The sequence below is a fragment of the Cupressus sempervirens genome, chromosome 3 (genome assembly GCF_028749045.1).
Source record: "Cupressus sempervirens isolate cs-2001-9-10 chromosome 3, ASM2874904v1, whole genome shotgun sequence".
NCBI lineage: Eukaryota > Viridiplantae > Streptophyta > Pinopsida > Cupressales > Cupressaceae > Cupressus > Cupressus sempervirens.
This window is the reverse complement of record NC_143120.1, coordinates 213,182,893-213,471,250: the sequence shown is the minus strand read 5'-3', so window position 1 is coordinate 213,471,250 and position 288,358 is coordinate 213,182,893. Positions and strand designations below refer to the sequence as shown.

At 34.0% G+C, this 288,358-nt stretch overlaps 1 protein-coding gene across 1 annotated transcript; it reads left to right on the top strand.

Annotated features, from left to right (window-relative positions):
* The first annotated feature begins 60,316 nt into the window (after positions 1-60,316).
* On the top strand, positions 60,317-64,684 carry LOC149565576 (Transmembrane amino acid transporter family protein). The gene is made up of 5 exons (XM_089819095.1): positions 60,317-60,987; positions 63,005-63,157; positions 63,421-63,624; positions 63,738-64,203; positions 64,309-64,684. The coding sequence occupies exons 1-5, from the start codon at positions 60,567-60,569 to the stop codon at positions 64,451-64,453; spliced, it is 1,389 nt and encodes a 462-aa protein (XP_089675221.1). The 5' UTR covers positions 60,317-60,566; the 3' UTR covers positions 64,454-64,684.
* The last annotated feature ends 223,674 nt before the right edge of the window (positions 64,685-288,358 follow it).

Below are 288,358 nucleotides of genomic sequence, written 5' to 3'. Positions count from 1 at the left end.
TCTTTTCATCATAACTTGATCTCGATAACTCCATTTTTGGTGTTGTCAGTAGTGTTGGAAATGGGATTCAGATACCTAAATCCTTAAATTAATTTAGGAAAGTTATGAATCCTTATAATTGGTTTAAGGAAGCTATTTTTAACAAACTACATATTCAGTGTCTAGAGTTATCCTTATCACCCTGTTTCACCCTTCGAAAATAGAAATCCAAAATAGGGGGCATAAGGATCTTTATGAACTTCTCAACTATCATTTAGTAAACTTTATGTGGTTTATGGATTTTCATTAACCTTTTGTGTTGTAGGTTCTAACAATTTTTTGTAGGATCTCTACATCAAGGACTTGGCTATATCCTTTTTATTTACTATCATGTTTTCTTACTTTAGTTTGCATATTCATGTAGTGTCATATTTGAGATAAAGTGGGGGCTAAATGTATCATCTTAAAATGGAAGCACCTCCATCTTGGTAGGTTTAGCACCTTCTTTTAGTACATTTATCATGATATATTTGCATTTAGGATGCATTTTGCACTTGATTCCTTTGTTATAGGTGAAATTAGGGTTAGCATCTCAAAGATTATCCTTAATTTCCCTCCTCTATGGCTCTATTTTCTAGTTAGGACTTAGTAATAGGTCCTCCTAGCTTTCATCATATTCATTATAGGATTTTGCATTGATTCTTGGCATTCAGTCCTATTTTGATATCATATCTAGGTTTCCAGGTATCCTCGAGACTTTTTTCTTTCTACTCTAGTTCAATTTTGACCCATTGGTCAACCCTAACCTAGGGTAAGGTTGACCAAGTCAACCCTAACCTAGGGTAAGGTTGACCAAGTCAACCTTGACCTAGGGTAAGGTCAAGGTTGTCCTTGAACTTCTTCAAGATTTGATCCCCCTTTTCAAATTTTGGTCTGGAGAGTCCTGAAATCAATGTCAGCCTTTTAGATTCAAATGCAGAAGGGGTTTAACTTGAGATCCATTTTATTATTTTCTCTCCTTAGTTGGTTATTATCATTGGACCATAATTTGAGGTGAAATTTGAATTATGTGTCCTAACATTACTCTAGGAGCCTCACCTTGAAGTCTCTATATAAAGACTTTCATTTGCATCTATCTACAACTAGAAGAGAACAAGAAGGACAACTAGAATCAAGAGATAATGCTATGAAGATGCAAGATCATAAGAGAATGATATAGAAGATCAAGCTATTGTGGATACCAAGCATTTTTATACCATTGTGAAAATCCTTTTGGAGCAATCGTTGGTATTCAAGCATTCAAAGATACAATCATAGGGTAGCAATTATGGATTATGAGTTTGGTAGGAGTACTTTAGCCTTGGGGGCTTGGTATGCTTTCTTATCTTATTCAAGTCTATTTGATTCTTTCTCTTACATATTCATGCTAGGGTTTAAATCTAGTAGATTAAATCTTGGCATTACACATTCAATACACACACACATTCTATTATATTTGGCAATTCGTAGAGGTGGAAATCACCAAAATAAGGGTTTGATTAAGGAAAAACCTTATATAAGCACTCCAAAACCCCATTCCCAAATATATGCAGGTGTTATTTCAAATATTGGAGTATAGATTTGGATACCCTTTTCAAAAAACATTCGAGATCCATGAACAAAATTTTCATCAAAGTAGTGCAAGTCAAGGTCAACATTTTGGGGCACAATTATGCTTGGGGGTAAGACTGTGCCCTACCAATTGGGTCAAGTTTGACCTTTCCTCAAAACAATAAAAAATTTGTGGGTTTTCTCTATCTTGACATTTCTAGTCCAAAATAGATTGCAAATTTTCTAGAAACTATGCATAAGCATCAGAAAATATTGGGTAAACCATGTTAAATCTTAGTGTCTTATGTTCTCTTTTATGTGATCTACTATTTTCTGGTATAGGTTATATATTTGTATGTAACTATTATTTTTTTCTGAGGTTAATCCTAACAAGTGGTATCAGAGCTAGATGGTCATTGTTGTTTTTTTTTTAGCCAAACCATCATTTTTTTTTATAAAAAAATTAGCAATCCTCTGCAGGAAGGTCTCATGGTTGAGTGGGAGTCTCACGACTGAGTGGGAATAATAGAAGATGAGGATAGGCTGAGGGTTAACAAATTTAATGGGAAAAACTTTTAGTTATGAAAAATGCAAATGGAGGATTGTCTCTATCTGAAGGATTTATGGAAGCCATTGGAAGGAATAACTAAGAACCAGGGAACTATGACAAATGAGGACAATGAGATTTTAGATAGAAAGGAACTTGAAAGCATTTGATTATGCTTGGTACATCAGTAACATTTAATATTACAAAAGTGAAGATTACAAAAGAGTTCATGGAAACCCTAGTGAAACTATATGAAAAGCCCTTCACTTCAAACAAGGTATTTCTCATGAAGCATTTATTTAATATGAAGATGACAACAGGTGGATCTATTACAGATCATTTAAATGATTTTAATACTATTACTAGTTAGTTATCTTTTGAGGGTATTAATTTTGATGAAGAAATTAGGGCTCTCTTGATTTTGTGTTCTTTGTCTGAAAGCTAGAATGGCTTGGTAATGGCTATGAGTAATTCTGATAGCAGATATAATATCCTAAAATATGATTATGTGATTGGTGCTATTTTGAGTGAGGAAACTCATAGAAAAACCTCAACTGTATCTACATTAGGAAGTTCTTTGATTGCACAAAGTAGAGCTAGAACAACTGAGAGAGGAAATCACTCTACAAATCATGGGAAATCAAGAGGAAAGTCAAAGGGGAAGAGGTCTCAATCCAGAGGACCAAGAGATGTTGGTACTATGGGAAACAAGGGTATAAGAAGAAAGATTTTTGGACTTGAAAGAACAATGAAGGAGATAAAGTAGAAGGAACAGGGAGGAAATGTGGTAACTAACAAATCCAAAGAGGATGCCTTGCTTCTATCTTTAGAAAGTATTGATTATTCATGGGTTTTAGATTCTAGTGCTTCATTTCATGCTACACCTCATAGAGGTTATTTCATTGATTATGTCCAAGGGGATTTTGGGCTTGTTTATTTTGGGGATAATGAACCCTGTCAGATTGTTGGAAAGGAAAAAGTTAAGATTAAGTTGCAGAATAGGAATCATTAGCTACTACATGAGGTAAGACATGTTTCAAGGCTAAGTAGGAATTTAATTTCAGCAGGCCAAGTTGGTGATGAGGGTTGTGTAGTTACTTTTAATGATAAAAATTGGAAGGTTTCAAAAGGTTCCCTTGTAGTAGCAAAAGTTATGAAAGTAGGAACCTTATATATTTGTATAGGTCATATTATTCCTTCTACTTCAATTATTTTAGAGAAAAATGAATGTTCAGGAACAATTATTGTAGTATAGCAGGGAGCACAAATAGCTATTGTAAATTCTAATACAATTTTGTGGCACAACAAACTTGGGCACATGAGTGAGAAAGGTGTGAAAGTAATTCATTTTTAAAAAGTTTTACCAGTTTCAAAATGTGTTAATATGGATTTATGTGAAAGTTGTGTGTATGGAAAATAAAAGAGAGTGAGTTTTGTGAAGACTGGGAAGGAAAATAAAAGTGAGAAATTAGAACTTGTGCATACAAATGTATGGGGACCAGCTCAAGTTCTTCCCTTGGTGGCTCTCATTATTATGTTCCATTTATTGATGATGCAACTAGAAAAGTGTAGGTTTATTTTTTTAGACAGAAATCTAATGTATTTCAAACTTTTAAGAAATGGAAATGCTTGGTTAAAAATGAGGCTGGTAAGAAACTAAAATGTCTCAAATCTGATAATGGTGGTGAATATTGTAGTCATGAATTTGAAGATTTTTTCTCCACTAATGGTATTTATAGACATAAAACTATTCCAAGCACTCCACATGGAAAATAGAGTGGTTGAATGCATGAACAGGACTATAATGGAGTGTACAAGGAGCATGAGGTTGCATGCAGGGTTGCCCTTACACATGTGGGTGGAGGCTATCAATACTATTGTATATTTGATTAATAGAGGTCCCTCTAGTCCTTTGGGTTGTGGTATTCCAGAGGAAGCATGGACTGGTAATTTGGTGAGTTATTCTTTTCTCAAAGCCTTTGGTTGTGAAGCATTTTCTCATATAGATTTTGAAAAATAGAACCAAGTTGGAAGCTAAGTCCAAAAAAAGTGTATTTGTTGGATATAGAATTAGTGAATTTGGTTAATAGGCTTTTGGATTTTGCAAATCATAAAATTGTGAGAAGCAGGGAAGTCATATTCAATGAGAAAGTGTTGTACAAAGATTTGTTGCAACATCATGAGAAAAAATAAAATGATTATGTAGTGATGGATGATGCTCCAAAAGATGGTGTTCCAGTAGTTCCTCATGATGTGCAATAATTGCAATAAAAAATACCACACACACCAATGAATGTTAGATGGTCAACAAGGCTAAGTAAACCTCTAGAAATATTTTCTTCCTGTTTGTATTCTATTTTACTTACCAATGCTTGTGAGCTTGAATGTTACGATGAAGCTATGGAGGTGGAAACTAAGATTCAGTGGGAGTCTTCAATGAAAGACGAAATGGACTATTTACTAAAAATTAAGACATGGGATTTATGTAAGTTTCTTGTAGGAAAAAGGGCTTTACAAAATAAGTGGGTTTACAAGTTAAAAGGAGAGGATGGAGGTAATAAATTATTCCTATGGGGGTTTGGGGGCAGCATCCCCAAGATGAGGTCAAGGGGTAGCACCCCTGCAAGGTTTTGGGGCAGCGCCCTAGGTGTGATCCCTATCACAGTACTGGATGGGGTCAAGGGAAAATGCCCCTACGAGGGTTTTCAGGGGCAATGTCCCTAAAGCCAAAATGCCCTTATATTGTAAAAGTCGTCGGTTGTTATTTTTCCTATTGGAAAACTTATTCTAGCCCTAATTTTGTAAGTGGAAAAAGCTTGTACAAAAAAAGGCTTAAGGTTAGGGATTTCATAATGTAATGGTGATATTGTAGCTTCTTGCTACAGTATTGAGCTATAAGGGATTGTGGATTGTAATCACTAGATAATAATAATATTGGACTTGTTGTTGGTGGACATAGCCCAAGGATTGGGTGAACCACATTAAATCTTGGTGTCTTATGTTCTCTTTTATGCAATCTACTATTTTCTGGTATTGGTTATATATTTGCATGTAACTATTATTTATTTCTGAAGTTAATCCTAACAGAAAATGGGTATTTCCAGATTGATGCTATTTCGAGGTATGTATCTTATTTTAATTTAATTTCAAGCATTTTCATTACTTCTTCCATATCAATTCTAAAACAATATATTAATAGTGGTGAATATCTTATTCATTGGTACAGATCCATTTTTACCCTATTCATCTTGTAATAGGGTTACAAGAAATTAGCCCTCCAAATGAAGAAAATCCAAATTAACTGAAAAAGGTCCTTAATAAGGGCTTAAAAAAAATATTGTTCCTAATACTCTTTTTAGAGAAGTCAAATATTTTGGTAGTCTAGGTTTCTCAAATTGTCTTTACAGTACGACCATAAAATGTGCCTAAAAATAAGTGCTTCAAAGGTTTAACATGTTGTTTGCAAGAAAAAATGTTTTCCCCACCATGGAGCTTCCACCACTACCTCCCATTGAGGTTGGAGCTTCTTCAAACATTCCCCTAACACATTCCAAGCTTTGATTGAAGTATCATGCATGTTCAATCATCCAAACACCTTTGCTATTGATTGTGATCCCTAGCCATGCATCTCTAGCTCACCTAGGGCATCACCAAAAAATCACTTTCCATGCTTTATAAGACTCTCCTTTGTTGTAAAATATGTACAAGGAGTCACCTTCCAAATCCCAAGAGGTCATATAGATCCTATAGTGGGAGGGGGAGTTATGACTCCATTTTGCTCAATCACTAGGTTCAAAATAGTAGAATAGCAAAAACCAAAATAATTTATTCGAGTAACCCAAACTCTACAATACCTCAAACTAAAACTATATAGAATTCCAAAACAATCTGGTCTAACACTTCCAAGCACAAAATATCCTAACCTAGAATCCATTGAATATCAACCAAACTAAAAATCATAAAGCTGTGATATTAAACTTGCTACTCACCAAAATTTTCTCTAAATTCCAACCCTACCAAGAGGTTGAGGATGGCCTTATAAAGACATCCCCATACCTATCCCAACTGATTTAGATAGTTACAAAGCTCTAACTCAAAATTGGCTCGATTGCAAGAAAATTTGTCAATATTGACAATTTTTTAGCAACTTTTACATTTTTTAGCATTTGACTCTCAAACTTGCTCCAAATTATGACAAACCTTTCCAAAGGCCTTAAATGGTTATAAAACATATAATAAATCCCTTCAAACACTTGTTTGATCACTCTAGCCTTCAAAACCAAAAATTCCCTATATAGCCCAATTAAGCAACTAGGAGCAACTGAGCAACTTACCCTGAACAACCTCACCTTAGGACTAGCCTAGACCTATTACTCACCTAGTGGTGTGGCTAGAACCACTACAAGAAAAAATATCCTAAGAGCCCTAGGTCTTTCACAAGCCTACCTAGGTGTCACTGCAATAGTTTGTAACCATATTTATATTTTTTTCCCTAAAGGTTCTATAAAAAAAATTATTATTGTTGTGATATATGTCCATATTTGTTATTTTTGTAACCTATAACCTTGTAATTCACTAGATGAGCATAGGTATTATATTGTCTACTTTTCCACTCATAAGAGTTCCTAATTATTTCCATCTAGAATATATCTCATGCTTGCTCTACAATATTTTATCTTTGTCCAAAATGATTTGATGACTAGTAGTAGCAATAAAATGTATTCTTGAACCTTTTCATATGAGTATGTCTTGCAGAATGTGATATTTTGTATTTTTTATTTAGATGAGTGCTTGACTTTAGTAGAGGTTTATTGTTCTTTTCTTTTTCATGTTTGATGAGTTTTTTAAGAGATAGAAAAACTCATATCCTAACTCTTTGTACTTTCCTCATTTAACTTATAGTTTTCCTCATAACTAATTCCTATTTTTCATTAGTAAGCTCTAAAATTAGTGATGATGTCATCTAGGATTATGGTGATATTTTAAAACTTGATGACTTTTTGACATAAGGTTGATAATATGTTCAACATTTTATGTAAAGTTTACTAACCTTGATTTGTCAATTTTTCATTACCACTTAAGGCCATTGTTAGGTATACCATGATCCTGCACATACCCTTTTTTTTTCATGTTTGATGATATTTCTAAGAGAATTAGGAAAAAAAACATTGTCTTTCATTCATTTATCTTCTTTGATAACTCAGTGTACTCTTCCTCATTTTACTTTTGGGTTTCCTAATAACTAAGTCCTATTTTTCTATGGAAACCTCTAACATTAATGATGTTGTCTAGGCTAATGGCACTCTTTTCAAACATGATGACTTTTTTTTAACTCGATGGTTGTTTTGTCTAATTTTGTACTTATAGGGACAATCTCATATTCTAATATTTCATAATTTTCTTCCTTTATATTTAATTGAGATTTAATTTCTTCATCAATTCACCTTACTTCCTTGATTTAAACTTTCAAATGTATGATATTTTTAGAATTCTCAATAATTTTACTAAAATCTTCAAAGAATTAATTAAGTCTTGTCTTCTTTTATTCAGAATTAGACCTTCCCTCTCTCACACACCCTCATTAAATAATTATTAGGATAAATCCCCCTAAACCTATGTTGGAGGTTGAGAAACGAAATAAATAACGATATCTCTTTAGAGATACCAAAAGAAACCCATAAGAGGTTTTTAATAATGTCTCTAAGATTGTGCTTGATAGAATTGATGTTAACTCCCAATCTTCTTTGGATACTTCTCACACTTTAATTAGAAGCCAAATTTGTGTTCATAATGGGGCTCACTCTCGGCCTTTTCTAAAGTTTTTAAGACTAAGAAACTAACTTGAATATGAAGTATATTCCCCCCTCTCACCCCTATTAGTTGGTTCAAATAACTTGACTTTTGTGGTAAGGCACAGAATAACCAAATATTTATAGTGAATGAGGTATCCTACTAATCTATAGAAGAGTTATCATGGCTAGACATTCTAGTGATATAGGAATAAAAAAATGTGGAAGACATCATAGCCTTACTTTAGAGTTTTTGAATCACCTTGTCTAGTAGGACCAAAATGTCTTCATCAAAGGGAACTCTAAACTTATCCAAGATACATATACATGAATCATTTAGTTGGGATGAGCTTTGGAGGAAATTATTAATCATACCCAACAAATCCTTTTTCACCTTGATGTGTTTGAGTTAGCTCGCATCTATAGATATGGAAACTATGTTGTTGATGCATTGGCTAATATGAGGTCTAACCAATAGACATTAAGATTCTAGAGTTTCATTTTATAGAAGAAAATGTTAGAATTTTATCTTCTCTAAGGAGTGAAAATATCCCCAATTTTGAAATGAATGTTGTTTCTTATTTTATTTAGAATGGTCTAGGTCCTTCTCCATAATCTTTTTTCTTGTGGTTTGGTAAAGGTTTAGGTCTAATTATGTATAAGTTTTACATAGTTGATACTAGGAGATGGTTTAATATATGCAAACTTTTTCTTTTTATCTAATATGGAAGTTATCTATATATAGTCCCTATGTGGAAATGACTTATATTTAGTTTGAAACAAATCTATGGGCTCTCCACCTAATCTAGATTTTTGTCATTAGAGTGCCAACATGACACATGACTCAACTTTATTATTAAAAGTCATTCTCAACTTATAATAATAAAATATGTACTTGGTAGATCCATAAAAGAAAATTTATTGTTAAATTTTACTATCACCATAAGGCCTTGACTTTAAATGATTATTTGGTAGTGTCTTACATAGTGTGAGTGGTTCCTTCTTCTAGTACATGGAAAGTACCCCTTCTTGTGAAAGCACAACTTACAATTAAGTTTGACTCTCCCAAGTAAGTATTCTAATTACCTTAGAATGCATCTTACATTAATTAACATCATTTTGGAGTTCATTCTAATTGATAGTATCTTTGCTATGATTGGTGAGAACTCTCTCTTTTAAGAAGAAATTATACATTATTTCCTCTCTAGTGAATGTTGTGACTTGTAAAATATGAAGTGATAGAGTGAGGATTAAACGTAAGTTTAGTGAAATTTTTTGCAAAGATCCCACCATGTCACATATTTTTAGTGAGAATGAGGTCTTTTCCTTCCTAAAACTCCTAAATGAACATGATGAGAATTTTCCTATTTAATTTGATAGTTCTTGGGATAATCATAAAGTGTAAATTAGCAAGATCTCCTTTGAGATCAATGAGGATATTATTTCTTAGACCACAAATATTAATAATAAATGTTGTAAATGGAAGATTCATATAAAATTTGTAGACAAAAAAAATCTCACTTTGTTTTCAAAACATGGTAAATAAACTATTCAAGCTTGATGTAATTTTGATTGGATTGAGCCCCCTAAACCCTAGGATCAAGTATGTCTCATGTTGATACAAAATTTAGCTCTTGAAGGAGGATATTAATATTGGTACTTTCATCATTTCTTTTTGGTTGACAACTTCTACAAAAAAAAATTGGTAAGCTTTCCTTTTTATTTACTTTCATCTTTGTGAGCTTCTATGAAAGGTGCCTTCCATTTCACTTTCACAAACTAGATAAAGCCCTATATTCCTCTACATCAAGGTCTTATCCTTTACCTATACCACTTTCATTTAGCCTTTTCTATTCCATGATAATCAAAGGTACAATTTTTAATAACTCTCTAGATACTAGCTCTCCCGTTGTGTTCCTATCATGGAATTTTTTCTATCAAAACATCTTCATCCATTAAGGATTCAAAAATAATGATTATGAGACAAGATAATTCCAAAATTCCCTCTTTATCCACTTAAGTGAAGTTTGAATTTGTCACTCCATAAAACTCTCCTCATATTGGTAGCATTCCTAGTCTTTATGATAGTGAAGTTAACTATTCCCCAAAAACCCCCACCCTACCCAAAGTTCATATGCCCTAAGTATTTTCAACTTTAAGTGAAAACCTCTCACCATAAATCTACACAAAATAAGCTTCATTTGAAATCCTATAACTCCTAAAAGTTCAAATAACCTAAAAGTGATATAGCCAACATTTATGTGGAGGAAGTCATTTCAAACGATGAGATGGCCTTGGATAATCACCCAAAGAATAGGGAGGCTAATATTGCTATTGAGTGATATGTCTAGGTGTAGACATCCATTAGGTTGGTTGGCCATCCAAAAATTCATAATAAAGAGAAGGTTCTTATAATGATTTAGAATAACTAAGAGGAGGGGGGTGAATAAGTTATCCTCATGTCCAAATGTATCAGTTAAACTTTTAGAAACTTTAACCAACTTATATTTGCTCATTAAGTAGCTTGGACTCTATAGAAATATATCAGTAATATTAAACTTGTAGTCCATTTTCCCAATAATAACAAACTTGTAGAATGTAATACATTAACAACAAAACATCTCAAATAACATCCACACAAGTATGGTACCAGGATCTAATGTGGAAACCCAATTTGGTAAAAACCACTAGAAACATGTGTTAGAGTAATAAGATATTACCTTATTAATTAAATTATTTTGATTTAATTATTAAGTCACTTATTATGTCTAGTTTACTTAAGCTAAACTTTAGGCATATAATAATTAACTCTTTTATTAATTATTATCATGCAACCTAGGTTTTACCCTGTTAGGGTTTTGATACCTTTTTATAAGGATTGATCTCTTTTTAATTTTACTCATTCACTTTTGATTATAGCAATCTATTCTTTTGCTCATCAAGAATGTCTCATTTAAAGATCTAACAATTTCAACCTCCATAGCTTTTTCTTATCTTTCTATGATAGGTATTTGCATGCAAGTGATTCTTGGGATCTATAGGGTTGATCTTTCATCAACTTCAACATGGTATCAGAGCTCTAGATCCTCATGCCCCTATTCGATTTATGAGAAATTTTTCTTGGCTTTTAGATCTGTATTTTTTATTTATTTTAGAGGGTTTCAGTTTTTAGAGTTGTTTTATATTGGACCTAGGAGTCATTCTTTTTGGTGCATTTTGAGCCCAAACAAACCTCATTGTTGGATTCATAGCACCCAAAAACCCTTATTTCTATATAAAATTTGTCCAATTTGGACATGGTTAAAATTTGAGTCAAAAAAATTACTCCCAGATTTTGGCACACTTCTTGAGGTGACAATTTATTTATTTTATTAAAAATAAATAAATCACAAATCAAAAAAAAGGAAGAAAGCACTTTTAAAAAAAAACACATGCTTTTTCCAAAAAAAAAAAGTTCCATAAAGCACTTTGCATGCTTTCTTTAAATGTTTTTTTTAAAAATCATGTTATGCTTACATCATTGGAGGATACATATGTCAACAAAGTACTGACACATGCTAGTCCAAAACTTAGCAGGTCTAGCAATCACAGGTGTGATGTCATCAATTTTGGAGCCAAAATGTGATGGCCTTCAAACTATCTCTTATCTGATTTGTTTTGTCCTAAAAGGTTTCTTGTGGTTTTTTGGAAGTATCTTTGTCATTCAGAGGTATATTTTGATGAATATTATATCATCAAAAAGCTCTTTCTGAGACCATCATGGTGGTGCAAGTTATTTGGACTTTTGATGTTGTTTGGTTTCTTGTTTATGTAGTCAAAGCTAGAAGTTCTATTTTGGACTCCAAGAGACATATCTTTAGCATCTGATATCCAATTTGGGAATTGTTTATATCATTGGAAAGCTCTTTTCGAGATATTTTCAATGATTCTAAATGTTTTTCCAAAGTCTCCTCTAGGTACATTCTTTTCAGTCTTTTGCATTTTTCCATTTTGGCAGATATCTTGGTTGTTTCAAGTATGAGGATCGATTCCATTGCTTCAAATGATTTGTCATGGGTTCTACTATTTTTTGTATTAGCCTTATGTCTCTTTTGATCTCCTTTGACATCCTTTTGTAGTATTTTTGCAAATGCTCTAAGATAAAGTGCCACTCTACTACATTCTGGAATCTTGCACATCTTTGTGTTTTGTTGTACTCATACTACATTATAAATTTCCTTAGGGAGTTTTATGTTGGCCATATTTACCATCTTCCTTTTTCAAGTGAGTGTTCCTTCCATGACATTAGCCCCATGATGTGTCGATGACATGTTCCATTATAGGTATTTGTACTTATTTTGCACTCTCGATGTTCCTGATTCTTCTTTTTGTAGGAGATATTACATTATGTTTCAATGTTAATGTCTTACCTCTCAACATTATAGGGGGGTGATTTTGGTTCTATTTCTTTCTTATTTTGATGGAGTGAGCCATGTATTTAGTATTTGATCATATGTACAAGGTGATTGTAGTGGTTGGATACCTATGCATTTCAATGAGATAGATCATTTATCATATAGACATTCTTTCGTTCCTATTTATGGAGGCCATAAAGATACCTTCCATCTTTGATTTATATCTCTTCAAACTTAGTCTTCTCTACCTCTTTAGACGTAGTCTTCTCTACCTGGTCATGTTCTATATGGTGGAAGTTCTTCATATCAACAGTTTGGCAGTGTTTGCATGTAACAAATAGATTTTCATAAAAAAATTAAGGTGATCTAGAAAGAGTTTTCCTTAACAAATTCTTGAAAATATATATTAAATTCCTTTTCATAAGACATTAACTACTTTTAACTACCAATGATCAACTTAAATAACAAAGCTCAACTAAAATAACTAAATCAAGGTTCAACTGAAATGATGATCGACTATAATAACTATAATAGTGATTAACTAAATCAACTGTAATAATTATAATAATGGTTAACTAAAATAACTATAACAATGATCATCTGTAATAACTATAATAACAATTAACTGAAAAAATGATAAACTATAATAACTAAAATAATGATTTACAATCTTTCCTTACATATAAGTAAAATAAATTCTTAACATGAAAAGGAAAAAGAACACACAAGAAATATTTGTTGATCTCAGATTGGTTTTGACAAGTGAGTGTCTATACAATTAAGTCAGTTACTTAGTTCATGACGAACAAGTAGTATATGCTGAGCACAATATGTATAAGATAGAGCATGTATAGGCACTCATGTCTCGCGTCACTCATGTGCTAAGTCACTCAAGTGCCAAGAAGACAGCGTATGCTAAGTGATTTAGGAGCCAAGTAAGTAGTGCATGTTGATTCATTTAGATGTCAAGTCACAGTATGACGAATCAATATATGCAGAGCATCAAAGACTTCAGATGCTGAGTAACATAGTTTGGTCATAGTTTTTGTATTGGTACAAACTACTATGTAAAGTATTCTTGAGCCAACTTACAGATTGAATTATGATATTTTAGTGATAAGTACAAATATTAAGTTGGAATCCCTATGAAGTACATGCATCCAATTAGGGAAAGGAAAGGATTAAGTGAAAAAATGGATGAATCATATTCATTGATTCATACTAAGTCACCTAGGTCTTCTTAAGGAGGAAAAACCATAAACTTTGTATGTGCATGGAAGGAGTGAAGAGAGAATTTTGCATGCACAAACAGAGTATTCATGGTGGCTAAGGAGTTGTGAATTGAAATTGCATTGTAGAATCAATTAAATGAGAATAGAGGAAAGAAATAGTAAACACTAGAGAAACATCTAATCAAGAAGGATCAAGAATACATCAGTTTAGAGGTCATCTGTCATCAAGCAACAAAGTGCTAACCACAGGATCAATGTTTAGTCATTCTAATAGGTGAATCAGTTAAATCTCTTAACAGATTAGTCCTATCAGGCTATATTAAAATCTTCTAACAAGGTGCTTACTTACTCATGACTTAAAATCCTTTAACAAGGCACACTTCTAACAGAGTGTTGAAATCCTTTAACAAGGTAAGACCTAATAGTCTTTGTAAGCCTTTAATAGGGGATACCTTTCACAAGGTAGATCATGTCTTATGATCAAAGATTGTAACCTTCATTGGATACACTTTATTACTGTAGTAGTGAAAATTTGTGGGTGTCATTCCCATCCTAGTTTTACCTTCTCATTGGAGGATTTCTAAGTAATCATATCTAGTGTCATATATATGTGTGAATTCTTACTTGTTTACATGATTTAGATGTACGTGCTTTACATGGTATTTTAGTTTACTTATTGAATGTATGAGATAGATGGGTGGTGAATGTTTTATGTGTAAAAGTTTAAACTACTGATTCACCAAAATCCCACCCCCCCCTCCCCCCCCTTCAAATTTTACCTTTCCTATTGTAATTCCAACAATTGATATTAGAGCCTTGTTCTCTAAAAGAGAAGCTTTGCAACTTTGAGGAAAGATCTTGAAAATGGAAGTCTACAAGCTGGGAAAGACCATTAAGAATCAAGGAAGTGAAATACAACTCATTCTACATCAACTGAATGAAGCAAGAGAAGACTTTAAAAAATCTTTGAAGAGAAGGATGGAAATTCTATTGAGGAGAATGACACACAATACAAAGAGATGGACACTACTAAGTTATTTTCTAATAGAGACTCCAATGAATTTGATGCAATAATTGCAAATCTAATGGAAAGGAACAAAGCCCAAGTTGAAGAATTTAGAAATCTCAAGTTAGAGAAAGAATCACAAGCCATACTACTATGTGAGGTAACTAAATAGAAAAAGAAAGCTATGGAAGAGAAAGCCATGATTGAAGATGAAAAAGATTTTTGACCAATAGACTGGAAGAGAAATCATCAAACCTAACTAAGATTACTAACATGCAATTGGATATTCTAATTGAAATGATGAATGCCAACTATGAATTGAATGTCAAGGACATTGAGATAACAACATGAAGTTGCAGAGTGAGCAATTAAATAATGACCTAAAAAGGGAAAAAGGAATTTTCTGAAAGTTTCAATATACCAAATGAAGCCATCAAATAATTTGAACAATTATTGAGATCCCCTAGATCCAACAATGATACTTCTGGACTGGGATACACAAGTATTGAAGAAGGAGAGTCATCCAAAAGTACTGAAGAAAGGAGCAATAAGGGTAAGAATTCTAAAGCTGCTTGTCATAATTGTGGTAATAAATTACATATTGCTAATATGTACAGGAGAAAGATTGTAAATTAGAATATTAAGCATAAGAGCATGGTTTACTTCCATAAGTGCAACAAACAAGATCATAAAACACATGAATGTAGAACTACGACTATGCACACACAAAGATTTGAAGGATACTATTACAACTATCAGAAGTATGGACATAGAGCTTTTGAGTGTAGATCCAAATCCACTTGGTTATCAGACAAGAAAACAAAGGTAAAGAACAATGTCAACTCTTACAACTAGGATTATAATACAAGATATAGCTATCATTATTGTGAAGATTATGGACATGTTCTTGAGAATTGTATTAGGACTCACTTTAGAAGTGACTACAAAAGGTGGTTGAGTCAAATCACATGTTTTAGTAGTTTGAAGATTGGTCACTTCAGTCGATATTGTCTAATAAGGTCAAAGGCACCAAGTTGTGAGTTCAATAAAGGTAAAGGAAAAGGCAAGACAGATATTGAAAATATCAAAAATGAAATGAACAAGACATGGAAGAAAAAGGAGGATTGTAGCACATCAAGTGGAGAAGGGATCACTTCACCTAGGTCAGGTGATCACACCTCATCAAACTAAGTAATCAAGAGGTATGTGGGACTGATATTCAAAATTTATATCATACATCAGTTCCAAAGGATTTAGTACTAAAAATTCTACATAAGCATGAATAAAGATGCAAGATGTTATTAGGAATCAAAGAAAAAGTCTTAAGTTTTTCATTTTATTGTCGATGATGAAAAGTTTTCTATGATTGCTGAGTGAAATGCTAGAGGATGCCAAGCTAACAGACTGGCTAGTTGTTACTAAGCTTGTAATGGTTGTTGAATCAATGAAAAGACTAGTGGATATCAAGTGAGCTAGAAATTAGTTGATGTCGAGCTTATAGCTGTGTAAGCACTTAACGTTAGTCATAGTATTTCAAAGGGGTATTTGATCAATTTATGCTCATTTAACATCATTCCAAATTGAGAAAGAATAAGAAGAGCTAAAAGCAATATGGAAATTCATCCAAAGTGATTGCAGGAGATTTGAACAGCAATTCAACATCATTTCATCATGTTATGCAAGGTATTTATCCTATGCCAAGCTATGTTATTTCCTATTTCATAAACCCTAGTTTTGTAAAATGACATCTAGCTTAAAGGGTGTAGAGGGTAAAGAGTTCTAAATTTTTAGTTGGTTAGTAATGAAGTAAAACAACCTATTTTCAAAGCCATACAAAACATTTCATACAAATAAGGTCCCTCCATTGTGTTATCCATGAAACCACCAAAAGTTTTAATGATTTAGGATGTCAAAAAGTGCTAGATATTTATCCTATACCAAGCTACGGTATTTCCTATTTCATAAACCATAGTTTTGTAAAATGGCATCTAGTTTAAAGGGTGTAGAGGGTAAAGAGGTTCTGAATGTTCAATTAGTTAGTAATGAAGTAAAAAAACCTATTTTCAAAGCCATACCAAACATTTCAAACAAACAAGATCCCTCCATTGTGTTATCCATGAAACCACAAAAAGTTTTAATGATTTAGGATGTCAAAAAGTGCTACAATTGTAAAATTGGGAGTATTGGTGATATGGAAAATTGAGAAGCATATGGAAAAATTTGTGAAAATAGTGTGTTAAACAAAGAATTCAAGATTATAGAAAAGAAAGGGTTAACTCATGCCCTAGATTTCCCTAATCTTTTTAAAACTGAATGGATTAGGATTGTATTAAGTAGGATTCATGATAGTTCACTATGGTTAGACAATGGGCCAATCAAAATCAGCAAAAGAATAATCCATAAGGTAATAGGGTATCCAACCCTAGATTGCCCAAAGACTATGAGGAGCGAGTCAAAAGAGGTTATTAAAAAGAACACAGGGGCTGTGTGGAATAAGAGGGGAATGACAATTGGCACCATCATAGATCCTTCGATAGATTTTGTAGTAAGAGTAATTGCACATAAGTTTTACCAATCAAGAAGATTGAATAGTGTACCCTGTATTACAGTGGATGTGGATTACAAGATTGTGAAGAAGGATCATACATATGATATTTCTGAGCTATAGCTACAATAATTTATTGAAAACCTAGGAGTAATAAGGAAAACAAAGAATGCTCAGTGAAAATTTGGATCTATTTTGATATGTATCTTCCTTTATGTTTAGAACACATTTCCTACATTTGGCATTGTGGCATGGAAGACAAACAGGTCTATGGCAGTTTAAATAGGACAGTTAATTGAATAAGTAGGTGAAAATTTTGAGTCAATAATGACCAGTTACTTTGAGGACTTCAAGCAATATATGAAGAAAAGATTGAGGATTCCAATATCATTAGTTGAAAAACATTATGATTATGTTTGTTTCCTAGTTGTTGCTGATTTTACATCTTTTCAAGTGGCAATTCCAAGAGTAAGATGGTTAAGGCCATTAGGCTATGAAATTAATATAGATGAGGCGTCTGTAGTAATAACAACACTACTATAAGAGGATATAGATAAAGATGCCAAAGAATTTGGTAGTTATGAGATGGCCAAATCTAAGATTACCATGGAATTAAATATTGTCTCTGTCATCAAGAAGAAAGAGAAGTTTGTAAAGAAATTGAAAACAAAATTTTGTGAAGGTACCGAGCAAGAATAGGATGAAGAGGAAGAGGATGAAGAGGAAGAAGACACTCAAACCCAAGCATCACTTGCATTAACACAAGGAAAGGGTGAAGATCAGAAAGAGGAACAAATAGAAATTGCAAAAGGTGTCAAGGAAGAAGAAGCTAAGGAAGCACCTACTCCTATTGATAAGAAGAAGAGAAAGGCTAAGGCACAAGCAATGACAAGACTCAAGAAGGTTGCTAAACCAAGCCAACCCAAACCTACAGTACCTACCACAAGGGTTAGTACATGTGTCATTGCACAAAATGCTAAAGAGAATGCAAAACCTACAGAGCAAGAAGGAGGAGCACAAAAAAGACCAAGGAGAAAGTACAATGCTCAAGCTGAATCTAATGAGGAAAATACAAAATCTAATGACAATAGCCAATTCCAAGTGGTGATTCATAATCCATCTTCAGATCTAGACAACCTATGTGAGAATGTTAGAAATAATTCAGATTTATTAGGATTTTCTCACATTGATTTTGATAATCTTAGAAAAGTTGAAAAGAATCAAGTAAAGGAGGCAATATATGCCATGGTGGTAAATTTTAAGAAAGCACCTCTAGAGATTTCCAACTCAATGCCTAAAAGAATCTATGAAAGAGTTGAGCAAAAATAGTATTATTGTTTGAACCTTGGAAGGCAAATTAGGGAGACATCACTTTCTCAAGTTATGCCTGAACTCAGTAAGGTAAAAATTGCTAAAGCCATAAAGAAATATGATATTAGATTTGTTCCTAAATATAGAGCCTTCAGCATATTGCAGAATAACATAGAAGATGTTCCAAAAGAAGACCACACAAAAATGGAAAATTACATATGGACTAGTTATAGTAAAAGGAGAACAGGAGCCTATTGATGTTAAAGATGATGAAGAAGATGACAAAACTAAAGGCACAGTTGAGGGAGGTACTGAAATGAATGTAGATGATTAGGCAATAGCTAAGGTAGAGAAGCAACAAGAAAAAAGTGTACAAGATACACAATTTCCAAATGTTAGCCCTCAAATAGCAAGTGTGAATACTAAAACAATTATAGTAAAGGATGTTTCTAATCTCACCGCTCTAAACATTAACCCCTTAACAAAGGAAGACTTGAAAAAGATACTTGATCAAACTACACTACAGACTAAATTATGTGACAACCTTGTATTAATGAGTGTAGATGAAATTCAAAAATTAGTGACTAACACTACAAGGGAAGAGGTGAAAACACAAGAACCACCTACCATCACCCCTCAAGTCACTAGTAAACAATCTTTAGATAAAATACAAGAAGTTACATTAGAAAAGGTTGGTACAATTGGAGAGGATAAAATGGAAACTCAAGGCACTACTAAAATATAGAGTCAAACAAGTCATATAGATTTATCTTCACCTCTAGCACAAGTTCAAGGTGTAATTCAAGGCATTGTGGCAAAAATGGACAAGCCTAAAGAGGCCGAGTTGACACCCAAGCTGAAGGAGCAAGTAGCAATTCAAGCCCTCGTAACTTTACCAAAATATGGAAATCCTTATAGTCACACTCTTTAGAGGTCAAGCATAGATGCAACACCTTTGCAATGCTCAATGCTGAGTCCAAGTTCATCAAAGGTAGAAGAGGTAATAACATATGGAAATGTAAGCTTGGATGAAGAAATTGTTTTACCAAAATATGTTTATGCCACAATGACAATAGAGCAAATGGGTATACTACAAGAAGCCCTAGCCAGAAAGAAACATCAAGAACTTCTCAGAAGGGAGCATAGGCAAAGCGAGCTTTTCTTGATATTAAACACATCTTCTTAGATGCAGTAAGTCTACCTACTCTAGATGAAACGAAGACACTTATTGAACAATTAAAAAATATAGTGGAAAAGGGAAGTGATGCCAACCTTGATACTAATGAAAAATTATTAGAATAGTCTAAAAATAAATCCCAAAGTAAAGTGAATGAGAAAATATCTAGTGATATAGCACTTACACAAGTTGCATTGACAACTAAGATAGAAAGTGTGAAGAAGGTACTTGAGAACATTTTCTCACTATACACCAAACTGTGTAATCCACACTCTTTACACAAGAAACAAGGAATCATATCTTGATCTTGGAGAGTAACATACAGTCATCAGGAGCTAAATTTCCCATGATGCTAGCTCAAAATGAGAAGCATTTTAGGACTGTATTGCAAACCTAGAGTCAGTTAGTAGCATTATCTGTAGAAGAAGCCAACATAAGAGCCAAACTGATTAGTATCCAAACTACATTGACTCCTCACATGGAGATTTTTCACAAGGAGTTAGGCTATGTAGAAACTCTTATGAAGAAAGATCCCAATCTTTCTACAGTAGATGGCCTAGTTCACCTTGCTATCAAGCTGGCCATCCAAATTAAGTCTTTGGATGTAGCTTGTGACAATTGGGATGTTGCTCTTAAAATTATCCTTGAGGTCCATAAATCTTTCTTGGACAAACACACTATTAGTGTATAGCCCATTGACAGCAGTGTTAAAAAGGGGGAGAAAGTAAAAGCTTAAGCAAAGGGGGAGAAAGAGAATTAAGCTAAGAGAGAGTAAGAGCATTAGTGAGCAAGTATGAAATGAAAGAGTATCAGTTAGCAAAGAACATCAAGTAAGTGAAAGAGTATCAAAAAGAGTACTAGTTGAGGCATATCTACTCGACAACACTAACATTTTGAGTATAGAACTAGATCTAACAACTCAAGGGGAGTTATCATATTTTAAGGTATATATTACTGCTAAATTTTGATATTTTGAAATTTTGTACAATAGCCAAATACAAGATATGCTATGCTCATAAGAATAAGGATATCAATGCATGACCAAGTGTTTTTGACACTCATGTCAAAGGGGGAGATTTTTTTATCTTAGACTAGTTTTGACGAGTGTCTATACACTAAAGTCATTTATTTAGTTCATGACAAATAAGTAGTATATGTCGAGCACAACGTGTATAATATAGAGCATGCCGAGTCACTCATGTGTCAAGTCACTCATGTGATGAGTCACTCATTAATCAAGTCATGTGTCTGCTCAAGTGATTTAGGAGTCGAGTAAGTAGTGCATGCCAAGTCATTCAGATGTTGAGTCATAGTATAAGAAATTAGTATATGTTGAGCATTAGAGACTTTTAATGTCAAGTAAAATAGTTTTTTCATAGTTGTTTGTATTGGCACAAACTACTATATAAACCATTTTTGAGCTAACTTATAGATTGAATTATGAAATTTTAGTGATAAGGATGAATCTGTAGTTGGAATCCATATGAAGTACATGCATCCAATCAGGTAAAGGGAAGGTTTAAGCAGAAAAATGGATGAATCACAATCATTTATTCATACCTAACCCTAATTCTATTGATTCAAACCTAACCCTAAGTCACCTAGGTCTTCTTAAGGAGGACAAACCCTAAATTTCATATATGTGTGGAAGGAGAAAGGAGTGAAGTTTGCATGCACAAATAGAGTATTCATGGTGGCTAAGGATTTTTGAATTGAAATTGCATTGCAAAATCAATTAAAGGAGAACATAGGAAGGAAATAGTAAACATCAAAGAGACATTTGATCAAAAAGGATCAAGAATACATCAATTTAGAGGTGATATGTCATCAAGCAACAAAGTGTTAACTGTAGGATCAATGTTGAGTCATTCTAATAGGTGAATCAGTTAAATCTCTTAATAGAGTAGTCCTAACATGTTGTATTGAAATCCTCTAACAAGGTGCTTACTTAATTGTAAGTTAAAGTTCTTTAACAAGGCACACTTCTAATAGGGTGTTGAAATCTTTTAACATGATAAGACCTAACAATCTTTGCAAGCCTTTCACAGGGAAAACCTTTCATATGGTAGATCATGTCTCATGATCAAACATTATAATCTTCATTAGATACACTTTATTACTGCAGTAGTGAAGATTTGTGGGTGTCATCCCTACCCATGTTTTACCTTCTCATATGAGGGTTTTTGGGTAATCATATCTGGTGTCATATATGTGTGAATGCTTACTTGTTTACATGATTTAGATCTACATGCTTTACATGGTATTTTAGTTTTCTTATTGAATGTATGAGATGGATGTATGGTGAATTTTTTATGGTTCAAATTTTAAACTATTGATACACCCCCTTTCAGAAGTTTACCTTTCCTATTATATTTCCAACAACATTCGGTGAGTCTTAGTGGTTTTGCAAGCATTGGCTTTTGATAAGAGGAGAAGTATTGAATTAGGCTTAACCTCCCAACCTTAGACCATATTTATCCCAACACAATCTATTGAATAGAAAGGTCTTCCCTACCCCAAGATCAAGCTTGGGATACCCTTAGTCCAGCCACCTGAGCATTTCAATGTTTAGAATGTCCACACAGTTATGGATGGACATGTCTAAATAACTAGCTCCACTAACATCAAGTGATCATAGATGGAAAACATGATTTAAAAAACCCTTGGCCAAGGTTTCCTAATGGGTTCAATGACTTGATCACCACCACTCAACTTGACAATGGGGGAACAATAATATGGACGAGCATGAGCTATTAAATGAAATTAATTTAGATTTATTATATCATTTTTTAATTTTATCTCTATGTCATTACAAGTTCCATTTCACCTCTTCACCTTTTCTATGGCTATACAGTCGGTGAGTCCTAAGTGCTCCGATCTCAGAGCAATCAGCTTTGTCCATTGATTCTTAACTGATTCATGAGTATTATATGTTTCCAACTTATCGCAATCTAAAATAAGAAAAATGTGTTCTTATAAACATACAGAAAGAAAATATCATTTGATTTTGGCTATCAATGGCATAAATAAATTATGATTCCATGTCATGGATACTTTTCTTTTATTTATCATAAACAACACCTTCTTAAAGGGTCTAACTGATGATGCTTAAGAATGTTGAATATAAACTATAGCTCACTACTATGAAAATTAGAATGTAGTAACAATTTGGTAATGAAATTTATAGCAATACTTGGAATATGATTGACCACATAACCTGGTGTAAATTGAAAAAGATGGGAGTCTTGTTAGATGTTAATGTTTCAGCTCTTCCTCGAAATGACCTCCAAGCTCAAACTTTGTGTGAATTATTATCACCTCTTCAACAAAGAAAATATTAATACAAGGTAGAATGTGAAAGAGGTTGGAAATGTTCGTAAATGCAAAAGTATTAGATGGAAATCTGTAGAGGTAATGGGTGGTAAAAGTATGGAGATCATGTGATAGAAAAAAAAAATTGAGAATGATAAGGAAGTTGGTCGTTTGAACAAGGAAGTTGGGAATGAGTTATTAAATAAAAAATTTAAAACATTAATTAATTTAATTAAAAATAATGTGTACCTCAAAGGTTTTTTTATTGATCTTTTCTCCACATCATTATAATATATACCTATGTGCATACACAGATATAAGAATAAAGTGACACCATAATATTATTTTCTTTATAATCGAATAATGTCACCTCATAAGTATATCTATGTGCATCTAGATAGATATAAACCATAATTATTTATGATTTATAACCTTCAAATCTTTTTCCATCTTTTTATTCATTTTCTTGCTAGAAACTGATTGAACACTTGGCATAATTATTTGGTGTCCAAGAGGCAAGACACTTTTTTTTATGTTATGGCTTCTTGGAAACCAAAGAGACATATAATCTCTTTATATTATGAAGTTGACAGAGGTGGTAGATATACATTTTTCCATCACTTGACTTCCTTGTTCAAATACCCAACTTTCTTATCATTCCCAATTTCTTCTTTTTTCTATCACACGATCTCCATTCTTCGATACCTCTACAAATTTCCATCTAATACTTTTGCATTTATGAACACTACCAACATCTTTCATGTTTTTCCTTGTATTACTCTTTTCTTTGTTGAAGACGTGATTATAATTCACAAAAAGTTTATGCCTGGAGATCGTTTCGAGGAAGAGCCAAAACACTAACATCTAGCAAGACTCCCATCTTTTCCAGTTTACACTAGGTTATGTGCTCAATCATATTCCAAGTATTCTTATAAATTTCATTACCAGATTGTTACTACATTCTGATTTCCATAGTAGTGAGCTATAGTTTATATTTAGCATTCTTAAGTATCATCGGTTAGACCCTTTAAGAAGGTGTTGTTTATGATAAATAAAAGCAAAGTATCCATGACATGGAATCATATTTTATTTGTGCCATTGACAACCAAAATCAAATGATATTTTATTTTTTTAAGTCTATAAGAACACATTTTTCTTATCTTATATTATGATGAGATGGAAACATATAATACTCATGAATTAGTTGAGAATCAACAGACAAAGTCAATTGCTCTAAGATTCGAGCACCTAGGACTCACCGACTATATAGCCATGTAAAAGGTGAAGAGGTGAGATGGAACATGCAATGACATTGAAATAAAAGTAAGATATGATACAATAAATCTACATTAATTTCATTTAATAGCTCATGCTCATCATATTATTATTCCCTTGTTGTCAACTTGAGGGGTGATGATCGGGTCATTGAACCCATCAGAAAACCTTGGCCAAGCTCATTTTAAGGCATGTTTTCCATCTATGATCACTTTGTAGGACCAGAAAAATAGGTTAAAATGCATAACATACTATGAGCAAATCACAAACCCAATCAACATATATTAGCACCCACTAGTCTACCATGAAAGCCAAACTAAGCAAAAGAAAGAAAACATAATCAAAAACTCCCTTTTTTGTTTGTAGCTCCCATGTTCTTCTTTCTTCTCCAAATGATTGTAGCTCCAATTTGACTATAGTGCACACAAAATTGAAGCCAAAGCCTATGATGTGGATAATGCCATGAGAATACTTGAAGTGTGATTTTATGAGAGAGAGAGAGAATGCAACATGCAAAGAAGTGGAGACTCAAGGATTCAAAGATTTGGGCTTTCAAAACTTAAGCATTCGAATCCAAGAGACCCAAAATGAGAGAAAGAGTGTTCATTTTATAATCAACACTCAAAGTGAGGGCATTGGATTTGTCACCCATAGATGTGCGATGTGGCAAGAGATTCCTATGATGCATATGACAGAATATGCCAATTTTGAGATTCTATGACACATGCAAGTCAAATTTGGAAGAGAATCTATGACGCGTCATAAGATTCCTCAACCCACTTAAAGCCAAGAATCTATGACGAATAAGCCAAATAGGGACATGCGTAAGAGGTAATAATAATTCCTATGATGCATATGAAAAAATATGCCAAAAGTAAGATTCTATGACACACGAGAGTCAAATTTGGAAGAGAATCTATGACGCGTCATAAGATTCCTCAACCCACTTAAAGCCAAGAATCTATGACGAATAAGCCAAATAGGGACATGTGTAAGAGGTAATAATATTTGATTATGACAAATCTCAGCCAAGTGTCAAAGGAGAATCCACGAGGTGTCACATCCAAGTGTCATGATGATGAAATATTTTATGGAATATTTGAATTAAAAATCCTTTTATTCCACAAAATAAGAATTAGTAGAAAATGGAATTAATGATGGAAAATGGAACTTAGGAAATTGTAAATTTCCATGGTTTGTAGATAATGAATCAATTAATTAATAAAATTAATTAATTGAGGATGATAATCAAGAAGAATAATTAGTGAGAATAATAGAATTAAATTATGGGTTATTTAATCCTATAGAGAAAATTAGTAGATGATTGGCCAAATTGATTAAATGAATGCGACTGTATCCTTTGATGAAAATGTGATGATGATGGATATCGAATAAGATGATGAAAAGGTAGACCAAATCCATGGTCAAATTAATTGATAGATCAAAATTGATAACATGCCAAGGACACATGACATGAATAAATTGATATGTAACATTTAACCGACATTGTAAATGCTACAGGATTGAAATTGATTGATAAGGTTCGATCATAATAAGACTGATGGACACTATCAATATTATTAAAATGGCTGATGATGCCATGATATGACATTGAAAGCCTCAACAACTTCAAAGATTGAATGACATGAATGATATTTTGACCTAGTACTGAGAGCCATGACAGTACTAAGGTCAGATTGATAAGATTGATAAGTTGATAGGTTTCCAAGGCACTGAAAGCCACAAAAATGCCTAGGAGTGGATAAATGATGATTGGTTTGGGATGTTTGATATGTTTTGGGACCAATTTTGAGTGATTTCAAGTTGATTTGGGGTGATTCTAAGTTGATTTGATATGATTCTGAGTTGATATGAAATTGATGTGATAGGGGATATAAATGACAAAATATGGTCAATCTGGCCAAAAGATCAAAGTTAGTAGAATGAGAAAATGGGACAAATTAGTATGAAGAAGTGATGAGGTCGTAGATGTAAACCATTTTTGAGCGTCTACATTTTGCCCCTCTTTGATACAATGTGATTTAGAGCATTGTATCAAAGAATAACTGATGAGAAAGCCACAACATGCCCCAGTAGGGATGATATATATGGGTGCCCCCTCAAGAAATTGACTAAGATAAGCATATTATAATTCAATTTATTGACAACAAGAAGATAAAACCATAGCAATTGACGGAATGAAAATCAGAGCTAAAATGTGAAAGTTATGAAGCCTAGAGTGTAGACCCGAAACTGTGCATGCATGCCCAAAATGATGGAAAGATGTCATAACATGAGGGAAATCATCAAAAATGGTTGTATTTGGTCAAATATGATGAGACAAATGTTAGACTAAGGTTGAACCAGGTGGAAAGCCATAGAAAGTTGATTGACAGCATAGGATGATGCAAGAATACATGAATGCAAGATGAAGATGATTTGGTGAATCAGAAGACATGATCATGGTGATGGAGAATGAGATGACAAAGAAAGATAAGATGAGGAGATGTTACTATGATGGAAAGACTTTTGCTTCTAAAAAGTGCACTATATGTCAAATGGAGCTTTATTTTGATATGGAAAATGGAATGCAACGCATCATGGCATAAAGGGCCAGAGCGCAAATGCAAACCTTTTGCGTAAACAAGCACGATGCAAACAGAGAATGACCTTGTCTTTCCTAAGGCATATGTACATGACCCAGACTCTCAAAGGTACATTGTAACAGATAGAAATAGAAAAAGATGACCATGAACCATCCCGACCACTCTCATGGATCAATTTATATCATCAAGTAGCATAGGCACATGATCAAAGAAAAAGCAAAGCAAAAATAAATCACTCACTAAACAGCATGAGCCAACAGCTATCCTTGTCCATTATTACTTGCTTTTTAGTGTTTTAGGTGTTTAGATGATGTTTGACATGTTGATGATGTGATAGTTCTAGTTGTGGATTTAGTTGACAAGTTCATAGTGACTGGTTGGATTGATTGTTGGTTCACATTGCTCAGATATTGTGATTGGCATTGAAGCGTAGCGCTTTGATTTTCAGTCTGCAAAGCGCAAGTGTTTATGCAAAAGGGGTGGTTATCCATAGTGAAAATGTGCAAGGTTTATTGCAAATTTTTGAAGAGTTTTGTGATTTTTAGGGTTTCGTGGAGATATTTGATGTTTTTGTGTGACTAGTTTCTTCAGGACATTTTACAATTTTTAGGGTTTATTTCAGGACATTTTATGATTTTTAGTGCTTTTTTTAGGACATGTTATGGTTTTTAGTGATTTTTTCAGGATCATATTTGAATGTTTAGGATTTTTTTAGGACATTATGTGATTTTTAGTGATTTTCTCAGGACATTTTATGATTTTTAGGGATTTTTTCAGGATCGTATAAGCATATACAAGTGTTAGCTCCAATCCGTTATGCGATAGGTCTAATAGATAAAAAGCACTTAGGGATATGCTCCCAATTCAAATTCAAACTCATGTACCATGTAGATAATATGCCCCCAGACAAGATGCAAACTATGTACAAAGGCCAATGACAGAGTGTGTGTGCAGACTGGTGATGCTTAAGCAAGGTAACGAAGGACATTAACCAGTTCGTGAGCCATGATAAGGGACCAAGGATGTCTTGCAATATGAAGGATATGATCAAGGAATGATGGAGGGGAAAAAACCAGATGGAATCTTGATAGATGGAGGAGCAATAACTGGTTACACATGGCGCCTGTTTGCTAGGTTTTCACCATGATACTTGCCCAAAGCGCCTGTTTGCCCAGTTTTCACTTTTGGACGAAATTTGTCTCTTGACTCAAATTTTCATGCCAAGACACCTGTTTGCCAAGTTTTCATCAAGGCATCCATTTTTTCATGACTTTTTTCACTTTTTTCTTTTCTTTTTTCATGACTTTTTGCTATTTTTTTGGTATTTTTTTAGGACTTTTGGATGAAATCAAGAATGTCACTAAAAAATGCTGAGAAGATATCTGTTGTTGGTGCTACTAGCTAATGAGATTTGAATCCATGAATGAACATAACTACATAGGATTTGTTCCGAGTCTGTAGCTAAAATCAAACCACTAGAAAGGCCTCGAGATATACCATCGTGTACCATATGTAAGACAATGTTTGTCTCTTGCAAATCAAGGCATCTAAGGATAATTGGGTCAATAGAAATGTCATGTGGGATGTCACTAATGATGACATATGCAAAGGCTTGTTGGATAAAGGACTGATTTTCGTTATTGGACAAATTAGGTAGCTGGATTTGGGGATAAACAAAGGGATATAAGGGAGGGTTGGGAGGGTTGAGACCAATGACCTTCCGCATGAACACTGATTTAGAGAGCTCCAAAAGACTTTGTGGCATGTTGAACATTGGAACACTGATATTCATGGCATCATATTTCTCATTTTGTATCATTGGGAGCTACTTAGCTTTTGATTTTTTATGGTCTAATGGTGCCTTTCGATTTTCACCAAGAGACCTATGCTTGTTATTTCTTTCTCTTTTTGCTTTGTAACTAGAAGGTGGAGCAGGCTCCCCAAACTATGCCAATGTGTTCTCTTTAGAAGAAACTACTTCTTTATGATCTTCAGTCATAATGCCTTCAAGGTCTATTATGAGAGTGTCATCATCGTCAAATTGATCAAAAATTGGTGGTCCACGTTGGTCCCAATCCAAAGGTGCAGGATAAATTGAGGGGGTGTCATCATCAGTACTGAATGGGCTTTGGTTGAACGTAGATATGTGGGTAACTGATTCAACTAGGTCGTTGGGGTTATGCTCAGAGGCTAGGGGATTGTTGGTTTCAAGTGGGATATCCTCATATGCCTTTTCATCATTCAAAACATCCATAGTCTTACATGTAGGTACCGTGGTACTAGGAGGACCTATTCGTAATGGTTTAAATCCAAGCCCCAAACTAGGAGGTTGTCCTTCTATAGTGATAGGTTCAATGATTCCTTGTTTCTGAGATCCAAGACCACTATAGCCATCATAGCCTTGTTTTTGCATGATGGCAAACCCAAGTCCATACTTGCTAGGAGATATCAAAGTGGGTTCATGTCCTGCTTTTGCTTTCCTAATACATATGGATGTATTCTCATTGATAGAAGTATAATTCTGTGTACTGATGGGAGAAAGTGGTGACTCCCTAATGTGAGAAACTTGAGACATAAAGTACTCTCCACACCCATTGTCTTCAATCTTCATCTTTTCCTTGGCTTTACTGAGTAGTATATCAGCATCCACATACTTAGAGGAATTTGTGGGTTGTGCTTCATTGTTTGTTGGGATTTGGAATGCAGTAGCATATCTTAGATTAGCACAAAACTGGAAAGGATCTGCATCACCGGGGATGGTAACCTCTACATTGTGATAGGAAAAGTTTAGACATTGATGACATGTAGAAGGGACTGCTTTCATAGCATGAAGCCAAGGGCGTCCTAGTATCATGTTGCAATTCATTTCTATATCTAGGACATGGAACAATGTGTCTTCAGTAGCTGGACCAACTCTGACAAGTAATGTGATGATGCCCCTAAAGAAGCATTTGCCATCATCATAAGCTTTTATTCTGATTCTTCGAGATGGATCCACATCATCTTCAGAATAACCCAAATTGTTGACAACCTTAAGAGTACAGATGTTTAGTCCTACTCCTCCATCTATTAAGACACATCTAACTTTGGCATTATGGATGAAGACTTTGAGATAGAGGGGATCATTGTGGTTAGATTTTTCCTTAGGAATATCTCGGGGTGAAAATGTGATATGTTGTGATGCGGATAGGTTCCCAACCATGGCTTGCAATTGGGCAACATCCATGTTATCTGGGACTATTAACTCTTTAAGGGCTTACTCCAAGATCTTTTGGTGTTGGGGGGATGCACGTAGTAGGTCCAAAATGGATATTTGTGCAGGGGCTTTTTCAAGTTGTTCAACAAGGCTATAATCAAATGAAGTAGGAGCAATAGGTCTACTTGGGGGTGCAGACCTAGTAGAAGCAATAGGTCTAGATGGGGCTCCAGGTAGGGTGATCTTGCTACGGCATGTAGTGATAGCACAACGAGGGTCTTTAGCCTTCAATTCGAATGTGGATATGCATAAATCATACTCATTATAGTAATTGATGGTGTACTCATAGCTGGTGCATGTGTAATTCACATTACCTTGCGAGTTTGAGTTTGAACTTGAGGGTTTCTCTTTGTCATGATTACTCAAAGGATCTTTGAAAATAGTGTGATCAGAGTTGGATGCTAATAGTGATGGATCAACTGTGATTACACCATCATCAATAAGGTCTTGTATTGCATGTTTCAATTGGAAGCACAATGAGGTCTTGTGTCCTTTGGTGCGATGGTAATCACAATACTTTTTGTCATCCCACCAATCAGCTTTAGTCAATGGTTCATCTTTGATTAGGGGTAATTGTAGGAATTTATTACTCAACAACTATTGTAATACAGTTTCAAGTGGTATTCCCAATGGTGTAAATTTCCTTTCTTTGGTTCTAGGATGTCTTTTGTCTTGTGTGGAAGTCTCAGTTTTCTGTTGTGGAGTTGATGTTTGATTAGGGGTTTGTGAATTTGTGGGGCTTGCACCTTTCAAAGTCAATTGAGGTTGTGCTGTGCTAATTGTGTGGGCATCCACAATGCCATCATTAGTCACATTCTTTTTTTTGGAGAAAAATTTTGCCTTGTCATTAGATGAGTTGGTGTTTGTGTTATCTTTGTTTATCTTGAGGATTCCCTTACGGATAAGAGCATCTTCAATACTAGCCCCTTTTTTCATCAGTTTAGAAATGGTGCTTGGACTCTTGATTTTAAGTTCATACATTAAGTGAGGGACTAAATTTTCAATGCACAAGTTTACTTGTTGTTCTTCAAGAATGTCTAGTGAGCATTGACTAACTAAGCTTCTCCAACGGAGTAAGAATGTGATGAATGGCTCTCCTGTCTTCTGTTTAGTTGAGCACAAATCAAAAAGTGTCACCTCATTTGTAATGTTAAAGGCAAAGTGGGAGATAAACTTGTCTGCTAGCTCTGACCAAGATTTGATATGTCCAAGAATTTTGGAGTACCATTCAAGTGCAGGCCCACCTAGAGAATGAGGGAACAATCTCATAAGGTAAGTGGGTTCATCACTAAGTTCAGTACATGAAGCACAAAATTCTCAGATGTGGTCAATAGGGTTGCCTTTTCCTTGGTATTTTTCAAATCTTGGAGCTTCAAAGTGTTTTGGAAATGGAGGCATATACAGACTTTTATCGAATGGATTAGGACGTAGGTCCCTTTCTGTCTATAGAGCCTTTTTCTTTTGGACTCCCAATGCCTTGACTTGTTTGGAAAGTTGTTTGAATTGTTTTAATAGTTCTTCATTGGGGTTTTGCATGATGGTCTTTCCTTCAAGTCTTTTGTGTCTATGAGTAGACCGTTTGCTATGGCGAGAACTATGTCTACTTGGTTCTGACATTTCTGTGTCTGATGAGTCTGATTAAGTGTCGCTAGGTGGTGGAGGTATGTTGGCACCTCGAAGACAGAAAGGTCCCTGTTGTTGGGGAACTCATTGTGGTATTTGATGTGGCATTTGTTGTGGGATTGATTGCAATTTTTGTACCATGTGTTGTTGTTGTGTCGTGTGTTGTGGTTGTTGTTGGGATACCTCTGTTGGTTGTATGTGAGACCATGTGCATGCTTGTTGTTCTAGAGGTATTTGTTGAGGTTGTTGTGGCACATGTTGTTGTTGTAACAAATGTTGCTGGTATGCGATTTGTTGCTCAAGGCGTCTTTGGTATTCCAACTGTTGCTTGAGTTGCTCTTGTTTTTTAGCAAACATCATTTGTTGTTGTTGGAATTGTTTTTGATAAATTGTGTGTAAGTCAAGTGGGTCCACATGGGATTGCGTGTTAGGAATGTTGGATGTTTGCCCCACTTGTGGTTGTTGTTGTTGTGTTTGATGTTGTTGTTGATATGTGGGATGTGTGTCAAGTGGATGTAGACTTGGTTGTGCCTTGGAAGCATTGCGTCCTTGTACCATTGTAGGTTGTTGTTGTCGTGGGGGTTGACTAAGTCCTTGAGAATTGAACGTCATGTTTGTATTGTTGTTTTGGTACCTTTATGTTTTAGATTTTCCTGCTTGCGACATCATATTGACTTGACTATGAGATACATTTCTATTAGGAATGGGTGTAATGTCAATAAGACTTTTCCTTTGTGTGTCCATAGGTATGGTTGTGCTTGATGTTTCACATGTTGTATTTATGAGAGGCTCCATAGCACTGGGTAAAGTTAGGAGCAAAGGTGTACTTTGTTGATTTGCCTCCAAAGAAAGTATGTCTGGCATCCCTAGAGAACGGGTCCCTTTAGGTGCATCTTGTTGTTGCATCATGTGACTAAAATCAAGTCTTAATGTCCTTTTGGGGTGTTTAGGGATTGGTGGTATTTCATCAAACAAGGAGTTGACATTGATGTGTTCAAATGTACTTTGGAGGATTTCAATTGTTGGTTCTTGATGGGATCTTATAGGTGCCATTACTGCATTTAAAAACTCCAAAGGTTGTTTTCCCTTGTCTAAGTCAAAATTTATCATGGGTTGGATGTTTTCAATTGTTGTGTTGGTTTGATTTTTGGACTTAGGACCTTCCAAGTTTGGGTTAAATTTGACAATTTCTTGAGTTGCCAAACGTTTGAAGTTCTTACGAAAACTTTTGTCTTGACATGCCCTAGCCATTTCTTCATCAGTGATGCCATAATCAGTGTCAGAGTCATCACTTAGGTGTACAATACCTTGTTGTATGTTTGATGTGTTAGGTTGGCTGAATTCAAATGAATGTAATTGTTCATCTTCAGGTGAGGTTGGTACACTTCCTTCTCCTGGTGGCATTGGCATGAATATAGGTTCAAAGTCAGGACTCCATTGAACCATCCCATGTATGGAGGAAGTGTTTGGAGGAAATCTCATGGTAGGTGCATTGTTCAAGGTTTGTTGTACCATAGCTTGATTATGAGGATCTTGCGAATACATATTCAAAGGGTCTGATAGTAATGGTTGTGACCTCAATTTGGTCTTCGTCAAAGGTTTGTTGGATTTTCTTGTTCTTTCTTTGTCTTGGATGAGGTTTTGGTTGTGCTTGTGCCTCAGAAAACAAAGGTTGATAGAGTTCCTCTGGTCTCTGAGCTGCTTGTCTCCTAGTAAGTGCTGGCATGATACCTAAGAATGCAAATGCAATGGAATTTTTGAGTGTTTTAGGTGATTTTAGAGTGGTGGGTATGCAAGATATGAGTGTTTTTGGGTTAAAATGCATAACATACTATCAGAAAATCACAAACCCAATCAACATATATTAGCACCCACTAGTCTACCATGAAATCCAAACTAAGCAAAAGAAAGCAAACATAATCAAAAACTCCCTTTTCCGTTTGTAGCTCCCATGTTCTTCTTTCTTCTCCAAATGGTTGTAGCTCCAATTTGACTATAGTGCACACAAAATTGAAGCCAAAGCCTATGATGTGGGTAATGCCATAAGAATACTTGAAGTTTGATTTTATGAGAGAGAGAGAATGCAACATCCAAAGAAGTGGAGACTCAAGGATTCAAAGATTTGGGCTTTCAAAACTTAAGCATCCGGATCCAAGAGACCCAAAATGAGAGAAAGAGTGTTCATTTTATAATCAACACTCAAAGTGAGGGCATTGGATTTGTCACCCATAGATGTGCAATGTGGCAAGAGATTCCTATGACGCATATGACAGAATATGCCAATTTTGAGATTCTATGACACATGCAAGTCAAATTTGGAAGAGAATCTATGACGCGTCATAAGATTCCTCAACCCACTTAAAGCCAAGAATCTATGACGAATAAGCCAAATAGGGACATGCGTAAGAGGTAATAATAATTTCTATGATGAATATGACAGAATATGCCAAAAGTAAGATTCTATGACACATGAGAGTCAAATTTGGAAGAGAATCTATGACGCATCATAAGATTCCTCAACCCACTTAAAGCCAAGAATCTATGACAAATAAGCCAAATAGGGACATGCGTAAGAGGTAATAATATTTGATTATGACAAATCTCAGCCAAGTGTCAAAGGAGAATCCACGAGGTGTCACATCCAAGTGTCATGATGATGAAATATTTTATGGAATATTTGAATTAAAAATCCTTTTATTCCACAAAATAAGAATTAGTAGAAAATGGAATTAATGATGGAAAATGGAACTTAGGAAATTGCAAATTTCCATGGTTTGCAGATAATGAATCAATTAATTAATAAAATCAATTAATTGAGGATGATAATCAAGAAGAATAATTAGTGAGAATAATAGAATTAAATTATGGGTTATTTAATCCTATAGAGAAAATTAGTAGATGATTGGCCAAATTGATTAAATGAATGCGACCGTATCCTTTGATGAAAATGTGACGATGATGGATATTGAATAAGATGATGAAAAGATAGACCAAAGCCATGGTCAAATTAATTGATAGATCAAAATTGATAACATTCCAAGGACACATGACATGAATAAATTGATATGTAACATTTAACCGACATTGTAAATGCTACAGGATTGAAATTGATTGATAAGGTTCGATCATAATAACACTGACGGACACTGTCAATATTATTAAAATGGTTGATGATGTCATGATCTGACATTGAAAGCCTCAACAATGTCAAAGATTGAATGAAATGAATGATATTTTGACCTAGTACTGAGAGCCATGACAGTACTAAGGTCAGATTGATAAGATTGATAAGTTGATAGGTTTCCAAGGCACTGAAAGCCACAACAATGCCTAGGAGCGGATAAATGATGATTGATTTGGGATGTTTGATATGTTTTGGGTTGATTAGGACCAATTTCAAGTGATTCTAAGTTGATTTGGGGTGATTCTAAGTTGATTTGATATGATTCTGAGTTGATATGAAATTGATGTGAAAGGGGGTATAAATGACAAAATATGGTCAATCTGGCCAAAAGATCAAAGTTAGTATAATGAGAAAATGGGAAAAATTAGTATGAAGAAGTGATGAGGTCATAGATGCGAACCATTTTTGAGCGTCTACACACTTGATGTTAGTGGAGCTAGTTATTCATACATGTCCATCCATAACTGTGTGAACATTCTAAACACTGAAATGCTTAGATGGCTGGACTAAAAATATCCCAAGCCTGATCTTGGGGTAGGGAGGGCCTTTCTATTCAATATATTGTGTGGGGGTAAATATGGTTTGAGGTTGGGAGGTTAAGCCTAAGTCAATGCTTCTCCTCTTACCAAAAGTTGAGGCTTGCACAACCAACTAAGACTCATCGAATATTTCTTGTATGCTCTTCTTCCTTTTCATGTTAAGCATTTATTTTACTTATATGTAAGCAAAGATTGTAAATCATCATTTTAGTTATTACATTTTATCATTTTTTTTAGTTAATCATTATTATAGTTATTATAGATGATCATTGTTATAGTTATTTCACTTAATTTTTATTATAGTTATTATAGATTATCATTGTTATAGTTATTTCACTTAATTTTTATTATAGTTATTACAGTTGATCATTATTTTCATTGCACCTTGCTATAGTTATTTCAGTTGAGCTTTATTATTTTAGTTAATCGTCAGTAGTTGAAAGTAGTTAATATCCCATGAAAAGGAATTTAGTATATTTTTTCAAGACTTTTTTGAGGAAAATTCTTTCTAGATCACCTTTATTTTGTTATGAAAATCCATTTGTTACATTGTAGGTTCATGCTTTAGTGGTGTTCTTCATGATCATTCTTTTGTTCCTATCTTCTAGAACATTATTTCTATCGCTTTTTGGAGAAGGGTTTTTCCCATATGGTTTTCTCTATTTATCCTCTTTATAGAGATTTGGTTGTGCTTGGGTACCTCATCAGGCCTTGTTGTTGGGACCCAAATTTTCTTTCAACAGTAGTTTCTAGGTTTTTAGTTACTCCCTATGTTTATCTTAAGGTCTTAAGGGGGGGTGTTAGAGTAATGAGATATTGCATTATTAATTAAATCATTTTGATTTAATTATTAAGTCACTTATTATATCTAGTTTATTTAAGCTAAATTTTAGGCATATAATAATTAATTCTTTTATTAATTATTATCATGCAACCTAGGTTTTATCTTGTTAGGGTTTTGATCTCCTTTTATAAGGACTAGTCTCTTTTTAATTTTATTCATTCACTTTTGATCATAGAAATCTACATTTTTTCTCATCAAGAATGTCTCATCTATGGATCTAGAAATTTGAGCCTCTATAGCTTTTTCTTCTCTTTTGTATGATAGGTGTTTGCATGCAGGTGATTCTTGGGAGTTGTGGGGTTGATCTTTCATTAACTTCAACAATATGTTACTAATATTTTCTTTTGAAGTGAGCTCTATTAGTATCCAACCATGTTAAAGGTTACAATTCACATTGTTAGGTGTGGCCATGTTAAAGGATTTAATCACCCTGTTAGGAGTGGCCTTGTCAGAGAACTTAAGAGCATTCTAGTAGAATGTCACCTTGATTAAAGGATTTTAAAATGACTATTAGGTTAACCTTGATTAAAGTATTTTAGACTGATATAATGGTTAGAAAGTAACAATAGACTAATCTGAATAGATACAACTCACTTTGCAAATACAAATCGCCATGGAGCTCATATGTTGATCCATTGATTGTCCTCCATTATCATCTCTATCTTTGATCTGCTTGGCATCCCTTAAAGCAATCACACTTCACCTCTTCACAACTCTTATCAACCTACTACTCAATTTTTCCAATCAATAGTATCAACAACTGCTCCAACCTTGTTAAGATCTTCACTAGTTCTACTCAGTTCTTAGATTAGCTCTTATGCCTCCTTAAATAGGCAGCTTGATCTTTTACCACTTAAACACCACCATAGATCTTAGGGAAAGGTTAGATTCATTGAATCCTTCCTTCTTTCTCTTTTATAAAATTCTCTAAACTTATATTTGAATTTATGCATAGAAAAACTCAAACATGGTTTCCCTTGAATTAAATGTTTCAACTCATCAATTTTTATCTTCAACACACTTTCCATATTCCAAGAATTCAACTATGTTGGCTAGTAAATGAAATTCCTTCACAAACTATAAAACATTGACACTCGGCTAACCTTAGTAATCACTAGATAACTTGATCATTACTATCTTCTCTTTCTCAACTTGCACTATCTTTGCTTGATTAATTTACTAGCGCTTAAATTTTCTTAGCTTCTATTATTTTATCGATTGACTTTAGCATAGCTCAACTTCTACTATAATTTCCTTAATCTTATGCTCTGAAGCTCAGTTAAGCCTAAGCTTTTGTTATGTATTAATAATCTCTTCTAGCTTTACATAACTATTTTCACCATGTAGTGTTATGATTAAATAACACATTATCTTTCCAAATAACTAATCAAGTGCCCATTGTAATTCCTCATAACTCAACCTTTCCAAGTTAGGTTCCCTTCTTATCTCTTCTTCTCCAATCCTCTTCATCAATCATCTTGGTATGCCACTCTACTTAGGTAGAAATTCTCTCACCAATAAGGTTTGACATTAATGACAATATAACAATTATTCTAATTATAGTTCTAACAATCTCCCTCTTTGGCATTGATGGAAACACCTCTAGTTACCATGCTATCCAAAATATTTTCTTTCTTCGAGAAGCTCCCTCTAAGTTCAATATTAGATCATCATTAATATCCCTAGTTTTATTTTGTTTATCATCTTAGTGTCCAACAACATCCCTTTTTAGTTTCATTCTAATTTTCATCCATGCAGCTTTGATATGCAACACCTTTAGGAATAACAACACATAGACTCCCTCTATCATAATAGAACATGAAATCAATTAGCTTCTAAGTTTCTTTATTGATGCAAACACCTATCACTAATTTGTCTCTTTATGCCTCCCTCTTTGCACCATGTCATTTTGTTTGCTTCCTCATATGATAACTCCATAAACTTCTCCCTTCTAGATGCTAACTACACAATATCTTCCTCTTTGACAATAATGCCAAAGACACTCCAATACCATCAGCATGTAAATTTATCACATACATCTTCAACATGTAGATATCTCTTGGTCAATTCCCTAAACTAAGTTCTTCTTATGTCATCTTTCTTATGACTAATTCAACAACTTGTTCTTCTCTCACTTCACAGCTTTAGGCAACTCCTAAAGTGTGACCTTCTGCATCAACTTGCAAGATATGTTGATTAACACATTTCATGTAGAGGTCCTTCTTAGATTGAGTAGCCTTAGTTAAGGGAATCACCCCTCACTTACCTCTTAGATATTTATGTGTATCCTTAGGTAAAGATTTTTTGAATATATCAATAATTTGTTCCTTTATATTCACATATTCCAATGTTACTTCTTTGTCTTCTACCAACTCTCTAAAATAATGATACTTGATATCAATGTGCTTGGTCTTGGTATGCATCTTAGGATTTTCAAATATGTTTATAGCACTCGTGTTGTCACAAAATATAACAATGGGTTCAATGATCTCTTCTTTCATTCATTTTAACACTTTCTTAATCCACACTATATTAGAGCAATTAATTGTTGCAGCTACATATTCAACTTTTGATGTGGATTGAGAAATATAGTTTTGTTTCTTACTTGTAAAAGAAACTAGTCTTATTCCTAAAAAGACAGCTCTACCACTTGTACTCTTTCTATCACCAACATTACCATCTCAATCCACATCAGTATATACTTTCAACTCAAACTTGTCATTTTTCTTGTAATACAATCCATAATCATCTATTCCTTTTAGATATCTCAATGTTTTTTCACTTCCATCATATGATTCTCCTTAGGATTTTCAAAAAATCTAGCAAAAATCTCAATTGCTAGTGCAATATATGGTCTTCTATGACCAATATATTGCAACTTGTTAATCATTATTCTATACAAGGTTTGGTTCACATCAATAGAGTCATCATTCTTTGAAAGTTTATGCCTAGTGGCCATAGGTGTTCCAACTAGTCTTGAGTCTTCCATACCTAAGGTTTTCAACATCTTCTTGATATATTTTGATTTTGTAATGTAGACCTTTCTTCATTTGATACACTTCTAAGCCAACAAAAAATTGATCTCTCCAAACATAGACATCTGAATATCTTTCCTCCTAAGATGATATCATCAACAAATGTCTCAACTCATATTATCTCTTAGTTAGATTTAGTCTTCAAGTACATATTTCCATTTTCATTTGTTCTTGCAAAACCAATCTTTACCAAATATGTATGCAATATTTCATACCATTTTCTAGTGGCTTGTTTCAATCCATACAAATCTTTGTACAACTTACATACCATGTCTCTATTATTTGGATCAAGAAATCCTTTAGTTTTTTCAATGTAGACTTCTTCCAAAATTCCATCCAAAAATGTAGATTTGACATCCATTTGGTATACTTTGAGTCATTTATAAGAAGCATATGCAAGAAGTGTTCTCACTCTTTCCAATCTTGCAATAGGGGAAAATGTCTCCCATAGTCAATTCTATCTTCTTATGCATATCTCTTACAAACTAGCATTTCTTTGTTTCTTGTTACTTATCCTTTCTCATTTATCTTATTTTTTAGTACCCACTTTGTTCCAATAACATTCTTGTCTCTTGCTCTAGGCACAAGTGACTAGGTTTTGATCTTCTTTATCTTCTCAATCTCTTCATTCATTTCTTGGATCCAATGCTCATTATCCAAAGCACCCTTCACTGATTTATGCTCAAAATCACATTGTAGACATGTATCACTTTTTTTTTTTCTTGTCATAACTCCAAATTCTTTGTCTCTAATTATTTGATTGGGTGGATGATGTCTTCTTACATACTTTGTTAATGTAGGTTCCCTTCTTCTTTCTTGTATTTAAGGTTCATCTTGTAGATTGACTTCAGGTACTACTTCATGTATTTCTTCTTGCTCTTATGGTTGTTTAGAAATCTCTTGATGTTGCTCAGTAGGTTCTTCCTGATGCTCGATATGTACTTCCTAATGCTTGACACATTGTGACTATAACTTGACATGTATTGGTTTCTTCTTAGTAGCTTTCTTCTTAGGTTGAAGCAAATTTATCGCCTCACCTTCATCAATGTATATAAAGCTTATGTAAACTTCAAGTTCCTTTTTACATTCAACTTCATTATTTTATGCATATTCATCAACTTTCACATTTCCACTTTCCATGACTTTGTTAGTGTTAGAGTTCAAACACTTAAATGCTTTTCTCTTAGTGGAATAACCTAAGAATATGCCTTCATTAATTTAGGATCAAGTTTTCCATTCCTATTGTCTTTTAATATGTAACATTTACTTCCAAAAACTTTGAAATACTTCACATTAGGTGCATGTCCATGTCATAGATAAAAAGGTATAAGGTTTGTACCTTTCTTAACTTGTACTCTATTAAAGGTATAAACAATTTCACTTATAGCTTCTCTCTAGTACTTAGGCGCAACATTCCTCTAAATCATCAATGTCTTAGAATAGTTCATGATTAGTCTATTCCTCCTTTCAACTATACCATTTTGCAGAGGGGTCCTAGATGTAGACATTGTCTTTTAATTCCTCTATCATTGTAGAATGTGTTGAATTCCCCATATATGAATTCACTTCCTCTATTAGATCTCATGCACTTCAAGATTTGACCTATTTATTTCTCAACTCTATCCAAATACCACTTAAACATTTGAAATCCATCGTATTTTTCTTTAAGACACATCATAGTCATCATTCAACAATAGTCATCAAAAAATAGAATAAAAAATTTGTCACCACAGTAGTTTTACACACTAATACATTCATAAGGGTCAATATGAATAAATTCTAAAATAACATCAAAAGTATAGGTTTTTCTCTTGAAACTAGACATTTTCATTTTCCCAACTAACATTGTTTACACATCACATTATCAAGTTTCTTCAATTTTGGTAGCCCTCTTACTTTCTTGATCTTACTAATGCTTACCAAAATACCAAAATTCACATGGCATAGTCTCTTATTCCATAATCATATTTCTTCATATTGTGAAAATAAACAATTATCATTAGATAGGTTTAGATAGAACAAATTACATTTGGTTTAATCTCCACTTCCAAAAAATTCTCTTGAACCATTGTAGATCTTGGCTTTCTTATTCTCAAATTCAACTCTAAAGCCTAAACTATTCAACTGTATCACACTCAAAAAATTGTAGTTAAGTCCTTCAACCCAATGAGAATTTTCGCATCTAATCTTATCAGTTAATTTTATTGGTCCTTTACTTTTCACAAAATATGGTTCATAATTACCAATTTTAACACTACCACCTTTATAATGTTCTAGGTTTTCAATTTTAATTTTATCACTAGTCACGTGATGTGAGCAACCACTATCAATTATCCATCTATCACCTTTACTCAAATATGAAATAAGTGAATTATTTGCATCTTCATTAGAATCATCTTTCATAGAAGCATAAACAACTTCTTCATCATTACTGTCTGATTCACTATTACTTTCTTCTTCCCCAGTGTAACAAGACTTCTTACCTTTGCCTTTGTAATCTTTGTATCCTTTTTTGTCTTTTCCATCTCTTCTTCCTTTGAACTTGTCATATTTCCTTTCATCCTTTTCATCCCTATCAAGACATCTTGTACTAACAAACCAACTTTATTTCATGGGAAAAAATTGCATGGAGTTTACCTTTGTACTTTCCTCTACATCTTGGAAGTCTCCTAGCCATTAATGCTTCAAGATCCTCAAGATCATTACCAAAAGTTTCACTCTCACTAGTCTCATACTTTTCTTTCTTCTTCTTAGACTTATCCAAACCCAATTATGACTTAAAAGTAGATTCAATAGTAGGGGTATTTAAAGTATCAAAATTCAACAATTCAAAAGAAGTAAGTCTACCAACTACATTATCCAAGGTTAGGTCATTACCAAGATTGCATCTTAGTTCTTGTATTGCAAAAAATCTAATAGCATAAATAGGAAGTAGGCTTCTTAGTAAATTGTTGATCACAGTCTCATCACTAATCTTTCCATCAGCTCCTCTAATAGCATTGACAACTTCTTTGATTCTTCCAACATATTGAGCAATGTTCTCACATTCTATCATCTTCATGTATCATCAAATTTTCCTCTCAAGCTTTTTGATTTGGCTCTAAGTACATTCTTATATCCTCCATGGATCTTAGCCAACTTGTCCCACATCTTCTTTGTCAAATTGCATTCCTTTATATTATCCAACTCTAAGTAGCTTAGGGAAGATGCAATCTCCAACATTGCATGATTGTGTTCGTGTTTCTCCTTTATCTAGTGGAATGTCATAGGTGCAGGTATGGACACAAACTCATTCTCCAAGAAGAATATTGTTAAATATCCAATTTTTCCATGTAGGAAAGTTGTCCTTCTTAAACTTGGGTATCTCCTTCCTGTACATCTTGATCTTTAGCTTTAAGTCTCTTAAAAAATTTCCTTCTACAAGCACCACTGCTTTGATACCAATTGGTAGAATAATTTAGAATAATTGGGAGGAGGTGAGTCACTTATCCTCAGGTCTAGATGTACCAATTAAAATTTTAGAAACTTTAACCAACTTAGATTTACTCATCAAGTAGCTTGGTCTCTATACAAATATATTAGTAACATAAAACTTGTAGTCCATTGTCCCAAAAATAAAAAACTTGCAGAATGTAAAACATTAACAACAAAACATCTCAAATAACATCCATACAATTATGACACCAAGATTTAACATGGAAACCCAATTCATATCGCCAATATTTTCACTCTTCTAAAGTTAGCTTTTTTAGGAGCCAACTATATTAAAGGTTACAATACACACTATTAGATGTGACCCTATTAATAATCACTCTTTTAGGAGTGGCCTTGTTAGAGGACTTAAGAACACTCCATTAGAATGTCAGCTTGATTAAAGGATTTACAAATGACTATTAGGTCAACCTTGATTAAAGGATTTCAATCTGATACAATGGCTAGAAAGTAACAATAGGTTTATCTGAATAAATACAACTCACTTTGCAAATAAAGACCACAATTTAGCTCATATTTTGATCCACTAACTTACCTCCATTATCATCTTTGTCTTTGATATGCTTGGCAAACCTTCAAGCGATCACACTTCACCTCTTCACAACTCTTCTCATCCTTCTTCTCAAGTCCATTAGTAAATATCATCAAAATCTACTCCAACCTTGCTAAGGTGTTCACCAACTCTATACACTCTATAGGTTAGCCCTTATGCCTCCTTAAATAAATAGCTTGATCTTTTTCCTCTTAAACACCAATGTAGATCTTAGGGTTAAGTCAGATTCATTGATTCCTTCTATTTTTTCATTTCCTCCTTTCTCTTCTACAAACTTCTCCAAACTTATATTTGAATCCATGTATAGAAATTCTCAAACATAGTTTCACTTGAATTAAATGTTCCAGATCATCAATTCTTATCTTCAGCACAGTTTCCATATTCCAAGAATTCAACTATGTTAGCTAGGAAATGAGATCCCTTCACAAACTATAAAATACTGACACTTGGACAAAATTGTGTCCTCAACCTTGGTCTTCACTAGAAAACTTAGCCATCACTATCTTCTCTTGCTTGACTTACACTATCTTTGCTAAGTTCATTTATCAATGCTCGATTGAAACTAAATTTTCTCAGCTTCTATTGTTTTCTCAACAAACAATAGCATAGCTTGGCTTCTACTATAAGTTCCTTAATCTTTTTCTTTGAGTATTGGTTAAGACTAAGCATTTATTCTTTATTAATCATCTCTTCTAGGCTTTAACATAACTATTTTCAACATTTAGTGTTATGATTAAACAACACATTATCTTTGCAAAGTCTAACTAATCAAGTGCCCATTATAATTACTCGTAACTCAACCTTTCCAATAGATTCTCTTGTTATTTCTTCTTATCAAATCCTCTTCATCAATCATCTTGATATGACAAGGTAGCAACTGTCTCACCAATTAGTTTTGACATCAATGACAACATAACAATTGTTCCAATTGTAGTTCCAATAAATAATGATAACATTGGTAATAATGATGAACAAAAATAGACTAAAGACATGGAAGAGGAATATAATAACAAGAAAAGTGGCCTTATCCTAGGGGAAAACATGTTGAACCCTATTGACATAGACACTATTGAAAAAAAGCACACTACCATTCACAATGATGTTAAATGTGATAAGAAGATGATGGGGATCTTTGAATTTAAGGCTTGAGTCTATGATATAAAACCCAAGATGGTGAACCTATGCCAGTTCAACTCTAAGCTCCTCACAAATCCACTACCAATCTTTTCCTCTTGTAGGATAAGGAGCCTAGGAAACATAAAATAACAAAAAGGAAATTATTAGGAATTTAAATTCTTCCCTAAGGATTGGGATCAATGGTTTGATTAGCTTTATTCTTTTAAATTTAATTACTTTTACTAATATTTACTTTAGACTCTTTATACTACTAATAATGATGATTTAACTTGTTACTAAAATATTGCAAGTCATATGTGAACCTATTTTCCTAGTCCACAAGCTTTCTATTTTTTAGGTTCAATGTACTTGGTTTGCTAATTATTATTTTTTAAAACAAATAATTAAAAATCTGAAAAATACATTACATAGACCAAATATTAAAAAGTTGATATTCCAAAATGTTCATTTAGAGAAACAAATGAAAATAGAAAAATAAATCTAAATAATAATAATAAAAGAAACTAATATGATCACTTTTTGTACATAAGACTCGATAAAAATCACAAAGAATCCATTGAATCACATCTAATCATCTTCACATATATTTCAGCTTAGTAGCCTTAGTTAAACATTAAAAATAATTGATTGAAACTATAAAATATTTAACTAGTGGTGGGATGTGTGATCTAAGAAAAGGTACCATGCTTCACCTTTAGGAGTATCACCTAGACAGAATGAGTGAGAAGTGTTTCATTCATTCTCATAAAAGATTGGAAAACACAATTCAATTCATTCTTAAATAAGATCAATAAATTGAATTCATTCTCATAAAAGATCTGATCATGCAATTAAATCCTTATACAATATCATAATAAAACAAAATATTACATATTGATAAGTAGGATATATGTTTCCATAGCAAGTCAAAAAATATTATATATTGATATTGGTGCTTCACATCGATGAGCATCAACTAGATCCAATGAGTGCTAAATTTATTCTCATGAGAGATGTATTCTTGTGAATAACTACTCATGAAATATGGGTTAGTGAGTTTGACTCAAAAACTACATAGTTAAATCTTGATAGCAATATCACAATACAACATATTTTTAATTAAATAAAATTAACAATCAAAAGTGCATTTAGTTTATTTGAACATACGGTAAGTTTTATGTATGAAGGAAATAGGCATGTAGATGCACTCTAAGAAGATGCATAGCAATTATTTCTTAGACCACTAATATGACTAATAAATACTATAAATGAAGATGCATAGAAAATTTGGAGACAACAAAAAACCTTACATTGTTTTCCAAATATGGTGAAAAAAAGTCAAGCTTAATGGGGGTTTTGATTGGGTTGAGCTCCCTAAACCATAGGATCAAGTATGTCTCACACTGATGCAAACTTTAACTCTTGAAGGATTATATAAATATTGGTACTTTCTATTGGAAATCTAGCGGGAAAGTAAGATATTGAGAGGGGGGGAAGGTAAATTAGGATCACAAAAACTTTTACCACATCAAACATAAACCATGTCCTTACTCAATTCACCATAAATTACCCTTAACCTTGTATATAGTCGAATATGCAAATTCATGAAATATTAGATATAACATCTTCTTTCATGAATAAAACATATAAACACATAATCAAGATATAACACCAAATATGGTAACATAGAAACCCTCCAAGGTGAAGGTAAAACTGCAGTGGGAATGACACCCACAAAATCTTCACTACTACAACAATAAAGTGTGCATGTTAGGGCTAAAATGTTTGATCAATTCTTATGATCTACCCTATGAGGGGTATGTCATGTTAAGAGCTTATAAGACTATTAAGTCTAGCTTGATTAAAGGATTTAAACTACACAATTAAGTGAGAACCATGTTAAGGGATTTACATAGGCCTATTAGGACCACTTTGTTAAGAGATTCTCCTTGATACACTTATTAGAATGTAACACTAGTTAATCCTTCAGTTTGTACTTGAATGCTAATGACATATCCTCTCTTTCCAATGTGTAAACACCTCTCTATGATTGATCTACAATAACTTCTCTCGGCATTACTTGGTTACCTTGCTTCAAAACTTACTGATTCACCTTAGCTTTACACATTTGCAATTCTTCATCTCTCAAAAAAACTTCTAACTTGGATCGTGCTCAAATAGCCATCCTAGAAGTTTCTAGATCTCAAGAAATGATCCAAATTCATCCTTTTTGTCACTTAATCCTTCTAATTCTGTAATTGGTTAATCTCATTTCTTAGGGATTAATGATCTATAATTACAGGTGTAATTACATCCTTGATTAACTCACTGATCATAAAAAGATTCTTCCAAGTTGAATAAAATGGTTTACAAAGGATTTTGTGCCATTCCAAACATATATACAAAAATTGTCTAACTCGAAAAATATACATTTTTTATTATTGGTCATGCTTGATCTTCATGTTGTCCCTCAACACATTCTATACTCAGTTTCTATTATACTACTTGGCTTCTATAGCACTTGGCTCATGTGTTCCCTCATGCATAACTCGACAACCACTGTATACTTGGTGACTATTGATTTTTTTTGCACTCACTACTGCTTAGAAACAACTAAATGTAAATACTTCTTCTTTAAATAAATTGACTTGAGTAGAGTAGCTTAGTCAAATTGTTAATTGACTAAATTTGCCTAGTGAATGACTAAGTATTTTTCACTAACTAACAATACTATGATTTCTCTTAGGGTCAACAATCTCCTCCTTAATACTTTTCATGATCAAAACTTGGTATACCAAAAACTTCAAAAATATATACTCCCCCTTGTAGATCAGCCTACATATTTTGCTATAACTTGCATTTCCAACAAAATTTTCTAAAAAATCTTGTGTTTTCCAACATCATAACATAAATTTCCTTATTATATACTATACAAACAAAAATTTTACTTCATAATTTTTCTCCTTTACATTCTCTATACTTGTGTGATTGATTATATAATTTCCCCCTTGTTTTTGTCACTTGTGCTTAGAAGTGATAGTCAATTATAGCTCAGGGAGTATACCAAATGCTTTCAAAAATGGATGGTGCAATCTGATAATTATGGCTATTATGTTGTCCCAATTAGTCTTTTATGTTTCAAGGCCCTGCTTCTCAATTTCTATTTTGGCCACCAAATTCACCATGTTATCAACAATTGTTATATAAGTATTGGTTCTATACAAGACACTTCGTAGTTTGTAGGTGGCTTTGCATTACTTTCATATGAGGTAATAGTATCTCTTGAGTAGAAGTTACCTCATCTCTAATATGATATTCTTCATGTAACAATTATGACTCCATATACTAAGTTGGAACTTGGATCCATGCTCAATGTTTTTTTGTCCTTCTAAAGATGAACATCAATCTTATCCATTCTCTCCTTTATTGTCTTGTAGTATGAGGCAATATCATTATGTGATTTGGAAAAGAATTTATTTACATTTATAACTATTTTTCTCAAATCATTGATGAGAGAAGATAGGTCAACCTATTGTATTGCTATCTCTTTTGATACTTTTTCAAACACTCTATTTTCAAATTTCTTTTATATCCATTTCATAAGTTTCTCTTGTGTGTCAATGTTAAGTTCATTAAAATTATCCACTATCTTAATCAATTGTTCAATTATAGGAGCTTTCTCATCTAATTCATCAACAACAACTATATTAAGGAATAAGTCCATGATGTCATATAATACATGTTTTTGTTGATGCTCTCTCCTCATTTCTATTTGCATGGCCTTTCTTTCCAAAAAATCACGCAATGTTACCATTTGATCATAGGTTAGATTATTTGTATCCCAATTGGGGATTGCAATCACTTCATCTAAGGTAATAAGTTTACCTTGAATTCCTACTCGGGACTTTCTTTTTCTTTATTCTCTTCCCCTTTGAGTCTAGAGTATTGTTGCTTGACATTGCCTATTGTAGATCTTATGTGTGTACTACCAGACTTAGCTTTTGTTTCTCCATTCCAATATCTTCACCCTTCTCTGAAAATTCACCTAACTTTTTTCCATTTCCTTAGCTATTATTTGTACCCAATTTTTGTACAAATTTATCTTCTTTTGTCCTTGACATTATCTATTTGGAGTTCCCTTAATGAACTCAACTTTCCTACCTTCTTTTCTCCCTCCTACTGAGGTCTTGAGGCACTTGGTCTGTTACCTATAGAAGATTGATCTTCTTGATCATTAAGGTTCTTGACTTCTTTCTCACCTTCTATGTTTACATTGGAATTTTTTTATTTTTCAAGCTCATGTGTATTATTTCCTTCATTAGCTGACATACCCTATTGCTTGACATCACCATCTTTAGCTTCACCTTGGCTAACATTTGAACTTACTATAAAGATGGGAATAGTAGGAATAACTGGTGTAGAGTCTATCAATTGTGTGCATACATGTGCATCTATCTTAGGATAGTCCTTTACTTGCACTAACACGAGATTTGGCTTTAGCAATACCTCTTGTACTGACTTGAGTTGTGGAATTTTCTCCTTCTATTCTTTCTTAGTCAACACAATATTTTCTAGTTTAGATTCTTCATTGGTTATAGCCTTCACGATATTCTCATTAGGCTCATCTTCTATGGTTACTGTATCTAATTGTTCTTCACCCTATTGAGCCATGTCATCATTGCAATCTTCTTGATTATCTAGTTTAATTTGTATATCTTCCTTTTCCTCATCCTCCTTTTCATCTTCTAGCATTAATCCATATATCTTCTTCCATATAGGTGTACTTTCTTCTACTACATGTTTAATTTTTCCTTTTAGAATTATAAAAGGTCTAGAACAAAATTCCTAGTATAGTCTTTATAGCTTTTGCAATTTGTTTTTTGTTGGAATGTCTTAATGGGAAGAATGCTTCTGAGAGGGGGGGGGGGGTGGTGGTGAATCAGAAGTACTGGCCTTTTAACCACTTTTATACCCTTAATAACATATAACTTAAATTAACATGCATGCATATAAACATTAAACAATCATGAGAAACAAACATGCATCACCACATAACACTTGAGATTTTGGTAACCCAAAAACCCTCCAGGAATAAGAAGGTAAAAATGGGGTGGGGATGATACCCACAAAATTACTGTAGTAATTGATTTCAACCACTTCTGATGGTTTGCCCTATTAAAGGCCTGCCCTGTTAAAGGCTTTACACACTGTTAAATGTGACCTTGTTAAAGGATTTCTACACCTTGTTAGGAGTGTGCCTTGTTAGAGGACTTAAGAACATTCAACTTAGAATGCCACCCTGTTAAAGGATTTACATAAGGCTGTTAAACCTACCTAAGTCAATAGGATTTCCAAATTCCTAATACAATTGTGAGAGAGTATTAGAATAATACACCTAAAATAATGCAATCTCTAATGCTAATCTCAAGCTCTTGATCTGCTCTTCTATCCCTGAACTCTGCTAGATCTGATCTACTAATTGTGTTCCTTGTTCTGTTCTCATCAACTAGATGTGTAAATGCTATCCTTTCCTCTTAATCTTTGACACCAATGTTCTGTAATAATAGGCTCTGCTTTTCCTTCTTCTTTTCGCACTTCTCACTTCTTCGTTTAATGGCATCAAGACTCCCTTATAAAGATTAGTGGTTTGTTATGCATCCTTGGATAAAATGTTCCTGCTCCAATCCTTGAAATTCACCCATTGGTTGCATGCAATCTCCAATTTTTTGATTGGTTGCATGAGGATTGCATAGGTGATTGTGAGGATTTGATCTTATCCTTTTATCCTATCAATGAGTCATGCATAATCATTTTTCATCTTGGCTTGCGATTGCACAAAATTTTATGCTGATCCTACATTGCTCGGCACATGAAGTAATATTGATGCTCGACACCATCTATTTTGAATTGCTCGACAATTGCTGTAGTTTCTGCATTACTCGGCACCTATTAGTTTTATGCATTGCTTGGCTTCTATTGATTCCTGAATTACTTGGCTCGTATAGGATTACTGTGTCACTTGGCACCTATTGAATTTCTGCTTTGCTCAACATATATTGTAATGTGTTGTGCTTGGCAGGAACTATAGTTTGCTCGGCACTATCTGTGACTCGACACATAAAGAAATTCTAGCTCGGCTTCCATTGTTTACTCGGCTGTATAGTGAAAAAGGTTAAGTGTGTTGACACTCATTTGTCAATCTTATTTATTTGATCAATAGTTTTCTACTCAATTCTGGCATAATAGTAGAAAATGCTTCTTCCCTAATTTGTCTTTTAGTTCTTACTTCAAGGTGCCACCTCTCATAAAATTTGGCATACAATTCATTAGGAATCATATTTCCTAACTCTATTGGAGTGTGTTTCAATTTGGCCATCATATCCAAAGCAACTTCATCAACTTTTTTCTTGTCAACAACATCTAATTTCTTATACTTAATAAAATGAAATCTAGAAAGTCATGCAGTTTCCCTGATGTTGTGATAAATTTCATTAGTTATTTGTGGAGGCTTATGCAGTACAACTCTAGACTAACTTATATCTTCTGATTTTGTTCTCTCTTCATCATCCTCTTTGTCATTTTTAATCACAAGCCTTCTCCTTTCCTTCTTAGCAGAATTTCTCAGCTCTTCCTCACCACCAATATTCTTTCTCTTTGTCAAAATCTTCCTTTGAGTAGGTTTAGTAGCCTTAGCTGATTTTTCTTTAGCTTGGGTATAACTATGGTGGTGGATGCTCTAGTCCTCTACCTAGTTACTCTTGGTGGTGCAACTGCAGGCTTAGTAAGTACCTTTATGCTCTTATGCACCTGAGACTCAATAATTTCAATTTATTTTGTTTTAGTCTTCTATGCCTTGGAAATCACTATCTCTTTTCCCTTTCCTTCTTCTTCTACCTCATCATTTCCATCTTCTTCTTCATCCTCACTACTCAGATCCTCACCTTTTCCTCTAGTAATTTGTATAGGTATCTCCTTCTCATCTCCTTCTCCTATTTTTTCTCCATATTTTCAATCATACTCTTTCTCTTATTTATTTTTGCAGCATTGACTTGTATAGTAATTTTCAATTTTTTTGTTTCATACCTTCCAAATGGCTTGGTATCCTTATCAACTTGTTTGGCCAATAAAGAAGTAATTGATGATATTGCTTCATCAATGTTAACCTCCATGCAACCCTAGGTATAACTGCTTGTGTATGTGTATAATTTGCATGAACTAAGAAACATATATCATTGTAATATTGACCAACTAAGGATTGTTGGATCAATGTTCTATTTTTTATCTTAAACTATTCAAAATATCCATCCATGATTATCTCAAAATTCACACCCACTTCACTGATAAACTCATTTATTTGTTGGGTTGTCAGTTTCTTTCTATCCCAAACAACATTGCCAATAGTAGGAAATAAATTATGAACATAGAAGAAAATACAAACAATCAAAGAACCGAACTTACACATATTTGTCTTTTCTTTTCTTATACTTCCCAAGTTCTTGGCTAGATGTGTCGGCTAGAGATCTACAATGTCGTAATTGTGATCTTTCTTGATGATATTCTACTAGGCCAAATCAATAATAACACATGACACACTGTCAGGTTGACTAGACTAATATAATTTGTGTGCAATTACTCTCATAGTGAGCTCAATCTTTGGATCGTTGATGGTAGATATTTTCATTCCTCTCTCATTTTATTTTTCTAATGTGTTGGCATCAATCACATCTTTGCCTTGGCAACAAATAGTTTTCACCATTTTTGTAATAAAGCAGCCAATGACATGATGGATTATTTTCTTGTGAACTCAATCTTTGGATCCTTGATGGTAGATATTTTCATTCCTCTCTTGTTCCATTTTTCCAATGTGTTGGTATAAATCACATATTTTCCTTGGCAACAAATAGCTTTCACCCTTTTTGTAATAGAGTAGCCAATGACATGATGAATTATTTTCTTGGTGATCCTCACTGGTCCATCTTCCAACTAGAATTTCATGTCATGGATTTGTCTTAAAATGATCTTTGATCCATTCCACCCTGAAAACCCTTGGAAATTTTAGGGCATGTGTTAACCCTTTCTCAATAACATGTATATGCTCACCTTTAGTTATCCATTCTTGCATAACCTCTCATTTATAGCCCTCATTTCAAAATCACTTATTTCTCCAATTTTGCACATGTAACACGACCTTACATCGTGAGTCATTATAAACCTAGGTTGGATTGATGATAGGGCACCTGAAGAATCACCCTTCATCGCAATCTCTATATATTCTTTAAATTTTGGTGGGGGACAAGCTTCATTCTTAACTAATTGAGCATTACTAACCTCCAATTCCATTTTTTTTGTAAGTTGCAGATGAACTTGTTGCCATTTCTTTTGATTAGGGTTCCATTCACAATTTTCTACTTAACTCAAACTCAATACAACTACTTGCAATTCACTTCTATCATAGGAAGAAATGCACCAAATCTTTTCAAACTCACTCAAATCGCTTAGAAAACACTTCACTCCAATTCTATCTTAAAGAACTTGAATGCAAAGTGCACAAAATGATTCACAAATTTCACTTATAGCTCAAAAGTTCAATTTTAGGGCATCATTAATTCTTTGTACCTTTAGTGGGTGTGAAGCAGTTGTCTCGACCTTCTTTATGATACTTGGAATTCCTACTTTTTATTTCACTTGGCCAATACCATGACTCAGTCGATACTAACAATTATGCTCAACCACATAAAACTTTCAAGAATTCAATATTGACACTCAACCATTACTAACTTCTCAACTTGATAGCTAAACACATCACTTGATTCAAGCTTCAAAATTATCCTTATACATCTAATATCATGTTGATTTGGAATTTCATGCATTTAATCTTAGGAATTGATGTTTGATTTAGCAATTTGAAATTTAGTTCTATACATACCTCTTTATCTTAGTTTGTGATGGGAGGATCACCTAATCCATTGGATTGGGTGATCACAACTTCACCATTTCCACTATTGCTTCCATCAAATTTCTTCTTCCAAGATTGACTCATCTAGTTTCTCACTTCTTCAGTGTTAACCTTTTCTTTTCCATTGCTCTCTTCATTATTAGGTGCTAGTGCTCGGTTCATATAGTCCCTACTTAGGTGACTGATCTTCTAACAATTAAAACATGTTGAACCAAAATTTCTCCTATTTCTTGATCTAAGTATGAGATGTATGCTTGCACAATTTGTTGTAATGTGTTCATAATTTTCACAAAATTGAAAATTGACACCAAGTGTTGTAATCCCAATTTATAGCATTTCCTTGCCTAGTTGCATTTTCTTGACCTTTAGGTTTTCAACTATGTTTTGCATTAGATCTACAATCTTGTTCCTTGTAACCATACTTTTAACATGTGTAGCAATAACCTTCAAATCTAGATGTAGCTTGTGTCTTACTAGTCTTTGATCTACATTCATGTGCTTGATGTCCATTCTTGTTGCAATTGAAATAATCACCTTTTAATTTTCACTTAGGATTTGACTTACCAGTTTTTATCGTGCATACATCTTTTTGTGTGGCTTAGTTTTCCACAATTGTAGCATATAGGCTTGTTGTTCTTTGGTTTTGCATTCCTTTGTTCTCCTTGATTGGTAGATGATATGAAGTTAGTGTATCCTAATCCAGTAGTGTCATTAGGTCTTATTTGTGCTTTCAACCATTCATCAAGTTGTCTCATAGTCTCTCCTGGTCTATTTCATCCTTTCAATGATTTCCTTTTCAGATCTCAACTCAACTTTCAGTTGATTGTTCTCAGATCTCATATTTGCAATCTCTTCCACTTTCTTAGTAATTCATGATTGAAACTTAATAATTGAGTGACCATGTCAAGTTAATTGTGTGTCATTCTTTGTACTTCATTGATCCTTTCATCAAGAATTGATGTCATTTGTCTTTTGTCTTCATCGACCATTACCTTTCCTTCTTTAGTTTTTTTCTTTTGTTGAGTCACTTTACATAGCCTTACTGATTGCATTATGTGTTCTCTTTTTAGTGCTCTTACTCTTCATGTAGGACGTTCTTCTTCTCCAATAGATCTACTATTGTTGCATTAGTTTCACTAGATCTGCTTTCATCAAATAAGTCCTCAATGCTTTCTTGCTTGTCATTTTGTTGGATTGTCATCTCTTTGCTTCTTTTCAAGGATTTATTCAATTCCTCCTTTGTAGTCTTAACTTGTTCTAATGCGAGTTGCAAATCATGCTTCTGATTCTCAATTACCTTTTCCAATTTGTAGGCTTACATCTCCAATATCTTTGACTAAGTGGTTATAATTCTTCTTAGAGAACTCTACTCTAATAGCACTTGTTGGAAATCTAGTGGGAAGGTAAGATATTGGGGGGGGGGGGGGGGGGGGTTTTGAATTAGGATCAATAATTTTTTTACCACATCAAACATAAACCATGTCCTTACTCAATTTTCCATTCATTATCCTTAATCTTGTATGTAATCAAATATGACTCTTCATGAAATATCACACCTAACATCTACTTACATGAATAAAGCACATAAACACATAATCAACACATAACACCAGATATGGTAACACATAAACCCTCTAAAGATAAAATTGCAATGGGGATGACACCCATAAATTATTCACTACTACAGCAATAAAGTATGCATGTTAGGGCTATAAAGTGTTATCACTTCTAATGATCTATCCTGTAACGGGTCTACCCTATTAAGAGCTTACAAGACTATTAAGTCTACCTTGATACTATGTTAAGAGATTCACCCTAATACACTTGTTAGAATGTTACAATACCTTGATCCTTTGGTGAATACTAATGGCATTTCTTCTTTTTCCAATGTGTAATCGTCGTTCTATGATTGATCTACAATAATTTCTCTTTGCACTACTCGACCACCTTGCTTTACAACTTGCAAATTCACCTTAGCTTCACATACATGCAATCCTTCAACTCTCAACAACGAAGTTTTGACTTGGAATTGTGCTTAAATAGCCATCCTAGAAGGTCTAGATCTCAAGAAAAATTTTAGATTCATCCTATTTGTCGCTTAGTCCTTCTAATTTTTTAATTGGTTGATCTCATTTCATAGGGATTAGTGATGTGTAATTACACACATGATTACCTTCTTGATTAAATCCTCAAACATAAAAATAAGCTTCCAACTCTATAAAAATGGTTTACATAGGATTTTGTACCATACCAAACATATATATAAAAATTGTCTAACTTGGCACATATACCTTTTTGATGCTTGGTCATGCTTGATGTTCATGTTGTCCCTTGACACATACTATACTCGACTTCTACTATATTTCTTGGCTTCTATAGAACTTAGCTCATGTGTTGCCTCATGTATAACTTGGCAACCACTATAAACTCAGTAACTATTGATTTTCTTGGCAGTCACTTCTACTTGGCAACAACTAAATTGAGACACTTCTTCTTTACATATCTTGGCATGTATAGAGTAGGTTTGTCACAGTGTTAACCGACCAACTCTGCCTAGTGAATAACTAAGTGTTTTGCACTAATTGACAATACTATGATTGCCTTAAGGTCAACACTTTCATTATTTCTTTTTGGTTGACCACTTCTATGAAATTTGTGCTAAGCTTTCCTTTTTATTTACTTTTATCTTTAGAAGCCTCTATTAAAGGTGCCTTGGATTTTTCTTTCAAAAACTAGACAAAGCCCTCTATTTCTCCACATCAAGGTCTTATCCTTCACGTATACCACTTTCATTTGGCCTTTTTTATTTGTGTAGTTTATGATATCTCTCTATAGATTAGGTCTCCCCCTTCATTCATCGCATGGGAGTTTTTTAAGAAAAAAAGCTTCATCCATCAAGAGTTCAAAAAAAATATTTTGATGAGATTGGACAATTCCAAAGCTCTTTAGCCACTAAAGTGAAGTTTGAGTTTTCCACTACACAAAACTCTTTGCATATGGGTACATTCCTAGTCCTTATGGTTGTGAAGTTCTCTATTCCCCTAAAAACTCCACACTTCCCAAATTTCATATGCCTTGAGCCTTCAGTGTGAAATTCTCACCATTAATTTGCGTGAAAGAAGCTTCATTTGAAAACCTGAAATTCCCAAAAGTTCAAACAACTTAAGAGTGATATACCCAAATTTTATGTGGAGGAAGTCACTTTGAAGGATGAGATGGCCTTGAATAAACACCCAAAGAATAGGGAGGTTGATGTTGTTATTGAGCAATGTGTCTTGATGTAGAGATCCATTAGGCTAGTTGGCCATCCCAAAATTAATAAAAAAGAGAAGAAGGTTTTGGTTGAAATGGAAAACAAGGATAACTTTGGTAATATTGATGAGAAAAAAGAAATTAAATAGATGGGAGAGAACTCTAATAAAAGGAAAAGTGGCCCCATCCAAGTAAAAAACACACCAAACCCTATTGACATGGACATTGTTTAACAAAATCACACTACCACTTAACAATTATGTTATAAGTGATAAGAAGATGAAGGGGTTCTTTGAATTAGAGGCTAGAGTCCAAGACATAAAAGCCAAGATGATCAACCTATGCAAGTTGAACTCTAAGCTCATGCACAAATCCACTACCAATCTTTGCCTCTTGTAGGATAAGGATCCTAGGAAACACAAAGTAACAAAAAACAAATTATTAGGAGGAGTTTAAACTCTTCACTAAGGATTAGGGTCAACATTGTGATTAGCTTTTTGCTTTTATATTTAATTATTTTTTATAATATTCACTTTAGACTTTCTTCAACTACTAATAATGATACTTTAATTTGTTGCTAAAATGCTACAACTGATTTGTTGACCTATTTTGCTAGCCCATGAGCTTTTTATTTTTTAGGGTCAACATGCTTGTTTTGCTACATAATTTTATCAAAAATGACTAATACAAAATCTAAATTACATTATATAGACCAACTATTAAAGAGATGGTAGTTCAAAATGTTCACTTAGAGAAACAAATGCAAACAAAACAATAAATCCTAAGAATTAAAAAAACACTAAATATGACAGCCTTTTGTATAGGAAACTCCATAGAAATCAAGAAGAATCCATTGAATCACATCTAATCATACTCACATATATTTCAACTTAGCAAGGATACCTTGTAGGTGAGCAACATGAAGGAAATTTTTGAGGCAAGATTACACAAGGCAACTAGCTTCCAAATACAAATTCACAACAAAAGGAACAATTTGGAGAAATTATAGCTGCATAACTAGCCTTTTGATCTCTTAAACTAATGGTCTTGTGAACATTATTAAAACCCTCTCATTTCATTTCATTAGTACATTGAAAATAGTTGATTGATATGAATATTGTTTTAGTACTAGGATATGTGATCTACAAAGATCTCATGCTTCACCTTTTAGAATATCACCTAGTTATATCCTTGATCCACCAAAAGGTACAGTTGTTTGGAACTTCATGATGCATTTTAGAAACTTAGTCCAGCAATATATCTCTTGAGAAGTGCACAAGGGGGATCAAATTAACTTCTAGGATGATTCATGACATGGTTTTCCTCCTCTTACTAGTTCTTAGCAAGATGCCAATACAATTAATGTTTCCTCTTCCAGACGGTGTGTGAAACTCATTGATTATGTTGATACTCATGAGAGGCATATTAGAAAGACCCTTCCGAGTTAGAGTTGCTTCAAAATTTATTTCAGAATAGGGAGATACATTTGTGACATAGAGAAGACATGTTACTGTGGGTCCTAGCTAAAGATGAGAACTATTCGATTTAAGAAGGGTATAGAGTGTTACAAAAAACTTGCAATTCAAGGACCATACAAGAGCTTTTTCATTCTGCTAGAACAATTATGTCCTTCCTAAGGCTAGGTGCTTCACTTGGTTGGCTCTGAAGAGTAGGATTCTCACTAGTAAAAGACTTAATAAACTCTCTATTGATCTTCCCTTCAAAACTGCATGTTGTGCAATAATGCCATAGAAGGTACTGATCACTTGTTAAATTGTTCATTTGTTAACTATTGCTAGTCTTATGTGCTCAAGAAAATAAGCTACAACATGCCTTTGCCCAATACACTATGGGACTTATTATAATCATGGCATGTTTTGCATTCTTCTTCTTTATTTAATTGTCTTTGGAAATGTGTTCCCGCTTTATTGGTATGGGCCATATGGTGGGAAAGAATAAGCGTATTTTTCACAAAGAGTGTAATTCAACTAGTAAAGTGGTTAAGGGCGTAGAAATATTGGTCTTAGAAGTTGTCAATGCCAATCTAGCAACTATTAAATGTAACTTCTTTTCAATGTGGGATAGATAGATAGTGAAACCGTGGAAGGGAATTGTGATTCCTTTTGGATCACTTCTACAATGGAATGTTGCAACTAGCATAGCTAGGAAAAGTGTTAGGTGGATTCCTCTAGCTAATCACTTTGTCAAAATTTATTTTGTTGGTGTATCAAGAGGTATATGGGCCTCTTGGGCATCGAGACCTGCATCCGAGATCATTGGGGCAGTCCTTGTGTTATTAAATGCTCTCCTATTCTTCAAGGGACTAATAATTTTGTAGAGGCGACTGCTTTATTGCAAGGCTTTTGAGGTTAGCTAAGAAAGGGGGATTTAAGAAGATTCGTGTAGAGGGAGATTCTATGGTAATTGTGAATGCTTGCATTCAACGAACCACTCATAATTGGAAATTAGCTTACATTTTGAATCAAGTATGACATTTGTTAGATTCTTTTCAAAACTTTCATGTGTCTCACATTAAGTGTGAAGGAAATCTCGTAGCTGATGTGCTAGAGAATTGGGCTTGTGATGGGATGGATTTGAGTCACTAAGTCCTTTTGAAGTTATCAAAACTCATGAGCAGGTAGGAAAGTTAGTTAACATGGAAGCTTTGCCTAAGTGATTAGCACGATGGTTGCATCTCTAAAGATTGGCTTGAGGAATTAGGGTAGTCAGCGGTGGTCACCATGTGTTATTTAGGGATTACTGATATATCATTAATTATGAGCGAGTCGCTGACTGGTGCATTACAAAGGAAGTGTGTAGTTGAAAATTATTTAGTTGTGATTGTGGAGGGTTTTTTTTGGATTTTTTATATTTTTTCAATCTCCATCAATAGTTCTTATCTTTTGGTATGCATTCAAGATATCATTTGGAGCAGCTATGATGCAGTCTGCTCATTGTTTCTTCTTATGTTCACATTCGGTTAACATAGTAGCCTTTCTCTTTTGTATTTCAAGAGGAAGTATGGTTTTCTTACCAGTTCTTTCCCTATAGAATTATGGAACTAGTTATATATATATATATAATAAAATATCCAATAGCTCTGACCATATTTTAGTTTTTTAAAAAAAGCGTTAGATTCATTCTAAACTTAATTGAATCCTTATACAATATTAAAAAATATATTTTATATATTTTTAATTAAATAAAAATGACAGTCAAAAGTGCGTTAAGCATATTTGGATAAACGGTACGTTTTATGTACGAGGGAAATAGGCATGTAGACGCAGTCTAAGGAGAAACAGATCATGACATCCTGGACACTGGACAGTACGGGTCAAAAATATAGAAGGGCCCCTTCCCTTCTCCTTCTCTTTGGCTGATTATGCCGACATTTTGGGAAAAGTTCCAAAGGAAGTTGGTAGTGACTCTTTAGGAAGGAAACTGCAAGGCGAAGCGCTTTCGATCGGTATACCTACTGTTTAGGGCAGTTTTTGAGGGACGAAATTTCTCATTTTTCAAACAATTAATACATTAAAAGCAGTTCACGTGTATTTGGGAATGGTTAATTAGTTGTTTAACTCGACCGTCAAATATGATGCGTACGCCGCGTCACGTCAGACTACCAGGGTGGAATAAGAACAGTACTAGAACCATTAATCCCACCCACTTCCTATATAAGAATCGTAGGAAGGCCTTCGAATTCGTACGCAATCAAGCTGAGTACGTTGTTTGATAAAATAGCCTGGTCCGAAGCTGTTTTGAAGATTAGTTCGTGGTTTAGGAGTTGAAAATACCCAATTTAATTATTTGCCTCATTGGAAGTCTCTTTGAAGATCAATTCATCAGTTGAGAATTGAAATAACCTGAGCAGAAGCCTCTATTCTGAAAATTGAGAATACCCAGAAGAGTTATTTGCCTTAATCTGCTCAATTATATTGTGTGGCTGTGAAAAAATGACTATTGGTATCTCTTCACCCCAGAAAGGAAAGGAGAGGAAGGGTGTGAAAACAGAGAGAAGTCCCCTGCTGCCTAAGAAGAGCCAAGATGTGGAGGGGGTACATGAAGGATTCAATGGCGCCTCATTCTCTGGGGCAGTGTTTAATCTGTCGACCACTGTGGTAGGAGCAGGGATAATGGCGCTCCCTGCTACTCTCAAAGTATTGGGGTTGCTGTTGGGGGTATGCCTCATCGTGCTTGTGGGCTTGTTAACTGATGCATCTATCGACTTTCTCCTAAGGTTCAGTAAGGCTAGCAGGGCGGCTTCTTATGGTGGTATCATGGGCGACACCTTTGGGAGGATGGGGAGGATGCTGTTGCAGATGTGTGTTACTGTTAATAACTTAGGGATTCTCATTGTTTACATCATCATTATAGGTATGCCTCGTATTGTTTGTTTTGTTTTTATGGTTATGTGATTGAGCACTTCTGTTGCTCGGGTTGCTTGGAATATAGAATCAATAAACCATAGATTGAGAATTTCTGGAAGTCTGCCTTTAAACTCTTCTGTTTCAATTACGGTGAGCCATGAATAGTATGAGGGTGAGACTTGGCCGCTCATAAAACAAGGGAAAAAAATGCCTAGAAAATGTCGTGTATTCACTGGTCAGGACCTAATATTGAGTAGCCCATTTTTTTGCAGAGGTTTAGTTGTTGTCTTCTATCTTGTCGTCCAAGAGTTTCATAGTATGGATGAACCCAATTTCATTCTGAAATACCAACTTGTCTTTTCGTGTCCAATAGCCTATTGACGATGGATGCACCCCGTTCTATTCTCAATACCCTTGTGTTTCTATTTTTAAAAGCTTTTTACGGAACAATGGATCCGATTCCTTTTTCAAGAACACCCACCTCAGTCATGCAATCTACAAGAGTTTCTTAGCTTTGGATAAACCAATTCTATGCTCAAATCCCCACTTATGTCCTGCCATGCTCAAGGGACTTCTGATTACGGATGAACCCAGTTAGAGCACTCTCTTCAGTCTTGGATTCTTGACACATGAGCTTCTTGCTATAGAAGGATCAATTTCATCCACTTAAGTCTTGCCATGATTAAGAGATCCTTGGTTATGGATTTTAAACCAAGACCATGCTTAAGTACCTCACTGTTTCTTAGATAGTGATAATTCCGATTTCATGCTTGAACCTCTTTGGATCTTTCCATGCCCAACAGTTTATTACTATTACTTACGGATGAGAGCATTTCCATTCTCCACTTCACCTCATCGTGCAGATTTAGTTTTCGTTGCGGCCCTGAGAATAGAACCAGAGCTACAGTAGCAACTCCAATCTACTTTGTCAATGTTGATATTTCTTACATCAGTGGATAAATATATACTCGATTGAAAATTTTATGCAGGCTGATTGGTCTTCTGTTTCTTTATATTTTGATTTTCGGACAAATTCGTCGAGTCTTTTCAGTTTCTGATCAAATTATTTACGCTCTTCAATTTCTACTCTTCACATGCTATAATGCATCTTCCTTGCAAAAGTTATTGAAAAATTTCTACCGTGGTTGGTCTCTAGGTATTTCTTTTTCCTTTTTCTTTGGACATTGTACCTTTTTAGGGCTATTTTAGAAATGTATCCAAGATAAAGTGATTTGACAAATACTGTGGATTTTGTTAACAACTTCCTTAGGATTTAAACTTGGTTAGGTTTGTGAAAGTACTTGGTGGCTTTTTAAGTTGTTTTTCCACAGGAATCAAATTCTACCACATTTGTTATGTGCTTGTATTGCTTTTGTGGTGGTTTAAGGCAACTTTAGGCTGTTAGCACGATGGTGCAGGTGACAGAGTGGAAACATTTGGAGAATTACCCTTTAAGTGAATTTTCGTTTGATTGCCAATTAAGCCTTTTAGAATGAAAGCAATTTATATTCCTATATGCTTTGCTTGTCATTCCTTCACATTAATCCTGTGTTGATGAAGCTACAAATCACGTAAATTGTGGTATCTAGTAAATGTTTTTCTTGAAACCTAAATTGGTGCATCTCCAGTAGAAAGCTTTCAAGTCAAGGTGAACAAACCTGATAAATCCTGAATATGTAATTCATGTATGTTGTACTCTTTTTGACAAATATAGTCACACAGTTTTGAGAATGAAGAAAATTCTTTGTCAATTAGAAAACTGTGTTTCCTGGACAGAACCTTTTATGTACTGCTTACACCATTAACTGCGGTATTGTTATTTCTCACACTTATTTTGAATAGCAAGCAAGTTCTTGTTGTTGCAATTTTATCATCTTCCTTGACTGTTAGTTGGCTTATTTACTGGGGTCTGCTCATGATGGTGGATAAATACTTTTTGGTTCGTAAGTACAGGCTAGTGTTGTGATTTTCTTTTTGGCATTAGAAGTTTTAATAGCTCATAGAATTGTATTGATCATGGGCAGGTGATGTGCTTTCTGGAACATCATCAAATGGTGTGCACCATGTTGGCCTATTTGAAGAATGGTTTGGAGTGCATTGGTGGAGTGGGCGTACAGCTGTGATACTTCTAACTATGGTTTTTATTTTGAGTCCACTGGTGTCTTTCAAGAGAGTTGGTGAGTGTCTCAACAGTTAGACTAGCTTGTAGATTTCATCTTTGTTTAGTGATCAATATGTTGCATGATGTGCTTTCATATCGCCCATTGATATCATACATAGCTTCTATCTTGCAGTATGGATTCATCAAGCTTTGTTAATATCATATCCTGAGAAGGAATGTTATGTGTATTTTGAAGGTTCTAAGGATGTGGATGTTAGTTCATTATTATTGCAATTTATTTTATTTAGGGATTGTAATGATTTTGATTTGTAATGGCAGATTCTTTGAAGTTCACATCTGCATTAGCAGTTGGATTGGCTGTTGTGTTTGTTGTGATCACTGCTGGCATTGCAATTGTGAAATTGTTTATTGGTGGCATCCACATGCCAAGATTATTACCAGATTTTACTGATAATGCCTCATTCTTGAAGATTTTCACAGTGGTCCCAGTCATTGTGACTGCTTATGTCTGCCATTACAACGGTACGTTATATTTTGAAGTGTTTACAATATCCTGTTCCTGGATTTTAACCTTTTAACTTAACTGAAATTTTATTTTCACAAGTTTAGTGACTGTCTCTGTTTCTGTGGTGCAGTTCATCCAATAAATGATGAACTTGAGGAGCCTTCAGACATGCAAGCCATTGTTCACACATCGTTGGCATTGTGTACAGTTGTATACATAACCACAAGTTTCTTTGGGTTTCTTCTTTTTGGAGGTCAAACTATGGATGATGTCCTAGCAAACTTCGATGTTGATTTGGGAGTTCCATACAGTACACTACTGAGTAACATTGTTCGGATAAGCTACGTTTTACATCTGATGCTGGTCTTCCCACTCATTTTCTATCCGTTACGCCTTAACCTCGATGGGCTTTTATTTCCAAGTGGACAGTCCCTCATTCTGGATAACAAGAGATTCATCTTGATTACGACTGGATTAGTCGGGTTTGTTTTCTTGGGGGCAACATTCATTCCTAACATCTGGATTGCATTTCAATTCACAGGGACAACAACAGCAGTTGTTCTTGGCTTCATCTTCCCAGCTGCTATTGTTCTCAGGTAAATAACAATCTGAATTTTATTTTCTGAATTTTGGGTGTCCACTTTAAACCTATTAACGACAATTGTCATGAAGTTCCTAATTTTCAACATTTTCACTTGCAGAGACACATATGGGATTTCAACAAAAAAGGAAAGGTACCTTGCACTCCTTATGATTATTCTGGCAGTAGTTTCAAGTTCGATTGCTATATCAGGTGATATTTATGCTATGGTTTATAAAAGTGATGGAGGTTCTCCACGATCTTGAGATTGCTAATTTGTACTGTATTAGAAAGAAAAGCTGAGCTAGGGAATGTCTGTTACAAAGGGTATGTCATTGTAAACCAGCTGTGTTCCATCATGGTTCTCATTTCCCAACAATATTATTGTATTCTATTGCATTTGCATCTGTACGTATTGAAAAGCTCACAGTTGGTCCTGCTTCCAATGTTATCTATGTTTTCTTTGAATGCAATGGAGTAAACTTGCTTCTACTCAAGGGCTCGCTTTTGGCGATTCATTTGTTAATTATTTGTTCTCAACATAATGGCACGTATCAATGCTTTTCTTATTCTAGCTCCAACTTGGGGTGCATACTAATGCTTTTGGACGGTCATCAAGAGAGTTTCTCTTGAAGAGGGCAGACTTCTATGCTCCAGTGAAATTTTTTACGAGATAAAGTACCTGAGATTTCATGTCTTAGTTACATAGCTGATATCTGAAGCTTATACATCCTAATAAACTTATATAAAACATGTAGAATAAAAACAATGACGAACAAATCATTGCGAATGTAATTTAAAAAGAAAATCTCTACAATGGTTGAGAAAAGTGTTAAATGCTTTGCTGATTTTTAAGCGTAGACTTGCTATCAAACATGGACAAGGCAGACAGAATAAATGGTGTTAAAAAGGCAAAAGAAAAAAGGAAAACGAAATGAAAACAGCAAAAAAACGAGTGTTTTTATGCAACTATTGATTTAAACTGAATGTATCATTTTCATCACGGACACTTAGACTTTCATATGTTGAACTAGAATTAGGGGCATCGATATGAACAAGGGTGGCCCGAACACCAAATCTGAGAATATTCTACGAGGTAAGATTATAAGCTGGTTACATTGGTTGCATGTTTTATGTTGGAACATACGGTGCCTACCGAAGGCCAAGGTCTTTGCTTGAGTAGACTTTCAGAAGGAGATTTTAACGGAAGGACGATAAAAATGCTTGGATTTTTGGGTCTTTCTGGATGCGTTTTGTGCTGTTGAGTAATCATTTGATCATCTCCTTATCAAACGCTTCCTTTCAGCGAAAAAATGTTGTAAAGATTTATGCCAACGATTCCTTTTGGAAAAAAAAAATTACTAATTTGTTGTTAAGTTGGTTTCTTATATTAGTTCTTGTTGATCTCCAAATTTGTGTTTGCTTCACCTCAAGTGTCTTGTCCTTTGGCAACTTGGCACATGGAAATAATTGAACAGAAGGATTTTTTTTCAAGATAAGAGTTTTCCCTGGGAAGAGGTTTGTGACTGGATCAGAAGTACTAATGAATATTGTGAATCGCCAAACTTTTTGTCAAATTGAATCATGATGGGGTTATTCAAGGAAACCGTTGACTTTCTAGGATAGTTTTTGTGATTATGGATATTTATCATAAAATGAAGGTGTGCAATATCCATTCATTCTAATAATGAGGCAAAAACACATAAACTGCTTCTTGGCCATTAATTAGTTTGCGATCAATACATAATTTGCAGATTGAAGATGGTAATTACGGTATCGCATTCTATGAATTTTGAAATAGATGCACCTAAAATTCGAATTGATTTTACGAACACAAAAGGCCAAGGACAGTGCGTCCCTTCACTTGGGAAGTGGGCTCTGACCTAGGTTGACATTGTCCCTATTGATCAGTGATGACCTGGGTTAGGATTAATGAGACAGAAATAACAATCAATATCTGAAAATAATAAATCGTACATAAGAGAACACAAGACACAGATTTAACATGGTTCACTCAATACCTATGCTACGTCTATCAAATGAGTCCAATATTCTTATTATCCAATGATTATAATCAATAATTTTTTACAGCTCAATACTGTCGCAAGACGCTTCAATCTCATCTTAAAGAATGAAATCCCTAAACCTAAGCCATTTTATACATATTTTTTTACCGCTTAAGAAATTAGGGTTAGAATAAGTCATCTAATAGAAAAATAGCAGTTGATACCTTTTACAATAAAGAAGTCAATGACGCTTTGCCCCATGACCTTGCAAGAGATGCTACCCCCAAACCCTCGTAGAAATAATCTAGAGGACACAATGTTGAATAAAGTGGAAAAAATTAACCTCCAAGTCTAATTAGACTCCACATAACAACGACTTGGAGCCGAACGATTTTTGGGTTTTGTAGATCTCACAGTTTTATATTAATACAACTTTCAACAATTATTGACAATATTTGATAGCCCATCTTCAGGGTTGTATACTCCAAGGGGAGTGATAGCCCATCTTCAGGGTTGTATACTTCAAGGGGAGTGTTTCTACTCCCTTCTACTTCAACACATTTCCATTTCTTTGGATATAGATTTTATATTGCATATCTACTTATATAAAACCTTCTCTTTGTGGAGGTGAGGGAGAAGTAAGTCCGACCTATTCCCCACCTTTTGCATTAGGCTACAAATTGACACTTTATATTGTGTTAATTGAGCCAACATTAAATGGTAAATCTTGGTTTTTAGCCTTCATCTTGCATATGATAATGGATTCATTTCCCCCCATACACTCAATATCTTTGCATTGTTAAAAATAAAATAAAGAGGTGCATCCTACATCTATTTCATTTTTATAATGACCCCTTTTGCATTAGGCTACAAATTGACACTTTATATTGAGTTAATTTAGCTAGCATTAGAAGGTAAATCTTGGTTTTCACCCTTTATCTTGCATAGGATAGTGGATTCATTTCCCCCCTATACACTCAATAAATTTGCATTGTTAAAAATAAAATAAAGAGTTGCATCCTACATCTATTTCACTTTTATAATGCAATGCAATTTTTCCAAAACAACACAAAAATAGTTCATTCATAGTCATTTCATTTAATTTTTAATGGAGTTTTTATCTTTATTTGCTTGTTCAATTTTAAGTTTCCTTCCATGTCTTCAAGATCTTCCATTTCATTCATATGATGATAATTTAGTTCTTCCTTTTATTGATTCCAATAATGTTCACCCTTCCAAATCAATCCCACCAATTAAAAACTTTTAGCACAATAAGAGAGTGCTTCTTAAAAGAATCTCCCTCCAAAGGGTGAGATCTTGAAAGATAATGTTGATCCTTCTCCTAAGATGTGTCTTTCTCATAATAACATTTTGATGGAAGAAATGAACAATTTCTCCCATTTTTGTACTCATCCTCTTACCTTTAGATATCAAGCTTCAGTGATTCATGATCATATTTATTCTACAATGTGTTTTATTCATATATGGTTGTTATGATTCTTCTATTTGGGTGATAATTCTTCTCTTAAAGTGTCCCTTGTTCCTCACAATATTTCCTTCCTTGATGATTCTCCTATTTTGGATTAACCCTTTGATAAGGACATGGATTGTTACCCTCCTCATATAGCCACCTTTGTGCACATGGATGACAAAATGATTATTTATCCTCATGATAAACCATCTTCTATGAGTTTCATCGATATTCCTTCTATAGATAGGGCCTTTATGAGTAATGTTTGTCCTAAGAGTATCTTAGAAGTACATGATAATATCTTTGATTCTTTTGATTTTCATAAGGAATCCTTTGAGATTAATAAACCCATTAAATCCAATATTATTCAAGATACATTTGAAGCTTTATAAAGTATTCTTGTAAAAGGTGACCATGCATTAGTAAACATTGATGACCTTTTAACATATCCTACCTTAGAGAATAAGGATCCTCATAAAATTGATGTTATTCCATCTCCATTTATTTCTTCAATTCTTCACTACAAATAATAGGTGGCCCATCAACTCTTCAAGATGATTGGGGAACCTTAGATTTCACATTGACATTTCATAGAAAGAATAAAATCCTTGAATTTGAAAATTGCACACCTTCATTTGATGCATGAATGGATATTGAATGGTTTCTTTTAGAAGTCAATCTAATCTCACCCCAAGAATCATCTCACCTTCATTTGATGAATGAATGGATATTGAATGGTTTCTTTTAGAAGTCAATCTAATCTCACCCCAAGAATCATCTTACCTTACTAATATTTCAAAAGAAAATCTAGGTTTATAACCTTCTTATTTATCCAATCAATCTATAAATTCTTCTCCTAAAATTCTCACAACAAGAGACTTTTTTAAAAAACTTTTTATGGCCATTTTAATTACACTTCCTTCGACAAACAAGCACAAATATAGCAAACACAACCAAATATGTCTCCACAGTTTTTCCTAATAGTCCTACAATGAGAGCTTTCCAGACAAGGATTTAATGGATAACGGAGTGAGACGGATTCAAGGGAGTGTGGTTGAGATTTGGTCCGAGGAAACGTGTAGCGTTCTGACAGTGACAATCGCAGGAGGAAGACGGGGGAAATAAAATAACCGCATGGAATAGTAAATAAATGATTGCACTTGGAGCATTGGGTAAAAGGGAAGGATATTCGCCAGCATCATTATTATACGTAATGAAATGGTAAAGTTTATAGTAAGGGGGGTAGATAAGACAGGGCACTAAGCAGGTAAGGGCACAGTGGGACCAGGACATCACACCAGAGCATCATAGTGGGACCAAGCAGCAGACAGGCTCAGATTTTAGACAGGCTCATTTCCAAAGGAAAAACAACGGCTGGGCCCAACCCACAGCAAGATAGGAGTAGGCTTTTAAGCCAGGGGTTTCCAGGTGCACTTTCCGACTTCTTTTTTGTTTTATATATTTGCTCTTGTTAGTTTTGTTTCATCCTTCTTTCCTTTGATCAATGGAAAAACAAATTGTGGATACACAAACAATGGGAAAATAAACGGTGGATATGCAAGCATTGGGAAAACAAACCATATCATTGGTAAAAAACGGTCAAGAAATTCTGGTGCACTTTGAAACTAACCATTTAGGTCAAGTCAAAATGGCATCACTCGGCAAGACAGGGAAATATATTTGGGTCAATGTTAAACAGTTCAAGGGCATTTTAAAACGTAGACTTGCTCGCTTGAAAGGGTCACATGAAAAGCAAAAACACAGGCAGAGATTGCATAAACGAGAGAAGAAACAAAAAGATATTGTCAAAATGTACCCCCCTCCACACTTAGATGGTGATAGTCATTTGCGTGGTAGCAGCAACTTTGTTGATTCTGTCACTTATAGCCCTACCTCCACACCTCTCGCATGGTGCCCAAATCTTTATGTGCAAGAACTATTGAGGGCCAAGAGGAGGTTGGAACTCCTAGAGGCTAAGGAACAAGAAAGTTATCGTAATATGCAGGTGTTAATTGTAGCAAATAAAACTCTTGCAGATAATAACAACATTTTAAAAGCTCAAATCTCAACGCTGCAAGAAATACTTTTAGCAGGGAAGCTTGAATGGCAGAACATGAAGGATGAATGGAAAAATCTGAATGCTACATTGGAAACAAACAAGGTCACAACAAATATCGACTCATCTCATTATAAGGAGAGACCGATTTTTCACACTAATTCGTTGGGAAAGGCAGGGGTTGAAGAGGAGAGGAGAAGTTTTTCAAAAGTCACCAAAACTTGGGACAAAAATAGCAAAGACCTTGATATGGCAAGAGAAGAGGCAAAGATTCGTGTGAACACACAAGACGGAGAGGTCAAGGAAAGGCAGCGTAGGGCATCCAATATAATTATCAAAGAGATAAAAGATTATGGGGAAGGCGAACACACCCTTGACTTAACGAGGGATTTCTTACAAGATGTGTTGTTGTGGCAAGGACAAATCTGTCAAGCTTGGAGGGTTGGCAAACCACAAGCTCAGAGAAATAGGCCAATCAAGGTAGTCATGCCCAACATTAGCGACAAACAAAATTTACTTAACAAAAAATAGCTCTTGAGGGGTTCTCGCTTTGTTATAGAAGAGGATTTAACCATGAAACAACAAGTAGAAAGAAGAATGGAAATGGAAAAAATCAGAACAGCTAGAAATGAAGGCAAAAGAGCTTGGATGTTCAAGGGAAAAGCAATTATTGCTCATTTTGGCTACCGCTCCAATGAAGGGCAGGAAGAAGGCAACAAAGGTGTGACAACAAACACATTAGCATGCAGCGATACAACAAGATCAGCAATCACACTTAGCGATAATAACTCAACTTTGAGTCTTTCACATCAAAACAAATAGCAATCAAACTTAACCCAGGCGTCCTTAAGTTTAGTTTGTTGGAATTGCAGAGGTTATCCATGGAGACGCGGGTCTGGGTTAGGACCTATTGCGGAAGGCAAAGACATTATTTGTCTCATAGAGACACATGAGCATGAGGGATGTAAGACCCCATTGTTTGAAGGCTACTGGAAGATGGCAGTGTGGAATGAGGTAGTGGGAAATGGTAAAGGTTATGGAGGTATAATGGTTCTAGTAAAAGAAAGGCAAGGTCGTGTCATTCAGTTGGAAAAGACTGATTCTAATAAACAATTCATATGGCTCAAAATTGTGGAAAATAACACTCTTATCAGGATTGCAGCCTGTTACTTTGCTCCACAAGTATCTAAAACTTATAAAAAGTGTGGCTTAGATCACAATGACCTCTATGTTGCGTTAAAGAAAGATGTTGCTATTTTTTCGCAGCATGGGGATGTTCTTCTTGTTGGAGATTTCAATGCTAGGACAACAAATTGGCAAGCAAGTATTTTCAGCTCCAAAGTAAATGATAACCCTATTTGGCTCATAGAAGAAAGAAATCATCAATGGGAAAGAATATCTAAAGATGCTAAAGGCTGCAATCATTTTGGGGAAGAATTGATCACTCTATGTGGCACATTTGATCTCATAATTTGTAATGGTTTGGCTAGATGGGCTAAGTCAGGCACTTTCACTTGCAACACATACAACGGAGCAAGTGTGGTAGATTATGTAATTTGTTCGTAGAATTTGTATGAAAATATTGAAGAAGTTGCAATTGGAGAACACATTTGGGATCTCAAATCAGATCATAGACCGCTGTACGTAAATTTGTATTGGGCAAAGGATAGGCGGATTGGAGCAAAAACCTAAGGCCCTCAATACCCCCTTTCTCAGGGCAGAATTTTGTTAACTTCAGAAAACAGTAACACTTTCAGAACTACTCTTGAGGAACTTTGTATGGGACACCCTATGTATAAACATGGTGTTAACAGTTATGATTTATCAAATTTGATTCATGAGGCTCTTTCAAAATGCAAGAGAGCAAAAAATAGAAAATCTGAAACTAATTGTTTTCCAGCCAATGCTTGGTTTGATAAGGAATGTAAGAGGGCTAGAAGAAACCTAAGGGAGTCAAATAAAACTAACCTTGACATTAAGGCCTACAAACAGATCCTAAAGAAGAAAAAAACTGATTTTATGTTCACAAGGAGAGAGGAGTTAATTTTCTTGGGCAGAAATAACCCCAAACGTTTTTGGAAAGAACTCCAACCAAGGAGAAAACAAACTGAAAATAATAATATTACTGCCACCCAATGGTTTGAATATGCTAAGAAACTTTATGAACAAGAGGGTGGAGTGGGACAACCACCTTTGGTCAATGATGATACAAATCTTTTCACTGTGCAAGAGATAGAGGCAGTGATTAAGAAGTTAGGTGGAGGTAAAGAAAAAGACCTTGTTGCGCTCCAAGCAGAATATGTGAAGTGGGGTATGAAAACTCTTGCACCGCACATCACTGAAATTTTCAACAAAATTTGTCAAGAAGGGTTTTCGAAAGATTGGACAATCAGCCTTGCAATACCACTTTTTAAGAGTGGTGATGTTAACAATCCCTCCAACTACTGGACTATAATGATCAATCCCCTCTTTGCTAAACTTTTTGGCAGCATGATAGAAACTAGGATCAGCAAATGGGCAGAAGAAAACCATAAACGTGCTAAAGGGCAAGCTGGTTTTAGGCCAAAGCACTCGACAGTGGATCATTGTGTCACTTTGAGACACATTATTGAAAAAGAATGGGAGAAAAAGGAAGAGGTATTTTGTTGCTTTGTTGACTTTAAAAAGGCTTTTGACATCGTCCCGAGAGACAAGCTTTGGTTTAGGATGGAAGAATTGGGGATTCCTATGCATCTTAGAGCTATTGTTCATAGGATGTATGAAGAGGTGAAAGTTAACATCAAAACTTCAGATGGCATTTCAGAATGTTTTAGGAGCGATATCGGGGTCAAACAGGGCTGCCCTTTATCTCCTACTTTGTTTGGTTTATATATTGACAAACTGGAAGAGTGGTTAAACATGCAAAAGGGTGAAGACATTCAGCTAGGTGAATTTGTTATAAAGTTGCTCCTCTATGTAGACGATCTCATTTTAATTGCCAAATCTGCCTATGGTTTGCAAGATCATCTATCTTCTCTTGAGCGCTTTTGCGGAATGGTGGGGATGCAGGTCAATATCAGCAAGACTAAGGTTATGATTTTCTCTAATAATAAAAAACAACACCAACATGAATTTTATTACAATGGAAGTGTTCTTGAAGAAGTTGCAGAGTATAAATACCTTGGCATCGATTTCAACAAAAAACTAAGCTGGTCTAGCTGCAGGTATAAAAGGATATTAGGTGGGTGGAAGGCTTTTTATGCTCTTCAGAATAGGTTCCGTGAAGCAGAGTTGTGGGATTGGAAAACTATTCAAACCTTGTTCGATTTTCTTGTGCTACCAGTTGTTCTTTACGGGTGTGAATTATGGGCTAACAACACTACTATAGCACAATGGAAACAAATCGAAGGAATCCAAAAGCGCTTGATCACAAGCAAGTTTAAAATGAAAAGCACCGTTCCATATGATATCATGCTAAGTGAAATGGGGGCTGCTCCTATTGAGGCACTTGCTATGGTTCGCCTTCTAAGTTATCTAAAAAGAATCGAAAAAAATGGAAGAGGATAGATGGCCTAAAGTGGTCTTTAGTGACACACTATGTCAGCGAAAAAGGACATGGATGTAAAACATCAAATGGATGAGTAAATGGAATATTCAATTCAATATGTGCCCCACAAATAATAAAGAAATAAAGGTCTTTGTCATGGAGAAATTCTACAAGAGAAATTGGAGAAGCGAGATCGGAAGCAAGAAATTATATTATATAAATGAGTTCAACCCCGCTTGTGATGAACTCCAAAAAGCATACATAGGAGCCAACATTTCTTGGAGGGCTAAAATTCTTATTGCTCAGCTGAGAACCAACTCTCACCAACTTTGTTGTGAGACCGGACGTTGGAAGAGGCCAAAAGAGGCTTGGGAAGAAAGAATTTGTAGATTCTGCAATTCTGGGAAAGTGGAAACTGAACAACACTTTATTTTAGAATGTGAAGCCTACAAGAGTAGTAGAGATAAATTTGCGGACACTATATGTGACAGTTCTTGGCATAACCTATTCAATGAAGAGTACATTGAGCAATTGGGTGGACTCATCATCATCCTACACAAGCAACAAACATTGTTACTTAAGTCTGTTTGAGTTGTCTTGCTATCCCATAGGCTATTTTTAGCCTCGTGGACGTTAAATTTTTATCTATCTATCTATCAAATACATAGTCATAAGACTAGTGAATATTATGATTTTAATTTTAAAATTAAAAAGTTCATTGATTGTGGTATATTAATTGCAATGATGAATGGTACATTTTTCATGATCATTCTACCAAATACATATGCATTCCTATTATATTGCTAGTACTATGTGATATTACTAGCTTATTCTTTGTGGGGTCATTGTCATCAATTGTAAGCAATATAATAGTTCTTTTGTTTGTCTCCTCACTTGGAGGCAAAGGGTCCTAACTCACTCTCTTATACATCTCATGGGGTCTATGTTCTCCCTTTGTTGGCTTTTTTTATTTGTAGTGCCTGCCCCTAGTTCACATTTATGTTATTTTTGTCGAACTCTTTTAGGCTAATTTTATGTTTAATGATTTGTAGTATTGTTTGGTGATTATAAGATATTGTCTTAGATTCAGTTGATTTTTACTCTATATTTCATATATGCATGATGATTATACAATGTTTTTAGATATTGATGGTTTATTATTACATGTGTTTTCTTATGGATACTTACCCCATACTTGCATGTGTATGGTGTGCGTGTTTATTTTCTTTACGTATGGCGTTTCTAATGTGGTTAAGGAAGGGAGTCGTAGTCACCTGCTAGTCAGGATCTACACGATGCACCACTTCCTGCCATTGTCTATTTAGCTTAGAATATTGTGGTTGTACATGCGTAGATTTTATGCAGGTTGTAGGTACCGGGTATCGACTTCCCTGAATTGCTAGGATGAGCGTACCCTATCGCATTATCTCAATGGTAAGAGAGGGGAGATAAATTCTTAAGTCCAAATCCCATACCTTTAAGCCATTTGTCCTAATTGAAAACTAGGACAAGTATCTGAGTCAATACCCTCTGAATGTGTCGAATGACGTTAATTCGTGATCATAACCCTTTTGTTTGATTTGGTATGTGTTTTTCTATAATGGGTTTTCATATTTTACTTGATGAGTCCTTCGTGTATTTTCTATTAATTAAGTCTAATTAAAAGATTAATTAATGATTTAATTTAATGAAAAAATTATTATGAAATTTTAATATTTAATTATATTTAATTAATTGAGAAATTAATTAAATAAAAAAAATTAAATTTGGAGATAAAAGTTAAAAGTTTAAATTTAGAACGTGATAATATTTATTTAATTTAATAATAAAATATTTAGAGTTCATTTTTAAATAAATGCTAAATATTATTATTAATTGAATTAATAAATATTTTATCAATTAAGTTTCTAAAATGAATTAAGAAGTGGAAAAGATATTAAATTATTAAAAAGATTCTACATTGCATGATGCGTGCATGAATTTAAAATAAAAGAAATTAATTAAAAAGATAAAATAAGTGAAAATAATAAAGATATTTTAATTAATTAAGTGTACATGAGATTAAAGTAATAAAGATTAAAAATAGAAGTCAAGAGAAAAATTAAATAAAGTTATTTAATAATCTGGTTAACATGCATGAAAAGATAAAAGAAAGATTAATAAAAGCTAAATTTGGAGTTGAGTCTTGTAAGCACGGAGTTATTCTGGGTGAACATATAGTTGGTTCCTCGATTTAAGGAGAGAGAACTCCTTATTATTACTTGAGGGTTCATTTTTTAGGAGGGGGATGGTTTTGAACACGAATTTTGGGAACAAATTTTGGAGACACGAATTTTGGGAGAGGAATTTTGAAGAGACAAATTTTAGATGCGAAATTTTGAAGCAAATTTTAGAAGGAGAATTTTCAGAGAAAGGTTCTTGAAGAGGAATGAATTCTTTCACAGTTTCCAGGGATTGCGTATTAGCATCAGGGTCAGGTAGGGTCTTGTGCTTTGACCATTGAATAATTATGCAATTATATTTTCTTGTCTTCTTCGTGATTGTTAAAAAAGAATTGCTGGGTATTTTTGAATGAATCATTCGCTCTCTTGTTATGAACTCTATGATATTATGTCGTATTTCATCTGTATATAAGAATTGGAAAAATAAATCAATTTGAAACTTTGTCCATAGGAAAAATGAAATTTTACTTAAAACAAGGAGGGTTTGAAATCTAGAAAAAGAAAATAAGAAATTAGAAACTTGAATGGTTAATATTTCCTTTATCACATTATATTTGTTAATATTTTAAAAATGAAAATAAAATTAATTAAATTTAAAAAAATAAAAAATAAAAAATATTATTTATTCAAATTATTATTGTAGAAACTTAAAAATAAAACGAAACACACATTTTTATGAAAGAGAATGGATTTGAAAGTATTTATAATAAATAAGTTTTACACATGTTGGGGGAAGATTGTTTATATATATATATATATATATATATAAAGAAATAACAAAATAACTTACCCCATAAACTTACCTTTTAAATCCGCTAGCGGCACCATGTGTATTATACCCGACGGCTATAGTAAAGGGCCAGCGGAATACATTCAAAGTTTGTGTAAATAGAATTGTTATTAATACTTTAGTAAAGTAGATGTTAACGGTTCATAAAGTTTTAATTTAGATATTTTAAAAGTTTTAATAAACTTTTATTAATTAATATATGATTAAAGTTTCTTTTTAAATTTTTTTTATAAGCTTACGTATTGTTAATGTTTTTTTTAAGGAAAGGTTATATAATATAAAGTTATTATAATTTAGATAACTTTTTAATTAATATGATTTATAAATAAATTTATTATTATTTAATAAATTTATTAATAGATTTTAATATTAAATATATTATTAATTAATAATACTTTATTAATAATTTTTATAATGTAAATTTATTATTATATTTATTGATAGTTTTTATTATTAGTTGTTAATTTAAATATCGATGCATTTTAATATAGTTTTTTGTAATTATTAATTTATTAATAATTTTTTGTCAAATATTAATAAATTGATAATTAATGAAAATATTAATATAAGCATTTTGATCAATAATTATTAATTAATTTAATTAAAATTAGTTTAATTAAAGTTAATTAATAATGGATATTATTTGATAAAATTGTAAAATTATATTATTGATTTAAAACATGATGGGAGGGTAATTCTAGTTTCATTCGAACAAGTGATTGGGTCAACTTGTAGGGTTATCTAGAAATATTTTGAACTTGAATCATACCTTGAAACTAAAACTAAAACATTACATTAACTCAATAGTATATTATTAATCAAACCAAAACTTGATACCTATGTTCTATTTTATGTATGTTGTTTGTGTTTTGGGGTTCTTGGGGTTGTATTAGCTTGACCAGTCCTAGGTTGTTACCAGAGGCTTGGGGGTTTGTGAATGTGAGGTTATGATGGTCTCGATCTTTTATACCTGACCTTGGTAATGTGATAGTATGCTCTATGATGGATGTATTTACTATTTGTTATTGCTTTCCAGTTTCCTTGTGTGAAGCTGAGGTGTATGTATATGAGTTACCCGACTTAACCATTTTTGAGTCATCGATCAGTTATATTTGATTTGCCTTCCAGTCGCTTTGAGAGGACTGAGATGTTTTGAGTGATTTGTTCTTGATGATGTCATGTTATGACATGTTTCGACTTGACCATTTTGGAGTCTTTGATCAGTATTGTGATTTACTATTGGGATACTTTTTGGTTGCTCGTTGGAGAACCATTGGATATTGTGATTTATCATTGATGCCTTCAGTTGCTGATAGAGAACTGTTGTGATCATATGATTATTATTTGATGCTTATCAGTTGCTCATGAAGAACTGATGTAATTATTATGGCTTATCTTTTATGATGTTTTTCAGTCGCTTGTATAGGACTAAGGTGATTTTATTATGATTCTTTGATTTGTGATTTTATGAGCCTAGGGTAGGTTATCTATGTGTAGAGTCGGGAAGTGGCTTGCAATGAGGGTCGGGGCCCTAAGAGGCTGCCTGGAGAAACCCATTGTAAGTTGTTTTAATAAGTGAAAACATTTACACTAAATGAGAGAAAATGAACCTAACAAAATAGTTGTATGTTCTCTCCCATGCCTTGAGTGCTAGTACAGGCTAGGATGGGGTAGAGAGAACGCTTGGTTATGACCTTGCATTCCGTGGTATGCCTTGTCAATATGAGAGGATACTAGTGGCCGCAGGGATCACTAGGGACCTGGGATTCCTAAGGGATTGCTCGGGTAACTTCTACGTGACTTTTGCGATGACACTTTCCTGCTTGCATAGTAGATTTCCTACATGTGTTTGTGTTGTGCCTCTGGGTCTAGATGTCGATCTATGTGTTGGAACCTTTGAGTTAGTATACTTTTAGGATTTCTCAGACTTGGAGAGTACTTGTGTTTCGTATTTTTTTTTGATATCCTATTTGGGACTTGAGACTATATCCTCAGCGCGGTGGGAGTGGACCATTTAGGTTCCACGCGATCGGGTGGTAGTGCTTTTTACTCTTACCATTAGAGATCCGTTCGTAGTCACCGTGGCTGGAGCTTCTTGGTATGCTTGTTTATCATATTTAGATGATGTTGTTTACTTATGCTTTATTCTAGTATGTTAGATTTTTATACCTTTTATGATGGATGGATGTATCATGTATGTTATTAGTTTCATTTATTTTACTGTACTTTGTATCATGGATTTGTGGAAGTTGATGCATTTCTATTTTTACATATGTATATTCTTTTAAGCCTTTCATACCCTGTGACTTGTACAGTGGATGATTGAGCATTTCGAATTATTTTGCCAAGAGGCATTCAGAATAAATGTATATTATATGGACATTGGACTTCCTGATTATTCTTTCATGTGGATGTGGTAGTTGTTAGACTTAGAATTAATTAAATTTAAATGTGACTCAACGTCTTGGGATCCTCAAGGAATGTAACCTGTTATGTATGTTTGTTGATGATTACATGTTATTGCTTCTGCTACTATGTTTTTGATGTGTATGTTATACATTCTTACTTAAAAAAAAAAAGTTTGGCAAACTTAGTAAAACTTTAAGTTAATTCTTTTGGATCCCTTGGCGGGGCGTTACATTATTTTTATATGATGGCATCCTTTCTTCATGCATTTGTTGTTTCACATAAGAGTAAACTCTTTTTTAGGAGATTAACATCCCAAGTGCAATCTTATGTTTTCTTGAAAACACATATCTAGTATAGATAAAAACTACTTAGGAAAGCATAATGTTTCCTTCTCCTATCCTTTTGTTTTTCAATGTATCCAATTTCCCTCATGAACTAACATTATTTTATAGTTTGATATTATTCCATTCATTTATATGTTGTTTAAATACCTAATTACAACCATCCTCTCTCTTGAAATTGCATCTTTGTTATAAAGATCTATCACTTAGGTTATATACTGGATATTATTTCTCATCTCTTTCCCTTTTCTCTTAATGATCCATTACCTCATTGTTGTTCATCTCTGTTATACTACATGATGTTCTTCTTACTTGGAAGTGCATAGCTTGTATAATTGGTTTGTCCAGTATGTGGCATCAGTCTTTCTTCCTTTCATCACTCTATGACCTTGCATTATTTTATGGTACATTCTCTTTTTTGGTAGGTGATACTTTATTTTTATCATTCGTGATCATCCATAGTACCATATTTTTCCTTTTTTTCCTTAATGACTTTCTTAATTTCTAGCATATATGTTTAGTTTAGAGTTCTCTCTTGTTTACAACTAATTTTGTTTGGAATTTTGTATATATTGTATGTTACCTATCATTTAATGTGTCCTATATATTTTTTCTTTCCTTCAAACTTGGGGGAAAAGCTTGCATGTAAATTCTTGTTTTCTTTTGTCTAAGGATCTACGTTTCTTAGTGTAGTGGAATTAGTTGATCATGTGACATTCTTTTCTTATAAGGAATTGTTTGTTTTGATTGAGATTCTCTCTTATGCAAGAGGTGTGAATCCTAGGTCACTGCCTCTTCCTTATTTAGAAATATTATTCATTAAAAACACATTTTCTTGCTATGTGATTCAAAGTTTGTCATCCTTCATCAAGAATCCTAGTTCATCTAGTGATAGGGCCCAAATGGTTACATTCTTGTTCGCTTCCCCTTATTTTTCTTGAAGATGTTATATTTGTTCAAGTACTCCTCTTGAATGCAGATTTATTATCAACAAGATATCTTCTTTTCAAGGGTCTCTTCTCATAAGAAAGTAATCCTTTAAAAACTATTTATTTTCTTAGCTTATAATAAGTTAAATATCTTAGATAAGATTGTAGCATATGTAATGCCCCTCTAACCCTAATAGATAATTCATGGTCATAGGAGTCGTAAAGAGAATACTAGGAATTTTTAAAGATAGGATTTCTTCTTATTGTTTTTTCCTAACTGTTATGCTTTATGACTCAACAAAATGCCCATAGGAGCAAGTAGATCTGCTACTAAAGGATTGTGTTCAAATGTTTACTGATTGGGATCTTCAATACCACATAGTGCAAAGAATCTCATGTGATCTATACTAATATTCTATCTACTTATAACCTTCCAAGTCAATTATGGCAGTTGTTGTTGTAGACACCTAAATCTGATCACACAAATTCATAATCAAATTTAGTTATCTTCTAAAATATATTTTAATTAAATATTAAATATTAAATATTAAATTATTTTAGTGCTATCCCCTAATTAAATAATTTAATTAAAGAGAGAGTAGTTTTGGATATTAAATTAAATGGGGTTCACATTTACTTAATTTAATAGAGGAAGGGGGATTTTATTAATAAATTAGACTATTGGTTGTCTGTTAATTCATTAAATGTGATGTGTTAGAATCATAATGCAAAAGATATAAAGCCAAAACCAAACATCCAACAAACTAAATCAATTAACAAACATATATGATAAACTAATAAGGAAACTCAAACAACGAGAATGTAAACTTGAATATCTCGGTAGCTTCCTTAATGTGTTGATGTGGTCATGATTATGGATGTGTGCTCAATTGTATGCTCAATACTTCAACAATGGACAATTGTGGATGGATGCATGAAAATCTGAATATTGCCAAATTAAGCTTTGAAGGTAATTTGATCTCAAAACAATATAATAATTCTACTAAGAAGATCGATGATTTGAGAGGAGCAAAGGGTTTAATTTATAGGCAATTGGATGAGGAGGAGATAATAATTCATCATGGATAGTTAACCGAGTGAGGTGTGAGATAGGCTTGAGTTGACTGAGATAGGTGGTGGAGATGGACTTGGGCTTGAGTCATAGGGAACAAATCGTGCCTTAATTTATGCAAGTGATCTAGAGAGATTTTAGACATGGAAGAGAATGTGACGTATTTTAGTTAAGGTGGCTAAGGTGGACCGGTTAATTGGAGGACATCGGAGGTGGATGGATTTGTTAGAGAAAATGTTGGTGGGTAAGTTAAATTAAATAAATGAATTATTTAATTAAAAGAAGAATTATGGATTTATGCTCAATTGTATGCTCGATGCTTCAACAATGGACAATCGTGGATGGATGCATGAAAATCTGAATATCTCCAAATAGTGCTTTGAGAGTAATTAGCTCTCAAAATAATATAATAATTCTCCTTAGAAGATTAATGATTTGAGAGGAGCAAAGGGTTTAATTTATAAGCAATTGGGTGAGGAGGACATAAGAATTTATGATAAATAGTTAACTAAGTGAGGTGTGAGATATGCTTGAGTTGACTGAGATAGGTGGTGTAGATGGACTTGGACTTGAGTCATAGGGAATAAATCATGCCTTAATTTATGAAGTGATCTAGATAGATTTTAGACATGGAAGAGGAGGTGATGTGTTTCAGTTAAGGTGGGTGAGGTGGATGAGGATATCGAAGGTGGATTGATTTGTTAGAGAAAATATTGGTGGGTGATCTTAATTAAATAAATGAATTATTTAATTAAAAGAGGAATTATTGGTGCATGAGATTTAATTAAATAAATCAATTATTTAATTAAAAGAGGAATATTTGGTACATGAGATTTAATTAAATAAATAAACAAATAATTTAATTAAAAGAGGAATATTTGGTGCATGAGATTTAATTAAATAAATAAATAATTTAATTAAAAGATGAAATGTTGATGCATGACATTTAATTAAATAAATAAATAAATAAAATAAAGAGGGGTTTTGGAGATTAAATTAAATAGGATATTTTATTTATTTAATTTAATAGAGGAAGGGGAATTTTATTAATAAATTGGACTGTTGGTTGTCTGTTAATTTATTAAATGGGCTACAATTAATTAATTAGGTGATATCACTAAAACAATTTAATATTTAATATTTATTTAAAATATTCTAACTAATTTGATTACAAATTTATGTGATCAAATTTAGGTGTCTAGATTTTGCCCCTCTTTGAAGATATTTTAAGTAATAGATGACATGAAGAAGATTTTTAAAGCAACTAGGTTGCCCCAGTCTTGATAAAAGACTGTAATGTATGATGTCCCCTCGAGAAGGCAACAAGGAGTGAAAATGAGACTATACATCATATGAAAAAGTAAGAAAATTGAGGTGAGATGGAAGATGCACAAAGGATAAAAGAGGTTTAAAAGTGGCTCATACTCTCACTGTGGAATTACAAACAAGGGGAGATCAATTGTACAAATTAGACAAAATTGTGAGATAGGATGGAGGACATGAGGGGTAAATGGGGGATTTTTCTCTTTAAATTGAACCTTTGGGATGTGGTGGATGAATGGGTGAGATTTTGGAAACTTTGTAGGATTTTTATGGGATTTTTGGATAGGTTTCAAAATAGGATAAGAATGTAGGATAGATGCTGATAGGATGATTTGGATAAGGATAAAAAAATGACTCTTTTTATTATTTCCTTCTTGTGAAATGGGAGGATGAGATGGAATCCATTTGAAACTTTGAGTTTGGGATTCTCCATGAGGAGAATTGCTATGTAGTTGAGCACTTAATTTAATATAGCAATATTGGTGATTGGCCTAGGTTACCAAGAACATCAAGGCTTTGTTGTCATTTTTGCATTGGACTAACTCAAAATAAAGACACCAAGATTTCTTTGGCATCACAGATGAACCTGATAGGAATCAGAGTGGAAATGACACTAGGTAACCACAAGCAAGTGATATTTCTCAAGTGCACTATGTAATCATAAATGATCATATATTTGGATATGCAAGGGTTATACATGACTAACTCACAGATTAAAAAGAAAAAGTGAAAGACTGGGAAGACCTTTTCTCTCTGATTGCCCCATTTGTAGTACACCATGATATCAATGGTCATGGTGACTTTGAGGAGGCATAACCAAATTACTCAGAAGAGATAGTCAAGAGCCAAAATTGAAATCCAACATCGAAGGAAAGAGTAAATCAACAATACATAACTATGTGCTAGAGAGATTGGTAGGACGCGATACTAACAAACCCAAGTTAAATGAGAGGAAAGATATGTCCTATAAGGACTTATTTGTAGCACCTAGCATCTAGACTCAGAGAGAAACCATAAATTCTAAGGACAACACTTTAGTGACAAAGGGTTGTGCATAAGGACTTTGTGAAGCATAAAGCAATGAGAACTAAAGGACCTAATTTGACATGAGATGGGGCTATGTATGATGGGACAAATGAAAGACTGAACAAGACTTTGTACTCAACTTTCCCCATTCACAGCACACCATGATATGCATGATTATGGCGACCTTGAGGAGGGGATAACCAAATTTCTCAAAAAAAAAAATTAAGAACCAAAATTGAAATCCAACATCAAAGGAAAGAGTAAATCGACATAGAATAACTATGTGCTAAAGATATCAGTAGGAATCGATACTAATGGACCCAAGTTTGATGAGAGGAAATATGTATCCTATAATGACTTGTAAGTAGCACCTATCACCTAGATTCAATAGCAACTAGAAATTCTAAGGAAGACACTTTAGTGATACAGGATCTCGCATATAGACTTTCTTAAGCATGAAGCAGTAAGAGCTAGAAGACTTGATCTAATGTGAGATGACATGAGACTAGGCTATACATGATGGGATTGACTAATGATGATGACTAAAAATGTATGCAATAGAATCGGGATGCAAAAGATATAATGCCAAAGCTAACCATCTAACAAACTTAATCAATTAACAACCATAAATGATAAACCAATAAGGAAATTCAAACAATGAGAATGCAAATCTGAATACCTTTGTAGCTTCCTTGATGTGTTGATGTGGTTTTGATTATGGATGTGTGCTGAATTGTATGCTTGATACTTCAACAATGGACGGTCGTGGACAGATGCATGAAATTATGGATATTACCAAATAGCTCTCAAAATGGTATAATAATTCTAATCAGAAAGTCAATGATTTGAGAGGAGAAAAGGGTTTAGTTTATAGGCAATTGGGTGAGGAGGAGATATGAATTACTGATAGATAGTTAACTAAGATAGGTGTGAGATAGGTTTGAGTTGACTACAATGGGTGGTGGAGAAGGACTTAGCCTTGAGTTAGAGGGAATAAATCATCATTTAATTTATGCAAGTGATCTAGAGAGGAATTTTAGACATGGAAGATGAGGTGATGTGTTTCAACTAAAGGTGGGTGAGGTGGATCAGTTAACTTAAGGATATGGGAGGTGGATGGATTTGTTAGAGAAAATGTTGGTGGGTGAGCTTAATTATATAAATGAACTATTTAAAGAGGAATTATTGGTGCATGAGATTTAATTAAATACATGAATTATTTAATTAAAGGAGGACTATTTGGTGCATGAGATTTAATTAAATAAATGAATTATTTCATTCAAAGAGGAATTGTTGGTGCATGAGATTTAATTAAATAAATGAATTATTTAATTAAAAGAGTAATTATTGGTGCATGAGTTGAGTTTGGTTAATTGCTAGTTTAGAGGATGAGTTTGTGAGTGGAGGGATTTAATCAAGTAAATAAAAAGGGTTTTTGGAGATTAAATTAAATGGGTTTTAAATTTATTTAATTTAATAGAGGAAGGGGGATTTTATTAATAAATTACACTATTGGTTGTCTATTAATTTTTTTAGTGGGCTATAATTAATTAATTAGGGGATAGCACTACAATAATCTAATATTTAATATTTAATATTTAATATTTAATATTTAATTAAAATATACTTTAGAAGATGACTAAATTTTATTACAGATTTATGTGATCAAATTTAGGTGTCTACAGTTCTGAGATGTAGATTCCTATATAAAAAATTCATGGAATAACATGTTAACAAATCAGACATAGTCTTGTCTTTGATGTCATCCTTATGACATTGTTTTGTGATTAGATCTACATGTGATGTTTCAATCTTTCTTTAGCATCATACTTTGGATCATGTTTCACACTATGCTTATGTGATGCGCACCCTAGCAATACTATTATGAGATTATAAATGTTGCTTGGATTCCTATTTTAACATCATAATATGCTCCATTTTTTACATTATTAGATTAGACATGTCCCTTAGACTTCTATTTTGGTATCATATTATGGAGTATTCGTTACACTATGCTTTCAATACATTGTTTCTATATATTATTATAACTTTGTCTAACCCTTCTAACCCACCATGTGTTATATATGTATCACTGCTTGATGTGTCTTTTGAATGAGAGGAAGCAGTTATAGTCACTCCTATGAGAGATCTACACAATGTCACACTCCTTGCTTTCTCGACATGGTTTGTGTGTGTGTGTGTGTGTGTGTGTGTGTGTGTGTGCGTGTGCGTGTGCGTGTGCGTGTGCGTGTGCATGTGTGTGTGTGTGTGTGTGTGTTATGTATGTATGCATGTAAGTGTGTGTTAGAAAGTAAAGTCTACCATGATAATTGGGGGAGGGGGGGGGGTGTGAATCATTTATGTATTTGAAAAAAATCTCAATATCTTTATTAATTTTGAAATATTTAAACATTAGATGTAACAACTATAGAAGGATAACCATGCACAATAACACTAGATATGTTAACTAGAAAAACCCTTGATCAGAGGGAAAACCATGATGGGAATGATGCCCACAAAATGGTGAAATAATATAAAAGTTCCTTGTGAAAGGATGGACTCTATTAGGAGCTAATGAAATACAATCAGTTTATATGAGTCACTATTAGGAGACTTTGGATCCCTATGAAGAGATTCTGACCCTATTAGGAGTTGTGCCAACCCTGTTAGTAGTTGAAAGGAGGAAAATTGAACCCAATGTTGAAATAGCCTCAGATTTTCTTCACTAAATAATATTCAAGATAACATGTCCAAGTTTTGAACTGACTAAATAACAACTTCTTTTCCAATACAATTCTTTTGAAGCTCACAGTACATCCTCAACACCAATCTTTGCTTTGATTAAACATAATTTGCATTCAAGCTTGCATAACCAATAACTATCTGCACTAGATACTAAAAACACTTTACCAGAAGGAAATAAACCTTCATTTCTATCAAGTCCTAAAATAAGTATTGAGTCAGCCTTGAGGCTTTCTCAATTTACAATTCTCTTAGGACTTCCAAACAAGTCTCTAAATCTAGAAATCATGTCCAGATTATGAGGAAATCCTATTTTAGTACAAAAAGGAATTTTGTTGATTGAAGAGAAAGGAAAGGTGAAGACTTAGATGAATAGATTCTACCTTGATTTTGAATTTCATAAAGGGAATGCTGAGAAGAATTTATTAGGTGTTACCTTGATACCTGTAGATGCTCAAAAATGGTTCACATCTACAACCTCATCACTTCTTCATACTAATTTGTCCCATTTTCTCATTCTACTAACTTCGATGTTTTGGCCAGATTGACCATATTTTGTTATTTGTATCCCCTTTCACATCAATTTCATATCACCTCGAAATCATATCAAATCAACTCGGAATCACCCCAAATCAACTCAGAATCACTCGAAATCTGTCCTAATCAACCTAAAACATATCAAACATCCCAAATCAATCATCATTTATCTGCTCCTAGGCATTGTTGTGGCTTTCAGTGTCTTGGAAACCTATCAATCTTATCAATCTTATCAATCTGACCTTAGTACTGTCATGGCTCTCAGTACTAGGTCAAAATATCATTCATATCATTCAATCTTTGATGTTGTTGAGGCTTTGAATTTCAAATCATGGCATCATCAACCATTTTAATAATATTGATAGTGTCCGTCAGTGTTATTATGATCAAACCTTATCAATCAATTTCAATCCTGTAGCATTTACAATGTCGGTTAAATGTTACATATCAATTAATTCATGTCATGTGTCCTTGGCATGTTATCAATTTTGATCTATCAATTAATTTGACCATGGTTTTGGTCTACCTTTTCATCATCTTATTCGATATCCATCATCCTCACATTTTCATCAAAAGATACGGTCGCATTCATTTAATCAATTTGGCCAATCATCTACTAATTTTCTCTATAGGATTAAATAACCCATAATTTAATTCTATTATTCTCACTAATTATTCTTCCCGATTATCATCCTCAATTAATTAATTGATTCATTATCTGCAAACCATGGAAATTTACAATTTCCTAAGTTCTATTTTCCATCATTAATTCCATTTTCTACTAATTCTTATTTTGTGGAATAAAAGGATTTTTAATTCAAATATTCCATAAAATATTTCATCATCATGACACTTGGATGTGACACCTCATGGATTCTCCTTTGACACTTGGTTGAGATTTGTCATAATCAAATATTATTACCTCTTACGCATGTCCCTATTTGGCTTATTCACCATAGATTCTTGGCTCTAAGTGGGTTGAGGAATCTTATGACGCGTCATAGATTCTCTTCCAAATTTGACTCTCTTGTGTCATAAAATCTTACTTTTGGCATATTCTGTCATATACGTCATAGGAATTATTATTACCTCTTACGCATGTCCCTATTTGGCTTATTCGTCATAGATTCTTGGCTTTAAGTGGGTTGAGGAATCTTATGACGCGTCATAGATTCTCTTCCAAATTTGACTCTCATGTGTCATAGAATCCTACTTTTGGCATATTCTGTCATATGCATCATAGGAATCTCTTGCCACATCGCATGTCTGTGGGTGAAAAATCCAATGCTCTCACCCTACATGAAAATTATAAAATGGACACCCTTCCTCTCATTTCAGATCTAGAATGCTTAAGTCTTGAGTCCTTGAATCTTTGAGTTTTTGAGTCTCTACTAATTTGCATTTTGCATTCTCTCTCTCACATAAAATCACACTTCAAGTATTCTCATGGAATTATCACTATCATAGGCTTTTGCTTCAATTTTGTGTGCACTATAAGCAACTTTGGAGCTACAATCATTTGGAGAAGAAAGAAGGACATGGGAGCTACAAACGGAAAAGGGAGTTTTTGATTATCTTTGCTTTCTTTTGTTTAGTTTGGCTTTCATGGTAGACTAGTGGGTGCTAATATATGTTGATTGAGTTTGTGATTTGCTGATAGTATGTTATGCCTCTAACCCATTTTTTGGTCCTACATTTGGTGAACCTGACGTGAACATGCATATCTAACTTGGGTTTTCTTGTTTGTGCTTGTAGGTACAAGGATGGAGCTCACTTGGAAGGGTATAACGACTATCTGTTCTTCCCTTTCACACATAGATTAATTAGGGGGTCCAGTAAAATGCTCATATGCTATTTTTTCATGCATTTTGTTAGCTTGCTATCCTAGGGCACACTCTGCTCTGTCAGGGCGCACTTGGGACCCCTAGGAGCAGTTTTAAGAGCCCAGAAACCACCAAAACCTCTTTCTGCTATTTCCAACTTACCAACTATGCCCATCTAGGCCCCAACTGCATCATTGATGTAGTCTACACTATTTGAGTGCACTTGGGAGTGTAGCTGTGAAAATTTCAGTTTTTGGGTCTTGACTAGGCACCCATTTCCCCACACCCTGCACCTGACTTCCCAACTGCGCCCTAAAACTACCAACTATTCCCAACTAGGCCCCAACTATGTCATTGATGTAGTTTGCACTATCTGGGTGCACTTGGGGATGTTTAGATCCATTTTGGCCTTCTGGGGAGCAATTTGCACTGTTGGAGCACACCTAGGTTCATAGTAAGCACATGCATCAATCAAAATTTGCATTTCAGGTTCCTCTCACTCTCTAGGACATAGATTTGATGATTTTTGTGTTACTAATAGTCTATTTGCAGCATGTGGCAATCGTGGGATGAAAACATGATCATAAACTACTAATGCTTTGTTTGCAGGATGTTGTCGAAGACTTTGTGTGTCTTTCAAAACTATGTGTGTGGATTTCCTAGATTAGATAACATTTCATTTGGTACTTAAAAAGAACCTTTTTCTTTTCTGCCTGGTGTGTCTACGGTGTTAGATCCCTAGGAGTTGCATTGGACGTATCCTCTCCCCTTGCCATTCATGGATCTTGGGTGTAAGAGAAATTCGTGTAACTTTTATAGGAGGCCTGCCTTGGACCAAGATACTTGATATTGGGTATGCCAGGGGATGACCTCAGAGCGGTAATGGGCCAAAGCCAGGTCAACATTCCAGCCGCTATATAAAACTCAATTACAGTGAAAGCTGTGTCGACGGTATTGCTGCGTGATAGCTCTCCTCCAGTACCCTTGTGGTGCGTCAAACCTTGGTTCTCAGGGCTGGGAGACCTTCTGTAGAAGTTTATCATTAACTTGCCAAAAGGAATGCCCTTACTAAAAACCATGTTTTAGTGGCCAAAATCCTTTCTATCCACTGGCTCAAGGGGTCACCCATTCCCGTGAAGACATCCTACATTCTCGTGGTCCTTAGTAGAGGCAACAATCCCTTGGAAAGTCATGCCCCTTGGGAAGCAAATCTTGGTAGCCTCGAGAAGTGAGTGCACTGTAAGGGGGAGCATGTGGTGCCAAGATCCTAGGTTGTCTGCTCTGGATAAGTGCGGCTGAACTTCGGTTCAAGTAAGAATTCAGTGGATACAGTCCTAAAAGCCTAGGTTGTGGTGTGTTTGTTAACTTTTTACAATAGCTATTCTTGTCTTAATGTGTCTTGCGTGTGTGTAAAACATAATCAAGATAAAAGCCAAACTTTTAAATTTACACCTTGGATATCATTTGAACTTGTCAAAACATCACACATTGCCAAAACATTTCAACCTTTGTCAAACTTTGGTTCAACACACTCAAACCTTGGAAAACATGTTGACTTGTGTTCCTAAATGTGCTTGGCAAAACGTAGATCTCACACTTGCATAGACTTCACTTGCATTCATCCTAGTATAGGTCTCATTCATGCATCAGATAGACTTCATATTGTACCTTTTAGCTCTCATTTAGTATCTATTACCCTTCATATTGCATCCATTTAGGTTCAGTTTACTTTCCTTAGTTTTTGCATTCCCATCTCAAAATCAGCCCTTTGCATTCACCGCCTTGCATCTTTGCATACCTATTCATCATCTTGACCACTTTATCCATCATTCTGGGTGTCCTAATCATCATTTTGATCATCCAAACTAGCCCTAACACTGTCCTCTACCATTTAACTCTCTATGACATCAATCCTGAAACCATAGCTTCTAGAATTACCTTAGTTTCAACCCAACTTACCAACTGCCCCCAAAAACTACCAACTGCACCCAACTGGGCCTCAAATACATCATTGACATAGTATGCACTATCTAGGTGCACTTGGTGGTCTTGAGATCTAGTTTTTGATTCCAGATAACATTTTGGGGCTTCAACAGTGTCCTTAGGTACCTGGTTAGCTCCCCTTGCACTAGCTTGCCCAGATCTGCATTCTACAACACCTAATCATCATCACCTTCACTTAAGACATCATTCTACACATCATAACCTTCATTTTTCATCTCCAAACCCATCCTAACATCAACCCCAACATCTTGGCTTCCTGGCATGTCAGTTTGGTAACCATACCCCTCAGAATCAACAAACATTCTTCCTAGCTTACCAACTGCGCCTAGAAACTACCAACTGCGCCCAAACTGGCTCCAAGTGTGTCAATGACATAGTTGGTATTGTTAGGGCACACTTGGCACTATTAGGGCAGACTTGGGTACCTATATGACCATTTTGAGCCTCCGAACTGCACTTTAGGACCCCAAAACTGCATCTAGGAGCCTCTAGACCTACCCATTCTACACTTGACCCAAAATTGTATCTTGCACCCAAAATCCCCTTTTGCATCATAGGCATTGCCCGTATCACATATCAGCTCAGCATCATCATCATTTCGAGTCCTCAAAATGTCATTTTGAACCCCCCAAAACCTTTGAACTTAGTCAAAAATCTAAACAAAGTATGAGTCTTAGAGTATCTCCTCGTGTTGACGGATAATGGATCTTGACTAGTCTTTTTATCTTTTCTTATCATTTTCTTTAGTCAAAATATATCTATGTCTTGATATATTTTACCTTGTCATCTTTTATCAATTTGATCTTTTCATCTTTTATCAGTTTTTGGTCAAGATCCAAAGTCCTTTATCACACAGTTAAACTCTTAGGCAAAATACTTTCAAAAGGTTTTATCTAAGTTCAAAAATTTCCATATACCCTTGTCATAACATAATCATATCCCTAGCATCCACAAATGTCATTTTGACTTACATTAGTGATATATCCCCTTCATATTGCATTGATCAAAATCCTTAGCATCATTTTCACTACCAAACCCTATCAAATTGTCCATCAACCAAATTGTCTTCTTGAGCATTTATCCTCATTTTGCATGTCCCAAACGTCATTATGAACCCTAGAAAAACATCCTTTGCATAGTATACCTTGGATACACCTACCTTTAGTATCATTACCAAGTCCAAAACATAACCCTAATTGTCTTTTTGCATACCTTAGAGTCATTTTCATCCCCTCTAGTCAAACTTCAAAACATCACCTTGCATTTGCATTTGCATAACATCCCTAGGACATTTTCACTTTGCACATCAAAACTATAATTCATTTAGCGTTTCCTCACATTTCATAACATTCTTAAACAATTAAAAATCCCAAAAACACTCATATCTTGCATACCCACCACTCTTTGCACTCTTAGGTATCATGCCAACACTTACTAGGAGACAAGCAACTCAGAGACTAGAGGAACTCTATCAACCTTTGTTTTCTGAGGCACAAGCACAACCAAAAACTCGTCCAAGGAAAAGAAAGAACAAGAAAATCCAACAAACCTTTGATGAAGACCAAATTGAGGCATCACAACCATTACTAGCAGACCCCTTGAACATGTATCTGCAAGATCCTCAAGCTATGGCACAACAAACCTTGAACAATACACCTACCATGACATTTCCTCCAAACACTTCCCCCACACATGGGATGGTTCAATGGAGTCCTAAATTTGAACCTATATTCATGCCAATGCCACCAGGAGGAGGAAGTATACCAACCTCACTGGAAGATGAACAATCACATTCCTTTGAATTCAGCCAACCTAACACATCAAACATACAACAAGGTACTGTACACCTAAGTGATGACTCTGACACTGATTATGGCATCACTGATGAAGAAATGGCTAGGGTATGTCAAGACAAAAGTTTTTGTAAGAACTTCAAACGTTTGGCAGCACAAGAAATTGTCAAATTTAACCCAAACTTGGAAGGTCCTAAGTCCAAAAATCAAACCAACACAACTATTGAAAACATTCAACCCATGAGAAATTTGGACTTAGACAAGGGAAAACAACCTTTGTAGTTTTTAAATGCAATAATGGCACCTATAAGATCCCATCAAGAACCAACAATTGAAATCCTCCAAAGTACATTTGAACACATCAATGTCAACCCCTTGTTTGATGAAATGCCACCAATCCCTAAACACCCCAAAAGGACATTAAGACTTGATTTTAGTCACATGATGCAACAACAAGATGCACCTAAAGGGACCCGTTCTCTAGGGATTCCAGACATACCTTCTTTGGAGGCAAATCAACAAAGTACACCTTTGCTCCTAACTTTACCCAGTGCTACGACGTCAAAAACTACGGAGCCTCTCATAAATACAACATGTGAAACATCAAGCGCAACCATCCCTATGGACATACAAATGAAAAGTCTTATTGACATTACACCCATTCCCAATAGAAATGCATCTCATGGTCAAGTCAATATGATGTCGCAAGCAGGAACATCTAAAACACAAAGGTACCAAAACAACAATACAAACATGACGTTCAATTCTCAAGGACTTAGTCAACCCCCACGAAAAAAACAACCTACAATGGTACAAGGACTCAACACTTCCAAGGCACAACCAAGTCTACATCCATTTGACACACATCCCACATATCAACAACAACATCAAACGCAACAACAACAACCACAAGTGGGGCAAACATCCAACATTACTAACACACAATCCCATGTGGACCCACTTGACTTACACACAATTTATCAAAAACAATTCCAAAAAAAACAAATGATGTTTGCTAAACAACAAGAGCAACTCAAGAAATAGTTGGAATACCAAAAATGCTTGGAGCAACAAATCACATACCAAAAACATTTTTTACAACAACAACATGTGCCACAAAAACCTCAATAGATACCTCTAGAACAACAAGCACACACATGGTCTCACATACAACCAAGAGAGGTATCCCAACAATAACCACAATGCATGGCAAAACAACAACACATGGTACAACAATCACAGTCAATCCCACAACAAGTGCCACATCAAATACCACAACAAGTTCCCCAACAACAGGGACCTTTCTGTCTTCGAGGTGCCAACATACCTCCACCACCTAGTGACACTTCATCAGACTCATCAGACACAGAAATGTTAGAACCAAGTAGATATAGTTCTCGCCACAGCAAACGGTCTACTCATAGACACAAAAGACTTGAAGGAAAGACCATCATGCAAAACCCCAATGAAGAACTATTACAACAATTCAAACAACTTTCCAAACAAGTCGACGCATTGGGAGTTCAAAAGAAACGGGCCCTATATACAGAAAGGGACCTACGTCCTAACCCATTTGATAAAAGTCTGTACATGCCTCCATTCCCAAAACACTTTGAAGATCCAACGTTTGAAAAATATCAAGGAAAAGGAAACCATATTGATCACATCCGAGAATTTTGTGCTTCATGTACCAAACTTAGTAATGAGCCCACTTACCTTATGAGATTGTTCCCTCGTTCTCTAGGTGGGCCTGCACTTGAATGGTACTCCAAACTTCCTGGTAATATCAAATCTTGGTCAGAGCTAGCAGACAAGTTTATCTCCCACTTTGCCTTTAACATTACAAACGAGGTGACACTTTCTGATTTATGCTCAACTAAACAAAAGACAGGAGAATCATTCATCACATTCTTACTGTGTTGGAGAATCTTAGTTAGTTAATGTTCACTAGACATTCCTAAAGAACAACAAGTGAACTTGTGCATTGAAAACTTAGTCCTAGACTTAATGTATGAACTCAAAATCAAGAGCCCAAGCACCATTTCTAAACTAATGAAAAAAGGGGCTAGTATTGAAGATGCTCTTATCTGTAAGGGAATCCTCAACATAAACAAAGAAAACACAAACACCAACTCGTCTAATGACAAAGCAAAATTTTTCCCCAAAAACAAGAATGTGACTAATGATGGCATTGTGGATGCTCGCACGATTAGCACAACACAACCTCAATCGACTTTGAAAGGTGTAAACCATACAAATTCACAAACCTCTAATCAAACATCAGCTCCACAACAGAAAACTAAGACTCCCATGCAAGATAAACCTCGAAGACATCCTAGAACCAAAGATAGGAAATTCACACCATTGGGAATACCACTTGAGACTGCATTACAATAGTTACTGAGTAATAACTTCCTGCAGCCACCCCCAATCAAAGGTGAACCATTGACTAAAGCTGATTGGTGGGATGACAAAAAGTATTGTGATTACCATCGCACCAAAGGACACAAAACTTTATCATGCTTCCAACTGAAACATGCAATACAAGACCTTATTGATGATGGTGTCATCACAGTTGATCCATCACTGTTAGCATCTAACTCTTATCACACTATTTTCAAAGATCCTTTGGGTAATCATGACAAAGAGAAACCCTCAAGTTCAAACTCAAACTCGCAAGGTAATGTGAATTACACATGTACCGGCTATGACTACACCATCAATTGCTTTAATGAGTCTGACTTTTGCATATCTACATTCATATTAAAGGCTAAAAACCCTCATTGTGCTATCACTACATGCCGTAGCAAGATTACCCTACCTGGAGCCCCAGCTAGACCTACTACTTCTACTAGACCTATACCCCCATCTAGACCTACTGCTCCTACTTCAGCTGATTATAGCCTTGTTGAAAAACTTGAAAAAACCCCTGCACAAATATCCATTTTGGACCTACTGCATGCATCTCCCCAACATCAGAAGATCTTGGATCAAGCCCTTAAAGAGTCAGTTGTCCCAGATAACATTGATGTTGCCTAGTTCCAAGCCATGGTTGGGAACCTATCTACGTCACAACATATCACTTTTTCACCCTGAGATATTCCTAAGGACAAACCTAACCATAATGATCCCCTTTATCATCAATGACATCCCACATGACATTTCTATTGACCCATTTATCCTTAGATACCTTGATTCGCAAGAGATAGACATTATTTTACATATGGTACACGATGGTATCTCTTGAGGCCTTTCTAGTGGTTTGATTTTAGCTACAAACTCTGAACAAATCCTCCATAGTTATGGTCAGTCATGGATCTAGAGCTCATTAGCTAGCAGCATCAACAATAGATATCTTCTCAGCATTTTTCAGTGACATTCTTGATTTCATCTAAGAGTCCTGAAAAAATATCAAAAAAATAGCAAAAAGTCATGAAAAAAGCAAAGAAAAAAGTGAAAAAAGTCATGAAAAAATGGATGCGTTGATGAAAACTTGGAAAATAGGCATCTTGGCACAAAAATTTGAGTCAAGAGAAAAATTTCGTCCAAAAGTGAAAACTTGGCAAATAGGTGCTTTGGGCAAGTACCATGGTGAAAACTTGGCAAACAGGCGCCATGTGTAATCAGTTATTGCTCCTCCATCTATTAGGATTCCATCTGGTCCTTTCCCCCTCTATCATTCCTTGATCATACCCAACATATTGCAAAACATCCTTGGTTCCTTATCATGGCTCACGAACTGGTTAATGTCCTTCATTACCTTGCTTAAGTATCACCTATTTACACACACACTTTGTCATTGGCCTCTGTACATAATTTGCGTCTTGTCTGGGGGCATATTACCTACATGGTATGTAAGTTTGAATTTGAACTAGAGGCATAACTCTAAGTGCTTTTTATCCATTGGATCCATCGCATAACAGATTGGAGCTAACACTTGTATATGCTTATACGATCCTAAAAAAATCACTAAAAGTCACATAATGTCCTAAAAAAAATCTTAAAAATTCAAATATGATCCTAAGAAAATCACTAAAAATCACATAATATCCTGAAAAAATCCTAAAAATTCAAATACGATCTTGAAAAAATCCCTAAAAACCATAACCTGTCCTGAAAAAAGCACTAAAAATCATAAAATGTCCTGAAATAAACCCTAAAAATCGTAAAATGTCCTAAAGAAATTAGTTACACAAAAAAATCAAATATCCCCACAAAACCCTAAACATCATAAAACTCGTCAAAAATTTGCAATAAACCTTGTACATTTTCATTGTGGATAACCACCCCTGTTGCATAAACACTTGCACTTTGCAAACTGAAAATCAAAGCACTATGCTTTAGTGCCAATCACAATATCTGTGTAGCATGAACCACCAATCAATCCAACATGTCACTATGAACTTATCAAATGGATTCACAACCAGAACTATCACATTATCAACATGTCGAACACTATCTACACACCTAAAACATTAACAAGAACGTAATAATGGACAAGAATAGCTATTGGCTCACACTATTTAGTGAGTGGTTTATTTTTGCTTTGTTTTTTCTTTGATCATGTCCCTATGCTACTCGATGATATAAATTGATCTATGAGAGTGGCCAGGACGGTTCATGGTCATCTTTTCCATTTTTGTCTGTTACAATGTACCTTTTGAGAGTCTGGGGCATGTACATATACCTCGGGAAGGACAAGGTCATTCTCTATTTGCATCGTGCTTGTTTACACAAAAGGCTTGCATTTGCGCTCTAGCCCTTTATGCCATGATGTGTTGCATTCTATTTGCCATATCAAAATAAAGCTCGATTTGACATATAGTGCACTTTCTAGAAGCAAAAGTCTTTCCATCATACTAACATTTCCTCATCTCATCTTTCTTCTTCATCTCATTCTCCATCACCATGATCATGTCTTCTAATTCACCAAATCATCTTCATCTTGCATTCTTGCATCATCCTACGTTGTCAATCACCTTTCTGTGGCTTTCTGCCTGGTTCAACCTCAGTCTGACATTTGTCTCATCATCTTCGACCAATTACAACCATTTTTGATGATTTCCCTCATGTTATGACATCTTTCCATCATTTTGGGCATGCACACACAGTTTTGGGTCATTCCGTCAGTTGCTATGGTTTTGTCTTCTTGTTGTCGATAAATTGACTTATCATATGCTTAATTTAGTCAATTTCTCGAGGGGGCACCCATATATATCATCCCTACTGGGGCATGTTGTGGCTTTCTCATAAGTTATTCTTTGATACAACGCTCTAAATCACATTGTATCAAAGAGGGGCAAAATGTAGATGCTCAAAAATGGTTCGCATCTACAACCTCATCACTTCTTCATACTAATTTGTCCCATTTTCTCATTCTACTAACTTCGATCTTTTGGCCAGATTGACCATATTTTGTTATTTGTATCCCCTTTCACATCAATTTCATATCAACTCAAAATCATATGAAATCAACTCGAAATCACCCCAAATCAACTCAGAATCACTCGAAATCAGTCCTAATCAACCTGAAACATATAAAACATCCCAAATCAATCATCATTTATCTACTCCTAGGCATTGTTGTGGCTTTCAATGTCTTGGAAACCTATCAACTTATCAATCTTTTCAATTTGACCCTAGTACTGTCATGGCTCTTAGTACTAGGTCAAAATATCATTAATGCCATTCAATCTTTGACGTTGTTGAGGCTTTCAATGTCAGATCATGGCATCATCAACCATTTTAATAATATTGATAGTGTCCGTCAGTGTTATTATGATCAAACCTTATCAATCAATTTCAATCTTGTAGCATTTACAATGTCGGTTAAATGTTACATATCAATTAATTCATGTCATGTGTCCTTGGCATGTTATCAATTTTGATCTATCAATTAATTTGACCATGGTTTTGGTTTACCTTTTCATCATCTTATTCGATATCCATCATCGTCACATTTTCATCAAAAGATACGATCACATTCATTTAATCAATTTGGCCAATCATCTACTAATTTTCTCTATAGGATTAAATAACCCATAATTTAATTCTATTATTCTCACTAATTATTCTTCCTGATTATCATCCTCAATTAATTAATTTTATTAATTAATTGATTCATTATCTACAAACCATGGAAATTTACAATTTCCTAAGTTCTATTTTCCATCATTAATTCCATTTTCTACTAATTCTTATTTTGTGGAATAAAAGGATTTTTGATTCAAATATTCCATAAAATATTTCATCATCATGACATTTGGATGTGACACCTCATGGATTCTCCTTTGACACTTGGCTGAGATTTGTCATAATCAAATATTATTACATCTTACACACGTCCCTATTTGGCTTATTTGTCATAGATTCTTGGCTTTAAGTGGGTTGAGAATCTTATGACGTGTCATAGATTCTCTTCCAAATTTGACTCTCGTGTGTCATAGAATCTTACTTTTGGCATATTCTGTCATATGCATCATAGGAATTATTATTACCTCTTACGCATGTCCCTATTTGGCTTATTCGTCATAGATTCTTGGCTTTAAGTGGGTTGAGGAATCTTATGACGCGTCATAGATTCTCTTCCAAATTTAACTCTCATGTGTCACAGAATCCTACTTTTGGCATATTCCATCATATGCGTCATAGGAATCTCTTTCCACATCGCATGTCTATGGGTGACAAATCCAATGCTCTCACCCTACATGAAAATTATAAAATGGACACCCTTCCTCTCATTTCGGATCTAGAATGCTTAAGTCTTGAGTCATTGAATCTTTGAGTTTTTGAGTCTCTACTAATTTGCATTTTGCATTCTCTCTCTCACATAAAATCACACTTCAAGTATTCTCATGGAATTATCACTATCATAGGCTTTTGCTTCAATTTTGTGTGCACTGTAGGCAACTTTGGAGCTACAATCATTTGGAGAAGAAAGAAGGACATGGGAGCTACAAATGGAAAAGGGAGTTTTTGATTATCTTTGCTTTCTTTTGTTTAGTTTGGCTTTCATGGTAGACTAGTGGGTGCTAATATATGTTGATTGAGTTTGTGATTTGCTCATAGTATGTTATGCGTCTAACCCATTTTCTGGTCCTACAATACCATTTAAGAGGAGGATAGGTGAGAGACTATAATGCAATTTTATCATTAAAATATATTGAATAGGTGTTAAACGGTCATAAATTGAAGTGCTTCCAATTTAGGATGGTACAAAAGTGAATAACATAGGACTACATTAAGATATTACATTGCATGTTACATTATGATTAACACTTCTCATAAAGATTTTAGCAATAGTTGGTCTCTTGGGAACAACATGTTGAATAATCTTCACGAATCCTCATAAAATGAACATTTGATTCTTCCATGTTAACCAAAGAATCATGAACATGTCTTCAACCATAACTAAGTGTGATGAATGATCCTTAGCTTCAACAAAAAGATATAATGCAAATGCCATAAGCTGTCAACCAAAAACTCTCTTTGAGAATAGTCTCCACAAACCTTTTTGTAACTCATGTAAATATTCATAACTCTTTTTACATAAATAGACATAACATTAGGAAATGTTCCCATATGTACCTTTAAGTGGGCACAAAATAACTCTCTATCCACAAACCTCATCAAATGAAAGTTCCTTTGCAAATCTAGTTGAACTATTAAGAAAATTGATATGTTGAAATCAATGACAAATATTGTCATGCATGCAACACATAAGTACTCAATCATCTCTTTGAAATACTAACAAAATCCCCATACAACTACATCAAACATTTAGGCTTAATAGTACATATGTACTATTCTATTGTCATTTGGTAATGCAGGTGTGTGTAGGTACCAAGCATCGACTTCACCTAGCTACACAAATTTGAGTGTGTCTTAAAATTCTTGAACAAATTATTATTGATAAGGATATGACATCATCATCCATATCAACACCCTTTTATCTTTAAAACTCTAATAGGAAGTGAACCACCTAGTCTAGGGATTATGCTTTTATCATGTCATTAGATGGTTTGATCAATGGATGTTCATGTTTACAATTATGTGTATGTGATCTCGATATTTGAATTTTCATGTAGTTTGTCTATGATATATGTTTGATATATTTATATAAGCATATATGGGTGTACACATATATGCCTGTATAAATATGGATAGTTGCATAATCAATATATTTAATTGTTGTGTATCATTGTAATTGTATGTGAATAGAATATAAACATGTTTAGTTATTAAAATATAATAAGAAGAATAAGTATTTCAAAGAAGATTAAAACCTAATACCTAAATAAGCATTTGTTGTGACTCAATTTTTTATAAAACTTGAAATCCCCCTAGAATACAAAGGGTGGTTACAAGATACATTCAAGAACAAAAAGGTACAAGTAATCTGTGTTACCCATGTGGAAGAATATGAAACCAAAAATATAAATACAATGATGAGTGTAAAGAATGGGCTATGAAGCACTAGAGAGGTTATTTACATCATTCCTAGACCATTTATCCATTATATGCCCCTAAATAGCCTTAACATGTCTTTAATGTGCTTAAACTACTTGTGAAATAGTAGTTAATTGCATAAACTAAGACAGTTTTGGGATTTGGAATTATTTTTATTTAAAAGGGTGGTGTCTTTTCACCTAAATGGGTATAAAAACTATTCAAAACCCTCTGCACGCGGGCGCGCGCACACACACACACACACACACACATGTGTGTGTGTGTGGTTTAAAATCTAAATATGAAGGGGTATAATGGTTGAAACATAGAGGAGAGATTGGTTTTACTTTTCATATAATTTTTTAAGAAAAACTCATGATATCTGAGTAAGGGTTTGTAGTAATTTTTTTAACAATTTGTAAGATTCCTTTTTTTTGGAGAGATATTCATATATTAGATTTGTAGTGGTAGAGAGAGAGAGACTTTTTGTTGTGGGATTGCTTCTTCTTCCATGGAGATTTCTAAAATTGAAAGGATCTGAAAGATGCATCTCAAGTTGGATTTATTTTCCTCTCATTGTCTCCTTCCTCTTACTTCCATTGGATCTTCATAGGACCTATGGTATTGATTGAATTTATTGATTGCATTATTTATCTAATAAAATATAGATATATTTATATGTTAACATGATGTATTATATCTCTAATTTCAATCCATAGAGTTATTTAAAAGTTTTTGAGTTCCTTTTTGTGAAAATTTTCATGTATTTTCCTAGGCTATTTAGCTACCAATTTTTGGAGGATTTTTATTTGAATGATCTATTTGAAGGTTGTAGGTAACCAAAACCATGGCATATTATATTATGATATCTTCCAAGCATTTTTTTTCATGCTTTCTTGTACATGCTACATCCTTTGATTACATGTTTTGGAATTATATATGTTTGATTTAGGACTTAGGGCTATCCTAGGGGTATAGGGCCCAAGAATGCTTTCTAAACCTTCATGCTGGATTTTGTTATGTCTTACTTATGTAGTCATACACTTATTTCTATGTGAGTATGGTCAGAAATCCTAGGTGAGTGGATCGCATTAAGTGTTAAGACCCAAAAGTGATTGCTATAAGATTTTATGTGATAGAGACTAGGGGCCTATGTAGGCTGGTTCAACATGTAATTTTTTTAATCAAGTGGAAATATTAATTAAAATGAATGAGTTTTGGAGGGTTGTATATAAAATTAATCAATATAATTGATATTCTAGCCGCATGGTTCCTATTAGAGTACTCAGGGCTAGGACATCATGTAGAAGGTATGAGTGTGAGAGGGTGGTTCTTGGTTTAGGTAGAGGATCCCAACAGTATAGGAATGTGTGATGAAATTCAGCTAGTAGTAGTCTAAGCCCTTATTCTCTCTTTTCCTTTGGTTTTCCTTTTGATATGTTTCCATACTTGTTATGATGTTTTAGGAAGGGTGAACCCTAGCTTTAGATTGCCTTAGAACCTATGTGGAGCATGGTATTATCTCCTAACTCAAGGTAATGGACTATTTATGGTACCACATGCTTGAGTGGTAAAATATTTTTGAGGTATTTCTCATGGTTCATGGATGGTTCTATTTGGGATCTTTGTTGAGTAGCTATTGAATATTATCACTTGAATCCTGTAGTCCAAATGTTGCATTACTATTGGAATATTATATGTATTATTTTGTAATCATAATTTAATCTCTTAAAAGGGGTCTTAAGATCATATGTATTTGTATCACGAATTCAAATAAATGTAAAAAGGGAGATGAGTATCTCTAGGAGAAACAAAGGGTAAATAAAACATGTTGTATTATTACAAAGAAGCTAAAGATGTAATAATGATGTTGTAGCATGTAATTCCTTATGTTCATGATTTGATGATGGTAATAATGGAAATATTTATGTTGTGATGTGTAAAATATCCTTGTACTTTGCTAAAATTTAATGACATGTTCTAAAATGAGTGCTGGAGTAAAAGTAATTAGCATATGGAATATGGTTAGTAAACATGTGAAGTCAAAGATTTAAATCTACTTAGTTGTTCATTAAAAGAGATTAGCATAAGTTAAGTGGGTAGTAAATGCATTTGATTTACAAGGTCGTGTACCTTATCTTCTATTTGGTAATGGTTTAAGTAATTACCTTTTTATGAATTGAAGTTATGGTTAACACTTGAATTAATAAGTGAAATAAATAGGGAAGATTATCTAGTTGTTAGTATCTTATCCTAACTCATATAAAGATGGATATTTAGATTAACATGAATGAAAATGACTAGATTTTAGTTGAGATCTAAGTGATTGTTATTACCCTAAATTATTATGATAGATGAAGGGACATTGAAATAAATAATGGACCAAGAAAGGATACATAACTATATATGAATTTAACATATGTTTTAACTTAAGTCTCCTTTCTTGCATAACTAATGAATAATGTTTAAAGGGGCAATGAAGTGAGTAATGAATTAAGCCACCTAAAACTAGAGGAAACTTATTAATTAGGTAGTATGTATAAACATAAATCATGAATTGGGAACTAAGTAATGTTGCCAAAGAACAATGTTGGGGAACCTGTTAGGACTATTACATCTAGAGTTAGGTAAACAAAGAAAGAATTTCTTTTTTTTGAAAAATCACCAAACTTAGTAACACTAAGTCTCATCCCTTTGAGTTCCTTGGCAAGGTGTGATAACATACATTGTTGTTTAAAGGGTGTCTCCTTGTTGATATTTTTTATGGTAGAATGGAAGTGATGAATTTGTTAATATAAACTAGATGAGATGAATTCATTTGTTAGACAACTTTACCCTAAGATATTCAATACAAGAGAAAGAGCGCTTCCAAAAATAACTCTCAATATAACTCAAATTTAGATTAGCAAAACCAAGTAATATCAAGAGATGCCAATACTAAACCCAAATTACATTAAGGAAGTACGCAATCATGTTCTATTTCATGCAATGTTCATTAACCTTAGATTTGAAATGTGACTAAAGTGAATTGATTGAATTAATTAAGTGTGAGATTAATTAACTTGTCGAAGACTGAATGATTCAAATAAAAGAAACAAATGTACATCCCTAATAAAAGAAAGAAATCATATTTGAGAGATAAAAGGAAGAGAGATAAAGTGACTCACCTTAGAGAGAAATGATTCCAAACACTTTTTGTACCCAAAAAATTGCTCATTGGAAACTATGACAAAAAAATTGATTGTAGATTAGAATAATAATAAAAAATCCTACAAATTGCATATCTTTGTTAGAATGATTTAGAATAATTGAGAGGGGATGGGGAGGGTTGAATAAGTTATCCTCAAGTCTACATGTACCAACTAAACTTTTAGACACTTCAACCAATTTAGAACTAAACATTAAGTAGCTTGGTCTCTATAGCAATATATCTGTAAAACAAACTTGGAGTCAATTGTCCCAATAATAACAAACTTGTAATATGTAAAACATTAACAGCAAAAAATCTCAAATAACATTCACACAAGTATGACACCATGATTTAACGTGGAAATCCAATTTGGATAAAACCACTAGCAACATGTCACCAATATTTTTACTCTTATGAAGTGAGCTGTGTAAAGAACCAACCTTGTTAAAGGTTACAATATGCACTATTAGGTGTGACCTTGTTAAAGGATTTAATGACCCTATTAGGAGTGGCCTTATTAGAGGAAATTAATAAAATTCTATTAGAATGTCACCTTGATTAAAGGATTTACAAATGATTGCTAGGTCAACCTTGATTAAAGGATTTCAAAATGATACAATGGTTAAAAAGTAGCAACAAATTGATCTAAATAAATACAACTCACTTTGCACATATAGATCACAATGTAGCTCATATGTTGATCCACTGACTAGCCTTCATTATCATATATGTCTATGATCTTCTTGGAAACCCTTCAAACAATTAGACTTCCCCTCTTCATCACACTTCTCAGCCTTCTACTCAAGTTCACTAGTCAACATAATCAACAACTACTCCAACCTTGTTAAGGTCTTCACTAGCTCTGTTAAAATCTCTAGATTAACCCTTATACCTCCTTAAATAAGTATATTGATACTTTGTCACTTAAACACAACCGTAGATCTTACTTACGTCAAATTCATGAAATCCTTCCATATTTTCATTTCCTCCTTTCTCTTCTAAAAACTTCGTCAAACTTATCTTTGAATCCATCCATAGAAAAATTCAAACACAATTTCCCTTGAATTAAATGTTCTATCTCATCAATTCTTATCTTCAACATGCTTTCCATATTCCAAAAACTCAACTATGTCAGCCAAGAAATGAGGTCCCTTTACAAATTGTCAAATGTTACCACTCGACCAACACTCTGTTCTTCGACCTCAATCATCACTAAATAATTCTATCATCACTAGATTAACTTACTTGGCTTACATTGTCTTTTCTTGATTCATTCATTGGCACTTGGTCCAACTTCTTTGTTACTCTATCTTTTATTGGCACTTGGTCGACACTAATTTGCTTGGCTTCTACTATTTACTCAGTCGACACTAGCATAGTTCAGATTTAACTATAAGTTCCTTAATCTTCTTCTTTAGAGCTCGGTTAAGCCTAAGGGGTAAAAGCACAAACTTGTGTCACCTTTTTCGTAAAGGATAAAGGATATCAAAATGCAACTATTCAACTTTAATGACATAAAAAATGGTATTTGTGTTTAGAATTTGAAGATGATGCAATATGATGAAATGTATAGAATTGGATGAATTTTGTGCCTATACTTTTTATTATTTTTTTGAGTAAGAAGTTATTAATTTTTTTTAAATTTTGAAGTCCATTTTTTAGCTGTAAAAAATATAGGGTGTAGTTCCCATCAAACAAGTATATGCAAATCATCTTTTTTTGTTTTGATTTGAAAATATCTTATAGATGACATGTATAGCTAGGGAAAATAAAAAGACATAATTAACTTTTATGTATATTTTCTTTGTTATAAGTAGTCAAGGTCAACCTTATCAGAATCCAATAGTTTTTCCTCCTATCAGAACATCCCTATCAAATCTACACCTTTTTGAAAAAATTACATATTCCTAAGGATGACTCTCTCCTCTAGAGATAAATATTAATTTTAAAATTTTTTTTTATATGATTTACTATTTTTTCCCCTTATTTGAGGGAACATCTTATGAAAGATTAAAATATTAACTTAGTATATTTTGAAATTCTAACATATTATAACTAATCAAAAAACCCTAATATTTATATAATGATGATATTAAATCTGAGATCTATAAAAGGGTATTTTTAGTTTTTGAAAAAAAATTGAGTTTTGATAGAGAAATGAGATTTGAGAAAAATAGGTTTTGGTATCTTTAAAGGTGACATAAATATGTTCTTTTACCCTAAGTATTTGTTCTTTATTGATCATCTCTTCTAGGACTTAACACAACTCTATTCTCTACTTAGTGTTATGATTAAACAACACATTATCTTACCAAAGTTTAACTGATCAAGTGGCCATTATAGTTCCACATACCTCAACCTTTCCACTAGGTCCTCTTGTTATCTCTTCTTCTCAAATCCTCTTCATCAATCATATTGTTATGGAACTCTACTCAGGTAGCAACTATGTCACCAATAAGGTTTGACATCAATGACAACATAACAATTGTTCCAATTGTAGTTCTAACAATCTCTCCATTGACCTAGTTAACCTATGTTGTTATACAAATATGTTCCCATAATGTAGAAACACGATTAAGCTAAGATATCTTAGAAGCTTTTAGTTGTAGGTCTTTTAATCCAAATTTATAATTCAAATAACCTATTCATGTACACAAGAATAGTTTATTTTTGTTGGGGGTAAGGGGCCTTCCTTGGCCAAGTCTCCATTTAGAAATTAATTTTGAAAGATACAAGAATGTAAAATAATGTAAATAAGTAAGAAAAATGCAATGGTTCACCTTACTTGATGAAACCCTTGTTAGGAAGAGTTATTGTTGACATTTTTTGTCACCATTTAGCCCATTATAGATAATTGATTAGAGACATCATTCATGGATTAAGTTCTATTATTTTCAACTACGAAAATGTTGTTTATTTTTGGTATATTCACTGGTGCTCAAAAACATTATTTATTTTTACCGTCATAAGAGTTGGCATCGTAGGCCAAAATTGAAGTGTATTTTCAACTTTTTTGCATGGTCGCAAGTCAATATAAGAAGATAGAAAACCTTGGTGCAATGGTGCAAAAATAAAAATGGATGTGTATTTTTTACCTTTTCACATTATTACATGTCATATAGAAAGAAGAAAATATTTTTTGTGATGATGTGTAGGCTGAAAATGTTGTGTGTTGTTTTGTTTGCATTATTTTTTCTGGTAACCGCGATACAACTCAAGAGCTGAATATTTATTGCAAAATTGTATTTTTTGGGTTCTACACATGAAGAAAATACTTTTAATTTCTTTGTTTCCACTTTTAGAGGATATGTGCATTATTTTATTGACTACAAGGGCATTTGTTGGCCCAAATCTTATCATTTCATGGATCAGATACACATGAAAATTAGTTTTTTTTCTTATTTATTCTACTTGGGTTGTCTATTCCTTCTATCAGTTTCTTTACTTCTAGTTTTTCATTATCACTTCTATAATCTAATGCACAAATAGAATAAGAATTTCTCTTATGTTTCTTGATTGCAAATATGTAACTTAAATCCAATGTAATTGGAATTTGAAATCAATTGTTAAAATCAGAGTAATGTTTGATCTCTTTAAAAGGCATCTTTGTATATATTTATAAGGTTCTTCTTTTTTGGTTCTTTGTAGTAGCATTATGCTCTATGATTGTAATTTCCTTTCTTTTACCTTGCAAAAATAGAAATTTCAAGATTTAACTTTTCTCACATTCAATTATATGTGCATATTTTTGCCTTATGTTGAATGCTTCTTTTTCCTTCCTAGTTTATATGTTGTGTCAAATATTCTCATGAATGCCACATTGTGAAAGTCACTTTCCTTGTGTCATTTTATTGATTCTCACCTATATATGAGTCTTAGGGAGATTCAATAGAATTGAGATCTATGTATTGGATCTTATTTATTTATGTTATGTGTCTTGTAGGCAAAGAGATTAATTGTATTTCAATTTGGTGAATTACCTTTTCCCTTTCAAAATTTTATTTCAGCATCCTTCTCCCCTTTTCCTTAAAAGTTATAGCTTAGGTACATCCTAATTGTAAGAAAGTTGGCTTTCTCTAGAGATTCAATCTCAAAGTGCAAGTCCCACCCTTGGAGTTTGAAGTTTCTATGTTACAAAAGGTTGTTTGATGGTCATGCCTTGAGAATGGGTGCAAACTTTTGTGTCAACAATTTTTGGCAGACCCAATGGGACAAAATTTCAGCTACATAAGTTTGTTGGTAGTCAATCCAATCTTCATTTATTGAAAATTTGGGTGTTAAAACAACCTTTGGATGTATTCATCTAACACCATGACAACTCTATGCATCTGCTATTTTCAAGAGAAACAATGGTGGTATGAATAAATGTCATTTTCTCCTTTATGTCTCTTCATACTTTATATGAAGTTTTTTGTTTAAATTCTTTAGCATGGACCCACTTCATAGAGATGCCTTCCTTTTTCCCCTATATCATGAAGAGGCTATTCTTCAGCCCTCCTATCCCCTACCTTAGCCACAACCTGGTTATGATCAACATGATTACCCAAATTGCCAGGAGGTTTATTGTACTCTAAGTCATATTATTTTTGGCCACAAATATGTTAAAATTTCCCCCTCACTGTTCATCATAGTCCAAGCATTTCAAGCTTTTCTTCAAGAGAAACAAGAGAAGATGATCAAATCAAAACTATGTGTAGATTCATCCTTTAGTCTAGTTTTCCCTAAAGCTTCAAATGATCACCCTGATCAATCTCCTATAGATCCCTACAATCATCCTAAGTCAAAGCTAGGAGACCTCCATGATTATATAGATAATTTGGGCCTTCGATCTACTAACCTAGAGAATTTTTTTGAATATGTCCATAATCCATATTACAAATTTTTTTTTGGAAAATTTTCTTTTTTTATGCTCCTTATAAATTCTTGGCTTAAGGAATTTCATGATGAAAAGGAAATGTGGGGGCATGACTTGTATGTTTGTAGCGTGGTTTCTAAGGTTTTCAAAATTTTCAATAAGGCTCACTAGGCCCTTCTCCAATTATAGTAGGAGAATGAATTAAGACAACAATTTTTTTTAAAAGAAGAGTCAAGGCCCAAGCTTTCTCAAATAGAAGTAGCTAAAGCACAAGAGCCTCCAAGGAGAAAATTTTCTAGTTTTAGGTAGAGAAGTCTACCCCCTGCCCCCACCCCCCTCGAGATTCTCATTGTAGACTACAAAGATCTTGAGCCTACACCTCCTTCCCCTATTGATTGTGTGTCTTCCTCTAACTTTTGTCACTTCTTCATTATGGAGGAAGAGAGTGTGAAACCTCTAAACTAGAGAGAAGATGAGATTCCTATCCTTGAGAGACCTATGTTGTAGTGAGAGGAAAAGAAAAATGAGGTTCTTGTCCTTGTAGAAACAAATTTTGGCTTTTAGGCCTATGGTGGAACCCAAGGGCCTAATACAAATAAAGGAAAATCCAAATCAAGTGTTGCAACAAGAGGTCTCCCATGCTATAGTGGAGAAAGAAACATTGTCCAAGATTCCCCAAGTTTAAGAGGTACAAGTTGTTGCTCATGAACCAACACATACTCTAGAGGGATAAATATTATGCAGCAAGTAGAAGCAAAGTGAAGGCACTTTGAGATAGATCTTGCAATCGGATGGAGGCTCAACAAAGGGAACATGAGTAAATTCTTGCAAGGGAATTGAATACAAAAAAAAATGATGTGAGAAAGAACTACAAGTTTTTATTAAGAAAGAGTTGATGAGTATGTTATTTTCCATATCAAAAACATCAAAAGAGACACAACCAACTCTCTTTTCTACATCACAAGAGACTACACAAGTGTAGAAGGTAAAACCCCTTGTCTACAATTATTCACATGAACTAGAATAGGAATATATGTTGTTGTTGCAACATGAGGAGGAACACACATTACTATCCATACCATTAGAGCCATCTCTTTTGGACCAGTTGAATACAAGGGTTGTAGAGAACAACAACATGGTCAAGGTGTTAGCCTTAGCTAATAATGTTATGAATCCATGTGAAAGAGTCATATCAATTGTTATGTTGTCATTAATGTCAATTTTTAGTTAGCTAGACATTAGGCTAACTCAGTAGAGTGCTATATCATTTGATTGATGAAGAGGATTTGAAGAAAGTATGATGATGATAGAGTTGATAAGTATTGGTATTTATTGTGCACATGAATGAGTTAGACTCTGACAATGTAATGTTGGTTTGATTGTTTTAAAATAATGTAATGAAATGTTGTGTTTTATGTATTCACCAAGCTATACAAGCTAAACTGAGTAACAAGGTGAAAGAAGGAATATAGTGTTCAGTGATTGATTACATTTTTCACTGGGCATTTAACAAAGATAAGTTAAAAGTTTAGTGTTAATAGAGTAATTCATACATTAACTAAGTGATGTATTTCCTAGGTAATATGTAATTTTTACCAAGTGTGAGCTAGAAGAACAAGTTAAGAAAGATGGAATTTGAAGCCAACTTTTGAAGAAAATAAAGAATGTTTGAGAAGTTCAAAGGCAAAAGTCAAAGTTTGTTACAAGATATACAACTATAAAAATACAATGAGGATCGGATGAAGGAGATTTAAGAAAGCTAAATATGAGCAAAAAATTCAATGAAATTTCTATTTTCTAAGTTACAAAATATATTGAATTTGATATCTATGATCATGATTAAGCAACATTTAATCTGGAAGAATCTAGAAGTAGAGAGTTTACTATTTAAGGAGATGATCAAGAATTTTTTTGGTTGTTGGTTGAATGTTAAATGGATGTGAATTATTGATAGAGAAGAAGAAGAAAAAAGAAGCAAGGTGAATTGAGTAGAGTAGAGAGGAGTTTAGACGATCAAACAATTAGCACAAATTGGAAGTGTGAAGAAGTAAATTATCCAAGAGGATATCAAAAGGAAGAAGATATAGAAGAACAAGGATTTGAACAAGAAAGATAGTGATAAAACCTAATAGATCATTTTATTATTACTTTCTTACCATTGTAGTAGAAAAATCTCTTAACTGAGTGGACCTAACAAGTTTATGAAATTATACATGGTAACATTGATTAGTAATATTTGTAAGTCCTTTAGACCAGGTCACTCTTTGTATAGTGTTAAGGAGTGCAACTTCTAGATGATCTTTATGTTAAAACACCCTAACCAAGTCACACTAAAAATGAGCATGTAACCTTTAACAAGGTTGGCTCCTAGTAGACCTCACTTTAGTAGAGAAAAATTATTTGGGTTGTTAGTCCCAAGTGGTTTTTCTCTTTGTAGGTTTTGCACATTAAATCATGGTGTCAAATGTGATTGATTTTGTGTTGACAGTTTATTTTCTTATTAATTACTTAATACTACAACTAGGTAAAAGATAAGCTATATCTCTGATACTAAGTTATAATATAAACAATGAGATAATGGTTTGAAGTAAATTTATTGCAAGTTTGAATTGTGAAGTTGAATATGATCATCAAGTTATTTTTGTGGATGATATTATATTTGGAGGAAATGTATTTCTATGTAAATCATTTAATGATCAAATAAGTGAGGAATTTAAGATGTCAATGTTTGGTGAGATTAAAGTTTTTATTGGCTTACAAGTTCATCAAACAAAGAATGGTATATATGTGATTCAATCTAAGTATGTCAAGGAAATCTTGAAATATTTGGAATAGATGAGTCGAAGACCAATCAATACACCTATGGTGACTGGAGTAAATTTATCAAAAGAAGATATTGTTGCTAAGGTAAATGAAACACAATATAGGTCAACGATTGGTAAATTGCGAGATGTTGTGCATAATAGACCATATATTACACATGTAATTGGAATTGTCACAAGGTTTTCCTCTAATCCTAAGGAAACACATATGGCTGATGTCAAGATGACATTCAAATATCTTAACGAGACTGAAGATTTTGGATTATGGTACAAACAAGATGATAACTTTACTTTTAAGTATATACTGATGTAGATTGGGCTGGTAAAGTTGATGATAGAAAAAGCACAAGCGGTGAAGATTTATTTTGAGAAGAAAGACTAATTACGTGGTTGAGAAAGAAATAGATATGCATTTCAAAATCTACTATTAAATTTGAGTATGTTGTTGTTGCAATTAATTGTCTCTAATATTTTCTGGATTAAGCAATTTTTTGGAAGGAATGCAAGAGGTGATAACAGAGCTTGTTACTATTTATTTTGATAACACTAGTGCAATAAAATAATCTGGTGATTACAAATACAAAGCGTATATCAATCAAGTATCACTACTTGAGAGAGAAAGTACACGTGAAACAAGTGAGGCTTGAACATGTGAAGTCTAAATAGAGAATTGTAGACATATTTAGTAAGATGTTGTCTGAGGATACTCTTGAGTATCTAAGAGGTAAGCTGGGGGTCCTTCCCCTATCCAAAGTTCACTAAGTGAAGATGCATGTTGAATCAATTCATAGATGAACATAAATACATTTGTAAAGTTCATGCAAGAGTTCACTCTTTAGGGATTATTTTATGAAGTTTTGAAAATAAGTATAATGAAACTGATGTAAATGGTATATGCAAGTTATAAGGTATAACTACAAGGTTTTATGAGTTTCACATTGGAAATTATAGTTACCTTTTTCATTTCTATAAAAGAGAGAGATAATAAGTAAAGAGAGAATATGCTAATGAGTGATAGACTATGGGAGAAAATCAAGATTAATTTCAAAGGTGATAAAGAGTATTAAAAATGAGGATGAAATATTAAAGGGGGAGTTGATACATTAAGGAGAAGAATGAAGATAACATTGAACCAAAAGAGAACATATCTAAAGGGAGAGAAATGTGAAGATTGATTCTTTTGAAGATACAGACCAAGTACACATAAATGAAGCTATCTAACATTACAAGTTCTAAACTAAAAATTTGTACTATTTTCAATGGATACATTTGATTATCGTATGTAATTTTTTGTAATGTAATATCATATTATTATATGTTTTCATCAATGCCAAAGGGAGAGATTTTTAGACCTAACTGATAATACTATGAATGTATGTGAAAGATTCATGTCAATTGTTATGTTGTTAGTGATGTCAAGTCTTAGTTGGCTAGACATTATGCTAATTCAGTAGAGTGTCATTTCATTTGATCAATGAAGAGGATTTGATTGATGAAGAGGATTGGAAGAAAGTATGATGATAAATGTTGATTTTATGTATTCACTGAGCTATAAAAGCTACACCAAGTAATAAGGTGATAGAAGGAATATAGTGTTCACCAAGTAACTACAATTGTCACCAAGCATTTGACAAAGAGAAGTTAAAATTTTAGTTTTAACTAAGTAATTTGTGTTAACTAAGTGATGTATTAACCAAATATAATGTAATGTTCACTGAGTATGATCTGGAAGAACAAGTTAAGAAAGATGGAATTTGAGGCTGACTTTTGAGGAGTATATATAATGTTCGAAGTTAAAAGGCATAAGTCAAAGTTAGTTACAAGATCTATGATTGGAAAAATATAATGAAGATCTAACAAAGGAGATTTAAGAAAGATAAAAATGAGCACAAAGTTCAATGAAAGTTCTATTTTCTAGGTGACTCAGTACATTGAATTTGAGATATATGATTGTGATTAAGTGACAAAATCTTGAAGAATTTGGAAGAAGATAATTTACTATTTAAGCAGATGCTCGAGAAATTTTTCGGTTACTAGTTGAATGTTGAATGGATGAAAATTATTGATAGACAAAAAGAAGAAGAAAGAAGAAAGGTGAACCGATAGAGAAGAGAAGAGTTGAGAAGATTAGGAAAATTTTGTGTAAAACAAAAGTGTGAAGAAGTGAATCAGTCTGAAGGATATCAAAAGAAAGAAGACAACAAGAAAGGTAGTGATAAAATCTAAGAGATCATTTGATTGTTACTTTCTTACCATTGTAGCAAAAAAAATTCTTTACTCAGTAGACCTAATAAGTCTATGGAATACTATTTTGTAACATTGATTAGTGATGTTTGTAAGTCCTTTAGAGAAAGCCACTCTTTATGTTGGGATTTACAAGTGGGATACTTCTGGGAGGGGGGGGTGTGGGGGTGAACTAGAAGTACTAAAATTTAGCCAATAAAACTTTTAACTTCAAAATATTGCATGCATAAACATATGTAAATAAAATGTAAAGCAAATGCATTCACATACACACTTGACACCAGATATGATTACCTAGAAACCCTCTAATAAGAATGTGAAACTGGGGTGGGGATGACACCCACAACTCTTCACTGCTACAGCAATAAAGTTCACCTTTTAAGGTTACATATTTTGACCATTCTCATGATTTGCCCTATGAAAGGCCTGCCTTGTTAAAGGCTTGCAAGGATTGTTAGATCTTACCCTGTTAAAGGATTTTAACACTCTATCAAAAGTGTACCTGGCTAAAGGATTTATAAAACATTCACTTGGAATGTCACCTTGTTAAAAGCTTTATGCAATGGTTGTTAAACCAACCTATCTCCATAGAATTTCATTTTGCTAATACAATTGTTAGAAGGTATAGTAGAATGTTTGACCTAATCACTTGCAATCTGCTATTATTGATTCCAGATCGCTATTCAATCCAATTTGATTCTTGCTGATCTGATATGAAGCTATTTGTAGTACTGATATTCTATTCTTCTAACTGCTCTACAGTTCTGTCCTTCTTATAAGTCACCTTCAACTTGATCAACTCACTCCCTTCACTTCCTTCAATTTGCTAGCATTATCTCCTCACATGCATTTTCTCTCTCATTCTTTGTTAATTATGGGGCTTTGACCTCCTTAAAAAGGATTTCATGACTTATGATTTGGTATGAATCTATGATTGAGATTCATCCAACTTTCCTACTCAAATGTTTTTATTTTTTTGATTGGTTGTATGTTGATTGTATAGGAAATCCAAATATATTCATTCTTATCATTTAATCCTTCAAGATTTATGCATATGTTAGCTCAAAAATGGTTTACATTTTAGTTTATGAAGGCAAAAACTCTTATGTTTATTCTGTGTTACTTGACACTTGCTAATCACTTATGCTAAGCACATACTAAATTCTATCTTGCTTGGCACTTGAACTTTTCTCAGGATCTATTAGTCACTCAACACTTGAAACTTGCTCGAAATTGTCTATTTTATTGCATCTGAATGATTGGGCACTTGTTGAATTTCTCACTCGACACATATTATAACTCAACATCTATATTATACTCAACATCAACTTAGAAAATTTCTTAAGTGTGTTGACACTCAATTGCCAAAACCAATCTGAGATCAACAATCTCCCCCTTTGATAATGAGTGTCAAAAATACTTAACTGTACATGATGAATCTAATCTTCTTAAGTATAATATACATTTTGTTCAACATATATACTAAAGTTCAAAATTGTTCAAAATTCTGTGAAGGACTATATACCTCAAAATTTTGTATCTCCCCCTAAGTTGATGTGCCATATCCTTGTAACCAAAATATCTCTAAATAGATTGATGTGCCTTAGTTGATACTCCTTGTCTTCAATTCTGATAATCTTTATCTAATGTGTTCTTGTTATGCCCTGTTTTCTATTTTTCTCTTGTCCTTTCTTTCCTTAGTTTATTTTATCACTCCCCATTTCACATGTCTCCCCTTGCAGTTTAAGTTTCCTTCTGGCTTTTTGATTTTTCTCCCCCTTTTTCAATTTCCCCCTCTTTTTGACACTTATGTCAAAAGGTCTATACATTTATTAAATATTTGGCCAATAATTTCTTGTTCATTTTCATTACAATTCTTAGAGTAACATCCCAATTTTGTATTGCAACTTCTAGGGATTTAATATGGATGGTTGTCTCTGCTGCAAGGTGAACTAAACTATCTAATGTAGAAAGATTTGGATATTTCTTTATCACATTCTCTGCATAGGCTAGTAAAATTTTCATGTGAGGGGTGAGGGAGGTTTGTATTTGCACCAATTTGGCTCATGTGTTAGCCTCTTCAACTATTAATACAACTAGCTCCTTTTGTGTGTGAAGTGTTGTGGTAAAGTGCTTCTCACTTTGAGTTGGATCTTTAGATAGTTGCATGCTTGATATCTTTAAGTCCCTCTCTGAGCTCATGATTCTCTGCTAGTTTACTGTATGAAGATGGAAGGATCACACAATTTTGAGTAAAATGAGAAAATATTCTCAAGTACTATCTTCACCTTTTCAATTTTCTTAGCCAACTCTACTTGTGATAGTGCCATCTCACTAGATATTCTTTCATCCACCTTTGTTTGAAACTTCCTTTCTGACCATTCCATTAGTTTTACATTAGTATCATGGTCTTCACTTTGCACCTGGTCCACTATGTTTGAAAGTTGCTCCATAATGGGCTTTGTTTCATCAGGTGTCTGCAAGCTAAATGTATCTAGAAAGATGTCCTTTATTTCAATTAGTGCTTGCCTCTATTTATACTCATTTTTGAGTATCTCCTGCTTCTTTTTTCTTTCTAGTGCCTCTTGCACTTTATTGATTTGATCAATGTTCATGGTTGCATAGTCATATTTAGGAATGACTACTTCTTCATCTAGTGTAGGGTCTCCATAGTGAAGTACGCTTGCAACCCTTGTATAGCTTGAGCCTAGTGCTGAAATTTGAAGTGGTCTTGCTTCAATGCTCAACTTTTGTGGCATTACTGTTGGGGTCCCAGAGGTTGGTAGATTAACCAAAGTTTGAATTTCTTCTTGCTCCTTTTTCTTTGGAGTCTCCTTCTCCTCCTCTAATATTCCTTGATGAATGACTATTATCTATGGTGGTGCACCTTGTACATTAGGAATAGAAGTATCCATCTGTCCTATTTGGTCCTTTACTTGCTCCTTGACAATTGTAGTGACTTTGATTATGGAGGCAACCTTAGCTGATGTATCTTTTACAACTTTCTCTTTAGGTTGTCCACTTGTAGCTTTAGGGATGAAAAAAGATGTTTCTTGTGTTGTCATCTTATCCCTAGTCAAGTCAGCTACTGGTTTTTGCAACTCATCTACACTGACCAAAACTAGATTACTACATAATTGGGCTTGTAGAGTTGTTTGGTCAAGAATCTTCTTGAGATCCTCTATAGTCAATGATTGACATTCTAACTAGAGTTTTTACTAACATCCTTCACTTTTATTGTATCTATAGGTGTGGATGTGTCATGTGAAGGACGTAGAGGTGGCAATTGTGTGTCTTTCACACTTTGTTCTATTTGTTGCTATTCAGTAGTTGCCATATCATCCTTTTAAGTTTTCTTCTCCACTGTGCCATCTACCTTTTATTTTTCACCTTCACCTTCCTTTTCATTGTCATCTTCTTCTCCATTGTTTCTCCCTTCAAAGGGATTGTCCTCTCCTTCTTTTACAGTTGTTAGGCCATAGATTAATTTCCACATTTGAGTAGACTTTTTAACAACATCTTCAACCTTATTTTGAAGAATACTAAAGGCTCTATATTTGGGTGCAAATTTTCTCCCATACTTCTTATTTGCCTTGGTTATTTTCCCTTTTGTGAGCTCTAGCATTACTCGAGCCAATGTTGACTCTCTTATTTCTTTCTCCATGTTGAGGCAATAATGCCATTTATTTTCAATAGTAGAATACAACTCCTTGGGCATTGAATTGTCAAGTTCAAGTGGGGTCTTCTTGAACTTTTCCATCATGGTGTAGACTGATTCTTCAATCATGTTTTGTTCTCCTTTATTCAACTTATCAAAATCAATGCTCTTTAATCCAGTTAAGTTTGCATTATCTCTAATATTATCACATATATTTTCTAAATTAGACTTGGTGGTGTGACTTACCACTCTAAATTGGCTTGTGTCTTCTAACTCTATTCTCTCTTCATCTGAGTTATGTTGAGCAACATATTTTCTTCTCAACTTCTTCTTTGTTGTTCCTTGTTGCTCAGTAGCATTCTTCTTCTCTTGTTCCTTAGCCTCCTTTTTTGTAGCTATTGTACTTACCCTTGTAGTAGGCTTAACTAGGCTTGGCTTGGCTATCTTTTTGCCCTTAAGCTAAACTATAGGCTATTTTTGAGCTTTTCTTTTCTTTGGCTCTGACTTGGTAGGTGCTTCCTTAGCTTGCTCTTCCTCCTCAACACCTTCTTCCTCTTCAACATCTTCACCCATGCCTTGCATCAAGGCAAGTGGGCCTTGGCCCTATTCTTCTTCTTTTGCTTCTATTATTCCTTCAAAAAATTTGGCCTTAAAATTTTTGAACAATTTTTCCTTCTTCTTTAGGGTTGAAGTAGTCTTCAACTCCATCTCTACCTTGGAATTTACAACATCAAAAGTGCCAAAGGGTTTTGCACTTTTATCAATGTCTTCTGCAAGCAATGTTGTGATTTCTATTGATGCCTCATCAATGTTAATTTCATATCTAAGTGGCCTTAGCCATCTCACCCTTGGTACTACTACTTGGATATATGTGAAGTCAATGTCAAATAAGAAACAAATGTCATTGATATACTGATCCACTAGAGAAACTGGTATTCTGAGCCTTTGCTTCATAAACTTCTTAAAATCCTCAGAATAGCTTGTCATTAAGGTTTCAAAATTGGCTCCCATCTACTCTATATACTCATTAACTTGTATTGCTATAGACCTATTTGTCTTCGAACTTATTTTACCAAAAGGGGGGAATTCATTCTTAACATAGAAAAATATGCATATCAAAATTGATCCAAACTTACACTGAGCACTCTTGGATCTCCTTATTGCTCCCAAATTCTCCATAATCTATTGCAGTTGCAGTTCTGCTAGATCATATGTATGATCCTTCTTGAAAAGTTTGTATCCCACATCAACTACAATGCATGGTACACTATTTAGTCAACTTGATTGGTAGAATTTATGGGATATAACCCTAACAAAAAATTCTACAAGTAGATCTCTAATTGTGTCAATTGCCATGCCCCTTTTATTCCACTTTGCCCTAGTGTTCTTCTCTATGGCTTCTTTTGAATCACTCCTCAAGGTCTTTGGCTATTCTAGGTTTGGGTACCCTATTACTATATGCATGATTCTTTTTGACAACTTAACTTTTCCATCCTCCAACTATAGGTATCCATCATGAATTCTACTTAGCATAATTCTTATCCACTCCATCTTCAAAAATGCAAGGAAATCTAGGGCATGAGTTAAGCCCTTTCTCTCAACAATATGAAATTCTTCCTTTAATACCCTATTCTCATAGAGTTTATCATAGGCTTTCTAAATCTCCATGTCACCTATTGCTCCAACTTTACAATTATAACATTTTCTAACATCTTGCACCATAACAACCTTAGGTGGAATAATAGATAAAGTGCCAGTAGGGTCATTTTTGTAAGCCACTTTAGGAATTGGCCTAAAATTTGATTATTTAACTTCATTACTGACCAATTGAACCTCAAACGGTTCCTTATCCTTGGGATTCCTAGAGCTAGATGCCATTTCTGAAAACTAGGGTTTTAAGATATAAAAATTGCATAACTGCATAGCTCGACACTTGAGTAAATACCTTAGATCAACAAAAAAATGTTGAATCTTTATTGGAATCTTCACAAAAGTGTCAATCTCTACTTGGAAATCATTTATGTGCTCTTCTCACTCTCGCTCTATATTTGCAATGATGAGAAATGATCAAAAACTTGACCTTATACCTTTCATTTCATAGCATTTAATGCTTAGTGCATATATAGCTATCCACTCGGCTCCTTATGTAATTCTACTTTACTCGGCTTCTATTGATTTTCCAAAAATTGGAATCCACTGATGTTTCCCTTACTCGGCTTCAATAAGAATTTCCCTTTTACTTGATAACCACTACTAACTCGGCTCATACTAACTTTGGCAGATAACTCGACATACACTACGATTTCACTCAACATCTGAAGGCAACTTTCCTTACTTGGCAATAGTGTGAAAACTTTGAAGATTTAACCTTGCAACTTTATTCATTTTGATCTATCCCTTTTAATACTAACTTATTCTAGGAATTGATGTATGATAAAGCATTTAAATATCAGTCCCACATACCTTCTTGCTTAGTTTGGTGAAGTATGACCACTTGACCCTTTAGGTGAAGTGATCCCTTCATTTGATGTGTTGCATCCATCTTTCTTCTTCCATGTTTTATTCATCTCTCCTCTAACGTGCTCAACATCTACCTTTCCTTTTCGCTTGTTTGAGTCTGAGTTAGGTGCCTTTGATCTTGTTGGACAGTGCTTGCTAATATGACTAGTCTTCAAACAACTAAAGCATGTAGTTTGGCTTAACCATCTACTATAGCTTCCACTGAAATGTCTTCTTATGCAATTCTCAGAGATGTGTCCATACTCTTGATAGTAGTGACAACTATGTCTTGTATAGTAGTCCCAATTATAGGAATTTTCATGACTTCTTCCCTTGTTTGATGACCATGTGGTTTTGGATTTGCACTCAAAGGCTTTGTGTCCAAACTTCTAACAATTATAGCAACATCCTTCAAATCTTGGCTCATGCATGGTTCTAGTTCTGCATTCATGTGCCTAATTACCTTGTTTGTTGTACTTGTAAAAATGTATGATATTATTTGGCTTGGCATTATGACTACCATTCTTGTTCCTACAAACATTAGCTGTATGTCCTTTCTTACCATAAAAATGACAAGTGGGTTTGGAGTTCTTACCTTTGTCATTCCTTTGTTTAGTAGTCTTGGATGACTCTCCCTCTTCAATGCTTGTGTAGCCCAAACCTAATGTGTCGTCACTAGATCTAGGGGATTTCAATAGTTGCTTGAAATACTTGATGACTTCATTTGGCTTGTTGAAGCTTTCAACAAACTCCTTTTCTCTTTTTAGGTCATTTTGTAGTTGGTCATTTTGCAACTTCAATGTAGTTATTTCAATGTCCTTGATATTCAACTCATGATGAGCATTCATCATTTGGCTTAGGGTGTCTAGTTGCATGTTTGAAACTCTAGCAAGCTTAGTTTTGTTGGCTAAGTTTCTCTTGTCATCTTCTATGATGACCTTGCCCTCAATGACTTTCTTCTTTTGTTTAATTACTTCACATAGCAATATTGCTTGTGATTCTTGCTCCAATTTGAGATTTTTTATCTCTTTAGATTGTGCTCTATTCTTGTCCATGAGATCTACAATTGTTGCATCAAAGTCACATGAGTTACCATTTGCAAATAAATTTTTGGTGTCAATCTCCTTGTATTGGGTGTCATTCTCAACTATGGCAATCTCTTTCCTTCTTTTTAGGGAACTCCTCAAAGCATTTTTGGCTTCATCCAATTATTGCAGTAAGAGGTGTATCTCAATCTGCTAATTCTCAATGGTTTTTCCCAACTTGTAGACTTCCATATCAAGATCTTTTCTCCAAGTTGTAAGGCTTCTCCTGATAAGAACTTAGCTTTGATACCAATTGTTGAGATTTACAAGTGGGAGGTATACTTCTTCGGGGGGGTGGGGGGTGAATCAAAAGTACTAAACATTAACCAATAAAACTTTTAACTTTATAACATTGCATGCATAAACATATGTAAATAACATGTAAAGAAAATACCTTCACATACACTGTTGACACCAAATATGATTACCTAGAAACCCTTCAATAAGAGGGTAAAACTGGGGGTGGGGATGACACCCACAACTCTTCACTATAGTAGCAATAAAGTTCACCTTTTAAGGTTACATATTTTGACCATTCTCATGATTTTCCCTATGAAAGGCTTGCCTTGTTAAAGGCTTACAAGGATTGGTAGATCCTACCCTATTAAAGGATTTTAACACTCTATCAAATGTGTACCTGGCTAAAGGATTTACAAAACATTCACTTGGAATGTCACCCTATTAAAGGCTTTAGACAATGGTTGTTAAACCGACCTATCTCCATAGGATTTCATTCTGCTAATACAATTGTTAGAAGGTATAGTAGAATGTTTGACCTGATCACTTGCAATCTACTATTGCTAATTCCAGATCACTATTCAATCCAATCTGATCCTTGTTGATCTAATATGAAGCTATTTGTAGTATTGACATTATATTCTTCTAACTAATCTGCAGTTCTGTCCTTCTTCTAAGTCACTTTCAACTTGATCAATTCACTCCCTTCACTTCCTTCAAATCTTTGCTACCATTATCCCCTTGCATGCATTTTCTCTCTCATTCTCTATTAATTATGGGGCTTTCACCTACTTAAAAAGGATTTCATGACTTAGGGTTAGGTATGAATCTATGATTGAGACTCATCCAACTTTCTGCTCAAATCTTTCCATTTTTTTGATTGGTTGCATGTTGATTGCATAAGGAATCCAAATAGATTCATTCTTATCTTTTAATCCTTCGAGATTTATCCATATTTTGGCTCAAAAATGGTTTACATCTTAGTTTATGAAGGTGCAAACTCTTATGTTGATTCTATGTTACTTGAAACTTGATAATTGCTGTTGCTTGACACATACTAAATTCTATCTTGCTCAACACTTGAATTTTTCTTGGCATCTATTAGTCACTTGACACTTGAAACCTGCTCAACATTTTTAGTTTGCTCGACATTTGAATGACTCGACACTTGTTGAATTTCTAGCTTGGCACATATCATAACTCAACATCTATATTATACTTGGCATCAACTTAGAAAAATTCTTAAGTGTATTGACACTCAATTGTCAAAACCAATCTAAGCTCAACACTTTAGACAAGATCATGGAGTGATAAGGTCTAGATGATCTTTATGTTAAAACCCTCTAACCAGGTCATGCTAAAGATGTGCATGTAACCTTTAATAAGGCTAGCTCCTAGAAAATCTCACTTTAGAAGAGTGAAATTATTTGGGTTGTCAGTCCCAATTGGTTTTTTTCTTTGTAGGGTCTCCATGGTAAATCATGGTGTCAAATGTGTGATCTCTTTTGTGTTGCAAGTTGATTTTCATGTTATTTACTTAATATTGTAACTAAGTAAAATCTAAGTTATATCTCTAATACTTGGTAATAATAGAAATAGTGAGATAACAGTTTGAATTAAATTTATTACAAGTTTGAATTGTGAATTGAGTGAGATCACTATGTTATTGTTGTTACAGTTTGTGAAGTTTGAATTGGTACTAAACTATTTGAAAGGATTATAGGATAATTGCACATAATTGATTCACCCCCACTCCTCTTAGTTATCTAACACAAGTATGATTCCTTGGACCCAATACAATAAAGAGGATGCCCCGTAAGTCATCTAGCTCTACAAAAAATTATTTTATTGCCTCTAGTAATGCTTGTTTCAAATCATGAGAGAGATTTTTACAAGAAGAAGCAAGTATTCTTCCTCAAGGAGACAATTTCTTAGTGTTGGAGAGCTTCTATTTTTTTAAAAATGGTAAGGTATTTCATGTAGTAGTATGCTTGTCATTCTTTTTGATCCATTTAACTACCCACATGCACAAAAGGAAGAAGAAACTTGGGAGAATGAGCATCTATTTTAACAAGCAGTTAATAGATTTGTTTAATTTATTTTATTTTTAAATACTTGTACATAGTAGACTAAATGTTTCTATCTTTCCAAGAAGTGCATGAACATAACCGTTTCCTTCCTAAAGATAGCATATTTTGATATTTTTCCAATTTATAGATTGACATATTTTTATGTTGTGATAGAGATGTGCACCATATTTTTTATGCTAATTACTCATTGCCCAATAGATCTCTTTAAAGCCACTAATCATATTCTTAGCAAGAAGGCACCCTCTTTGAGTGGCTAGAAATGTTGACCATTTTTGTCACCCTTTATCCCATTACATATAACCCATTAGAGACATCTTTCATGGGCTAAATTTTATTATTTTTAATAAGGAAATGTTGTGTATTTTTAGCATATTCTCTAGCGCTCAACTATATTACAATTTTTCAAGAATTGTAGGAGTTTGGTATCATAGGAGTTCAACATCAAATAAGTTTGGATTATTGTAGGAAGACATTTTTGCATATTTGACATTTATAGGCCAAAATTGTAATGCATTTTTTACTTTTTTGCATGTATTGGCCTGGTTTTTCACCTTGCATATTTTTGTTATACCCTATAGTGAAAGAACCAATGGTCATTTTTGTAAAATGTGAGATGTGTCAAAAAACCCTAGATGCTTTTTTTTTAATTTCATAAAACCCTTGTTGTTATGCCTTGATCTTCAAAATTTGGAAAGTAGTTTTTTATTTGAAAATAGCGCGAGAAGCTTTTTTTGCTTTAAAATTTTTATTTTTACCCTATCTCATTTTTATTTTAAAATAATTTCTTAGAATTCAAATATATTTTCTCGAAAACCCTTATCCTAACCATGGTTTTACCCTTCGTTATTTTCTTAATATTTTCCTGAGTGTTTGAACCACTATAGGATTTGCACTTGATAACCATTGATCTTAGAGAGATCAACGATGAGCACTTGCTTGCATTGAGAATTTTCTCAACCTTTAGAAAATGCAGGCAAGTGCCTGATTCCCACTTGGATCTTTGTGACATTAGCCCCTCAATGCACTGCAAAATATGAAAGTGTCAAAATGGTTTCAAAGCTATTAGATAGACATCAAAACATGTTTGCAATTTTTAGTCATCTCATCAGTCAAGATGAGCAAAAAGGTTACCTTTTTGTAATATAACATTGCACCGTTGATCTTGGGAAGATCTACAGTAGGCATATTACCACAATATAAAGATGTGCAAAGTTTAACTAAAGTGAGGAAGTACCCTAGTGACATGTGTATTGGATGGGGTCATGCACCCCTAGTTTGAAAAAAGGTGGTGGTACAATCAGGATAGTTGGCAAATGTTAGACATGCTAGAGAAGGTACATCATTCTATTGGTTTCTCTTATTGACTGGGTCATAAAATGTGGAAGATATATGCACTATTGATCTTGGGAAGATCAACGGAAGGCACATTCCCTCTTTATAAAAGTGATTAAAGTTTAACTAAAGTGGGGAAGCACCTGATTGCCACATTGACAAGTGAGGCTAGTCATTCAAGGGGCCACCTAGTCACACTGAGTTGGGATGCATGCTAACATGGTACATGATAATTGGTGGAGTGGTTTACCTATTCATTGACTTGGATGATGATTGTATCAGTGGGCCTGAAACATTGAAACTAGACTTATAAAGTTATAAGGAATTTTATGATCGTCAGTCTTTGGAAGATCAATGATTAGTGCTTTCCCACAATATAGAAGTGGTTGAACATTATGAAATGTGGGGAATCATCATTTTGATACATGGCCATTTCTAAAAAGGGTTAATGCAATCTTTTTGGTTTCAAACTAAGCTATTTGATTCTTGAAGATCGACTGTGAGATTTCAAACTTCATGGTGTGACACAGAATGTGACTATTGAAGCATTAACTTTGATCAATGTTGTTTTATGTGAGTTTAATGTTGCAATAAAAATTCCAATTCTCCATTATTGAGAAATTACATTGCAGAATTCTCACAGCGCAAAGATTTTCAAATGAAGGGTGGAATTTTTCAAGGGTTTCAATATATTGCTAAGTGATTTCCAAAGATGAAAAAGTAAGAAAAATGGGTAAGTCATTTGAGCTTTTGAAAAATTGAGAAGTTGTAATTGCATTAGGGTAAATTTTAAACATGCCTCCATAAAAGGATTTTTTGAGGAAAGTAGATTATCTAAGGAGAGTGGTACATGATTATTTCCTAGAAGAAATGCCATAGTCTATGAATGAATTAGCTAGGGGAAAAGAGCTCATTTTGAAAAACTTTAGGTTATTGGTGAGTGAGGGTTTTTATTATAAAGTGAACTAGTTAAGGGATGTAGAAGTGTTTGTTGGAGGATTAGGGCTTTTTCCAAAATGGCTTGTAGAAAGAAAATCAGATACTCTAGTAAACAATGTATGGGAATTTGATATAGGTAAATTGATTGTTCCAGGATTTTTCTTTGATAATGATCTACTAGCAGTAATAGTGAAGAAGTATGACCTAATTACCAGAATTGTAAAGAACCATGTGGTTGATAATCTTTTTAGGGTTTCACCAAAATTGATTAGAGAAGTTTTTAAGCTAAACCCTAACCATGTAGCTCATGAAAAATTAGACATGGAAGGCCTCCAAGAGAGGTATGATGCACAAAGAATATATCTAAGGGGAGGACCATTGCATGAGCATTTTGTAAAAATTGGATCATTGCTCTTGGTTACACAAAACACCCCCGATCCTCTATTATAAAATTATTTTAACCCTAGAGCACAGGCCTTGTATTTTTCTCTTTGCAAGATCTTTGGCATGGATAAACAAGATCACATCCTAGGCTCCATTGTTTTCATTATTGCTCAAAATTTTCAATATGGAATGAGTTCAATTTTTTATTTTTCCACTCACTTAGCAAAGGAGATTCATAATAGCTCAATAAGAATTGCAAAGGCTAAGGTTGATAAGCCCTTTTGTTGGTACTCCATGCTAATATATATATGCTTAAATAAGGGAGTTACCTTTTTCTTCAAGGAGATGAAATTGGAATTAGTGAAAGATGGAGAGAAGCTCCCTATTCAATTATAGAGTGTGGATATGACATGGGAGGTGATTGATGCTAGTTTTTTTAGGTTTGACAAATACTTTGCTTCTAGGCTCGGAATGTTGTTAATAGGGGACAATCCTAGAGTGCCACAACCTCTATTAGAATTGATTAGACCTAAAGACCATGCTAAAGGGCTGATGGTGAGCCATAATTGGGGAGATATAATCTCATATGTAGTGTCCACTATTTTCAAAGTTTATGGTTTTTTGGGAAAACCACATGTGCTACCATACCAAGTACCTTTAAAAATAGGGATTGATGAATTATTATGGAAAATTAGATCAGTTGAGGAGAGAGATTTGCTGGGTAAATCTAAAGGTACATTCTTTCCATAGCTTACTATTGTTCATAATTTTGTATTTGTTAAAAATGGTTGGAGAAATTTCTAGATTGATATCAAATGGCTTAGTCCCATCCCCATTTTATAGACCTGGAGAGATTTTATGACCTTTTCAGAGAAAGGAGTAAGGCTAGAATTTAGAAGAAAATTATATACTTTCCCGAGGATATAGTCAAAAGTAAGTTCTCATTGCAATAAAAGGAGATTAGGAAGGTAAAATGCATAGTTTATATTAAAGTCCTAGATTTTATAAATGCTTTTGAGCCAAATTATGATCCCTTGGTAGATAGAAAATATTGGGATATGAAAGTAGATATGCTTATGGATAATAATATTGGAATTATGCAAACATTGAATGAGAAGAAATAAATTTTGACACAAGCATACCCAAACAAGGCCATTAAGGTGGAGAGAAGGCTGGCAACCAAAATGATTTTGACCCTAGGGCAGTATACATTGCAAAAAAGAGCCAGTATATAGTGGCTAGGAGTGTACAATATGTTCCTCCATACAAAAGACCAAGGTTTGAGAGCCCACGTGACACACATGCTCCCAAAAAAAAAAGTTGGAGCTAGGATCATCTTCTAATGTTGAAGAATACTCACCTACCTAGACTCTACTTAGGATAGATGATGAAATATCCTTGAGAAAACAACTGAAAAAAATTGGAGGGGAGAGGGATATTATGGTTACAACTACAGATATTGAAGAAGGAGTACCTGAAGAACCTCATGTCCCATCACTTGATCTCACTGTTGGATATTATAAAGGTAAGGGAATAGATCCTATGGTAGCATAGGCTGCCAAAAAGTCTATTGATGATGAAAGTTTTGTAAAATCTAGAGCTTTTGCCCAATTGTTATGGAGAAGAAATATTGATAATTTTGAGAATAAGTGCAAGCTAATTAAAGAAGATAAACCTAATAAAAAGGACTCTAAAATTGAAGAGGAAGTTAAAGTTAAGTTCATGGAAGAGTTTGCACGAATAACCCCTACAAGGGGAAGACAATTATTAAAGGATTCAAGAATTTTGATCTTACCTGAATGGTACATTGCCAATGCCATGATTTTTGATGTTCTAAGGAAGGAAAAGGACACTCAATTTAAGATTGAGGAAGAAATTTTACAAGAACACAAAGGATTGGAATATAATGATGATCACCATACATTGATGATATGGTCCATTGAAAAAAGGGACAGGACTAGAATACAAGAAGTTTCAAATGTTGAGCATACAGATAGCCTCATGGTCTTCAGAGCAGAGGAAGTAGATAGTGAAAAAGTGTCTAGAATGATCAAGGAAATGGTAGACATTGGAATTGTGGTGGCAAAAAAGGACCAAAAAAAATTCCTTGAGCTCAATGCCAAGTTTGAAGAGATGCTTAAAGCATATTATGAAAGGGGAAACATGATACATCAGCTAGAAGCTCAAGTGAGCTAGATGGATAAACAACTTGGAAAAAAAAAGATGGGAGAATCTAGCCAGCCTAGAATTTTACACTGTTGAGGAATTTGAAGAGGAAAATAATAAACTATGGGAATTGCATGTAGAGCTAAATATCTAGTATGAGGATAGATTGAGGAAACTTATCATGTACTTAATTGATAAAATTGGTTGGCCAACATTTTATGAACAATTAGCAAAAATAATAAGCATATGGGATGAGTTGAAAGAAAATGATGATGCTCTAAAGCCAATTTTTAATAAATGGAATAAAAAGGATAAAGATGTTACTCTTTTGTGTTTTTTAGTTATTACTCTATCTTGTGAACATATAGAGAAGACTTATGACTTTACTAATGATCTGTCTAATTTTGATGATAAGAGAACTACATTACAAAGGAGAATCATTAATTATCTTGAAATTTTTTTAAAAATTAGAATCTTCCTTCATGTCCTAGACAAAAAGGATAAGTTGAAGAATAAAGAGGAATGGACCCAAGAATTGGATGACCTATTATGTCTTAAGATGAATAGGGTCATAAATGAAAAGGGAAATGCATGATCTGGGCAAGTACAATTGAAGAAGTTGTAAAAGTGCAATTATTTTGTGATTCTTTGAGAGAAGATTTTATTGAGATTGACAAATTGGGAGAATATGTGATCAAGAAACAATATGATATTTTGAACTTTAATTGGCCAGATGAAAAACCTTTTGACAAGTGGATGGTAGATTTTGTTCATGCAAAATAATTTGAATATGGTGAAACCAATGATGATAACATAGAATAAGATGACATACCAATAATTAACACATCAGTGAAAGCAGTAGAGGATAGAGAAAAACAATTAGCTATAGTAACAAGCACAGAAGTTCAAACTTATGACATTGCAGTAGGAGAATCAATAGTAACTATTAGGTTATTAGTACAGGATGATGTGGATGGATAGCCTCAAGTTGAAGTGATTCTACACAAATTAGAATCAGGTCCATCACAAAAAATTTCATTGGTTACATCTTTCAAGGAAAAGCTACAATAATAAAGCCAATCATGAACCATTGGTCCCCACAAAAGAATATTCATAATGTAAAATCTTTTTGTTGAACTAATTTTTGTCTTTTGTGATAGTAACTTTGTAAATATCTTTCTATCTTAAAGACAATTGTCGATACTCTCTAGACCTGAAGCTTGTTCATCTCACACTATATAAGTGAGATTCCAAGGCAACAAAAAAGAGGTTGAGTCATTGCATAAATTTTAGTTTTGTTAAGTTTCATTCAATCCAATCCTTTAATGGAAGCTTTTGTTGATCTTAGATTGGTTTTAACTAGTGAGTCTCTATACACTTAAGTCATTTACTTAGTTCATGTCAAACAAGTAATACATGCCAAGCACAACATAGAGCATGCCAAGTCCACAATGAGTGTCGAGTTAGTCAAGTGTAGGATAGATAGTGTATCCTGAGTGATTCTAGAACCGAGTAAGTAGTTTATGCCAATTAATTTAGATGTTGAGTCATAGTATAGAAATTAGTATATGCTGAGCATCAGAGACTTTAGATGTTGAGTAACACAATTTTGTTATAGTTATTTTTATTGGCACAAAATACCATGTACACAATTTTTGAGCCAACTTCCAAATTGAATTATGATATTTTAGTGATAAGGATGAATCTTAAGTTGTAATCCCTATGAAGTACATGCATCCAATCAAGTAAAGGGAAGGTTTAAGTGGAAAAATGGATGAATCACAACCGTTGATTCATACTTAACCCTAAGTCACCTAGATCTTCTTAAGGAAGACAAACCCTAAAATTCTTATGAATGTGCAAGGGAATCAAGGAATGATCAAGGATATTTTTGTATGCAAAAGCTAGGACATTCATGGTGACCAAGATATTATGATTTGAAATTGCATTGCAAAATCAGTTAAAGGAGAATAGAGGAAGGAAATAGTGAACAAAAGAGAGACATATGATCAAGAAGGATTAATAATACATCAATTTAGAGGTGATCCATCATCAAGAAAAAAAGTGCTAACCATAGGTTCAATGCTAAGACATTCTAATAGGTGAATAAGTTAAATCTCTTAACAGAGTAGTCCTAATAGGCTATATTGAAATCCTCTAACAAGTTGCTTACTTTATTGTGAGTTAAAGTCCTTTAACAAAGCACATTTTTAATAGGATGTTGAAATCCTTTAACAAGGTAAGACCTAATAGTCTTTGTAAGCCTTTAACAAGGCAAACCTTTCATAGGATAGATCATGTCTCATGATCAAATAATGTAACCTTCATTGGATACACTTTATTATTGTAGTAGTGAAGATTTGTGGATGTCATCCCCACCCCAGTTTTACCTTCTCATTGGAGGGTTTATGGGTAATCATATCTAGTGTCATATATGTGTGAATGCTTGCTTGTTTACATGCTTTATATGTACATGTTTTACATGGTATTTCAATTTACTTATTGAATGTATGAGATGGATGTGTGGTGAATATTTTATGGGTCAAAAGTTTAAAGAACAATGACAACTTTTATAACTAGGATTATAATACAAGGTATAGTTGTAATTATTGTCAAGAGTATGGACAAATTCTTGAGAATTGTATTAGAACACACTTTAGAAGTGACTACAAAGGGTGGTTGAGTCAAACCATATGTTTTATCTATTTGAAGATTGGTCACATCAGCCAATATTTTTGAACAAGGTCAAAGACACCAATTTGTGAGTTCAATAAAGGAAAAGATAAGGCAGGTATTGAAAATGTCAAAAATGAGATGAACAAGACATGGAAGAAAATAGATGATTGCAACACATCAAGTGGAGGAAGGATCACCTCACCGAATGGGTCCGGTGATCACACCTCATCAAACTAAGCAATCAAGAGGTATGTGGGGCTAATATTCAAAAGTTATATCATACATTAGTTCCAAAGAATTTAGTTTTGAAAATTTTACATAAGCATGAATAAACATGCAAGGTGTTATTAGGAATCAATGAAAAATTTCCTATGATTGTCGAGTGAAATGCTAGAGGATGCCAAGCTAATAGATTGGCTAGTTGTATAGTAGACTTACCTATGCAAGGATATGTATAGGAGTAAGGGAGGGGGATGATATGATAGAAGTGGTGTGCTTTGAGTCTAAGATTGGTACTCACATTCAGCAGTTGGACTATGAGAGTGTACCGTTTGGTTGCTTTCATTGTTTTAAGACTGGCCATAAGGCTTTTCAATGCCCAAAAGTGAAGATGGATAAGAAGAAGAAGCCTCTCCCTTCTCTCTGTAGGAATATGAAAATTTGGAAGAGGAAGTCTACCAGCATAGGCTACAAGGCTGACCCTATTATGGATGGTCAGAAGGATGGAGAAGCAAAGAAGGACATACCAACACCTTTTGTTGCAATAGCTCGGACCAAAGATAAGAAGGATTGTCCCCATTTTGAAGAGCTTGCCCAAAAATCTTCAAATGTCAAAGTATTTGCAGATCTAAAGGAAAACCCAAAGGCAAAAGCCCTAGAAGGAAACCAAGTTGTCTTTCATGAGTTAGAAGACTCAGAAATTGTGGAAGGAGTAGTAGATTTGCAATAGGTAAAACCCATGGTTAAAGATTGCAAGGGAACTACCCAATGAATTATGAAGGAAGCAAATTTGAAAGGAGTCCCTAAGCTGGAAAGGAGAAGTATTTTGGCTACCAAAGATGAAGAAATGGATAGAGCCAATAAGGATATAATTATCTTTCAAGGCCTAGAGGATAATTTTGTTTTTGCTAGAGTAGAAGCAGAAAGTTTTGTGGAGAATGAGAGTGAAGTTCTGGTGAGGGTGCTCAATGATAGGGAGGATCCTCCTAGAACTCCAAAGAAAGATCGAATTGTATCTAGGTCTTTGGAAACTGTCTTGGAAAGAGAATATTTCCTTTCCCCTAAGCCTAGGAAGAAATATACTAGAGAACCCTATTTGGCCTCTTCGGTGGAGACAAGAAGAAGTTGCAAACCTGATGTGGGAACAAAGGCAAAAAAGGTAGAAGATCAGAGAAGTATTCTAGAGAGGAGGAGACCAGACGATGCGTGGCAAGTGGGCGCCAGAGAACTATTCAAGAGTATTCCAAGATTGGAAAATGAAGATCATATCATGGAATATAAGGGGCTTAAATGAAGCCCACACATAGGAAATTATTAGGAATTTGATCAGAGATCAAAGATCTGATATCTTGATGATCCAAGAAACTAAGATGAAAAGTGAATCTGTAAGGAAAATTAAGTTTAGTAGCATGATGAGTGGGGAGGCTTCGGATGAAGAGGGTGCCTTTAGTGGCCTATTGACCTTGTTTAATACCAAGCATTTTAGAGTTGAATCAGTGTTTAATGAGGGTAATATTCTTCTCTATCATGTTCATCATATTCAATCCAATGAAAATTGGTTTCTATTGAATTTGTATACTCCAAAAAATAAAAGAGATAGAAAGAATCACTGGACTAAAGTAGGTAGCCTAGTGCATAGTAGTAATCTAAAGAAAGACATCATTATGGGAGATTTCAACACTCCTCTTGTGGATTGGGAGAAGATGGGTGGTCTGATCCTAGACTGGGAAAGTAAGCAAGACCTCTCTAACTTCATCAATGGTTTGGCTTTTATGGACCTAGATCTTATGGGAGGTGCCTTTACTTGGTCTAACAAATGCTTGGGGAAGGATTGCACCTAGATCAAATTGGACAGAGCTCTAATCTCCCCTGATTGGCTAAAGTCTTTCTCTTGTAGGTTAGCTCTTCCGCCTAGAGTGGGTTCTGATCATTCTCCTATATCCCTCTCGGTTACCCCTATAGAGCCTAGAAGGAACCCCCCCTTTAGATTTGAAAAAATGTGGACCTCTCACCCTGATCTTTTGGAAAAAGTCTAATTTTGGTGGATTTTAGAGGTGGAAGGCACTGCTATGTTTAGATTTTCCAGGAAACTAAGTAATGTTAAGAGAATGGTTAAGGTTTGGAATAAGACTGATTTTGGCCATATCTTCCACGAGAAAGATGTATTGTCTGACAAACTTATTTTTTTTCAAGCCTCTATTTAGTATGATAGGTATGATGATGTTAGTAAGGAGGCTAAGTTGTCTATTCTTACAAACCTACATAACATCATCAACAAAGAGAAGAAGTTTTGGAGGCAAAGATCTAGGGTTAACTGGCTCAAATATGGTGATCAAAATTCAAAGTTCTTTCATCTAACCACCCTCAAGCATAGAGATAATAATAGAATTGATGGCATCTTGAAAGGGCAGGATCTGATGACTAAGGAAAAGGAAATATCAACTGCAACCTCTCCTTCTTCTCGTCTCTCTTTTCTTGGGATCCTCTTTTGTCTAAGGTGGACTAGGAAGACTTGGTTGTTTCTATTCCTCAAATTATCCAACCTCATCATAACTTTATGCTTCGTGCCATTCCTTCTGCTGTTGAAGTTCGAGAAGCTCTCTTTTCCTTGCCTGTAGATAAATCTCCTAGCCCTAATGGGTTCCCTACCTTCTTTTTTTAGATGTATTGGCAAGTGGTGATGGAAGATGTGGTGAAGGCAGTCCAATAATTCTTTGGAGCCAGGAGCATCCTTAAAGAGATTAACTCCACTTTTTTGGTCCTCATCCCTAAGGTGCCCAGGGCTAACTCTTTTGACAAATTCAAACCTATTAGGTTGTGCAATTCCATTTATAAGATTATCTTGAAGGTTCTTACCTCTAGGTTTCTCAAGCTCCTCCCTTTGATCATTTCACAACAAACAAGTTTTGTCCCAGGAAAACAGATTTTAGACTTGATCATGATGGTGCATGAAGTGATCCACTCTTTGAAAGCTGGAAAACAAAAAGGGATGATGCTTAAACTAGACCTTTCTAAAACCTATGATCAAGTTGACTGGACTTTTCTTGATATGGTGCTCAAGGCTTTTGGTTTTGATGATAAAGCTTGCAAACTAATTTCTCAACTTGTCACTACTTCTTGTCTTGCTATGTTGGTTAATGGAGCCCCTTTAGATTTTTTCAAACCCTTAAAAGGGCTGTGGTAGGGGGATCCTCTCTCACCTATTCTCTTTATTATCCTTGTTGAATGTATGTGAAGGCTTATTGAGAGAAAAAAGAAAGAAGGCAATATCAAAGGGTTAAAACCTTCCTCCAAAAGTGATCCTTTTTCCCATTAGCACTTCATTGATGATACTATCATGGGGGGAGAGGCTTCTATGTAGGAGGCAAAAGCCATGAAGGATGTCCTAAATATCTACTCCAGAGGGTCGGGTCAACTAATTAATTGGGATAAGAGCTCCTTATATTTTACTAACACTCCAAAGGATAGATAGAGGAAAATCTCTAGGATTTTGGGTTGTAATGTGGGAACATTTCCCTCTACCTATCTTGGGCTTCCTTTGGGTCTGACTCCTCCTAACTCCTAGAATGGCATTATGGATAGGTTCAGTAAAAAACTTGTAGGCTAGAAAGGAGCTATCCTTAGTCAAGCTGGCAAATGTTAACTAGTTAAATCCACACTTTAGAATTTTCCAATGTACACCTTAAGCCTCTTTGTGACCCCAGTTAAATTCATAGAGAGAATGGAGAAAATTCAAAGGGATTTCTTATGGTTAGGGTTTGAAGGGAAAAATAGATACCCATTAGTTGCCTGGGACAAAGTCTGCCTTCTTAAGCACTATGGAGGTCTTGGCATAAGGAAGCTTTCTCACCTTAATAAGGCTCTTTTGAAAAAGAAATTATGGTGTATCTTCAATAGTACTGGGGAATGCATAGGCACCTTGGTCAACAAGTACATTAAGAGGCCTTCTATCCAATTCTCCCTCTTTAGTGAGGACATTCCGAAAGGTTCTACTATCTGGAATGGTTTACTTAAAGCTAGGGAATTGGCAAAGGCCAAAGTTTCTTGGAAATTGGGAAATGGGGAGGATTTCCAGTTCTGGTCTAATAACTGGCTTTTTCAGGGCCCCCTAATGAAAAATTTGGTCTGTGATGTTTGGGCAAACCATTGTATCCAATTTTTTGGGCTGAAAGTTTGTAATTATAGGAACAACTAGGGTTGGATAGATCTATCTATAATGTCTAAAGATCTAAGTCCAATCATGTTAATGTTAAATTCAATGGTTCTTAGCAATGAGAGGGATGAAATGATCTAGGGGGACAACTCCAGTGGTAATTACTCTGTTGCTTCTGGGTATATGGATTTTTGGAGCTCAAAAGAGAGACCCCCTTGGTCGAAAGCTTGGATCTCAGGCCTCACTTCAAAAATCAATATATTTTATTGGCTGACCTTATAGAAAAAAATCCTCACTTAGGACAACCTATTAAAAAGAGGTCAGTTTTTGCCAAGCAGATGTAGTTTATGTAAGAACCAACTGGAAACTAGCAATCACTTGTTCATTCACTGTACCTTCTCTAGGGAGGTTTTGGACTTCCTAACCCAGGACTTAGGGATTAGCTAGTGCATGCCAGATAATCTCCTGGATTTTTTCTACCAACGGAAATCCTTGTTCTATTCCCCTGTTTTGCAGGATTTAGGTACTTGGATCTTACCCCACTTCTGCTGGAGCATATGGAAGGAGAGAAATAATAGAATCTTTAGAGATAGAGAGGAACTAGCCATTGTTCTTGGGAAAAAGATTAACAAAAATATAAAGGAAAACTACCTAGTAAGGAATGGGGTAGATATTGAAATGGGCAATAGGAAAATGGAGAAGGAAAAAGAAAGATTTTTAAAAAGACAAGAAGCCAAGTGGCTTTTCCCCCCAGAAGGATGGCATAAAGCCAATTTTGACGAGGCCTCAAAGGCAAATCTTGGCTCCTCAAGATGTGGAGGCATTATTAGGAATGAATTCGAGGATGGAGTTTTGACCTTCTCTCTCCTGCTTGGAGTCCAAACTAATCACTTAATGGAAGCTAGTGCGGTCTGTCATGTGGTGAAACTAGCTTTTGAAGTTGGAGTTACCAATTTATGGCTTGAAGAGGACTCGAATAATATTATTAAAATTTTAAATGGAAAATCTCATTATTCTTGGTCGATTGCAAATCTTATAAATGAAACATGTGAGACTCTTGCTAAATTTGAAAGAGTCCAGGTCACTCATGTTTTTTGGGAAGCTAACCTAGTGGCAGATTGGTTCGCAAATAATGGTGTCCAATTTGACCAAAAAATGACCTGGCAACTGGGAAAGAGTTTTATGGAAAATGTTAAGAATCTAATCAAGCTGGATAAGATCCAAGGGAGTACGAAGGATATTAATCTGCTATTATGAATAGGAAAGGCTTATGGGGAAAGGGTACAACTCATAAAGGCTACATTGGTAAATGCAAGAAGTGGAAATTATTTCATTTTATTCAGCACACTTCATGGGTCTTTTGTTGCATTCATAATCTGAGCAAAGACAAGGACTACTTCTTCAACTGCCCTCAAAAACATGGAGAACCCTATCAGCTGGTGAGGTTTCAAAGAGCTGTGCTTATGAGAATTGTGGGAGAGCAAAGTACCAAAATGGTGGGAGAAAGGTACAAAAAAGAACCAGTGGGAAAAATGGAGAAATCGAGAAGGAGGGAGAAAGTTTGGGAGTAGCTGGTTCAGGGTGAGATTTCAAGGTATATCATGAAGCTACATGGCTATGACCAAAATGTGACTAATAGCATGGTTAATTTGTGGAAGGATGGTAGAGTCAAGGTGAATGGGATAAATTTTCTTATAATGAAGGAGGTGATCTCAGCCATGACTGAGATTCCAATGGTGGGCTTTAAGTTCTTTAGGGATAAAAAGCTTTCGGCCAATGCTATGAAGGAGTTTGCTAACAACCCTAAGGAGCTGAATGCCCTGAAAAAAAGTGATACGTTTTATGATCTGGAGTCTATAATGAAGATATGGAGGTATGTTCTACGTGTTGTAATTGAGTACACTACTCTAGACCCTAGGTTTGATAATGTTCACACCCACCATTTTGTTCTTCTGAATCATTTTCGTCATAATAAAAAAGTTTCCTTCCTTTTCTTTTTGTTGATTTCTATGAGCAAGGTGGTGTCAACCTTCTACTAACCCTACTCTGCATAAGGGGTTGTTATTGCTCATCTATGAGCACTTCAAGGCTCAAATGATTAGTAACATCCCGTTGCAAGTTGGGAATGAGGAAATTGAAAGCTCTAGCTATTCCTCTAACTTGAATGATATTCAGAGCATTAGTTCTGAGGAAGGAGGGCTTACCTTTTCAAGTAAAAAAGCTTCACCAAATGTTAAGAAGTCTCCCTCCCCCATCATCCCTAGAAGATTTAGCCCTAAAGATCATGGTCAGAAGAAGATTGAGAGGGAGGAATAGGACACCTGTGATAAAGAGGAGGCGATGGAGTCTGAAGATGAGGAAAAGGAAAGGCTAGAGGAAAAGATGGATTCCCATGGTGGGAAGAAATGCAAGAGGGTGGGCATGGAGGATGAGAGGTTGTAGCAGGACTTGGACTCTTCCTTGATCTCTCTCTCCCCTATCCATCCCCAAGCCCATCCAGAGGAGCAGACTCAGGATAGTTTTGGTGTTGAGTGTGGGAAGGAGCTGGCCAAAGAAAGGAAAAAAGCATTGAGAAATTTTAATGTAAGGACCTCAAAAATGGGTATTTTTAGGGAAGTGATGAACCCCCAGATCCTGGTGGACAATCAAGAGGAATCATGTCTTAAAGAGCTCATTAACCCTATGATTGTGGCTATCTCTGATAATGCTAGGGAATCTGGGATGAACCTCTTGAACAATGCCTGCAACAGTATGATTGATAATTTTAGGTCAATCAAGTGGCTTTTTCATGAGCTAGAGGAGGTTAAGGAGAAGTGGTTCAAATGGAAGGAGCCAAGAATCTTAAGGGCCTGGAGAAAGGGATAGATTATGATGATAGGCATAGCCTAGTAGAAAGGAGGATCCACAATCTAGAAAATTATAATCACAATCTATCAAGCCAGATGATCTCACTGCTCAACTCGATAAATAACAACATTTTATCTTTAATAGAGTGTCTTAAAGATAGAGGAATGTAGGGGGATGTGGATGGGAAAGACAGGGGTAAAGCCATATTTGATGAAGATAATACCACTAGTATCACCTTTTCTACTATGGACCAAGAAAATCATAGGACCCAATAGTAGGAGGCCGAGGAGAACAAGATGGCATAGGAGGCTACTCAGGTCATGCAAGAACTGGAAAGAGAGATCAAGGAGTAGTTCCTATTTTTTCCCTTTTTGGCCAGCTTTTCGTTCTGGCTTTTGACTATTTCATTTTGTCTTTTCAGTTTGGCCTTGTCTTTGGCCTTTGTTTATTTGGTTGGGCCTTGTGCTATTTCAACCTTTAGACTTGTTTATTTTGTGGTTGGGCTTCTAACGCTTATTTTCAGCCTAATTTTTATTAACTCTCAGGTTTCAGGATCCCTATAAAACCTATTTATCTAATAAAAAATAGATTGGCTAGTTGTTGCTGAATTTATAATGGTTTTCAAATGAAGGAAGAGACTAGTGGATGCTGAGTGAGCCAGAAATTAGTTGATGCCAAGCTTATAGCTGTGTAAGAACTAAACATTAATTATAGTATTTCAAAGTGGTATTTGATCAATTTTTTCTCATTTAACATCATTTAAAATTGATAGAGAGTAAGAAGAGCTAGAGGTGATTTGGAAATCCATCTGAAGCATTTGTAGGAGATTTGAACAACTATTTGATATCATTTCATCAAATTTTGAAAGGTATTTATCATGTGTTGAGCTATATTGTTTCTAATTTCATAAACCCTAGTTTTGTAAAATGGCATCTAGTTCTTTGAAGGAAAAAAGGTGTAGAGGAAAGATGGGTTTTGAATATTTAGTAGTTAGCAATGAAGTAACACAACCTATTTTCAAAGCCATACCAGACATTGCATACAAACAAGATCCCTCCGGTGTGTTATCTATGATACCACTACAAGTTTTAATGATTGAAGATGTCAAATAAATGCTATAATTGTAAAATTGGGAGTATTGGTGACATGGAAATCAGATAAGAATATGGAAAACTTTGTGAAAACAATGTGTTAAGGGAAGAATTCAAGATTGTAGAAAAGAAAAGGTTAAATTTGTGCCCTAGATTTTCCTAATGTTTTCAAAACTGAATGGATCAAGATTGTTTTGAGTAGGATTCCTAATAGTTCACTTTGGTTAGATAATGGGCCAATCAAAATATCAAAAATAATAATCCATAGGGTAAGAGGGTATCCAACCCTAGATTGACTAAAGACTATGACAAGTGAATCTAAAGAAGTTATTGAGAAGAATACAAGGGCTATGTGGAATAAGATGAGAATGACCATAGACACCATCACAATTCCTCTGATAGATTTTGTAGTAAGGGTAATTGCACATAAGTTTTACTAATCAAGCAGATTGAACAATGTACCTTGTATTGCAATGGATGTGGATTACAAGATTGTGAAGAAGAATCATACATATGATCTTGCCGAGTTGTAGCTACAACAACTGATTGAAACCTAGGAGCAATAAGGAAAATAAAGAGTGTTCAATGTAAATTTGGATCTATTTTGTTGTGTATCTTCTTTTATGTTTAGAACACATTTCCTACATTTGGCACTATAGCATGGAAGACAAATAGGTTTGTTGTAGTCCAAATAGGATAATTCATTGAACAATTAGGTCAAAATTTTGAGTCAATAATGACTAGTTACTTTGAGGACTTCGAGCAATCCATGAAGAAGAGATTGAGGATTCCAATATCATTAGTGGGAAAACATTATGATGATGTTTGTTTCCTAGTTTATGTTGATTTACATTTGTTAAAGTAGCAACTCCAAGAGTGAGATAGCTAAGGCCATTAGGCTATGGAATTAATGTAGATGAGGCCTCTATAGCAATAACAACATTACTAATAGAAGAAATAGACAAATATGACAAAGCATTTGGTAATTATGAGATGGCCAAATCTAAGATTACTATGGAATTAAAGATTGTCTCTATCATCAAAAAGAAGGAGAAATTAGTAAAGAAATTGAAAGAAAAATTTGATGAAGGTGTCGAGAAGGAAGAGGATGAAGAGGAAGGAGACACTCAAATTCAAGCACCACTTGTATTAACACAAGGAAAGGGTGAAGATCAACAAGAGGAAGAAACATAAACTACAGAAGGTGTCAGGGAAGAAGAAGCCAAGGAAGCACCTATTCCTACTAATCAAAAGAAGAGAAAGGCTAGGGAAAAAGTAGTGATAAGACCCAAGAAGATTTCTAAACCTCACCAACCCAAACCTACAACACCTACCACAAGGGCTAGTGCACGTATCACTGCAAAAAAAGGCTAAAGAGAAAGCCAAACCTATAAAGCAAGAAGGAGGAACACAAAAAAGACCATAGAAAAAATACATTGCTCAGGCTGAATCTAATGAGGAAAGAACTGAATCTAATGACAACAACCAATTCCAATTGGTGATTGATAATCCATCTTCATATCTAGACAACCTATGTGAGAATATTAGAAATAATGCAGATTTTTTAGGATTTTCTCACATTGATTTTGAAAATCTTGGAAAAGTTGAAAAGAATCAAGTGGAGGAGGCAATATATGCCATGATGGTTAATTTCAAGAAAGATCCTCTAGAGATTGCCAACTCCATACCTAAAAGCCTATATGAAAGAGTTGAGAAAAAATGGCATATTGTTTAAATACTAAAAGGTAAATTAGAGAAATTGCCCTCACTCAAGTTATGCCTAAATTTAGCAAGGCACAAATTAATAAAGCCATTGAAAAAATATGCTGTTAGATTTGTTCCTAAATATAGAGCCTTTAGCATATTAGAGAATAACATAGAAGATGTTGTAAAGAAGACTACACAGATATGGAAAGTTACATATGGGTTAGCTACAATCAAAGCAGGAGAACAAGAGCCTATTGAGGTTAAAGATGATGAAGAAGATGAAAATAATGAAGGAACAATTGAGGGAGGTACTGAAATGAAAGTAGATGATCAGGAAATAGATGAAAAAGAGAAACAACAAGAATAGAGTGTACAATATACACAAATGTCAAATATCAGCCCTCAACAAATAACAAGTGTGAGTAATAAAACTATCATAGTAAAGAATGTTTTTGATCTCACTTCTTAGAACATCAATCCCCTAGTAGAGGAAGACTTGAAAAAGATACTTGGTCAATCTACACTATAGGCTAAATTGTGTGACAACACTATATTGGTGAGCGTAGATGAAATTCAAAAATCAGTGACTAACACTACAAGGGAGGAGGTGAAAAAACAAGAATCACCTACAATTACCCATGAAGTCATTGATGTACAATCTTCAAATAAAGTACCATAAGTTACACCATAAAAGGTTGATACAATTGGAGAGGATAAAGTGGAAACTCAAGCCACTACTAAAACACAGAGTCAAATAGGTCATATAGATTCATTTGGACCTCTAGCACAAGTTCAAGGTGCAATCCAGAGAAATGTGGTAGGAAAGGACAAGCCTAAAGAGACTGAGTTGAAACCTAAGCTTAAGGATCTAGCAGCAATTCAAGCATTGGTAACTTTACCAAAATCTAGCATTCCTTCCAGTCACACTCTTCAAAGGCCAAGCATAGATGCAACACCTTTGCAATTCTTAATGCTGGTCCAAGTTCATCAAAAGTAGAAGAGGTAATAAAATAGGGAGATGTAATCCTAAATGAAGAAATTGTTTTGCCAAAATATGATTATATCACAATGACAATAGAGTAAATGGGTATACTTCAAGAAGCCCTTGCTAGAAAGAAACATCAAGAATTGCTCATTAGGGAGCATAAGAAGAAGCAAGCTTTGCTTGATATTAAAGGCATCTTCCTAGACACATTTAGTTTGCCTACTCTAGATGAAACAAAGCCACTTATTGAACAATTGACAAATTTAGAAGAAGCAGTAAGTGATGTAGACCTTGATACTAATGCAAAATTATTAGAATGGTCTAAAAAGAAATTTCAAAGTAAAGTGAATGAGAAAATATCTAGTGATATAGCACTTACACAAGTTGCATTGGCAACTAAGGTAGAAAGTGTCAAGAAGATACTTGAGAATATTTTCTCTCTATACACCAAATTGTGTAATCCTACATTCTTCACACAAGAGACAAGGAGTCACATTTTGAGCTTGGAAAGTCAAATAAATTCATTAGCTGCAAAATTACCCATGACACTAGCTCAAAATTTCAAAACTTTATTGCAAACCCTGAGTAAATTAGCAACACTATTTGCAAATGAAGCCAACATAAGGACCAAACTGATAAGAATCTCTTATGAAGAAAGACTCCAATCTTTCTACATTAGATGGCTTAGTTCACCTTGTTGCCGAGCCAGCCATCCAAATTAAGTCTTTGGAGGTAGCTTGTGACAATTGGGATGTTACTCTTAAAATTATTCTTGAGGTTCATAAATCTTTCTTTGGAAAAGCACATTGTTAGTGTATAACCCATTGACATCAGTGTCAAAAAGGGGAAGAAAGTTAGCTTAAGAAAAGGGTGAGAAAGAGAGCTAAGCTAAGATAGAGTAAGAGCATGGTGGAGCAATCAAAGAACAACATAGATAACAAGCAGGTAAAAGAGTATCAATTGAGGCACATCTACTTAGCAGGAGTAACATTTTGAGTATAGAACTAGATCTAACAACTCAGGGAAAGTTATAAGATTTTGAGGTATAAGTTGTTTCAAAATTTTGATATTTTAAAATTTTGTATAGAAGCCAAATAAGAGATATGTTATGCTCATTATAATAAAAGTATTACTACATGACCAATTGTTTTTTACACTCATCTCAAAGTGGGAGATTGTTGATCTTAGATTGGTTTTGACTAGTGAGTGTATATTCACTTAAGTCATCTCCTTAGTTCATGCTGAACAAGTAGTATATGTCAAGTACAACATAGAGCGTACTGAGTCCACAGTGAGTGTCAAGTCACTCATGTACCAAGTCACTCAAGTATTGAGCAGATAGTGTATGCTAAGCGATTTAGGATCCAAGTAAATATTGTATGTCGAGTCATAGTATAGAAATCACTATATGCTGAGCATCAGAGACTTTAGATGCTGAGTAACACAATTTTTTCATAGTTGTTTGTATTGGCACAAACTACTATGTAAACTATTTTTGAGCTGATTTACAGATTGAATTATGATATTTTGGTGATAAGGATGAATCTTAAGTTGAAATTCCTATGAAGTGCATGCATCCAATCAGGTTAAGGAAAATTTTAAGCAACAAAATGGATGAATTAGAGTTGTTGATTCATACCTAACCCTAAGTCACCTAGGTCTTCTTAAGGAAGACAAACCCTAAACTTCTTATGAGTGTGAAAGGGAATGAATTAATGATCAAGGAGATTTTTGCATGTGCAAATTAGGAAATTCATGGTGACCAAGGTATTATGATTTGAAATTGCACTAAAAAATCAATTAAAGAAGAATAGAAGAAGGAAATAGTGAACATCACATAGACATCTGATCAAGATGGATCAATAATACATCAGTTTAGAGGTGATTTTTCATCAAGCAAAAAAGTTCTAATTGTAGGATCAATGCTGAGACATTCTAACAGGTGAATTAGTTAAATCTCTTAACAGAGTAGTCCTAATAAACTATATTGAAATCCTCTAACAAAGTTCTTATTTCATTGTGAGTTAAAGTCCTTTAACAAGGCACACTTTTAATAGGGTGTTGAAATATTTTAATAGGGTAAGACCTAACAGTCTTTGTAAACTTTTAATAGGGAAGACCTTTCACAAGGTAGATCATGTCTCATGATCAAACATTGTAACCTTTATTGGATACACTTTATTACTACATTAATGAAGATTTGTGGGTGTCATCCCCACCCCAATTTTACCTTCTCATTGGAGGGTTTTTGGGTAATCATATTTGGTGTCATATATGTGTGAATGCTTACTTGTTTACAGGCTTTAGATGTGCATATTTCACATGGTATTTCAGTTTACTTATTGAATGCATGAGATGGATGTATGGTGAATATGTTATTGGTCAAAAGTTTAAAGCAATGATTAATGCCCCCTATAAATTTACCTTTCCTATTGTAATTCCAATAGTTCTATGATGTATTTTCTTTGCAAATTTGAGAAAACATTAATTCTTCCAGGCTCATGGTGTCTTTTCTAGAGTTGTTTTGAGTTCTATTTCAGTGTTACATAATTTTCAAAGAGAATTATTACAAAGATGAACTGTCACCATATCTTTTCTATTTGAATCTTGTCTCCATTTTTATTAACTAGTTATTTTGAGATTGTATGAGCAAAGCTTGTTCAATTTAATGCAATTAGGGAAAGTTGTATATCAGTTCACTATTGCTTTTAATTTGATTAATTAAGTAAGTGCTTCAGTGAGTATGATAAGGTCTCCAAGTAGTAAGAAGGATTTGTGTAATAATGAGTTTTTAGTGAGAATTGCTAATAATATTGATTGTAATGCAATCAATTAGGTCAAAAGGTTGGATAGACTCTAAATCCCAATGGATGAGGCATTGATCAATTATTTCAATTTGTATATGAAGAAATCATGGATAAGCATCAAGTACCATATTAAAATCAAAATCAATTTTACTTTAAATGTATGAAGAGTGTCATAGCTGGTCAATATTTGTTCTACATTTAAACTCTGAGTTGTAGTTAGCTACTATTTCCTAGAATTACTTGTAAATCTAAGAAGAATTATGATCAATTTTCTATAGGGGATGAGAATTCTAATAAAATGTTATTTAATCAATGCAATTTGAAAGTAATATCAAGTTCTAAATCTTTTATGCCTAAGGTGCACCCACCTTGGTTTTGCAGAGCTCAAATAGTAGAAAGTCTTTTATGATTTTGTTGAAGTTTGGTTCATATCTAAAGATCATCTAGCTTATTATGGGAAATAGCTAATCCTTAGTTTATTTTGATCTTTACTATCTCAGTTTCAAGTATCTTATTGCTTGGTAGTAAAAAAAAAACACCAACAACATGGTCAAAACAAGTTGATATAAGGAGATTAAAAAACCTTGGTGTGATGGTGTCAACATTGAAAATGTTGTTTGTTTTCAACTTTTTCACATGATTGCATGTCATTTGGAAAGAATGAAATATTTTGTGTGATGGTATGTCAATGAAAATTTTTTTTTTTTTTTGTGTCTATGTTATTTTTTCTGGTAACTACGATATGACATGAGAGCTTAATGTTTATTTCTAAACCACATTTTTTGGGTTCTACACATGATGCAAATGTTTTTACATCCTTTTTTGCCACTGATAGAGGTTATGGGAATAATTTTCTTGACTACAAGTGTATTTATTGGCCCAAATCCTATCATTTCATGGATCAGATACACATGGAAATCATATTTTCTTAATTTATTCTACTTGGATTGTATATTCCATTTCTAGGTGTCTTCATTTCTAGTTGTTCTCTATCACTTCTATAATCTAATGTACACATAGAATCAAATTTTATCTGACATTTCTTGATTGGAATCTATAACTTAAATCCAATGTAGCTAGTGTTTGAACTCAACTATTGTAATCTATGTTATGCTCAATCTCTTTAAGAGGAAACTTTGTACAGATTGTTAGGGTTCTTCTTATTGGTTTTTTGTAGTAGCATTATGCTATACAACTATTACTACCTTTATTTTACCTTGCATAAATAGAAATTCTAAGCTTTAGTTGTTCTCACATTCAATTTTATGTGCATAGGTTTGCCTAATGCTGAATGTGCCTTTTATCTTCCTAGTTTATATGTTGTGTCAAATATTCTCATGAATGTTGCATTGTGAAAGCTACTTTCCTTGTCGCATTTTATTGATTCTAAATTGTATATAAGTCTTAGGGTGATTAAATGGAATTGAGATCTATGTATTTTATCCTTTTTACTTCAATCTAATACATCACCTTTTCACTTTCACCATTTTATTTCAGCATCCTTCTCACCTTTTCCTCAAAAGTTATTGTTTAGGTGCATCCTGATTGCAACAAAGCTGACCTTCTTTGAAGAGTCAACCTCAAAGTGCAATTCCCACTCTTGGAGGTTGTTTCCATGTTACACAAGGTTTCTTGAGGGTCATACCTCAAGCATGGGTGCAAAATTTTGTATTAACAACTCCATTATGCTAGATGTTTTTGATGTTCAGTCTTTAATAGGAATGTAGGAAATCTACACAAATATAATGGATCTAGTAAATAAAATGTCATGGAGCCATGGATGTATATGTGATAAAAGGATGAAGAATATGAAGTCTATAATATAGACCTCCTCTCTTGATGACCAACAAAATACTAGATCTTGAAGAGGAAATTCGCACAATAGATCCTTAAGTCTTGAGAAGACCATGAAAGTTGTCTTGAAATTTTGATAGATGTCTTGAAAATACTTGTTTACTATGATAAATTTTTTATTCATGCATGTGGATTTATTTTGAATGTCCTTAGATGCAAAAATTAAGTTCATAAGCTATCTTATAACTAGTTTTTAGGATATAGAGCAAAGAAAACCAATGAGGTGACAACATTTTGAAATTTAATCACCCAAGAAAAAATTGGTACTGACACTAAAATAGGTTAGGGTATAGGTTGACCTTTACCAATATTATCAAAAAGAGAGATTGCCAGTCTCAAAGGATTAGATAATTGAGAGGGAGGTTTAATTGGTAATCAATCGATTAAAAAACTTTGCAACCACTCAAGCCATTATGATAGTATAAGATTAATAACATAAAAGAAAAACATCAAACATGTAAACACATCCACAAAATAATTTAACACTTGATACAAATATAATGGTCTTGAGGAAAGCCCATTTGGGTGAAAACCATGGTGGGAATTAGTACCCAAAAATTGTGCACTCTTATGAAGTATGCCCTATTAGGATATTCACCCTATTAGGAGTTACAAAGACACTGTTAAGTACCAGTTGGTCAAGGGATTTACCTCTATCTATTTTAGGAGATTTACCTTGTATCCTTGTTAGTGGAATTATAATACTAATTACAGTGTTCTCATGGTAAAGGATTTACAATAAAGGACGTGTTAGGATCCACCTGATTAAGGGATTTTATTGTTGAAATTGTGTTACGGAAATACATGGAATGATCCATTGAAAAATACTTCCTATACATGATTAGATCCAATGCACACACAAACACATCACTTCATTTTGAACTATCCTCTAGATTTATCACACATTCACACTTACATCCACACAGTGACCAATATGCAATTCATTTACCTTTATCAAAAATATAATATTCTACAAAACTACAAAAAAGAAATTGCCTTAAAATTGCTCTAATACATTTTCATTTAAATTTAAAATGAATTGGTCACATCCTATGTGCCCAAACACATAATGAATTTTCTATATTGTGGCATCCCATAATTAGTTTTACATTCAAATTTATTAAAAATAGTCAAACACATTTTGACCAAACAAAACCTTCTTCTAGAATATTTATGACATTCTCAACTAATCCTTGGAATGAAAGACCATCATCTACAGTCATAGAGATACATCAACACATCATGTTCAGCTTGACCAAATTCACTAAGTCATCCATACCAATCATCAACCCTTGAGCTACCATTGACAGCTCAAGAAGACAAATAGTTTATCTAGAAATGTTATTTATCTTTACAATATGTTCTCATTGATCATTCAAATGAGTTGTGATCATAACCACAAAATCTACAATCCATGTTTTCTTACTTACATGACTGATCTACTTAATTCATCATATATATGACAAGACAATCAAATCACATATTGCTTATCGCTAACGATTCTAGCAATTGCATAGTTAACCTTCAACTAATCATAACTTACTTGAACTTGAACATCAATATTAGTGATCATATATTTGATTAGTAGAGGAGCTTCTACATTTCTCATAAGGATAGAAACGACTAACACTCACTGCAACATTGTGTTCATCATATTCATACTTCTCAACCTACAATGGATACTAGGTCAATACTTGTCATCAATGACACCACAATAACTTATCATCATGCAACCAAATCTATATCTTGAGAGCTCCAAAAATATCCTACCATCATTACATAAATTATGACAAAAATATCTCTCTTTGGAATTCATGACAACACCTCAACGACTTTTTTATTTTAATTATATTGCATAATACTTGAGTTTTGACATATGTGGGACACTCCCCATTTCATTGATCTCCTATCCTCCTACCATCATCATTGTTGCACATTCTATTTTCACAATTTATCCCTTGTCATTTATCATCTTCTCCTACTCATCCACTAACCTCTCTACTTTCTTTTTTCTCTATCTTTTCCTTCTTTTTTTCTTCTCTTTCTCTTCCTTATTTATTTCTTCTCTTTCTCTCCCCTTTGAAAATAATGCCAAAGATTCCAAACACTTCTAACTATCCATGTACTTTAAAACCACTGACTACTTTGATAAGATGCTTCACATCCTTGTACTACTTTACTGCACTAACTGACTAACTTGTTATACTAACTTCTTCCATTAAGGAGTAGTTCTACAATATCAATCCATGGATACGATTCTTGATACATACAAATGACTGGTGCACCAAAATATTTTACTAGTTCAAGTTAGGTAGTGGAATGACCCCTAACCTATATCTTAGATACTTAAATATATTCTCACGTAATGAATTTTTTTAATATATTACATACCTACTCCTTGGTTGGTACATATTCCAACCTTGCCTCTTTTTCTTATACATATTTTTTAAGAATGTGATACTTGGTAGCAATATGATTGGTCTTAAGGTGCATCACTAGGTTCCTAAATATGTTTATAGAACTTGTGTTATCACAAAAAATAACCACCAATTATGTAACATTTTCTTGGATGCCTTCCAATACCCATGTGACCCACACCACCTATGTGCAATTAATAGAAGAAACAACATATTCAACTTCAACTGTAGATTGAGAAATATAGTTCTATTTTTTCCTTGTCCAAGACACATGCATGTCACCACTTGTGCTCTTTGTAATGTCCCTTTTCATAACTACATTTAATTTTCTTAATGATTCATCTAAATTAAGTAAATTCCATATATATATTTTTAATCTATCCTTTTCTCTCCTATTTATATATTTTATTACTAGTGAATGGTCATGGATGGTTACATCTCTTAAAATAATAATTAATCAAGTTGTTATGGTTAAGGTTTAATAGTGCTTTATTAACATAAATTTAATAATATATATTATATATTATATATTATATATGTATACCATTTATTATTTATTTTAAATTTCCATATTTATAGTATATCCTTGGGCATATGCATAATATAAGCCATTAATAATAATATAATAATATTTTCTCTTACGGCTTTTCCCAATTTAGGATCTTTTTCCTCTGATTTTGCTAAAAAATTTATGTTTTTTTTACCCATCTTTTCTCTAAATGGAATACTTATCAAAATAAGTATATAAGTCTAGATTAGTCTCTTTTTATGTCATTGACATCTTCTAAACTGCAATTTTATATTTGGCTACCAATGAAGAAGATGTTATTTATCCCTCTTAGATAGATGACATTGTTAATGAACTCATTTTTAATGATCAACCTCTTTCTTTCTTGTCTAGATTAGAAGTTGCATTGGTTTCCCAAGGACATTCATTGTCTTTTGAATATTCCCAAATTTTAGCAATAGAGTATAGTGTACCAATTCCTACCAAATTCTTTGATGAAGATAACATGCTCCATGACCTACCTGATGATAATGTACACTTTGAATTGGATCCCCCTTCACCTACAATGGAGGGCTTTATGAATGTTTTAGATCTTGGTTTGGTAGTCAAAAGTCTCCTGCTCAAATAGATAGTTCTGGTCAAACTAGATCCCACTTTGCCGATCCACTTCTTACTAATGTTAGTTTTGATTTCTCCTAGAAATTGTTTGTGTTGAAAACCCCCCTCTCATCATCTCCTATAACTAAGAAATATTTTAAGCCTAGGGGTAGGCCATTCAAAGCATCAAAATCTAAAAAAGAAGTTGATGGAGGGATCTAGTCAACTTTGAATGGTAACTTTCCTACCTCTAAATGATCAACAAGGATTGCTAAGAGTGCTCCTTATCAGTTATGAAGATCTTCTCATGGGATATTAGGAGCATTACTGCCCCTAACAAATGTAATAGGATCAATTAGTATCTTGATTCTATCCAATGTGATCTAGTCTTGCTTCAAGAGACTAAGCTATCAATAAATAACTTTCAGAAATCTGTTGGATGTTGGTCAACATGGAATTCCTCACATGTTCCTAGCTTAGGTACTTTTGAGAGCCTTGTTGTATTATGGAATCCTAATACTATCAAGGCTCAACATCTTCATCAAGGAACTAATTGGCAAATTTTATCCATTCAACACTATGAACTTTCAATCCATTTGATTAATGTTTATGGCCCTATCCCTATGTTAAATAAATAAAGTTTATGGCTTACCCTTACAAGTTTTATCTAGCAATTAGTAGGTACCAAATTTATTATTGATGGTGATGTTTAGCATCAAGAGAAGTAAATCTAAATCTTCCATGATGTTATTACTTGTAATTATCTTTCAAAGATATAAGCAACTTTTGTTCTAACTTTGATATATGTCTTATATTGCAGAGAAGTATCTATGCATCACTATCTAATATACATGATAGAGATCTATATATATGTACATGTATTCATACTGATGCATGCATACATGTACATATACATATATCCCTATTATGTATATATATTGTGACAATATTTATATGCATTATCGACCAACTTAAGTGGTCAAGATTCACATTACTCTTGACAGACCTTGCTGTCAAAACTTTGTATTATGAATCATGACAGATATCACTATCAAAATTTGTATGATTTATGATTGATGATTATCACTGGGCTTATCGTTATCTTTTGTAGATGTTCAATTAGGATGTTATAACCTGCGTAATATGTATTGCATCTTGTGTTGGGTTTACAACCCGCAACTTGGCACTCATAATGATATGGATATTACACCTTGTGTTATTAGGAAACAAAATAATAATAATCAAAGAAAAATTATAACATGGCTTTGAAGGTCCATGTCCCTATGTGGCTCTTGGGCCACGTAGAGGAATGACTGTTCTGAGTCATGGTTGTTCGGGTGCCAATATATTTGTGTTCCTTCAACTGCAGTGAACATATTACAAAAAAAGGCAATACAAGTACTTGCAGTATTATATTCACATCAATATATAAATTGCTATTATTATTTCACCACATTTTTTTATAGAGAAACAGTAAAAGCAATCAAAACCTAAAGAAGGAAGAGTTCCAATACCTACTACAAATACGTGAAGATAAGTAAAGTTATTCTGCTCATATTGATTCTGAATTATAGAAATATATTTGTAATTGTTTATCTATTAGAGATCCTTTACTTTTAACATGGTATCAAAGCTACACTGATAAGAAAACCATTGCAAATATTAATTTCTGAGTCTAATTTAAAGGAAAAATAAAAGTTTTAAAAGGCATTAAAGATGGTCAACCATGTAAGAATCGAAGATAGATAAGATGGAGCTTCAAATTTTTCATCTTGGAAAACCAGGCTTTTAATAATTTTAAGAGAGATGGAAATAGAAAATTATATTGAATCTAATTTACCTATGCTTGAAAATGAATCTAAGAAAGCAACATGGAAAAGGCACAATAATAAGGCAATGAAAATAATCATAGATTCAGTTAAAGATCATATACTTCCTTCCATTGCAAATCCCAAAACTACATTTGATATGTTCACTACAATTCAAAGTACATTTGAAATTAATAATACAAGTAGATTGCTCACTTTGAAACAAGATCTACTTTACATCAAAATGAAAAATGGAGAATCAATCACATCTTACTTCCTTAGAATTACTGAATTAAGGATCAATTGGCTACTATGCAAAATCAAATAGATGATAAAGAATTAAGTAAGATTGCATTTAGAGGACTTCCACTTTCATTAGAGGTTTAAGTTCCTATCCTGAACTTCCAAAGTTTAATTAATTGAAAAATGAATGCACTCAAGAGGAGTCCAAATTAGCATCTAGAGGTTTAATTTCAAATCAAGATGGTGACATCCAAGCTTTGTATTCCAAACCAAATAGGAAAAGAAAGATAAAACATAACAAGAAGGAAAATAATAAAAGTCTCAAATCCCACAAACATAGAGATTGGTCCAAAGTAAGATTCTTCAAATGTGATAAGCTTGGTCATTCCTACTATGTGTGGCCTGAAAAATAGAAAATTCAAGTAGCATTGGCAGAAGTTAAAGAAGAGAATAATGAGAAGATAGAAAAAGAAAATTATGCATTTATAGTAGCTCTCTCAAGTGAGTTAAACTCTAACCACAACACCTAGATCCTAGACAGTGGAGCTTCTTGCCATATTTTTGGATTTAAAGACATATTTGAAACTCTCACAAATCATGAATCAGAAGAAGTTACTATTGGAGACAACTTCTCTCATCCAATTAAAGGCATTGGTACATGTTCTATTCAACTAAATTTTGATATCACTCTACAATTGAAGAACATCCTTTATGTACCAAGGATCAAAAGAAATCTTATCTCAATCTCTAGACTTGCTAATGAAGGGCACCACATTGCATTTCAAGGAAATAAAGTTCTATCCTGGACTAAAAACTCTTCTATTAAGAAAGCTATAACCATAGGGGTTAGGGATGGAAGTCTTTATAAACTATGCAATTTTCAAAACCCAAATTTAAACTTAACTCTTAGTAAAAATAAGTCAAACTCCATTGAAATTTGGCATAGAAGATTAGGTCATCTTAATTTTTGAGCTTTAGCATCCATAAGTAAAATTGTAAAAGGTCTTCCAAATCTTAATTTAGAGCACTCAAGTATTTGTACAGGGTGTGCCTTAGGGAAAAACACTAAACACTCATTTCCCAATAGTGTTTGTAAATCTAAAAACATACTTGAGTTGATTCATACAGATCTTTGTGGTCCTATGTCAGTTCCCTCTCTAAATGGATGTCTATTTTATGTAATCTTCATTGATGAATAATCTAGGAGAACTTCGATTTATTTTCTAAAACAAAAGGAGTCTTCTGAAGTCTTATCCAAATTCAAAGAGTTCAAAGCTCTAGTCAAAAACCAATCAGGACAAAAGATCAAAACCCTTAGGTCTGATAATGAAGGTGAATTCACTTCTAATATTTTCAAAAACTTTTGTATTTCTATTGGGATTAAGAGAGAGTATTCTGTACCTTATAATCCACAATAGAATGGAATAGCTAAAAGAAAAAATAGATCCATTGTTGAATCAGCGAGTGCCATGATACATGATCAAAACCTTCATTACTCTTTTTGGGCTAAAGCTTCCAATACAACTGTCTACATTCAAAATCGTTGTCCTCACTCTATATTGGAAAAAATCACTCCTAAAGAAGAATTTGCTAGAGTTAAACCAGATTTAAGTCAACTAAGAATTTTAGGATGTCCAGTATACATTCACATTCCAAAAGAAAAGAGAACCAAATTAGAGCCTTCTAGGAAGAAGGGGATATTCATTGGTTATAGTGAAACTTCAAAGGGGTACAGAATCTACATTCCTCAACAAAGAACTATCGAGATTAGTAGAGATGTCATATTTGAAGAAGACATTGCCTTCAAGACTTCTAGTAATAATGAAGAATCTATTTCAGAAGAAGATCAAGATACAGAAATTGAGAGGGAGGAAAACTCTGACATCTCAAATCATTCAGAATCTAAAAATGTCAACCTTAACAATAAGAAGAGACCTCTATGGGCTAGAAAGATGTTAGCTAAAAATCAAGTTGTACCAAATGATGTAATTTAGGAAAGAAAAAGGACTAGAAATCAATCCTGCTATGTTGCTCTATTATCTGAACTCATAAAATTTGAACCTGCCAATGTTAAAGAAGCACTTTCACATCAATATTAGAAGGAAGCCATGATTGAATAATATAATTCAATATTGAAAAATGATGTTTGGGATATAGTACCAGACCTAAGGATAAATCTGTTATTTCTTCTAAATGCTTGTTCAAGATTAATCATGTTGTAGATGGCAGTATTGAAAAATACAAGGCAAGATTTGTGGCCCGAGGTTTCTCTCAAAAGGAAGGCATCGATTATGATGAAACTTTTTCCCATGTTGCCATATATACTTCAGTCAGAACAATCCTAGCTATTGCTACATCTAAAGGATGGAAAGGACATCAAATGGATGTCAAAATTATGTTTCTCAATGGAAATATTGAAGAAGAAGTTTATGTTGAATAGCCATAAGGGTTCAGTATCTTTGATCGTCAAACTCATGTTTGTAAATTGAAGAAGGAACTTTATGGTCTTAAATAGGCTCCTAGAGCCTGGTATGAAAGAATAGATAATTATTTACTCAAACTTGGATTTGCTAAGAATGAAGCTGATCCTAATTTATACTTCAAAATATAAGGTGATGATATGGTCATCTTTGTATTATATGTTGACGACTTATTAATCATAGGTGATGAACACATGATAGAAAAATGTAAACAAGATCTCTCTGCTGAATTTGAAATGGAGGATCTAGGGTTACTTCACTATTTCTTGGGGTTAGAAATTTGGCAACTGGACAACTGCATTATACTAAATCAGGGAAAATACACAGTTGACATATTAAACAAGTTTGGTATGATGGAATGCAAACCAACTACTACACCTATGGAGATAAACTTACACAAGCTAAAAGATGATATGAATGAATATGAAGATGTGGATCCTACTTATTATAGATAGATTATTGGATCCTTAATGTACCTAGTTAATACTTGTCCTGACATTTGTTATGCAACTCATACCTTGAGTCAGTTTATGTGCTCACCTAAAAAGATATATTTGCAGGCAGCTAAATACATAATGAGGTATCTCAAGGGTACTATTAGGATAGGAATAAAATATGACAAAGTTAATCTTGAGCTAACTAGATACTCTAATTCTAATTGGGCTAGAAGTTCTATTGAGAACAAGAGTACTTCAGGATACTATTTTAGTCTTAGATCCGGCATGATCTCTTGGACTAGTCAAAAACAAACTTCTATGGCTTTGAGTTCTATTGAAGCCGAGTATATTGCATCCTCCCCATGTGCTAGAGAAGCAGTATGGCTCTGAAAGTTATTTTTAGATCTCTTCAAAAGACCATTGAAGCCTACAATGATTTATTGTGATAATTAAAGTTGTATCAAGCTTTCTTCTAATCCTGTGTTTCACAATCACTCTAAACATATTGAAATTCCATTTCATTACATTAGGGATATGCTTAATTGAGGAGTTATTCAATTGGAATATATATGTACTAATGATCAATCAGCTAATATTCTTACCAAACCTCTTGCTAAAGTGAAACTGAAATATTTTAGGGAAAAGCTTGGTATGATTATTTGTAATGAATTTTTTTGAAAGAAAAGAGTTTTTTGTTTCTTCTATTTTATATGTTATGAAAGGTGACAATCTTTCATGGACATATTCAGTAATCTTTAATTATTTACAAGGTGACAATCTTGTAATTAGAGATTATTTTTGGGCTTCTCTAGACATTGCTTAAGTGCAAGTAGAGATTATTTTCGGGCTTCTCTAGACATTGCTTAAGTGCAAGTAGATATTATTTTTGGGCTTCTCTAGACATTGCTAAAGTGCAAGTAGAGATTATTTTTGGGCTTCTATAGACATTGCTTAAGTGCAAGTACAGATTATTTTGGGCTTCTCTAAACATTGCTTAAGTGCAAGTAGAGATTATTTTTGAGCCTCTCTAGACATTGCTTAAGTGCAAGTAGAAATTATCTTAAGATCCTCTAGACATTTCTTAAGTGCAAGTAGAGGTTGTGTGTGTTGTCTCTAGACATTGCTTAAGTGCAAGTAGAGATCAATTACTGCTCTTTTAGTGTTTCTTATTAGATGACTCTGATCAAGTTTTCCTTCTCCCTAGCTAAAGAGGGAGTGTTGATGTTTAGTGTTAGGAAAAGTAAATCTAAATATTCAATGATGTTATTACTTGTAATTATATTTCAAAGATATAAGCAACTTTTGTTCTAACTTTGATATCTTTCTTATATTGCAGAGAAGTATCTATGCATCACTCTCTGATATACATGACAGAGACCTATATATACGTACATGTATTCATACTGATGTATGCATACATGTACATATACATACATCCCTATTATGTGTTTGTGTGTGTGTGTGTGTGTGTGTGTGTGTGTGTGTGTGTGTGTGTGTGTGTGTGTGTGTGTGTGTATTGTGATAGTATTTATATGCATTATCAACAAACTTAAGTGGTCAAGATTCACATTACTCTTGACAGACCTTGCTATCAAAAATTTGTATTATGAATCACGACAGATTTCACTGTCAAACTTTGTATTATTTATTATTGATGATTATTGCTGGGCTTATTGTTATCTTCGGCAGATGTTTAGTTGGGATACTATAACCTGCGTAATATGTATTGCATCTTGTGTCAGGTTTACAACCTGTGACTTGGCACTCATAATGATATGGAGATTATGCCTTGTGTTATCGGACAACAAAATAATAATAATCAAAGAACAACTATAACATGGCTTCGAAGGGCAATGTCCCTACATGGCCCTTGGGCCATGTAGAGGCATGACTCTTCCAAGTCATGGCTATTTGAGTGCCAATATATTTGTGTTCCTTCAACTACAGTGAACATATTACAAAAAAAGGCAATACAAGTACCTGTAATATTATATTCACATTAGTATATCAATTGCTATTATTATTTGACCACATTTTTTTTTATAGAGATACAGTAAAAGCAATCAAAACCTGAAGAAGGAAGAGTTCCAATACCTGCTACAAATATGTGAAGATAAGTAAAGTTATTCTTCTCATATTGATTCTAAATTATAAAAATATATTTGTAATTGTTTATCTATCAAATATCCTTTACATTTAACACCTAGCTTAGGTACTTCTAAGGGCCTTTTTGTATTATGGAATCCTAAGACTATCAAGGCTCAACATCTTCATCAAGGAACTAATTGTAAAATGTTATCCATTCAACACTATGAACTTTCATTCCATTTGATTAATGTTTATGGCCCTATCCCTACATTAGATAAATAAAGTTTATGGCTTACTCTTACAGGTTTTATCCAGCAATCAATAGGTACCAAATTTATTATTGATGGTGACTTTAATGCCAATCTTCATCCCAAGGATAAGTATGGAGGTATTATTCCCCCTCCTAGAGCTACCCAAGACTTTAATGACTTTGTTGATGATAATGCTCTATTTGATGTTAAGTTGGGTTCCACTAGATTGTAGTTAGATTGGATAGATTTTTGTGTTCAAAATCTTGGAAATTGGTGAATTATACTATCTAATCGAATATACTACCATGTTTAGAATCTAACCATTTCCCTATTCAATTGTTTATTCTTCCATCAGATTCTCCTCTTACTAGTTTTTCCAAACCATCTTTTAAGTTTGAAAGTGTGTGATATCATCATCGCCACTTTGATGGCCTCTTAAAACAATGGTGGAAGGATGCTCCACTAGAACTAGGAACCAAAATGTTTCAGTTTCACAAGAAAATATAGTATGTCAAAGGGCTTATCAAGATCTAGAATAAGCATGCTTTTAAAAATATTTTTGAGGAGAAAAAGGTGGTAGAAGAAAAACTAGCGAAGATTAATGAGCATATTTTATTCCATGGTTTAAATTCTGATATGCATTCAAGATAGAAGAATTTGCAAGAGGAGTGGTATAAATTATGTAAGCAAGAAGAAGAGTATTGGAGACAAAAGTCAAGAGAATTGTGGCTTTACCAAGGAGATCAAAATAGTAAATTTTTTCATGCATCTACTAAGAAAAAGAAGGCTAATAACACAATCTTTACAATTCATGACCATCTAGGAAATTTTATTTATGATGCTAAGGGCATTCAAATTGAGAGTGTAAGGTTCTTCTCTAATCTACTTTCCCCTCCACCATAGGATCCCCCCCCTTCTCACCTTGTGGATGAGATCTTGGATTTCATTCCTTCTTTGATTATACAACAAGACAATCTAATTGTTATGGCCCCATTTACTCTTTTTGAGATTCATGTTGTAGTCTTTCCTATGCATGTTGATAAGGCACTAGGCCCTGATGAGTTCACTACATTATTTTTTCAAAAAAAGTTGGGATGCTATTTGTTTTGAATTTCTTGAGGTTCTTGAAGAATCTAGGAAAAATCTTTCTATTTTGAAGAACTTTAATACCACCAATATTGCTCTCATCCCAAAGGTTAATGGTCCCTATTTTTGTTGATTTTTGTCCTACTTCTTTATGTAACACTATCTATAATATTATCACAAAGGCTATTTATTTGTGACTTAAACCCATTATTCCAAAAATTATATCGACATAACAAGTGGGTTTTGTTCCTGGTTGAGAAACAAATAAGGGAGATATAATAGCCCATGAGACCCTTCATTCCATCAAAGAACATAATAATTCAGCCTTTGTTTCCAAATTCAATATATGAAGGCTTACAATAAACTGAATTGGTCTTTTCTTCTTCTAGTCCTTCATCAATTTGATTTTTCTTCTAGGTAGTGTAAATGGATTAAAGCTTGCATTTTAGGTGCACATATTTCTATTCACATAAGTGGTGCACTAGCAAGTTTTTTTACCTCTTCCCAAGGAGTTCATCAAGGTGAACCTCTTTCTCCATTCTTGTTTATCATTATGGTAGAGGCCTTAGGTAGACTTATTAACTCTATTAATAAAAAAGGGTTGTGGAAAGGTATCAATATTATAGGTACATCTTTGTCCATAACACATTCTCTTCTTTCTGACAATACTTTACTCTTTGGATCATCTACATATCAAGAAGCACAAAGTATGCAGAAATTCATTGACCTATATACACAAGTTTCAGGTCAATGTATCAATGCAACTAAATCTAAAATTTATTCTTTTAATACATCCTAATTGGTTTCTCAAAGAATAATCCATCTTCTTGGTTTACCTTCTACTTATCTTGATGTTCCTTTTTTTATGGGATTAAACAAAACCTCTTATTGGAAATCTGTGATTGATCATATCAATAATAGAATTAGTGCTTGGAAGGTTCACTAGTTATCCCTCTTTGGTAGAATTTTGGTTATCAAAATTTTTCTTTCTATCATTCCTAATTATTAATTCTCAATTCTACAAGCCCCCAAAGGTATCATCTCTCAAATTGAAACTTTAATCCACACCTTTCTTTGGTTAGATAATATGAATGGTCAGAAGAAAATACCGCTTATTTCTATTCATGCCATGTCAACCTCTTATAGAATAGGAGGTGTTGGACTTTGCAACATTACCAATAGGAATAGGGCTTTTGGTGCTAAACTTGTTTGGAAAATGTATGAAAAATCCTCTACCAAATGGTGTCACCTTTTACAAGAGAAATATTTAGATAACTTGGAACCTTTCAAAGTTCTTATTGTGCTAGACCCACCAAAGGTGTCTATCATTTGGGATTTCATGATGGCTTCTTGAGAAGTTATTACTTCTTTCATGTCATGGCAAGTGAGTAATTGGGATAGTGTCAATTTCTAGTTTGATTAATGGAATGGGTTCTCCCCCTTGCCACTATTGATTCTCTAAAGGATTTTTCAAACATAGTGATACAAGATGGGGGGACATCTTTTTCTACTTATGTCTCAGCTATTCATAGATTCACAGGGCTAGTCATTTGGAAAGACCCATCAATTCTTCCTCCATCCCATAATCAGGCTTCTTGTTTAAAGCAAGTATTAGCTAAAAGGAATGTCTTTATGTCTAATCAACCAGATTGCCTCTTTTGGGTTCTAGCTAAAGATGGAAAATACTCTATTAAACTAGGATACTTGGCTCTCCAAAACAACTAGTTTAATCAGACCCCATTTTGTGCTTTTGAATTTTACTGGAATAGCTCAATTCTACCAAAAGTAGTATGCTTTGCATGGCTTGCACTAAAGAAATTTTTTTAAACTAGTGATCATCTTCATAGATTGAACATTTCTGATTCCTTTAATTGTGTGCTATGTCTACAAGTTATAGAAACAATAGATCACCTCCTCTTAAACTAGCCTTTTGCCCAGAATTGTTGGCATTCTTTCCTTAATAAGCTTAATTTACACATGCCATTACCTAATTCTCTATGGAATTTATTCCAAACATGGCCAATCTTATACTGTAAATCAATTTTTTTATGTCTTTGGAAGTGCATCCCTACATCTGTAGTATGGGTAATTTGGTGGGAAAGAAATAAGAGAATTTTTAGACAGAAGTTTTCTCCAATCCCTCAATTTTTGGAAGGATTATAAAGATCAATTGTTGAGTTTGTTAATGCTTCAGTAAGTAAATATAATGGTAAACATGTTTTTTCTCCTGGGGATAGCTATGTTATTCATTGGTGGAAGGGTTTGATTTTTCCTCATCTTCTTGCTCCATTGTGTCCATCCAAGATTCCTCTTATCCAAGAATAGACCAAGTGGATTCCTCCAAGTGAGGGTTATTTCAAACTCAATTTTGATGGGCCCTCTAGAGGAAATCTAGGTTTAGATATGGCATAGTCATTAGAGATTTTGAAGGTCATGTGATTGCAACAAAATCATCTTCTCTTCCTCGATGTACTAATAACAAAGCTGAGGCCTTGGCCTTGCTTTTTGGTTTGGAACTTATAAAATCAATTTCTATATCTAAGTTACATGTTGAAGGGGATTCATCCATTATTATTAATGTGTTTATTAAACATCATGTATATAATTGGTCCATACAGTATATATTACATCAAGTATGGTCTCTTCTTGATTCAAACTTTGAATGTTACATCATGCATACTTATAGAGAAGGCAATATTTTAGTTGATTGTCTAGCTAATTTGGGTACTTATGTGGTTTATATTAACTCTTTGCTTTCCCCACTTGACTTCCTTAATCTCCTTAACTTGGTTAATATTGTGACAAAAGAATATGTTTAGAATAAGGTTGACTCCTCATATTTTATTTGATAGTAAATCACATGTCTTTCCGTTTATGGATCTCACTTGTTCTTTTGAGATATTGTATGTAGATCAAGGTCTTGGATTGCACTTACATCAGATGGCTTTCTAATATCATGGTCTCAATTGGAGTTTTGGATGTAGATCAGTGATGGTAGTTGTTATGACAGTTTTTGGCTAGGCTCTTAGTTTTGTCTTTGGCACCAAATAATGAATTGTAGTCATATGAGTTTTTGGATCTTTGTAATCACTACATTCTTGATCTGGGAATCTCTAGGACAAGATTCATTAGTGTTGATAGATACTCTCTCTTGATGCAATATTTCTTCTTCTACATCTTTTTTGTATCAGGCAATGACCAGAGTTTTTCTTTTTTGGTTCTTTTCTCCAAGAGCTATTTTGAACCAATTATTATTAATATAAATATAATTTTTTGCCAAAAAAATTGTCATCATTCATTTGGCACCATCTTTATTTATTATCATTATTATATATATCATAAGATTGTTATATTAGTAAATATATAAATTGTAACATTAATATATTAGTAAATACTAATATATTATCTTTATATTAGTAAATGTTAATATATTCTCATTATATTTAAATATATCTAAAAATATATATTACATGATTTTATATCATATATTTATCTATCTATGTATATTAAATTAATATAATATTATTATTTAACACTTGTTTCTTATTAAAACCTAGTCTAAAATTGGAGACATTGCAGCCCTTCCCTCTCAAAATTTTCTTATCCTCAAGCAAAGACAATATATACAAATAATTCCATGTAAATTTAATATCCATAAAAATATGATGTAAGAAAATATAAAGCATATGCAAAGTATACATGTATTGATTCATAGATACACAAAATATACATGAAGTAGATGAATGCATGAAGACATGAAGCATACACGATGTAGACAGATGATACATGAAGACATAAAGCACACACAATGTAAAAAAATAATGCACATGTATGCAATTCCTTGATTAAGTCATGTAACTTACATTTTTTATGGTTAGAGAAATGATTTACAAAATTTACTTCCTTATTGTACTTGGTTGTGAACCTTGCAACCACAAAATTATTAGTATATATATACATACATATATAAGTTCCAAAGAAAGGAGTACCATGATAAATTATGTTCAAGCTAATTTCATACTAAGCCTAAGAGCGTAACTTTGACCCCTTTGGCCTTAGTGATAGATATTAGACATCCACATGAGGTGGCCTACTTAGTAGGATGCTTATTTTCTTCCATATTTATACTTTATCCCAATCAAAGCTTAAGGGTGGGAATTTGACCCCCTTGACTTTGATGGTAGGTGTTAGGAATCCATCAAGGTTTTCTAATTAGATTCCCTCTAGGATTGAAGGACTACAATAGTATGCCATGTTACTTGACTCTAGGCCCAAGGTCATATCCTTTACCCGCCTTGGCCCCAAGTCGTATGGAGTGGTATACTTAGTGGGCCTTACTATTCCCCCTTATTGTTGTCACCTCTCTCTAATCATTACTTCCAAGATAGTGAATTTTTACGTTGTAACTGAAGCCCATTCCACCATAGGCCTTATCTAGTGCTCTTGTATGATTGTAGCTCATGCTCATTCCACCATAGGCCTTATCTAATGCCCTTGTATGATGTAGCTCAAACCCATTCCACAACAAACCTTATCTAGTGCCCTTGTATGTTGTAGCTCATGCCCATTCCATTGTTGTTGAGATAATGGGTGTTGCACACATTGCATAATATTGTTATTTTATTATTTTATTTTATTATGTAATGTTGTACCTAGATGGACGTGCAACATGTAAAGATTCCCATGGAATATTCTTGATGAGATATTTTCTCCTGTTGTTAAAATGACTTCTATTCGTACTGTTTTAAGTCTTGTGGCTACTGAAGATTTGCATTTAGAGCAGATGGATGTTAAAACAGCCTTTCTTCATGGTGATTTGGATGAAGAAATATATATGGCTCAGCCACAGGGTTTTGAGGTCAAAGGTAAGGAGAACTTAGTGTACAAATTGAAGAAAAGTTTATATGGCTTGAAGCAAGCACCTCGGCAATGGTATCTAAAATTTGACAGTTTTATGCATGAGAATGGATATAATAGGTGTCATTCAGATTACTGTGTTTATTTTAAGAGGTTGGATGATGATAGCTACATTATTTTATGTTTATATGTTGATGACATGCTTATAGCTGGGTCTAACATGGATCATATTAAGGGGCTGAAACGCCAATTAGCACATGCATTTTCTATGAAGGATTTGGGGGCAGCAAAACAAATCCTTGGTATGAAGATTTGTAGAGATAGGAAGAATAGAACATTGACGCTATCTCAAGCTGATTATGTTGAGAAGGTGTTGCAACGTTTCTCTATGGAGAATGCTAAAACTGTCAGCACACCTTTACCTGGTCATTTGAAATTGACTAAGGAGATGTGTCCCAAGACACAGGAAGAGGAGGATAAGATGTCCAAGGTACCCTATGCTTCAGCTATAGGAAGTTTGATGTATGCTATGGTATGCACTAGGCCAGATATTACACATGCAGTGGGAGTCGTTAGTAGGTATATGAGTCATCCAGGATTTGAGCATTGGAATGCTGTCAAGTGGATTCTCAGATATTTGAGAGGAACATCCAATAAGTGTTTACACTTTGGGGGCTCTACTACTGATTTACAAGGCTATGTTGACTCAGATTTGGCTGGGGATATTGATACCAGACGGAGTACTACAGGTTATGTCTTTACTGTTGGTGGGGCAGCCGTGAGCTGGGTTTCTAGGCTACAGAAGATTAATGCTCTCTCCACTACAGAGGCAGAGTATGTTGCTGCTACAGAGGCAGCCAAAGAGATGATATGGCTTCAGTTATTCTTGGAAGAATTGGGACATCCTCAGAAGGATAATTATTTTTTCATAGATAGTCAGAGTGCCATTCATCTTGCTAAGAATTCAGCTCTGCATTCTAAGACCAAACACATACAGTTGCGGTACCATTTCATTCGGTCAATTTTGGAGGATGGACAGTTAAAGCTGGAGAAGATACATACCAATGAAAATCTAGTAGATATGTTGACAAAGGTTGTAACAAGGGAGAAGCTGAACTCCTCTTCAGCTTTAGTTGGTCTTTTAGACTAAATGTGAATAAAAGAACAGCAGAGTCCAGGGTGGTTTGATCCAGTGGGAGCCCCATGCAGTAGTTGTATTGGTACAGGATTAGTCTCCAAGTGGGAGATGGTTGTTTAGTGTGGAGCTTGATCAGTCCCCAAGTGGGATATTGTTAGATTGTGTTGACTGATCAGGAAAGTACTGTACATACTTCATAAATAGTGGGGTTCGGGGCATCACCCCAAATTTTTTTTTTTTTGGGAATTAGCCGACATGGTAGCCGACATATTATGGCCGACATATGGCTGACATGTTATAACCCTAAAGCGGTTTAATACTTGTATAAAAAGGGCTTAGGGTTGGGTATTTTTCATGTGTGGTGATATGAAATTGGTTCTTGCGGTGGTATTGAGCTGTAAGGGATTACGGATTGTAATCAGGTTGTAATCACTGGATTGTAATAAGATCGGACTTGCTGTTTGGTGGACGTAGCCTAGGGATTGGGTGAACCACGCTAAATCTTGGTGCCTTGTGTTCATTTCTGTGTGTTCTATTATTTTCTGTTATTGGTTATATTTGCATGTAGTTTTTATTTCTGTCCGTGGTTTATCCTAACAAGTGGTATCAGAGTTGGTTTTGGCCTGGTCATGGGTTCAAATCTCCCCGGTGCCTTCCCGACCCACGTAAGCACCTGGTATGCGCGTCGAGGGGGAGATTGTTGGGTGATGCGATGTGCTCCCCTGCCCACAGGTGTTTAATTATGTGGTGTTCCATGTTCACTAACAGTCATGGCTTTTGGTGCAATGGTAAATGGGCCCAACAATTTGCACGTCGAGGGGGAGATTGTTGGGTGATGCGACGCGCTCCCCTGCCCACAGGTGTTTAATTATGCGGTGTTCCATGTTCACTAACAGTCATGGCTTTTGGTGCAATGGTAAATGGGCCCAACAATTTGCACGTCGAGGGGGAGATTGTTGGGTGATGCGACGCGCTCCCCTGCCCACAGGTGTTTAATTATGTGGTGTTCCATGTTCACTAACAGTCATGGCTTTTGGTGCAATGGTAAATGGGCCCAACAATTGTTGGGCCCATTTACCATTGCACCAAAAGCCATGACTGTTAGTGAACATGGAACACCACATAATTAAACACCTGTGGGCAGGGGAGCGCGTCGCATCACCCAACAATCTCCCCCTCGACGCGCATACCAGGTGCTTACGTGGGTCGGGAAGGCACCGGGGAGATTTGAACCCATGACCAGGCCAAAACCAGGCTCTGATACCAATTTTTGGGCCCATTTACCGTTGCACCAAAAGCCATGACTGTTAGTGAACATGGAACACCACATAATTAACCACCTGTGGGCAGGGGAGCGCGTCGCATCACCCAAAAATTGTATGCCTTACCTAGTGCCCATGTATGATGTAGCACAATATATTTCATTCCAGGCCTTACCTTACCTCGTAAAGAGATAATCTAATGCAATAAACATATGTTGCATTGTCCACTTATCAAAACTTTCATTTTTTCTTTGAATTTTATCGACTTAGGATCTTCCTCTAGTTTAATCCTTAAAATAATAATTTGATTCTAAGATGAGAATCTTAATACATTTAAAATTATAATTCAAACAAAGAAAGGAATTAATTTCATCTTAAAATTATAAAAATAAATCATAGGATAAACTTATATTGATATAAATCTGCAATATTTGATGAATATGTAAAGGCTTCTTATTATTATGCACACTTAATTTTCTTCTAACTCTCAACTTCCATTTGGGATTGTAGTTATAAAAGACCATTTATATTGTTTCTCTTAATAGTTCTCCAATGATAAAAATTATTCAAATCCCTAAATTATAGTTAACAATCATATTGACATCCACAAATATAATTGCAATATCTCTTTGGTCCATACTCCTTGAATTCTTATACATTAATTTATGTGATCATTTTTATTTGCAAAAATATTTTGACTACTTTAGCACCTCTTTAACATATTTTTTTTATAACTATAAGATGACACACATAGAAGTATTGATGTGTAATAATAAGCCGACACTATTTTTTTACTCCCATATCTATATTCTAAAAAAGTTGATGGATATGTCATCTTTATAACCATTCATGTATACATATTATTGTTGCACAATATGCATTTAATAATTTTTCAATTTAGTTGACTTGAATCTATTTTAAATGTCCATAATAAAGTCCATGTTATCATTGCATATGCTTCACACAAGATATTGTACAATCCCCTCTACTGGATTAATGGGACATTCAAATTCTTTATATATATGTATGCATGTATGTATATATCTATGTATGTATATATGTATATGTATATATGTGTATATATATTTATATGTATGCATATGTATATATATGTATATGTATATAGGTATGCATATGTATATATATGCATCCATACACATACATATACATATACATACATATATATACATACATATACATATATATACATCTATACTTACATATATGTAGATGTATATATGTATGTATATATGTGTGTGTATATGTATGTATATGATGTATGTGTGTGTGTGTGTGTGTGTGTGTGTGTGTGTGTGTGTGTGTGTGTGTGTAGTTTACCAAAACCCTCTATTGATTGCATCTGTCTTTTATTTTCATACTAGTACACCAAATGTATTCAAATATTTTTCCTTGATAATCTAACATAGTAGGCTCTCATGAATGAACATCTAGAGTTATATATTTAGTGTAATTTCCCTTTTTGTTTGTGAATTGCCCTCATTTCTCTCCATAGCTCATGCCCCATAGAATCATAGTTTTGGTTTGATATTTATTAATATTATACTGATTAGAAGTTGGATGATTATCATCTTCATGCAATTTGATGATTCCCCCCATACGATTCTCTGTGAATTTCCCTGTATGATCCTCATTTCTCATTTCTAGTCATCAACGATACCATTTAGCCCACAATAAACTCAAACCACTTCCTTATGCCACTGTAGACTCAAATGACTAGAATGGACAATTTGTCTCTTGCATTATTGCTTTTTACTAATGGGATGGTGTTGGATCTATTTGGTACTTATTCCTTCCCTCTACCATATAATTTGCCAATTCTTCAATATGAACTCTTGTATTTAAAGCTTACAATATTTACCAATTAGATATTGAAATGAATTTTATGTATTATCATTATATTTGATCATTGAGAAGAATGCAATAATTTGAGCTCTAGAATATTATTTGTCTAATCTAATAAAACATGGGTATATTAACTCTTTTTTTTACTATTACATATTTTCATGCTAAAAATCAAGAAAGTTGCTTTTGTAAATGTCTCTTATTCTCTGCCCTTAGTGTTGTTGAATTTTGTCGACCAGTAGATCATATCATCTCAAATTTGGATGTGAATCTTAAATCTATTTTAGTTTTTAATTCATTCTTATATTGTTGATGTTTTCTTAAAAAATGTTGATTGTGTGGTGTCCCATTAGACTGGTAGGAACTTTCTCTGATACCACTTATAATGTCACTTTTCGGAATTACATTTAGTTGTCTTAATGATTCATTTGAATCCAATAAATTCCTTTTTTTTAATGCATCCTTTGTTCTTCTATTTATATATTTAATTACTAGTGAATGGTCATGGATGGTTGCATCCCTCCAAATAATAATTAATCTAGTTTTTATGGTTAAGGTTTGATAATGCTTTATTAACATTTATTTTTTAAATTTTTTTAAGCAAACATGGCAAGCCACTATAATATTTATTAATCTGATTCAATGAGGTCAACTGGGAAAGAATAAGTGAAGAAAACCCAGCATCGTCCCTAAAGTTTACATGTATGTATATATTAAAAGAAAATAATTACAAAAGGTTATCACCCATCTTAAGATAACCCACTCTAAGCTTCTACATAATACATATACAATAAGTTTGGCAGCAAATAGACTTAGAGCTTCAACATTAGAGATGTCCCCAATTGAAAAGAGTTAATTGCCGAGGTGAACCATTGCTTTGCAATTCTACCCAAACTGAAAGAACACAAACATAAGAGCCAGAGACCAAAAAAGAGAATTCCATAGCCAAATCATGAAACTGAGTTATGTATGAGCCAATCTAAATTAGAGTTAGGCACACCAATTGAATCCCAATGATTCTGTTCCAATGTTGAGGAGTTACTGCCAATGCATTCTGAGTGGGGGTTGAAACGTTAGGATCCAATTGCAAATTAATAATGGCCATTCCAACTAACAAGATTATTTTCACCACCTGCTCACCCAAAAATCATGGATCAGAAGGCAAAGATTGTTTCAAATAATTGATATTACAGTTATCCATAGAATTATTCATTGCCTCAAGAACAATATAATATTCATGCTTTTGCAAAATTTGAAAATGTGAAAACAGACCACCTACTAAAGCCATACCATTCCATAAATCATATGTTTGCATGGCCATATCCAATTTATAATCCAGTAAGAAATGTGGTAGAATTACCTTACAAGCCAAGCCTTGAAGTAACTCTAAAGATTGTAGAAGATCCATGGCATTAGATAGGAAAATAGATATGACCTGGGAGGGATATAAAAACACAAGTGTTGAGGGACAGAGATGCATCGAATGGCTGAACTGACCGAGTGTGATTTCATAGTGAACATTTGATTCAGCACCTCATCCATTATATGCCTAGGAAGCACAACTTCATCTAAGGTTGGTTGTAGCCAAATTCAAATTTTTTTTGGCATGATTAAACGATGTTGCATAGGCCAAATCAATATCCTACCCAGAATTCATATTTGAACATAATCTCAGCTTACAGATTGAATTTTCCTAATTTAGCATTAGCAAATATTTTTAGAGATGAAACGATGAGACTTATTAAATAATCAAATTGCAATTTGTCATTTAATCTCTCCAGTGATGTCCTAATCCTGCCTGTAAATAGTACTACAAACATTACTCCTTAAATATTCGGGTTTGTTCACATGAAGCACTCGACCAACATGACATCAAAATTGAATATCATCAGATAATAAAAGATTTGGATCCTGCAAATTGTACTTTGGAGGAAATGTCAGTGTAAATGCTCTGAATAAAAGCATGCAACATTAAATTTTGCATATGACACCAACTTAAAAATAGGGTAACTCAGCATCTGATAAGCATAACTCGGCATCTAAATTAAAGATTTAGTTTCTTAGCATTTAGTAACTCGGCACTAATTACTTTCATGCCTACTCGGTACCTGAAACGATCCTGTATACTCAGCACTACTAAAGGACTCGGCACCTGAAGCCTGAAGAACTTGGCATAGCTAAAGAACTCTGCAGCAGTTATCAGATTGCCAACTTGGCACCTAAAAGGATCCTGTATACTTGGCACTACTGAAGAACTTGGCACCTAAAGCCTAAAGAACTTGGCATAGCTAAAGAACTTGGCACCTGAAAGGATCCTAAATACTTGACATTACTGAAGAAATTGACACCTGAAGCCTGAAGAACTCAAAATAGCTAAAGAATTCAGCACCAGTTATCAGAATGCCAACTCGGCACCTGAAAGGATCCTATAAACTCAGCACTACTGAAGAACTCGACACCTGAAGCCTGAAGAACTCAGCACAATAAAAGAACTCAACACCAGTTATCAAAATGCCAACTCAGCACATGAAATGAACCTATATACATGACACTACTGAAGAACTTGGCACTTGAAGCCTGAACTCAGCATAGCTAAAGAATTTTACTGAGCTCCACTCACAACGAAAAATACTAAGGAGCGGCTCCTGAAGGATGATGCAAATCTTGACACATGAGACAAAAATACTCGGCATCTTAAGATAACTTGCTAATCTCAAACATTACTACTATCAACTACTGCCATGTTATCGTGAATAAGATTTTTTAAAACCTTATGTTGCTCAATAAAGGGTAGAGAATGAAAAGTAGAGATATTAACCCCATCACATTCCAAATTTGATAAAAAATTTGCAAGTTTATTTCCTTCATGATAAGTATGCGAAAGGAAAACTTCCCAACATTCATCAAGGAGTCTCCAGATTTGATTGAGAACATACTTTAGTTTCCAGGAAATAATGTGTCTATGAATACAAGCATCAATGATAACTGAAGAATCCCCTTCAATATGTAACCTATTAAGATAACTTTGTTTAGCTAATAAAAGCCCAGCCAACAAAGCATGATCCTCAACAATATTGTTTGTGTCAATAGGTAGAGGAGATACTCTGATTGCTACAACCTTACCAAAAGAATCTCAAATACAAACCCCAACACCTGAAGGACTAGGATTTCCTCTAGAAGCACCATCAAAATTCAACTTCCAAAAACCAGAAGATTGAGGTCTCCAACTATTCTTCCTGAGTAAGATCTGAGCTGGTGAAGTACTAATTTTCCACCAATTAGGAATAAATAATAATTTTCATTCCTGGACAAGTTGTGAACCCCAATGAGTCACAATCGGATTAAATTTAATCCTTTTCAAACTGGAATTAGTCACTTTCAAGATAGATCTTTCAATACCATTTAAGACAACTTCTAATGGAAGAGATTATTTTATAAAAATATGCTTATTTCTATCCCACCAAATAGCCCAAACTACCAAAGCTGGAACACATTTCCATAGGTTTGCAAACAATGATTTTTGATAAAGAATTGGCTAGGCTTGAAATAGATCCCAAAGCTTGTTAGGCAAGGGGGTAGAGTACTTAAGCTTGCGCAAAATAAAGCACCAACATTGATAAGAAAATGAACAAGAGACAAACAAATGATCCACAGTTTTGTCCTGTTCCTTACAAAGAACATATTTAAAAGGCTTAGCAATTTGTAATCTATTCAATCTATCACTAGTTAAAATCCTGTGTTTTAATGCCAGCCATGTGAAACAACCTACTTTAGGTAGAACTACCGAATTCCAACAAAATAAAAAAGCTCTAGACATAGGTTTATTCAAATCATTTTGTTGTAGAATATTGTATCCCTCTTTCACTGAATACTTACCATCCTTGGCTAGAGCCCAAAAAATCCGATCTTGGACATCAAAGAAGTAGATTGATCTTGAATTCAAAACATTTTGAAATTGGTTAATTTCTTGAAAAGAAAGAAGCAACTTACTTAGGTCTTTCCAAACTATTTTATTTGAGAAATTAGAAACATATTCCACATATTGATTCAACTGGGTCTCCCAGTGGGTTTCCGCAACATGAATAATATTCAAAGAAAAACCACTTTTAGATAAGGGAGTTAGACCATTCTAGGAATCATTCCAAAAATTAATACTAAGTCCATTGTGGACTTCCCAAGAAATATAGTCAACTATGATTTTGTGCGAAGCTATCATAAAGTCCCAAACAATCGAACCTTTTGGAGGATTAGAAATCATTAAGACTCTAGAAGGATCATTGTTATCTAGATATTTTTGCTGCATAATTTTACACCACATGGACTGAGACTTAGAATACATGTGCCAAATCAATTTCCCACCAAATGCCTGATTTATAAATGAAAGATTATGGATTCCTGCCCCTCCGACATTAGGACTGTGTGACATATCTTGCAAGGAGACAAGTGGAATCTTTTGAGAATCATCCAGGTTACCCGACCAGAGGAAACCTTTGATCAATTTTTGAATTGTAACTAGTACTTTGGATGGAATCTTAAGGACAACAATAAAATAGTTAGGGATAGAAGCTAAAAATGATTTAATCAACAAAATTCTTCCCACCAGTGACAACCATCTAACTTTCCAAGATGCAATTTGACTCTGGATACGCTGAATAACTACAGACCAATACGAAGATTTGTTTGAGCCCATGAAAAAAGGAATGCCCAAATAGACTGAAGGTAAGACATCTTCTAAAAAACCCAAGATCTATTTAACTTTATCAAAAACCAATTTGACAGTATTGAAAAAGTAAATCTTGGATTTCTGAGCATTAACCATCTGACCAGACACTGCTGAATACAGGTCAAGTGTATACAAAATCTGTCGAGCTTCTTGAACATTTGACAAGCCAAACAAAAGAGTATCATCCGCAAAAAGAGAATGTGTAATGGATATGTTTGTACCTAAAATGAGAACTCCTTTCCATTTATTAAGAAATTGTTGGTGAGAGATGGACCTACTGAAAGCTTCAGCCATAATAATAAACAGAACTGGAGATAAAGGGTCCCCTTGTCGAATCTCTTGAGTAGAAGGAAAGAAACCCTCAAGTTTCCCATTAATGATCAATGAAAACCAAGCCCCTAAAATACAAGCCTTAATCCATTTGCACCAATTTTTTGAAAAACCCAATTTGGCAAGTACTTGTAGTAAAAATTTCCAACAGACTCTATCATATGCTTTCATCATGTCCAATTTTATGAAAAAACTTGAAGTCTTGTTTAAATTAATAGAATGAAGAACTTAATGAGCCACAAGAGCCCCTTCCATGGTTTCCCTTCTCGAAATGAATCCACCTTGCTCTGGGGAAATAATACGTGGAATAAGATGTCGAATCCTAAGATATATGGCTTTGGTAATAAACTTATAGGATAAGTTGCATAAAGAGATTGGTCTAAAATCCACAAAAGTTTGGGGATCCCTCATTTTTGGAATGATAGAAATATTTGTGGTATTAAAATATTTCAGCATGGATTTAGACCTTCTAGATTCTTCTACAGTCGCCCATAAATCCCAACCAATTATATTCCAACAACTTTGATAAAACAGAGCAAAAAAACCATTTGGCCTAGGAGCTTTGTCAAGTGGAAAAGAAAAGACAACTTTGCAAATTTCTTGAATAGTAAAAGGAGCCATCAGAATATCATTTTCTTGTTTGGAAACCACTATTGGAATGGAATCAGGGAGTTCATCAATCTGTGATGTAGTAGGGGAAGGAAAAACATCAGGGGCAAGAAGATTCTTGAAAAATTTAACACTTTCATTCTTGATAAGATTTTCATTGGTCAGGAGGGTACCAGGGGCATCTTTGATATGAAAATTTTTATTATTAGTTCTTTTTTGTTTGGCTGAATTGTGAAAGAACTTAGTATTTCTATCCCCATCCTAAAGCCATAATTCTCATGATTTTTGTCTCCAGTACATCTCTTTTCTAGAACACAATTCCCCCCATTGAACCTGCAAATTCTTTTTGAAGAGAATAAGTTTCTTCATTCATGCCCTCTTGGATAATCTAGTTGTAAACTTCTTCAAGTTGATCTTTGACTATGACCTTTTGATGAAACACATTTTTGAAAACTTGTTGGTTCCAAATTCGAATTCAAAATTTGATATATTTTAATTTCATTGCAAACTGATGCGTTTTCCATCCTTCTAATGGAACTTCATTCCATCATTTTTGAATATTGTGTAAAAAACATGGATGCCTAAGCCACATGCTTTCAAATTTGAAAGAAGAATGAAAGCATTGATGAGAAAAATTGTTATTACAATTGAGATTTAATGAAATAGAAAAATGATTAGATCCTAGTAAAGTAAGGATGTCTGAAGAAATATCTGAACAACTCAGTTGCCAATCTTTAGATAAAAGAAATCTATCTAGATGAGTAGCAATATTTGCAAAGCCAGATCTCTTATAAGTCTAGGTAAAAACTCCATTACCTGGTTTAACATCCATCAAATTGTTATTATCCATGAAAGCATTAAAATCTTGAAGAGTTTTAGAGGGGGAGATAATACCACCAGTTTTTCTGATTGATCTAATAGAGCATTGAAATCCCAACCAATAACTACTTGTTGCAGATCTTGCAATTGAAGGGAAAGTGTGATAGACTCCCATAAATAGGGTTTCTCCAAGGGTGATGCAGGTCCATATACATTAATCAGGATAAAAGAAATATCAAATGCAGTTATTTGGATCAACTGCCAATTACTTTCTTGTCGAAGAAGCTGAGAGTTAACTGTGAGAGGATTCCAAAAAATTGCTAAGCCTCCAGGAGCACCCAAACCATGCATATGATATGCTTTCCATTTTTTCCAAGATGCAATGATTTTATCAAAATTATTTTGAGACAACTTGGTTTCTTGTAATAAAATAATGTCTTCCTGCACAGAATCAATTACTTGTCTAATTCTTTGACTTTTGTCAGAGGCATTTAAGCCTCTGACATTCCATGAGCTGATCTTCATTGATGACAAGGATAACACCTAGTTCTCCTTGTCGATCTTCTAACAATAGTAAAATTGTCATCCAATGTAGTTTGTATACCTGCAGCGATTTCTTTCTTAATTTTGGAGCCCTTCTGTCTACCTCTAGCCTTTGGTATTTTAGTAAGAGGAGTTATTGTAGATGAAGTCTACAAAATAGATAAAGGCTAGAATTTGAAAGTATCTTGCATGGGAGAATCTTGAGACTGAGATTGTATAGGAGACAAAACCATAGATTTCTACACTAGTTGATAAATATTGGTCTCTAATCCCATGGAATCTCCAGATAGTGAATTGATAATTCCTACATCAGAATCCTGAGAAAAATTGTTAAGAACAGTCTGATTGTTAGAATATTTAACATTCGATTTGTCAAGCATCTGACTAGGAATCAAATTGTTCCAAAACTAAAATTCTCGAAGTAGATTATCAATCACAAGTGATTTATAGTCCTCATCCTGCAAGCCTTCTTCTTTTGCAATATCAAAAATAATAGAGATAGTAATCTCAAATAAAATTTGATCACAAATAAAAGTAAATATGAAAAGAGAAGGATAAATGGAAAGACACCATATAGGTTGCTTTCAAATTGACAATGGAAAACTTCTATTCTAAAAAGTGATCAAACTGGAAGACTTTGCAACTACACATTGTTGAGGATTTGTCAGTGGGTGCAAATTTGATCGTACACTTGTAAAGGAATCCAATAGAGAAGAAGGAGCATATTCCAACATTAGAAATTTACTATTGTAGCACACACTCTTGATAGAAGAAAAGAGCCAAAGAAATTGATGGAGGAAGACTAGGAATGAATCTGACATAACTTGAACTACAATTGTATTCTCTTCATAAATAGAGTTATCTGTTGGATAATTTGAATCCTTTTGCATGATATCTATGTCAGAAATGTTGCTATTCTTCACTGAACTTTTCATAGAACAAGCCTTAGGATCTGAACAATGGTCTGGACAAACTTGTAACACATTATTTTGACCAGTTTGGCACATATAGCCTAAATGACCAAGATTATCTTGGAATTTTAGAACCATAGAAAAATCCTGCACCTGAACTGATTGTATCCATTTTCCCCATTTGGATATGAGAGCTATAGATTGAGGAAATCACTTGCTACTCAATAAACACACCCTAACTTCCAAGTGAGGGCATTCATATGGAATCAAATCATGTTTCAGAAAAATGTCCAACTTGTTAGCTATGATTTCCAATAACTCAAGATCACGGTACTCCGACGACAAAGAAGGAAAAGAAATCCAATATGGAAAAAATTGGATATTGATATCTTTGGGATTAAAATTTGGTATCCACAACATGGTGTATAATCTGACACCCTAACAAAACCAACCCTTTTGCCTATTTATAACATCTCTATCTTCTTTTGAATTAAAATTGGCAATAAAGAAATTGGATTCGAAAGCATGATAAAAAATATCTATAAGTCCAGACCAAAGGTTGAAAGCCCAATTTTTAATATCTAAAAAAGATAATGAATTAGAGGAAAACTTACCTATGAGAGCTTTCTGTTGAAGATTGGACACCGAATTTTCTAACATTTGATTTGGAAAAGTGACATGTAGTTGTTGTTGGGATGAGTGTAGATCTTGATCCAAATTTTTATCCACATTATTCTGGGATTGCTCTCGACTATTATCCTGTAATGTAGATTTATGTGTGACTTGCTAATGACCTGGAGCTATCTTACCCTAATATTTTTTCCTCCAAATCTTATTTGGAATGAGGGGGGCTCTATCTATTATGGAATCTAGCTTCTGTCAAGCCAGACCATTTTGGATCTGAACAGTGTGTATTTGAATAGAATGGCCAAGAGGAGCACATGGACATATATAAAATACAAGTTGCTTTTTGAACTTCAACTTATTATGATTCCTTTGTGCTAATGTAGATTTATGACACACCTTCGTAATAGGTCGTTGAAATGAATGAGCCGTTGAAGGATTGTTGGGCAACAGATAATCCCATCGAAAAGAATTTGAAACTTGAGGCTGCTGACGATGATGAGATGATTCACCCTTTTCAAAATAGGGAGAGGGCCCAGATTTAGCAGTCACTGGATATTGAGACGTCCGATCATGAAACCTATGGTTAAGGAAAAATGGCTTTGTAAGTTGAACAATTGCTTTTCCTTTGAAGATTGACTTATGGGAAGTGTTTAAAACCCTATTTAAATTAATATCTCTAAAAGAACATCGCTAAAGTGGAAAAGGATTTGATTTGGAGTCGACTAGCTGCACTACTGGTGTAGCAAAGAAGATCTAACTGGAATCATGATCCCAAGCCAGTTAAACAAAAGGCATGGATGAAAATATGGAAGAGGGTTCCTAGAAAATTGGATCAAAACCAATTTGTTGAGGCCTGTTACAGTCAAAATCCTTGCTACTGCTCATACCCCCAAAATTCTTCCCTGTGCGCTGAAAACCTTTCCCCGAACGCTCCATCTCCGAGATTTTTCATCATTAACATATATTTAATAATATATATTATATATATATATAACATTTATTATTTGTTTTAAATTTTATTTGTAGTATATCCTTGTGCATATGCACAATATAAGCCATTTAGATAATATAATAATGTTGTCATTATTCATTTTGTATCATCTTTATTTATTATCATTATTATATATATCATAAGATTGTTATATTAATAAATATATATATTGTAACATTGTTATATTAGTAAATATTGATATATTATCATTATATTAGTAAATGCTAATATATTATCATTATATTTAAATATATCCAAAAATATGTATTAGATAAATTTATATCATATATTTATCTATCTATGTATACTAAATTGATATAATATTATTATTTAACCCTTGTTTCTTATTAAAACCTAGTCTAAAAATGGGGACATCGCATTCTTTGTATCATCCAAATTTATTTCCCAATTTGCATTAGTAAACATATTTAAGGAGAAATCACCTTTATGAGCACACCAAAGACCATAGTCTTCAATTCCCTTCAAGTACCTAAATATCATCTTCACTACCGTCAAATGTGACATAGGGGAAGAGAGGATATCTAAGTGGAATAAAATCAAATTAAACCTACTAAACCATTCTTAGAGTACACACAAAAGCCAAAAGGAGAATTTTAGCAAAGCAACCATTGAATTCATAGAATTACTAATTGTGATAAGATAACAGTAACCAAAATGCCCGATTGTGAGGTCTTTTTTGTTACAACTTTATATAATAAATTACAATATAGATTTCCAAATGTGAAATCTTTGTCTACCATCTACTAATCATACTACTCTACCATTCATCTCATACTTTCCTACATCAAATCCAAGTTCTTATATAGCTAGCTAAGCCACAATTTGTCCAGTTAGGCATTTCATTACAATATAGGTCTAGTCTTGAAAATGTAAACCATAGCCCAAGAAATGGATATCAATTGATCACTTGCTCTTAAGGATAGGTCCACACACATATAAGGAGTTGGCTCCCAACTATACAAGACACCATGACAACATAAGAAATTGTATAAATAGAAACAACATGCCTCACAGTTTGAAATCAATAGGAAATAGAGACTAGAATGAATGACATAGAACTTGAGAAATATGACACATTAGCATTTGCACTCTTGGAGAAATGATTGAAAATAGGTCCTAAACAACATGCCAACTATGCAAAGCACAAAAATCAATGTATCAATGGCTACATTGTGAATAGAAAACAATTACAGAATATAAGAATTTTTTTTGGGTGATGCAAGATTGCTCATTGACCCAAGATGATCTTGCACCAAACACGTGAGATAGGTAAACAACTCATTTCCATATTAGGCATACCTAATGATCTAATCTGAATCATAAAGATCCAACTCATCTTGTATTATCTTTCCACTAAATAAGGTATTCTATGTAGTATTTTCCTCTGGTACTCTTGCTTATTCTACTATCCAAAACCTTATCAATGATGTATGCCTTCTTCTTAGGATAATCTAGGTTATCTTTTAATTCCCCATCTTCTTCAAAGTACTAAAATATTTCTATGATGTTGAAAAGCATTTCCACTTTTAAAATTTCTCAAAATCTTACAAGGACCAAATTTATAACTCTTTAGCTTACTATAAGTACTAACTGGAAATATGTTCTTCTTCAAATGTACTATAACTTTATCATCAACCTCAAAATATTTATGTCTTCTTCCTTTATTTGTTCTCTATTTATATCCAAGATCACTATTCTCTATATTATTTCTCACTTCATTGTGCAAAGTCTTAATGAAATTTGCAAATCCCTAAGCTTTAGCACTTCTCTTTCTCTTAGTAATCAAATCCCTTAATTCAATAGTCCCTTTAAGATTTCATCCATTAAAAATCTGAAAAGGTATCTTCTTGGTGCTCCTATTCACTAATTATTTATATGCAAACTCTACTTGTGCTATAATCAAATCCTAATTACCATGCTTATTCCCAACCAAACATCTTAGAAAGTTACCAAAACTTCTACTCAAAAAATTAGTTTTTCCATCAGTCTGTCGATGAAATGTAGAACTAAACTTCAAATCTGTATCCATTTTCCTCCAAAGTTTTCTCAAAAAATGACCAGTAAACTTGGTATCTCTATCTAAAATAATAGTTTTAGGCAACCCATGAAATCTCACCATCTCCTTGAAGAATAATTCAACCACTTGTACTACATCAAATGTCTGTTTACAAGGTACTAAAAGAGCCATTTTAAAAATTCTGTCAACTACTACTATAATAAAATTGTTACTTAAAGATTTATAGGTAAAACTCCATACTAATATCTTCCCAAGGTCTACTAGGTACAAGAAATGGTAAATATTGTAGTGCCACTCATGTTTGCAGTCTATACCTTGTTTATTTTGATTCAAGAGATACTTGTTACTCATGTTATTGTTTCAACATTTGAGATGAACTAAGGGTCAAATGTTACACTTTGATTTTAGTATCATAGATGTTATACTACTATGTTGTGCAGTTCATCATATTTGCATGTTGATGCCATTTTGAGATGACAATATGTTTTATGATGATATCTAGTTATCTAGTATTTAGACATATCTCTGATTATATTATTTGTGTTGGATTTAATGCTATGGTTATTTACTCATTCTTGCTTCATTACGCTTTATGCAAATGTGAGTGATGTAAATGGATTATTTCAGTAGAATTGAATAAATTATTAAATTAGGTATTTAATGCATTTATTTTGTTGGCTATGTTATTATATGCAATTGCACTTGATCATGTGTTTTAGCGTGCATGATTTATATCCCTAACAGTGGCACATGGAGTTAGTGATTTAGTTATTCATTTTACCAATGTCATCCCTATATGGTGAGTGTATCCTTAATTATTTGTTAAAATTAAACCTTTTGGTGAATGGATTAAATCTATAATCATTTGTATTATGTGATTAGACCTATGAGCGTGTCTATGCATTTAGAGGTTCATAATTATTAGACAGGTTGTTAAGGAATTTCTATTTTTTTGGATTTTTAGGCTTTAATTGATTTGATTTTTAATTTTTGGCAGCTTTGCCATAGATGAAATCCAATTACTTAGAATATACTATTTTCATTTGGATCGATTCAGAGTCTACCTAGTTTAATAGGTTGTTTACCCTAATTGATTATTCACTTGAAAACTAAATAAGTATTGAAAGAGGAAGTTAATTCCTCACTTCTCACTTTCGCAAATTACAATTTGAGAGAATTTTTTCCAAAATCCTCTTGTGGAGGTGATCTGAATTGATGAAGTGGGCTATAAAAATGATATCTAGTGAAGTGGTTACCTATGCTACCAATGTTCAAATTCTAGAAAATCTTGTAAAACTCGAAAGAGTTGTATGCAAACCAAATTCCATCTTATTCAATTAGATTGAAGGGATATATATAGTGATGGAATATCAACAACCACCATAACATGAATTCAAAATGTTTATGTGGCTAAAAAATAAAAAACAACAAATTAAGCTAAACTTATTCAAAACTAGGTGTCTAATTACCCCAACTTGTCAAGATCATAATCTTTTACCCGTAGCTCAGAATTCAAAACTGCTTACACCATTGGAAAGAAGAACTAAAATTTTAGTTCAATGCCTAAAATAGAAAACCTACAACTACCCAATTTTAGGGACCAATTATAGTTTTGGCTTCAAATTTTGAGAAAAAGACCTCTAAAAAGTCCAAACAAAAAGATATAGAAAAACTATAAATAAAATATGAAAAATACTTTCAAAAATATTAGATCTTCTATAATCTGGATCATTCCTCCCCCCTTAAGAGGCAATGGGCCCCATTACATCCATCTTCTATAGTAGATGAGGGAATTGTGATGTAACATATTCCTTGGTTAACCATTTTCCCTAATGATAGAATTTACCAACTCGAACCACCCTATATAGTGGATTTTTCTGAGTTCTCAAAGATTTCAGCATGACTTCAGTGACATGATTACATTGTAATGGCATAGTAGTGGATGGATTTAATTCTATAGCATGAATATGTTCAGTAGCTTGAGAGATGTCCAATAATGGAGAAAAATAGGGTCACAATAGTTCCACATTAAAAAATGGATGTATTCCCAAAAACTATAGTAGATCAAGTTCAAAAGCATTCTCACCAACTAATTTCTTAATGGTATATGGCCCATAGCGAATAGGACAAAGCTTTCAATATGGTCCTTGGAGGCATTCCTTCTAAAGATGTAGCCATATCTTATTGCCAATCTGAAAATGATGGGGACTTGATGCAGGAGCATCTAGAGGTATAAGGGCAATCCTGTGTCAACCAAAAAAAATGTAATTAGACTCAGTTTTGTTTCATTTGTTTTCATTTTTGGATACCCATTTAGGTCAAATAAAGGTTCCAACTCTCACAGTTCCACTATCAGTGTTCTAGGATAGAGTATTTGAATACCTTGGGATATGTGTAAATGCTAAAAAAATAGGAGTATGTAATTGAGCCATCATTTTGGTGAACTAGAAGGTGTAAATTGGCCAGATGAATTTAATTGTAATTTAGAGCATTCTAGAAAAAGAATCGGATCAAAAGGCTCCACAATTTGAAAGTTATTGCAGTTTTTCAATTTTTGGAGACCTCCTAAGAATGCTTCAAAGTCAGGTTAGGGGCATTAAATGACCTCTAAAAGGGTCAAAAAATGGGGGATGAGTGAGGCTTGTCCATAGGGCTATAGAACACTTCGAGAGCTTTTCAAAAATGTAAACAGTTCGTCAATCGGAGCTACGGTTCAAAAGTTATGCCTCCCAGAAGTTCGATTACCATTTCTGGATTCTTCTAGATTTGTGTCGACTTCTAATGCAGCTTTTGGAGGCTTCTATTTGGTCAGTGGGTGCCAACTAGCACTTTCTAGAATGTAATCCTAATCCTTAACCCTTCGGGGTCTATTTAAGAACATTTCTGGCATTGTAAAGGGCAGTTCAGAGTGGAGTTTGAGAGAAGGTACTAAAAGGAGAAATTATCTCCAAACTTATATTGTTGTAAGCCCTTAGGGTATGCTTTGAAGTCTATTTTATTTGTACTAAATGTACTAGCATATTTTCACAGTTAATAAAATTTCCCCTTTCCTGTTGTGTCCATTCTGTGCTTGGGTCGTGTCCCCATCAGGAGTTGTATACTAATTATGTCTTTTCTTATACTTATTGTTGCTATGTTCTAAATATCATGAACTTGTTGCTGTAACTGTTTGATCTTTTCAATAAATTTGTTTATTTTATCTACCTCCTTTTCAATATTGAGTGGCTCATTAGATTGTAAGATGGGTAATTCTACACCTATGGGTGCCAATGGTTAATACCCAAGACAAACCTCAAATGGACTATGTCCTATAATAGTGTGAAGTGCATAGTTATAGCTACGCTAGACATAAGGTAGGCTCTCATCCTATGTACATGGGTGTTTGAAGTTGTACATTTGAAGGATATGGATAATCATTTTGTTGACTAACTATGTATGGCCATCTATTTGAGGATGGAATGTTGTAGACTTTGTCAACTTGGTGTCCACTCTAGTCCATAATGAAGACAAAAAATTGTTGAGGAACCTTTTATCCTTGTCTAAAATAATGCTTTTTGGCAACCTAAAGTGAACCCAAAAATGTTCAAAGAATAGCTTAGTGGTCTCCTCTACTGAAATCATTTTTTTACAAGCCACCATGATAGCCATTTTAGAAAATCTATCTACTACCACATATATATATATATATATATATATATATATATATATATATATATATATATATATATATATATATATATATATATATATATATATATATATATATATATATATATATATAGCCATTTCTCCTTCTTCTACTTGGGAGCCCAAACATAAAGTCCATTGAAATAGAATGCCATGGTTTATTAGGAATAGGTAATGGTAGATAGAGGCCCAATTTACAATTTGAAGGCTTTGCAATTTCAGAAGCAAAACAAGATTTTATATATGCAATGATATCATGTTTCATTTTTGGCCAATAGAAATACTTTTGGAGAATTACAGTAGTCTTACCAATACCAAAATGTCCTACCACCCAACTATAGTGTGCTTGCCATATCAATTTCTTTCTTTCTTCACTAGGGACACATATGTGACCAATATGACAAAGTAACCCATCCTATATATAGAAGTTAGGGACATTCTTCCCTTCTAAGGCTGCATTGTAAATGTTAAAAAAATTAGGATCTTTACCATATCGTTGAGCCCAAGTTTGTGTTTGATGGAAACATGAATCCAACACCATTGTCAAACCTATGATTGGAGGCCTACTCAAACAATCTACTACTTTCTTAGTCTTTCCCTTTTTATGATGAATGTTTAGGTGGAATTATTGCAAATAATTTGATCATCACTTATGCTTATCATTCTCCAACTTCCCTTGTGTTTGTAGGAATTGCAGAGGTTTATGATCTATATGTATCATAGTTTCTTTTCCAAAAATATAGTGCTTCCATTGTTTATAGGCTTGAATAATTGCATACACCTCCTTGTCATAGGTGGGGTACTTGTGAACTATTCTATAAAATGTCTCACTATGATAAGCAATGGGATTCCCATGTTGCATGAGTACAATGCGAAGAGCATAATCTGATGCATCTATTTCTATTTCAAATGACTATTACAAATCTAGAAGAACCAATACTAGAGGTGAACATAGTCTAAGTTTAAAGTCCTTAAATGCCTTTTGTTTTTCTACTATCCACCAAAAATTTTCTTGTGTTCCACCTTTGAGTGATTTATTAAGAGGTCATGCTAAATGTGAAAAACCAAATACAAATCTATGATAGAAGTTGGCTAGACCCAAGAAACTATGAAGTTCTATGAAATTTTGAGGAGGTGTCCAATCTCTAATAATTTGTATCTTTGTAGGGTCCATATGAATACCCTTATGATCAATGATGTACCCTAAGCACCGAATGCTTTGCATACCAAAAGAGCACTTTTCTATGTTGGCATAGAGTTTATGTTTCTACAAACTCAAGAGTACTTGTTCAACATGTTGTAAGTGCTCAGACCAAGTTTTACTAAATATGAGGATATCATCTAAATAAAGAACTAAAAAAGAATCAATGAAGGGTCTAAGCATATCGTTCATCAACCTCATAAATGTGGCTGGTGCATTCTTTAGGTCAAAAGGCATAACCAACCATTCAAACAAACCTTCCTTGGACTTGAATGTAGTCTTCCATACATCTGTAGGGTTAATTGGTACTTGGTGATACCCAGATTTCAAATCATTTTTTGGAAAGAACTTAGCTTGCTTAAGTTGATCCAAAAGGTCATAAATTCAAGGAATTGGATATCTATTTTTCACAATAATTTTTTTAAATGCCCTATAATCAATACAAAGTCTCCATGTCTCATCTTTCTTTCTTTCCAAAAAATAGGGCTGCCACAAGGTGAAGAACTTTTGTTGATATGTCCCTTTTCGATCAATTCCTAAATTTGTCTCTTAATTTCATCATTTTCCAAAATTGATCTCCTATATATTGGCTTATGGGGTAATGGTGTTCCTAGAATTAGATCAATAGAATGCTTGACTTGGTAGTGTGTTGGGACCCCTGCTAGTGATTTAAACACACTATGGTATTCTTCTAAGATTTTATCCATCTCCTTTTTTTGTTCTATTGTGGTGGCCACCTTAGTATTTGTGTTAAGGACAATTGACTTTGTATTCTTAGAACAAATCATGAGGAGTAAATTTTTTTTGGTTTGAGCAATTAAACATTTACATTGTTTAGCAATATTTAAAGAAGTAGCTCAAGTTGGGCATACCTCTAGTATTCGATATCCCTTTTCACCAAGCTTGATTGTGACACTATGTGGTCTAGATTCGTACACCCCATACCTTTGATACATGTATGATTGTCCTAGAAAACATCACATACATCTAAAGGTGCTAAATCACACATTATTTCATCCTTCAATGGTTTGATTGAGTATGATAGGCGATACTGCTAATTTATCTAAATATTTTTTCCTTCACTGACTCATCCCATAGAGTATGGTTGTGCATTTCTTGTCATTTTAAAACTTAATTTCTTGGTTGTCTCCATAGAAATTAAGTTCTTTTGGATCCCACTATCAAAAATAAATGTAGATGCTTTCCATCAACCCACATCTGTGAATGGAATAATCTCTCCTCATCTTCTCATGGAACTACTTTCACTATTGCAACAATGGCATATGGGTCTGCTTCTATTACTGAATCATTTTAAAGAGTTTTCATTGGTGTGGCTTCAGGCTCAACTTCCTCTCATTGTATTGCTGTCATCAAATTCTTAATTCTTTGACAGTCCTTTTTGTTATGAGTTAGACTCTTATGTATCTCACACCACATGCCCATATTTGTTTGTGTCTTTTTCTAGCCCACCATGTATTCTTGGGTGGATTTGATGGAAGGTCCTTCCCCACTAGTTTTCCCCTAAATTTACGACAACCTTCACCCCTTGGCTTATTATTTGAAAAGTAACCCCTTTTTCCTTTTTGTTTTAAGTCAATTTTTGTAGCATATTTCTAAGCAATTTCCAATGTTTCAATATTCAAGAATTCTATTTTAGTTTGAATGTATCTATGAAACCCACTATGATATTTTAGAATTTGATGTTTCTTTGAGTCTTCTATATGACAAGTTTGGTAGAGAGTGCATGGAATGTATTGGTGTAATCTTGCGTAGATTGATCCCTCTTTTATCAGAGCAACTACCATTCTATATATTTCTATTCGTATACATCTTCAAGAAAGTATGCTTCTTTTATGTATTCCACAAATTCTCCCCAAGTGGGATTGTTATTAGAGAGTATTTCCAACTCTTCTACTACCTAGCTTTTTTTATTCAATATCCTCATTTTCTATGCTGGTTTGATGTAATTTTCAATTTTCAAGAGGGAAAATGTTATTTTTTCTGAATAAGAAAAATTATTTATAGAGAAATATCATTCTAACTTGGATAACCAATTATCAATAGCATCAGCATTGAATTTTCCTTCAAAATTTGGGATATAAAAGTTCACAAATACTTTAAAAGGAGTGTTCCCATGGAACAATGCTACTAAATTTGGCACTTGTTGGGTCTTCAAAATTTTTGAAAACTTACTGATCATATCTTCTCGCTGCCTAGCCAAAGACTCTTCCACCATCTTCTTCACAAAGTTTGCCAAAGTATCCAACATCTTTGGTTTTCTGTGTCATAGAGGAAGGTAATCCAAAAAAATTCTTGTACCCATTCCTAGTCTTTGATAGGAAGTTCTTGTATTATTTGGCATATAGGAGCATTACCACTTTGATACCACTGATTTGAATTGATGAAGTGGGCTAGAAACATGATATCTAGTGAAGTGATTACTTGCAATACCAATGTTCAAATTCTAGAAAATCTTTCAAAACTCAAAAGAGTTGTATGCTAAAAAAAAGCCATCTTATTCATTGAGATTGAAATAATATATAAAATGATGGAATATCAACATCCACCATAACATGAATTCGAAATGTTTATGTGGCTAGAAAATAAAAACAATAAATTAAGCTAAACTTATTCAAAACTAGGTTTATAATTACCCCAACTTGTTGGTGTCATTACTTTTGACCTGTAGTTCAAAATTCAAAACCGCTTACACTATTGGAAAGAAGAAATAAAATTCTAGTTTAGCCCCTAAAACAATGAGCCTATGGCTACTTAATTTTAGGGACTAATTACAATTTCAGCTTCAAATTTTGAGTAAAAGACCTTTGAAAAGTCCAAACAAAAAGATATAGAAAAACTATTAAAAATATATGAAAAATACTTTAAAAAATATTAGATCTTCTATATAATCTAGATCAGGAGGATTACATTTCTATTCATTGTGAGATTTGTAGGCATGGGATATTTATGAGGTAAATCTCATTGGATACATGTTAGGAAGACCTTTCTTTGTCATGATTTTTGACAACTTCTGTATGATATTTATTTTGGTGTGTTCTTTCCTATTTCCGCCCCTTTTTTTGTTAGGTAGGGCTCTCTTGTTTTTGTGTTTTAGCTCAATTTCTAGTTATGTTTATAGTAGTTGTTTGTTAGGAGGCTAGGAACTAGTGTTCCCCTCTATTTCTATTTGTTGGTTCTACCTGGTTGGTCAGGCATGAAGATTTTCCCTATTTTTGGGATGAGGGTTTGGGATTTCACACTAGTATGCTAGTTGTTCTTGAATATGGTGTCTAAACCAAAATTTTATTGGATTTTTGTGGCTTTTATGCCCAAAGACCAAATGGGTTTTATTTTCAAAGTTTTCAAGTTTTGGAGTTTTTACCTCATTTTATGTGTTGCCTGGTTTTCTCGAGTTTTCTTGGCATGTTGTTGATAACTTAATTGATAGAAAATTAAATAAGAGAAGAAATTCAAAGTTGGCCCCTTGAGGGCGGTGCTAAGTGAAATGGTCAGTATTTCATAATCCTTGTGGTATAGATGGGTACATAGCAGGTTAGCCTCCTGAGGATGTTTCAAGGGGAATGGTTTCTTAGCATGTTCACCAACTCTCAACCAGAGACCCTACATAGTTACCCATAGAGTGTCTAACTAGGACCTATTGTACTTGTATTATCTCATGCTCCTATTTTCAGTCATTTTTACTATCTAGCATGAGTGTTAGCCATGATTGTTGCTTTATGTGTGTTTTTGGTTGGATCATTATCTCCATCAACATGGTGGGAGTGGACCTATGGGTTTCACATGGTTGGGAGGCATAGCTACCTTCACCACTATTGGTACCGGTGTACAAAGATGGATTATTATTGCATTGTGATTGTTTCTTGTTGTTTCACTTGGTACTTCATGTTTCAGAATATGTTATCCTATGATTTATGCTTTCATTGGAATGCTTGGATATTATGTTTAGATGATGTTAGTTTATTTGATGCATTCCTATATTATGATGTTTAACATATGATTAGATGATGAGTTTGATTAGTTGGAATATCTAATGCTTTACTTTTTAGCATGTTAGATTTCCTTATTCTTATGGTTTTATTACATTTTAGTAGTAACATCCTCATAAGACAAATTTCATGATCTCATTGGTAGTTTGGGATGTTACATGTGGGGGATGGCTAGGACCTTTGAGGTCTCATGATGCTATTATGGTTGGGAGAAACCGCACATGATTTTTGTTATTCTTGTTCATTGCAATGTTCCTTCTATATATTGTGATGTTACCTTTAGTACATTTCTTTTACTACTACATTTGAGATGGTTGGATGTAGTTTTTTGTCTTGTAGTTATGGTATTTGAGTGTCTAAGTCTTGATTTGTGGTTTTGGTACTCCCAGTGTGGAGGAAATTCATTTTCTTCCTTTATACCTTGATGCTTTGTGGCTTGTTGATTTGTATCCTTCCCCAAAATTGTACTTTCTCATGCAAGAGTGCAAAACTTTGTGTGGTGTGTTGACTTTCCTCGTGTGGCTCATAGTGTTTCCTTGTGCAAAAATCCACACCAGTGCAAAGTGTTTGGGCTTTTGGACCAAGTTTTTCCTCATGTGAAAGATAGATACTTGTTTGGCTTGTTGTACTTCCTCACACAAAAATCTATTAGTTGTGTTTCCTTGCATGAAAAACATGGGGCATCTCCACTATTTTTGGGGAATGCAGTTTGGTTCTTTAAGTACCCTTTGGGTTTTATTAATTTCCCATGCATTGATAGTTCTAAGATTCTTTATTCTATTTTTGTCTTTGGTTTTGTTTCTTTATTTGTGTGTGTCAATTTAGTAGTGGCATTTGGATATTTGTTGGTTGTTGGAATTGTGGTTAAGTCTTCCATTGTGATCTTTGTGATCCTCGTATGTTGAGTGTTGTGTACATCCATACTTGCTTTTTAAATAAATTAGCTTGATTTGTATAGAATCCTTGTTCCAAGGATCTCCATGTGGGGCATTACAAATACACTCCCAACTATTGACTAACTCCTTTTTGTTGTTTGAAAAATTTTGCAACCTCTAACCTTCCTTTGCACATACTTATAAATCTAGTTCTAGAAGTACCTATCAGCAATACAATCACAAATTTTCCCAATAATTTCTTCAAACCTTCATTCATCAACCTCATGAAACTACTAGGTGTGTTAGTTAAACCAAAAGCCATAAAAATCAATTCATACAAACCTTCATTAGTCTTAAAAGAAAATTTCCATTCATCTCCTTCTCTAATTTCAATATGATGATAGCCACTTTTCAAGTCAATCTTTGTGAAATACTTTTCTCTACTCAATCAATCTATTATATCATCTATCCTAGGTAAGAGAAACCTATACTTGAGTATGATATTATTAATAGCTCTAGAATCAGTGCACATTCTCTATTCCCCATTTTACTTAGGTGTCAATTCAATAGGTAACACACAAGGATTCTAACTTTATCTAATTAGGCCCTTTTCAATAAATTATTGTACTTGTCTGTTTAGCTCAACATTTTCAATAGGTGTCAATTTGTGTGGTGCTCTATTAGTAAAACTAGCTCCAGGTCTCAAATCCATATAGTGACTAATACCTCTCACAAGAGGAATTTACCATTAGGTACATTATGAGACATAATGTCTTGAAAACTCACCAACAAAGATTCAATCTCAAGTGCATGTTCTAGTTCATGTTGTTTCTTAGTCTCTCTAAGAATCAAAGAAAAACAAACATTATGTTCTTTTACATCTCTAGCAAACTATTTTCCTTTACCCAAACATACTCTAACTATGGTATAGTGATTCTCTTCAAGGTTTTCTACCAAAGATAACAACATTTTCTTCTTCCCACTAACCCAAATAGTATATTGATTCAATATAGCATCATGCAAAGATTTTCTATCATAATGCCAAGGTCTACCCAACAAAAGATGATAACAATCCATAGGAATAATATCATGCAAGACTTCATCATGATAATTCCCAAGTTTGAAATTAACAAAGGCATTTTTCACTTACTAGTAATTTTTGCTCCTTCTAGATCTAGGAAACATGGTAGCGTTTAGGATGTTTTAATCTCTATAACTATAATTTGTTAACTAGCTCCTTAGATTCCAAATTATTAGAACTTCGATCATCAATTATTATATTGCAACACTTTCTAGCAATCCAACATCTGGTCTTGAAAAAACTTCTCCTTAAAATAGGTTCTTCATCATCTTCCTGATTCCATACAAATCTTTGTATCATTAGGTTCTCACCATGTTCACATTCATTAGGTGTTTTAGAAACTTCTTCGCAAGCTAGAGTATTTCTACTACCTCCTCCAATATTCTTGCCAAATTATTACATTCAAAATCCCTTTGTCCTTCTTCTCCACATTTGGAACAATTATCTTTAAACCAAGATATCTCTTCTCTCTTACAATCATTTTTATTCCTAGAGTATCTGGTATATCTACCTCTAGTGTAATTACCACTTTTTCTAGCATGTTCTTCTTTCCATTCTGGCTTTCCTTTATCTTGTATTGCATTTTTAGATCTGCTACCTTCTCCATAGGTTATGCCTTTGCTTATTTTAAATATACCACCTCTTCCTCTTTACCTTTCATCATGTTTCTTTTCTAACCTTTCTTCAATTTTCAAGGAGTAATGATATGATTCTTTGACACTATCCATCTTAACATAACTAATTTTATCTTGAATAGATATCCTCAAACCATTTAGGTATCCAACTATCTTTTCAACTTCATCATCAAAGTGTTTAGATATGATATTCAATTTATAAAAATCCTTGGTATATTCCTTTACACTCATGTCCCTTTGTCTCAAATTTTTCATTCTTCTCAATAGGTTAACTTGGTAATCTATAGGAGGAAACTTCTTAATTTTATCAATCATCTTCGCCTATTTCCTTATCTTTTATTTCCTTTTTTTTATCTTTTAGTTTGTAAGTGATCCCACTAAACTCAAGCATGGACCTTCAACTTTGTGACTTCTATCTTCACCTTCCTTTTTTCAAGAGTGTTTTCATACTCAATGTAATTATCCATCTTAGAGATCCACTCTAATACTGCATTAGTCTCAAGTCTTCCATCATAGAAAGCAACTTCAACAACAGGTCTATAATTTTCCCTAGACAAGACTCTAAGAAGTTTTTCCTCATCTTGTTCAACCTCAAGTTCATGGTTTGGATTCAGTGTTTATTCTTCATTATCATTAATATCCTCAAGATGTACTCCTTTTCTTTGGGTTGTCCCAACATCTTTAAGTCTCACTGATCCGCCTCACAATAGGTGTCTCATAGTCATGCTCTAGGCCATGCTTAGGAATAATATATTCAAACTGAGGACTATTTTTCCCACTATGAGGTGCATTTAATCTTGTCAACTCAGGGATGTATACTTGAAATGGTCAGCACAGTATGTGCACTAGGTCCCTTAATGAGTCACTAAGCTTATGCTACAGGAAAGTAAAATGCAAGGAAAAGAAGTTACACTATTGTTGCAGGAAACTAACACACTTATCTCTATGAAAACTAGAAATACAATGAAAAGCTAACAAGTATTCCAACTCGGTTATTCCACTATAACTATTTTCACATATGCTATAGGAACATTCATGAAGTGTGATGCTATAGGAAGGAACTTACAACTTCTACTTACGAAACTAAGAATGCTTGGAAATAAATCTATTCTATCCTAATCTAATCCACCTTCTGAGTGGGCCCCCTTGGTCGGCTTCACTAAACTACTAACACAAAAGAGAAGTAAAAAACTATTTCATTAGATTTTAGAAATTCATTACATAACATAGAACTATAGAAACACAAATGTAAAAGTTAACATTCTGTTCTCATAAACTCCTTCTTCTAACTAGCTAAACTAACACACTTGGGTTGATTCCTATATATAGGAGATCAACACTTATTCCATAACAAAAAAGTAAATGACCTAGCTTTAAATTCATAGGAGAGAAAGAAGGAAATAACAACTCAAGGTAGGAAGAAGGAATAATGGCTTAAGGTGGGAATAATAAAGTCTCACCATAGAATAAATTAAAAGAAGGCAATAAGTCTTCATAGCTCCTCCTTACTTGTTGTTGTGTCTTCTCGAACTGTTACAACTTTCCTCTATCGTGGCTGCTCCTTAGCATTCTCTTCTCTTTGAATGTTGTTGGAGCTCAAATTTTCAATTCCTCCAATCATCTTTCAGTCTTCATTAATAGGTTACTTACAATACAAATACATGTTTGCAAATAAACATTTATCAAATTAAATTCAAATATAAGAACACACATTTTCATAACTATATGAAATATTGCATAGTATATATAATACTAGCAAAAGATATAATTTCTACCTGTAGGTTTATCATAGGTTCAGTAAACATAGGTCCACTAATGTTTTGAGAAAGATAAAATAGAGTATCAACAAAGTATCTTTAAACTATCATGAAATAAATGCAAATTTTTGTCTCATCATCTTCCCCCTACTAAACTAATGCTTGTCCTCAAGCATTGCACTTCCTTTTTAATGATGAGAACTCTCCAATCTCTGTCCTTCCTTTTCTATTGCTCTTGAAAGTGTAGTAAAATCCTCTAGTTCTCTCCCACACTTCCCTTTTGTGATCTTCCTAAAGCTTCTCAAGCTATCAACATTAATGTCATACAAATGACATAGGAGCATTGGAGGTTGCATGGTTAGGGGACACCACAACTCTGGTCTAGTCTACTTCCCTAACTCTAAATATTTTGGAACCCTGTGAAGTGCTACCTCCAAGTTGATGGGACTATGTGGTTCTAAATTTTTAAGAGATTCAAGCAGTCTAGCCCATCTACTCCTAGCACAAGTCATAGTTCTCTACAAAGAAAAGTAGGGAAAATTTTCATAATCAGCATAAACCTTAGCTCTAGCAACAAAAATCCTATCCATTACTTCTAGATTCTTCTTTCCATAGGTTAATGTGAACCAATCCCTAAGAACTTCATCTAGCTTTCTACTCTCTGCTCTTAAAGGCAAGGGTTCTATCCTTTCCTCATCCTTGTAATTATTTATTTTCCTATCATAATTTGCTTCATTGGTCATCCAGGACATGAGGTCTCTTAAGTGTATATCCCCTATGTAAAGCAAGGGATTCCATTGAGTCTCTGAAGGGATAACAAAATTATGAGCATATAATTCACAAAGTAAATTCTACTGCCAAGGTGCTAGAGTCTGATATAGTCCATAAAATTCTTGTGCTGATTTGAACTCTACATTAATATTCTTAAGAGTTAACATTAATTGAAAAAAAAAATTGTTCTTTCAAATAGAGAGCATAAACTCTTGGTGGTGCTCTACAAGCAAGGGCCTGATTAGCTAGCTTGAGGGCATGGTCCATTGGTTGCTTTTGGCTTGCTAACTATTCCTTTAAAATTGCAATTTCTTCACCTTGAGATGCTATAATATTATCCATCTTTTTCTTCTCTTCTTTCCACAAGGCCTTAGCAAACAAATTTTATCCATACAATTGAAAAAGTAGTTGCTGCAGTATGATAGAACCACTATCTTCTTCATGATCTCTTTTGCTCTTTCTCTATTCCTACCATAAATATTCTACAAAACCAATAATCCATGTTGATCTATGGGAAACTAGGGTAGTATTTGGATCAACATATTCAGGAACTATTTCATCCCTATAGCTGGAAGTACCTCGTAGGTCCACTAGGGTATAATCTAGATTTTCTTTGATTTCATCCCTACATTCCTTAGTAGGATTTTCAGGAATGCTTGTAATCTCAAGATGGGGAGGAGAGTGATCAAAAACAATTTGCATAGGAGATTCCCTAGTGGATGTTTTAGACAAAGTAGAATCTTTTGAAACTTGCCCTCTCATCGTAGGGCTTCTCCTTGCAGGGGTTTCTTCTTGCATCACAGCCTTTTGCCTACTTTTCCCTTTGGGTGTCTCTACTATAGGAGTAGTTTCTATAGGACTTTTCTTTGTTCTCTTTTGTCTTATAATTGTAGGGTTTGGATCTTCCTTTTCTTGAATAGAGATTTCTTCTTGCAGTTTTAATTTCCTCTTGGCTATGCTAGAAGTAGGTTTTGGGGTCTCTTGCATAGGTGAAGGCACATTTTCTTGAACAAAGATAGTTTCTTGCACATTTTCTTGGGTCTTTTAGGCCTCAACCTCTTGGGTATTTTGTTTAGTAGGCTCATTGGTGGGGACATTTTCCTCACTAGGTTGTTCACTAGGGGCATCTTAGGGTTGCAAAGTTTTGGCTTGCACAAATTCATCCCATGTCATGGGAGATACATCCCTAAGAAACCTCTATATCAATAACTTGATTAAGGCATGATGAGTAATGAAACTATCTTTTCCTTTCTGAGTCTCTTCCGCACTAATGTAGAGCATATTATACAAGAAATTTGAAATGTTTACAGCAAGATTATGCCTTACACAACTAAGTAATTTGAAATTATGTGCATGCAAGTATGAGAATCTGCCTTCGCATGTAAAATACCTAATAATATGCATGGCTAATTCATTGTATGGCAGCAGTAGTGACATTCTCTTACAACCTTGCTTTGTAATGTCCATTTGAGGATCAGGAAATCTAGTAAATTGAGCTCTTGTTGACCTTGCATCATGTGTGTTGGGGTAATGTTCTCCAACTATAGGCAATTTAGTCACTTCAGCAATGCGTTCCTCTATTGCAATCACTGTTAAACCCCAAATGGAAGCTTTACCCTCATCAAATGTCCTTGTAGATTATGTGGTTGCCTCATCATCAAATGCGGTCACACCTAAACAATACCCTAGCCATCTACATGCATTAAATCTTCTTATGGCTTCTACATCTGAGAGTAACATAGTGTGTTCCATTGGTTCTCTCCTCTACAACTATCCACCTGTTCTCTTAACACTTCCTCCGTTTACTCTATTTTCCCCCTTTTGAATTCAAGCTGCTTCATTTTTTTACAAACTCAACTCACACTTCTTTGTTTAAATAGGCAATTAATGTCATAAAAAATTGTTATGCACAATAATATGGCTTTTAATGAAGGTAAATCATGAATATGTGTGAGAATCATTTGAAAATAGGGTTTGAATCACATAAAATTTAAACACAAGTTACATCACAGCTTGACACAGAAAATCATTCAAAATAAGGGAGTACAACACCTCACTTGTATACTTATGGCAATTAATTTTCATTAATGAAGGGAATGCAAAGATTTGGAAAAATCTTTACGAATAAATAGAAATGCCATTGGATATTAGTGACCTTGCTTGCCCCCTGCTAAATTTTGACAAGTGTTCACACTTGTTAGACCTAGTACGGGTAAGTGACTGGCATAACATTGTCATCATATAAATTATGTAGTATTAACTATAATTAATGAAATCTACAGACTATAAGTGAATAATAATTTGAAAATGTTATACCTGTCAATCTAATTAATGCATGTACCAAAAAAAAGGTGGTGGAAGTGATATTGTCATCGACAGAGTTCGTCAATATCTCACGAGGTTTATTGAAAACATAAGAAATTGATGACATGAAAAGTGGATGGATGGAAGATAAAGAAATGAGATGAGGTGGATGGGTGGAAGGTAAAGAGATGAGATGGAACGAAAAAGTGAATAGAAAAGTGAACTTTATGTGAACATAAAGTCTTTGTTATGAGCATGCACAAAGAAATTAATGTTGGAGAGTGGCAGTTGGAAGGTTGACACCTTTGACTATAGGAAGAGTTGCTTGATTTGTGTTTGAATCCAACTGCTGAAACTATTGCAGGAAGTTCACTTTTGTTTGGGGTCATTTCTATAATTTCAATCTATGACCATTGACTAACAGTTTGAAAGGTACCAGATCAATGGTAGTTAGTTGAACATCTCCATTATCAAAGACATGACTTATTTCATATGGTCCCTGCCATCTTGTCTGCACCTTTCCTGGCATATCTTTAAATCTGGAATCATATAGGAGTGCCTAGTCACCAACTTGGAATTGTTTACTGATAATATAAGAATCATGTCATTGTTTTCTTTGTTTCTATATTAGATCAATATGTTCCAAAGCAACTTTGTGCATCTCATCCAAAGAGTTAAGATGCAAAGACATTCTCTTTGTGCTATAGGAAGTTCAATATCTAATGCCAATGTTGTCATTAGAGTTTTATGTTCAAATTTAATTGGAAGCATTGCTACCTTACCATATAAGAGCTCAAATGGTGTGAATCATGTAGTAGTCTTCCAGCTTTTTCTATAAGCCCAAAAAACTTCTTGTAATCTGTTGATCCAATCCCTACAGTGCAAATGGATTGCTTTTGTTAGGATGTTATCCACCTCAAGGTTTGTGACCTCTGCTTGTCCATTAGCTTGAGGGTGATAAGGACTAGATTTTTGGTGCTTGATGTTATATTATTTCATCAACTCTGAGATTAGATTAGAGGTGAATTGTGCACCTTGGTCAATGAATAATTCTTTGGGTACACCATAGCTAGTAAAAATCTCTTCATACAAAAATTCAACAACTTTTTCATCACAAGCATGCTTCAGAGCCTTAACTTTAACCCATTTTGTTAGGTAGTCAATGCACACAAGAATATAGAATTTTCCATTAAATGGAGGATCAATTGGACCAATGAACTCCATTCCCCATTTGTCAAATGGTGTTAATGTCATCTATGGATTAAGAGGAATTTCATATGTTCTTGTTGGATGACCCATCCTTTGACACTTGTCCCACTTCCTTATATAGTTGATTGCATCCTTGTGAAGTGTAGGCCAATAATAACTAGTTGTCAAGATTTTGAAAGTTGTTCTCTTTGCTGGAAAGTATCCTCCACATGGTTCATTATGACATGCATGTAGAATGTCATATGTCTCATCTTCTCTCACACATCTTCTCATATCTTGATTAGGTCCAATCTAAAACAAGAGATTATCTATCCAAGAGAAATGAAAACTTTTCTCTACAAGCAACTTCCTCTCCTTGTAAGAAAAATGCGCTAGTATTTTATTGGCTGCAATGTAGTTAGCAATGTCTTCATACCATGGAGTTTGAACAACAATATGAAATAAATGATCATCTAGAAATGCATCATCTACCAAAGTAGTTTCAATATCATCATGATGGATTCTTGATAAATAATCAACTACAACATTGGCTTTTCTAGGCTTATCAACAATAGTTATATCAAGTTCTTGCAACAATAGTAACCATCCTACTAACCTACCTATTATAGCAGGTTTTTTCATGAGATATTTAATTGATGTATGATCAATATGAAAAAATATGGAATAGTCAATTATGTAATGCCAAAAATTTTTCAGGGCATAAACTATTGCTAATAATTCTTTTTCAGTCACAGTGTAGTTTATCTCTAGTCCATGAAGGCTCTTACTGATATAATAGATTGCATTTTCAAGATTTTTGGATTATTGTTCTAGGACTACACCTATGGCATAATTAGAGGCATCTATATATATGTAAAAAGGTAAATTCCAATCAGGGCCTTGTAAAACTAGGGCTGTAGTTAGAAGTTTCTTAAGCTGCAGGAAGGATTCATCACAATTAGATGTCCAACTAAATTCAGCTTCTTTTGTGAGTAACTTATACAAGGGACTAGCTATTTTGTTAAAATCTTTTATGAAATGTCTATAATATCCAACATGACCTAGAAAATATCTTACATCTTTTGATTTTGTAGGTATGGGCAATGTTTGAATTACCTCTATCTTAGATGGATCCACTAGTATTCCTGTAACAGATATTAAATGACCAAGTACCATGCCTTCTTGCATTAGCATGAAAAAAATTTCAGTATTAAGTGTCAAATTATGTTCTTGAAATCTTACCAAAACCTTTTCAAGATTCACCATTGCTTCCTCAAAAGTGACTCCAAATGTTGTGAAGTCATCCATGTATATTTCCATACAATCATGTGATATATCAGCAAAGATGCTAATAATAGCTCGTTGGAACATTGTAGGAGCACTACATACACAAAATGGTAAAATAGAGTATGCAAAAGCACCCAATAGATATGTAAATTTGGTTTTGTCTTGATCTTCAGGAGCAATACTAATTTGATTATAACCACTATACCCATCTAGAAAAGAAAAATACTTCTTTCCAGCTAGAGTGTTCAGAACTTGGTCTATAAATAGTAAAGGAAAGTGATCCTTTTTGGTAGATTTGTTCAACTCTCTATAATCTACACAAATTCTCTATTTTCCTCCCTTTTTAGGCATTATGACTAGGGGTGACACCCATCTACTATCAGATATAGGATAAATAAAACCAGCATCAAGAAATTTTTGCGATTCGGTTTTAACTATCTCTCTAAGGCTTGGATTTATCCTTCTCTGGAGTTGATGGAGTGGTAGAAAACCTTCATTGGTGTATATCCTATGAGTGCACAATGTAGGACTCAATCCTTTCATATCACTCTAGTCCCATGTGAAAACCTTTTCATGCCTTTGAAGCAATTCTTTTAACTGTTCATCTATGTGGGTGTTAATTTGGGATTAACATGGAGATTATGACCTTGTGTCAGTTCAACAGTAGTGGTGGAATCTATCATAGTAGCTTCAAAGATTGGACTTGCTTCTAATTCACAAGGTAAAAGTGGATAAAGAATTTTAGGTTCTTTGAGAAAAGTACAATTGTTATCACATTCCTCATATGTGATTAATTCCAACACAAAACTTTTAGATACATCTTTTTCTACCACACAATTATTAGTGAGGATACTCTGAAGTATTGAATCTTCCTCTTGCAATTTTAGAAAAGACTGTCTATGCAACATCATGAGCTGTACTATAGAATTTTACTCTTTTTCTTTATCCACTAAATCTGGCCAAATAGATGTGCTTAAATCTGGTAATGGTTGGACTAGAGGATACAAATCAAATTTCTTTGTTGCCTGGCCTTTTGATATGGTCATATTCCTTGATCGGCAACTTATATTTACATCAGCTATTGCTAACCATGGTCTACCTAAGATGACAAGGTAACCAGATAGATTAACTTTGGAGAATAAAATCATGAAGTCTATAGGATATTCTAGAGAATCTAAGGTTACAACTATGTTTTCTATCATCCCATCAGGGATAATAGTAGAACTATCTGCAAGTTGTAGAATTGTTGGTGTAGCCCTTAGTCCTTCTATTTTCAACTTCTTCATAGTATCCTTGGTCATAACATTTATAGCAGCTCCAAGATCTATTAAAGCATTTTAAAAAAACTAACTATTTATACTAACATTCACTACTGGACTTCCTGGATCAGAATATTTTGGTGTAATCAATTTCCCTAGCATGATGTCAACCAATTGTCCCACAACATGGACTGTGGTGGGGTCCTTTTTCTTCCTTCTAGGTTTCTTCAAGTAGGCTTCCCTAATAGCTTTTCCATAAACTAGAACATCCTTAATGTCTTGAAATAGGGGGATTTGGACATGTACATTTTTTAGCTAATCAACAATATTAAAAGGTTGTTCCTTTATTTGTTCAGGTTTCTTTTGTACCAGCTTTTTTGGAAAAGGAGTTTCCACTACTAGTTGAACTTGGGTTGACATAGCAACATTGGTTGATTCAATGATTTCAGAAAATCAGGGTTCTGATGCTACAGGAGAGTCTAGAATTTTAGTTATAAGAGGAGGTTTAGGTGCTAGTAAAGTTGTACCAGATATTAGATGTATATTAGCAACATTCATGATGTAAGCAGGAGACTACTGAGTATCAACACTATACATGGCTATTGTGGCTATTAGCTATTTGGGTTTGGCTAAGGTTGTGCAGGTAACTGTGTTTGCTTTTGAGGTCCAAGATTTGCAGGTGGTGGCATTAGAGTAGATTGCTAAGCTATAGGTGGTAATTGTGGATCAACAATATTTTGGTTAGGTTATTGTTGAGATCCCCTCCATTGGTTCGTAGACTGCCAATTCCCTTAGGGTGGTTGCCAGTAGTTCTACTAGTTTTGCCAGTAGTTATGTTGTTTATGCCATTGGTTACTCTATTGGTTAGGCCAAGGTGGTTGGAAATTTTGAGGCCATTGGGATTGTTGTGGGTTTTTTTGCCCAACAATTGGGTTGATTTTGTGGAGGACCTTGGGGATTAAGGTTTTGCCATTGATTACCGTATGAATTTGAATTTTTCAAGGGGTCATGAGGCATACCTCAATGTTGGGACTATGGTTGGTGTTGACCAACAAAGAATACTTTCTCATCATCTCCATCTATCTTGATGTACTCAGTTGGAAGATGCTAGTTCTCCATGCTTGCAACCAATTTACATTGGCAATCCTTCTTCTGCTTCTGACAATAAGGGTAGTATTTAGCTAGTTTTAACTTAGCTTCTACTTGCTTCTTCTTTGTAGTCATTATGTCTAGATGTGTAGCAACATCATTGATGATGTCTTGTTTGAAATTTAACAATAGGTTAGATATCTTGAGCTTTGAAATGCCTTGACTAATTCCTTTAGTGAATGTGGCCTGAGGTCCTCGACCTTTCTTCATGGTTGACCTTGAATAATTCTAATAGATCTTCTTGAGTTCATTCTAGGAAGCTTGATATACGTCACCACTAGCCATCAGGTCTAATGCTTCTAGACATTCATCATTCACACCTCTCAGAAAGACTAGCTTTTGTGAATCTTTGGACAATGTGTGCCGAGGGTTCTTCTGTAGTGTATATAAGAAATGTGAAACATAGTCTTCTAATGTTTCTTCCTCCTTTTGTGATATCCTAAAGATATCATCCCCTCTTGAACCAGATGCTTTACAATATTCTTTATACTTATCTAGAAACAGAGCTTGCATTTCATCCCAACTTCTTGTTGCATTGGCTCTTAAGCCCATGAAACATTGTAGAGCTAATTTGTTCAATGTTGCTAAAAAAAATTTAAGCTTATGGGCATCAATTTTGTAGTCAAAACTATGATAGATTATATTGAATTCAAACAAGAAAGTATTAGGGTCTTTAGTTGCAAGGTGATAGAACTTTGGAAGAGTAGTGTGGGGTATGTTCTTGAGACTAGCATTGGTTACAAGACTTGGAAGAGGAAATGGAAAAGTAGGTTGTGACATGATTGGAGGTATTAGATTATGAGGTTGCTATTGAAAAGGGACTTTGGGTACTAGATGATTAATAACTGGTGGATTCAGAGAAGTGTTATCAAGAAAACTGGCCAATACTTCAGTGAAAGGTTGAAGACTGCTTATATCTATTGGTTCAACTCTTGATGATAATTCTATCGGAAAAATAGGGCTTATGTCTTCAGAAGGTAACTCAACTTCTTCTTCTTCAATTTCTTCATTCAAATTAATACTCTTGTGAAAGAAATATGACATATTCATCTCATCGTCTTCCTCTTTGATGCATGCAATTAAAATTTTCACTTTGGTGAAAGAAACTTCAAATTGGAGATTTCTTTAACAACTTATCTAAGAATTTAGGACTAAAAAATGCTCCTAGCTTGACACCATCCCTAGCAATGGTGCCAAAAATGATCTTCCTCACAATAAGTGTCTCATAGTCATGCTCTAGGCCATGCTTAGGAATAATATATTCAAACTAAGGACTATTTTTCCCACTATTAGGTGCATTTAATCTTTTCAACCTAGGGACGTATACTTGAAATGCTTGGCACAGTATGTGCACTAGGTCTCTTAATGAGTCACTAAGCTTATGCTGTAGGAAAGTAAAATGCAAGGAAAATAACTTACACTATTTTTGTAGGAAACTAACACACTTATCTCTATGACAACTAGAAATACAATGAAAAGCTAACAAGTATTCCAACTTGGTTCATCCACTATAACTATTCTCACATATGTTGTAGGAACATTCACAAAGTGTGATGCTACAAGAAGGAACTTACAACTTCTACTTACGAAACTAAGAATTCTTGGAAATAAATATATTCTATCCTAATCTAATCCACCTTCCAAGTGGGCCCCCTTGGTTGGCTTCACTAAACTACTAACACAAAAGAGAAGCCAAAAACTATTTCATTAGATTTCAAAAATTTATTACATAACATAGAATTGTAGAAACACAACTATAAAAGTTAACAGTCTGTTCTCATAAACTCCTTCTAACTAGCTAAACTAACACACACACGTCGATTCCTATATATAGGAGATCAACACTTATTCCATAATAGAAAAGTAAATGACCTAGCTTTAAATCTATAGGAGAGAAAGAAGGAAATAATAACTCAATGTGGAAAGAAGGAATAATGGCTTAAGGCAGGAATAATAAAGTCTGAACATTTTCTTACCATAGAATAAATGTAGAGAAGGCAATAAGTATTCATAGCTCCTCCTTACTTCCTGTCATCTCTTTTCGAACCATTACAACTTTTCTCCTCCATGGCTGCTCCTTAGCATTCTCTTCTCCTTGAATGATGTTGGTGCTCAACTTTTGAATTCCTCCAATCATCTTCCAATCTTCATTAATAGTTTAGTTACAATACAAAGACATGTTTGCAAATAAACATTTATCAAATTAAATTAAAATATAAGAACACACATTTTGATAACTATATGAAATACTGCATAATATATATAATACTAGAAAAAGATGGCATAATTTCTACCAATAGTTTTATCATAGGTTCGGTAAACATAGGTCCATAAATGTTTTGACAAAGATAAAATAGAGTATCAACAAAGTATCTTAAAACTATCATGAAATAAAGAAAAATTTTGGTCTCATCACTCACTATAGTCTACCTCAACATGTCTTCTATAGCATTGTCTAAATTTCCTCTACCTCAAACTATTTTGACAATAGTTCCTTCAAGATTGTAACCTTCTACAAGTTATAGGTTAGATTTCAAATCTTCCACCCTAAAACCAATCCAACTAAGGTTGTCTACAATCTTATTCACAAGAAATAATTCATCTTTGATACCACCTAGCTCAAGGGAAGAGAGGAGCTCCAAGTGGAATAAACTCATTTTTATACTCTCTTGTACTCTCCTTCATCTTTATGATGGATCACTATGTGTGATCTGAAATGTTGATGATAAAAAATTATACACAATCAATTACTAGAAAAATGTGTTCATTTCAACTTAAACCTACTAACCCCTATTTAGAGTACACACAGAAGAAAAACACATTATTTCAGCAAAGAGACCATTGAATTCATAGATATACTAATTTATTTGGAAAGATAATAGTAAGCAACATGCCTATCTGTGAGGCCTTCCAAGTTGTGGCCTTATACAATGAGTTACAATATCAATCTCCAAATACATAATCTTTGTCTTCCTTCTAGTAATCATGCTACCACTCTACTACTCCTCTCCTACTTTCCTACATCAAATCCAAGTTCTTATATAGCTAGCTAAGCCACAAGTTGGCTAGTTAGGCATTTAATAACAATATAAGTCTAGTCTTGGAGATTTAAACCATAACCCAAGCAATGGGCATCAATTGTTAATGAACTCTTAAGGATAGGTCCACATACACATTAGGAGTCTTCTCTCAACTATGTAAGATGTCACATCAACATAAGAAACCATGCAAATAGAAACAACATGCCTTGTAGGATGAAATCAACAAGAAATAGAGACAGGAAAAAATACCACAGAATTCGAGAAATATGACATGTGAGCATTTGTATTCTTAGGGAAAGGACTAAAAATAGGTCATCAACAACATGCCAACTTTATGAAGGGTGCTCCCTTTAATACCATAAACACATAACATAAATAAAAAAACAACAATAAATGCAAGAACAAAATATGTACTTATTATTTTTGTTGCAAATGTAGAATTATAGAATTCACAAGTACAATATGCTAACCACATGGGCACCTTTGTTACAATAATCTACAAGACAAGTTGTGAACTATCACCCAAAGCTATCCTAGACAATATTCAGATCTTTCTTAAATAGGCAATTTTATGTCACTTGGGAAGGTTCTAGACAATGAAACTTAATAACTAGGGCTGATAGACCCTAACAATACATATAGATTCGGCCAAATACATCTTTAACAATTATTTTAGATATTTTAGGTAGCCCAACTTTGGAAGGCCATAACTCTCAAACCATTGCTCCAATTGGCCACTTTTTGGAAATGCTAGCTCCTGATCTACAGGCTCAAAATGGCACAAGTGCCCTTCTATCAAGTTTTTGAACCTCATCCAAGCACTCTAAGGCCTCCAATAGTGAGCTTGAAGATTTTTTTGCAAATTTTTCCACCAAAAATTTGCAATGACTTCTCTGATACTTAAGCTAGAGCAATGAGATTTTTATGATAGGCTTATAACTCTAAAATAAACCTTCCTATAGAAAATGAGAACATTCCAAACTCATATGACATACTTGCTAAAAATAGCAAGTTCCCATAAATAGTAACCACCCTATCTACTAGTCCTTATTAAAATAGAAAAGATTGAAAATAAAATATTTTTGGGTGATGCAAGATTGCTCTTACACCCAGGATGCTCCTACATCACAACTAAACAAAGCACAAATCTCAAGGTATCAATTACTACACCACAAATAATAAACAAGTACAAAAAATAAGAAATGCTTTTGGGTGGTATAGGACTATTCATTGACCCAAGATGTTCCTACATAAATATGTGATTCTTAAGGATTGGTAGAGAATGTAGAAACTAATCCAAGAACTTGTGCTTTGTATGTTTTGTTGTCCACAACATACTACAACTTCACTATCATGGACATGTAGAAAGTTTTATTTTCTTCCTTGGACTTGTCTTCTTTAGATAATTTACAACTAGTCACCATAGGTGTACCCACCAATTTGGGTTCTTCTAACCTAAATGTTTTAAACACTTATTTGACATACTTGGATTGTTTGATGTAATTTCATCTTTGAGTTGTAATATCTATAATTCAATAAAGGAATTGATCTCACCAATCATTGACATCTCAAATTCCTTCTTCTTATCATATGCAAATGTAATTCTTAAGTTGTTGTTTCCTACAAAAATGATGTCATCCACAAAGATCTCTATAATCAATTTCTTATCTTCCTTGACTACCTTAAGGTACACATTATTGTCATCGCTAGGTTTTGTGAAACCAATCTTAATCAAATATGAATTTAATCTTTCATACATACTCTAGGTGACTTCTTTAATCCATATAAATCTTTCTTTGGCTTATATACCATATCCTTTCCATCTAAACAATAAAATCCTTAGGTTTTTCAATATACACTTCTTCTTCTAGAATACCATTGAGGAATGAACACTTAACATCCATCTGATATATGTTACAATATTTGTGTACAACATATGTGAGTAGAATTCTCACTCCTTCAAGTCTAACCACAAGTATAAATGATTCACAGTAGTCAAAACATTGCTCTTGTACATAACCTTTGCGAACAAGTTTGGCCTTTCTCCTTGCCATGTCACTAGACTCATTCATTTTATTTATGAATACCCACTTAGTATTGATCACATTATTATCTACTGGTTTGGGAAAGAGCATCCAAGTCTTGTTTTTCTCAATCTACTCTGATTCTTCTTCTATTTCTCTCACCCATTCATCATCCTTAGGATTATTTTACTATTCTAATTTCTAACTTAGAAAGAGGACATGTACTTTCACTTGCCTTCCTTCTAGTCAACACACCAATACTCCTATCTCTAATAATTTGATCAAAATGATGATTTAAATTTTCATAGCTTGATAAAATAGGTTTAGTTCTAGGAACCTTCTCATCTTCTTGTACCAATTCATCTTCATTGTTTGTTCTATCTACATCTTCAATAACATTCTCTAATAGTTGTACATATATAATTATTTTGTAATGTTTTTGTTCCTTCTTGTTGGATTCATCATTCTACTTAGAGAACTCATCTATTCTCACACTTTAACACTCTACTATCTTATTGGATTTCATGTTTAGATGTTTATAGGCTTTGTTCTTTGTATAATTCTCAAAGAACGTCCCTTCATCATGCTTGGGCTCAAACTTCCATGTATCCTCATCTTTCATAATGTATCACCTACTTCCAAACACTTTTAAATATCTCACATTAGATGAATGAACATACCACATCTAGAAAGTATTTTATGTACCTTTCTTTACTTATACCTAGTTCAGTGTGTATACCACATTTCTCAAAGCTTCTCTCCAAAGCACTTTATCCCAACCTTTTTGTATCATCGGTGTTGTCTCACATTCAACAAGAGATATGTTCCTTATTTATGTAATATTTTTCTCCTAAGGAGTCTTAGGTGTAGAGAGTTATCCCTTGATTCATTATTCTTCATAGTAGGAAATGAACTCATGTAAGGTAAACTCACCTCCTCTATCTAATCTCAAACATTATAGGTTCATCGATCACCTTTTCTACTCTAGCTTTCTATATCTTCAACATGCGAATTTATTTTTATTTTTCCTTAAGAAGTAGTACCCACAAATTGTGCACTCATAAGAAGTACACCCTATTAGGAGCTTAACTTTATTAGGAGTTACAGAGACATAGTTAAGTGCCACCTAGTCAAGGGGTTTACCTCTAGCCTTGTTATGAGATTTACCCTATCAAGAGTACTCTTGTTAGAGGACTTAAAACACTAATTGAAGTGCCACCCTATTAAAGGATTTACAATAATTTACCTGTCAAAATATACCTGGTTAATGGATTTTACTACTACAATTACTAGGGAGAAACATGTAGAATGATCTATTGAACAAGACCTCCTTTTCTTGATCAAATCAAATATCACATTAATAAATACTATACTTCATTCTCAACTATCCTTTGGCTTGATCACACCTTCACACTTACAACCACACCATGATCAACACACAATTCCTTTGTCTTCATCAAATATACTATAATATAAAAATCTAAATGTTTCACCACCTTAAACTTTCCCTAATACATTTTTCTTTGAAACTTTAAATGCATTGGTAGCATCCTACACACCCAAAAATAATTCTCAATGTACATAAAAATGTCCTATATTGTGTCATCCCATATTTAATTTTACATTCAAATTTATGAATAATAGTCAAACACATTTTGACCAACAAACCCTTCTTCTACAATCTCCATGGCATGCTTGGATCAATCCTTAGAATGTCAAATTGTCACCTAAAATTATGGAGAGATGTCACCACATCATTTTTAGCTTGAATGAATTTATGAATTCATCCATACTAGTCACTAATCCATGGTCTACCATTGGTAGCTCAAGAATACAAACAATTTATCTAGAATATTAATTTATCTTTACAATACCTTTTCACTGATCATCCAAATGAGTTGTGATTGTAACAAGAAGTAGCAAATATTTTTCATAGGTTTTAATTTAAAAATAACATATAATAAAAGAACTTCAACAATTATATAATTTGGAACGAATAATTATAAAAATTGACAAACTACCAATTTCCTTTGAACATGCACAATGTAAAGTTATTTGGAGTCACGACAACAATAGGACATGACTCCTCTGGGAGTTCATTCCTATTAGGATCTAATTCCATTGTCCCATATTTATATCCTAAACTATCATTTGCAAATCAATATGAAAACATACAATAAAACAAGTCTTTTACATTTGAAATTGTGCGATCGGTCTATCTTAACAAAAGCCAATCTAAATCACGCATCTCCATCTTCATATTTAGCTGTGACAATATTCCTTCAAGTTGTATATTGTAAGTTCATTGAGTCACTAGTACACTTTCATTGATTTTTCAACCTAGATTTTTGACCAAAGGCCAAATTCACCTATGAAATCTTGTTTTTTTGTCTTTTTTTGCAATTTGGTCAAAATTTTCAACCAAATCAGGTTTAATAGAAAAAAAGAAAAAAAAAGGCATAATATTTTCTTTTTTTGGGGAGGAGTTGGTTCGATGATCTCTACATGCATAGGAGCCATTTGAGGTAAGAAGTAACCATTTTCCATCAGTCAATCCCCTTAAAGTTTTTTTTATTGCATTTTAAGTTGCCATTGGAGATTTTGTTGTTTATGTTTTTCATTTCTTATATACTTTGTAGGTTGATCGAGTTACCATTGCAAACATTTGACAGGTTTGTGTTGTCATTGCAGACATTTAATAGGTTTTGAGTTGCCATTATAGACGTTTGATAGGTTTCGAGTTGCCATTTCTAAGAGGTAGAAATCTATAACTTTTCTTATCACATAATGTATTTGGAAATGGTTCCATCAAATCAATAAGTAATTTGTTTTCTAAATGTGTATTTGGCTAGGGTTTCATCAAAATGATATTATGTCATTTATAATTAGTTGGCTTGTAAATAATTGCACAATAATATTTCTAGTTTATTGTCCTCCCATTTCTAGAAATATGCCTACAAAATCCAACTAATTTTAATGTATGAAGCCTCTGTCATATCACTATCTACTCACTTCAAAGATATTTAAGTTACACATTGTTGAAAGTATGCATTGTTGGATGTTCTTTCATCGGTAGTAATATAGTTGGATAAAATAATTTAGATAATAAGTGAACCTCAATATGAACAATTAATAGGTAATTTAATTTGTTAAATTGGCATCCTAATAATAATAAATATAATTAATAATCATCTCTTCAAGCTAAAATAACCTAAATTTCATGCTATTTTACTAAAGCCAACCTTGTGATAATGTGGGTTTCCTTATTGAATATGGTGGTTGCCTCCCAACCTTCAATATCTCAGCCAATCCACTCTTTGGAAATTTTTCTTAACACCCCAAGGATGTATGACAAGCTCTAAACATCTAAAACAATAACCACCTTTTTCATGGGTTTCCAAACTATTTTCTCACGATTATTACATGCAACAACAGATTAGTTTGTCAATTCGTGGTCAACTTTGTGGTAAGGAGTAGGGTCTATTAGGGACCAATATAATGGTACTCTAAAATGTCATAGGAAGCCCTCTCATCATTCCTAATTCCATAAAATTGAATATGCAACCAAAAAGATAATATTGCTCTCTAACATGGTTTAGAATTTACTGTCTAAATAATTAACTAAGAAGATCTTGGTGATGACCCCAAGATACTAGACAAAAAAATTCAATATCAACCTTCATTTCCATGTATATAGGAAGTTTAATGAATACCACAACCATGAGATATGAAGAAGAAACAATGACTAGCATTCAAACATTACTACCTAACCATGAGTAGTGAGCTCTTCTTTTCAATCACCAAATGATGCTATATCCATTTATAATATCAACAGTAATTATCAATCTTCTTTTCTCTATATAAGAAGATTAATAAACACAATAACCATGAAGTAAAGGAGAAGATAGAAGGATTGTAATATAAATACCAGTATATCAACAATATTACACAAAAAATTGATTTCTACTTCAAAAACCATACACAAAACCTTTCATTTACCTTCTCCATATCTCCCTGTATATCAATAACATGAGATTACACTGCTTTCTAGAATAACATGAATTTGCACCTTCCTAATGGGTCGAACAAGATGAATGATTGTTCATCTTCTACACTTTGTCAATTTTTGCAAAGAATTGCTAACTATATTTCTTGGCAATTTTTACACTTTTTTTTTCCACATTTCGTATTTTAAGTTCTAATATACTTTCCAATTGAAAAAAATGATTGGAAGCTTACCTTTGAATTTTCCTCTTCCTCTATGAAATCTTCTTGCTAGTAATGCCTCCAATTGGTCTACATCATCTTCATCAGTGATGTTGTCACTAGATGCATACTTTCCTTTTCCACTCTTTTTCTTTGTTTGCATCTCCTCGTTGTCTTTTAATGTCATCTTGGCTTTGAATTCAGATTCAAAGTTTTTTGACTTGTAGTTATCAAAGTTGGATAGCTCAAAGGTAGTGAGTCTTCCAATTATTCCTTCAAATGATAATGTGTTGCCTGGTACACACCTTAGTTCTTGGATGGTTGATACTCTTATAGCATAGATGGGAAGCAAAGTTCTCAAGTATTTGCTACATACTATTTCTTCTACTAGCTGTCCTCCTAGGCTTCTTATGGAACTTACTACTTCCTTCATCCTTGCACCATATTTAGCAGCATTCTCTCCTTCTTCCATTTTCATATCATCAAACTTTCCTCTTAGGGTCTCTCTTTTGGCTCTCTTGACATTATCATCTCCTCCATAGATTCTTGACAATGTTTCCCACATCTAAAGTGCACTATCACATCCTTTGATGTCATCATACTCAGCATAACTTAGTGCTAAAGCAATATCTAACATTGCTTGATTGTGCTCCTTATTCTTGCTCATGTCATCTACAGTGAGGGGTCCTGCAAGGTCTACATGATCAACTATGATTGAGGTATTTGCATAGTCTCCTATTGATCCGAGGTGTAGCTTCATTAGACTTTTCCATGCAACAAAGTTGTCTTTGTTTAGCTTGGGAATTTCTCTCTTGGACATCTTGATCTTCCTGCTGCTAGTACCTTGAAACAAATCAGCAGTGAGCTCTAATACCAATAGTTCAAATTATTTAGAATAACTGAGAGGGGGGGTGAATCAGTTATCCAAGGTTAAATGATGTCCAATACAACTTTTTCTTTTAATCCTTAAGGGCACATAACTGAAATTATCATGCGTGCAATTGAACATTAAACAATCATGAAAAGTAAACATGCATCACACCATAACACTAAGGATTTTGATGACCTAGAAACCCTCCAAGAATAAGAAGGTAAAACTAGGGTGGGGATGATACCCACTAAATAACTGCACAATCAATTTCAACCACTTCTGATGGTTTGCCCTATTAAAGGCTACATCACACTATTAAATGTGACCCTGTCAAAGGATTTTTACACTCTGTTAGGAGTGTGCCCTGTTAAAGGACTTAAGAATATTCAACTTGGAATGTCACCCTATTAAAGGATTTACATAGAGCTGTTAGGCTCACCCAAGTCCATGGGATTTATAGTCACCTTCTCAATAGAATATTTCATCCCTCTCTAAGGATTTCCTATCCTCCTCCTAAGGATCTCTTATCCTTTTCCTAGGGATCTCTTTATCCTTCTCCTAAGGATCTCCACCTAGCTGTTAAGCTAACCTAGCAATGTAGGATTTCAATATCTAATACAATGGTAAGAAAGTATTAGACGGGTTTTGACCTGACACAGATTGCAACTTCAACCTTGCAGATTTTAGATCACTCTTCAGTCCTTTTCTTTGCTTGGCTTTCCTCCCTCGCAATTCTGATAGCTTGTTCACCCTTCAAGATCTATCTCCTTGAGTTCTTCCACTCATTATGCCAATGCACTCCACAATCATTTGATCAACTCAGAGTCTTGATGCCCTATACTTACTCCTCTTGGTTTCTTAGCATTACCACACTTAAGACCAACTCCCCTCTCACATGTACATTTGATCTCTGACCTGTAACTCCTTATAAAAAAGTTATATTCTTCATTTCTCGATCAAATCTTAATTTTATCTTGAGAAAATGGTATTTTTTTCCCTCCAAATTATTTCTTCTAGAAACATCATGATAAATCCATTAGAATTCACCTTGAATTGGTTTGCATGGTTTACATAAAATTTTGTGACATCTACTCATCATCCTTATCATCCAACTAATTCACAAAATTTAATGTAACAAACTTATTAATACTGATATGGAAAATATTTGACTTAACAAATAATGCAGCAACTTGGCATCTTTGATTTACTGATGCTTAGCTCCTTCTATGTTACTTGGCTTCTATTGTTATTTTACTGGCACTTGGCACTTGAAGAAATTATGTGTTACTCGGCACCCGATCTTCACTCAACACCTGAAGGTTGCTCGGCACCTGAAGATCACTCGACACATGAAGGCTACTCGACACCTACTAGCTAGCTTAGTTCTCTCTCCAATGAACTTAGTTAATCCTTACATCTTTGATGTGTCTCAGTGTGTCCATCCTCTATGTCTTAGAGTATGTCATCAATACACCATTTCATCAATGGCTTATTTGATCCTTATACTTCATTACAACATCACAACTTCAACCTTTCTTTAGGTACTTTAGTTACATCTTATTGATTGCCACCTCCTTGTCAATCAACCACTTGATAGTATTTGGATCACTAAAGCAATTGTCATTCCTGCAAGTAGCAAGTTTGACATCAATGACAAAACAATGATTGAAGACATTTTTTACTAGTTCCATTACTCTTCATTCATGATCTTTTCAATCATTTCCAACAATTATGTGCATTGAGTTTTAGTTTTTCAAAAAGTAAGATGGTGCACTTATAGTAATACTCTTAGAGTTTTCAAACTCAAAAAAAATTCTTGAAAAAAATCTCATCCATTTTGTTTGCAATAGCAGCTACCAAATTCTATTAAACATTTTTCATCGGTAGATGGACATAAGACTTGATCTATCTATTCTAGTTAATTTTAAAGAGATTGATAATGACATATGAGGTTATGATTTGGTGAGGTTACTATTCAAATTGGCATTACTAGTAGATATGATAGTGGGATTGAAATTTTATTACACTAACTTGATAAATTTTATTGCTGGCATTCTGATTTAGTTTATATCTTTTGTTAGTAGAGTAGAAATTACAATTCATATCAGAAGTCATGTCATCAGCTGGAAGGAGAGAATCTCACAAGTAGTAGTCTTTTATTAGATATTCTCTGCAAGTTTTTAGGATTACAACAAAGTTTAGGAAGAAAATTTTGACTAGGCTATTTTTTGAAACCCATCATACGTGCCCGTGATAGTTAGTCTTTTCTCTTTTTAAGGAAGTTTGGCCTCTTTCTTTTGCATTGGTCTAATGGTGATCTAGGGAATTAGGTGTAAATTTTTGCAAGAAGAAGGCTTGGTAGAGACACCAGAGGATAAAATCACCAGGCTCTTTAAGCATGCTATTAATCAAGAGAGGTTAACCATTATAGAGTTTTTGGGTGAGGATTATTGGATGGGAGGTCATGTTCATGATGGGAAGTTGATTTTTGATCTCTTCCATCCTATTATCCAAGTGTTTGGACATCTAGTCCCTACAAATGGCATGATTTGTAGAATGATGGTAGAAGAAATGTATACAAAGGTATCTATTTCCATGGATCTGATTGACACAAGATTATTGGGTGGAAGTATTCTGAGTTTATTATGTATGGAAGTGTCAAGTAAGAAAAAGCTAATGAAAAAGGCTTGGAAGTGGTTCTAGATTTGTGTGGTGAAGGATTTTGATATGAGCAAGTTTGAAGCCTTTTTTCTTTCGAATGATAACCTCTTCCTAGTAGAAGTGTCAGCAAAAATGATCTTTATTAATCAAGGGATAGGTTACCTTTTTCATTGATGTAGTTGGTCGAGTTTATTTATAGTTGGTTCTCTAATAGAAAGTGAGCTCCTTCACTTTATGCAGTCATTTTCTTAGTAATATTAAGTGTATTGCCCCCTAGACAGAGCTTACCAAAAAATATTACAATTCATTTTTTCATATCAACTTTTGTGCTATGTTTATTCCATTCCTAGTTTTATGGATACCAACACCCTTTCTATTGGTTTTTAATCCATATCAAATACATTTAGAGAACTAACTAAGGTTGTTGCTGGCCAAATTTGCCTCCCCACCAAAATTTCCATATTTGAATTCAAATGTTAAACGACCATGTCCCACCTTTAATATTAAGCAATGCAATGAAAATAAAAATTAAATTAAATAAAAACCTTATAATATTTTTGTATTTTCCTAAGTTTATTTCCCTGGCCTTGCAACTTTTGTTAGATCTCACATAGATCTACGTGTGTCACATTCCCACATTTTGGAATTGCTCAATGTTTAATGAATGTAGGGAAGTGACCTTCTTCCACATGTTCTAGGTGGGGCCTTGCTTCTTTTTTGTAGGCCGTCTTTTTGACCAACTAACATGTCTAGATGATTGTGCATATGGATGGATTTTGATTGGTTAATGCTTTCCTACAATTTGTATTTTTTCAAAGTTTCTAAAAATGTGGGGAAGTGACATCATGCCATGTGGATTAGTGGGGTTAGGTTTTATTGTGTGGGTCATGGTGTGATTGTGCTAATGTTTTTGGTGAGCTAGCATATGGGTGGTTTCTAGTTGGTTGCAAGTACTTAGGGACCACATATTTTTAGTTTTATATGTGCCATTAGATCTTCCCAGATCAATGGTCATCACATCCCTACTTTATGAAGATGCAAGGATGTTAAATAATGTGGGGAAGTGGATGGTTGATGCATGTCTTTGTGGGTCCATTCTTCCATGTAGGTTGTCAGGGTTGAAATAACACTACCAGATAGTTGCTAGATAATTTTTGAGGTGAAATTTTGTTCCAATTGCTTCATTTTGATTCACTAAGGGCTAACATGTTGGTGAGTTGGATGTTGGGTGTCTAGTGGGCCCAAAAGTTTTAAAAACAAATATCACAATAGCTAGGATCTTCCACAATAGTTGATCTTGTGAAAATTGATGACTAGTGCTTTCCTGCATTTTGAAGTTGCAAGGATTTTAGATAATGTGGGAATGTGCCTGATTGCCATGTGTCCTTGTGGACCCAATTTGAAAGAAAGGAAGTCACAGTTAAGGCTGACAATTATGTGACATCATGGTTAAGTTGAAAATTGTGGGCGGGGGGGTTGGGGGGGTGGGGTGTGAATTAGTAGTTTAAACTTGGACCCATAAGACTTTCACCATTCATTCACCACATGCATTAATAAGCAAGCTGAAATAAAATGTAAAGAATATTCATCTAAATCATATAACCATGTAAGTATTTACACACATAACACCAGATATGATTACCTAGAAACCCTCAAGTGAGAAGGTAAATCAGAGGTGGGGATGACACCCACAAATCTTCACTACTACAGTAATAAAGTGTATCCAATGAAGGTTACAATATTTTGACCATGAAACATGATCTACCCTGTGAAAGATCTACCTTATTAAAGGCTTACAAAGATTATTAGGTCTCACCTTGTTAGAATATTTCAACACCCTGTTAGCAATGTGCCTTGTTAGAGGACTTCAACTTACAACTAAGTAAGCACCTTGTTAAAGGATTTCATATAGCCTATTAGGACTACTTTGCTTAAGAGATTTAACTGAAATCACCTGTTAAAATGTCTTAGCATAGATCCTGCAGTTGGTACTTGCTTGGCTAATGACAAATCACCTCTAAACAATGTCTAACTGATCCTTCATAATCATATGTCTCAATTTTGTATCCCTTTCTTTATCCTCTATTCTTCTGTAACTAATTCTGCAATTCACTCTCATGTCTAAGTCACCATGAATGCTCTATATGTGAACTATTTTTAATGGGGACAAAACCCAAGACAAAAATGAATGCAATAGGAAAAGGAGAATATTATTATTAGAAGTGATATGCTATTACATCTAGTACAAGAAAAATAGACTCCACAATATGCCCTATGGGCTTACAATGTTATTAGATTCTAGAGAAAACCCTTCTCACAGTACCTTCTGCCAAATTCCACCAAAAATTGTCTTTACAATGCTAGAAATGTCCTTAAGTAAACCAAATTAGGTTTAGGGTTAGGAATACATTTTAGAATATTCTATTTGGAATCCACCACCAAAATAGAAGGTTCTAGAAAACACATTAGAAGTCAGTGTAAAATTAGAAGAATCCAAAAATGGTAGTCCAACTTCTGAGAGGCATAACTTTTGATCCAAAACTCCAATTGATGAATAATTTACATTTCTAGAAAGCTCTCCAAGTACTCTATAGTTCTATAGGTTAGCTAGATCATCCGCCATTTTTTGGGCCCGTATGAGGTCGTTTAGTGCCTCAAATCTGACTTTGAAGTGCTCTTAAGAGGTCTCCAAGCAACTTAAAATTGTAATAACTAACAAATCGTAAAGCCTTTTGACCTAAAAAAAAATTGGAGTGCTTTAAATTACAAGTATAATCATCCCTCCAACTTAAATGCTCTAACCCATTATAAATATAGCTCAATTACAAAATAATCTATTTTCTACATTGGCATGTATCCCAATGTGCTCAAAAACTCTAACCCAAAAAACCAATAGTGGAACTATGAGAGTTGGAATCTTTATTTGACCCAAATGGGTATCCAAAAATGAAAACACTTTAAATAAGAACAAAATCTAATCATATTTTTTGTTGATACAGGATTTCCCTTACACCATTGGATGCTCCTGCATCAAACACTTAGGGTAGATTGAAAAATGAACCTGTCACTTTATAGCTGGTAGAGGAAAACCCAAATGGGAAATGTCCATCGTAGATATCTAAGCCGAGTCTTCTATTGGTCATCCTTTCCACTTCACCAGGTATTCTTCATACTGCCTATTTCTGGTACTCTGGCCCAGACAACTATCCATAATTTCTTCAATCTCTTTCTTCGCAGAAGTAGTAATTGGACATGGCTCCAGCATCAACTTCTCATATGCACCATCATCATGATATTTTTTTAAGTCTGCAATATTGAAAATAAGAGAAATGTGAATCCCATCTAGCAAATCCACCTCATATGCATTCCTTGAATCATGTTTCTTCAAAATTTTGCAAAGGCCAAATTTCTTCATCTTCAGCTTGTTGTAGGTACCCACTAGAAATCATTCCTTTCTCAAATATACCATAACCTGATCTCCAACTTGGAACTCCTTATGTCTCCTCTTTTGATCTTCCATATCCTTCTACTATAGATTCATCTTGGTAATATGTGCTCACACCTCCTCATGTAGGTTCTTAACATGTTTCAAAAAGTCTTCTACTTTAGCACTTGTCCTCTCCCCTTGCTCCATCTTCCTTAGCTCTGGTAAAGTCCCTGGACTACTCTCATACAAAATTTGGAATGGTGATCTACCAATACTCCTATTTACATAATTATTGTAAGCAAAGTCTACTAATGGTAGAATCAAATCCCATCCCTTGGGTCTATCTCCTACTAAACACATCAGCAAATTGCCTAGACTTCTATTCACTAATTTTATTTTTCCATCAGTCTATAGATGATGTGCAAACTAAACTTCAATTCTATCTTCAACTTCTTTCACAAAGTCCTCTAGAAATACCCAACAAATGTAGTATCTCTATCAAAAACAATAGTTTTTGGGAGACCATGTAGCCTTACCACCTCTTTGAAAAATAAATCTACAATATGCACTACATCATGAGTCTTGTGGCATGAAATGAAATGTGCCATCTTAGAGAACCTATCAACCACCACAAATACTAAGTCATCACCCCTTTGTGTCCTTGGCAATCCAAGAACAAAATGCATACTTATGTCCTCCCAAGGCTTCGATGGAATAGGCAATGGCTAATAGAGTCCAATATTTTGACTAAATCCTTTGGCTATTTGACATACTTGACAACTTTGCACAAACTTCTTCATATCCTGTGACAATTGAGGCCAAAAATAATGTTCTCTAATAATAGCAATGGTCATATCTTGACCAAAGTGTCCTATCATCCCTCCACTGTGTTTCTCCTTGATCAAGTTCTCCCTTATGGAACTCCTTGGAATACACAATTGACTTCCCTTGTACAACATACCATCCTAAATCATGTAATCTAGCCACCTAGTCCTGTCTAGAGTAACAGGTTCTTTACAAGCCTTCCAAGCCTCTACATAGTCAGGATCCTCAGGGTACAAATTCTTAAGTTCATTAAACCCAACCACTTCAACCTGCATTACTTTTCAGCAACAACTATCTACTACTTAATGCATCTGCAAACCTATTAGACCTTCCGCTTCTATGTTTCAATACAAATGTATAGCTTTTCATAAAATCTACCCATTTCAAATGTCTCTAATTCAATTTACCTTGGCTATTTAGGTACTACAATGCCTAGTGATCAGTATACAAAACAAATTATTTTGGAAACAAATAATGCCTCCATTTTTTTAAAGCCTAAACTATTGAATGGAACTCCTGACCATAAAAAAAATACTTCTTCTTTGCATCATTTAATTTTTCACTAAAATAGGTAATAGGTTTACCTTCTTGGCTCAACACAATCCCAATAGCACTACCACTAGCATCACAATCCACTTGGAATACTTTGTTGAAATTAGGAAGTGTTAACACAGGTTGCTCTGTCACCTTCTTATTTAGTAGTTCAAAACTCCTTGTAGCTCATGTAGTCCACTTGAACTCTTTCTATCCCCCCTCATTTTTTCAGTGAGGGGTAAACATATACTACTGAAATTCCTAATGAACTCCTTGTAAAAACTAGCTAGACCATGGAATGACCTCACCTCAGTGACAGACCTTGGAGTAGGCCATTCTAAGATGACCTTCACCTTCTCTGGGTCCATTTTGAGACCCTCGGCTGATACAAAAAACCCCAAATAGACTAACTCCTTTTTGACAAAGCTGCACTTCTTCAAATTAATCAACAATTTCTCTTCCCTCAACCTTTCAAGGACACTATGAATGTGCAATAAATTTTCATCCAAAGACTTACTAAAAATCAAAATATCATCCAGATAGAAAATAACAAATTTTCCCAAAAAATTATTTACTACCTCATTCATAAGTCACATCAAGGTGCTTGACGCATTGGTTAGTCCAAAGGGCATGACTAACTACTCATGTAGACCCTCCTTAGTCTTGAATGCAGTCTTTCACTCATCTCCCTCTCGTATCTGTATCTAGTGATAACCACTCTTGAGATCTATCTTTATGAAGTATTGAGCTCTACTCAAATAGTCCATAAGATCATACATTTTTGGCAAAGGAAATCGATACTTGATAGTTATTATATTTATAGCTCAAGAATCTATAAACATTCTCCACTCTCCATCCTTCTGTGGTGCCATTACTATAGGTATTACACATGGACTCAGGCTCTTTCGAATCAAACCTTTCCTCAATAGCTCCTAAACATGTTTGTTTAGCTCCTCAATCTCATTAGTAGTCATCTTGTGAGCACCTTGGTTAGGTAAACTAGCTCCAAGGACTAAATCTATTTGATGACTAATTTGCCTTAGCAGCGGCAACCCTTTTGGAACATTATCAAAGATGACATCTCCATACTCACTTAATAGACCTAAAACTTTAGGTGGAATTTCACTACTACCTTCCTTATGAAATGTCCCTTTTTGAATTTACATGATATTTCAAGCCTCTAATCAGATCTTTAAAATCAAACAACCAATATTTCGAAGATCCACCAATTTTTCAATAAACCCCCAAATCGGGTATGCCTGAAATAGTGCCAAAAACTTCACAGCTTCACATATTATTAATAAATCTGAAAGTGGACATTATTATAGAAATTTCAGCAGCATAACAGCCTAAAAAATGACATTTCTAGATCTATATAACATTTACACAACAGCTCCCAAACGGAGGATAAAACAATGCTCATCGGGCTCCCAAAAACAACACAAAATAGTCGAAAACACCACAAAAGCACTAATAATATATCACAGAAGTATAATCATGACCAAATATATATATTCAGCTCTATTTTAACATCTAAAAGTCTTAAATACAGCAGAAACCCAAACTAATATGAAATACTCAACTGGAAACACCAAACTCTTACAAAAAACACACCCGAAAACCCACAAATCTACACTGTTCAGCACAAAGGCAAACTCTACATGAGCATGCACATGGAATGGCTTCAAAATCCCATCCTTAGCCTTCCTAGAAACCTACAAACTCCCATTCTTGGGTCTCCTTCTCTACAATTTTGGCAGCCTCTAAAGAACAACAAAGCAATGCACAAAAATCAAGTTCTAGAATGAGCCCAAAATGCCTCCAAACCCCTTAAAAGAGGGAATAACCCTAAATCACATCCAAGAGGGGTTAATAAAACATATTTTAATATTTATTAGTCCATTAACTTCCAAATATTATCCCCTTTTTCTAAAACTTCACCTTTTTGGGCCTATCTGCCTTAGAAAAGATTATTATTTTTAATTATTTGAAAAGGGACATGCCAAGTCCTCCCCTCCCAAATATTGCTTGTCCTCAAGCAATGGCTAAACAATAAACCAATCAATCCACCTGGATCTCAAATGTAGTCATGAACTATACTACTATCAATTAACACAGGCTCTTGCAATATCCTTTGCAATATAATCAAGAGGAATCCATAACCAAACTGACAATTATAGCTCAACCAAACTCCAAAATCACCACTACCATAGTTAGAAACCCACGAGACACAAACTCTTAGAACATCAGAACCCAAGTAAAGTGGACAAATCAAATTGTCAACAGAGTAAATACCATCAACACATCCCATTGGCCTATACAGAATTTACAATCCAACTCTGCAACAATGGTGAATGCTCCCGAATGAAATTGTACCAAGTATGGAGAATCCACACACTGTACAACTCCTGCAGTCAACACAACTCTGCAAATCACAAGCCACTATCTCATAACCATAACTCCCATGCACTGCTGATGGTGAAAAGACATTACAAGATAAATAGCAAGAAATGGAACCCAAACCTAATTTACCATGAACAAGTGATACAACCCACTGTGACTGACCACCAGCTAAGTCAGGAGATGTCATAGCCAAAGGAGTAGAATCAATAACAACAACTGCTTAAGCAGCACTCCCAAAATCCTGCTCTAAGTTATGTATTATCAAGCTATCAACTGCAGAACCTATCACCATGTCATGCCCATCACAACTCTCATCTCGAGGCATCAAACCATCCCATAAATGATGACAAGCACTATGAACCAAAGTACATCTCTTTATCATCATCTCATCAACATGGTCATCAAAGGTAAATTGATGAGCATACCTCACAGTGTAGTGCTGATGGAATGTGCCAATCTCAGTCGGTGGCTCAGACTGCAATCCAGATGAAACTAACTACAATCGATCACTAACCAAGTTGGAATTGACTACTACCTCCAAAGACATTGCCAAGGGAGTAATATTACTAGCAAGAACCATGCCAACTGCCATATCACCAATATCACATGTGATCTTTGATACAACATCTCTAGTCTCTATGCCATTAGTACTAGAGGCCACCACCATGTCGGGCATACCACAACAATATGTTGCAGCACCCAACTCAATTGAACCTAACTTTAGTGGGACTGAATCTGATATGCCAATGTTTGTATCAAGGATGGATACATCCCCATCTCTACTATCTTTGACAATCTCGACCATGGACATCCTCGGATCATCAGACACCACAGCTTGTGACTGTACAAAATCTAGTAAAGACTATAATTTCTCTAACTCCATGGTCACCTTAGCCAAATGAAACTGTGACTCCTTGAAAGCCAACTGTGTACTCTCAAGAATCTCAAAAGTCACCTCAAGCTGCTCAGTAAGCTCACCCACCTCATCTTCCTTGGCCAACAATGCATCATATGTTGTACTACCCCACTCCATAAGATAATCTCTGTCGGCTACCAACTGCATATAATCCTGTCTCAAAATTTGGATAGCCTCCCATAAAGAGTGGAACTCTGTCAAGGAAAGATAACTGCCTCCCTACTCATCACTAGTAGGAGAACCCCATCCATAAACTACTAACAATTGACGAGTAGCATCAAAATGTTGGCAAGCAATAGCAATGTCTCGCTCACTAACTCTCAACTGATTAGACACATGATGGCACTAGCTTGACTGTCTCCTACAAACCTCCTCCGATGCACTGTCTAAAGGAGTATCCTCAAAGTTACTAGTCTCTAGATTATTACCATCCATATCCTGTGAATCAACTCTAAAGTTCATATCAACAAACAGAGTATCAAAAATTGTAGCACTTCTATCCAACTCCTTTGTACCCAAAGAAACTAAGTCTCCAAAAATACCCACTGCATCCTCTTGGATGTCATCAATGCCAATATGATCCTGGGACTCATCTATACACACTGCCAAATATGAAAGATCATCAACACATTCCAACAAGTATGGTCGACTAGATATATGAACAAAGCCCAACATTGGTGTATAAAAACTAATACCAACATTGGACAAGCTGCTAGCACAAGAAAAGACAACACCATGCAATCTGCTAATCAAATCCATGATAGCACCCAAACAAACACTACTACCAAAAAGTGTTAAAGATCTCCAGTCAACTAAATCCCAAATGCCAATATAACAATCTCGAGTCCATATTTGTAAACTAGAATCAGTTGGTAACTCAAGAAAAATCGTCACTTGAGTAATATGACCAATACCAACTAACTCCACATACCTATCATGATGAGATAATGAAGTCACAATACTATCTTTTTTCACTTTCAGCTGGTTGGACAAATCGTGTGAAGTACTACTAGCCTCAACCTCATGTGATGAAGCATCTAACTATGCCTGGTACTCTTTCTCAGCAAAGTCATGAATGCTCAATGTTTGCTCATCTCTACTAGGTATCTCACCATCATGCACAACAACATCCTCATAATCATCATCTGAACCCACTACACTATAGTCACTACCTGTTGTAACTATACCATCCTGAATACCTGTAATATCACCCTTTAACGACCTATATACAATTTTCTCAATTTGAGTATCAAGTTGACCATTACTATCAATCTGCATAATATCCTTTCTCACTACTCTTGTGGCGGAGTAGAATCTGAGACCTCTGCTTGGCTATAAGCTAGTTTCTCAAACTTCTCATGCAAGTTCTTGGTAATTGTGTCACCTACTTTGTGAGAAAATCTACCAAATAGAAATCTGGTCAACTTATCCACCTTAGCTGGGTCGGACAACATGTCATTCATCATACGGTGGTGCTCAACCAACTGTTCAGACATGTCATGGCTTATTTTCTTAAGTTTATCTTGAATGTCTAAATAACCATCCTTTCTATTGTTTTGACTCTAGATATCAATTGTCCAAGATCGTGTCCTCTGAGACTCTGTACTATACCTATCCATTCTGGATAAAGTAGAGTGTAACCCCAATAGGTTATAACTTCTTCAAACACCAAGAACTAACATGCAAATGATTAGAAGTAGCATGCAACCATAGATTTTGACATGCAGCTGATTAGAAGCAACATGCAACCACCAAATTCACCAAGAACTAACATGCAAATAATTAGAAGTAGCATGCAACCATAAATTTTGACATGTAGCTGATTAGAAGCAACATGCAACCATAAATTATGACATGCAAGATTTGGGTAGTTCTCAAAACTGACATGCAAACTTCTACAAACCCTTAGGCTGGCAAGATCATAGCTTTGATACCACTGAAATGTCCCTTTCTGAATTTACATGATATTTCAAGCCTCTAATCAGATCTTTAAAATCAAACAACCAATATTTTGAAGATCCACCAATTTCTCAATAAACCCCCAAATCGGGTATGCCCGAAATAGTGCCAAAAACTTCACAGCTTCACATATTATTAATAAATCTAAAAGTGGACATTCTTATAGAAATTTCAGCAGCATAAAAGCCTACAAAATGACATTTCCAGATCTATATAACATTTACACAACAGCTCCCAAATGGAGGATAAAACAATGCTCATCGGGCTCCCAAAAATAACACAAAAGTACTAATAATCTATCACAAAAGTATAATCACAACCAAATACATATATTCAGCTCTATTTTAACATCTAAAAGTCTGAAATACAGCAGCAACCCAAACTTATATGAAATACTCAACTGGAAACACCAAACTCTTACAAAAAACACAACCAAAAACTCACAAATCTACACTATTCAGCACAAAGGAAAATTTTTCATGAGCATGCACATGGGATGGCTTCAAACTCCCATCCTTAGCCTTCCTAAAAACCTGAAAACTCCCTTCTTGGGTCTCCTTCTCCATAGGTTTGGCAGCCTCTGAAGAACAACAAAGCAATGCGCAAAAATCAAGTTCTGGAATGAGCCCAGAATGCCTCCAAACCCCTTAAAAGAGGGCATAACCCTAACTCACGTCCAAGAGGGGTTAATAAAACATATTTTAATATTTACTAGTCCATTAGCTTCCAAAGATTATCCACTTTTTTTGAAACTTCACCTTTTTGGGCCTGCCTACCTTAGAAAAGATTATTATTTTTAATTATTTGAAAAGGGACATGACACCTTATCTTTCCTAGGAATTAAAACATAACACATATGTTGATGTTTCATGCCATCCAAAAAAATTCTTCCATCAACAAGACATACCCTAGCACTACTACATACCTTTTCACCCTCCTTTATCAAGGGCTTCAATTTGTGGAAAACTCCATCCTTTGTTAGAGAGTATGTATTTGCATGACCATCATGTATAGCATCCCTATCAAACTACCACAACCTTCCCAAAAATAAATGGCAAACATCCATTTGAATGATATCATAGAGAGCCTCGTCATGTTAACTCCCAATCTTGAACTTTACCAAACATTTCTCATTAACTAGGACCTTATGATCATCCTACACCCTATCAATCTGATAGGGTTGGGGGTGTTTCTCCTTCTTGAGCTTTAGCTTTGAGACCATTTCCTCTGACACCAAGTTGTCAGTGCTTCCACTATCTATAATTACATCACATCATTTACCCTTGCACTTGCACCTAGTATGAAACAAACTCCTCCTTTGTCCAAGTTTAGTCTCATCACTCAGTAAGACCCTTTCGTTAACTAGAACCTCTCCTCTTTCTACATCCTTTGAATGTGATGACTGTGCATCATCATCCACATGAGAAACCCTTGCTTGACCATCAATTCTCCTAACTATCCTTCCTTTGTGTTGAGGGAATTTGAAGGCTCGATGACCTTCATTACAATGAAGATAGGTACCATGGAAGCCTCCTCTTCCTAAACTTGCTCCACATCCTCTACCTCTTTCTCTCTTATCTCTAAAGTTTTGATCATGGGAGTGGTTGAAACCCTCATTCCTCTAATATTGCCTAGTAGCCGCATCTTCATTTTTCTTCTAGTTCTTATTTAGGCCTCCAAACGACCTATCACCACCCCTTCCTCCTTGATTGTTCCCTCTTTTCCTTTCATCAAACTTTTTTTTTTAGCTTCTCCTCAACTTGCAAGGCAAACTGGTATGCCTCTTCAATGCTAGTCATTCTAACCAAACTTAACTCCTCCTGAATGCTAAGTCTTAACCCACTAAAGTAATGGGCAACCTTCTCCTTGTTTGCTTGTACATGCCCCACCCTAATAAGGACTTGGTAAAACTCCTATATGTATTCCTGGATAGATTTTCCTACTTGCTTTAACCTTGCATCTTCTTGAACAAATCAAGCCCATAATCAATAAGAATGAACCGCTTCTTTAGTTTGTCCACCATGTGATCCCATCTTGTGATTTTCTCCTTTCCTCTTCTATTTCTTTCTAACTGAATCTCTTGCCACCATATTTTAGCATGGCCTTTCATTTTGGCCTTCACAAATAACCCTATCAGGGTCCCCAATATCACCATACTCAAAATATTCCTCTAGCTCATTGATCTAGTTGATCAACTCATCCAAGTTTAGATTTCCTAAAAATATGCTAACATCAATTTTAGTTCTTTTTCCAAGCTTGGAAATGGCCCTAAAAGGCCTCTCCTCTACCTAGTTTAGGACTTCTTCATTTCCTTCCCCTTCCTGCCCAATATTTCCTTCTTCTTCATTTTCTTTGTAACTTTCATCACCTATGGCAACATTCATCTCTCTACGAATCTCCTTGTGTAATGCCTAGACTTGTCTCTAAAGGGATCTAACCTTAGGACTAACAACTTTGGCCCTTCCACCACACTGCCTTCATGGAGGCATCTTCTTGTATCAAAATGCACATCCACATAGTCCTAGTGCAAACTGCCTCATAGTCGACCCTCTATCTACATACTCAAGGAAAACATGCTCTGATACCACCTAATAGGGACACAACCCAAGAAAAAAAAGAAAGCAACAGGAAAAGGGGCCTATTATTATCAAAATTAATATGCTATTATATATATTACAACAAAAATAGACTCCATGACATGCCCTATGGGCTTACAATGTTATCAGATTCTAGAGAATACCCTTCTCATAGTACCTTCTCCCAAACTCCACCAAAAAATTCCTTTACAATGCCAAAAATATCCTTAAGTAAACCAAATTAGGTTTAGGGTTAGGAATAAATTTTATTTTATTCCATTTGGCATCCACTACCAAAATATAAGGTTCTAGAAAATACATCAAAATTCGGAATAAAATTAGAAGAATCTAGAAATGGCAGTCCAACTTTTGGGAGGCATAACTTTTGATCTAGGACTCTGATTGACAAATCATTTACATTTCTAGAAATCTCTCCAAGTTCTCTATAGTACTATAGAAAATTTTAGCTCCTCCCCTTTTTTGGTCCCATACAAGGCTATTTAGTGCCTTAAATCTGACTTTGAAGTGCTCTTAGAGGTCTCCTAGCAACTTAAAACTACAATAACTTTCAAACCGTAAAGCCTTTTGACCTAATTACTTTTTTGGAGTGCTTTAAATTAAAATTATAACTATCCCTCCAACTTACACCCTCTAACTCATTATAATTATGGCTTAGTTACAAAATAACCTATTTTATATATTGGCACATATCCCAAGGTGCTCTAAAACTCTAACCCAAAAAACCAATAGTGGAACTATGAGAGTTGGAATCTTTATTTGACCTAAATGGGTAACCAAAAATGAAAACACTTTAAATAGAAACTAACACTAAGCATTTTTTCAGTGATACATAATTGCCCTTACACCACTAGATGCTCCTGCATCAATTTTCTTTGCTCCTTGAATTTTCATCCATCCATTATTCATAAAGAATTAGGGTTTCATCCTCCTTAATAAGAAAGAATACTTAGGTGGCTTAGGGTTAGGTATGAATCTATGACTGATGTTCATCCATTTTTCCACTTAATCATTCCTATTTTCTAATTGCATGCATGTAATTGCATAGGGAATCCAAATGGAGATTTGTCCTTATCTTAAAAATATCAAAATACAATCTTAAGTCAGCTTTAAATGGTTTACATAGTTGTTTGTTCCATTACAAATAAATATGTCAAAACTATGTCACTTGGCATATGAAATCTCTGATGCTTGACATGTATTGATCCTTATACTATGACTCGACACTTGCATTACTCAGTATTCATTGTTTACTTGGCTCCTGAATCACTCGGCATGGTCTATCTACTCGGCACTTGAGTGGCTTGACACATGAGTAACTTGACACTCATTGCAACTCAGCATGGTCTAATATTTACATGTTGTGCTCGACATGTATTACTAGTTCGACATGAATTGAGTAAATGCTTAATTGTGTTGACATGCACTTGTCAAAACCAATCTAAGATCAATAATAAGTAACCACAATAGAATTTCATATAATTTTTTTATATAATGTTGTTAACAATTTTGTTTAATCAAATTATACATGAAAAACTAATGATACTAAGCAAAAAATAAAAGGCACAGAATTCAATGTAGAGCTCATGGATAAAGATAGAAAAATTGCCTTGAAGGATGGCTATAAAGTCATGGTTGTGCACCTACGCCAAGAATTTGAAAGCCATACCCAAGAATCTGGTACACCAAATGAGGCACAGGTAAATTGGTTCAAATGAAAAGTAAATCAAATCAGATAGTTGAGAAATTTCTTTTTTGTTGTTAGTTTCAAACATAAATTGACTGCATAAAAGTGTGCATAACATTTCACTACAACCTTCATATCCTATCACAAAGCCTATGTGTGATGAAGGCCATGATGTGCATCATAGTCGTGGAGGTATTATTTGGTATTGGAAATTAATTATGCAATTATGAATATAATTTAACATCTTCAATTACAATTTGACATGTAACCTTTTACTAAATATTTTAGAGCATGTTGAACATCATGATGAAGGAGTGGAGCATGTTCCAAGTGTTTAGCATATCAACATGGTAGTGGATCAAAATTTTAATATACATGATGTGCTATTTTCAAGTAAAAAAAATGCATGTTATGTTGTACTGGTTAATTAAATACTTGTAATAGTTACAAAAAGAAAAAGAGTATGCCAATTTAACCCATTTACTTGTTCTTGCAACTGAGCCCCATTTAGTACAATAGTCTCCTACTCCTCAAAATAGGAGGAGGCATCATAATTTGACATTACATGTGCCACAAGAGAAGGAGAATGAGGAAGATATTGATGCTCCTATCAACCCTTTTCTTAAGAGAGCTAAGAAAAACAAAAACAAGAAATGATTTTTTCTTTAAATGCTCTTTGATAAACCTTGCTTGATTAACTTTGTTGGATAATGATGGGAACACAATCCAAGAATAGAATGGACACAATAGAAAAGGGAAATTGTATTAACTAAGAAAATAAGCTAGTACAAATAGTACAAAGAAAATAAACTTCAATACATGCCCTAAGGGCTTACAATAGCATAAATCTGGAGATAATTTCTCCTTTCAGTACCTCCTCTCAAACTCCACTCCGAACTGCCTTTTACAATGCCAAAAATCTCCTTAAATAGACCCCAGAGGGTTAAGGACTAGGAGTACATTCTAGAAAGTGCTAGTAGGCATCCACCAACCAAATAGAAGGTTCTAGAAGCTACGTTAGAAGTCGGTGCAAATCTAGAAGAATCCAGAAACGGTAACCAAATTTTCGAGAGGCATAACTTTTGAAAAGTAGCTCCGATTGACAAACCGTTTACATTTTTGAAAAGCTCTCAAAGCGCTCTATAGCCCTATGGACAAGCTTTTCTCGTCCTCCATTTTTTGGCCCTTTTTGAGGTCATTTAATGCCCCTAACCTAACTTTGAAGCATTCTTAGGAGGTGTCCAAAACTTGAGAAACTGCAATAACTTTCAAACCGTGGGGATTATTGACTTGATTCTTTTTCTGGAATGCTCTAAATCATGATTACATTCATCTAGCCAATTCACACCTTCTAGGTCACCAAAATGATGGCCAAATTGCATGCTCCTATTTTTTCAGGATTTTCTAGCACACTGATAGTTGAACTGTGAGAGTTGGAACCTTTATTTGACCCAAATGGGTATCCAAAAGTGAAAAGACATGAAACAGAAACTAAGTCTAAGTACTTTTTTTGGGTGACACAAGATTGCCCTTATACCTCTGGATGCTCCTGCATCAGACACCTAGGGTAGATTGAAAAGTGACCCTGCCACTTTATGAATAGTAGAGGAAATCCCAAATGGGAAACCTCAGCTGCTGAAATCCAAGTTGAGTCCTCGATTGGTCATCCTTTCCATTTGACCAAATACTCTTCATACTGCCTGTTTCTAGTACTCCTACCCACATAATGATCTAGAATGTCTTCTATCTCCTCCTTCTTAGAAGCAGGAATTAGACATGGCTCTAACACCTCATCTGCACCATCATCATGATACTCTGTTAAATCTGCAATGTTGAAAATGGGAGAAATGTGAATACCATCTGGCAGATCCACCTCATACACATTTCCTGAGTCATGTTTCTTCAAAACTTTGTAGGGGCCAAATTTCTTCATTTTCAGCTTGTTGTAAGTACCGGCTGGAAATCTTTCTTTTTGCAAGTGCACCATGACTAAATCTCCTACTTGAAATTCCTTATGTCTTCTCCTTTGATCAGCCCTAGCTTTATACTCTTGATTCATCTTGGTAATGTGTTCTTGAACCTCCTCATGTAGACGCTTGATATGTTCAGCAAATTCCTCAGCTTCAGCACTTGTCCTATCTTCCTCAATTCTGGTGCAGTCCTTGGGCTATTCCCATATACAATTTGGAATGGTGATTTTCCAATACTCCTATTTATAGAGTTATTATAAGCAAACTCTGCCTGTGGTAGAATCAAATCCCATCCCTTGGGTTTATCCCCAACTAAACATCTTAGCAAATTGCCTAGACTTCTATTTACCACTTCTGTTTGGCCATCAGTTTGTGGGTGATGCGTGGAACTGAATTTCAAGTTGGTTCTTAACTTTTTCCACAATGTCCTCTAGAAATACCTCACAAATTTAGTATCTCTGTTAGAAACTATGCTCCTTGGAAGACCATGTAGTCTTACCACCTCTTTGAAAAATAAGTCTGCAATATGGACAGCATCATGAGTTTTGTGGCATGGAATGAAATGTGCCATTTTGGAGAACCTATCAACCACCACGAATACTGAGTCATTACCCCTTTGTGTCCTTGGCAATCCAAGAACAAAATCCATACTTATGTCCTCCCATGGCCTTGATGGAACAGGCAATGGCTGATATAGGCCAGTATTGTGACTAAACCCCTTGGCAACTTGACAAACCTGGAAACTCTGTACAAACTTCTTCACATCCTGTGAAATTTGAGGTCAAAAATAATGTTCTCTAAGAATGGAAATGGTCTTATCTCGACCAAAATGTCCTGCCATCCCTCCACTATGTTTCTCCTTAATCAAATTTTCCATCATGGAACTTCTTGGAATGCACAATTGACTACCCTTGAACAACATGCCATCTTGAATCAAATAGTCTAACCACTTGGTTCTATCTACAGCAATAGGTTCTTTACAAGCTTTCCATGCTTCAGCAAAATCAAGATCCTCGGGGTACAAATTCTTGAGTTCATCAAACCCAACTACTTCAACTTGCATTACTATAAGCAATGTCTGTCTCCTACTTAGTGCATCTGCAACCCTGTTAGATTTTCCACTTCTATGCTTCAACACAAATGTATAGCTCTGCAAGAATTCTACCCACTTCATATGCCTCTGATTCAATTTACCTTGGCTATTTAGGTACTGTAATGCATGATGATCAGTATACAAAACAAATTCCTTTGGCAATAAATAATGCCTCCATTACTTTAAGGCCTAAACTATTGCATAGAATTCTTGATCATAAACAGAATACTTCTTCTTTGCATCATTCAATTTTTCACTAAAATATGCAATAGGCTTACCTTCTTGGCTTAATACAGCCCCAATAACGTTGCCACTGGCATCACAATCTACCTGGAAAACCTTTCTAAAATTTGGAAGTGCCAACACAGGCTGTTCTGTTACCTTCTTCTTCAGTAATTCAAAACTTCTCGTAGCTGCTACAGTCCATTTGAACTCTTTTCTATCCCCTCTTATTGTATTAGTTAGGGGTGCACATATGCCACTGAAATTCTTAATAAACTTCCTATAAAAACTAACCAGACCATGAAATGATCTTACCTCAGTAGTAGACCTTGGAGTAGGCCATTCCAAGATGGCTTTTACCTTCTCTGGATCCATTTTGAGACCTTCAGGTGATATAAAAAACTCCAAATAGACTAACTCCCTTTTTGCAAAGATACACTTCTTCATATTAATTAACAGTTTCTCTTCCCTTAGCCTTTCAAGGACACTACGAATATGCAGTAAATGTTCTTCCAAAATCTTGCTAAAAATTAAAATATCATCCAAATAGACAATAACAAATTTTCCCAAGAACTTCTTAAGTACCTCATTCATGAGCCGCATGAAGGTGCTTGGGGTGTTTGTCAATCCAAAGGGCATGACTAACCACTCATAAAGACCCTCCTTGGTCTTGAAGGCTATTTTCCACTCATCTCCTTCTCGAATCCGTATCTGATGATAGCCACTCTTGAGATATATCTTTGTGAAGTACTGAGCTCCACTCAAACAGTCCATAAGATCATCCATCCTTGGCAAAGGAAATCGGTACTTGATGGTTATCCTATTTATAGCTCAAGAATCTGTACACATCCTCCACTCTCCATCCTTCTTTGGTGCGAGTACTGCAGGTACTGCACATGGACTTAGGCTCTCTCGAATCAAGCCCTTCCTCAACAGCTCCTAAACCTTTCTATTTAGCTCCTTTGTTTCAGTAGGAGTCATCCTGTGCGCAGCCTTGTTAGGAAAACTAGCTCCTGGAATCAGATCTATCTGATGACTGATTTGCCTTATTGGTGGCAATCCATCTGGAACATTATCAGAGATAATATCTCCAAACTCCCCTAGTAAATTTGAAACTTCAAGTGGTATTTCACTACTACCTTCTTTATCTTTCCTAAGAATCAAAGCATAGCACATATGCTGATGTTTCATGCCATCTAAAAACTTTCTTCCATCAACAAGACAAATCCTAGCACTGCTACATACATTTTCACCTTCCTTTTTCATGGGCTTCAATTTATGGCAAACTTCATCCTTTTTCAGAGAGTATGTGTTTGCATATCCATCATGCACTGCATGTCTATCAAACTACCATGGTCTACCCAACAATAGATGGAAAACATCCATCAAAATAACATCACAGAGAACTTCATCATGGTAACTCCCAATTTTAAATTTCACTAAACATTGTTCACTTACCAGGACCTTATGATCATCTTTTACCCAAGCAATCCGATAAGGCTGGGGATATTTCTCCCTCTTGAGCTTCAGCTTAGAGACCATCTCTTCTGATACCAAGTTATCAGTGCTACCACCATCAATGATCACGTCACAACATTTATCCTCACACTTGCATCTGGTACGGAACAAACTCCTCCGTTGTCCTGGTTCAATCTCACCACTTAGTAGGACTCTTTCATTTACCAAGGTCTCTCCTCTTTTTGCATCCTTTGAATGGGATGATTGTGCATCCTCATCCACATGAGCAACCCTAGCTTGGCCCTCAGTTCTCCTATCTGTCCTTCCTTGTCATTGAGGACATTCAAAGGCACGATGACCTTCTTCGTTGCAATGGAAACAGGTACCACGAAAGCCTCCTCTTCCTTGTCCACGTCCTCTACCTCTTCCTCTCTGATTTCCAAAGTCTTGGTCACGGGAGCGGTTGAAACCCTCATTCCTTTGGTTCCTGCTAGCACCCTCATCATCATTTTTCTTTTGGGTTTCATTACAACCTCTAGATGATCTACCGCTTCCCCTTCCTCCTTGATCGTGCCCTCTTTGTCTTCCTTCAAACCTTTTATTCAGCTTCTCTTCAACTCATAGGGAAAACTGGTATGCCTCTTCAATGCTGGTCATTCTTACCAGACTTAATTCCTCCTGGATGCTAGGTCGCAACCCACTGATATAACGAGCAACCTTCTCCTTATTTGCTTCTGCATGCCCCACTCTAATCAAGAGTTGGTAAAATTCCTCTATATATTCTTGGGTTGATCTTCCTGCTTGCTTTAACCCATGCATCTTCTTAAACAAATCAAGCTCATAGTCCACAGGAATGAACTGCTTCTTCAATTCGTCCACCATGCGATCCCATATTGTGATCTTCTCCTTTCCTCTTCTATTTCTTTCCAATTGAACCTCTTGCCACCAGATTTTGGCATGGCCTTTCAGTTTGGCCTTTGCAAACTTAACCCTATCTGTGTCCCTGATATCCTCATACTCAAAGTATTCTTCCAGTTCATTGATCCAATCGATCAACTCATCTGGTTTCATATTTCCTGAAAATACACCCACTTCAATTGTAGGTCTTTTCCCAAACTTAGTAATGGCCCTAAAAAGCCTTTCCTCTGCATGATTCAGAACTTCCTTGTCAAATTCCTCTTCTGGTCCCATTACTTCTTCTTCATTGTCATCCTCACTATTGTCACCTACAACAACATTTGCTCTTCTACGAAGCTCCTCTTGCAATGCCTACACCTGCCTTTGGAGGGCTCTAACCTCCTCAGGATTAATAGCTCTGGCCCTTCCACCATGCTCTCTTCATGGATGCATCTTCTAACTCGAACCCACAACCACACAGTCCTGGTGCAAACTGCCTCACAGTCGGTGCTCTATCTACACACTTAGGAAAACCTGCTCTGATACCACTTGATGGGAATACAATCCAAGAATAGAATGGACACAACAGAAAAGGGAAATTGTATTAACTGAGAAAATAAGCTAGTACAAATAGTACAAAAAAAATAAACTTCAAGACATGCCCTAAGGGCTTACAGTAGCATAAATCTGGAGATAATTTCTCCTTTCAGTACCTCCTCTCAAACTCCACTCCAAACTGCCTTTTACAATGCAAGAAATCTCCTTAAATAGACCCCGGAGGGTTAAGGACTAGGAGTACATTCTAGAAAGTGCTAGTAGGCATCCACCGACCAAATAGAAGGTTCCAAAAGCTATGTTAGAAGTCGGTGCAAATCTAGAAGAATCCAGAAACGGTAACCAAATTTTTGGGAGGCATAACTTTTGAACCGTAGCTTCGATTGACGAACCGTTTACATTTTTGGAAAGCTCTCGAAGCGCTCTATAGCCCTATGGACAAGCTTTGCTCATCCCCCATTTTTTGACCCTTTTCAAGGTCATTTAATGCCCCTAACCTGACTTTAAAGCATTCTTAGGAGGTCTCCAAAACTCGAAAAACTATAATAACTTTCAAACCGTGGGGCCTATTGACCTGATTCTTTTTCTGGAATGCTCTAAATCATGATTACATTCATCTGACCAATTCACACCTTCTAGGTCACCAAAATGATGGCCAAATTGCATGCTCCTATTTTTTCAAGATTTTCTAGCACACTGATAGTTTAACTATGAGAGTTGGAACCTTTATTTGACCCAAATGGGTATCCAAAAGTGAAAAGACATGAAACAGAAACTAAGTCTAAGTACATTTTTTTGGGTGACACAGGATTGCCTTTATACCTCTAGATGCTCCTACATCAGATAATGAAAGAACATTGTTTTAAGAAATTATCTATGAATATTGCATATTAATATTTATTTTTAGTTCATGTTAATGAAATCTTGACTAGTATTGTGTATTAATAAATTTTATATCATATTAATGAATGTTAAGTGATTTTATTGATTGAATGTTATAGTTCATAAATGGATGAATGAATGAATGAAGTATGTAATTAGATGATAATGGGGAATTTAGATTGATGTTAGGGGGAGGGGTGTGAGGCCAGATGAGCTTCCACCTTCACGTGGTTGGCCTTGTTAAGTAGAGAATATCAAAGTTTTCTCAAAACCAAGTGAAGCTCAAACTAACATACTAAGGATATCTTCTGAACTAGCTAATAGTTTCTTTTATTTGAGATAGAGCTTATTGTCCATTCCTTTATCAATCACTACCCTTTTAGGCTCCTCAATTTCCTACTCTATTCTTTCTTTTGCTTCAAAACTATTACCAAAGTAGAAATTTATTCTTGCTCATCTTTAGCTTAGTTACCAAGCAATATAATTTTGATCCTTATACCTCTGCTTTCTTCAACTACTATTCTATTGTATTTATTAGGTTTTCATCCCTCACCCACATTTTTTGAAACTTGAAAGGACATTGTTTTGGGAGTGAATCGTCAATGATATCCAACTGAACTACAAAGTAGTTTGAACTAGAATGAGGGAGGATATGAGCCAAGACAATATAATAGCCTAATGGAGATAACACTATGATTCTTTCACATAATAACTATATGTTGAACTTGAATATGGGAAATGATCATGTGCAATGCTTCAAAGGGTCTTGCAGCAATAAAAATGGTCTACTACATTTTTACAATGAAGAATAACAATTTCAAAATCTTCTTTTCATCTGCATGTAATTACCTCTCCACTTTTACCCTATCTAATCTTAATTCTTAAGGCCAACATCATCAAATTAGTCTCCTAGAAAGAAACTTGAAGTCCAAGTAACTCTTTCATTTACCCCGTAAAATTCAATTTTTGTTTCTATCAAATATTCTGGAATGACTTAATCTAGTTACATGATTTTTAAAAAATTAGTGCTCATTCATCATGATTTCTATTACCTATCATAAACACACCACCAACATGATTTTAAAATTTCCAAGGGTATCAAGACAACTAAACTAGGTTGTGCTTGTATCCAAGATAGTATATCCTTGAAAAAAAAAAAATTAAGAAGATTACAAGAGTTGGCAGAAAAAATAGCAAAAGTTTGAGGGATTATATTGTCAATAGGAGAACATGACATAATGTTGCCAATGAGAAGCACATCAATGCCACCTTTTGCTTAGTTTTTTAATTCCTTTCATGTTCACAAATTAGATTTTGGATTCTATATGAGAAAAACATATTGCATCATTGACACAAAAAACTATTTTGGTTATTTATATTTACTAAAGTCTTCAATGGTATTGAATGTGCATGGCTAATAGTACTAAATTATGACACAACTATGTCAAAAATTCATATATGTAGAGAGATATTTTTTCTATTATTCTTTGGCATATAAAATAATATTTCAATTTCTTCCATTTGTAAACCATAGTATATAATTCCTTCCATTATTGAGAATATAAATAACCAACTTAAAACCATAATATTACACTGGGACAATCACGTATCAGAACAGTAAGTTATCACAAAAATTGTCTTTCCAATTGCATTCAAAAAATGACCTTGAAGAAGACGTGAAATATCATATGAGCATTCAATCCAACAATAAAATTTAATAGATTTTTTATTACCATTGGCATGAAACATTCTTTTTCCTTTCCTAGAATAAAAAATGTCTAGTTACAAAATTTGATTCCACCCTAAACATGTCTTAATTCGTGTGTAAAATCTTAATTCTCTAAGGTGTTATTAGTAAAGAATAGAATTGAAAGATGAATGTCGAGTTGTTTTCCATTAATTTGAGATTAAACTTGAAGATTCTATGAGTAAAGCTTTGTATTGATTCATTGTATCTTGAACATTGATCTCCCCAAATGTTGTGCTCACTATTATCAAGACATTTCCTTATGTATCATGTATTTGACTAGCTTAGCATGTTTTGCTTTCCTATATAATGCACATATTCATATTTAATATGGTTGTGTTGGCATCCCTATTATCCATGACTTGATAATACTCTATTATATTGACATTGATGTCTACAATATTGAATTATTTTGAAGGTCTCCAGAAACCACAAGTGGAACTTGATGGAAAACCATGTGCTTCTATTGGGAAAAGTGGTCTCATGGCTCTGTATGACAGTTTGTTTAGTTAGGCTTACAATAACCTTAATCTTATTTATGATTCCATATTTATAACACTCAATATACTTTCTTAGGAGATAAATAGGAAAGATAATTTATTTCAATACATTACACAAATTAAAGTGTGCCTTGCTATCATGTAGTTGAATGTTGCATCATTCGAACTTCTTGCAACTGATAATGAATTCAAGGATTTAGAGTTCATAAAACAATTGAATGAAACTATAGGTTCTTTGCAAGATTTGCGCATAGTTCCAATTTTCAATGAAAATGATGCAATGAGCACAACAAAAGCACCATACAAGGTATTTATTCCTACAACTAATTTAAACCACATGCTTTGTTTATAAGTATGCCAAATTTTTATTTTCATTCATGTTGTAAGATTGTATCTATTTATGTATTCTAGATGTATGATGTGAAGATTAACATCTAATGTATAATCTTAGACAATTATGTATCATGATGTATAGATATTATTGAAGTTTGACAATTTGGTCGGCTTCTTATTGTAATAAGCACATGTTAATTATGGTGTATACGCTTATATTTCTACACTAATCGACATTACTCTAGACTAAGTTGTTGCCACAAGTGATTGAATTACATGCTTATTGTATCACTAATTTAATTTAAAAATTACTATTTTTGACACTTTGTGCAGTTGAACTCTGACTTTTCAAATGACTCTTTCCTCATTTTTTGGTGTTTTCTTATATGATGGTATTATAGAAAATATAGTTTTTACATGAGAGGAATCTCTTATTAACTTAAATTTGAATCTTTACATCATGTCATTTCATCTTATAGAATACAATATGATAGTGAAACTCATGGGAATTGAAAAGTCGTAACAAATTAGAGAGAAAGATAATAATATGTGATAATAAAATTATGCAAGTTGTGTGGCTTTACATATACCCAACATAGCCTGCCTTCTCTTATGATCTCTATCTATTCATTCACATCTCTTGATTTATTTGTAACATATATAAAGGAGTGTGAGATCACTCCAAACTTTCTTATTTATCCCAAGCTACAAACTCATAAAGCATTCAAGAAAATAGCAGAGCAAGGAGCAGCCATTGAGATCATTAATAATGAGGTTGTTAGACACTCGAGATGCAAAGGATATTGTGATCTACTTGATGGAGCTTTGCATACCTACATTGCATAATAATAAATAACATTTTTTAACCAATAAGCAATTTATAGTTTCACACATTTGATTATCTTGTAGGTGCATTTTTCAAATCCCTTCCATGAATGATAAATACCTTTGAATATAACAACCCCCATATCAAATATGTCAAGACAATCAATATGTTCAAACTTTTTAATTGTGTGCACATTTAAATTCATCTATAATTTAAAACAACCTTTTGAATGTTGGTCTATGAAGATAAGGGCTATTATCTTTTGACCCATTTAGTTGGAATGTTAAATGAAAAAACAATTTTTCATTATGGTTTGATTATGTTGTGGTTGTGAATGCAATAGTTGTTCATCCAAATTACTATGTGACTTGTTAATTTGTATGTTATTTTATGATTAGATTATGTTGATTTCTTTTCATCAATATGTCAAATCCTTTTCCTACTAATCTATATGAGTATTCTTATGTATTTGGATTTAGATCATTTTCTTATTAACTTATATGTTGTTTTTGAAATTTGGATCAGATCATGTAAGTATTTTTGTATCAATATTTTTAGATGACTCCTCTTATGTTAATCTATTTATGGCTCATAAATAATACCATGGAAGTATTTTTCTATCAGCATTTCAGATCACTCCCCTATATTAATCTGTATGTTGTTTCTAGATTAGATTGCATGAGTGTTTTTTAATTTTTTGTGTGAATATTTTGAATCACTCTTCCCATATTAATTTGTATATTGTTTATAACTACCTAAATATTTTTATATCAACATTTCAAAATAGTATCTTATACTAATCTTTATACTACTTATGACATCATTATTTTTATGTTTAAAATTTTAAAATCATTCTCCTAGACTTTCAATTTTACAGAAAATGAAAAGGAAACAATGTCAAGACATCCATGTGACCAAAGATGTGTTTAACTTTAGCCACACAGTACAACAATTAACAAGATTGCAAAAGCAGTAAAGCACTAATAGGTATGATATCTCAAGGATGATTAAAGTTTTTTTTTAGAACTTACAATTTGTACTTGTTTTAACATCATAGTGCTCATTGTAACCATCTTTATGATATTTTGATATAATATAAATATTTCATTTTTCAATTCAATAATTTGTGTTGAATATTCTAAATTCTACTAATTTAACATTTCTAATGGTGCTATTTTAGTTCTTAATAGTTTTATGCACCTTTGATAGCTAACATATTTTAAGTACATATGTTTATTATATAGTAAATTCAACAACTCATAAACATGTTATGTTGTTCAAAAAATGAAAATATTGTTTTATTTCTAAGGGATTTTTTTATTAAACTTCATTATTGGAATGTAAGCATATTTCTTATATGTTGATGCAAGCATGGGTAGTCACAAAGATGTTTGCATAAAGGAAGCTCCTAATCAATCACCGTCTAATATCCCCATACTACAGTTGTAAGATTATCAAATTCTACTACTTCTGGGAAGCATGGAAACATGAATGACTCATCCACTGGGAGGCAATGACATTGGTCAAATGAAGTACCTCTGTTGGGTGTATCAGGTACTAGTGGTGTGGTGGGCCATGCAATAGTCATGACAATGTAGGCTCAAATGATCCTACCCTAGATGATAGCTTTAATAGCTCACTTCAAGAGAAACATATATATTTGTTGTCAAAGAATTTGGCTGCATGTGAAGTAGATAATAAGCACCTAAAGTTGTAGAATGCTGAATTGTAAATGAAAAATGCTCAATTGGAGATGAAAAACAAAGAGTTCAATGGGTTACTTATAGAGGTTACGGAGAAAATATAGAAAAATATAGAGTACTATCTTCAACTGCATGAACAACAACTGGTCACTTACAATATGGAGGAATCACTTGTTGTGAACAAAAACATGTTCTCTGAGTCAACCCGTACGTATGATGACATGTTAGATGTCTTGAGAGGTCATAGTGAAGGGTGGAAGGTGAAGTACAATGAGGTGACAGGGTTTCCTTCTGATAGAGGGCAACAACCAACTTCTACCCCATCTTCAATTTGTGGATGTGAAGATACATCAAAATGTGATTAGATGCACATATGTAATTGAATATTTTGAGCCACATGTGGTTGTTGTTCAATTCAATGACAAATCCTAGTTATAGCAAACAATGTCATATGAACCTAATGTTTAGATATATAAACTAATGTCTTCTGAAAAATAGGAGACCATTGGCACTTACATTTGACAATTTAGTGCTTTGACAATTGATATCTGAAATATATTTTTTACACTATTAAGATTTATAAATCATTACAGATCCACTTTATTCATAATTGTGTTATTTGAATGTCATTTTTATATACATATTGTTGCTCTTATTTTGCAAGGACTAAATGCAATAAATGTCATGGATGGTGTTGGCTCTAGATTTAATAGTGTTTTAATAACCAAGTATACATGGTAAGATTGCATCTATGGGCAGTTATCTCTAATAATGGACACAATTCACCAAGAACCCAGGCCAACTATAAGGCTACACTCCTTCTTCACTTCAGGCTCTGCAAAACCTAGGCAGGTAAACCTCTTAGGATCCAATTATGTGACCAGTGTAATAAGCATAATCAAAATCTAGAATAACAAATAAAAACCCCTAAATCTTCTATACTTAACCAGAAATCACAAGAATGAAATAGCTAAGAACATGACTCATGAAACTGGCAAGCTAAGTGCGGGTTAAACTTTGAATAACTTTCAACATAAAAGGGAAAATGATTTAATATTTTGATATCAGCAAGACCTAGGTATGAGCAACAAAACCTAATGATCCTATCTCTGATCAGTGCCTTATCTATTAGGCAATTGAATGAATTACAACTGTACATATCATTGAAAACTTTGACATAATTCCTATATCAATATCCCTGATCTATCTTTCACCTTGTGAACAGACATCTGCTTCAAATTTGAATCTCATATTCAAATTATCCCATCATGAAATCTGCAAACCCTGTGATAAACACTAAGAAATTACATGGCTCTTTGTTCCACCAGCAAGACATTTTAACCACATACATTCCAAAATGAAATGCAACTTAATTTATGCTCTTGGTTCACAAATTAGAAAAGATTACATATCCATGAGCAGGAGACAAGATTCAAACTGAACTTAAAGCCCTTTGCTATACTTTATTTGTTTTCCTTGAAACCAAATACATGAAAAGATGTACATAAACAATTCACTAATCACCTAACAAATCAGAACTATCTGCATAAAACATATATTGTTGTTCAATACAAGAGAGAATGCTAGGTGTGTGGCTTTCACAGCCTGAGCAGAGCTCCTAGAACTAGAAAATGGAAACCAACCAACAACCTTTTTCAGAGAAGAAGAAAGAATATGTATCAAGAGGGTAATTCTCAGATTAAATTTGCAATCGACATGTGTCCCTTCAGAATTCTCCCTCAAGAAACTAGAAAGAATCTCTCTACCTTCTCTCCTCAACTACCAAAATCAAATCCTTGATCAATTTCCTTTCACAGGCATCAAATATCTCAAAAACTTCATGATAAAAGAATGTAACTGATTTTGGTGTTAAAATGAATTCACAGTAAAAGTGAAAAACCAGTTAAAATGGCCTCAAGAATGCAAGAAAACTTATTTAAAATGATTTTCTTCACTTTTAGACCCCAAAAAGCCTTTAAAATTGCCCTTTAACCAATTTTGATGCTCAATGATGAAAAACACTCATTCTGCTAAGAATGCCTCAAAATTTACAAATTGGCCTATAGCACGAACTAGTGTTCACTTGTGCAAAAACTAACTTTAGATTCAGAAAATTCATCTCATTCTGGTTCTGATGGTATATTGGAGCACCCATTTTAGATTTTAAAATGCTCAATTATGCCCCTCTGAAGTTCAGGTCTCTGTCTCATGGTTTTGCATAGCACTTGGAAATTTCAAAAATTTGATACATTATAAAGTTTGAACTATGCAAATAATTAGACATTATTTAAAATGTTGACCTGGTACGTGCGTTTGGGAAAATTTAATTTTTTAATGAAATTTGGATTCCCTTCACAATCACCATCTAGGTCAAACATGGTTGACTGACCTTGACACATGGTGAGTTTTGATTGGTCCAATTTTTGCCACATCATCCATCCACCTCATTGCTATAAACAATATTTGCTTGCCACATCACTACCTACTCACCGCATGTCATTCATTGGTTCATTGTCAAACTACCACATCACACAGATGGGACCCACATTCTCCTTTTCTCTCTTGTGAGTTTTCTGATTTTTTTGGCAATTCGCTATGTCGCATGCCAAAAAACCTTGAATTTCCTAGCTAGCAAGGTAGTGAGTTGCTGGATTTTCTAACTTTTTGGAGGCTTCGCATGATTATGTCAGTGATCTTATTTGTCCATTGGTTCAAAATTTAACCTCACCCTCCACATTTGTCAGTTAGATGAGTGGGACCTTTGCACAAGTTGCAACCTTTCCAAAAAGCTCTTTTCTTAATACACTCCATGTTGAGTGTGGGATAGTATTTATGGGATAAACCTTCTCCCTATCAGCTTGCATAATTCTAATGCCTCTGTGTGGACTTTGGTATAGCGTGATATTTTTTTAAATATTGGCTGGCTGATTTCCTTCATTGATGGCTTTCTCATGCATTGATTGTTACAACAAATGCCCTTACTTACTTATGCGCTGACTGCCCTTGCATGGGCATTCTATGTCTTTGAACTTGGCTTTTGATTTTTATAGGCCATGGCCTCTTTCTTTTATCCACATGGGGCTTCTTTTATTGTGGAGCATGCTCTTTTTGATGCATAGGGTCTTTTTTTATTTGCTAAGACTACTGCCTACAAGCTGCAGCTTCCACTCTTTCCGTCGTGGGGAGCATTCTTGGCATCTCTTCCTTGCTTTGGCACCTTGCTCTACTTACGTATCTTGCCTATGGTTGCCGGCTTTCTCCTTTGCTGCCTTTTGACTGCAGTTTGCTCCAAAGAGATATGGCTTCCTTTATGTTGAGTGGCATAAGTCTTTCTTTATAGGGTATGGCTTTAAAACATGGAGCTTCTCCTTTTTTTTAAATACGGCTCATTGAGTGTGGCCCTTCCCAAGAGGTGTGGGCTCTTTCCTTTCTCATTTCTAGTGATTCCACCCTTTTTTTTAATCCTACCTTTGATTACCACTTGCTGTTGGAGCCAGATCCATCTTATCTTGATACATATCTTCCTCTGTCGGCTTTAGCATTGACTGCCTACTTTAAATGAGTTTATCTCCTTTGTTTTAAACTCCCCTTCACATTCAATATTCCCTTGCATCTTCAAATTTTTTACCAGTGGCTTCTACCTTAACGTTGATTGCCCTTGTTTGCTTATGGGCTACTCCTTCACATGAGATTTTTCTATTTAAACATGCGGCTTTTCATCTGCCACTCTCCTCCTTGGTAGCTACTGTTTAAAACATGTGGTGACTCCCCTTTGTCAGCGTGAGAGTCTTTTACATGTGCTACTCTCTATACTTTAATGGCGTCTATATCATACTCAACCCACGACGTCTTCCTTAGTCAAGCATGGAGTTGACTCCCAAACTTACCCTTTTTAGCCCCTACAGCTTCTTTATATGGCATCTACTCTTTTTAAGCCACATGTTCTTCTTCTTTGAAGGCATGGACTTCTCTTTACATGCTGTCTTGTCATGTGAGCATCTTATTTTCTATAGTGCATCATAAGATTTCATGGGCATACTAAAAGATGTATTAAAAAAAACACATTCAAGTTCAAGGGATAAGCCGATGTATTAGTACTTGCAATGTTTCTCGTTACTCTTTCAACACAACTGATATTACAACTCATCAACTCATAAGAAACACCAAAACTCTCTTCAATTCTCGTGTTATCAGTAGTGTTATAGGCCATGGGTTCGAATCCTTTGACTAAACAATTACTCAATTTCTTCTCCTCATCACTCTCTTCAATAATAGGGTACAGGGAAAGGCCCAAGCACATCCTCCTCCTGATTCATGTATTCCAGAAGTTCTTCATCTCATTATCTGTGCGCTCTAGCATCAAGGCAGCCATTTAAGTTCATTTATTGCCCAACTTGTTATTCTTGCATGTTCACACATTAATCCTCTCCACAAAGCAAAACTCAAGCATTTTAGATTCCATTTAAAATCAGATGCCATAATAACTTAATGAAATTAGTTAGACCCCAAGTGGGTCCGGCTAAAAAAAAATTCATTTTCAGACAACTAAATTCTCAAACTACCTTACTGAACATCCAACGTTGACTGGATTCAGATTCGATCCATGCCCTACTATTAAAACTCATTTTATCATTAATCTGCAACTTGTTGACTTTGTGCTAGGATGTCCTTTGACTGGCCTTAAAAACTAACTAGAACACCTGACCGGCTCTAAAAGCTAGCACACTGATTCTCTGTCCTGCACACTTGCACCATGTCGAATCTCATCTCATGAAAAATTTGATGTCAAAAGATATTGACCTTCAAAGTTGACCTCTCAGAACTACCTGCAAGAAAACATGTCAGAAAACAATAAATTCTGTTCGGATTTGGCTTTGAAAATTGGGTAAACAGACACTTGGGAAAATAAAAATTGGGATGTTCATTCATTGTCACGAGGAGAATATGGATCTACAATTTGGGCTCATGATGAATAATGGGACACAAACGGTGAATGGTCAAAGTAGGCTACTTGGAATTGTTGACTAGAAACAATGACAGAAAAGCAATTTTTGCAAATGGAATGGACCTGGGAAAGTGTGCAAATGGATTCTTCATGACTTGAAAATTGGCACACTTAAAGTATTTTCGGAGGACAACACAAGGGTACAATCCATTTGATCTAATCTATCATAGATTAGGAGTTATAACATCACAAATAGGGGTACTAATCAATCTGCAAATGCTGACACCAGTAAAACTTTAGAAATTGTTTTTAGAATTGTGTTTGAAAATTGATCAAATGGATTTTTCATAAGTTGAAACTTGAAACATAACAAGTCTCTGACGTCTACAATGCAACGCAAAAGGAAATTCAACATTTTGTTAAACTGGGTCAAAGTTATAACATGTCAAACAAGGCCTTCCAGAATTATGTGCAATATGCATCAGCATGAAAACAGTAAACTACCAACTTTGAAGGATTCAAAACCTAGCCAAATAGACTCAAAATGACTCAAAATCTGACACATAGGTTCTTAGGTATGGACACTAGACCCTCCTAAAGTGAAAAATCATGCAACACTTCTGGGTACGAGATATTCAATTGCAAACATGGCCTCCTATAGCTGTTTGACACCTAGGTGAAAATGGAGATTTGTAAATTTCTCAAAACAAGACTTCACGAAATGATTCAAAATGTCAGTTTAGCTTCATGAAACACATAGATGCACTGAATGAAAGGTGTTAGAAACATTGAACACCTCTTGGGGCTCAAAAGTACAGTTGGGTACATAGGCATCAAAAAGCATTTATAGGGCTCAATTTCTCAATGGTACTCAAAATTGGGGCTTCGATTTTGAGTCCCAATAGATGGATTGAATTTTTTTCTTATTAAGTAAATATTTCATATCAAATGACTTTCAATCGTAATGTCAAATGATCTGCAAGTTATTAAATTAAGGTGCACTGGTGCTCGTTTCATTTGATACAATATGTAATGAAAGAAATACAATGAATAGATGTTTCACCTCTGTTTTTATTTTTTTAACAACTCAAATTGGTCAAAATTTTGACCAATCTTGGTCAACATTTCCACCAAGAATTGGTTGAACTTTTGACCAATTCTTTCGTTGTGAGTATGGCATTCTTGTCATTGAGAGACTAGAATTGGTCAACATTTCGACAAAGACTTGGTCTATATTTTGACTAATATTGGTCTCCATTTAGACTAAGTTTGGTCAAAATTTTGACCAATGGGCATCAATAATGCTCATACCAAAGGCAGTCTATTTTGACCAAGTATTTGGTCAAAATTTTGACCAATTGGAGAATTCATCAAAAATTTAATGACAAAAATTGTGACACACCTCTTGGTTGCAAATTTGACCAACATGAGTCAAAAATTTTCCCAATATTCATCAAAAAATGGGTCAAATTTCACTAGTGATTGATAAATATTCATACTTAGTTTGATATATATAAGAATTTGACACTACATAATTTGGGGTCAATTTGTGACGGCGATGTAATTTGTGGTGATTTTCATTTTTTTTGGCAATTTTTTCCAACGTCATCACAATACTAATGTTGGCACCATAATTACAATGCTCTCATGAACATTTTTTAAAAAAACACGACAATCATTTTTTATTTGATTTTGATTAAGGAGAGCTACATGCGAAAGAGGTGAAGTGAGTTGGGCGTGGAAGAGGTGCAGTGATGTGAATGTTATCATGGCTCTTGTGAGTAGTGCATTTGGTTGTTGTGCCCTCATGATCTCTACATTTCATTGTTATGCCCTTGCTTTACAATTCCATTTTCATGTCTTTCCCTTGCTCTGCAATTGCATTGTCGTGTCGTGCCCTTGCTCTGCGATTTCATTGTCATGCCATGCCCTTGTGATCTACCTACCCTTTCTCTATGATTTTCTTCTAGGGTGAGAAGAGGTACATATGTAAATGTTCTTTTCCTTTCCTTCTAAACATGTATGTCTTTATATTTCTTTCTAAACATGTATCTATTTATATATTCAGAGAGATCTTTTTTTAGGTGCTTATTACATATTATCTACACAATATAAAAAATGATCTAGTTACATACATATTCCAAAATCTAAATAATAAAACAATAAAACTCACTCAACCCATGCTAAGTGACTTACCTCAAGGTCCTACACAAAAATAATGCAGACCAAGAAAAATGGGCAAATTTTGCAAGAAATTTTACAAAAAAATATCATAGCAGATATCTTTATATATTCAAAGAGAACTTTTTTAAGGTGCTTATTACATATTATCTACACAATCATAAAAATGATCCAACTACATACATATTCCAAAATCCAAATAATAATACAATAAAACTCACTCAACCTATGCTAAGTGACTTACCTCAAGATCCTGCACAAAAATAATTTGCAAGAAATTTTACAAAAACATATCATAGCAAATATTACAAAATAAAAAATATATAGAATAATTTTTTTAATATATGACCTCTTCCTATTTTTTTGAATAGAAAAATAACTAGAGTTGAAAGCATGAGCTATGCAATATTATTTAAATTTTATCAACCCTAGACTCTTTTCCTAACTCCACCAAATGCTAGGTGATCTACTACTTATAAGATATACTCCATTTTTTTATTTTTCTTAAGCCTTTGATTTCCTTGGTCATTTTGGGTTGTGGATGAGTTTTTACTCTCTAGCTTATTGATGTTTATCAAGAAAGACATTCACTCCAATAGTTTCCTTTGTAATCATAACAACTAAATTCCACCATTAAAAAAAGAATTACAATGATCTCAACATTGAATGTAATTGATTCTTGAAATGCATGTGGGGATTAAGTCTTTTTTCTAATTTAATCAAAGGAGGAATAGAATGTACTTGGCTAACATTCAGGATAAGATAAGACTTAAAGTGCTCATGGCTTGAGCACCATAACCAAAATTCTTATATGATTATCTAAAACATAGAGATGTAATGGCAGCAGCTTTTGAATTGGGTGTGCATGAATATCAACTGGGTCTATGAACAACAATTCTAGGAATTGTTTGTGCTTGTCATGATACTACTTGGATAGAAAACATGGTATGACCAATTCAAGGAGATTACTTTCCAAATTTTTTATAAAAAAAAAAGGTTATTGACTAACAAAAAGTTTGTATAGTAAAAACAAGGTTATTGATTTTGGTGTGGACTAACAAAATACATAGAATGATATGACATTGTAAATAGGGTTGTATTTGATATTATGTTTAATTCATAATTATAGATAGATACTATACGACTCCCTATTTGATTTTTTCTCCCTTTATTCTTTGCTAAAATTTTATGTACCAAGATCTTACTTTGTGCATACTTTGGTCGTTATGAGTATATGATGATTAGTTGGTTTTGTATTTCATTAAATAGCATCAAACAGACAAATTATTTATTTAATTGAACTCCTTTTTGAGTTTTTTATTCATATATTTCCAACCGTTTTCCTTAGTGTTATCCTAAGATGATATAAGTTTTTCTATGCATCATAAACATGGAGGAAGAAATTGAAAATCTATTATAAAATATATAACAATAGAGAAACAATAAAACTAGGAGAAGCAAGGATTTAGGTTACTTTAAGATGGAGAAATAATTTCTCAATTGAAAATGATTTAAACAATTAGTTGTTCCCAGCTAGTAGGATCAAATAAAAAATTTCAAGGTGATAAAATTGCATATGCAGATGCATCACTTGCATGCCAGGCATGAAGTGTATTCCCCAAAAATGGTTGGATATAAAGGCTCCATATGTTGGCCCAACAATAGAAGCCAAGGATGTAACCATGCATGTATTGGCACAGTCTCTTGTGAGGATCCAAATATCTATTATTTTTGTTAATTTGGGCATCACTATATTATCTAGAATGTTATGAAGTACTTAATTCGGTAGTAACTTCTCCCATCTCTCCAAAAAATGTAGCATAGGTTCAGGGTCCCTTGGCTCCCAAGAATTTGTAGTAGCATTTCTCATAGCTAGAAGAATAACTTTAGTGAAGAGTTAAGTGAAAGGAGTTGAAGAAGAAAGTTCTACTTCTATGTAAATGCCATAATCACAAGGCTTCTTCCCTTATAGCAGCCTCTCCCACAATGAAATTGCCTTTAAACCATGCAAAGGATGTTGAAGTGGTTACCAACCTTGAAACACTCTTATAAGCAATGACAAAGAAAATGTAGATGCAATACATGACAAATTCCAAGATGATCATTTCAAATCCTAATATCTTAATATCTTAAATGCAATAAATTGGAGGGCAAGAATCTTGTGAGAAGTGTGTTTTATTTAAATATCCCATGAAAGAAAATTTTTAAAGGAGAAAGAAGATAAAGAATGTACACAAAAACTAGAAAAATGTTTCAAATGAACAAATCTTAGAAACCAACATTTAAGATATTAGGATAGGTTGGTTTAAGAAAATATAGATGTTATTTCAAGGTGATCATGACAGAACAAGAAAGAATGTAATCCCTGCTATAGTTTGGTCAAACAACGATGAAGTTTTGACATAATAATGACTCATGTTTAACACCATTCACTAGCACATGGCTAAACCAATAAATGGCTAAGTTGAAGGAAAAAATAATTTGATTGAAATATGAACTAATGAGGAATCATGTGAACAACTCCTTGAATGTTCAAGAAAACAAGAAGGCTGAAACAAGAAGAACAATGAAGGCAGTGACAAGGAGTTACAAACAAGAGGAATGAAGAGGAAGGGGATAGAGGACAAAGGGCATAGGTGTTTGAAGAGGACAAAGGGCATAGGTGTTTGATCCTCGATAGCTTTCAACTACACATTGTGTTGTAACTCTAGCATAGGTGTTTGATCCTCAATAGCTTTCATTTCAAAATTCAAGTTTTCAAGATTGGTCAACACCCTCACTTGTGGATTGCTCATGTCAAGCACTTTTTGTACTATTTCAACACCGTGTTCTTGCTTTTGAGCTCACAGTTCTTTAGGTGCATTTTCTTGTAAAACTTTAATTTTGTAAAACTTTATGCACTCTTTCAACACCAAATGTTTCTTTCAAAACCTTATGTGCAGATATAAAAATTAAGTACAACATGTCCAATATTATTTACAAATATACACATTAATTACACCAAATATTTATTTCAAAACCATATGTGCAGATATAAACATTAAGTACAACATGTCCAATATTTTTTCAGTTATCCATATTAATTACACCAAATGTTTCTTTTAAAACCATATGTGCAAATATAAACATTAAGTACAACCAACTCAATAAGGTTACACGAATAAGTTATTCCTATGAAGAAGAATCATGTTAGATAAGACAAGGGAGTTTGATCAAAATAGGGAACAAACCACTATACTGTTGTCTAACTTTCAAAGACCAGGCGATGATAAATGTTATTGTCCTTGCAAGAATTGTAATGGCTTAAAGAAAAGAAGAAACAAAATCAAAATAGCTAAGAGACATTATTGGGAGAATGGTCACACTGAAGGGGGGCTTGATTATCATTAATTGGTAAGTTTTTTGTTCTATTATTTTCATAATTAATATAGTTATGAACCACAAAATAGGGGTTTGATTATCATCATTTTTATATAGGTTGATCTCCCTAGGGTAGTATGAGATATGAAGCAACATATCTTGAAGGAACACAGAGGTGTGAATATGGAGGAACATGGAGATGTGAGTATTGAAGGAGAAGAGCATGATCCCATCGAAGATGATGATCATGCACCAAAAAATACATTTAAAGATAATGGTACGAATGCATTGATCCATGACACATTTGGTACTAGTGGTGTTGTTTCTATTGATGATGATGAGGAGGATGATGATGAGGATGAGGATGGCATTGAGGTCATCCATGATATACCTCTACTTGAGAAGGAAAATATGACCCTTTACGAAGGATCCCAATCAACTCTTCTCTCTGATGTATTATAATTGGTGAATTTGATGGTTATGAATAGTTTTTTTTTAACATAACAATGTCACATATGTTAAGGTTTATGATATATGTCATTATATTCTATAAAAGGTGAAATATGTACCATTAAAATTGTTTATACTAACAACTAATTTTTTTTTTGTAGATTGATAGGTGAGTATTTGTTACCACCATCAAATGTTCTCCCTCGTTTGTACTGAGAATTATGTGCCACTATGAAATATATTGCAATGGAGTATCAATCAATAGATTCTTGTCCTCAAGATCATGTAATTTATCATAAAGAACACAAAAATGCAATAGAATGCCCTAAATGCCATATGAGTAGATATCAAGATGATCAAGTAACAAAAAAGGTGTCTTTCAAGGCTCTTCATTACATCCCCATTATTTAGCATTTTAAATGATTATTCAAGTGCAGTAGCTTGAAAAAAAATTGTATTACCATGCACACAATAAAATTTGAGATGACATTATTCAAATGCTTATGGACGGTTCAACATTTAAGAACATAGAGAAAAAGTGGTCACACTTTAAAGAAGAACCTCAGAATCTCAGGCTTTCTTTGGCAACTAACGGTGTCAATCCATATGAAGAGATGAGATCTATTTACTCAGTTTGGCCTATTTTTGTTATCAACAATAACCTTCCTCCATGGATGTCAATAAAGAGGGAGCACATTATTTTGGTAATGATTGTTCTAGGTATTTAATTATTTTATTGTTACCTACATGTAATTACAAGTCTTGGAGTGAAATCACCACAATAATTATCTAATGTTGTGCATTCAACTAGGTAAGTACCAAGTGAAAGATATGAATGTATATATTGCACCTCTTATCAACGAGTTTTTGGTGTTATGGAATGGTTTAACTATGTGTGATATATCTTGACCAATTCAACAAAAAAAAAATCCAATTCCATGCAATTCTTGTGTTGGCAATTCATGATGCCCTAGGGTTGACACATTCTTGTGGTATGTTATGTTGAAATCTAGTTGTATGCAATAATACTAATTCCAAAAATGAACATATTCAATCCAATTGTATCATTATCTTGTAGATCTTCAAATAAAGGGAAAATTTTCATGTCCAATGATTGGTCCAAAGATGAAATCTCATCATTCCAAAAGTTTAAGAAAGAAGGTGTTTGATGAGAATAGACACTTCCTCCACAAAAAACATAAGTTTTGAAGTGCTAAAAAAATATCTTTTCAATGGGAAAGAAGAGACTACATCAAAGCCATAAAGAATGACACCTAACATATGGCAGTTGGAATATAATAGAATTTTAGGTCGTCAAGGCATCAATACTAACCACCTTGCAAAAGAACTAAAATGTTATCTCGGACAATTTAGCAGGCTACCCTGCTATGAGCAGCTACAATTGTGCATTTGTTTGATACCATGCATATTAGAAAGAATGTAATAGAGACACTATGGAAAATATTAGATGGACGGCATGACAAAGAAAAAAAATTCAAAATTTGTAGTGCCATTCATGATTCCAATCATGAAATGAAAAATATCATTGAATCAAATAGCAATGGAGACCAAATTAATGCAAGTGCCCTTCCTTGGTTATTAACAGAGCAACAAATTAATGCCATAAAAGAAGTCATACAAAAAATGAGATTTCCTACAAGATTTTTCACAAATATAAACAATCTCATATCAAAGAAAAGTGAATTTGGCTCAGGGCTGAAAATGCATGATTGGCATACCTTCATCACGACAAGTCATGATCTTTTGTATTTACAATATATTTGTCAAACTAAATTCAATTTTTATTGTATTACATTAGAAAAGAATGAAATGATCAGTTGATAATTGTTGTAGTATGTGCTACCCCTATCGCTCCTAAGCATTCGACAATAATATCAAACAAGTGATATATGATCTTGGAAAATACATGAGGTAAACAATGATATTTGTTCAATATATAAAACAACTAATAAATTGTAATGTCTTGTATTTATATGTTTTTGTGTCTTGAATCCCTTGTAGATAGTTGTCATCTAAAGAAATCCTTAAAGAACATATAAAATATTGGAAGAAAATAATTTCTCCACTAATGTGTGAAATGAAAAAGTGTTTACCTTCAACAATTTTCAATGCACAAGAACACTTACCTCATAAAACAAGTTCAGGAGATTGAATTGTGTGGACTTGTATAGCCTAGGTCAATGTGGATGGTTGAGAGACACTTGAAATTTTTGAAGGGTTTGGTTTGACAAAGAGCATGTCATGAGGGTTTTATAATTGAGAGATATATGGCATACCAAATGATGGTGTACATTAATCAATATCTTCCTAATCTTGTAGCAAAGACCCATATAGATTGCATTTGGGATCTCGACTCCATTAAAAAATTTGAAGGGGAGTACTTGGTGGGGAAAGGTAAATTTAGGAAAGTGAAAGGTAATAAAATTTTGAGATGTTATGGTACTTAATTAATTCTTATTCTTCAAACTAAATATGTTCTAAGTCATCTATTTACTTTTTTATAGTTGCTAAAGAGTGGGATGAAATATATTTATTTATTGCAAACAATCAAGATTGGATGATGGTATTGATTGAATGATGTCAACAGCCTAGTCATGGATTAAAATGGGAATCCATGTCTTCATTGGTTAAACAAGATCATTTTAATGGAGATCTCAATGTTACACAAAAGGAAATAGATTTAGCATATGGTTTAAGAGATATCTACGTACTTATAAGTTTGTTAATCAACTGTATGTTTTTGAACTTGTGGTGGAATGATTTATAAATGTTTGACATTATTATAGATGAAATACTAAAAGACTATATTCTGCAATGGTTACAAGTTTCACATCAAAGATTTAGATGAGACAAAGAGAAGTTGTGATTTTGGGATAAGTGCAGTCTTCCAGGTAACCAATATTTCATCTAGAAATGACTTTCATCCTCAATAATCTCAAAATTGATATTATAGCATTTTGGTTGATATCGTTGATTGTGATGTTAATTCCTTCAAATTAGTTATCTTCTTTGTCAAATAGTAAAACTATGACTCAATCAAAATGATACTAATAGAACTATTATTGAGCATGAGAATGGATTTCTAATGACTAATACAAGGTTGTTTGATCCAATTGGGGATGAGCCCTATGTTCTTCAAAGCCAATGTGAGTAAGTATTTTTCTCAAAGGTTCCATATAAACGAGGTTGGTTATTTTTTGTTAGACATGATCGAAGGGAAAGGTCGATAAAATATAATGCAATGGAAGAAGAATATACCAAGGAAGATGAAGAAGTGGATCATGATTGAGAGTTAGTTGATGATGCTCCTGAAGAAAATGATGTTGCTACTGATCATGATGATAACACTTCTACTAATCATGATGAGGAGGAGGATGGTGATGCTGATGATGATGAAAATGATGACGATGATGACCAAGATAGTGGTGTTAATAATGTTGACGATGATGATGATCCTGATAATGAGATCGATGAAGAATAATATCAATGTATATAAAAGTAAACATTTTCTGTTCAATTTTTTATTTCTAAATTATTAATACAAGTAAACATTTTAAATTGAATCTGGTGTAGTAATATAAATTTAACTATAATATGTGTTGGGATTAAGAAAAATTCTTGTATTGTAGTTGCAAGGCATGTAGATGATGAGCATGTTGAGGTCCAAGCCGGTGGGCAAGATTGTAATGAAACTCAAGTGTGGAAAGAAATTCCTACACTAATCCCTTAAGGAAAGTATTATGCAAATTCCTATTAGTTCCTTACAATTTTAGATTTGATATTATGTAAACAATAATATTACAATCAACCATGAATACAAAAACATACAGAGAAAAAAAATACATAAACACAAAGATATGCTGGTAGGGAAAGCATTCAATAAAACAACCCCACCGCTCCAAAACATGTACAATGTATTATCTTCAACACAAAGGTTACAACACACTTGCAATGCAAGTTCTTTTAGGACATGGAAGACTAATCTAGTAGCAACCAAAAATACACTTTTCACTCCCTCCCATTTATAACCCTAAAAATGCTTATATCATGTGCTTTCCATTTTAGGGAAACTTCCAAAGAACAACTATATTAGGGTTTTACCATTCTCTGAAAAAGTAGGAACCCAAAAAAATTTCCCCACATGCTAGATGGAGACTTGAGCATATAGTACTCAATGATCAATTTCCACATGTCTTCACATCTTCACCCATCACCAAATATTCCAAAGATAGCTCTTATGCATCATAGGAATTCATCATAAACATTTTATTCATGATCTCCTTAGACACAATGCAATATGCCAACACATGCAAGTGGAGTGACACATCAACATGCCAACTAGACATGTACACTCATACTTAATTACATTATTTACAAAAAATACATTTATAAAGAAAATAATAAGAATAGGAATTATCCAAGGTTGAGAGACCTTATTCCTAACATTCTCCCACTTGTTGAACACCTTGTAAGAGCAACAAGAACATAAAAAGAACTAACTACTATAGGCCAAAAGGCCCATAGACTCTAAACACCATTTGAACCTCCCTATGTACAATGGTTTTGTCAATGCATCTGCAATAGTCTTTATAGTATCTACCTTCTCCAAATTTACCTTTCCATATTCCACCATATCTCTCACAAAGTGAAACTACACATCAATGTGCTTTGTTCTGGCATGTAAAGTTGGATTCTTTGCAAGGAAAATAGCACTCTGACTGTCACACCAAATAGTAATTTTTCCTACATCAACAATAATATCAAAACAAAATCTCCTAAGCCAAATGGATTCCTTACAAGCATGAGTAGCATCCATATACTCAGCTTTTGTAGTGGACAAAGCATCCACTAGTTGTCACTTATCCAACTATTGATGGCACCACCAAACATAGTAAACACATAAGCACTGGTGGATCTCCTACTATTAATATCACCTACCCAATCTGAATCCACAAACCCACAAATACAAATTGAATGTGGAGCTCCAAAAGAGTTACCATGATAAAAAATGGAGTAATCTAATGTACCCCTCAAATAACTGAATACTCACTTAACTGCATCCCAATGTACCCATCTAGGATTAGCTATAAACCAGCTTAGAACTCCCACTACTTGGACATTTTTTGGTCTAGTATAGACCATAGCATACATAAGACTTCCAAATACACTAGCATAAGGTACTCTACTCATGTCCTCCACCTCACTAGGATATTTTGGGCAATCATCTACAGAAAACTTTGTTCCCGTAGAAACAAAAACACACAATGGTCTACAATCTGCCATGTTGAACCTATCCAACATAAACTTCACATACTTATTCTAACTGAACCAAATTTTTTTTTAGATCGATCTCTACTAATTTCTATACCCAAGATGTACCTTGTTGCCCCAAGATCTTTCATCTCAAACTGTGCTGACAACTAAGATTTAAAATCAAAAATCATACCCTTACCCTTCCCAAACAGCAACATATCATCAACATATAATGCAACAATAAGAAGGCAATCATTTTCAACTCTAAAATAAACACAATGATCTAATTTTGATCTTACAAATCCAATTAACAACACAAAGGCATCAAACTTAAGGTACCACATCCTAGGAGATTGTTTCAAACCATACAGAGAATTCTTTAATCTATAAACCAAAGATTATTTACCTTTAACAATGCAGTACTCAAGCTATGACATAGAAATATCTTCCTCCAAATCACCATGAAGGAAATTTGTCTTCACATCCATCTATTCTATATTTTCATTATATGATGTAGCAAGAGATAACAGAAATCTAATGGATGTCAATTTTGCAATAGGAGAGAATATTTCAACATAATCTATTCCCTCTACCTATGAATACCCCATCGCAAGCAATCTAGCTTTTTACCTTTCAACACTACCATCTACACAATTTATTCTTGAACACCCATTTGCTATCAATAGGTTTCCATCCTTTAGCCAAAGGTACAAGGTCCCAAGTTTATTTTTTATCTAATGAAGCCATCCCATCATCCATGGCCTCAATCTAGGAATCTACATCTTCCATATCCAAGGTCTTTTTCACAGATCTAGGCTCATTGGTGTTAGTAATCAAAGCAAAGGAACAACTAGAATCTAACATAGAATAACCAAAACTTTCTAGTTGCTTTCTTACTCTTATGGATCTCCTCAAGGGCTGAGGTTGAGATTTTTTTTCCTCTTCTTCTAAACTATTAGAGCTACTAGAGCTCTCCTCATCATTAGACCCAACATGGTCTTTCTATTCAGTCTTCTCAAGGGTAGGAGGCAACTAAACAATATCTTCTTTCTTCTCTTTTTCATCTAGTTATAGTACAATAGGAGAAGATGTTAGCTCTGTAAAAATAACATTTCTATTATACAATGCCTTACTAGTTGCAGGGTCCCAAAGCTTGTATCTCCTTTGGAACATGTGCATAATCTTCACAACCAAAAACATGAAGATGTCTAATTGAAGGCTTCTTACTATACCACACCTCTATGGGTGTCTTACCAACAAGGGATTATGTAGGAAATCTATTAACTAGATAGTAAGCAGTGGCAAAAGCTTTAGCCCAAAACCTTTGTTCAAGACCAACTCCACTAAACATACTCCTACCCTTCTCCATCAATTTCCTCTTCATTCTTTCTGCAACTCCATTTTTTTGTGGGGTATAAGTAGTTTTCTTATGCCTCTTGATACCTTGTTCTTTACAGAATTGTTTGAACTCTGCTAAGAAAAATTCACCACCATTGTCAGTTCTCACACACTTAATCTTCTTACTAGTCTAATTCTCTACAAGGGGTTTAAATTCCTTGAACTGACTATAGACTTGTGTCTTACTTCTTAGAAAATAAATCCATGTCCTATTGTAATCATCTATGAAAGATACAAAAAATGCAGACTTGGAGATTGAAGGAACTTTTATAGGACCAAATACATTAGAATGAATAAGATCCAAAACATCAAAAGATGTGTGAGAACTAGAGCAAAATTGAACATTTTTTTGTTTACCATAGACACAATGTTTGTAGCAGTCAAACTCAAGATTACAATCATTTAACCCCTCAACAAGGTTCTTTCTTTTTAGGGTTTTGAGACCCTTCTCACTAATGTGGCCAAATCTCATATGCCACAACATTGTCTTTTCTATAGGAATTTTTCCTTCCAACATGTTTGCACCCTTAGGTACACATGTTGCACTGCCATTAGAACCAATAAGCATAGTCTTCTTTACTACTCATTTAGATGGTGGAGATGAAGTGATAGTTGGTCTCTTCTTTGAAACAGAAGAATTATTGCACTGAGAAATGCATGCATCAAACTAAAATAAAGTGCCTCTCCTAGTACCCTTAGCAAGCACCATAACTCCTCCCATCACCTTACATCCATCTTTAAAAAAAAAAAAATGTACACCTACATCATTTAGTATACTTACAAATAATAGGTTTTGTGCCAAACCAAGAATGTGCATTACCCTGTTGATCTCATTTACTCATCCATCAATGAATCTGATAGTGACCCATCCTTGTCCAACGATCTTTAAGTAAAAATCATTACCCAGGTACACCTTTCCACCATCAGCAACTTTACACTTTGAGAACCAACTTCAATGAGAGGTCATGTGGAAAGAAACACCTAAGTCTATTAACCACACATCATCAAAGGCATGTGTTGCCAAGGCTACAATGAAAGCATCGCCATCTTATTTAGATTTTTTTGAACCTAAATATGAGGCCTTCTTCTTCTTCTTTAGCTCTTTATAGTCTTTATGGAAGTGCCCAGTCTTATCACATTTCTAGCATTTTTCCTTGGACTTTCTAAGAGTCTTTGATTTTCCACAAGACTTGGATCTACCTTTTCCATACTTAACATCATTTTCTTACCTCTTTCATTGGATCCATTGCAAACAACAAGAGCTTCCTTAGCTGAATCTGAAGACTTTCTCTGCATCTCCTCAGATAATAGTGAAGACACCACATCATCCAATCTAAAAGTGAATAAAGTACTTCCAAGATCCATCACAAGATGGTCCCATGAATCTAGCAAGGAACATAACAAGGTCATACATCGATCCTCCTCCTCTATCTTGACACTAGATGATGTCAATTATGTAATCAGTAAATTAAAAGCATTTAGATTATCTATAACAAATCCTCCTTCCTCCATTATTAGAGAATACAACTTCTTCCTTGGGAAAAAATTGTTCACTAGAGATTTGGCCTGATATATAGACCCAAGTTGTGTCCACAAACTGTTTGTGATCTTCTCATCAAAAACATTTAGGAGAACTGAAACAACTAGATAGTCTAATGAGACCCTTAGCTTTCCAATCCTTGAGATCCCAATCTACTTGAGATATTGTTGTAGGTCTCACATCAAGTGAAGTCACCTCTCATAGATCATGATCTTTAAGCAAGTCTTCCATCTTGAGTTTCCACAACTCAAAATTATTGCCATTAAATTTCTCCACCTTCATTTTTTTGTATGATGAACTAGCCATCTCAATCTGCAAATAAGATTTAGAATTCTCTGAACAAAAATCTCACTCAACTTGATATTAGCTCAAAAAAACCTACCCAACAACTAGGATCAAAAGTTGATAGGGCTCTGATATCACTTGTAAGGAAACTCAGGTGTAGAAATAGCTTCCTACACTAATTCCTTAAGGAAAGTGTTGTGTGAATTCCTATTAAATCCTTACAATTTCAAATTCAATATTATGTAAACAATAATATAGCAATCAACCATGAATACAGAAAACATATAGAGAAAGAAAATACATAAAGACAATAATATGCCGATGGGGAAAAATCTTTCAGTAAAATAACCCCACCCCTCCAAAACTTACACAATGTATTATCTTCAACATAAAGGTTATAACACACTTACAATGCAAGTTCTTTTAGAACACAAAACACTAATCTAGTCGTAACCAACAATACACTTTTCACTCCCTCCTATCTACAACCCAAAAAATGCTTATATCATGCACTTTCCATTTTAGCGAAACTTCCAAAGAACAATTGTTTTAGAGTTTTACCACTCTTCCAAAAAGTAGGAACCCAAAAAAATTCTCTACGCACTAGATGGAGACTCAAAAATATAGTACTCAATGATCAATTGCCACATGTCTTCACATCTTCACCCATTATCAAATATTTCAAAGATAGCTCTTACACATAATAGGAATCCATCATAACCATTTTAGTTATGGTCTCTGTACACACAATTCAAGATACCAACACATGCAAGTGGAGTGACACGTCAACATGCCAACTAGACATGTACACTCATACTTAGTTACATTATTTGCAAAAAATGCATTTGCAAAAATAATAATAAGAATAGGAATTATCCAATGTTGAGGCACCTTATTCCTAACAAAGATGGTGTGGTTGGACAAGGTAAAGAGTGCTACAATATTCTTTAAAATATCTAAAGTCTCATTTTTTTTTAATTTAACCCTTTTATTTGTTATTGCAGAGGACCAACCTTTGTGATGTAAGAGCATTCTAGGTGTAAGAGCAATCTTGCATCACCCAAAAATATTTTCTTTTTAGTCTTTTCTATTTTAATAAGGACTAGTAGATAGGGGGGTTCTTATTTATGGGAACTTGCTATTTTTAGTTTGTCATACGAACTTAGAATGTTTCCATTTTCTACATGAAGGTTCATTTTAGAATTATAAGCTTACCATAAAAATCTCATTGGTCCAGTTTAAGTATCAAAGAAGTTATTGTGGATTTTCAGTGGAAACAACAGCAAAAAAATCTTCAGGCTCATCGTTGGAGGTCTTAGAGTGCTCAGATGAGGTCCCAAAACTCAACGGAAGGGCACTTACCTAAATTTAAATCTATAGATCAGGTGCTAGCATTTCTGAAAAGTGGTTATAATAGTCAATCAGAGCAACGGTTTGAGAGTTATGACCTTCCAAAGTTGGGCTACCAAAAATTTCTAAAGTAATTGTCAAAGGATGTATTTGGTTGATTCTATATGTATTCTTAGGGTCTATCGGTCCTAGGTATTAAGTTTCAATGTCTAGAGCCTTCCCCGGTGGCATAATTTGCCTATTTAAGAAAAGCCTAAACATTGGCTAGTATAGCTCTAGGTTGTAGTTCATGACTTAGTCTTGCAGATTATTGTAATGAAGGCACCCATGTGGGTCAACACATTATATTTGGGAATTCTTTAATTATGCATTTGTCATGCAAATAAGAACTTCATATTTTGTTCTCACATTTATTTTTATTTCTTTATTTGTATGATGGTTTAGATTATTAAGGGGAGCACCCTTCATCAAGTGGTATCAAAGCTAGAGTTCTTGAGTCTGTGGACAGATCGTTGACTGTGAGGCAGTTCACACCAAGACCATGGTTTGGGCTAAGTGTGTAAATAGATTATCGATTGTGAGGTAGTTTGCACTAGGGTTTCAGTGAAAGTGTGAAAATGCCTCCACAAAGAGAATGTGGAAAAAGAGTTGTAGGTGTCACACCTAAGGGTTTTAGAGCTCTACAAAAAAAAATGCAAGCATTAGAAGAACAAATGCATAGATGAATAAATCTTCCCGTAAGAGATGAAAGTGAGAATGAAGAAAATGTAGAAGAAAATGTCGAAGCAGAGGCAATTCTAAACCTAGAGGAAGAGAGGCTTTTTAGGGCCATCTCAAATATTAAAAAGACCTAAGTTTGAGGTTCCACATTTTTAGGAAATATTAACCTAGAGAGGTTGATTGATTGGATCAATGAACTGGAGGAGTACTTGAGTATGAAAATATTAAGGATCTGGATAGGGTTGAGTTTTGGAAGGTGAAACTAAAGGGACATGCAAAGATCTGGTGGTAGCAGGTTTAGTTGGAGTGAAATAGAAAGGGAAAGGAAAAAATCTCTAGATGGGATCAAATGATAGCTCAACTAAAGAGACAATTCATTCTATGAATAATGCTCTTGATATTTTGAAGAAAATGCAAGTGTCATGGCCCTGACTGTTTTATATCTATCACGTTGGAATCTGAGATTAGTTAACTTTTCTAGATGATTTGATACTTGTTAAGTTACTTTAATTCTAGTATTATTATGTTAAACTTTTTGAGAAGTCAAAGATTACTCAAAATCTAATTCTCAGAAGAGATATTTTAATATTTTCAATATTGTGTTATATTCAGAATCTTATTATCTGAATCAATCTGGATTCAGGAATCAAATTTTATAAATCAATGTTAGTATGGTTTCAGTTTTATTTTTGTATGATTCTTACTTTCAGTTTGATGTATAAGGTGGCTTTAAAATATTATCAGTACCTTAAATCTGTTGTTGCCAATTTTTAAGTATATATATATATATATATATATATATATATATATATATATGTATGTATGTATATTTATAACGTTGTATAACTATATATATTATATATATAAATATGAGTGCATTAGTATAAAATAATTTTTATATATATAATATATATAGTTATACAACATTATAAATATACATATATATATATATATATATACGAGTTTATATTTATATTTATATATATATATATATGTGTGTGTGTATATGTAATTTTGATATATTTATGTGTTTGTATTTATATTAATACAATTTGTAATTATACATATACATATATGTATACTTATTGATTAGCAATGATATTAATGTTAATTAGGATTAATAATAATATTAATATTAATATTAATATCAATATTAATAATGATATGAATATTAATATTAATATTAGTACCTAATACTATGTTAGTAAGAGTTAGTACCTAGACTAACCTATCATATGGAATTTAACTAAGTCATAAAACCTAAACTTGAGCATAGCCTAAGTTATCGATGCCTAACTACACCTAGCATTATCAAGGACTTGGCAAGGGGTTTTGGGTTTTGGTGTGAGGCGGCAATGCAAATGCAATTTTAATGCTTGCAGGTCGTATATGGTACTTCTGTTGCCATGTGTTGGAGAAGGCTAAGAAAGTGGGTTAAGGGTTATGCTTGCTATTACGAGCATTGATTTTTCATGTTGCTTGAGTTTGGACCGCCATTGTTGGTTTTTTAGTTGGGGTTATGGTTGCTCTGTTGAACAAGTTTCTCTGTGTTTTTTTGGGGAAATTGATGGTCATAATGGAGGTTATTGTCCCTTACTTGCCTTATAGAGATTTTGTGGGTTTGAAGGCTTGGGCTGTGAATTTGGAAGCTTAGGGTTACGAGTTTGAGAAAAGGGCTCTTTAGGCAGCTTCTATTGCATATCATTCTGCACTTGCACAGGCAGGGGGCTTTTCTTTAACTCTTTCCTATAGTTATTGTTATGTTTCATTTAAAGTTGTGAATATTGAATACCAAAATTTGTTATATGGATAAACCTAGAATCGGGTCTGTGAATGAAATTACTCTGTGTTGTGTGTTGTAATTGGGTTTATGATGTATGTTAAGGAAAAATTGTTACCCTACTCTCTCTCTCGATTTACTATTGCATTGTTATGTCATTAGCATGTTGTTTAAGGTTAACAATCTTGTATAAAGTGTATCGACATTCGAGAATGGACATATGCAGAGCATGGCATTATGTACAATGCATAGCTCTGTATATATCCACAATCGAATGTGAAGTGTGGAGTTGTTTTTTGAGTTTTATTATTATATGGGTTTTGTCCCAAACATGCATTTTCATTGGCAAGCATACATATGATTTTGGTAATAACATATGATAGCCGAGCCCTGTATGTTTCAAGTTTTGGGTTTATAATTTTGGTCGAATGCAATGCCTCTGTATTAATCTTTTGGTTATACGCAACTCAACCATGGTCACGATTTTGCAGTCTTGAATTCACAACTGTGGACAAAGGGCATAAACATGTGACTAGGGTTAGTGAGTTTTGTCAATGGTTTTCTTGATAGTCATTTCACTGTTATTATTTCTGAATGGATTATTTAAGTTGGAGTTTGGACTTGTTCTCGATTATAGTCAAGGGTTTTAGACAAGATGTTTTACGACTATTTTTGTATTCAACAGTAGTTTTAGGCATTATGTCAAATAGTAAATAAGTAACGGTGTGCAAAAAGTATTGTGTCGAGCATTATCAAGATTTTGGGATTTTGAGTTTGCAGTGCTCAGTTAATTTTATAGTGTATAGAAAGAGATGTCTTTTTGTTTCTTGACAAGTATTTTGATGTGTAAAAATCTGAAGTTTTTCTTTTTAAAATTATATACATTTTGATGTGTAGATGAGTCGATGTCTTGTCAGTTTGTGCATGATGTATTGAATTCAAGTTTAATTGCATATAGTTTTATTCGATATTTGCAAAACTCTAGATATGCTATTATCTGGAATGGAAAGAGGCATTTTGTTAACAGATCTTGTAGATAAGTAAAATTGGTATTAGGGGCACTGTGTGTGTCGCAATTTTAAATAGAAAGGTGTTGTTTTGAATTAGAAATGGTGGTTATTTGGTAACAGCAAGTAATTTGATTTACAAGTAGAAAAGTTTATTTATCTATTTTTACTCTGATTTTAAACTCATAAGGTTATATATATGTATGTATGTATGTATGTATGTATGTATGTATGTATGTATGTATGTATATGTATTCATTTATATGTATTAATATATATGCATTCCCTTATGAATAGATTGTTAGAGTTTAAATTAATATTAATAATCAAGAGGTTGCTATGATAACTTGTTTCAGAAATGGAAATTTATAAATTTTTATATTTTGATGTTAGTATGTATTAGGGTTTGTGGATAATTTTAATATGGGTATTTTAAAAAGAAAAGTAGTTTTAGTGATTTTGGAAAAGTCAATTCTTTATTATTTAATTAGAATATAGTTGTTATGTAGTTGAAAAGCATGGTTACAAATATGGTTTCATTTGGTTCTTTGAAAGATTTTTTAAAAAAGATTGGTTTTATGTGATATTTCTGTTTGCTGGTGCAATTGTTAAATTGAAGCAAATGAAATAAGTGTATTAGTTGGAATTGGAAAATTAATCTAAGTTTTCTTCCAAATAGTATAACTAGAATTATGTCTATGTTAGATTATGCAAGTGTGATCCTTTAGATTGGGTGGCTATCATAAAGCGAGTAACTTGTGGTAATAGAATTATGTTGCTGGATGCCCTCCGACACTAGTATGGATCCTTATGGGAAATTTTATGATAGTTAGTTAATTAAGTGGTAATATTTAAAATTTCATGGGTTGGGAATCATATAAAAAGATAAGAACATTATGGTTTCACCTGACATATTGAGTTCTACGAGTGGTTGAACGTAGATTCTTATGTTGACACCCATGGACTACTAGATCATTACCTTGTCATATTTTGTGCAAGTTTATTTATGCATATCTGCGTGTAAGAAATTATGTACTTGCTTTATAATTTGAATGTGAAAAGAAAATTACATTTTCAGTACATTTGCTATTTGGATTAAATCAATACAGTTTTGTTATAAAATCTAACATGCAGGTATATTGGAATTTATCGATTTAATTAGTGTTACTAAGCCCTGTTTGGTGTTTTTTTGGTTGTGTTGTCTTGGATTTCAGGTTTGTGATAGGGTTGGTGAAGGACCTAGAAGAAATGATTGTTTACATTTAGAATTAGTGTTAATTCGAATGTATTTAAAGTTGTTGTACTTCTAATAAAAGAGTATAGATATGTTATATACTCTGATGTAATATTTTGAAATGTTACATGTAATGGGCACCCCTGGATGTCCCAAAAAACTAAACCAAATTGCTGAAAGGAATTATGTCAAACAGTTTGCATTCAACTTCTTAAAACCCCTTATAACTCCGAAAATCAAACGTTTATTTGTTTGTTGTGTTTCATGCATGGAATTGGTATCATACAACATAAACAAGAAAGGAACTACAATAATATGCAAAGTGGAAATGAACTGCTGCTAATAAAATGTTATTTTCAGAATTCATAAAACCAAATACATGGCAGATTTATCAACTCACTAATTACTTCAGCAATATTGTCATAATACTCTAGCCCATGCTTACGAACTTGCTGCTAAAATACTTTGTCCTTCAATCAGTCCACTACCTTCGTAATACCATTCCCTCAAAGCGGCATAAGCGTCGGACAAGTAGTGAAGAAGATATGAGCAAAATACCAAATCTGCCTGTAGCCGGAAATGCAACTAAACTGCCTAATAATGAAGCCAAAAACAAAGAATTCCAAAGGCCAAACCCCAAGGGAATGACGTCTAGAATGTTACAAGAGAGGATAGATGTCCTCAAATGCCAAGGACTGAGCTGCAACTCACATACCAATTTCTTCTCATATTCAACCTCTCTAATGAAGCCACAAATGCTTCCTTTTATTCTATTCCCAAAGGTTCGCTCAACTCATATGGGCAATGTGGGATAAAAGATGTGTAATATATAAAACATATATTAAAATACCCCTTATGTCTCCCTTGGGTACACATCACCATAAAATAAATATTAAAGTAACACTTTAATATTTTACAATTAAATTAGACGTTACTTTTATAAAACTTCAGGCATTAAAATGTATTAGCAATCAGACTCCGAATAATGCGAGTGATAGCTCATCGGAAAGCTCTCACCGAGGAGTATCGAATCCAATCACCAAAATTGACCTGCACTGTGTCCTGCCGACTTACTAAAAATAGTAAGTATGCCTGAAACTGAGTAAATCAACTTCGTTTTGGCCTAAACTGGAAATGACTAGGCCAAAACACTCCAGGATCCCATTAAACCCTTCGATAGCCCTCGGGACCATGTAGAACAAGGCTAACGCACACACACTTGGTCAACTACTAAAAGAACGTGAAGGCCAAAAGATGGGATCATTACAAATTCGCCCTCCTTGAAATTGCTTGTCCTCAAGCAATTAAGTAACATAATGGACTCCAACCTCCACCTGGATCCCAATATGTGATATCCATATGGAAGTTAAACCAACTACAAACCCGCATCATCAGGACCAACCCCTGTAGCCTAGCATTCAAAACTTGTGTTGATGAAGTCAGAATGTCATCATAAGGCAACTCCATAGAAGATCTATGAAACGTCTTCTTCCCTTTATCCATCCACATAATATATATTGGACTGGAAAGCATATTATCACCATCATGCATTGAAAAAGATGTAGTTGTAGGTGAACCATATGTACTCATGCTAACTGTATCAACAATAGGTGTTGCCGCATCGAAATATATGGACATAGGAACAACATTAACATTAAACTCCTCATTGGATGCTTCAACTGACATAGAAGTGGCTGCTGATATGATAGTATCCTCGCATTCTCCTAATTCCACTATTGCTACGTCATCATCCCCTGACAAGGCTTCATATGTGGTCTCCTGACTTTGCACGTATGTCTCTACTGACTCTGCCGAAATGCCCACATCACCAACATCATAGTTGGCTGGCTCTATACGTGTCTCGATCCCACCTGAGAAATCGACTACCTTCTGCTCTGGAGCAACATACAAATCATCAATGTTGATGCCCATCTGTCTAGCCATAAGCTGCAACATCATATCCATTTGCCTATTCTGCTCCTGTTGCATACGTTGCCTCTTCTCTAATGTACCCAATAACTGTCTGAACATCACATCTTGATCTGGACTAATATACATCTTTATCCGGCTATCAATATGATCTCCACAGGATGGCAAGACTTATAGCTTTGATACCACTGTAATGGGCACCCCTGGATGTCCCAAAAAACTAAACCAAATTGCTGAAAGGAATTATGTCAAACAGTTTGCATTCAACTTCTTAAAACCCCTTATAACTCCGAAAATCAAACGTTTATTTGTTTGTTGTGTTTCATGCATGGAATTGGTATCATACAACATAAACAAGAAAGGAACTACAATAATATGCAGAGTGGAAATGAACTGCTACTAATAAAATGTTATTTTCAGAATTCATAAAACCAAATACATGGCAGATTTATCAACTCACTAATTACTTCAGCAATATTGTCATAATACTCCAGCCCATGCTTACGAACTTGCTGCTAAAATACTTTGTCCTTCAATCAGTCCACTACCTTCGTAATACCATTCCCTCAAAGCGGCATAAGCGTCGGACAAGTAGTGAAGAAGATATGAGCAAAATACCAAATCTGCCTGTAGCCGAAAATGCAACTAAACTACCTGATAATGAAGCCAAAAACAAAGAATTCCAAAGGCCAAACCCCAAGGGAATGACGTCTAGAATGTTACAAGAGAGGATAGACGTCCTCAAATGCCAAGGACTGAGCCGCAACTCACATACCAATTTCTTCTCATATTCAACCTCTCTAATGAAGCCACAAATGCTTCCTTTTATTCTATTCCCAAAGGTTCGCTCAACTCATATGGGCAATGTGGGATAAAAGATGTGTAATATATAAAACATATATTAAAATACCCCTTATGTCTCCCTTGGGTACACATCACCATAAAATAAATATTAAAGTAACACTTTAATATTTTACAATTAAATTAGACGTTACTTTTATAAAACTTCAGGCATTAAAATGTATTAGCAATCAGACTCTGAATAATGCGAGTGATAGCTCATCGGAAAGCTCTCACCGAGGAGTATCGAATCCAATCACCAAAATTGACCTGCACTGTGTCCTGCCGACTTACTAAAAATAGTAAGTATGCCTGAAACTGAGTAAATCAACTTCGTTTTGGCCCAAACTGGAAATGACTAGGCCAAAACACTCCAGGATCCCATTAAACCCTTCGATAGCCCTCGGGACCATGTAGAACAAGGCTAACGCACACACACTTGGTCAACTACTAAAAGAACGTGAAGGCCAAAAGATGGGATCATTACATTACATTGTTGTTATGAGTACTTTACTGTACTTGATTTGTAAGTATTTTATTGTACTGGAGAATTGTAAAAAAAAATAATCGGGGTTTTAATCTTATAATTATGTTTGGATTATTGTCATTTGGTTATCTTTTGGTTTGTGTGGTTTGAGGGTGTTACAGCAAGGGTTGAAGCAAGGGGGGTCTATTGAAGAGTATATCAAAGAGTTCTACTAATTTCTCATTAGAATTGGCCATACAAAGGCTAATAAGGATAAAGTGGATTGTTATCTTAATTTGTTAAGGCAAAGCATTCAGGATGAGATGACTTTGGCTTGAATAAACAATATTGAGGAGGCATAATAATTTTCCCTAAGAGTTGAGGAGAAATTGAGCAAGAAATTTGAAAACAAGAATAGTGGAAGAGGTTGTGCAGAAGATATGGTGGATGGTCTTATGGTGGCCATAATAATGATTAGAAGAGCAAGGATGAGGCTAGAAGTAGTAATCATAACCAGAGGAAAAGTAATTCCAATCATTTCCATGATATAACAATAGAGATTAGAGAGGAACAAGTAGAGGATAAGGATTTGGAAGAAGAGGCTTCTGTGGAAAATGTTTTCACTAGGGAGAAGAAGGGCATAGAGCATTTGAATGTTCCCAATGCCAAGGAAGGACATATCGAAGAACAGAAGGCTAACCCAGAGTTGTACCTGTTGATGAAGATGTTGGATACAATTGTCTAATGGTGTGTTGTCTTTGATGTTACACGAATGTCATATCAATTGTAAGTCAGTGCTTACCAAGCTCTCTTGGTCAGCAAGACAATTTTCCTTATTTATCGAGTGTTCCTGAAAGATTACTCTATGAAGATAGTGTCTATCGAGCTCACTCGGGTGTCCAAGGAATTCTAGTAGGAAATAATGTTAACTGAGTTCTCATGGTTAGTGAAGGAAAGTTGGATAGAGTCAGTGTTCATCGAGTTCACTCATTTGCCAAAGGATTTTGCAAGTTCGGAGTGTTAACCAAGCTTCTGTTGGTTAACACAAGAAATCATCTCAAAACTAGTGCTTATTGAGTAAGGTTGGCCAATGAAAGATTTTTTTGTTTTGATATAAGAAGTTTAATTATTTTAGCTATTGTTTCTAGCTAATTATGGTGATGATTATTGGTTATTATAATATGTAATTGAGCCAACATGACAATCTAGATGGTATAAATGAAAGGTCAAGTTGAGATTTTAGTGTGTGTGAAAATGTGTTGATTAAATTGAGAAAGAAAGAGTAAGAGCGAACTTGAAGGATAAGCAGATATCCTTGTGGAGTAGAAAAGTGTTATTCAATCAAGAAGGATCAAGTATGAATCAAAATAGAGATTTGTAATCAATAATTCAGTTGCATCACAATTAGGTCATTTCATTGTTACTTTCTTACCATTGTAGCAGTGATCTAAAATCTCTTAACAGAATTGGTTTAACAGCCAGTTGTAAATCCTCTAACAAGGTGACAGTTCCATTAAATTGTTTTAAGACCTCTTGCAAGGCCACTCCTTACAGGGTGACTAAATCCTCTAATAAGGTCGCACCTAACAATGCATTTTGTAACCTTTAACCAAGTTGGCTCCTAACAGGGCTCACTTTAGAAGAGTGAAAACAGTAACTAGTTACATTGGTGGTTTTTCCCATATTGGATTTCCATGTTAAATCCTGGTGTCTCATGTGTTCATGTTATTTGTCTTATACTTGCAAATTAATCACTATTAATGTTTTTAAGATTAGTTAAAAGTAAATCACACTCTGCATTTACTGAGTTACAACATTTAATGTGTGTTTACCGAATAAAAAAAATAATTAGTTTTATTGTTAACATCCAACGGATGTAGGATATATTTTAGTGGTAACTGATTCACCCCCCTCCCCCCCCCCCCCCTCTCAATTACTCCTATATTTCAAACAATTGGTATCATAGCTTTTGGTGCTTGCAAGAGAGGTTTCAAGGACCTAAGTTAAAGATCAAGATGTATTACAAGAGAGAAATTCCAAATCTTAACAAAGACAACATTTCAACATGGCAGGGACTCATGAGACTTCATCTAGCTTGCATTAGTGATTCAAGCTTGAAATACCTTGATGAAGAATACATAGCTCCTACTGGTACATAAATTTGTTGGAGATATTGTTGAGAAAAAGAATCAAAACACCATGATGATTGATATTGCATTTTCTCTTAGGTATAATGAATTTTATGAAATCAAGGACTGCAAAATTGCTTTTGATATGTGGAATAAGCTAAAGGAAATCTATGGTGGTGATGACAATGTGAGGAGAGCCAAATTAGAAAGCCTTCAAGGATAGTTTGATCAAATGAAAATAAGAGAAGATGAAAATTTTGCCAAGCATTTGGAAAGAATCAAAGCTAGTGTTAGTGAAATCAAAGCTTCTAGAGGAGAAATCAAGGAAGAAATTGTTGTAAGTAAATTTCTAAGAACATTGCTTCCTATCTATGCAATTAGAATATCTGCTATTCGAGAACAGAGGTATGAGCCAAATCACAAGATAACTTTGGATACCTTAGTAGGAAGATTGATAGCTTTTGAGCTAGACAACTATGACAATTATGTTCCAGCTTCCAAGAATATTGAATTTGCATTTGAGCCCAAACTTTCACTTAAGGAGAAAGGCAAGAAAATAAAGGACATTTAATCAAAAAGTGAAGAAGAATCAGAAGAAAGTTCTGATAGTGATCTTGAAGTTGTTGAAGCTTTACTTGAAAGAAAATATTCTAGAGGTGGAGGAAAATACAAAGGTAAAGTTCCCCTAATCTACTTTTCATGTGAAAAAATTGGTCATATTGCTGTCAAGTGCCCAAACAAAGAAAGCAAGGATAAGAAGAAAATTCACAAGTGCAATGACAAGAAGGATTTCAAAAATCAAAAATCATTCAAGGACAAAGGTAAGAAGACTTGTTTTATGGCTAAAGATTCTGATAATAGTGAAGATGAAATAGTATACATTGCTATGACAGATGAATCTGATTAAGAAGAAGATAAGATGGCACTTATCTCTCATGTTCGTAAGAATGACACATAGATCATAGATAGTGGATGCTCACATCATATGACTGGAGACAAAACAAAGTTTGAATACTTTGAAGACTATGATGGTGGTAGTGTAAGGTTTGGAAATAATGAACCTTGTTGCATAAAAGGGAAAGGCTGAATCTCATTAATCAAAGAACTTATATGTGACAATGCCTATTGGGTTAAAGGACTAAAACATAATCTATTGAGTGTGGCACAACTAATCAACATTGGATTCAAGGTAGAATTCATGCATGGAAAGGAAAGACTACAAGATGATAAAGGAAATCTGATTGGATCAGGCAAACAAACAAGAGGTAACCTATTTTATCTTAATCTTGGTGATTGTTCATGTTTTATTGCTCAAATGGAAGAAAGTTGGTTATGGCACAAAAGATTATGTCATGTAAACTTTGATAATATTTTCAAGATAAGAAAATTTAGAAAAGTAAGAGGTATTCCTAGTTTGAAGAAACCAGATGTTGGTTTATGCAAAAATTATTAGATTGGCAAAATGGAAAAGACTAGTTTTAAGAGCAAAAACTATTAGTCTAAAGATGTCTTGGAATTGTGAGTACTGACAGGAATAGAAAGCTATAGTGGAGAAAAATTCTTTATTCTTTTTGTTGATGACTATTATATATCTTAGAGAAAAGTTAGAAGCATTTGAGAAATTCAAATGGTATCTAGCAAGAATAGAGAAGAAAATAGGGAAAATATTGAAATGCTTAAGATCAAACAGAGGTGGTGAATTCATCTCCAATGAATTCAATAACTTTTGCATTGAAAGAGGAATTAAAAGATAGGTATCAGCTCCTAGTACTCCCTAGCATAATGAAATAGCTGAAAGAAGAAACAAATCATCATGGATTGTGCAAGGACTCTAATGATTGAAAAGAGCATTGCTATCAAATACTAGAAGGAAGCCATTAGCACTACAGTTCATACTTTGAACTTAGTATAGTTGAAGAAGGACTCATGTAAAACTCCTTATGAATTATGGTATGGCTAAAAACCTAATATATGTTACCTGAAAGTCTTTGGAAGTAAATGTTATATCTTCAAAGAATCTAGAAAAGGCAAGTTTGATGTGAAGGGTGATGAAGGTATATTCTTAGGATATTCTTGCAGAAGTAAGGCATATAGATTTTTGAATTTGTCTACTCATAAAATCATAGAAAGTGCACATGTGAGAATTGATGAGTTTACAGAAAGAACTAAAGAAGAAAGCAAAAAAGAATGAGAAGATTACAGAAGATTTGTTTTCATTGAACCTAATACATTGCAAGACATGTCTATCAATAAGGAGACTTCAACTCCCAAGTCTTCCTTAGTTATCGAGTTGTAAGTAGTTCAAACTGAGTCACAAGGACCCGAGTCACATTCTAAAGCTACCAAGGCAATGCTTATCAAGTCTGAGCATCCAGAGCTAGAAGTTGAAATTCAAAATGAAGAGAGTACAATTCATTCAAAAGGCAAAGACTCTATATTGGCTAAGTATGTCAAAAGGCATCATGCACCTAATCAGATTATTGGAGATAAAGCATAAGGTACTATGACAAGAAGTAAGCTAAAAGGTACATGTTTACTTCCTGATTTTGAACCTATAAATGTTAAAGATGCATTGTAAAATTAAATTTGGATTGAGGCTATGAATGAAGAAATAGAGCAAATAGAGAAAAACAAAACTTGGACCCTTGTTCCTAGGCCTAAAGATAAAAATGTGATTGGAAAAAAATGCGTATTCAGAAATAAGTTAAATGAAGATGGACAAGTATCAAGAAACAAAGCAAGACTAGTGTGTAAAGGATATTCTCAAGAAGGAATTGATTATGGTGAGACTTTTGCTCTAATTGCAAGATTGGAAGGTGTTAGGACTCTACTTGCATATGTTGCTCATAGAGGATTCAAAGTACATCAAATGGATGTTAAATCTACATTTCTTGATGAAGAAGTCTACATTGAGCAACCAGAAGGTTTTTTTGATCCAAACAAAAAGGACATGGTCTACAAATTACACAAAGCATTGTATGGTCTGAAACAAGCTCTTAGAGCATGGTATGAGAGGTTGCACAACTACCTTATACAAATTGGTTTTTAGAAAACTAATGATAATAGTAGTTTATACATTAAGGAAGGACTAGATAACAAGATTGTATTGGCATAAATATTTGTGGATGACACTCTATTTATAGGGAATGATAATCTATGCAAAAAAAAATTAGAAAAAATGAACAAAGAGTTTGAAATGTCCATTTTTGGTAAGATAAAATTCTTTGTTGGACTTTAGATACAACAAAGAAAGAATGGTATCTACATTACTGAATCTAAGTATATCAAAGAGATACTCAAGAAATTTGGAATGGAAGATTCTAAGCCAATTGGAACCCCCATGTGTACTAGACTAAAGCTTACTAGAGATGATGATTCAAAAGAGGTAGATTAGACCTTATATAGATCAATGATTGGAAAACTACAATATGTAATTCATACAAAGTTTGATATTGCTTTAGCAGTTGGGATAGTGGCAATATTCTCAGCTAAACCCAGAGAAAATCATATGATAGCAAGCAAAAGAATTTTGAGATATCTGAAAGGTACTAAAGACTATGGCTTATGGTACAAACTTGGAGGAAACTTAGACCTAAAGGTATTCACTGATGTTGATTGGGCAGAAAATCTTGATGACATAAAGAGTACAAGTGGTGGAGCATCCTTTCTTGGTGAAAGGTTGGTATCTTGGACAAGCAAAAAGCCAAACTGCACATCCCAATCTACAGTAGAAGCAGAATATGTTGTAGCAGCAATGAACTATTCTAATATTGTTTGGTTTAAACAATTGTTGGAAGACATGAAATTTGAGATCAAAGAACTAGTTGTCATGTATTGTGATAACACTAGTGCAATTAATATATCAAAGAACCCATTAATGCATTTCAAAACTAAGCACATTGCTATAAAATATCATTTTGTCAGAGAATTGGTGCAAGATAAAGAAATCATATTGGAATATGTTCACACAAAAGAACAGATTGTAGACATATTCACCAAGCCATTACCTAAGGATGCATTCCTATATCTAAGAGGTAAGTTTGTTGTCATTCCCCTATCTAAAGCTCACTAAATAAAGTTTTAGTGATGCATCAATAGGAACCAAGTTGAAGATCAATTAGTTGATGTAGCATAGTTAAAGGGAATATTACATATGAATCAGTACTTAATGTACATTGATACTAATTTGATATGTGTTGTCTTTGGCATGTGTTGTCAAAGAGGGAGAAGTTTACTGTCATATCTTTCTGGAAAAAAATTTGAGAGAAGTATAGTATCAAAGAAGTTATGTAATTCCTTCATAGAGGAAGATTACTACACAAGAGAAGAAGTTTTTGGTAAAATTATAAGAGGGGGAAAATTTCTATTAGAGAAAGTCTTGTTCTTAAATTTCATTGTGCTATGACATGTTGTATTGCCATTATTGCCAAAGAGGGAGATTGTTGGACACAATTGTCTGATTGTGTGTTGTCTTTGATGTTACACGAATGTCATATTAGTTGTCTATCAGTGCTCACTGAGCTCACTTGGTTAGAAACATAGTTTTCCTTGTCTAGGGAGCATTCCTAAAATATTACTCTATGAAGACAGTGTCTACCAAGCTCACTTGAGTGTTAAAGGAATTCTGGCAGGAAACAATGTTAACCGAGTTCTCATGGTTAGTGAAAGAAAGTTGGACAAAGTTTGTGTTCAATGAGTTCACTTAGTTGCCAAAGGATTTTTCAAGTTCATAGTGTTAAAAAAGTTTTTGTTGGTTGACATAGGAAATCATCTCAGAACCAATGCTTACCAAGCAAGGTTGACCAATGAAGGATTTTATTGTTTTGACATAAGAATCTTAATTATTTTAAGAATCTTAATTATTTTAAGTATTATTTCTAGCTGACTATGGTGATGATTATTAGTTATTGTAATTTTTAATTGAACCAACTTGACAATCTTGATGGTATAAATGAAAGGTCAAGTTGAGATTTTAGTGTGTGTGAAAATGTGTTGATTAAATTCATAAAGAAAGCATAAGAGTGAACTTGAAGGATAAGTAGGTATCCTTGTGGAGTAGAAAAGTGTTATTCGATCAAGAAGGATCAAGTATGAAGTATAATAGAGATCTTTAATCTGCAATTTAATTGCATCACAATCAGGTCATTTCATTGTTACTTTTTTACCATTGTAGCAGTGATCTAAAATCTCTTAACAGAGTTGGTTTAACAACTAGTTGTAAATGCTCTAACAAGGTGACAGTTCCATTGAATTGTTTTAAGACCTCTTGTAAGGAAACTCCTTACAAGGTGATTAAATCCTCTAATAAGGTCACACCTAACAGTGTTTTTTGTAACCTTTAACCGAGTTGGCTCCTAGCAGGGCTCACTTTAGAAGAGTGAAAATAGTAACTAGTTACATTGGTGGTTTTTCTCATATTAGGTTTCCACATTAAATCCTGGTGTCTTATGTGTTCATGTTATTTCTCTTATACTTGCAAATTAATCACTATCAATGTTTTAAGATCAGTTAAAAGTAAATCACACTCTGCATTTACCGAGTTACGGCATTTTCTGTGTGTTTACTAAATAACAGCAGCAATCAATTTTATTGTTAACATCCAAGTGATCTGGGATATATTTTAGTGGTAACTAATTCACCCCCCTCTCAATTACTCCTTCTATATTTCCAATAGAAGATGCCAGATCCTCACATTTTGAAGATGCTGAAAGAGGAGAAATCCTAGTTAACGGAAGAGTTCTACTGAGTGGTGAGAATGACCCTTATCAAAGAAGGATTTTTTCACACAAGGTGAAAATGTGAAAATAAGTGTTCTAATGTGGTCATTGATGGTGATAGCACTAAGAATCTAGTGTCAGAAATGATGGTTACAAAGTTGAAGCTAAAGGGGTAGAAACACCCACATCCACATCATATTGCTTGGGTGCAAGATGACCACAAGGTCATGGTCAATGAGCAGTGCTCAATGAAATTCAAGATTGGAAGCTACTAGGATAAGGTACTTTGTGATATCATACCTATGGACATATGTCATATGTTTTTGGGTAGGTCATGGCAGTTTGATAGACATGTTGAACATGATGGGCAAGAAAATACCTACACTCTGACCAAGGATGGAGTGAAGCATAAGTTGAAGTCGTTGAAGGAGAAAGAAGAAAAGATATGTAGTGATACAAGAATATGTTTTGTTGATGGAAAATATTGTATTAAAGGTATGAAGCATGAGCATATGTGTTTTGCTATAATTTCCAAAAGATATTAAAGAAGAAGTAGAGGAGGTACCTACAAAAGTTGCAAATATGTTGGGAGAGTTTTCGGATATTGTATTAGATGATGTACCTGATGGATTTCCCCCAATGATGAAGATCAATCACCAGATGGATTTGGTTCCAAAAGCTAGTTTACCAAACAAGGCAATGCACAAAATGATGCCTACAAAAAGTGAAGAGTTGAACAAACAAGTTCCTGAGTTGTTGCAAAAAGGGGTGATTCAAAAGAGTCTAAGTCTATGTGTTGTACCAACCATATCAATAGTAAAAAAGAATAGAGAATGGAGAATGTGTATAGATTCTTGTGCTATCAACAAGATAATAATCAAGTACAGATTTTCATTGCCAAGGATGGATGATATTATAGGTTTTTTAGTGAAGATGAGTATTTCACAAAGATAGATCTAAAGAGTGGGTACCATCATATTCCTATCAAATAAGGTAATGAGTGGAAGACTACTTTCAAGATAAAAGAAGGATTGTATGAGTGGTTAGTCATGCCTTTTGGGTTAATCAATGCATTGAGAACTTTCATGCAGCTCATGAATGAGGTACTGAAGGAGTGTCAGGGTAAGTTTTTCATTGTTTACCTATATGATATTTTGATCTTTAGTAAGACATTAGAGGAGCATTTGATCCATATTCGCAAGGTGTTTGATAAGTTGAGGGAAGAAAAGTTGTTGATAAACATGAAGAAGTGTGCTTTTGTAAAGGAGTTGGTGTACCTAGGATTTTTAGTCTTAGTAGAAGGTTTCAAAATGGACCTAGAGAAAGTGAAGGCTATCCTCGAATGGCCTACTCCAAGGAGTGCGACATAAGTAAGATCTTTTCATGAACTAGCTAGTTTTTATAGAAATTGCATAAGAGGTTTTAGTAGTATTTGTGGACACTTGACTAAAATAATGAGAAGGGATAGGAAAGAATTTATCTGGACTATAGGAGTAGATAACAATTTTAATCTATTGAAACATAAAGTTACTGAGTAGCTTGCTTTAGCACTTCCTAATTTTAACAAGGTGTTTCAAGTAGACTATAATGCTAGTGGTACTACAATAGGAGTTGTTTTGAGCCAAGAAGGTAGACCTATTGCTTATTTTAGTGAGAAGTTGAATTATACAAAACCAAAAACAAAAATTATGATCAAGAATTTTATGCTATAGTTCAAGCATTGAAGAAGTGGAGACACTATCTTCTTCCTAAGAATTTTTTTGGTATATTGATCATCAAGCTTTGCAATATTTGAATAGTCAAGGAAAATTAAACCAAAGGCATTTGAAGTGAGTTGAGTTTTTGTAGAGTTATACATTTGTTGTGAAACACTAGAGTGTGAAGTCTAACAAAGTTGCAGATACTCTTAGTAGAAGATAACTTTTGCTGATAAAAATGAAAATAGAGGTGGTTGGGTTCAAAGAATGCAATACTTTATATCCAGATGATCTTGATTTTGGTGAAGTGTGGAAGGTTTGTATAGAACCTATTACACTTGATAGGATAAAGTAGTTAGATTTCATGATCTAGGATAGCATGTTGTTCAAAGGAAGCTAGTTTCCATTCCCAAAAGTTCTATGAGAGAGAATCTCATTAAGGAGAAGCATAGTGGAGGATTGGATGAAAATTTTGGTAGAGATAAAATCATAGCTTTGGTTGTGGAGAATTATTACTAGCCATAGTTGCAGCAAGATATGAAAATGTTTATACAGAGTTGTAGAGTATGTCAGATGGAAAAAGGAGTTAAGTAGAATATAGAGTTGCATCAACCATTACTTGTACTAGAGAAGTCATGGGAGGATGCGAGCATGAATTTTGTTCTTGGATTATTGAGGACAAAACATGGGCATGATTCTATTTTTGTGGTGGTTGATAGGTTGTTAAAGATGGAAAATTGTATTCCTTACAAGAAGACTAGTGATGGTGTTCAGGTGGCAGAGTTATTTTTTAGAGAATTGGTGAGACTACATGGTCTAACAAAGAGTATAGTTTCAAATTGAGATACCAAATTTTTTGGCTATTTCTAGTGTACATTATGGAAGAAATTGAAAATAGATTTGAAGTTCAATTCATCACATCATCCACAAACTGATGGATAGATAGAAGTTGTGCATCATAGTTTTTGAAACTTGCTAAGATGTTTAGTTGGAGACAAGACAAAAGGATATGATCTGATTTTACCATAGCCAAAATTTGCATATAATAATTCTATAAATAGGAGTATTGGTAAATCACCATTCCAAATTGTAAATGGGAGTAATCCCAAAAATGCTTCTAAATTGCGGCAATTGGATAAAGGAGAGATAAGTAGTGCTAAAATAGAAGAATTTGTTGAACATTTGAAGATGAATACATATCATAAAGATGAATACATATCATAAAGATGAATACACAGTACAACACTAATGTAAATGTGAAAAGGAGGTATTAAAAAATTTATATTGAAGATGAATTCATGGTTCATTTGAGAAATGAGTGCTTTCTAGTGGGTACATATAATAAGCTAAAGATGAAGAAGTTTGGACCGTTTAGGATAGTGAAAAGGCATGATTCTGGAAATGCTTATGAAGTGGAGTTGCCTGCTGAACTGAATATTTCACCAATATTTAGGATTGTAGATTTAATAGAGTATTATGAAGGAGGTGATGGAGATGACCTTGTAGAAGTGTAGTGCAGTGTTCTAGTAGCTAGTTCGGCTACCAAGGAATTTGAGAAGGTATTGGATAGTCATGTTGGAAAAAGTACAAGGAACAAAACTTATGAAGAATACCTGGTCAAATGGAAAGGGAGACTAGTAGAGGATTCATCATGGCTATCAAGAGAGGAGGTTTACCATCTTGGTTTTCCTTTAAACACCTGAGACATGACAGAGTCACTTATCAGATTACCCTAGGTGTCTGATCCAGGAATATCCTGGGTGTAAGAGCAATCTTGCATCACCCAAAAATATTTTATTTTTAGTATTTTCTATTTTAATAAGGACTAGTAGATAGAGGGGTTGTTATTTATGGAAACTTTTTATTTTTAGTAAGTTTTTCCTACGAGCTTGGAATATTATCATTTTCTTCATAAAGGTTCATTTTAGAGTTATAAGTCTACCATAAAAATCCCATTGCTCCAGCTTAAGTATCAAAGAAGTTATTGTAGATTTTCAATGGAAAAATTCGCAAAAAAATCTCCATGCTCATCGTTGGAGGCTTTAGAGTGCCCAAATGAGGTCCAAAAACTCAACAAAAGGACACTTATGTAGTTTTGAGCTTGTAGACCAAGAGTTGGCGTATTTGAGAAGTGGTTATAAAAGCTAATCAAAGAAATGGTTTGAGAGTTATGGCCTTCCAAAGTTGGGCTACCCAAAATTCTAAAACAATTATCAAAGATGTATTTGGCCGACTCTGTATGTATTGTTAGGGTCTTTCAGTCTTAGATATTAAGTTTCAATGTCTAGAACCTTCCCGGGTGGCATAAAATTTCTTATTTAAGAAAGGTTTGAACATTTTCTAGGATAGCTTTGGGTTATAGTTCACAGCTTAGTCTTGCAAATTATTGTAATGAAGGCGCACATGTGGGTTATCATATTGTACTTGTAAATTTTGTAATTTCACATTTGTGGCACAAATAAGAAGTCCATATTTTGTTCTCACATTTGATGTTGTTTCTTTATTTCCGTTATGGTTTATGGCATCAAGGGGAGCACCCTTCATCACTTTGCAAAGGACAACAAGTGCATGTCCATGGGTGAGAAGAAATATCGATGATGACATAGATATGCCTTTGCAACAATATAGGGAAGGACAAAAAAGATAAAAAGACAAAAGAAATGATTCATGTGAACTTATGTAACTTATCTGATAATGGCTGATGTTTATGAATACATGTTTTATTTATGTTCGATTGAATATTCATGTGAATGTTCTAATGCATCTTATGTTTCAATGTTAATGTTAATGTTCTAATGAAACTAATGTGTTAATGAATGTTATCATATGATAATTCATGAATGTTACATTTTATTAATAGAATGAATGAATTTTAGATGTTAATGGGGAATGTAGATGTTAGGGGGGCAAAATGAGCTTCCACCTTCACGTGGTTGGCCTTGATTAGTAGAGAATATAAAAATATTCTTGAAACCAAGTGAAGATCAACATTAACCTATGATTGCATGACAACTAACTACATGAATCTCTTGGTTTCAGGCAATACATAAGGAAGTCATAGTCAAACTCATTTATTTATAAAATTTAGTTGCAGTGTATGAAGTATTTGAAAGAATGGATTTCTATGGGATTTCCTCAGATTATTCCTCTCCAAGGTATTCTATTTTTTTTACTTAACTGCAAACATTTTTTATTGCATTTGGGAACTTTTGTTGTAAATTGGGAAACAAGAAGAAGAATTTGAATAGTGGAAACAAATGATGTTAGATCACTCTAAAGTACACATTGATTCATGAACTCTTCTTATTATTTACTTTGAGTGTGGTGCTATGTTGAATAATATTATAGGGAGGAAGCAGAGGATCATAAATTCTATATGACATGCAACACTTAATGGAGAAAGTAGGTAACATTTATAATTTCACAATTTATAATCCTAGTTGCAAATTACAATGTGCAAAAGTCAAAATTTATTGGCTACATCTCTAGCTAGATTTACATATGATATCTACTGATTTGAATTTTGAATTTTACTTTCAAAATAATTTATTTAAGTTATAATTTATATATGAATATTTCAGATACTATTTCCAAAAGCCATGTTCACCTTTTCATTTAAATATTTTATGATATTTCATACTTTTTTGCTAGTCAATTTGTAGGCCATTCTCAAATCCTTGCACAAAAGTCAAAATCACAATCTTCTATAGATTTGAAACCTCACATTCAATTTATTGCCAATGGAGACACTTCCCTAATCCTTTATGTTCTTCCTATCAAAGAATTTATTAGTAGGTACAATCTTGCACCTATCTTTAATATAGTAAAGTATAGTATGGTCTCTTCTCTTTATCCATAAATATGTTTCTCTTAAAAAGGTTTGAATTTTCTTCATTTCAAGGACATCCAAGGGAGAGAATAGGTTGCTTCTGACTAACACAGATGATGTAGAAAGAAGACATTTCTTCTTCAGTCTTCTAGAGGCACTGAGGAATTAGTAAGTTCTATAAATTCTTCACTTCATCAAGTATCATTATAAGATTAGTTTTAAATTTAGTTGTGTACATTCAATAATTTATAATTATTGTATTTTTTTTTAATGATATGATACAAAAGAGATTGCTTTTCAATTCACATTTTTGGCTTTCTAATCAACATGATTTTGGATGAAGACAATGTTTGTTTTTTAACCCTCCCTCCTTAAGTTTTCTAGAGAAATATCTTCAATTACTTTCAATGAAAAAAGATCATATTTGCATCTTTGATCTTTCTCAAGGGTTTTTTATCAACATTTTAGATCATTTTCAATGAACAAAGATCATGTTTACATATTTTTCTTTTCCTTAAGTCTCTATTACTTTTCATTAAGGCCATGTCCGCGAAGTCTCGGCTCCTTTTTATTCCATATCTACAATGTAGGAATGAAGAGGGGAAGCAAAAAGACACACACAATCTTACATATCAAAATAAAGAATTGCATTGATTGAACATCAGACTGAGCTTTAGCTCTTACATTCTATAATGTTACACATTTCTACATTCAACTTACAAACTTTTGTTCATAGCTTTTGTCTAGAGAGTACATTAAAAACATTATATAGACACTATGTAGGAGACTGAATGCCCATAAGTATGTTAGATTGCAGATGTGATGGTGGATAGAAAAGAAGAAATTTATTTGGACCACTGAAGATCTCCTTCAATATAGAAAACATGAAAGAGATCATAGCTACTATATATCAATTTAGAATAGTCATTCTACTATATATCAAACTTCCATAATAGAGTTGATTATGCACTAAAGACTGTTGATCACTAAAACATGACTATTCAACATAAAGATTGATTCAAGGAGGAGGTGTTATACTTGTTATTACCAAAACTCTATAACCAGGCTTCTTCCAAACCTACCAAACACATTCCATCAATCCCCTTGGGACTCTTCCAAGGCTAGAGACTATATGGTTGGCCTATTCTTCATGCCACACTCACCTATTTCAAATATCTCTACCTAAACCTTCACTAACTTCAACCAACTATCTCTCGCAACACACAAAACCTCCACTACCTTACACCCTCTAGGATCTTTCACAACACAATACCTCAAAACTACTTCCAAAGGCTTAACTCATTTCCAATAAATATATTTCAAGTATGCATAAGGTTCTACAAACCTTGGTGGGCTTCAAACTTCAATTCTTACAAACAAACCTAATGAGGGCTCTTCCTTGTAGCCCTACCTTGGGATTTAGGTAAGAAATCGAACTCTTCCAAACATCTACCAAAACTAAAGGTAGATTCAAACACCCATTAGTAAACTCTCACCAATTCCAAAATATTAGGTTCTAACTTGTTCATTAAGGCACATAACTCATAGGCCCTAATCTAGGCTAATAGGCATAAAACCCATATTTGAGCTGCCACCTCACCAAACTCTCAAAGAATCCTAAAAATGAACTTTCATATGCATTTACCATACCAAAAGCTTTCCAACTTTTGACTTGTGGACTCCTAGCTATTGAGGAGATAATCAAAATGTCAAACCCTTGCCTTCAATGAGGATTTCATGGTTATTTTAAGAAACCAATCTCAAACCTCCATCGTCTCAACTACCAACCCTTCAATTGGATTCTCCAACATCCCATGAGTGGATAAAAACATTACTTCTCACATGCAACTCTAGAAAACTTTTGTCGCATTTTTCCAAAATGTTGTTTTATTGCATTACAGATGGAAATCAAATGAAACCAAGAACATATTCTCAACTCCCTTAACTCAATTTAGTGGTAATATGCAGTTAAAGAGGTATTTCACTCTAACAAGGTATAGAATTTACTGTCTGAAATAGTGAACAGTGAGAACTTTAGAAAAACCCAATGATGTTATGCACACCTATAACATTAGAAATAACTCTAAACTTCATTACTACATATAAGGAGCTCAAGAATCACCATACCATGAGATATGAGAGAAGATGCAAGGACTCTAATTCAAACATCAGTACATCAGCAAAATTTCATAAAATAACTAATTTACTATACAAAATTACACACCATGTTTTTTTCATATTTCTTCTACACATCTCATCTCTTTATATCTTCTAACTAAGATCACATTTTTTTATACAAAAAAATGGTGTTTCACCTCCTCTAAGGGCTCGTCCAAGATCGATGACCTTCCATCTCCCCAAAACTTGTCATTTTGCAAAAATGTTGACAACAACTTTTTCGATACATTTTGTTTTGCACATTTTGCATTTTATGATTTCACATAATTTCTTGGCTCCCTAAATAGTTCAAAAATTGTATTATGACCTTTTAAAAGTACACCTCTTGCCTTACATGGAATTTTCCACATTTAGACTCTCTTTGACCCACATTTTGCTTAAAATATAAACTTGGTCAACATGACCTTAATTGAACACTTGATAACATGAATTCAAAAAACTAATACACTAACCTATGAATACTCAAAAACATAATAATTATGACTCCAAATTCCAAGGAGATGGTCAGGGTGCTCATGCACCAAAGATATAGAAAACTTTCCCAAACATGAAAAATGGAAAGAAATGTCAGTCATAATAGAAACAAAGGCAAATGACAAGAGTAATAGAGAAGAAACAAAGGAAAAGTCAGGAACACCCAACAACTTTTATGGAAAACACTTACATTGATCAAGACCCTATCACAGCACTGTCTAGCCACCTTCCATAAAATTTGTGGTCCCCTTTGAATTCACCAATAGAGAATGTTACCGCAATTCTGTATATTTTTTGTTTACAATGTCACTAGAGATTATAAAGTGTGAAGATCTATATTTGCAATTTTTGACAATGTCTAAACTATGTATCATGAATTTAAAGTGGAGAAAGCATGAATGGATGGCATAGGTGTCGTGGTGTTTGATAGATGGTTGTTTGGGAGGTGTCTAAAATGTATTGTCTATGTTTTCTTTGAAATTTTGAATGCATGCACTAGGTGTCAGGAATATTACACCATTCTCATAGTTGTGTTAAGATTAAATAGGATTGTTTTTTTGAGTTGTTGAAACAATTCACATATTAGGGAGTCTTTTTAGGGTGGCTACTATAATATAGGATCTAAAAAATAAAAGCATTATGTTTATTCTTATTAAATAGAGATGAAGAATCAAAGCAAAGTATTATTTGTGTAAAATCTTTGCATGCTTCCATAATTGTGCTTAGAGTCTCACATGGTATCAATGTAGCAAATTTATTCCAAGAGAAAAATGCAATCAAATAATTTTGGGGGATCTAAACTGAAGAAGATTGAGATTGTTATGGAGAGGCCTCTAATCTAGATAGTTATGGAGTACATGGTTGATCACTTTGTTTCATGTTCACATAAAACGGGTCCTTTTTTTACATGAAGAGTTTATTGCATATATCTTATGAGACATGTTGCATGCAATTTGTATCCACCACTAAAGCAAGAACCTATTCACACCCTATTGTATATTATCTTTGCATATGTCTATATTTTCTTTGTACTGCATTATGATTAATTTTTGTGATCTAATTTCAATTAGCCTCTATTGAATATTAGTTTGATCTTTATTCTATTTAATGAGCCTTGTCACAACATACTAATTCAGAGATGGAATATACATGCTTGTAGAGTTCAAATCTTAGCAACCATAAGGATAGCCACACCAACAAAAGTTGTGACCAAAACCATATATGAAAGAGGAACCTCCAAGCAAGAGACAAGAAAGGAAGACACACATCTACCATTGAAACACCAATGGGTAGAGTGGACCAACAAAAGAAAAGGATCTCTGGCGACACCATCAACAATAAGAGGAACTCGAACCATGACATAAGCAACTAGAACCATTACAATGGGTTCTTGAATCAAGCAATCTTCTACATAATTTTGTGAGTTATTAAGCATGATTTTAAGACCATACTCCCAATATGTTAGTATATATTATTTAGAGGCAAGTGATTCTTGGAAAATAACCTATTCATACCCTGTTGTATATTGCCTTTGTACTGCATTCTGATTAATTTTTGTGATCTAATTCCAATTAACCTCTATTGAATATGGGTTTGATCTATGTTCTATTCAATGAGCCTTGTCAGAACATACTAATTTAGAGATGGAATATACATGCTTGCAGAGTTCAAATCTTAGCAACCATAGGGATAGCCACACCAACAAAAATTGTGACCAAAACCATATGCAAAAGAGGAACCTCCAAGCAAGAGATGAGCAAGGAAGACACACATCTCCCATTGAAACACCAACAAGCAGAGTGGATCAAAAATAGAAAAGGAGCTCTGGCAACACCATCAACAACAAGAGGAACTCAAATTGTGACATAAGCAATTAGAACCATCACACTAGGTTCTTGAATCATGTGATCTTCTACATAATTTTGTGAGTTATTAAGCATGATTTTAAGATCATACTCATAATATGTTAGTATACATTATTTAGAGGCAAGAAATTTTTGGAAAACACTCCACAAAATCACATTCATTTCTCATTGATTTTAGGGGATACTTATATAATGCTATGTATTAAATATTTTCTATTGAAATCAGCTATTATAAAAAGATAGTTTTAAACAAATAGATTTAGAAGAAAATAGTTAAAGTAGACCTTGTGCAATTGAGGATGTTTGCAATATTAGTTAGACCTGTAGGAGAGAAAATGGAGTGTTCTTTAGAAGGAGGAAATTTGTGCTACATGAATGAAGTTGCACCATGTTGAAAGGAACTTATAAAAGCAATGTTAAGCAATAAAAAGGCACTGTAAATCCCTTGGGAGATGTGTAGATAAGTAAATACAACACAATATCTCATCATGTTTCAAGACATGAGATATAACATTTAATGATACCAAAAGGAAAACATCTAAAGAACATGTTAAAAAAAAAATTCTTCTTTGTTAGAAATACAATTTACTATGTTGATCACATGCATACATTGTTTAGCCCAGGTCATGTAGTTTCTTCTTTGGCCCCTCTCATGGAGATTATGGTTGGTATTCTTCTAAGTCATCTGATAGATACTACTTCTACTTAAGTGTTTCATAGATAGTGTTGCATTTCCATTTTCTTTTTATATTACTGTAGAAAAGAAGCCCAACATTGCAATTATTTCTCCATGTAAGAAGTCATGGATTCAACATACATTTTGTGTGTAGCATTATTTTATTGAGGACTTCACATGAAAATAGGAAGGCCACTACCAAATGTCTCCAAGTGGCCTTTTGGCAGTGGTCCACCTATTTTCATGTCAAGTCCTCAATAAACTAATGTTGCACACAAAATGTATGTTGAATCCACAGCTTTCTGCATGGAGAAATAATTGTGATGTTGAGCTTCTTATATCCAATAATGTAAAAATGAAATGGAAATGAAATAAAATATGTGAAATTCTTGAGCAGATGTAGTATCAATCAGACAACTTAGAAGAATGTCAAACACAATCTCTGTGAGAGGGGCCAAAGAAGAAACTGCATGACCTATGCTAAATAGTATACACATGTGATCAACAAAGGGAAATGTATTTATAACAAACAAGAACAATTTTTTTATTTTAATATATCAGCAAGTTGTCACAATTGTGACGGTCAGGTCTGACAGAACATTGTTGGAACAAGAGCATTGTCATTGTATATATGTTGCACTTACGATAGAAAAAGATGGCAAAGAGCCATCACACCCATGACACTAGAGTCACATATTGTCATAGTTACAATGACCATTCTAGACACTTGATTGTCCCCCATACAGTATGATCTTCACTATTAGGATGGAAAATTGAAACTGTTTGATGTCATAATTGTGACATCAGTCTATTGTAATTATGCTAATGTCACGGTGACCTATTGGCCCTACCTTCTACCAAATTGTAATAACTGTTAGCATCATAATTATAATAGATCATGTTGTCATTGCAATGTCTGACACCAAAATTTAGATGCTCATCCAATGGGAGCCAATTCTTGGTATTGTCACTTGGGCGACGGTTAGCCATCATAATTTGGGTCTGAATGCAGTAGCCTGAGACCAAAATAAAATAAAGATTTTTCAACCCATAGTTAAGTCTGATATTTTTAACATGGTATCATAGAAATTTTAAGAGATGACCCTCATTAGACATACCTATTTAGTGTACTCAAATATTCTTAAATTTAATATCTGTCAAAATGGTAAATGATATGAGACTAGAGAACAAACTCGAAGGTAACTCAAATTTTGTAGGATGGAAATTGTGAATGGGTTTAACCTTGAAAGAGAATGGTCTAAACTAATTCATTGACAAATATGACCAACTACCTAAAGGGAGTAATGAATTGGATAAATTGGAAAATG

Excerpts from the sequence above, each read along its gene's own strand:
- LOC149565576 (XM_089819095.1), top strand. The coding sequence starts at position 60,567 with ATGACTATTGGTATCTCTTCACCCCAGAAAGGAAAGGAGAGGAAGGGT. Across the intron at positions 63,158-63,420 it reads GGTGTCTTTCAAGAGAGTTG|ATTCTTTGAAGTTCACATCT; the intron begins GTGAGTGTCTCA and ends TTGTAATGGCAG. Across the intron at positions 64,204-64,308 it reads CCAGCTGCTATTGTTCTCAG|AGACACATATGGGATTTCAA; the intron begins GTAAATAACAAT and ends TTTCACTTGCAG.